The sequence below is a fragment of the Archocentrus centrarchus genome, chromosome 4 (genome assembly GCF_007364275.1).
Source record: "Archocentrus centrarchus isolate MPI-CPG fArcCen1 chromosome 4, fArcCen1, whole genome shotgun sequence".
In the NCBI taxonomy this organism is placed as follows: Eukaryota; Metazoa; Chordata; class Actinopteri; order Cichliformes; family Cichlidae; genus Archocentrus; species Archocentrus centrarchus.
In genome coordinates, this window is record NC_044349.1 from 11,276,956 (window position 1) to 11,514,834 (window position 237,879).

Below are 237,879 nucleotides of genomic sequence, written 5' to 3' on the forward strand. Positions count from 1 at the left end.
CCCCCAGTAGCTCTAAAGCTCTATTAAGTGATCTCTTTTCCCTTTCACCTTTGTGATTTTTTCTCTGCTCCGTTCCCTTATCTACTCCATATTCTTTTTTCACTTTGTCTATCTTTTCCCAATTTTCTTCACCACTGCTCCTCTAGTCACCCATGCCTGATTATCTTTGCTGCAAGACAAGCATCATTTTCTCCTATACTGCCATCTAGTGCTTACTGAGTATCATGACAGATATTAAGCATTATGTGTTGATGCTGCGGCTTCTATGCTGCAGAAACACAAATATGGCACCACATACTCAATGTACTGCAATACCATAAATATAATGTACATTACTTTAATTAGCAAGTTAGTAATTAAGATATTTGATCATTTAATGATGATTCAGCTAACTAGAGCTGCCATATCAGCTAGTGTCTGGCTGACAAAGCGTAAAATAAAAGAGAATGGGTATGGAAATGCTAAAAAAAAACAAAACAAGCTTAATACCCTCTATGCTCTGTTTTAAAGCTACACAACTGACTTAGAATAACATTAAAAAAAATTTGGAATAAACTATGATATCATATTCCATCCTTGCAATAATAAATTCTCATTGAGAGTTGTGAGATTAATTTTTGGAGAGTATTAGGGTTACAGAGAAAAAATTAAGGCTTTATAATTTTCCACTTTTAAACATATTAATGTTAGTCTCACATGTTCCCAGAATGTATTTTTCAAGTTTCAGCCTAAAAAGACAAGACAGTTTGAGTATTAGTAAAGATATCTAAAGAGAGAGACGGTGCAATCAAAAGTCATGTGTGAAATAACACTGGTCTAGATCTGCTTGGTTTAGACTGACATGGCATTGTCTACTGTGCATATTATTTGTTTAATAGGCTGGCTGGTGGCTTACAGAATTGTTTCCATTATTCACATTCTCACAAGATAATTATCATACACCACACTGCACAGTGAACATGCAACCACAGTGTACACATAAACAGAAGAATTCATATTTTATGGCAATAACATATCTATGAGGTCATCTAAAAAAAGTCAAGTAGATGGCGACGTATATTACACACCGATCCAAGAACATGCATTAGCTAACAAAGTAAAAAAGTCCACTTCCCTGTAAGACTCGGATGAGTAACCCACTTATAAAAATGATTTTAAAACTCATAAAACTGAAAAGGAAGGGTGACCTTCATCCCTTATTCTAAGGGTAAATCACCAATCCATGTTCTAACTGCTGAGGAGGTACAGTACTGCTGTAAAAATAAAGGTGTTTTACCTACTGTACCTGCAATGATACGAAACCAGCCAGTACACAGCTCCTCAGCCATCAGTAGCTCTCTCCATGGACTCCACTGCTATCACTCCAGCCAGCCAGAGGGATGAGAAAAAAGACGATGAACAAACATGGACAAAGATGGTTCACTGGAAAAGAGAAGAGGTAGACCAGGAGGAATATTTACCAAAGGCTAGGGAGAAACTAACAGACTGAGGTCTTTAGAGGACACATGTACGCTGATGCTGACAACTGCAAATGCACTGGCGAAGGCATACACACAACCTGTGGAGAATAGTAATGTGGCCCAGTAGCCTGTGAGTACAGACTTGTCAGGCACTGAAGGTCAAAATGTCCTATGGGAAAGGACAAATTCTGCCTAAATTCTGCAGTGCAGATAGAAGACAGTATATATAAATGTTTATCATGCACATTATCATGCACATTGTTTGCATCATGAATTATATAATTGACTTATTGGTATTTCCAACATGCAAAAGCTTTCAACATCTCAAAAATATCTAGATGAGTTTTTCTAGAGCTGAAAAAGTGCAGACTTGGACAGTTTCACAGACTAAAATTATTAAACCACAGTTTTAAGTTATTAAACCATACAGTACATATATAATTTATAAGATCTGAAGATTTGAATATTTGTCCACTGTTCCAAAATATGACTCCAAGTTTAATGAACTACCTCTTTTTATTTATTTATTTTTTAAATGTAAGTGGATCCAAAATGTCAATTGGCACTGGCAATTATAGGCACACTGAAACAAAAGGGGTTAATTTTTCCTTCAAAGACAAATGGCCACCAAAATATATGTACTAGTGGTGCCATCTACTGTTCATTTAAACACAGTGCTTTATTCTCCATAAAATACCTCTCCAGCTGCTCCATTCCAGACAGACTTGCACTTACACCTGCTTGGTGTATGATTAGTGATAGATATCAGCAATAACACAAAGTAAGACACAATTATGAAAGATAGCAACAAAAAGGATACAGATTTAAATCACATTTAGATTGATTCACTCCAATGATAAAATTTCCAGTGACAGTTGCTGATAATACACAAGCTAAATGGCAAATGGACTGGTTCTTATATAGAGCTTTTCTACTCTGAGCACTCAAAGTGCTTTACACAACATGTCTTCATTCAGCCATACATTCCTTCAAGCACTTTTTCCCCTATACTTCTACATCTAAGTGCTTTTCTATAAAATATTTGCACAAATTCACACTGATGAGAGCATCAGGGGTAGGGCTGGGCAATATGGACCAAAAAATAATATCTCAATATTTTTTTTAGCTGAATGGCTATATACGATATATATCTGGATATTTTTTCTTCCCAAAAAGTATAAACAAAAAAGCACTTCCGAGTCAAAGCTACATGTCCCAAATGTTACACAGGCACTTTTATTAACATTCAGCTGTAGATGTACATGAGAAATTGCTCAAAAATAAACTATTGGCATATTTAAATAATAATGCCCCTCAAATAAATTAATGCTTTTTTCCTCCATAACAAAAGACTCACAGCTTTGCTATTAAAATGTAAACAGAAAAGACACAGAGCAAAAATTAAAAAAGGCTGACTTATTCTTTAAAAAAGCCAGTCTCCAGTGAAGTGGACTTCACCAAAATGCTTCCTCCTGTGTGTACTCCTGTACATCTAGTAATCTGTGCAAATACAAAACATGTAAACACGCTGAATATATGCACTGACATATCACAGCAACAGGCCCACCCGCTCAATGCAAATCTGCTACCTAAATGTTTCAAGAGTCAAAAATAATAATGTTGGTAAGATTATTAAATTCCAAGGCAATTATTATATAGTGGCACTAATATAAGTAGAGCAATAATGCATTTTAATAAAAGTTAATGTCTCCACTTGTTTCAGGAAAAGCATTCTGTCTTTTGTTTGCTTTATTATGCTTTTAAAAATATCAAAATGTATAATGGGATTAATAAATAAGTAAAGTCTGTGAAAATGGTTTGCTACAGAATCTACAGAGTGGGCCAGAGCAACGCCGAAATAATAATAATAAAAATAAACGACATAAAATCCAGTGAAAAACCCACCAGAACACGTGTTTTATGGTGTTTTGAATGCATCATGCTGAGCGGCGGAAAAAACAACATTCCTCGTCCTTGAACACCGCATTTTACGTCATATGGCGTTCAATGACCAGATCGAACGCTGATTATTCCGGAGTTCTGTGACAGATATGATGGCATTTAAAGCGCCATTTTCTTAAATTATGCAATCCCCTCCCCCCCTGGTTTTCTCAGCCACTTAAGTTAAACTGCAGTCAACCAATTGAAGAAGACCAATTGCAGACCACACTAGTTCATTCACTTTTCTGCAACATATCGGCTTGCTCTGGTTGCCTGTGGAACTGCATTGGAACTGGTGACAGAAGCACTTGAAAAACTGATCAGGAAAGCTGTCTCTGTGATTTGCTGAACTTCTGAAGCTGTGGTGGACAGGAAGTTGCCAAATGGGCCATCATAGTCCTGACTACCCTCTGCACCACTTACTTCTCAAATTCAGGTTTTCTGAAACAAGGAAAGACAGTGAATCATTCATTCTGTTACTCTCTGCAATGCAAACCCAATCATCCATTCTCTTATCCTGTTCAGGGTTGGGGGTGGGTGCTGCATTGCAGCAGCACCACTGTGCTGCTGCAATGCAAACCCATTTCTGAAAATGTTGTGCTGCTGCGTAAAGTGTAACAACAGAATGCATTGATTTGTAAATTAAACACAACCATATTTTATTAAAAACATCAGCTCCACTGGCCCAAGGGCATTCTGCATACTGTACACATGCATGACCAAACCGAGAGAATAAAGTATTTACAACTACTTAATGTGTACTGTAACTCTTTACATTACATGTAATTATAGGTACGTTAAAGCGTTTCCACTTCTGCTATTATGTTCCAGTCATTATTTGAACAGTTTCAAAGAGATGTGGAATCCAGAAATTATATCAGACCAGTGACGAGTTCAATACCATGACTCCCTCTAGGGCAGGGATCCTCAAATCCAGGCCTCAAGGTCTGGCGTCCTGCAGGTTTTAGATGTGTCCCTGATCCAACACACCTGAATCAAATGGCTGAATTACCTCCTCAGTATGCAGTCAAGTTCTACAGAGTCCTGCTAATGACTTCTATATTTGACTCAGGTGTGTTGAAGCAGAGACACATCTAAAACCTGCAGGATACCGGACCTCGAGGCCTGAATTTGAGAATCCCTGCTCTAGGGCCACTTAGTGGATTAAACCGTTCCACAACTTGCTCCATCATAGGATCTTCCAGAGTGAATTCGACATCTAGGACAGTAACTCTTTCAGGCCAATCAACCAGCAATCCCAACTGGCTGGTATACGACATATACCAGCCCCGGCATAATCTGCACCTGAGCCCTTGGGAGAAGTCATCCCACTCGCAGTGGCTGCCACACCACCATCAGCTGTCCCACCAGCAGCAGCAGCAGCACTGATCCCAAAGATGTCCTCCATGGCAGTTGAGGGTCGGCCCTGTTGCGCAAGGCTTCCTCGAACAAAAATCTGCAATGGGCTCAAGTGTCTCTCTGTTCGCAAGCCATGATTGTTCCATTGTTAAGTGAAGTCTCTCAAATTTCAGTTGATCCTTGGGTGATAGATGTAATGAAGAGCCCAGAGGTGCATCTCATTGTCAGTGTAAATGATGCCTTCGTCCTCCAGGTGGTGAAATAAATCAGAGTAGACATTAGTCATTCCTCTCCACAGATCACCCCAGAGCCTCTCAATTTCTCTGATTCTTTTCACCATTGCCTGGAGTCCTGCAGGGAGCAACAAGCGTGAGGAGGAGGAAGCTACCGTCTTCCAGTAGGAATGGTGGCTAATGGCCATTCAAGGTGTGTTCATATAATCAAATATTTTGATACGTTTGCCTTAGTGTATTAGAGGATACTCATGTATAGCTACCATACAGAATGTAAGTTTTGCAGTACATGACAAGAGGAAAATATCAACACTTGGAAGCAACAAAATACTTGGACTGTGCCAAATGCATCAAAGACTGACAATATTTTGTTAGACGTCACCTTGGCCTCTGTATACATGATGCGTAAATTTTCACTGAGGCAACCTGTCTACTCTAAACCAGTTCTTGCTTACCAAGTCACTTATAGTAATCGACTAGACTTTTTAAAATTTGTATAACTCTTGTCAACCAATAATTGTAGTTCAGTTTAGAGTTCCTATTAAATTCATGAACATACAAATTTTAATGTGTTTTTGATGGTTCTTTGTTTTGTTTTTTGTAATTCTGTATTTAACAGAGCAAGAGGTGGACCACACATTGGAAGAGCTGCTGGGCTTTGTCATTGGGACTGACTGCCCGCCACCTCTGGGTTTCCCACAGTCCTGCACCATTGACTTCTATGACCAGGAGCCAGGGATGTGCCGCATACCATATGCGTCACCGTGCAGTCCATATGCGTCAACGTGCAGTCTGTGCCTTTACCTCCCAAGAGCTGATGTAGATGACAAACAATTTAAAGAACTTATGTACACAGCAAGAAAAGGATCCCTTGGGTTTGGAAAGGCACAGCTATGCATTTCTATAAACAGATGACACACTAATTTGCACAACTATCTGTCTTTGTCTACTATAATGTTGCACTTTAATGTGTTGAACAAAGCACCTTTTCCCTTACAAATGTCCCTGTTTATGTTGTATTTATAGTTACGGTTCTATTTTGAAAACAGTGCATTGTTTTTGTTATGTTTACATTTTCAAATAATGTAATTTTATATTTACTACACTGCAGTTGTTCCCGTTTCATTAAACATGAATGCAAATTTCTCTGCATAGAATTCTGAAGATGAGTGGAATTGCTTTTAGTAACGCTTGTGGTTACAGTAACAAGTTCAGTAAATGTTGGTGGGGTCAAACCATTTTTGTGTTCTCAGTTGTCAAATGTCTGATGTCTGACACAGGCTGCTTCCAGCCCTGCCCCCTTCCGGTCCGCGAATTGATGTCAAAAATAACATACAATTTGGCCCTGTAAGTTACTTTTTTGACATTTTGCTTAAACCCTTATAATTGGAGGGGAAGGCGAAATGTCAAAAAAGTAACTTAAAGGGCCAAATTGTATGTTATTTTTGATATCAATTCGCGGACCATTAGAAGGGGGCGAGGTGGGGCCAAAAGCGGCCCGTGGGCCTCAACTTTGGGCACCCCTTACTTATGTACTAACCCCACTATGCATTTTGATATTTTTAAAGCATAATAAAGCAAGCAAAAGACAGAATGCTCTTTCTGAAACAAGTAGAGACATTTACTTTTATTAAAATACAGTTTTGCTCTACTTATATTAGTGCCACTATATAATAATTTCCTTGGAATTTAATAATCTTACTAACATTATTATTTCCTGAGGTCAGGCCAACTATATTGATATAAACGATATTGTCTCATTTTATATCGCGTATGAAAATATATCGATATTTCTTAAAAACTCAATATATCGCCCAGCCCTAATCAGGAACAACTCAGGGTTCAGTATCTTACCCAAGCTGGAGCAGCCAGGAATTGAACCACCAACCTTCTGCTTAGTAGATGGCATGATCTGCCTCCTGAGTTTAAGCCATTCCTACAATTTAACTTTAAACAATGATTAAAATGGCAATGACAGCACTGGCATTTATTGTCTTGTAAAAGTACAGTGCTGCAAATTCCTGAGCTCCATAAAGCTCTTAGGGCAAAGCAGTCTGGTGAGAGTTTAGACAAACCAGTGCTAACTATTCAAAAATAGACTATGGCCGAGAATGCTTTCATTTCTGGCAGATTTGGTATACCTCCCAGATGGCACCAACTTGTGTATAATGAGCATGTAGCAGAAGAAAAATAAGAGCAATTCTTCTTTAATCCCCTTTACTCCACCTGATGATCTAACGTATTGTATCCATCTACATTTCCCCCCACCCACTAACAAACACCCACCACTTCCCTCCCTCTGACCTACTTTCTCTCCACCTTTGCTCATCCCTTTCGCCTGTTGGGTGCAGTGTTGCTCTAATCTGGGTATCTTTCAGAAATGTCTCTGTATCTTTTTTGCAGGTCCAGAATGATTCCCACCACCAGCAAAGCCCACAAGACAAATTCAAATGGGTCATCACTGTTACTGTATAAACATAGAGGCTACATTTAGTAGAAAACTGCTGTTCTTTTTGTCAAGCAAGAAACCACTGGGAGAGGAGGGTGCAGTTGAACTGCTTATCATACATCAAATATGTTCTAGTTCCATCGTCAATGTCCCCAGTAAACAAAAATAGCAATCCTGCACACATTGTCCTTTCCCTTTTTTAGCAGCAGCTGGTGTCAGACCATTTTGCTGATTAGGCAGTCAATAATGGATAATAGTTTGGTGGATACTTTATTTATTTTTAAAAAAAAGAAAAAAAAATCTAAAATAGGAATACTCCATGTCTGTGTGTGTCACTACTGCACTAGAATGTGGCATATTAGAATTAGGTTGATCACTCACTCTAAATTGCCCATAGGTGTGAATGTGTGCGTGAGCATGAGTGTGTTTTGGCCACGCAATGACCTGCCCATGGTGTACCCCGCCTTTGCCCGATGACCCCCCCTCCGACCAGTGGGATAAAGCGGAAGATAATGGATGGATGGATATTATCCTTTAAGTCTTAAAAGTCTTATATTTTACTAGCTTACACTTGCAAGCTAGTAAACTATAAGACTTTTACAAACACATTTTTAAATAATGCAAAATATCATTTATTATCGTTAGACAAAATTACAGAAAATATCGAGATGCCATTTTTTTTGCACACCCCTAGTTTGTTGCTGTGCTGAGAATTTCAGCTGTTATTTTTTCTTTACTTCTGCTGTATTGCTATAACCACAGTTTGCTAGCAGGCACTGCCATTAGCACTAGCGATCATTCAGTACCAAGGGGCTCCATCAAAATATTTTTTCTGCTTTAATCCCTGGTTAGCAATGTATTTAAGACGACGCTTGTGAATACAAAGCAGTACAATATTAAGCTCATGCAGCCCCCAGTTGTGCAACAAAAACATTGATAACACAACAGCAGCAATTGTTTTGCCTCTTTGCATTTGCTGTGCAAATACAAAAGAAACAAGTATGCACCCAAAAATACTAGAAATAATAATAATAATAAAAAACTCATCTCACATACTTTTTAATGCTGTATGTTAGTGCGATATTTGGAATGAAGCCTAAGACCAGACTCTTGTAAAGGTAAATGTTGTTCACAGAGAATCTCACATTTTCTGCCCAACACAATATTGCCTGTGGATTTCACTGTCCATTCCTTGCCCATTTCTTTAGATCAACCAATCACACCTTTAAAAATGATGTGCCATATCCAACAATAGCCCATTGAAGTAGATGTTTCGGTCCGCTTGTTGCTGAGAGTTGTGAGATTGGTGCTAAATCAATCTTTTTTATACTAAGTTAGCTTGCTGAGAGCACTCAGAATGTTTGTGAATATGGCCACAAGTTCAAATACAGCTAGACAACACAAGAATGTGTATTCTTTCATGCTCTTTTTTTTTCACCTTTTACTATATTTTCGTCAAATAAAAGGCACCATTATATGTGACACCCGTTTCACCTTTTAAGTTACCTGGACTATTGTATGCTACACCTGATGTATGTCAACAGACAGCAGGAGTTTTACGGATATGATGCCTCTCAGTTAAAAAAACATCTCAATAGTGGGATTTCCCAAGGTTAACATTGCAACAGTCACGTTTCATGCCCCAAGACTTCATGCTATTTCCTTCACACTGCTGAAGAAACATCCCGGCAAACCTCCACCCTCTGCCCCAAAGTGCTCTGATGAGGGATGGTGATTAGGCTGCAAGTCATTAAATGTAAACAAACAGCCATCCACCGATTAGGCAGCAGTGAGTGCAGCCAAATCAAAACAACATTCCACTTAGTGGCAGGGAAAGGCGGGCAGGGCGATAAGGCGTGGCAAGGACAGTGTGCCATGTTGTGTGCCTACGTGCCATTCAGCCACTCACAATGCTCTCCGTCTGTTAGTACCACCAGCCAAACACACTAGTTTTTGTCATTACCCCATTACCCTCCCTGCCCACAGTTGTAGTCACACATACACATTAACTCATGCAAGATTTTTCTGTGTGATTAACACTCACTTCCTGATTACTTGATTAGACTGACAAGACTGACCAACAGCTCATAGGTGAATTTGTCTTGTTTAGTCTGATGCCACTGTGGGTATTATCTAAAGATATCTTAGAATAGCAAGACAGCTATTCTAGCATTTCTCTTGGAGAAATACTATGTTACATAATTGATGGCAGGTCAGTGAAATAAAGATCTAGTGAATTAATGGGCTTGTTGGCATGTGTGTCTAATCTATGTGCCACTCAAAATTCAAATTCACTTCATATTTTAACCTTAAAGCTACACTATAGTCTTCCCACTGCCTTCCTGCCTGCCTGGGCTCTGATCCTAAAACCCATCTCAAAACAACCCCCTGCTACAGGCCCCCATTAAAACCCAGATGAGCTCATCTCTCTGATACTTCATCGGTCTGCTCTGTGGTCTCCCTAATGGTCTCCAGGATGTCAACACTGGTGCACTACGTCCCTCTTACTCACACCAATGATCATTTTCACACAGGGCCCAGACGTTAATAAAAAAGAACAGACTTGCTATACAATCAGCTTATATCTATAAACAGTGGAGCAGTTTAAATTAGGCCACTCCCAAGAGTACCATACTTTGCTTTGACAGCCAGGCTGAGATGACAGAATGGAGCCAGATGAACTCACTGAAGGGAGTTTCAAAGGAGTATTTCACAAACGTCAGAAATAGCACAGACACAACTTCTATACTCTCCAACTCTTTGGATAATTCCAACTGAAAATAGCTTGATTTTTAAACTGTCAATACATTTATTGGAGGCTTGGGCTCTATTTAATGGATCCATGACCTCCATAAAGGAGATTTTGAGCTAACAATCATACAAATTCAATCCATAGTCCAATACTGAATTATAGTTGGAAAAAAGACAGAGCTTGCCTACACTTTCTTACTGGCTCGTTCTAGTTTGGCTGGACACCCACAAGAATGTTTCTAATATAGGTTTTGTGTGTTTGTGTGTGTGCAGAACCTGTGATGTGCTGATAGGAACCAGGATGGGCCTCTCAATGACGCATTTAACTAGAGCTATAATTTATGAAGTATCTTAAAATAGTAGATTAAAAAAAAATAACTCATGGATCTGACAACACATCAGAGGGAGAAAAATGAACTTAGTTTCTGACTTAGGATAACAGGTCATGAGGCAGTCATGATGCAAAAAAAGTACATGCTCACAAACCTACAAATCAAAGCAATATTCCATGATATGATGCTCTCAGTAACAAAGCACAAACCACAGGTTCTCCACATTCTCTGAGTCACTGGAGGGAAAGGTGATCCATATCACTGTATGAGTCTTCCACTAAATACCAATAAGGTGGAGTCTGCCTGGAAGTGTGGGTAATAGGAGGAGGTGGATGGGTAATCCCGATCTACAGTCATTCTGTTCAGTATATTTCAGCACTGACTCAGAAAACCAAGGAGGGTTAGTGGACTGTTTTTACTTGATTTATTTACAAAATGTATGTGTACTCATTTAAGCACAATGAAAACATCTACTGTATTTTGCAGTCAATAATGGTTGTGCCATCTTTTTCTCTACTGTCATGGAGGGGGAGGGCCAGAATGGAGTACAGAGAATAGCAAAAAAAAAAAAGAATAGCAAAATAAAAGCTTCTCAGTGTTAATTTGTCTGAAACTAAAAATGACAGATGCCCAGATGTCTATAAGTCTGTTAGCAGGGAATCTGGGACTTTAGCCAACACTAGTTTTCCCTAACTCCTTCCACTCTACTAAGGAGTACAAACTAGAGATGTGCACGACTAGTCGACTAGATGACTAATCGTGACTATTGTCACTAGTCGGTACCAGAGGTACTAGTTGGTTAGCCTAATTATTAAGGTTTTAATTGATATCCAGTGCCAGTAAATGTTTGTCCTAAATGTTATGCTGTTAAGCATTCACAGTATTGGTATCCAAATCTTTTTTATTATTATTCCGTACGTTTTTTGGTTGTTAATAACTTCAGCACTGTTTGTGCTACAGAAACCGTTCTGGTATCAAAACATTCAGCTTCTTCTGGAGAAGTGTGCTGTTACTTTTCTTGTTTATAACTTTTATCATTTTTAAAATATTAACCTTTTCCTGATTTTTTTTGCCCCATTCAAATGAATGGGGAAATCTTAAAATCCTCTTCAAACAACCCTAATTTGAAATTTAACTACTTCAGCATACTTTCAGCTAGAGACACCATTCAAGCTTAAAAACGAAGCCAAGACTTTGGAGTATTCGGGTATTACTTGGTTTGTTGATATCTTTTATGGTTTTTGAACAATTGCAGTTTAAGTTTAAGGACTTTTTCACGCTTTTCAGAGTTTATAATGGGTGTGTATTGCGTTGGCTAGAGTGAGAGCTCCAACTATAGGGATAAAATTCCCAGCATTTTATGTTTCTGTCGGTGGCACCGCATGTAAAACACCAGGACATGACTGAAAGGTAATTAAGACACGCAACACACCTGCACAACCATAAACGCTGGCAACAATATCGGTCACTTATGTAGGTTACGTCGTAGCTCTACGAAGACCCAGTGCTGAATTCTGAATCAGGAGTAAGCTGGAGGAGGAGGCTGCAGGAGAGGAAGGCTTCACTGCTCAGGATGCTGCTCATGCATCCTGCCCCCGGATAAGTGGGGGGATGGATGAATGTTTGTACTGTATCGTTTTGACGTGTGTCATGAATTGTAGCGCAACGAGTATCATTCATAATGCGCGGCACAATGCGCCACACTTTTAAGTCGCAATTTGTTTTTAAATGTTATTTTCTCATATTTTAATGATGCTTGAATCATTTGCAGTAGTGCGTTTTCATATATTTAACATCAATTAATTTTAAGGTTTTTTCTTCGTTGTTTGGAGTGTAACATGCAGTGTTCATAATGTACGGTGGTGCACAGTTATGCAGCATTTAAAGTGCAATTCATTATAGAAGAATGCGATAAATGGTTTCAAATGCCTTTGTTTAGACCATAGGCATAGGAACCAGGGGGGACAGGGGGGACATGTTCCCCCCAATATTGGAGACAGGCGCATTTGTCCCACTCAAAAATTATACCGCGGAGGAGAAAAATCTTTAACTCGGGTAGTTTTATTTTGAAAGCGCAACATAGCGTCATGTCACTGTGGCTGCGAATGAGAGGCGGAAAAAACATTACCTCTTTTCCCTAGGCCAATGTTTTTTAACCTTTTGTGTGCTCCGACACCTGTTTGACAAATTATTAAATGCAGGGCTGTAAAGTGCAACAGCACACTGTGTTGTGAGTAAGGCACACAGCTTGTCTATTAAATGTGGGAGGTATCACTTTTATTTATTTCTGTTGTTTATTATTATTTTTATTGATATTTATTTTTAATCTATTAGATTTTGTTTTTGTTGGCCAAACAAACAGTTTCAAACTGAATAGGCATATTTTAATAGCTGTTTCTTTTTTTTTTTTAACTTAAGGTTGATATTAAAAAGTGAATAATTTGTTCATTACGTTATTTGTGAGGGTTCTATTCCAGTTCTATTGCCAGTCAACCTACATAAATGCATTTTTGACCAGTATTAAATGTTTTCAACCAATAAAACATGTCAAACTTTGCAATTGTGTGTGCTATTAAATTATTTTTGTGCTACTGAAATATTTATCTTGCTAGTACCGGTGCGGCCACCTGATAAAGTAAGCGTACAGCCCTGGAATGACATGGTCATTATGCTTGATAAAAGACTCAAGTCATTTTGTTTTGTGGTTTGCCCACGTCTTACGATTATAAAACATATAGATATGTAAATTATACATGCAATAACACAATTTTTCTAAGAAACATTTGAAAAAGAAGAAAGTAAAAGATCAAATAGCAATTTTTTATGCTTTGCTCAGAGTATTTACGGATCTGTCAATTTTCCGATATGTGTCCCCCCAATAGTAATTCCTATGCCCTTGGTTTAGACAGTTTTGGCATTGTCCATTAAACAGGCATAAGTTTTAGACTACTTTCCTTGTTTAGTCGACTTATACGTCACCAGGAACATCCCTAGTACTAACAATTTTGAACAAACCACCTAATTTTCATCTATACAGAATAATGCAATGTTTAGACCTTCATAAAGCAGTCAACTATGGGACAACTGTAATATATCTGAGATAACCTATTCCCAGTTGATATTGAATTGGCTGTATCAGTTCCCACTATAGCCTTTTATAAATAGCCCGTGAGCCGTTGCCTCAGCTTAGTGTCCTGATGCTGCTAATTTGAAACAGTAAAATACCAACGCTGCTGGCTGGTTCTGAAAGCACCTTGAATCTGTTGTTGCTGACAGACTCTTTCCCTTCATTGATCTGTCTATTCTCTGCTGCTGAGGCGGCACATAATTCAAGAAATTCAGACACAATAATATCAGCTCCTGCACTCTTTTCCTCCCTTTGGTTGCCATGGGTACAGAACTCACCACAGCAGCAAGTTGAAAATGTTGAACCAGCATGAACGCCAAGAGCGGTCGCATACAGCTGTACCCACTCAAGGGCAACAGCTGCCCTCACTGGCCTATGACACTGTTCATGATCTTAGTGGTGCATTTGCTAACGTATTTTACATTGAAGACAATGTATGCAGAGGCAGCAACTGTTTGCTGTCTAAAATAACATTTACCTGAGTCCTTCTGTGACAATTGTCCATAGTGCTGTGTCAGCCTACAATGTGTCTTCCTATGTTGTGGCATAGCAAAAGGTGCTCCAAGACCTTGAGTGCCTGCAGAGCACTCCTTTCCACACATCCATACAATTGAAGCTGACACACCACAGTGGAGATAGGTCCATGTATCTATATATAAATATATCTCACATACTTGCATCTACATTTACACTTACATACAAAGGCACATACCTAGCTCTGTGTTACTTCACAGAAGCTCCTGAGTGTCAAAAAATAAGCACACTCTTTTCCTTACAGAAAGCCACAGCTCACCCACGCACACACAGCTCACCCAAACTCCTCACGCTCACTTCCAGTAAATTCTCTACCTTTAACTAAGCAGCATCAGTGATGCTCACAGAACAACAACCACTATATAACACCTTCAATTTTAGACTGGAAAAATACATTTGTACTGAAACCACACATCCCTCGATGTAGAAAAATAAGATCTGGAATGAGCCTAGGTCCCCAAAGAGATGTGGCCCCAAGATGCCCCCCCCTTTTTTTCTTTCAGTTTTTTCTAACAAGCTTCAGTTGCACAGCATAGTCCAAAGCATGGCTCTGCAAGACAGAACATTTTAACTCAGACTAAAGAAAAACAACTGAGCAGGATGAAGGATCACTGCTCATTAACACTGATGCAAAAAAAAAAAAGGAAAACCCTCAAAATTATTGCACTAAATATTTAAAATAGAAATGTACAGATATATTATAATGCAAATGAAGTACTGTAGGCTGGTAGTGGATTGGTAGGCTAGCCAGACAGAATACAGATAGCCAAAATGAGTGAAGGAGAGAGGAAAACACTTTGCTACGCCACACTTGAACATAAGGCTTCCCCCTATGGCAAAGACAGCATGAATGACTCACTCCTCCAGCAGTAACACCACCACTTTCTGCATTTAATTATGCAAGCTACAAGGATATATTCTAATGCATCTTCAGCAATGTTCCAAAAAACACTGGATTTAGTGACTAGCTCATAGACATTCACAAAAGTTGAAGTGTTATGCAGGTGCTGCTAATTTGTCTGCACACCCCTTTTGAAACGATGCTTATAATTAATTTGTGAGAGCCAAAATCAAATGAAGACTCACCCCTGTGAGGAGTTAACAAGTTTATTGAATTCTGCATAAATATATATGAAAAGTAACCCTGGAAAACCAGAGTCCCACAGAACAAGAAAGATTACACATTCTGTCATTCCCAACTTGTCAAACTTCAATATGTGCTTACTACATATGTCTGTCCTTATACTTTAAATTATTGACAGTATTGCCTTCATGGTCAGAGCCCAGATTCCACTGCCTGATATTATCTTCTGGTTTTGAGGGTTTCCACAGATCAACACAGGAAATGGGGATCAGAAAATTTCCCAGGCTGAATTTCCCAGGAAAAGAACACCCAAAACCGAAACCTCATTCATTATCCTCAAACTTGGCAATCCTTTCTCTCCCCCACAGCTTTTCCCACATATCAATAACCTCTACTTGAACTCACTCTACTTCAACACTCATATGTGCAGCAAGACACAGGGATGTTAAGGCTGCCCCAACATGATATTCAGAAACACAAAAGATGTACCTACAATAAAGCACTTTCAGAAGCAGGGCGCACCACTTGGCAGCCACTTGTTACCCCTGCTGGTTTTAAGTACAGTTGACTTACTACAAATGCACAAAGCTACACAACATAACAACTTCATTAACTTCTTTTCAATGCAGAGTCCCAACACAGTGACTGTCTGACTCCTCCAACCAGAGCACTAAACAATTGCCATGCTAGCTGACATTGAAAAAAGGGAAGAAAATGTTAAGTACACCTTTACTAATATAAACATAGATATGTCTGCCAGCATACAGCTGAAGCATTCACAAACTTTTATTTTTCACAAGCGTCAGGTTAAGAACACAGTTGGCTCATATATTTGACAGTTCAACTGATGACTCATTGATGACTGGCTCATTTGGGACGCGGGTGAGACAACTGTCATCTTTGCTATAACAAAAGTTTGAGAGGGGTTTGTATTCAGGATTCTTTGAGTGCCATGTGCCCCCTAATGATGTCTTCATGTTTTTGGTTTAAGTCACATGCTGCACGTCTCTTGGCCACGTCTTAATTTGGATAAATATGCTTGAATAATTTCTCTCAGAGCATCTGACTTAACTGGTACTTGCTCACGTGTTTAAGCATCCTAAAATGTGGCTGGTCTATCCTGGTCCCACCTCTGATCAGGATGAAAGTAACAAAACGTGAGCCAGCCCTCCAGCTCAGGTAGCTCCATGTGAATGACTGTATGCAACAACACCAGTTCAATTTAAATGACAAAATGACAAAATGCACTCCAAAACAGTTTGCACGTTGAATGGACATGAATTCCATCACGTGTTGGTGACGTACAGGCTGGCCTTTTTTTAAAAAAAAATTTGATTCAGCACCCCCCCAGGCTTAAACATAACAGCTCTTACAAAGCATACTCAATCAGATTTTCCTTTAAATTTTCCAAACAAATGCTGATTGTTGTTCCATTGAGCTAAACCTCACGAGGCAGTGAGCGCAGTCAACATCGACATGAATTAATTGACTGCAGTACACTAATAGCAAAAACACAATTACTCAGCCATTTCATCAAAAGTCACTATTTCCTTTCTCCAGCTCTACCACAGCATGAGCTGGATTGGAACATTGTGTAATGAACCTAAGCTAGCTGCTATTGTCTCCGTTGTGCTTAAAGTGCTGGCAGATGACTGCCCATCTGAGGACCCTCGGTGACTAATGTCTTCAACTGAGTTAGTCCAGACTACAGAGGCTTGCATGCCTAAAGGCACTCCTTTTATAAAAGCACTGGTGAATATCAGAGAAAACAGACTGTATATTTGAAATTTATTGCTGGAAAGAAGAGCTTAAATTGCCTGCATTCAGAATCCACAACAGCATCCCCAAGTGTTTTAATCACTCACAAACACACTTCTATCCTTTCTGGTTTCACAATTAACATAGATCAAAGATGTCAACCTCAAACATTCATATTCAACTAAAGGGAAAATCTTTAAACACTACAGTTAACCAGCTACATAAAACATGAAAAAAAATTCTCTGGCAGGACACTTTATTGGCAATAAGTAATGGCAAAACGCAGCACAACACTGGTTTAATGAGCAAGCGTCATCCACGTGTGCTTGTACTGCTGTAACTCACGAGTTCAATTTCTGCCCTTGAGATTTGGGAGTTTTTCCAGTTCACTGACTCGATTCCTGTTACCGAAAAATAACAGTTTTCTGTTTCATTTCTTGTATGCAAGATGTTCTTTACAGAGCCTCGATGAATACAAGTGCATCAATAATAATAACAATGATGATATAAGAATTGCTGTGGTGGAAAGACCATCAGTTATTGTGTTACAAAGGACTAATTCCACATATAGATACACACAGGACCTCATTTTAAAAGTGTTGGGAACCACTGATCAAGCCACAGTTGCTTAACCCAAGCTTAACTCCCTGACAGCAAGTGATTAAGCAGTAAAATTACACGATAAAATATTTACTTCCATGTAAAACCAGTTCATTAATGTTAATTCAGTTAAGAAAAGGCTACTTCTTTGCCAAGTCAAAAAAATTTTTTTTATATTTTTTTATATTCTTAACAGTTGAAATGAATAGGTTTATGGGCCTATTCTGAGTGAAAGGCATGTTGTGAATAACAGCACCTTCTATAAGTGAGGAGCATCCTCCCACCTTTAAACTACTGTAATGCTATATTTTAAGTCATGTCTGTGGACTAAGTTACCTTACCTCTGTACCTGTAGCTGTCATTCACATTATTTCAGCAAGTGTCAGCAGTTAAAGCCCAGCACACCATTTGAAATTCAAGGTGGTAAAATTATACACTAAACTAGTTACTGTCATGGTCCGGGGTCCTGTGGACCCCATGTTTTGTTTTTGCTTGATTTTTGCCTGTTCTGTTTTGGGTTTGGTTGTGGGGTTTGGTTATGTTTTGTTTTCTAGTTCCTTTTGTTACTCTGTGTCAGGTCTGCGTCTTTGTTCCGCTGTCTGACTTCCTGTTTTATTTTGATAGTCGTCCGGTCCCTGTCTGTCGTATTCAGTTTTGCTTCCCCTTGTCTCATCAGCATCATTGTGTTCAGCTGTGATCCCAGCTGTTGCCCATTCCCTCATTATCCCTCTGTGTATATATTGTCTGTGTTCTTGCTAGTTCTTTGTCAGGTTGTTGTCTATACTTATGAGTGTGTGCTTGCACTTTATGTCAAGTCATGTTTTGTTTTGAGTTAAGTTTGTGCTGCTGGCTCCCACACAGCTCATCCTGGTTTCCTGTTGAAAATAAAGCAAAGTCCAAGCAAAGCTTCTGCCTTTGGTGTCCTGCTCTGGGGTCCTCATTCTGCCAGCCACACAGCAGTACATGACAGTAACATATGTATATACTGAAAGTTTTTGCGATGTTCTGGAACAAACTTTCGTTTGCACTGGAAGGCCAATCAACATGCATCGCAGCAGCAGCAGAGGGTCACGGATGTAGAAGACACCATTAATGTCTTGGAGGGGAGATTGGTGGAAGCCGAGAGGAAAATCATAACAATGGTTAAAGGTTTAGATGATATTGAAAATAGAAGCAGACAAGACAATATTCAGATTATAAATCTGAAGGAAGGGGTGGAGGGCAGGAGCCCTGTCCAGTTTTTTTGAAAGTTGGCTACCCTTGCTGCTCGGCCTGGATAAGAACCCCGGGGCCAAAGCCCGCATTAAAATGGCCTGTGTACACCAAGGTCTCACCCACAAGGCATGCAGCCCTGACTGGTAATAATCAAGCTTCACAATTCCAGAGACAAGCAGCAGATTATTGCAATGGTAAAGGCGACACCGGACAATGGATCTACGTACATCAGGATTTATCCTCAGCGGTCCGCAAGAAAAGACAATGCTTCAATGAGACGTGCCAATCTCTCATTAAGAAAGGTATCCACTTCAGCATGCACTACCCTGCTACGCTCACTTTGTCTCACAATGGAACTCAGTACAAATTCAATACACCAGAGGAGGCACAAGGCTTTATTGTCTCCCTGGGGTGAGAAGGTGGCAGCAGAGGAGAAGTCCACTAAACAACGCGAACGTGGATTACGTAAATGCGTTAAGTTTATACTCGTTTGAAGGAGAAGAAGAGAAACAGAACAATGGGGAGTGGATTCCATTCATCTTTTTGCTCTCAGAGTCAAACCTTTATTAAGTAATTATTCATTTAAATATTCTGCTTCTTTATAATAGACAGTAGCCTGGCTTAATTTTTAACATGGGGGAAGCTGGGGTGGGATTTCTGACTTTATCCCAGTGGAGTGCAGACAGTCTATAGTTACACCTGGTTCTTCTACACCACTGTTAAGTGGCTTTTTATGTTTTAATCAATACCTACATGTACATTTGTTGTGTAACTTTGTTATTGTCTTGGTTTTGATGTACATAGTTTTTTGGCCATCAGGGTATGGTTGCAGGGTTCATGCTAGCACAGTTAGTTCTGACCAAACTTAATGATTTTATTTTCTGTTTTGGGTCCTTTGACTTACTCCGTGGCAACATCTTGTATAAGATCGATATGAGGTGGTTAAATGAGTAACACAAGAATATTAACCCTCAACGTGAATGGAATTAACCATGTTATTAGAGGCGCAAAATACTCTCTACGCTTAAAAAAGATAGGGTTCAGGTTGCATTGCAACAGGAAACCCACTTAGCTGATCTTGAACACCTACTGTAAAACTGAAAAGGGTGGGACAAGTTTATTACTCCTCCTATAATTCTAAAAGAGTAGCAATACTGATTGGCAAAAAATTAGCCTTTACTGTGGGTCAAATTATAAAAGATGTGGAACGATGATTTGTTGTAATCACTAGGCTCCTCCGTGGTGAACAAATTCTTTTAGGCAGTGTGTATGCCCCAAGCATGCATGACAGTGTGTTTTATTCAAAATTTCTGGCTGGAGTCTCCTCGTTCCACCCTACCCATCTTTTGATAGGTGGTGATTCTGTGGCCTTGATCCCAGTACTGATTATAACCCGCCTAAAATCCAACCACCCTTGAAAATGGTAGGAGCCATGGTTGAACTGTGCACTAATCTCAAGCTGCTTGATGCCTGGAGATTGTGTAATCCACGTGTAAAGGATTTTACTTTTTTCTCACGTCCTCATCACTCCTTATCTAGAAGAGAATTTCTGTTTGTTTCTAGATCAATCCTGGACAGGACTCTGACCAGGAGGTTCTACAGGCTTCCCTGCAGAGTGGGAAGGCACCAGGCCCAGATGGGTTTGGGCCCGATTTTTACAAAAAAAAAATGGCCAGCCATATTGTCAACCCTTTATTAAAAATGTATAATGAATCTTTTGGACTGGGTATACTCCCGCCAAATTTAAATGCAGTCCACATATCCTAATTTTGAAAAAGGACAAACCTTCTGATTTATGTACATCGTACAGGCCTATCAGTTTGCTCTGCGTGGATGTCAAGATTCTGTCGAAGATCCTGCTGGAAGACTAGAGAATGTGATGCCAACCTTGGTGAGGCCCGATCAGACGGGATTTTTTAAAGAATAGGTACTCCCACTCCAATGTGCGATGACTTATGAACATTTTACAGTATTCACAGAATGCAAATTATAAGACCCTCGCAATATCCTTAGATGCAGAGAAGACAGTTGATCAGGTGGAGTGGGAACATCTAATTAGTGTTCTGGGCAGGTTTGGTCTGGGCCCAGAATTTGTTGGATGGGTTAAATTGTTGTACACTGCAGCTGCTGCGAGGGTCTTGGTAAATGGCTCTACTTCTGAGGTGCTTTATCTGAGTAAAGTGTAGCCCGGTTAAAAAATGGGAAACTGTAATAAATAAGCAGTTCATAATAAATATGTGATATTTGGTTAAAAACAGTTAAAATATATTTTGTTGTGTTAAGTTCATGGCTGAAATATTAAGAATGTTAAAAACCATTGGTTTTAATTATTGTATATTTCTTTTGGTTTTAAAAACTGTATTTCTTTGAAAGAACTGTTTTTTCCGAGTGGAAGTGAAGGAGACACAGGTGGAATGGCGGAGTGAGAACGAGAGGAGACGAGAGGAGCTACCGCAGAGAAGTGGATTCCCGCAGAGTTCGGAGGCAAAAGTTTATGGCTACAGACATTTTGGATTGTCGGTTAGATAAGTCAGAGACTGTGGGCCATTCTGAGAACAGCAAAAGTCGACCTGAAGTTTGCTGTGTGGAAGTTTGCTGCTCGTTGGTGAAGTGAGTAGCTAATGACTGAGCGATCGGACTGTAAGCGGCTAGTAGCTAACCCAGCTTCAAGACAGCTGCCCGGTCTGGACATTTTGTGGGCCTGGATAAGAGATAGCATCCAAGCAACAATTAGAGTGGCCCGGGGACGCCCGTGGTTCCTCTAGTGGAGGTGAAGTCCATCTTGTTCTGCAGTGATTCCTGAGAGCTTCTGTTCTGCTCCGGAGATGAGGCCTGCTGGCTAGCTTCTTCCTGCGGGACACGTGTCTTTCAAAAAGGTACCACCATTTTATTTTGTTGCTCCAGGTGGAGTGAAACGACCACTGAGTTTTAGGTCACTACGATCTCCAGCCACGATTCAGGCCTGCAACATTTATTTTCTTTTATATTGTTTTGCCGGCATAGTGGTAAAGGATAAGGATGATTTGAAATTTAAGTTGAATAACAGAAGGCACTTTAATTTTGTATTTCTCTTTTATTTTCATTGAACTATTAGTAAATTGACTCTTTTAATTTCAAATACTGGTGTGTTTATTGTGTTATAGTAAAGCTCATTCTCTTTAAGGTTTCAAGGTGTAGTAGTAAACGTACATTCTCTGTTGCTAATCCTATTGTGCGTTAGTGTATGTTAGTTTCTGGGGGTAATTTGAGTTGAATAATCTTTAATTGTTAACAGTTACAGTAGATAGAGAAAAGAACCTAGGGCCCCATCTACATCGTTATTTACATATATGGTAGACGGGCTACAAAAGGAACCCATCAGGGTTGTCCCTTTCCTCCTTATTACTTGCACTGACAGTGGAACCACTAGCAGAGGCTATAAGAACCAACCCTGAGATTTCAGGAATTAGCTTGGGAGATGTTGAATACAAAAGTTCACTTTACGCGGATGATATTTTATTATTTATTACTAAACCAGAGACATCTATCTCAAATTTATTTTCGGCTATTAATCAATTTGCTCGTATCTCAGGGTATAAAATTAACTTTGAAAAGTCTGGATGTCTGGAGTGGATCTGGATTCCGCTCTAATTAGTGATAACGGCCTACTCAGACGGCTAGCTGGTGCAGGAGGGCCAGTCTGAACTACACTTATGGGACTGATAACTGTAAATAAAGTGCATTTAAGGACTGATAACATTTGAATGGGCTGAATTAGAGCGGTAGCTGGCTGACGATGCTGACGATGATAACAACCTTTTTGTGGGCGACTATTACCATTGTATCTGGCAATGTATACTGATAAACAGGGTTTAGAAGAATGTTGCCACAGAGCTCCATTCTATCTTGGGTCAAACAATTCCTATGGACCCTAGGTTGTTAACGTTTGGTTTATCTGTGCATGGATGGTCTCTGATGCCTGAGCAGATGATGTTACTATGCAAACTTCTACATCTGGCAAGATGTCGTATTCTGTTACAGTGGATCCGGGGACAGGCCCCTTCTGTTACACTATGGTACAGAGAAAAATTTAGGATCTTCCCAATGGAGCGCCTCAGTGCCCTAATAGAAGGCAATCTGGACGCCTTTTATAAGATGTGGCAACCCCTTTTGGACTAGCTACCTCAGGACTTAAATGATATACTTTGCAAAGGAGGGTCACATTTTATTTTTAAATATAACCAATGTTAAGTCTACCATATTTCTGTATGTCCAGTGCTGGCCTGTTCTGTTTGGGGTTTTTTTTTTTTTGTTTGTTTATGTTTTTTGTTTTGTTTTGCTTTATTGTTTATTGTGTTATTCTTGTGTAATAAGTAAATGTTTCAATAAAATACCACTAAAATAAATAAATTGTCCACTCTTCTCAAAGTATTCCGTATTTGTGTATAAAATGTTTTGCTGTTTGTTTTCATTTTCCACATATCATTTCTCAGAATTGGTATTTAAATGCCACGTGTGAAATGTCTGGAGGTCCTGTTTTGCTCAGTGGTCTAATCCATATCTGTCCATCGGCTGCAGCAGCCTCTCCACCCACCCAAACTGTTAGTTAATATTTAATCAAAGCTGTCCAGGAAAGTAATTTCCTCCAGCAAATCACAATATTTTGACATGCAGTCGAATAGTGTTCCGTAACAAGGAAGTCTTTTCCTGTTCGCTTGCATCTGATTTTTTTTTTTTTTTTTAAATAACAGAGGGAGTCTAGCTTGGTCCGAGCATGCAAACCATACCTGATCATAATGTTGAATCTCTTCTTTAGTGGAAAAACCTGACAGTATTCTAGGAATAATGCCTTTGTTTGTTTGTCTTATCTTTTGGTTGTACCCAAGAATTAATGCTTGTGCCTAGAGGTACACCTAGAGGTGTGTGTGTGTGTGTGTGTGTGTGTGTGTGTGTGTGTGTGTGTGTGTGTGTGTGTGGGCAGGGTAGGGGAAACCTACTGAGTCCATCTGGAAGTCCTGGTCACTGCTAGACTGACCGTGACATTATTCAGCATTGCAAACATAACATGTATGTTTAGATTTTATTCATTTAGTTGCTTTCAAATGTGTGCACGTTGGGGCACCGGGGTGGCTCAGTGGTGGAGCAGGTGACCATGTTTGCCACAAGGCTGGAAGCAGGCAGTTCGGGTCTCGGCCTGTCGCTCTTTCCTGCATATCTTCCCCCATCTCTTCTCCCATTTTCCTGTCATATCTAGTCTGTCAATAAAGCCGCTGTGGCCAAAAAAAAAAAATTGTGTGTGCACCTAAAGTACAATTAGACCAAACCAAAAACTTAGTCTGATACAACATTTCCTGCAATACTTTCTTCAATTAATTTCTATCTTTTAAATTAAAGAAAAAAAAATAGCCTGTTTTGTTAACCCAGTGTTCATTACATGCAATTTAGAGGGAAGTAGACTTGAGCAGTAGTTCAGGTTTCCTGAAGGTCTTTCAGTTATTCTTTGTACACTGGCTGCTTTTTCACTCACTTATAGTCCAGCCCTTGTACCTGATCATTTTCAGAGGAATTTTTTGTTTGTTATCCCACTGAACACTTACCTATGAATCACTCAAGCATAGAAAATTCACCTAACTCAAGGGATGAACCACTGTTTTGTCTACACATAACAGACAATTGAGGATAGAACCAATTTTAACCTGTATCTTCAGGTACTTTGTCACTTGCAGCCTGTGAAAAATGTCAAAGATTTGAGAGGCATAAAAATAGCATTTTTGCACCAATAAAGTGATGCCCAAAGAGTCATCTATTGTTACAAATTAATACCCCAAATATAGGAAAAATAAAGTGCTTCTTCTTTACTGTGGTCTGCTGGGGGACCCCCATCAGAGCTGGTGACACCAACAGACTGAATTAACTGATTAGGAAGGCTGGTTCTGTGATTGCACTTGAAACTTGAAGTTGCATTGTAGTGTCTTTTTGTACCACAAAACAGTGAATTTCTGATGCTTTTTAAATTAATTTGTAATATGCTTATTCAGTTATGAATAGGAGTTATGATTCCAAGTGATTGTACCTGCTGTCTGACACGTTGCCTGCATTTGACTGTGCTGATGTTATCCAACAGAGGAATGTCTGGAGAACGTGTCTCTGTACTCAACACCGGTGCAGTTGCTGTGACAACCTGGTCGGCACAATGACTTGGTGGACCCTGTGATATAATACAAGAGAAAAAGCATGTCAAAATCCCAGTTCACGCCGTCTCTTGTCTGGATGGCTTTCTCTCTTACTCTTCCAGTCTTATCCTCCCTCTGCACATGAGCTCATTCAGTTTTGCACATTTGTGCAGAACACACACTGATCACATAGTGAAGGATGGAAAAGGACAGTTTAATCACAGTGAAGTAGCTAAAACACAGTGAAGCAAATACATTAAAGTAACAGAGGAAGACCACCATATTCTGTGTTGCCTAATTAATGTGGTTCAATCTTGGTTCTAGGCATTTTTTTAATGTACTTATGGTTTTGGTTCATCTTTTCTTCCTGATGTAGAGAATCATCATGCCGCTGAATATATGCAACTCATCATTTCCTGTGCACCACAAATTCTTTACCTGTCAGGACTGATCAACACGCGTGTGTCCAAAATGTCTTCAGCCAAAAACTTTTACCCAGGTTTGTTCCTCTCTGCAGTGATGTAAGACCAGGACACTGTACATGGTTCAGTTCAACTAGCCGGAAAAGATCAGTGCTCTGGGAAGAATGTGCAAGGGGAAGTGGGATATTAAAGGAGAAGTAGTCTATATTAAGCTGGGATTGAGGACAGAAGTAGGCCTGCCCCATAACCCTAGATGTATGATCAGCCAACACACACACACACACACACACACACACACACACACACACATCATAGTGGCTCAATTTCTCACAGCTTGTTTTCAGCTGTAGTATTTTTATATACAATAAATGAAGCAATCAACAGATGTTGATAGACCTCAAAATCCAAAAATTAATCTTAAAAATAAGATATTGTTTGGGCTCAAGCCTGAATTGACAAAGTTCACTTTTCTCCGACCACTTGGGGGCAGCGGAGACAAGTTGTGAACATCATCACACCATGACAAGTTGATAATGTTGGGGTTGTTGCCAGTCGGTTATGTACAACTACAGTAGTTGTATTATTGTATTATCATATATGGATTGCCTTACACTTTTTTATCTGTGCCAACTTTAATTGGCTGTTTAGCTACTAAACTCTTTACTTGGTTCACCAGAATGTAGCTAAATAATATGTTTGAATTGCAGGAGAAAGTGTAGCAACTAATTGCATATAAGTGCAATTTAATGTGTGTGTACACACACACACACACACACACACACACACACACACACACACACACACACACACACACACACACACACACATACACACACACACACACACACACACACACACACACACGTCAGGCTCTTCTTTGTCATATTTCTCTAGTTTACATTTACTAAGTTTAGGTTTTGCCGTACAGATTGTTACATCCTCTGAAATGTGTACGACTTGTATAAAAAAAATTTGACCTTCAGTATAATGCAGTGGCCTTTTTGCTTTTTAAAACCATTAAAAATTCCAGTGTGGTCAAAGGATGACTTCACAATCAAAATGACCGCAGTTCAAGCCTTGCGGCTAAGTTGAGTGTGCCTGCCATTAACTATAAATGCTCTGAAGTGCAAGCGATTACTGTAAGGAATGGCATTACACAAGAGCAATGAGGGGACAAAAAAAAACACACGCTTGTCATCACAACCTCTCACGCAAGTCAAAAGTATTGTTAACATGTGCTGTAAACCTCTGATCTGGCAACGGTGCATGAGAGAAACAAATGATTTATAAAATTTTGTCCCAGAGGACTCAGTGACGCAGCTGTGAAGAAACAAAAGAAGAAGGAAGTGCAACGCAGTGAAATTGATCACTCTTCACACAAAACCTCTCACTCTCAGGAATTCCCCTCCTTTAGTCAATATGAAAAATTGAGAGCTCTTTTATTTATTTATTTATTTGTATCATTTTTCATGTTGGTGATTTAAAGGAGAAGATTTCCAATAGATAGGTACTTTGTTTGATATACTGATCGGGTTTCACATCCCAGCCTTTAACTGGAGTAGAGCGTTAATGTGAAGCTAGTTAGAGTATATGCTTCTTACTTGGGTTATTAATCTGTAGTACAGCTAGCACTCATTACAAAAATAGCCATTAAAATTTTGGAAGTCATTTCCACCATTGTTTTGCCAAAATATCCACAGGGCAGGCATTCCACCGGAAGCAAGAGAATGCTTCCCTTAAATATCTGGTGGTGGCACCCTCATCACTCACGTTTAATTTCCACCACCACCACTGCTCTTCCCTGGTCTCCTTTTGCTCCAGTTCTACCTCGGATGTACTGCCATATATTTGAGAGTTCTCCTTCACATGGTTGTGAGCACCATTAAACATCATAATAAACAGAGCTCTGTGCTAGCTCTTTCCATCTGTCCATTATTTAAGCCAATGCAATGGCAGATGGGTATCAGTCAAATTTTACTATGACGCACGTAATGCCACCAAGTCCATCAGATATTTAACACAACTTTAAAGCACTGTTTGTTTTGTCTTGTGAAATAAAAGAATGAATATGTGTTATGGTAGAAATGTTGGTGAAACTGAGAGAGATTATATCAGATACAGTTTAACAACTGCTGTTGCAAAATTGGACCAAGATTGGGTTCCAGTAAAATAATATTTGCAAACATTTGCAGAATGCAATCATTAAAAAAAAAAAAAGGAAAGAAAGAAAAAAAAGTTTATCCTACACTTTATATTTCATTAAGAGAAAAAAGTTTGGAGCGTGTCTAAGCTTTTGTCTGGTACTGCATGTAAATCACAGCTCTGTAGCAATGCTCTCCAGACCTGACACCCTTTTAAAACATATGTGACTTTAATAAACAAAAAATTATTTAGCAGTGCAGAATGTGAATAAATGAACACAGAGAATAGAGAGAATAAATCCTCTAGGATTATTCTAGAGAGAATAGAAACAGGTATTGCCACTCACTGTTGTGAAAATCACTGAATATTTGTTGCCTGAATTTTCCAAGCTCCAGTACTGGTATTAGTGACAGCCTTAATTCAGATGTGGCCCAGAAAATGTTGGTGGGTTAATATAGGATAACTCATTCCAGTGACGTGCAGCCAGGCCAATATACATGTTTGATTACACATGTGCTACACATGCCGATGTTCCACAGTCTGTCTAATATATTGAATGAATGTGTGTGACATGTTTTTTCTTTGTGATCGGTCATAAATGCACGGTGAAAATACACAGGGTGAGGCAGAAAGTACCGATAGGGGGCAGTGCTAACGTCCGACTCCAGACGAGTCGGTGCTCATCTGTCACAAACCTCCTTGCACGTCACTGACTCATTTTTATCAAGTGTGCATAAATTATCTTACACTCTTTGGTGGTGGTACCAATATCACTCTCTATGATAGGAAGGATGAGGTAGCATCTTCTGCTTTCCCAGTTTTTAAATTCAGCAGATTACTACATGTTTTCATTGCAAGTCTTCTGCTCAAAGTTTGGTTGAAACTGTTGTAAACCTTACCACCATGCTCATCACCACACTGTGGACACTTTGTACTGTGCATTTTGTTCTCCTCTTTATTGCATTATTCAGTCAGGGAAACAATGCCAAACTTGGCTTCTTCTTCTTTTCTCTTTTTTGTTAAAGCTGCACTTCCTGTTTCACCTGCCCTGCCTTTTCTGCATCATGTTTCGGCTGTGGATGTAGCAATTCTGGGCGTGGTAGGAACAAAATAAGATTAGATAATACTTTTCATCACTACCCACATTAACAAATGTTACCAGTATCTTTCCACCACTTGCTGCTCCAATGCATCTGTGCAAATGTTGCTATGACAACACTGAAGATTTTGTCCATAGTTGTCTGCACGTGTTGTGGCTATATCTCTGACTACTATTCCTAAACTCACACTGGACTATAGCCATGATTTTTGGGATATTGTTTTTTGTTTATTTTTTCCTACCACCTGTTTGGCTTTCGTCCTCTAAAAAAAATAAATGCTTGCTCATTAAATGATATTGGTTCAAAAAGCAAGTAATCAGTCGCAGTCTGGAGCCCTGCAATGAGGACTTGTTGAGGTTCTTTAAACAGGCTGTCTGTGGTGATTCTGTGCACCCTCAGCCACTTCATCATCTCTACTCTAATTGGCTCTGGGGATAAAAATAGCCACATGTATCCATCACAAGACTGATTTACTTGCTTCACTTACAAGGTTAATGCAATTTCAGGGGACTCAAGAAGGGGCATTGTGTTGCCTCATTTTTTTTTTTTCTCGGAAAGCCAGTGTAGCTACGATGAAACTGAAAATTGTAAATGCTGATGTTTTTTTTGTCTCGTACTATTATGTTTTTAGAAATGTATTGTTACTCTTTCTCCCGTGCAGCAGAATTTTCATTTCTTTCTATGACTGCCAATAAGACAGTCATAGAGAGAAATTATTCAATTCAGAAAATGCATTAGAGTGAGTAGAAATGAAGTCTTGAGTTAAAAAAACAATATTTTTTTCTTTCCAAAATGATCTCCTTATGGATGTAAGGGAGCTCAGTAATTCTTAATGCAAATTAAAATCAATTTCCAAGCTTGTCATTTTCTGCACTGTATTTCTCTGAGAGCAGCAGCAGCAGTATTTGACCCAGCTGGCCCTACAGCCAGCTATAAAACCACAGTGACGCAAAAGCAGAGGCCACATAATTTGCATTAAAAGAGAAGATATTTAACCCTTTATGGTCATGACAACTGTTTGCTGTTACATAGCCAACACTAAAAAAAAGGCTGAGTACTGAATGCATCCTGTATGTGTGATCTCTCACTTGGTTCTGGATCCTTAATTTAGCCACACGCTTCCAAGTGGAAAAAAACAATCTGTGCAAGGTGCTAATTAATTTTTTTAAAGAAATCAAACTTTAAAGGCTGGAAAACTTAAATGTTATCTGTAGGCCCATACTCACATGCAGTGTAAATTCTCTTCCATACTTGCTGTGTTTATGGTTGTCATTGTCAAGAAAGATGCAGAAAACAGTCAACATCTAGGAAGTTTTTGAAACTTTTAGGAATGAATTGCATCTTTTTGATAACTTTTGACTTTGAAAATACTTTGCTTTGCCTTGAGATGATAACAGTTTTTTTTTAAGGTGAAGATGTCTCATATAATCTAATGAAACCCCCAGTACATTTCTTCTAGGTTAATAGAAAGGGAAAATTCAGGCTTCTCTGCGCCATTATGAAATTACAATGTGTGGGCTATGGAACCTTAAATTTAATTACTCAACATTTCAACGGGGCCTTCATCTATTCAGCTTAAAGGAGTTACATCAGCTGCTCTCTTATGTCTCTGTGTGTATTTCAGCTGTCTTACTGAGGACCACTTTAAGTTGTGGACCAAAGAGTGAAGACATTTTGGAAAAGTGAGTATTTTGTGGTCTTTGTTCAGCTTAAGTACTTGGTAAGAATTAGAGTTGGTGATTAGGCACTTGAAGATGGTTTGATCATTGAACTGACTTTATATTACTGCTACTATCAGTCTATCAGTTCAGAATCTTGCCCAAAGACACTGGAAATTGAACTATCAACCTTCAATTTAGTGCAAGAGCCATTCTTCCTTCTGGACCTCAGCTGTTTGCATGTACGAGGCAGAATTTTAAAAAAATTATGAGAACCATAAAAAAAAAATTAAAATTAAAAAATTATTACCTGGTTTAGAACCAGTTTCTCAGACATGGATTAACCCTTGTTAACTAAATCCATGTCTGGGAAAGTGAGCTTCAAATTTGTAAGATGTCCCCGTCAAGATCATTTTTCTGTTTTTTTACCTTCTTGTGCACCTGCAATTTTAACCACCCTCTGGAAGTCCCCTTCCCCTGTGGATTTCCTCCAGTCCAAAGGAAATGGAATACAGGACACATGGTGAGCAAAGATTGTTTGTTTTCACCAGTTACGAAACTGTGACTTTAAATGTGTCTTAATTCAAATCTATGCAAAATGTATTTATTTTATTTTATTTTGGGTTGGGGTGTGTATATATATATATATTTTATATAATATTCTCTTTCTTTATTCTCTCTCACTCATTCACATGTTTAGGGCGCACTAGAAATTTTCCAAGCCTCCAGCCAATTTCCTATTATTTCCTATAAACCTACCATTTCCTTTTCTGGGCTGAAAATATCCCCCATCTTTTCCTTTGTGCCACACAGGGGAGAAGTTAAGTGGTGTCATTCACCTCAACTGGTGGGAAATGCATTGCTCTGTTTTTAGCTTCATTAGATGACTCCCCTATCCCAGTGGACCTGCATGCCTTTGAAATGGAGTAACAGGAGAGGCCGCTTGTCCCATATGCCAGTCATATATATGCAAGTAGTTCCATCAAATCAAATCTCTTCCTTTTACTGGGTTATGTCTGAAGCAAGAGATTTCCAGTGGGGAAATAGGAGAGAAGGAGAGAGAGTTGAAGGAAATATATAGCTGTTTACATATATATAATATAACATTTGGAATAAAATTAAGAATAAGTGCTTACAGAAGGAAATGAGAGGAATGGAGAAGGAAAAAAGACAGATTCAGGTGATATATCTTACTCATAATTCCCTTTTAAGCTGAGGTTAGAGTGAATACAAAAGCAGACAGCCCCAGAGCTCTCGTCATAGGTCACTAGGAAATTGGATATGAAGTGGGAATTACTCGAGCCTCTTACCCATGTCATGTTTCAAGTTTTTAGGTAAGAATAGTTCCTCCTCAGTCAGTAGTCTGTGAGTGGCTGTAACAAATCAGTGGCTTCAAAGTATTCTTCTGTTTTGAAAAACAGTCACTAAAATTAAAAAAATATATATTCCCAGAGGAATGAATATGATTGTAACATTATATTACTGTGTTTGTTGTGTTTGTCTGAAGTCATTTGCAGAAAAACAACAAGAGATAGTTTAATACTGCAACACCTGTGTCCACTTTACAAAACTGCCCTTATTATGCTTTTAAAGACGGAAGTTGTGGTAAATACAGTAAAAAGCCAATTACTAATGGCACAGTATTGCGTTCTGTGGGATGCTCCTAAAGGGTTTTAGAGCCCATAAACCCTCCAGTTAAACCAGTCCAAATAAGAGGCCAATGGAGCATTCCTGGAAATATTGCCTAATCAAGCATATTTGCCTTCTCTTCCTGGCTGCATACAAGGTCTCACATGTTACATAAAGCGTCTTAATAATGTAGCAATAAAACAGCTTAACCATCTGCATCCTTTCCAGTAACTATCAGTAGGGAGTCACTACAGGAGGTACTGCAATAATCCAAGAGCCAGGTTGAATAAAGTTTAAGCTAGTAAGCATTCAGAGTGTGTGTACTTTTTTTTTTAAAGTCTGAATTTGAAATAACATTGCAGTTGCGCCCTTTAAATTCTAGGTAAAAATACAAGTCGATCACAGTGATTGACATATTGGGCCTCAGCTGGTAGAAACAGGAGCAATTCAAACTTTAAGACACAAAGCCCGGCCCATAGAGACGCCTAAATAAAGATAAAGAGCCAAGCCTTTCTATTGCCTTTGAGATTATACCAGCTAGGCAGAAATCAAAACTTCTGTTTTGTTTTCCCTTAAGTCTTTTCTGCATAACAATGCAGGTACCTTTAAAATGATTTATTGTATATCTGAGAGGATGCAAATACAATGAAAACTGCATCAAGCCCAGAATGGAAACACCACAGGTCTCTGTACTGGAAAGCACCCTTGCAGACATCTGAAAGGTGTTGATGTATTGTAACTATGCAAAAATGGGCAGCATATTAACGTGTGCATTTCTGTTCATATGTGAAGGCCTTATGTCGCGTCAGGACAGCCCTGTCACATTGTGTGTAGGCTGTGTTGCTGAGTCTGTGTCACACTGTGTTCCCGTCTCAGCACATTAGAGCCAAACCTTTGTGATGATGCAGCATACATGGTGACATCAAAGAGAATGAAGAGTAACATAGTACAGATACTGGTACTGGTTAATTCTGCGTCATTTTCCAGCACTGACCCGAAGTTTATTTCTATATTTAATAGTTTATTTCTGTCTGGACAGGCCACATTATATATTTATTTATTTATGCATTTGGCTGTGGTCAACTAATTGGAGAAACTTAATATTAATAGCATTGTAGTAGTAGCATAGCATGTAGCATTTCTGTTTTTTTCAGATAGGATTCCATATTATTACTGCCCATTAAAGGGCCATAAGAGGCACATTTATGTAGTAGAGCCAGAGATGAGATTTTATAATTGTTTGTTTTGTCCAGCAGACACAAAAACAGAGAATAAGAGCAGCAATATTGTAATACTTTTCTATTGATTGACTATTTTTTTTTCTCTTGTCTGACATTACAGTTATTGGTGGCAACCCTAAACCTGCCTCTGACTCTGGGCAGTCAGAATTAGAAGTTATGCGTGTCCACTGGAAACAGTCTCATTGCCTGCAGTAGTTTTTTAACCCTCTGCTGTCTGTGCCATCACAGGTGATAACCCTAACCCTGCCTAAACCCTATTTTGGAGAATGGCAAAATAAAACTTGGCTCGCTAAATGCCCTTCAGTAAGAACCGGTGATGTCACACAAATGTGTGACAAATTGCTGAATTTAATTAGCTGTGGAAATTCAGCAGTGCCTCATCAGTCTCATTGGCTACAGCAGTGTTTAACCCTCAGAATCTCAGTAGTCCTCGGTAACAACCCAAAACCCAAACCTTACCTCTAACCCTATGCAATCAAAACATGTAATTTTTGTTTTTAATAAATTATCCCAAGTCTTTGCAATCAGAAACAGGGAACAAGGAAAATAATCATTCCAACTGACATGCATCATTTCCCAGAAAGTTTATTTTGCCTGCTCCTGAAATACAATCTATCATGACTTAGATCTCAGAGGGTTAAAGCCTTTGACAGAATGAAAAAGTGCTGTCCTACTGTTACTAGCAGGCCTTCTGCTAGTTTCAATGTAAAATCTGATTATCAGGGCAGACACCAGTTTATGGGAGCATCCATCCCTTTGTCCTTATACCCCTTGTTGGACTTATTAAACAGTGTTGGCTGCTCAGGCCCATAAAACACAAGTTGGCCTTCCATGTGCTGCTGGACTCGATGCAAAGTCACTGACGTCACATCAAATGTGAAACCAATTGGTGATTTTGCCATTTGACCTCGGGCCTCTTGAAATTCAGCAGTTCTTCCAAAGAGGACAGATCCTAGATTTGGAAGTTGACCATTGTGAGTTACGGACATCCATTGGAAACAGTCTCATTGGCTACAGTAGCCTCTGCTGTCTGCTATCACAAACTTCTTTTGGAAGATATGTTAACAGTCGATGTGTCGGTTAAAATGACTTCAGAGAATAAAGTAACAGAAATAAAAATTACATATTCTGATTGCTTAGGGTCAGAGATCGAGTTAAGGCTTGTCACTGATGATGACTTAGAGGGTTAATTGGTCTGCGATTTTTTTTTTCTCTCCAGACAAGTGATGTTCACAGTAACAACAGGACACTATTGTGTAAGTAAGTTTGGCTGTTAAGAGCAGTGCAGGCCTCCAGGTGCCACTAGCAGGGATTTTAGGCCATTGTTAGTACACTTTTATATATAGGCCATTTTTACAGAACAGGACCCAGGTGCTCTGTAAATACAGTCTTCTATTGTGAGGCGGACTAATGAAACATGACAAACACGTGAAAACCCACCAGAAGCATGACTGTGACCCAATTTTCTACTCACACTGACAGTGCAAAAAAAAAAAAAAGGCTACAAAGGGGGAAAACAGCAGACACAGTATGAATATATTCATGCTTTACTTTTAATCACTTCATAGAAAAAGTATTTCAGATTTATTTTTGAACACAATATACAATATAATACCATACATTGTGTGAAACATTTAATAACCCACCTGCAACAACTGGCGGACTTGAACATATTGACAATAAAAAATAAAATAAAATAAAAATAATAATAATAATTAAAAAAAAAAACATCTCTCATGCAGATAGTGCTAAATCTGGCTAACCATTTGGACATAACTAGGACCAAAAAAGCTTGAACATAGATAAACAATGTTAATACTGACAATTTGAATTTCAAAACTGCTAAAACGTTTGGTCAGAAACACATCAGCACAATCAGTTACATAAGATCATGTTTTGTTGTTAATTCAGAATGTTTCAGTCAGTGCTGGGCGTACTGTAGCATGCTACCAATACTATCCCCATGTTATCTACTTTTACATGAAGTGCATTAAGTGTAAAAGGAGACAGTCACTTTGTGTTTGTCAGTCGAACCTGTGTCTGGCCTCTGGTATATCAGCAGTCTGCATTCAAATGCTAGATGGAGAAGCTTAGGTTGTAACAAGCTGCTGAGAGAAACTAAGCTATTAGTATACTTTGAAACCAAGCATTGACTAAACTTTGATGTTCCTTAGCTAGCTTGTATGTATCCTACATCCAAGCCTACGCAGTTTAACATGTCCTCTATGTTGCCTCTGGGTTACCAAATTGCTGACGTCAGATGAAAACCTTGTGGTGATTATAAACCTGTTTGATCTGGAGTTTAATCTAGGATAAAAAAAATCATTCTGTAAATCTCTGGTTGTTATTTGGAAAATATATTTAGATGAAATTCAAGACAGAAAGCAAAGTGACAACATTTTTGGTTTAATATTCATGCATACTATTAATATATTTCCATGTTCTTGTCTGTGAGGTGATATTAAAAGATAGTTTTAACTTTTATGTGAAAATTTAAGAAAAACTTTTGGAATTACAAGGTTTTCATGTAACAACAACTATTTGTCTCTTTAGCTGCTGCTCTGCTGGGCACTCAAAACATTGTGCGAATATATACTTAGATATATTTATATATATATATATATATATATATATATATATATATATATATATATATATATATATATATATATATATATATTTATTAAAAAAAAACCCAATATATAATACATATATAAAAAGACTCAAATTCAGAGTCTTCTACACATTAGACACCACCACTTCCAGGTAATGCAAGTGCATATAAATTAAAATAGATTTTACACTGAAACAGTATTTCTTATTTACAAGCTTAAAGTATAGAATAAATACACACTGTTATAAACAGCAAAAAGGACCAACTTGAGCTTCTAGCGACAAACAGTAGAGACAAAGGTTTGGAGTGATGGGGTAAGGCCTTATGAGGCTAAGGCCTCATCCAGACACATACACACAGACACGCTTGTGCATACATACAAAACTTACGTACTGCATACACACACATACACACAAGCACACAACTGCCACTTAAGCATGCTTTTGTGAAATCAGCTGAAGTACCTTTGAGTATAGGTAAACCAATTTAAAAAAAAAAAAGAAGAGAGAGAGAGATGTGATTACAGATGCCACAAGAGCCAAAATGTAATGGCCTGCAAACCATTTCAAACCATCTTTTCAAAAGCATTAATGCAGCAACAAAGACATTTTTTGGGGCTGTTTCAAAGTAGAGCACCTAATTATTCCTCTTTTTCTTTTTTCTTTTTTTTTGGAAACAGGCATAGCCTGACATGCTGAATCCAGCAGTTCCGGCTGTGCCAAATCCTAATAACCTGACCGTCCTGGAAACCTGATACAGCAGAGGGGGAGGAAAAATATTCATTTGACGTCAATGAGCAGGAGCAGAACTTCAGGGATTTTTAGCGTGAGGAAGAAATAGCTGGCCTGATTGTTTTGGGGTCGTGTCCGTAGAGCCTAGAGGGGTTTGTAAACCGTGTGAATGCTGAAGCTGATGAGGGTCGAAGAGTGCCTTTCAGACGGGCGACTGTAAGAGCACCTTTAATCATCTGGTCTGGGCCTGATTGCAGAGAAGCGGGGTGTGGGGTGTTACATCAGACAGGTCTGTGGTCAGAACCCATTTCATCTAACAGGATTATTACAACTGTAGCATACCAGTGGGCTAAAAATAGACTGATCACTGTTACAAATTTTATCCTTAGCAGATTTTTTTTTTTTTATCATAGATCTCTTGACGTAAGGGCCCATTCCTTTCTGGCATGCTCGTCAAGCTGCTTATTTTATCTGGTCATAGGTAGAGGGTAATGAGGGGTTTAATGTGGCTAACCGCTATTTCACACCAACATAACTGCAAAAATCAATAGACAAATGTGTCTAGCTCAAAATGCCCCAAATGGTTTACACTGCAAAAATTTGTAGGAATAATATAAGAATATAGCGATCAGAGAATTTATATTCTCAACAGTTTGTATTAAAATTCAACTGTTGGTGTGAAACAGTAGGAAGCACAATGATCTGCAGGCCATTTAAAAAAAAAAAACAGCAACAACATCAACAACAAAAAAGATGTTTAACAAGTATGAAAGTAGAGGTTTTATATTTTTGTGCAACTGTGACATTCATTGACCGACATGTGATACAGAAAACATGAAGCTAAACCTGCGACAAGAATCGTGGATGACAAGCATTTGAATTCCATGCGTAAAGAAGGAACCTGTGCTGAGATCGAAATGTTTTCCCATTTAGATGAATTTCTCCAAAAGTTGTTTGTCGACATTTGTTTAGATATTTCTATTGCCCAATACATGGAAGACTTTTATCTTTTCAATATACAAAAAAATGTTGCTCTTTTCAGTTAAGAAAAACGAACAAACAAAAACAAAAAAAACATTTCACAGACATACTAGAGTGTTCAATAAATAAAAAACTATTATAAAGACAATAGTAAAAAAGGCACACAAGTCCTTTGACAAATGGTACAGAAAAAAAGTAAACACTTTCTCTTGCTATACAAATGTGTCTCCATCAGTAGATCTCACTCTATGCTACTTCTAGATCATGTCATATATTGGTAAAAAAAACCCTCAAAAGTCTCAAAGTACAAAACTTCTCTCAGTAGTGTCAGTGTCCATTTAATGCCAGTCCAGAAAAAGAAAAGTAACCATTTTCCAAACTGGCTGAATTCCTTCAAGTTCCACCATCAGTCTCGCTTGTCCATCAAGGCTAAATTGTTCGCGTTTATTATTTCCTGAGAACTCTGAAGCCGCTTTACTGAAGCTGTCCGTCCATGTCTGGCTTCAAACACCCAAGTGCAACATGCCACTGCGCGGGCCAAAACTAAGCCTTTGCCTTTGTGGGCTTATTAAAAAGCACAGCTCCAAGAGGATTTTCCCCTCTTTTTCCAAATAAAAACCTTTCAAATCACCATGTGAACCTGATGATGGAAGCCCTATGTGTCTGTGGGTGATGCCTCATGTGTCACGATCTCTATTGCTGACGTGGGCTCAATCATGCCTTCCTCCTCGTTCTCCTGACTGTCCAAAAAGTCCAGCGGGGGAGAACGTGAATCTCCTAGACTATCCTCCTCCTCCTCTAACTCTTCCTCCTCTTCGTCTTCCTCCACTTCACCATCTTTCTCCATTCCATCCAAGTCCTCCTCCTCCAAGGTCAGCTCAAACTGAAACTTCTCCCCACCCCCCTGCCCTCCAGTGCCTCCACTGTGTCCATGTGTGCCCTGGTCATAGAAGGGCGGGGAGGGACTCTGGGGAATCATGCTCTGATACCAGTTCCTGTTGTCCTCCAGCGTGTCCAGAATGTCCTGAGCATCAGGATGGACCAGGTCGGCCCAGGTCTCCCACAGAGGGTGTACAATGTAATCGATGAAGCCCACCTGAAAGAAACAAATGAATGTTAGAAGTTAGTTTCTTTTATGGGAATTCTGATATTTGTTCTCCATCATAGCAGTTAATACAGTTCATTTGTCTTTTGCTGCATACCTGGCTCTTCTCCACTGAGGCTGTGTGTTTATCACACATTGGACTGATTTCCATTCCCCTCTCCCTCTCTCTGTCACCTTGGTGAAAGAACTCCTCCATTATGCGATCAGTCCACTGACGATACAACTCCAGGGACTTAGTAGGGTTACTCAAGTCAGCACAGTGCACCATGTTACGCAGCACCTATAAATCACATAGAATTAAAGATTAGGCCATGTGGCAACTGTTTTACTGTCTATATAATAGTACAGTGTAATTACACATTTATACAAGGATATGTGTTAATGGCAGCACATATAAAGGAGCTGGATGGAGGGACAGTGGAAGCATACCTGTATCCTGTCGGTGTAATTGTCTAGCAGCAGCACTCCAGAGCTCGTTACCTTCTTCGTTTCCACCATAGTCTTCAGATCAGCCAGCAGACTCATATGTTTGGACATGTCAGTGGCCAAAACCTGAATAAAAGAAGAAAAAGCACTTGATAAGCATCTGGCTTTGAAAAGTTTAAGAAAAAAAAATCAAGAGATCTGTAAAGAAATAAGAATCTGTAAATCTTACCATGTCGATGACCATCTTGCGCAGGGACTGACGCTGCTTCTTAGTGAGGTTCTGGAAGATATCACAGTTGTCTTCCTGTAGCAGCTTGAATCCCACAGCCAAGTGATGGTTCTCCAGCACAGACTCATCGTTGTACATTAGTGCCAGCTCAGAGTCTGCGTAGTGATTAAAAACGAATGGTTAAACATGCTCTGAAGGCTTCTTTTACTCTTATATTAATAGACTTTTTGTTTAAACATTTCAGACTTACTGGTATTGATTAAAAATTGGTTTGATACTCCGGGATGATCAACATCATGGATAGCTGCAGCAAAGATGGCTGCCAGGATCTCAAGATCTGTGAAGACCGCCTGTGAAAGAAATCGGAAATGAACAGTGTTAAAACTATTTCCCAGGACAACATAAAGCTGAAAGAAAGAAGCAACTACTCTATGACACCAACAACTGACTGGCAAAGCACTGTGGGAGAGAACATTTTTTTTTGTGCTGAAACAACTGGATAGAAATCCAGTTGTTTCTGTCACATTCTGCCTTCAAAGAAAACAGCACACAACCAAGGTCACACGAGGCTCGAGAATTAGTCTTTCCTCAACCAACTAGCTAATAGGCTGTCTGCCTTTTTTGTGAACATCCATTGTGAGAGTATAATACAGTGTCTGCTGGCTGCTACTGATGAAAGACGGAGAGCCTAAAAGTGTAAATCGGGATCTTAAGACTGGGTCATATTGACCTGACTGCATCTCACCAGCTACTCAAACCTGAAGAGAGCTATAAGAAAGTGTACACAGGAAAATATGAACAAATAAGGCATGGACATTGGATGAAAGAGGAGGCATTCGCTCAGAAGAGGAGAAGGAAAAAACAAATGATTCACTGGAAGGACGTTGAGCTCTTTAGCGATCCAGGAAAGTGGAACATTGGGTGATGTAAGAGCTCACCCCACTAATTTAGTTTTCCCTTATTTCTGTGGGTGCTTTCTGGCTCCTAATTCAACTATGGATGAACTTGACCAGAGTGGAGAGCTGCTATGAAGCCAGCTAATGATTACTATTACTAAAACCTGAGTACAACTGAGACTAAAAGACATCATTTTACAGAAAGACTTACATCCAGGGCTGGAGTGGAGAGGAGGATGTGTGTGGACTGGGCTACATCAGCAGCATGCAGGCTGTTATGGTAGGCCACATCTGAATGATAGTGATCTTCCAGTGTCATCATGTAGGCCACAAATGTATCCGCTGGGATCTTAAATGTCTTTAAAAGGTCTCGCTCCTAGGAAAACAAATAAGGAAATAGTTAATGAAGAACTGTAGAAAACCTAGGTAACATTTAAGCAGATCAAAGTAAAGCAGTCCATACCTGGAAAATGGCATACATGATGCAGGTGAGAGGTCGGTTGTTGGAGTATTCTGAAACTGAGAAGATGTTCAGGCCCCACTTGTTCAGGTCGTCCAGCTCTTTGGACAGCAGCTCCTCCTTATCAGTCTTGACCCCAAAGCGTGCGATGCTGCTGCTCGAGAGCGAGGGCCCGTGGGAGACCTTCTTGACCCCGCTAATCTGTGTCATCAGCTGCTGCTTCTGCTGCTTCTTCTTCTCTCGTGTCTTGGATGTTGGCGATGGGATCTCCACCTCATTCTGTTTGTCTGTGTGAGAGAGGGGGGGGGGGGGGGGGGGGGGGACAGAGTTTTTTATCATGTAGAAAGGTGTGGCTAGAATGAGTAAGGGGCTTATTCAGCAGAGTGTGTGGATGTGTTGTAAGATGGTTCACAACAAAAACCAGCTGGGATGTGAGAACCCAGGTGCACTATATAGAAACACCTGTGGCAGGTTAATTCCTCGGGGGTTTATTGATTCACTCACTCATTCATTCATCTGTCCCTCTGGTCATTTGCTTATTAATGCTCCCTGTCATCCACCTGCAGTCTCTCTCTCAGAGCTCCCACTTGTTCATTCATCCCCAACCCTCACGCTCCCTCGCAGCACCCCCCCCTCCACCCCAGTCTCACAGCAGGTGGCTCATATCTCATCTCCTATTCTTTGACTCTCATAGGTCAGCCCATTAACACACTCAAAGCTGGAGCTTCACCACAGTTAAAGCTGTTGCAGGTTTTGCAGGTCTGTCAAATTGGAAAGTTTATGACGTCAGCAAGTCTGTTCAGCTAAATAAAGCAAATAAGAAAGCAAAATAAATAAATAAATAAATGCTGAAAGTATGCCAGTCTCCGTGCTAAAAATAAACGTGATAGAAGTTTTTCAGTAATAAGCTTACACGGCTGTGTTTACTGCAGTCACAGAGGAACTGAATGAAACCCTGCGGGGACTGGCTATCGGCACGCGTGTGAGCCGCACACTCATCTATCAAGCCTCGGCTCGGCTCATTGCTGGCCTATCAGCCTTCCCCTGTGGAGGGTTATTCAATTACCAGGCGTAATTCAAATAATCACTTTCACTCTCATGCTCTCCCTCACATTCTCTGCCGTTCTCCCTGCGCCTCGATCTCTCTTCAGTTCTCGCCTGGTAATTGAGAACGGGCAATTAAGCACACTCAGACATGTGCTGCGTGGGAAACAAAGGGAAGAGCAATATATCGCCCTCTAATTTATTACAAGTCATCATTATCACCACTGCTGTGTGGTGTTTGTGTGTGTGGCCTGTATACATATGTGTGTGTTCATGATCCAGGTTTATGTACTCCACCAGATTAAGCGAGGGCAATCCCTCACGTAGTCTTGTTTTTTTTTACTGTATTGTCTTCTGTGCATTGTGCTATTGTCTCACTCTTTTTCCACTTAGGTGGTAAGAAACATGCAAAAAATAAAGGAAATCAGCAGATGAAATAAATATCTGAATCTGCTGTTTTGCCTCCCCTTTTCTTCCACTCTCACTTTCCAGTCCTCTATCACCTCCCACGTTTACTTGGATTTCAAACAAACTCTCATCCTCCTCCATATGCTCTTCCGTGAGAGAGACAGATTTAGTAGGGAAGATGGAAGAGGGCTCTGGGAGACTTTTTTTTTAACTAGTAAGTATTTTCCCAAAGTTGGGTGTGCTCTACTGCTGGCTGGTCAAAGGGAATTATGACAGATTTATGATGCAAGGACAGCTGGGAGGTGGAAAAATGGTACACGTGAACTGCCGGCATGCTGTTGGCAAGCAATCATAAGTGGAAAGCCTGGATTAAAATCACCCCCACTAACAAATTCTGAGATGTTAATTTATCTAGGGAATTAATCAAGTTCCACGAGCACCGTTTTACCAATCAAAAGATAGTCTGGCATAAAATAATGGGGATTTGTGGTGGATCTAAAAATGACCACTGCAGAACCAGGCATATGGCATAAAGATTTAATTTCCCTGATATCGAATGGATGCTTTTTAGTAAAAATAGAATAAAGCAGAAATAAGTGCATTACTGATGGGATGTTAAGCTTAATGGATGGCTAGATTAAAACAGTCCTTTTGGTCAGCTAAGGGCTCTACTGGGTCAGCTGTTTTTTACCCCTCTTCTCATGAATGTTTTCCCATTTTTTTCTTTAGTCCCCCCACCACCACTATGAGCAGGGTAATCCTCATTTCCTTATCGAAGTGATAGTCATTTGTGACTGGATTCTCGGATCAGCAGAGAGGGAGGGAGGGAGAGGTACAACAAGGTGTCCCTGCTGACAAAGATGCATTAAGATGGGGATGAGTCATTCAATCTGCCGAGCTCATCTCACTGCCAGCAAAGGGGGTTCCTCTATACCTCCACTTTTATTTTTTTCCCTTCACTGCAGTCAGCTCTTTCTCTCCCTCCCTCCTTCATTTGTTTCTTCTCTGTCTCTTCTCAAAGCTCCTCTCGCACTAAATGATCTGGGGGCGAGGGATCCACTAACAGCGCTATACCAGAAGAGGATGACAATCGATTGGAAACAGAGTGCCTAAATAATGTTAGCTACCTTTATGAGCATTCTGTCTTTCTCTGTCTCTGTACTCAAAATAAGATAATTTACTTCTAATTTATTTCTCAAGCTGTGAGAATCCATCCTCAAGACGTCTCATGTAGAATCAACTTTTAATCTATTTTGTTTCATCAGTCGATTGTACTGGAGAAAATTTTTTTTCTGGTTTGGTACTAAGAACAGGATGAGCAAAAACAGCAACAATATTTTTACTGATGAATATTTATAATTAGATATCCCTATCTATTCTCAGATCTAGAACATGCAACCCACGCTGACAGCATCTAGTTCCAATTCACAGACTCCAGTTCTGGCTAACAAGCTCCCTTATCAGTCAAATGTGTTTTAAAAAACAAGAACAACCGCCCCCCACCCACCCCCCCACCCCAAAAAAACCAAAACAAAACAAAAAACAGATCAATATCTAACAACCTTTTTATTTCTCGTAATCTTTTGAAACAAACAAAAAAAACATTTTTTTTCAGTTCCGTTTTAATGGTCAAATTTCATAAACATATAGACAAAGCTTAATGGCGCAGTTTTTTTTATGGTACGCCCCCACAGGAAAGCCAGCCAGAGCAACTTGCAGTGCTCACTATCATGCATAAGACTGAGCCTCCACAAGAAAAAAAATATTGCGGAAAAGTAGCAGAGGATTGGAAATCTCTAAGAGCCATAATGTTGGATATTTGCATACATTTTTGACAAACACACAAGTCATAAACATAATTTATATTGGCTTTTTGTGTTTTTTGGGGTTTTTTTTTTTGTATTATAACTGTTGTGATTTTGAGTATGTGTACTCAAGACTTTCGTTTACCTAGGAAGGTGTTGGAGATGAATTCGGAAACCTGATTCCCAGACCGACTCATCTCAGATAGGTGCGTCAACTCCCGATTCAACATTCTCTTGAACTGCAAGAGAGAAACAGAAGGAGGAGGGGAGGGGGAAGGAGAGACAGAGAGAGAGAGAGAAATGTCGTCAGTTTCCACTGAGAGGAAAATCTGGGATAAATTATGGTGCACGATTGCATGGAAAATTCAGTAGTGCCCAGTTTAATTCTACCAGGTCAAGAATATCACTTAAGTACAATCAGAGGTAGGGGGTGGGGGGTGGGGGACACAGCGTACCTTCCTCTCCATTTTCCCCTGAAATTAATTAAGACGCAGATAATTATTAGTGTTACCAGTGGGTAGGCTACCACCTTTTAACACCCCTCAAATTACCCACAGCTAAACAATTTACAGTTTTATTACACTTATCGCACTTATCGCATATTTGGGGGCCTATTTAGCCATTTTCCCTGCATCACTGTGCAAAAATTTTAATGATGCGAGAGGAAAATCTGCACACTGCGTGAGACATTCCTCATGTTGCCAATATTTTAATGATTTTGATGTAATTCCACACATTATGAACAGTTCCAGACAGATAATAAAACACTTATGATAAACAGGCATCTCAAAGTACACAGAGACCCAGACACTGCAGTAGCAGCTGTTTATGATAGCCTGATGCATGCGCGTGCACAAGCATACACACAGTCACACAGTACAGACACACACAGCTTTGCAGAGGGCTCAAGATGGAGCCTGAGCTATCGGATCCCCCCCTCTCATGATGATGGAAATATCTTTTGGTGCACTTAGAATACATGTTGTGTCCACAAAAACAGCTGATTGGTTCAAAATTATCTTCAGATTTAGCTTCTAATAAAACAGCAACACAACACAGAGAGCTATAAGGGAAAGAGTGCGGTATCCCCACAAGCTACGTAGATAAGCGCCACACACCTTAATGTAACCCCAAGACACCGACAGCAGGTAATTGGCTTCAGGCATTTTGGACCCCGTTTTCTCGTTCCTACACAAAGCCAGAACTGTAATCCAAAGGGGGGAAAAGGATAAAAAAATAGAGGCAGATGAACAGGATTCTTCCAGCAACAGAAAGAAAAAAAAAATCCTCTCTTCTCTGTTATTTTGGGTTTCTCTTCTCAGCAGCTAAAAGAGCAGCTCAATGGTGGCTCACTCTCCCTCTTAGCAGCACAAAAGGGCCAGCTCTGAGTCTCCATGCTTCGGGGTGGAGGGCCAGATGGATGGATGGATGTGTGAGAAAGTAGGCGCTATAACCGGGTGAGGTGATGAGGAGATCCAGCAGGCTCAATGGATCGGCTGGAGCAGCAGCAGCAGCTGGAGCCGTGAGCTGGGGACTCTCAGCGCACTGATGAATAATGGAGAGGAAGCGAGGAAGGGAGGAGGGGAAAAAACGGCGATGGAGACGGGAGGAGGAGGAGGAGGAGGAGGAGGAGGGACTGAGGCAGCGATGTTCATCTGACTAGAGGGGGGGTTCCTCCACTGGATTTGTCTTGCTTTGGTGCTCTCACTGCTGTAGCGCTCACTCTCCCCTCCACACTCCCCCCCGCTCTCTTTCCCTTCCACCCTCTTTTTCCTCCCATGCTGTAGTCTGCCAGCCCCAGCAACACACTCCAGTCAGAACACATGATTTGACAAAAAGTGGGGAAAAAGGGGGGAGCCCAAATTACAGCCTGGCATTGGTGTATAAATGAAGTTATGAAGGGGTCTGTGAGTGAATGATATTTATTACCCAGACTTGGATTCCAGATGAAACTCTTCCTCATTTTTAAAAAAAAATTTCCTCAACTGTAAAGCCACTGCAAATAATTTCCATCCTCTCTAATTCCCAGGCCCTGTCTTTCTTAAAGCAATTTGTTTTCATGAAGTCAGCCATTGTGAAGGAATGTCATGAAGCTGTAAAACTACGCCTCCCGTCTACAGTAAAACAATGAGAAGAGAGATGCGGCACGTTTTGAGGAATGTGAATGTACAGCGACAGTATTTTTAATCGCCATTATCTCTATTATCACCCATTCCTCTCCCACCCCCTCTTTTGTGTCTTCTGTTGTCTCCTGACATCCAAGCGCGGCAGCCATTGTGGAGAACTCATAAGCCTGTTCATTATCTGCGCCCCGTAATAATATTAGATACTGACAGGGTGTTTGTGAATGGCTATTTTTAACAACCAAGACACAGGAGGCGAGTAGCTAGAGATGGTTAGAGAAGGAGAAGAAGAAAGAAATAATTGTGTCCTTCCTTCTCCAATTTAGGTGACACAACCCACGGTTTCTCTCTCTGCCTGTAACTGGATGTGTATGCCAATTACCAGAACACCCCAACACCATGGCAACAGCACTGGGTGGCCAGTGTAAGGCTGTTTTGAAAAGAGGAGAGGGAAGGCGAAGAAGAGAGGCTTCCCCTTTTCCTTTCCAGGCAGACATGTGCTGTAGCTGCTGAGCTGTCACGAGGACTCACCACACACATCGCCTCTGCTTGCATCCACTGATGCAAAGCCTGAAAATTGACCACCCCCCCACCCCCCCGCCCCCCACGATTCCCTCGCTCTGCTTCGTCTGTCCCTCACTCTCCACCACTTACATGTCAATTTTTCTCTCGGCTTCCACTAGCCAACACAGTCATCAATCTCTCTGTCTGTCTGCTTCGCTGGCAGAATCGATGGGCTGTCCTTAGAGCAGGTGTTGATACTGCTGCAGTGTACAAGGCCAGGGCCACCTGACTGGAATATAACATCAGTGGCAAATTGCAAGACGTGTCAATTATGACAGGGCTCTTATTTGTGAAACTCTTGAGGATAGCTGTGATGCTTCACTGATGGGAAAAAAAAATATCATTCCCGTCACTTCAGAACAAATTCATAGGAAACTGTAAACAGAGGTTCTCAGAGAACCTCACAGCCCAATGTTTATGTGTGTGCATTTGGAAAGATGAGGGGGAGATCAAAGCTTTCCCAAGAGAATTCCTTCTGGATTATCCTGCCAATGAGGGAAAGAACCAGAAGCGGGGAGGTAGGATGCAAGGAGGGAAAAAAAAAAGAACTGAAAAAGAAGAGGTAGCTCTTTATATAATAGCTCACTGCATAATATATAAAGCAACCAGAAATAACAGTGGGGGATGTCTCTCTGCAATGTGTCGAAGTGCTATGCTTCCCTGGAAGCTGCAAAAATGTCTCAATACACACACTCTCAGAAGCAGCCTACAAGTGCTTTTATCTGCATTTAAGCGTAGTCGATGTTGACATGTCGTGCATGTTTTATATACATGTGTTCCTATGTTTCTAGTGTGTTACTGCCTTTATTGCCCACTGATGCCATGATACTGGAGGGAGATTAACCTCTCAGAGATCTGTGGCTATCTCTTTGTCACATATGTAAATGCCGTACATCTTTATTACATTATTTCACCCGTTTGCTCCTTCCCCTTGTTATTCTCACTGTCATTTCCTGTCATTCAGCTTTTCAAATTGTTTCTTTCTACATTTTCCTATTTATTTTTTTTTTGTTTTCCCCCTCAATTTTTCATTATTTGTGCTTTTATTTTGTCTTTCTCCCTCTTTAAGCTCCATATCCCTGTTTTCTAACCCTTTACTCCACCCCCTCCTTCTCTCTCTGCAGTTGATTCAGCAGAGAGGTACTGTGACAGAGGGAGAGAAGGTGAATGGAGCCTGTGGCACTTCAATGAGAGGTCGTGCCGAGCCCCTCCATTTAGATGCGATTCCATCTGGCAGCTCACTGTGTAGAGCGGCCAGGCGGACAGGTAGATCGGAAGGCAGACACGGAGTCTCCCTTTGACACGAGACTGATCTTACGCACCAACATCAACATGCTTCCATTATCTGACCTGGCACTACACATCCCTGAGTGTATCATATTTCTACTCCACTTATTGTTTTGTCTTTATCATTCTTTATATAATTTTTGCACCATTTGTTAGATGAGTACTTAATTCTAACTCCCTAGTGTTGTCTTTTGTTGGCACTGATAAAATGCATAAAATGGCTTAAATCACGGACAGCTTCTTCCTCTCTGTATTTTCTTGTTTTTTTCATCATCTTTTTATACCTGAAGTGGTTCAGACTGAAGTTGCGTCTCTTAGCCACTAGTGGGTGCGCTACACTCATTCTGCTGTAGAGAAACCTGTTCAGTGTTCACTGAGCATTGGGCTCTCACTCTGCAATGGTACAACTTAGGGCTAAACCTGTAAGTCTTCTTGCATCTAGTAAAGAAACATACAAATAAATCTTAGTAAAGAAGCAAATCTATTTTTGAGTTAACAACTCTTTGAAACTTTGAAGTCACTCAGGATTTGCATGAAGCTGCATGTTTTATTTATTATGTGAATTTTGCTACCTAACATGCTCATTGTTCCAATCTTGTGTTCACAGCGTGCACTGTTGCAGATCATAACTTAGGTAATCATCTTCTTTACCAGAAAATGTGTAGTGGTTGTGGTTAATAATCACCCCCTCAGTTTAGAAAACGTATGACGCCAGATTGTAAAATCGGCATGGAGTGGTAATGACATAACTCGGAGCAGATCAGGAAACTTACCTACGTATGAACTGTGCGTATGTTGGTTAGAGATTCAGACACTTCTGAGAGACGGCCCAACTACCTCTCACTTCCTCTGACTCACACGCTCATGCTTATGTGTGTGTGTGTGTGTGTGTGTGTGTGTGTGTGTGTGTGTGCGAAGAGAGAGAGTGTATTCATGCATCTGTGATCCCTTACAGTAAAATATACTGGAGGAAAAAACAACCCAAAAAACAAAAACAGGTCGGCTTAAAGAGCAGAAGACAAACAACAAAAAAAAGGATGGGAAGGAGAGTCATTTCTAAGATGACTGATTAATTCCAATCACTCCTGGTGATCACAGCCTCAGATGGAGTTTGCATCACTATTTTTAGGCTGGAGGCAAACAGTTAACAGACTGCAACACTGTGCTTGAGTTGAGACTGCTTCAAAAGCAGAAAGTGATCCCATGCTAAAGACCACACCGGGAGTAATGCAAAAGACAGGAAAAGCTAAATTCAGCGAAACCTCTTCCATTCTAAATGATCCAAAAAAGATTCTTTACACTGTCCATCCGTGGTATGAACAAACCAAACATTGAGAAGCATACTATACAACCACTTCTCCTCAGATGACCTGAGTACATGTATTTGGCCTCTGTTAAAAAGAAGGAAGGAAAAGTCTTTGGTACCCAGCTTTCATCTGCTGGACCTCCTGTGATTTCAATCTATAGTCATTTAATTCACCCCTTCCCTCAAGTTAGGCTGTTGGAGACATCAAAAGCAGATAAAGATGCACTTTTTATAAGTAGTAACTACGTATCTCCAGTTAATACTGGTTATTGTCAAGTATAGGTCGCATATAAACTAAGGAAATTGGTTAGGCATTTGGCCAGAAGTAACAAAATAGCATCTACCCTTAATTATCTGGAATGACCATAAACCTCTCTGTGAATAAAGTGTATCTAATTCCACAAAAGAAACAATATCCAAAAATACATCAAAGGAAGCATAAAGACCCAGAGACAAATGCAGAACGCAGGTCTGACGACCTCATGCTGCACATAGCTCTAAAAAAGTAAGTAAACGTATAAATTGAAAATTCATAAATGAAGGACAAAAACTTTGGGAAATTACAAGAATAACTAAACACCCCCCAACATGCTTTCAAAATGAAGGGAACACTAAAGGAGAATCACGTACAGACTTGAAATATGTTTAAAGTGGAAAACCCGCTCCAAACTCCGCCAGGATCATAGGACGCAAAAGTTCTCCAGACACAATGTGTATGTTAAAATATATAAAAAACAAACAAAAAAACAGAAACAAAAAAATAGCATTCAGTGAAATTCAAAAAAGTTTAAGCAAGCCAGAAAACCTCACAGTGAAGAAATCATACTTAGCAAATGATTACAAACTAAAAATCTACCAGCATAAAATTCAAGAGAAAAAAAACCCTCACCTTTCTCCAACCATTCAGCTTCCCTAATTTCCTCTCTTTCTTGTCAAAGCAACAGGCGCCCATGTTGCTGTGTGTAAAGTGCAGGGTAGAGCGGGGCTGCTGTCCGTTAAAGTGTCTCAGTCTCAGTTTGACTACAGCATGAGTAAAAGGACCAAGCCTCGGCTCTCTGACGCTGGGAAACGCCACAGCTCTAGTGACTCACTTAGGGCCGCGAGGTCTGACTAGGCTCTACCTCACACCCTGTGTATGTGGAGCAATGACTGTGTGTTACAGGGAGACTTCTGCTTCATACACACTCCCTCTTGGGGGTAGTCCCGCCTCTAGCCTTTTTTCTTTTTTTTTGCTCTTTTTGCTTGCTGCTTACTACTCCTGCAGCTGGCAGTCACATCTCCGAGGTTGACTGTTCACTATGAGAAATGCTTCCAGTTTTGATGGACACACTGGATTTGTGGCACCTTTGTTTTCTAGCTGTTAAATCTATTCAGGTGACCAACACTTTAAAAAAGAGTTGGCTACAAAATAAAAAAGATTAGTCTACCAAAATAAATGTTTCACAGAGAAAAAAAAAAAAGAGTAAATGTTCTTCATTCTGAGATGCAATAATTTGCTGCTTTTCTTGGTCTTCATTTAGAGTGAACTTGATATTTGGAAGTTTGGGGATTTTGGATGGGGAAAACATGATGATGTCACGCTGATATCATCAGGGATAAGGAATTTATTTCCTCAAGCTTCCTTTGATAATCAAAAAAATATGCATGCATCAGCTTATAATGAAGTGAAACTATTAGTTGCAGTCTAACAGGTCACAACCTAAAGATTTTGAATTATACATTTATAGACAAGATAAAAGCAGCAGCTTTTCACAATTGTTTCATCTCTACTAGTATATCCAATAGCGTAGTCATCACATTTATTATTTTCTTTTTCTGCCAAGTGGGTGCAATGAATCAAAACTTTAAATTCAATTATAATTTTGGCACATACAGATTAGGATAATCCAGATAAAATATTTATCTCCCATTCTGTTCAGCTCATTCAGCTAAAATATAATTAAATTATAAGGAAATACACTTAATTAAAAATAGTTGGTTCTTTTTTAAAAAAAAATCAAATTTAATAAATACAGATTTTTTTTGAAGTCTGTAAGTAACTCTTAAGTTATCTTGATCCTAATATAGACCAAAAAAATTGTGATTATAATCAAGCAGACCTAAGATGTACCCCTTAAGCTGTATTTTCACACAACAGAGAATTTACAGTGTTGAAAGGTGCTTACTCCAACTCACAACAGACCTTGACTCGTCTATGTCAGCCATACATAACAGAGGGGACTGTCACGTACTGTAAGTCCTCAGCAGCAGCCCCTGCCTGCACTTCACCTTGGAGGTACAACCGCAGCTTCTTGCATTTCACCTCCCCTTATGCTCATGTTTCATACTGTGCCACAGCTTGAATAACAGTTTTTCCACCATACTAAATACAATAGGAAGTCACGGGGCATATGAGCCGATTGGTATGCTCCAGGTTGGGTGTAACGGACAGCTTGACAAAGGGTCTGCAGTTGTGCAATGTTTTAGTTTACTGTAAAAACAAGATAGCTGAGATATGAGGGGGTTAACCTACAGTACTGCTGACATTCGGCTGCACACGCTCACGTACACACATACACTACATATATACATATGACACGAGTTCGATGGACAGCTCCTTATCAGCATCACATGGTTACGTGTCAGGACACATTCACTCACTTGCCAAAGTCACATCTATGAGAAAGGGACATAATACAAAACAAGTGCGCTGTGCCACTTGATATGCTGCACTATGGACCAAAACAGAGACTCCTCATTTAAAAAAAAGCAAATACGATTTCACACATTTCTTAAAGTTAGCTTTTAGTATGAAACCAAATCATTAAAAATGTATTACATCATTAGAAAACTATTTTATTTCAACCATACTGTAAAAATGTGCTACATCTATCAATTTACATCCATCTGCTCAAGTGGAACTGCTGTCAGCTTTCCATTGTGTTACAGTCTGATGATCTTGGCTGATCAAAGGGTAGATGTAATGTTTTCTGGAAAAAAGAAGGGCAAAACCATTCCTTCATTTTTCCCTTATTGGGATATTTGGGAATTTTTCAAGTTGGTGAGGTTCCTGAATTCAGTCATCACCTACAGATAACATTTGGCTCAATCCGAAAAAGTTTTCTACGATTGCAAGAGTGCTATAATTACAGTCTCATGTTAAGGCTAAACTGAAACACCAGTGAGGAGTGAGGAGTGATGCAAACCAACAGCATTTAGTGTATTTGTGAGCAAAAATGTATTATGACTTTTTAAAATGATTTTGTTAGGTTTAAACAAGTGTCATTCTGCAGTAATGGATGCTCTGACATCCTCTGCACTGCGTTTGTTCTGTCACCCTTACTTTCATGTCTAAATGACTATTTAAATGTTTTTTCCAGTAGTGATTCAGTCAACCTGTCAATCTGTTTTAAGTGAAACCAGACCTTTTGACTGTCAGTGCTGCATGTGTGACGACAGCAATAGGATAAATAAACACGGCCATTAACCAGCCAAATGGGTGTGATGGGATGTGTTGCCGTATAGTGAGAGCAGCAGGGGATCAGGAAGGAGACAAGAAGAGAGAGTAACTCTGCGCAGGGCTCTGCGAGGATCCCTGAAACACACACACACACACACACACACACACACACACACACACACACACACACACACACACACACACACACACACACACATGCGCGCGCGTCCTTTGTCTTCCTCTCTAGTTTATTGTGTTTGACCCACTGTGGGATCACTTGCATCCTGTTGTCCAGTTTTTATGAGAAACAACAAGCTTTTCCTCTTGATTCACATGTCTACATGACAGGCTACATGATTAGGTTACACACGTCTCCCACATGGCCTATACACGGCTTTGTGCGGTTTTGACTTTAAAAAAAGATCCAAAAACGGTGAACTGCCTGACTTCCGCTAAGTAGTCACCCTTTATGAGAGTGTACCCTTTACCCTTGTGGCCAAACCCCATAATCTCTGTTGATATCCATTTTAAAAACAGATGTCTGTGAACTGACAAGATACCACAAGCTGCAGACAAGGGCTGATGACACTCTTTGAATTCTGAATCCTTGCACTACAAAAGTGAATATCTGCAAAGCTTTGCTGTAGCTGAGAAACTGTGCTTTGATATCCATGACATCATCTGAATGCAAAGGCCACAAGGAGGCAATTATAAGACCATGTGTTGTTCGTTACTGCTCTTAAGGTAATAGTAGCAGAAATAAGTTAAGCTACTCACAGAGTCACGGGTGCAACTTAATAATTCTTAGAAATTAGGTTCAGAATCCAGTAACAAGAGCGCAGGAAGCTGAATACAATGAGTGATCATCAAGATGAATGTGGTTCAATACCACTGTGTCAACTTCCTGTCTGTATAGAACCAGGCACTGAACTTCACTGCACATTGCACACTATCAGTGTGAATAACCAGAATAACCAACAGGACAGAGGAAAGGGTAGATAGGAGGAGGTCCACAGCAAGCCAAGAAAAAAAAAAAAAAAACACACTTCTATTTGTTAGACCATCTTTTCAACAAAGAGAGTTTTATGTTGGCTCAGGAAGAAATCAGATGACAAGTCACACATACAAGTGTGCTGGTGGCCTTTTAATCCAGTCAGTGCTCAGCGCAGCAGCCTCTGCCAAACCAATCTCCTCCTCATTACTGGACCATTTATGTTCAAACTTTTAACGCTGTTTACTTTGTTGGGTCGGGCTAAGTTCAGCAGTAGTATCTTTGGATTTTTTTATACCGTTGTTCATGTGTTTATTATGCTGAAGGATTAATGCTTCCTGCAGATTCCCTGGCTGCTCAGATTTGAGAGCTTCCTCAAAAAGCAGAGCCCTTTTTGTATAAACCTTTCAATTTATCTGCTTGAAATACAAATAGGACAGCATCAGACTTATGCCCCATAATATTTTCCCTCATAACGAAGGAACGCAATAATAGTAAAAGTGAAAGGTGCAGCCTCTCATACCTTGGTGGAGGCCATGTCGCTGACAGAGCGGTAGGTCTGGATCGTCTCCAGCTGGTCCAGACACCAGTCCAACTCCTCCATTGTCTCCATGGCCAGCTTCTGGTACGCCTCATCTGTCAACAAACAGCCGGCACACAGAGACATACAGTCAGAACAGACGGTGCACATGGAGCCCAAGTGCTGCCCAGCCTCTCCCAGGCAACATCCACCCACGGGTCCTGCTGGGGATGCCTGCTGCTCCTGCTGCTGCTGCAGTTGCTGAGGAGAGGGGATTGCTAGAGGTGGGACACAGTTGTAGCACTCCTTCATCATGAGGGGGTCAGCTGGTGTGAATCGCAGCTGCCAGCAGAGTCAAGGGAAAGCTCGTACCTGACCTCGTTCTGTCACACACTCAACTTTTCTCTGTGAGCTCTCCAACACCCACCCCACATCATCTCCCAATCTGAGGCCCTCAGCTTATTTACATAAAGTCAACCCCCAAAACAGGAAACCAGACACCCCCCACCCCTTAGCCCCGCCACACTCTCAAATACACTTTTCCCCATCTCACAGGAAACAGACAACTCAAAACCTAAACACACATGCAGAAACACTTTGTTACATTAAAAGCAAGCATTAACTTTAAACACGCATCCATGCAGCGTTAGCGCTGATTAAGACACATTTAATCACTGTAATCATTTTTGATTATTGACAACAGACAGACAGCAGCATCAGGCACGTCTTATGTATGAGCCCATCTATGTCTGATGGGGCTCCACGTGTCAAAGACACAGGATGTTTTAAATCAATCTCAGAACTGAGAATGTTCATTATTTAGCTTTGATGCAAAAAACAAAACAAAACAAAACAAACCCCAAAACAACAAAAAAACCAAACAGCTGCTGCAAACATGTCACTATTGCTTTCTAGGAAGTAAGTAGAAGGCTAAAGGTCCAACCACAGCACAGTCAAAAATGTGCCCTAGATATAAAATTACAGGAACTGGCCTTGATAATACATTTACCAGAAGGGAACAATATTTCTTAGGCTATTGTGTGATTTTCTTTTGGGTTGCTGTTGCATTAAAAAAAAAAAAAAAAAAAAAAAGGTCAAGTTATATTATAATAAAAGAAATAATGACTAAAAAAATCCCACTGTAAATAAAGATAGAGTCCAATAAAAGACCAGAGTGGAAAAACATCTACAAAGATTGTCCAAAGTGTGATTGTGATGACAGATCCAAAAAACAAACAAAAAAATCAAGGGAAGGAGTGTGTTGTCACTACTGTTCAGAGATTCCTGCATGGACTGGGAGTCAGTATTCCAACCCTGTTCCTGTGGTTTAACCATTTTTCAGACAACTGCAACTGTACGTCAGAGTTGGAGTGAGTCTGTCTTGGAAAGCAGGGGGTGGGGGGGTGCAACGAGTTGGTTGGTGGAGTTGGACCAACATGCACACACACACACACGCGCACACACACACACACACACACACACTTCTCCTACTCCCGCATTGTGTATGCTCTGGGTCGCCTAGCTGCGGAGCACAACATGGCAGCAGGGTGTGCACTGCGGCGACCTTAGCGTGGCCACGTAGAATGTGTCCCCCGCTCTGATCTCGCCATCAAAGACATGAGCCTGTTTGCACTCCCAAACATGAGAGACACCTGGCACTTTGCCCACAGCCTTCCCTCACTCTGATGAGGCGAGTGAAAGAAAAAGAGGGAGTGTGTATGCCTGTGTGCTTAGTTTAATGCCACAAACGCCTGATCTTGAAACGGTTTACACTTATTTGAGATGTTGCTTTCCAGTATTTCCAACATCTTTGAGGTGGTTTGTTTGTTTGAAGAGTGTAGAAAGATCCCTTTCCCTGGAATGGTCTTTTGATTTGACCTTTTAAACTCTGCTAAGAAAGCAAGAATCACAGTAGAAGTTTTGGCCAGTTTTTTGCAGCCCTACAGCAAAAGCTGACTAAATAGAATCATCTTTAGTCTATGAAATGTAACACTTTTTATGGTGCGCAACTTATGTGTGGGCAGTGAACCTTTTCTTTCATCATTCTCTGCATAAATACAAAAAGCAAATGCACAATAAGTATAACAGATTAAACAAAAATGTGTTTTGGGGCCTCGGGTGCAGAAGTCTGTGCTTTCTTGCGGTGACAATGTCAGCTAACAGCCTACTGGACAACTTCAAGGACTCAGCAGGGCCTGAAAGACACTGGAGAAAATACAGGTGGAAAGGGTCTAAGACTTTGTACATTAAAAACATAAGCGTGTGTATTACCAAATCACAAAGCTTGAAATTCTGCACTGGTAACAGCCCTCATGTGATCAACATTTCTCCCAAGAGGTAGCACTATAGGTACCTGAAGCTGCATCAGAGAGAAACCTTGATTGATAGATTGAGCTCCAAATCACTTTCAGGACTTGATTTCAAAACATAAAACTGGGTCTCAAAATCTGGTTCAGTGAGTCAGGTCCTAAAGCTGACCACAAGGCCAAATTCTTGCAGGTCTCCACATATTAAATCCAAGTTTCTTGGTAGGTGCCAGATCCACGTAACTGTAACGCTTGTATAACAGTTTTACTTTGATCCCTGGCCTACTAGAAAGCAAGGCCAACATCACCAGTCTTTCTTCTAGAACTGGTCCCAGTTAACCACCTGTTAAAGATTTATTTGCTAAGAACTAAAGTATTTGGCACGGTTCAAAGTTTTCTTCTCAAATATATTTAAATTCCTCCAACAGCTATCAAAAATAAGCACTAATGCTTAGGATACTTTCCTTCAGATAAAAACTGAGATAATAAAAAAAGATCAGTCAACCATAAAGACCTGCACCTCAGGCAAACGCCAAGTTTACAGTTTCTGCAATATGACTTCACTTCCTGTTTGGCTTTGACTCCACTGATGCAATGGGAAAATTTTCTAAATCTTAAATTCATATGAAAATTTTGTGCGGCTTTGAAGATCATTGTCACCTATTATTTATTTTTAACTTTCTTCTTCAATATGGAAGAAATCCAATCAGGCAGAACTGGATGTCCTAGGGTGGTACAGTATATACTCAGCTTTATCCAAGAAGGACAGCTGTGGCATACATCTTGAATTGGGTCTGTTTGATCTTAGGTAAGCATTGACTTGGGCATGATTTGATGGATGAAATAAAAGCAGTAAATTGCAAACATCTCTATGTGAGGCTAAAAGCTGAGGAATAAGGACTCTGTGCTAGATGTAGAACTATCAAGTGATAGCAACACCAGGAAGAAGGAACACAAGAAGCTTGAGAAATACCAAGGGCTGAGAGAAGAGTCAGAAAAGATGTGGAAGTTGAAGGCAAATGCTCGAGGCAGTGACCCCCTCCAGAATGGGAGAGTGGCTCCTGCAGATCTCTGTCTAGAAGAGTGCAGTCCAAGGAATAGCTAATATACTGTGCTGGACCCTCAAGTTCCTTTGGTAGAGGACCAGAGGTTGAAGGACAAACAAAGATCACCCACAGGGAGAGTGGGGATTTTTTTTTAAATAATTGGTGATGATGAAAGCACTTCAAGTGAAGGAGCATGTGCAGTTGCTGTGTATTAGCAAGTGCTAATGGCCTTGGCTGAACTGAGGGGAACAGTACTCATAAGCCAAATGTCTATAAACACACACACACACACACACACACACACACACACACACACACACACACACACACACACACACACACACACACACACACAAAACAATATAAGAGGGGATTTCCACTTCCCCCACCCAACAGAAGGACCTTTCTGATCAGTGCTCAGACCTACATTTTATCCCACAGGGGCAGACAGGAAAATACATATGTACAGTCCAGCCACGCACACATTCTCACACACACACATACACACACTTGACTGCTGTGATGTCTCACTACTGTGCTCACATACTAACATACAAACAAGTACTTTCCAGCTGAGAGAAGCAGAGCCAGCAGGCTGCAGAGGCAGGAAAGGTTAGGGGGGATATGAGGTCAGCACTTTCTGTCTCAGTTTCAATTTAAGATTGAAAAACTTTTAGCCGTTTTCCATCAAATCCAAAGAAATCAACAGCATGAAGTAACGTTAAACACAGGAAGATATGGAGGAAGGGCAAGAGTGGATGAAATGAAATTAACAGAGGATTAAACCCAAATAAAGAACACATGGACTCTTTTTTTTTTCAATGTTACCATTATTGCACAGTTATTCCTCCTTCTGTGTCAATCCATAACTCACTGAGTGTCATTGTTTCACATGCATCTTAGCCGGTTGTAGCCAGTTCCAATTTGTTTTATACTTGTTAAATCTGTGTTTTCCTGTCTTTTTTTTTTAAGTTCAGGATATAACTTTTCAGATTTAAGATATTTTCCTCTAAAATCGATTTGAACTCACCCACCTCCTCTATGGGAATAAAATTTAGTTGGTTTATTTATTCAGAACTTTATGGGAGACTTCTTCTGTGCAGCAGGAGGACACACACTTAAAGGAGGGTTATTTAAGGACCATTGTGCCCACAGGACATCAGACCGGAGCAGTTAAAGCAGTGTGCCTTTGAAAATGTGCATGTGTGTGTGAGAAACAGCTGCATCTGTCGTCCTCCCATGGGAATAGAGAGAGTTTTGCGCATGTGAGGCGTAGGTAGGTGCAGTAGGGCATGTCGGCTTCAGTGCATTATCAGCAGCCAGCGTCTACATGAGAGTGTGTTGGTTTAATCGTAAGCACTGACACATGTTCACGTTCACATTCACACTCACACACACACACACACACACACACGCACACACAAGAAGAAGGGTCAGTTGAGGACCCTCCCCCACCTGCTCAAACTATCTTAATTTCTGCTTTTCACTGACCAAGAATTCATTATGTAAACATTCTGGTTTTGAAGGGTGACGTTCCACATTTCTAGCGAACCAGCGTAAACAGACCACACACACACACACACACACACACACACACACACACACACACACACACACACACACACACACCAAACTTTGACGCTGGTCAACTGGTGGGCATGCCAGCTTGCTAAATGGCAGTGAGAAAGAGAGAGAGTGAGGCGCACTCTATCTGCATCTCCTGTTTTACAAGAAACAGAGTTGCAAACCTCGGTGCGGTTACACAACACTTCCTAACAGAGACCAGAGATGGTACAGTGAGGTAGGGGGGCTGCTGTAGCGTTGCTCTTGCAATACTTACAAGCTGAAGTTTGATTTGACATCCACAGAATGTCATTGACAAGAAATCTGAAAGGGTGGGGTGGGGGGGGGGGGGTGTGGTTTCAGGGCCTTCTTGCATGACCTCGATACATTTGTTGATCAAAATATTTCTGTAAGCTGGCTTCTGAGAAATGACAAAATGACATCATAACTGCGTGTTTCGCTAGCATTTATTTATCTGATTCACAGGGAGGCCGAATATAAGTAATGTTTCAGTAGACAGTATTGAGATTTCATTGCCCTGTGGTTGTAAATTATTAAGAGGAGGGTGAGAAATAATGACTAGACATCCTGTTATAATGAAGACACAGCAGGTAAATTTATTGCTGTGGGACGCAGTGCTGGTAAAACATGCTGGTTCCTTTTTTTTTATGTGGTGGTAAGTCTACAGAAGCAGCGCAATGAGAAATTTGGGATGGTGATTCATGTATTAAATATTCTAATGTGTTGTAATAGTGCATGTCGCTTGTGCCAAAGCTACCAGCCTTTATATTTGTTGCCTTCAGCTAATGCAGTGACAGAGATGGTGAAATAATGCTTTCACATCTGTGACTCTGTGCATCAAGACAGCGATGAAATGGCAATAAGACGGCATCAGCCTGTTATCAGTTTGCAATTGAATGGGGTCAAATAGCCAAATACATGCAATCTGTTTGCGATAATACAGCAATTACCTGCAAATCTGGTGGTACACAGAAATTCACATTACACTGAACTGACATTAACTACTTACATTCAGAGTCAGAAACTCATAGAGTTGAAAAAAATTCCTCCATGAATAGTGATTTATAGTTGTTGGAGGATGGGAATTTCACAGGAAAATGACATAGGTGCTCAGCAACCTTGCTTTTATATGGGAATATAACCAGGATACAATCAGTCGGCAACCAACCATTTTTCCTAGTCACAAGGGGGTTACCGTCCTATTTTTAATCTAGTGTGACCGAGCCATAACTGACCAGGACACTGAGTGGAAATGGCTACTCCAAAAATACCCACCCAAGCCTATAAAGCTTTTTTATTTTTTAAATAAGTACACAGTTTTTGCAGGGCTGGCTGCAAGAGTCTGGGGTCTTATGGTTGTATTATAGCACATGAAAAGGGGGAATACAGTTCAATCCAGCAGCCTGACTTGTGGCTCTTCTAGCAGCATTTAAACTGAACTAAAGTCAGTTTTGACCACAAACGTAACAAAGGTTCTTTGACCGGGCCACACACCATGCATTTGAGTGTGCCAAACGTCCCTTAGGTACTTTGCTGGCTTTTTTTCCCCCTGCCCTGGACACTCCTCCCCACAATATACATATTTCTGTGTGATTTACTATAAAATTCAGTGTGAAAGAACACAAAACTATAAATCTAAAGAGCTAATAAAGACTCTCTAAAGGCTAGACGGCTACACAGGCAAAGAGTTAATCAAACTCTGTCTCTATGCTACTTCTACTACGGTGTAAAAACAGGTGGGATGAGAAATGTGTGACTGGAATATTTATTTACTTATTTGTGTTTATGATATGTGACCTAAAATCCAAACAGTTTTGAAGAAGGCACTTTTCAGTCATTTATTTTGCAGCACTTGTTGATCTTCCAGTCACTGAACTCTAACCCGCACAGTAACTTTGTGTTATCATTGCATGCAAGAGATTTTCGGGGATTTTGTGCAGTAACTGCATCTAATACCCCCGAATGGCTAAAAATGTAGTAACAGTAACAGTAACCCACAAGCCAGTGCAAACGGCTTCAAACTGAATCACACAGAAGTCTGTCAAGTCAAAGTTTCTAACACGAACTGTTAATAGTATCTTTCTGTAGAACATCAGGCAGTAGCACACATGGACACGACTGACATGCACATGCACATTGTTTGCAGAGATACAGACTGATTTACGCATGAAGGAGATGAATGTGAGGAGTACACCGTGAGGAGTGAAATGAGCTCAGGGACAGTCTGACACCACACAGTCTGAAGGTTCACTGAGACCCGAGGCGCCCGTCTCAGAGTCGTACAAACAGTATTCACCGTTATCTGACCAGTCGTCACTTTCTGATGTAAAAACCTTCGCAGTTTTGCATCTGTATCTCTCCCTCAGATAAAAAAAGAGACGTCATTGAAGCTGTTTGTTTGTCCTATTAGCAACTGAGCTCTGAGGATCTGTGAGCATACACTGTCTTGTCCTTGAGCTGCACTCTGCTTCACTCTCATGACCGCTCACATATCCCTTTCCTCACAACAATGTCTGACTCTCTCAATTTCTATACCACAAACTTGGGCACACACACCAAAAAACATTCACACAAGCACACAGTAACAGACCAGGCTTTGTCTGTATTACCTGGGGTGAACTCTTGCATTGAAAGCAACAGCACTGACTAGACTGAATGAGCCTCATTGTCATGCTGACTGGCCTTTGGCCCTCAGGTTGATTTGCATGGATCAGAGGAGCCATGGACCCCACTTAGCCAGACTTCTGTCAGTGCTGCTGCTGCTTTCTTTTCCTTTTAAGTTTGAAAAAAGCTTCTAGAGTTAGAATTAAAAGGTGTAAGTAATGGTGCGGTGGTGGATCAGAATTCAGGGATTATGAGAAATTTTCCAAAACCACCAAGAAATGGTATAGAGCGGCTGCTGGTGGTCCTGTTTCAACTGAAGCAGGCCTTGTGCTCTAAAAGACCTCCAGACTGATTTGACATAAATTAATTCATTTTTTAACTTTTTCTCTTTTTCCCCCCACGTGTTACAGCTGGCATGTAGCCAATCACATTTTCTTTTTTTCTATTTCAATTATCTGACTGCAGTAGGAATAAAAAATATTCCTTTTCCTTGATTCTTGTTTACATGATAATGGGTGCAATTATTTGGATGGCAGTGCAGCGCCTCCTCTTCAACTCAGTGCACAGCCTGCGCATTACAGAGAGAAGCCTTCTTTCTACTAAAGGGCTGCTTTTATGTAGGTTAAGATAAAAATATCCCAGTGAAGTGAAGCAGTTTGTTTAACTAAGTCAAAAAAAAAAAAAAAAAGACGTGATGAGCAGAGGGGAGACAATCCAGCTCAAAGATGCCTACATCTCTGCTAGTTTCTCAACAAGTGAGAACACCTGCATGCCAGAGCGCAGGTACCTGCAGCTGTCCCTGCAGGTACTGCCACTGCTGCTTGGTTGCTTTTGGTAAACAGGCATTAATTTGGTCAGCCATTTATATCTGTATGTATAGCTGTAAAATTTGGTTAACATATGTTTCAGAAATTAGATTGTCACAATTTTATTTTTTGCTCACGCTGCTTGGGTACAGCCCTACACTTGCTTTCGCAACAGGCTGGGCTGATTCTTAGAACTGCAGTTGCGTCTATGAAGTCAGAAAAAAAATGTAATTAGAAGAAGAGTAATTTCCTGTCTCGCATACGTGTAGCTATCAGTGCTGAGTAGGTTTCTTACTGTAAAACTCTAATGAAAAAAACTTTTTTTTGGCACTTTTTTCTTTCTTTCTGTCAAGAAACTAAACAAACTTGGAAGCAATAGCCATGGTAAAAACACAAGAAAGGAGGTGAGGTGACCTTTGGGCTGAGTAATTGGGAGCTTTCATTCTGTGCTAATATGGTGACTTGGCATGCTCCTTGAGCAGGTCTCAACTCACAAAAGAAACAAAGCTGCATGTTCACTAATCATATTTACTTTTGCATTTTTAAAAAATACTCATATACATAATTTAATGACAGTGCTTTACTCCCATGTGTACCATTTACAAGACAAGTCAGAGAGTCTGAGACTCGCCTCCTGAGTTTCCAGGAGGGGAGTCTCAGACACAGAACTGCTTTGAAGTTCAACAAGGAGGTCTATTATCCAGGGTAGTGCTACTACTAGATTTAGTGTCATGTGAGAAGAATGGCATAAAAAATAAATGTCATGTGTTAAAGTAGAATAGTTTGCTTTGCCATAAATAAGCAGAAGAAGACGGATGATGGATTTTGACTACCCCAAATTTTCTGCTGGTGCTGTCAGATCAGAAAATATGGAAGGTGCAGCAGCTTCCATGAGCTTTCTGAACCAGGGCTCATATCATTTTTGCAGATCTTATTTCAAATAATGGGGAAGTAAACAGCCTCACTGAGGTGATATGCACTGCAACTAGACAGGCTCTCTTCATATGTCATGCTTCTTCTGTTTCTTGGCTTCGGTATCTGAAAAACATTTCACCGATGCCAAGAAAGAAATCATTTTAGTCCGGAGACTTTTCCAGCTGTTGTTGAACTGCTGTCAAGAAAAACATGGCTGTCTTATTAACAATATCTTGGCCGTATTTAGCGTGCAAGCCATGAAACAGAGCCAATTCTGGCTGGTCCAGGTCGGGATAAAGCAGACTTAATGAGCGGGGCAGGAAAGGCACCAGAAGGGTTCTGTGATGAAGGGGTTGCGTGCAATGAAGAGTCAAGAAACATATGAAGACCAGCTGAAGCAAACCTCAAATAACCTCAAACAGCATGCCTACTTATGACGGGTAAGCATGCCTTGTGTGTCAGTTCACGCCAGCCTGCGTGTGTTTATGTGCGCCTCCCAGACCACATTACAAAATCAAATTGAACCAATAAAGACTGTTGGCACTGGTGAGCATGCAAGACAAGATTGATTGTATTCATTCATACTGGCTACATAAGACCTCCTGATTGAATCAAGATTAAATACAAGTCCCTATCCAAGAAACAGCTAAATAGTCATGCAGCATTCATAGTATAAGTTAACAGTGGTTTCAAAGAAGATATGTGGATTCTAAGTCAGCCAAAAAAAAAAAAAATAAATCAGGTAAGTTGTTGCAGAGGAATTATAAGCAAAGCATGTTCTGGCTTTTTTGTTTCTTCCTTGATAAAAATCAGGTGGATTTTTTATTAAAGCGGGCTGTTTAATCATTGACTTGATTTTGAAAAGATGGCTTTCTGTGCTGTTCCACAAAGAGGACGCAGCAGCGGCAGTGTTTTTTGGCAGAAGGGGAGTGCAAAAGCTTCCCAAATACCCAAACAAAAGGCCCTGTCTGTGAAGCAGAGAGCATTTGAATCCATCTGCACAGAGCTGAACAGGCCTGCTGGCAAGGGAATACTTCAGGGGAAGGGCACCCGTCTACTTTATGACTGTGCTGACGTCAATGGCATAATTCAAATACTTGCAGAGTGCATGCTTCCAGCTTTCTGAACCTGCTCTCTCTGTCTGTGGCGGGCTGCAGCCAAAACCTGAAGTGGAGCAGGACTCCAGTAAAACAAAACATCAAAACAACAACTGGAGTGGAGTCACGGCTCGGCTCAAATAGCATTAAACCACATGGCATTCATTTACGTGGTCTTCAAAGCTCACAAAGCCAAATGTGACAGATTGATACATCTTTGGAATTTAATTGTAAATTTGCTCATGGAGAGTATAATATAACTTCAAAGGAAACTTTAATTGGTGTGCGGGAAAAATAAATCCTATTACATAGAACTAGAAGTGTTTTTATGGTTTTGTAGGTTAAAGAAGAAGAAAAGAAAACGAAATCCATTAAAATGCCTTTCTACGAAGAACTTTTGTCTTTTACCAGAAAAAGGGAAGTAACACCAATTTTGTGCGAAGTGATACATGGCTATGACGTACGGCAGGTCTACACCCCCCTGATATATGCACTTTAAAATAAGGTAATGAAACACTGAATAAAAAATATTTTTCAAAATCTGAAAAGTCTGAAAAATATCCTCATTTCCAGCTTTACATGGTTAGTAGCATCAAAACCGATTAATAAAATTAACATACAAATGAAAAACAGATTTAAATATTTATGGATCCAGACTAACTAAATGACACTTGTGCTGTACAAGCCTTGTGAAGACTCAGACTGTTTGCTTCCAGTTTAAGGATTGTTTTTCAGAGTTTTAATGACATCATGGCTCATATTGTTGGATAAGTGAGGATGACATAATTGAATGGAGCCCGGGATGACTGCTGACAGACTGAAAAACAATCCAAAATTTAAAATCCCCTCTCACAGCGATGACCAAACATTTAACCGGTTGAAGTTAAACTTCTGGGTGTGGTGCGGTGGTTCTTCACAAAGACAGACCCAGTGTGGGATCTTTGTCATGTGTAATATTTCCTCTCTAATCAAATAAAGGTTAAAGAATACAAATGGGAATTCGCAGCAATCTAACGTCATGCTTTAAAATACGAGCTCAAAGTCAATCCCAAAATCCAGATAATTACCGTCCCCTTAAATCTAATAACTAACTGCACGTAACATTGCTTTAGAAAGATTTCTAGCTCATTATATGATGCTTATTCGGGAGCAATACAGCTTTTCTTGGAGGAAGCTCTTTTTTTTTGTCTCTCAGCTCAGGTATGAAAAATAAAAAGAAAGCTGAGTTACATAAATTACTTTCCTAAGATCTAGTTTGTGTAAAAGTCAACTATGAACTGATAATTACATTTCTTGTTGGTGTTGAGCTTACTCATCCAGTCTTACTGAGAGGACTGAGGTACCATCAAAGTCTGTTTACAATTAGGAAAATGCCACCTGGCAGACCTGCTATTTTAAGGCCAAGAGAGTTTAAAAAAAATTTTTAATTTAATAAGATATTAACATAATCAAGAATTAAACTAACCCCATTTCCAGACGTGAACAGAGAACCGATTAAAAAAAAAAAAAAATCATGCTAACAAGCAGAATCAAACTTAAAGTGACATTACTGATAACCTCATAACTAACTAAACCTTGAAGAAGAATACACACTCATAAACATACAGTCAAGTGGGTCTTTTCCTAAAAGTGCGCTCCAGATTGCCCTTGGCTGGAAGCCGTGAGAGCTCTGCGCCAGCGTGTATAGAGAGCTTTGAGTAGGGTAAATACTTGGCACAGCAGCTTGTTTATGACACTGGAGACTTGCAAAGCGGAGAGCAGGCCCAGCCACATTTTAACACTGTGATTACTTTCAATTAAACCATGAGCTCACCACTACCACAATAGAGGCCTGTGTCAGACTTTTCAATTTTATTTGGAGCAAGAGAGATACAAAGTGATTACTAGTGTTTGGTTTTTGATAGTTTGGTTTTTTAACTGTCCAGTAAGCTATTAATAATCAGAAAACTGTGCCACCTATTCTGCGTCAATCACTGTGTATAGAAACTTCCAACCCTCTTTAACCCTCTTAGGTCACTTGACTGATACTTGAGAGTCCAAGAGCAGGAGAATGTTGAAATGTGATCAAAGGCTGGAAAAGGCACAGCAATTGGCTGGCACGTTTCCATAGCTTACAACAGCCCTCTTTTTCAAGCAACATCTATTTCATAGACACATAGATTACTTTCATTTTTGGTATATTCCGAGGTTTATTCCACGGAAGGCAACATCATGGCATGAGCAGTGAGAGAATAAATCTGTGGTAAAGCAATTCAACAGTATAGTCACATTATCGGGTATTGATTTCTCATCTACTATAAACAATCCTAGGGCCCTGATACGGGCCCAAATACATGGGAAAATGAACCCCAGGAATGTTAAAGGGATGTTATAAACTCACACGTATAGCACAAGACATATTTATTTATTTGTTTTTGCTGCCATATCTCAACCATTAATGGTGTGACTCACGTAATAATTTTTCTGTTGGGGTTTGCACCTGTAAGAAACTGAAACCAATACCTTTCGACTAAATGACAGTGTAACTGGAAACTCACCATTTATTTTGAACTGTATGAATATCACAAACTTGTAACCCACGTCCAATTTGTGCAACCATAAACAAACTGGCTAGCGTGTAGTGCTACACTGCCTTCTTGTTGAATGCTTTTGAGTGGATGGTGCTACAAATGTTTTCTAGTAAGCAATTTACACACTGGGGAAGTCACTGCATGGCCAAGACAGTTTCAGTGGTGCAGCCTCATCGAGGACAGCACAATAATGCATTTGATTTACTTGCTTATCTCATAATCAGAGACATGCTCAGGCCTTTGGTGTCAGTCAGCATTTGGCAGGAATCTTTGCTTTTTCTGTCCATTTCAGCAACAAAAATTTATTCCCAGACAAAATACTGATTAAAAAGCAAATATTAGAACATGGGAAGTGGATGGGATTTTCTGTTGGGGCTGGAAAAAACATTAAATTTAGACTGTACCCCATAACAACCAATGTGATTCTACTGCTGTTTGGACCAGATCTGCCCCAGAGGTTATTTCTATCTGTGGAAGGCTGTCAGTCCACCATTTACCTCAGCTGTGAGAAGCGTTCAGTTTTATTTACTCTACAGGAGGCTGTAAAACTTTGTGAAGGAAGGGAGATGCAGCTCGAAGAGTTAGAGAAGCTCCCTTGTGACCAATAACAGCAATTCTGAGGTGTGCTGTTCAGGTTATGCTGAACTTTTCTGTCGGTAAGCGCAGTTTTTGCTGCTGTTAGCTACTGTTAGCCAGTGTTAGCGGATCTGTTAACTGTTGTCTTTGAAAGGGATGCAACTTTGTTGGACTCTAATGCTTAAGCTTTTAGACAACAAAATTCCAGTGTAACCCCCCCCCCCCCCCCCCCCCCCCCCCCCCTCCCCCCTCCCCCCCCCACACACACACACCTTTCTTTCTCTTTCTCCATTTACGTATCTCTGACACAGCCAACCCATCAATCATTCACTGCAAAAAAAAACAAAAACAAAAAAAACACAAAGAACCATATTCCTGGAAAGGAGACTTGTGTAATCACTGCAGGTGAAAATCAGGGCTGGGCTGTCAGAATAAAGAAAAAGAATTAATCTAACTGTCCTGCAGCTGCAAAGAAATCAGTATATGAATAATCTCAGTCTACGTGCATCTGCAGCCAGAAACATTAAAAATTCCTTCAATTATTTTTTCTGTCTGAGAGTGCTATCATTCCTTTGTGTTTGTAATGGCACACCTTCTACCAAACAGAAGATCCTCAGCTAGGATACAGTGGATGAATTTTTGGATGGGTTTCCTGTACCTATCCTCTCTGCCTCACATCCTGAAAGGATTTAACAGACAATTTCCTTTAGAGCAGGGATATTAGATGATTAGTCAATTGTTGATTGGCACACATTCAATTACAACTATGTTTTTCAGCAACAAAAAAAAGCTGTGACTGCAGTTTCTTTAATGTGAAGATTTCCTGGTTTCTCTGTTTTGGATAAAAACAAGAAACTTGGCATCAGGTGACCTGATGCATGGTGATAAGATCAGCTGAGGACGCTGTCTGGATAGAGATCTCTTACGCAGTTAGTGAAACAGCTGTTTCAGGCAGATCATTTATGTGTTTACTTTCAGTGAAATTCTAAAATGTAGAAATCGAGTTTCTTGGAAAGCTGTGTGAAGACTCCTCTCCTTGCTACGACAGATGTGGAGAGTGCAAAGTTTGTCTGACCACAGAGTCGGAATAGCCACACTAATAGGAATGATACTTTAATACCAATTAGAGTATTAATACCAATTCTGATCACCATAATGTGATCAAAATTGATTCAGAATCATAAATTAAAGCATTTAAGTATGTAAACAGGAAGTTACTCAAGCGTTGTGAGCAACAGTTAACTTCCAATTGTATGACTTAAGGAGAAAAATAACACATTTATCTTACATATTAGCCAGAGCATTCCCAAAGGGTACTTTTACATGTAAACATCCCGATTCCTGTTTGCTGTGCTACAGGCACGGTGACACAACAGACGCATAAACAGTGGAAGCAGCAAATGTGTCTGGTGTGATTCACCTGAAAAAAGGCCCATTTAAAAAAAAAAAAAAAAACCTAGCCTTTCCCATTATGTTCCTTTCAACAAAGCCAACAGACTCTCTTGAAAACAATAGCAACTCTAACTCACAGAACACAGGTGTTGCAGGTTAACTGTCTCTGTTTGTTTGTTTGCTTTACTGAGTGTTTTTGGTGTTTCAACAAGTTGGGCCTCAGTCACAAAGGCCCAGGGACTGGTCAGAGGTAGCAGACTGTCATAGTTGCCCATAGCTTTGCACAACCATGGCAATCTGCTGGCAACCAAATAATCATATGACAGCTTTTGGTGCCCCACCATACATGCAACAAAATTCACCTAGTTACTGCCTGCAACCTCCAGCAACCACTTGCCAACCAGTTGGGGAATATAAATTTTTCCCTAGCAACCGTTGTTTAGCAATTGATTTCACAGACATCCAGCAACCACCCACCACGTGGTGGGGACATTTGTCATATGACTGGTAGTTACCAAGGGGTTAATATAGGTCTATCTTTAGACCTATATGACTGGGGGTTTAGCTCAAACTATATATGTTTAATTTCTACATAGATAGACATGGTAATATTTTTGGTGCCAGACGTTTCTGGTTTCTGTTTGTAGTGTGCTTGCACTCCAAGATGTATTGACAAATCAACTTGTTGTTACTGTTTAAAAGTAATTATCAGATCCAGTTTTTTGAATGAATTCTGGTCAGACACCTTGAACTGTGATTTTATCTAATACTAAGTGCTTGTGTTGTAGGTTCTTTGCTTATTATAGGTGATTAGTGGATGTTTAATGTTCAGCTATGGTCAGTTCACAATTTTTTCATCCAAAGCCAAAACTTTTTTTTCCTTTTATTACTTTGCTGCACAAATGGGAAAAATACATAAAAATTTAAATGGACCTGATGTAGACACACGTACCACAACCCTTTCAGTTAAACTGATGCGGGGAAAGAAAACACCACTTCAGCCTGGTCTCCATAACAAGTACAAACAGGCTTCTTTTATCTCTACTGGCATACTGGTGATATGGTCTAAGTTGTGAGTAAGAGGACTCATATTGCAGCAACCTTACGCATTCACAGACAAACGCTTACTGTTGCCTGCATGATACATGAGAGGCCCCGGCAGAAAATATTATTGATGACGTCACCTTGTCTCCAAGAGTCAGATCATATAAACAACGGTTAGATCTGAGCTGAGCAGGAGAGCAGGCGGTTTGATGGAGGGTCGTGATATTCCGCACCTCCTCTCTCAGAGCAAACATACAGCTACCCACATCAGTCACAATGTGTGCACACGCACACACTGATGGCAGGCTCACATCTACATACAGCATAAACACAGGTAGACACAAATTCACCTGATAAAGCAAGGTGACGTTTAGGCAAACAAGGATTCAGTAAACACACACACACCTGTGGATTTGAACACACAGTGGGACGTGCATTTGTCAGAGTAGCCAAGGTTTGTACTGTATACACATTGCATTTCAAAGTAGCGAGCCAGTGTTATTGGCAGGGGACAGTTATCAGGAGGACAGTTTGATGACTGTTGTGGTTTCATAGTGGGCCGGGGTTCCCGCTCTTCTCCTGAATGTTAGTCATGTTTCCAGGGTCTGTGCGTGACACATAGCGGAGAGGATGATAGAAATGTTTGGACAGGCTGACCTGAAGGATTATGATAGATGGAAATAAAGGGAAACTAGCCAAGTCTCACATCATCTCTTTTTTTTTTTTGTCAAGCATGTGCTACGGTCCACTGCACATAAAGTTTGCTGGGTCAAGACTATAATGAAAAACATCCTCCTATTAAAAGCCAAAGCAATGTAATACTGTAGGTTTTTTTTCACTGTCTTCTAGAATAGCTTTGATTGGCAAGATAGTACTGTAATTTTATCATATGTTTCAGACAAATGTACTTAGTTTTATTGGGTTTAAGTGCAGAATTTTCTAAGTTCAGAACATTTTTGGATTAAAAGGGCAACTTCGTTAACGTTATGAAATGATATAATCAAATCTTAAATTAAAGTGAAAAAACTAAAAGTCAAAGACAAATTGTTTACTTCTAATATTAGCTCTCAACATGCAGGGACAAAAATACACAAACGCACAAACAAGCTCTACATAGAGTTTGCACGACAGTTTGCATGTGAGCCAATCCACATATTAAAATATCCAACTTCATAGCAGAGAGAAATGTGTATAGTGTGTGATCTCTGTGCAGGGGCCAAATTTCTACTGAATTCACTCATTTCAATTATCTTAAGGCTCAAGGTTATGCACTATTAAGAGCGTGGCTGCTTTAAGTGACATCTTTGTATCCTGTCAAGCATTTGGTTCTTCAGCTTTTACCAGGAAGTGTATTCTGTGTCATGCCTCTTTCTGCTTGCCAAAATTTGCATCCCATGCGATGAAGCGTATGTGTAAGTTCAATAAGAAAGAGCTATATTCACTCCTTTGTCTGCATTCTAGGGTGCTTGGCTGCTAGTTTATTTGTCACGTCACTTCTATTTGTCATCATTGCTCTAGTCCAATCATCTTCCTCCCTGCCTTCTTCAAGCCAATCGGCCTCCACTCTGCATACTTTAAATTTCACTGCTTACCTGTCATTCTCCCTTTAAGACCCGTTTGTGCAACCCACCTGTTTCTCTTCTCCGCCTCACCCAAGTCACTCAGTGCACCATCCAAGCCTCCATCTTTATCTTCACCACCATCGACGTCTAGACTTTGGGGTGTGTGTGTGTGTGTGTGTGTGTGTGTGTGTGTGTGTTCCTGCCCTAATTTCTATCACTGCTGGGATTTTGTTTTTCCTTCAAAAGGACATCAGAGTCTAATCTCCAAATAGCTTAATTAAATTCTGTATATCAATAGAACATGTTTAATTCCTCCTAATGATCTCTCCTTACTGATATATCACAGTGAACTGCAGATGAAACTTGGTATCCAAGACCAAATAGTTAAAAAAAAGAAGCTAACAGCCACAATATTAAATTCAAGGCTTCAAAAACTGCAGGCCACAAACCAGTTGTTGACATTATGGCAGGTATACCTCCATCTCTTACTGTAGATATAATCCATGACTACACCTTAAACAACACCTTATTACTTTTGAAGATTTATGACGATGTCACCTCAGATTTTGCTTTAACCAAACATGGCCAAAAGAATTTTCTGACCAGGAAACATGTTTTCACCACAAATAAAAGTGGTCTCAGTATCCCTACCAATATTAGGCAATTATCAGTTTCAAGCCAGTCACTTGATTCTTTTTAAGATTCATTGAAGATGGGGCATTGCATATTTCATGTTATTAAGAAATAAATCAATTAAGTCGTGTTTGGGTGTGTACCACATCAAAATTTGGCATGGCAACAGCCAGCTTTTATCTCAAAGTGAAGTGGTGGGAACTTGCAACAAAAGAACAGCATGTCCATTACTCTGTGGCACAAGATGGCCTAAATTTGTTAACCACAGTTAACCATGCAGCAATGTAAAATTCCACTCCTCGACATAACTGTCACTTATTAACTTTTATGTTTAGATTTCAAAAGAGCAAAAGTAACAATTAACTTCAGCATTGGTTATATCAGTTATCTTAACTTTAAACTACTAAGTACTATAAAGTTCACTAACCTCACTTCTTCAAGCATAGCATGTACTGTTACTGTTACCCAGCTTTCTGTGCAATCTGCTGCAGTCCCATTAGTCCTGCTCTTTGCAGCAATGCCCCGTAGTGATATTAACTGAGGACACAGCTGTGAGTGCATCATTGTCTTGATTTAAAACTCTAATATGCGAGGGGGAACACACAACACGCAAGTGTCCATTTGGTATAAACGTACAAGGGTGTGAGAATAAAAGATGTTCATTTAATAGACAGCTGAAGATGATAATACATGACCCTGGGTCAAGCGCCCCTGAAAACACAAGGTCCTTTAACTTAATGAGCTTGGCACGGTCCCCTTTCTAAAGGAGATGCAGTGTTAACCACAATAAACAGATCTGCTTTTAATCAAATGATAAAAAGACTAAATAAACGTGACTATTTGGACAAGGCGTTCATCATTGGTTTGGGAGAATTTTATTGGTTTAGACCCAGAAAAGTGATGCAAGCTTTGCTGCCATGTATCACGCATACACATGCAAGAAGAAATGCTTCACTTATGAATTAAATGGTATTTTGCTCCTTGTTTGGGGGGCATCCATTTCTGAGGATTCAATTTTGGGTTGCAGAAGACACTGAAAGTTTCCATTTTAATTTTTCTAATGCAGCCATTATTTTCACAAACTCTGCACAAGTTACTGTGCACGCTCCACTGTCTATGTAAACAGTTTTAAGGGGAAATTATGGTTCAGCAGTGGTAGCATGTTGGCAGGCTGTGGACAGCTATGGAATGACCATCTACCTGTAGAGCAAGGCACAACTGGTCTGTGGACTAATCTTGCTTGTACTGTTGTTAGTCCATCAGCCAGCTGCAGAGAAGAGTGAAGCTATAACACACAAAGAGCTGAAGTGAATCAGAGAGCTAAAACTAATTACTAATTACCAATTACTTTGGTGGCTGTGGCTCAGGAGGTAGAGCAGGTCCTCTACTAATCAGAAGGTTGGTGGTTCGATCCCTGACTGCTCCAGTCTGCATGCCAAAGTATCCTTGGGCAAGATACTGAACCCCAAGTTGCTCCTGATTGTTTGCCAGAGTGTGAATGTTAGATAGAAAGTGCTGGTGTGAATGAGACATGCTGTATAGAGCGCTTTGACTGCTCATGTAGAATAGAAAAGTGCTATATAAGAACCAGTCCATTTACTGTCTGTACTTTTCATAATGTTTTTTTTTTTTATCTTGTTTTTCATGCTCACCCCATTCCTGATGAACTCCTCTGTCACTCCCTTCCCTGTTAAGACTCACTTGTCAACCAATCAGCATTTGACTGACGCACAGCATCATCCACATTCAGCAATGTGCAGTTGGGAGTTTGGAGGACTGCACAGGAACACGTTGAAAACCCCTCTCTGTATGCTCCACGTAGGCAAAAACATACAGACACAACTGCTGCATCATAAATCAAGCACGAGTCTTTGCTTCTTTAGTTCACTGAAAGCGGCTGATCCCGTGCCAATAGTTTTCAGCTCAACTGGGACACTGTTTCTGGAAAGAGATGTGTTTCTTAGAAAAACAAATCTAGACCTGTGTCACATGAATGTCCTCAGCAGATAATGTCTGTGGAGAGATACCATATATTATGTTAGCATTTGAGCGATGTCTATTAGTTTAACATTGAAACTGGAAAGTCAGTCGTTTTGCAAAACAACTCATAAAGGGTCACTAGCTGTTGTGTGTTGCTTTTCTGAATATTAATGTCTTTATTTGTTTGTTTGTTTTTGGGCTGTCTGAAAATGGGCGTCAAATAAAACTAAAAGTCTCTAATGCAGGCATTTGAGGGAAGTAAAAATATCTTTTTGTGATTTATGGGAACTGCCAAATGTTTTGTTTTAACGCTTTATGATAGTGTCATCACTACAAAATCCACAAAATAGTTTGACAATAAAAAAAAAGGGAAAATATGTTATGTAATCCGATGCTTGCTGTGGTCTCCTTTCCATCAGAATGGAATGTAATTTAAATCTTGTCATATTTTAACCCTCCCAGTTTATTTGTTCTGGGTTGAATCATAATAACAGTAATAAGTTACAACACAAGGAAATTTTTTTCTTACATAATATGTGGACCGATCTGTAGAAACTGCTAAGAGCATTACAGCGCTGCTTTCATTATTGTAATCAGGAAAGAAACACTGTTCAAAAATGACATCATTATGCCATCATGTCACCTTTCAAACACACACGAAGCTAAAGATAGCACAGACAGAAAAATAAAAGCTGCTTTTGGCATAGATATCAAGCTACGTGCTTAGAGCACCAAGATACTGAAACAGGCTAAGGATAATCAATTGTAATAATCAGACTGATTATAAATTATTATATATTATTAAAAACTCAGATGCAGCAAAATTACATTAGTGCCCTTAAATCAATATAAAAAGTTTATAATAATAATAATGTACAAACAAAAGGCAATTTTTACAGAGAGGTGGTAGATGAACTTACTGTATGGCTGCTTCTTCAAAGGCAGAGAGTCATGTGCATTTATTAGCATACGGCACAACATTGGTAATTTCATGAATAATTCATAACTATGAATTATTCCAGACACAGCAACGAAGACAAAAGAGCTGTCAGGCTGCAGGTTGAGTTCTGAACTCTGTCACAGATGTTGGTGCATTTTCATTTCACTAAAGTCTGATCTGTTACATTAAAGTCAAAAATATTTTTTGCAAATATGTTTGGCACAACAATGCATTCAGATCACAGTTCTGTTTGCAAGATCTGCCAGACATGACAGACAAAAAAAAAAAAAAAAAAAAAATATATATATATATTTTTTGCCAAATCCTGATCTCACTGAGGGTACCAGCTAACTCCAAGAGCATTAGGCATGATAAACATCTATGAAAACATGAGCACGCTGTCAGACATTAAGAACTAGTTCACGGGTAAAATACACACATTCCAAAGTAGAGCACACACTGCATGTCTGTCTTTTTCTCAGAGAGAGAGACTGAAGGTAAACAGTGTTATCTGCCACAGCCAAGAACAGACTCTTCTCTCTATAATTCCTTTCTGTGACCAGCGGAACACCTTGTACAATCCAGTACAACATACACCACTTAACATTTAAGCTGTTTAAACTGTGGCTCTTAAGTGTTTACACAGGTATCAAAAAAATCACTCTTAATACTTGCTAGGCCACATTGTGCACATTTTGTACAACACGGCATGTGCTGATTTGTACATTTGATGAACAATTAGTCATAAAAAAGAACCCTGAGTGCACTTCTTTTCCTCATTCATTATTCAGTGTAATTTAACAGGTGATGTCATATCTGAACATTCATTATGTCATTTGTCACGTTAGCTGTTCTCGCAACACTGAAGCAATATTTGAGTACACTTACCATGCAAAAGTGTTATTATGTACACCCGATAAAGGGAAGAGAAAGTTGCACAAGAAACCTTTTAATAGAAGTTTGATGGTAGAAGGTAAATATAAAAGCTATAGCAATAAGTCTATAATAAACATCAGAAACTCTGGTTTTAGTGCCTTAATGGCACTCGATAGAATGATTTAATTGTTGCAAAGGAAGTAGGCCTGAAGCTAAAAACTACAACAGTGGTTTTCCCCTTTAACTAAAATTAAGTACCATAAATTCCCCTGAAGACAGCTGTTGAAGTGTTACAAAAGTATCTCATGACCAGAATACTGATTTAAAAAAGGTTTACTACGATATCGATAGATGCTTAAGTCGCCATTTCTCTATTGCAGTTCCCAGAACATTCCTCTCAGGAACTGTTTTCAGGGAGATGAATGGTTCCTTCAGACTGCTGTTTGTCCAAGTTACCACTGTGGTGAAGACACATGAAGATTATTAAAACTAGTTTGCTAACTTAGCAACACCTGCAAACTTTAGGGACTAGCTTGCTTAACCAGTGCACACATGGTAAGTAGCTGGCTTTTTAAGAAGAGCTCCTGTGAGACTGTCTTCTCTGAGTTTAACCAAACAACATTAAACCCTAATCAAGGGTGAATCAGCACTGTTTGTAGTACCAATCTCAGAGTAGGTATTTCAAATCTCCCCGAAAAATGGCCCTGAAAGAAGTGCTAGATGTTACTGCATGGTCGGCATATTGACTTAGAATAGAATAGAATAGAATAGAATAGAATGCCTTTATTGTCATTATACAGGATGTACAATGAGATTGGAGGGCCACTCCTGTTCAGTGCCATGTAACAGAAAATCAAACTCTCTAAAATGAAAATAAAAATATTATAAAAATATTATTAGCATGTTGCAATGCTAATAACTGACAAACAGAAACAAACAAAATCTTAATATTCTTTAATATCAAACCTGTTGTGGAAAGCCAGGTTTAAAGGCTAGCTTGTGAAACCAGTCAGCAAAGCCATGAATGAGCTGTGAATGGAGTAATGTGTAAGAAGTGTTTTCATGCTGAGGTCTGTGACGCAGGTCTGCTCTTTGTCTCACTGTCTCACCAAAGGAATTCATTTGTCCTCCCCAAAAGATGAATGAAGTGTTGAAAAAAAAAAAAAGAGTTTGTGGGCAGCATCTCGACACCTGGGGGTGAGGATGTGTTTGTGTCTATGTGAGTTTCTGAGGAAGTTGCTGTCCTCCTACGGACCTGTTTCCTCATTAATGTCATAATCCTGTCCAGCGTAGACTTCCTTCCGTGGACAGAAAGTTGTCTGTGTGACGAACACACACGCTCGATTCATAGTCATTCATATTAGTCATACTTTTGTTTTGAATGCATCCCAATTTCTGTTATGTCGTCTGCACACATACATTCAAGCAGGGTCTACACCTGCCAGCTTTGATACAATTCAAAAACTTCCTCTGATGGAAGTCCTTATCCGGCCTCTCATCCAAAATGGAAATAGTGTGTGAGTAATTACACTATCAGAGCTTCTAAGAAGTTTGGGAACATTTCGGATGAAGACCATGTTATATAAACCTGCCTTGCCTGACTTTTCTTGGGAATAAAGTAGTTTAGTAGAAACACACTAAACATTTAAACCCAGATTGGGGGTAAGGGAGGTGAGGTGTGATGTGTGTTGTGTTGTTGTGAAAACTGCACTGAAACTATTTCCTTACAAATTTGTGGTGTAAATTCAAGTATCCTTCTGTCAAACTTTTTGCTGCCTTTTTGCTATTAATGGTGTAACTACTTATCAATACTCTATTATTACTTTGTTATACTAATCAAAGTTTTTAATTTTTTTCTAAGTTATGTGGAAGGTTAAAAGAAAATTAATAATACTGAGAACAACTTTTTAAAATAATAATCAATGCCCAATGCCCTATCCATAGTGAATGAACCGCATGAGTTGGAGAATGAATCTGAGCCCCGATTTACATAATCTGTGTTGAACTTTAAAAGCTGTTGCAATCGTTTGTTCAGATATTGTCTGCAGCACTTGCCTGTGTGCTGGTGGAGATGTGCCACAACACACACCATCAAATACACATACTGCCTGCATGGGCCTTTTCCAGAAGGGCCTTTCACAGAGTCAGTCAGGCATGGATAAATAAAACATGCTGCTTCCTCCGAGTGCACACGTCTTAAGAGCAGTTACAGTAAATCAGTAGGGGAATTTATTCTTTAGATATCACTGCCTTACTGCCTTTCCTGTTAGTTGTCTAAACAGTTCCCATCAGAGAAACCTAAACCCATTTGAATGAAACAACAGTGCCTGGAGACGTGGAGCGTTTAGGAGTGTTTAAAAAAAACAAATTTAAAATTCCAATATTGTTGCCTCAAACTTGTCCTCAAACTTTGACACATAATAAAACATTAGGCAGGAGGACCCTTGTATAGCATTGTGTTTGGGTATTTGCAGTAGCTAAGAGTGTTGTGGGAGCAGCTAGGAGTGGGAAGTAGTAAAGAGGGCAGGTAATACAAGACACCCAGGGGAGAAAGTATCAGCACCCATTAGGCTTCATCAAACAGGGAAATAGGTCAGAGAATATGTTTTGCTCAATGCTTGGAAACTACCTTGAGAAAGCAGGGAAGAGTGAGCCAGAGGGTATGTAGGTAAAACACGTCAATACCACAGCAACGGTATGTGTTGTGGACGTGCACGGCAGAGTGTGAGCTGAGAAGCAAGTGATAGGCTGGTGGATACTGTATCTGCAGCATTTAGACACGATTGCCCTGCCACGATGTCCCTTAGTGAACTGCATACTAGACTGTGACAGTAATCCAGCATTACCTCACCAACCAAAGATAGCTTGTAGCCCTTAACGGAATTTCACAGCCAAATTCCAGCAACTCCAACATTTTTCCACCACCTTTTATATACCGCATTAAAAAAAAGAAAACAGCCTCAGGTGAGCAGCAAGTGATTCAACCCAAACTGACTAATATGTCTAATTTTTACAGAGTTATCATTTCTGTGTACACACGTACGTTAGTGTGATAAGCACACTTGTCACCCTGGCACACCTTCATTTCTACTCTAGGGCTGCATCTGTGAGAAGGCCACGGCAGGCCTACTGCCTGTTATTTCTACCAGAGCCTCTGGTTTTAGCTGGACTTGTCAATGTGACGAAATGAAAAGTACATACAAAACAGTAGTAGTACACTCAACAACTGCAAGAGGATGCAAGTATATGTGTGACGCAAATATGATCACCATATGATGTCATGCATCTTTCTACCAACATCAACAAACTGACAGCATGTAGTCCTTCAAGGAAAACTGTTCTTTAGATTGAAAGCATTATTTCTGTTAAAGAAAGTGCACAGCGGAAGGAAGTCATATTTGGGTTTTTGGTAGGCATGCTGTACCGAAGAGGTGCACATTTATTCTTTCTAATTGCCCCTTTACCAGAGCTTGTTTTTTTTTAATTTATTTATTTAGTTTTTACTCTGTTTATACTACACTCTGTATTTAATGATTAATTATTAATAATCTCTGGCTCTCTTCCACAGCATGTCTTTTGTCCCGTCTCTCTCCCCTGAGCCCCAACCGGTCATGGCAGATGACTGCCCCTCCCTGAACCTGGTTCTGCCGGAGGTTTCTTCCTGTTAAAGGGGAGTTTTTCCTTCCCATTATTGCCAAGTGCTTGTTCATAGGGGGTTGTTTTGACTGTTGGGGTTTCTCTGTAATTATTGCAGGATCTTTACCTTACAATATAAAGCACCTTGAGGCGACTGTTGTGATTTGGTGCTATATAAATAAAATTGAACTGAATTGAAGGAAGGACCAGGTGAAACCTAATGATCCATATTTTATATCTTTGTTAACCACAAGGCTTTTTTTTCTTAGTACAGTATAGACCATTTTAAAAACTGCACATACTGCAGAACCAGAACTGACAGTTTTTGTGAGAACTGCTACTTCTACATAGGACACGTTTTTTTTCTTAACTCAGTATAGAGTGTAGGTTCACTTATGGACACAGCCCATCACTCTATACTGTATTATCAGCTGAGGTTCATGTATAAAAATCAGCTTGTAGTAGCAGTGCTTTATCATTTATGTCATAGTTATGAGTATTTGTACATATCTGAGGAAAACATGAAGCATCTGGGTGACAACCATGCTTTTTTTTCCAAGTAAACAATCATTAGCTCCATATTCACATTCGCCAAAATCGTCATTTATAACTTACAAAGTACACATAATTTTCTATGCTGACCATACTTTTGTAGGTGCGAAAGCATCTCTACACATAAAAATACCACATTAGACAATGAAATTGTTGCTGTTCTTCACCTTAAAGTCTACTTGTGTGTTATTAGACAAAAAGTTTAATAATTGGTGTTTTTTTTGTTTTTTTTAATGGACACATAACTCAGGTACAGTGAATGACGTGCCTGGATAGTTTTCTATGTCTACATCATTTCTTTTTGTTTCAATACCCGCAGCAGCCTAGTTTAGATTATTCCCATTCACTTGAATGTCCACAAAAGTAATAAATAAGACAGTAATGAATCTTAGAAAGAAGCCATCTTGTTTCTCCATTGTTATTGTTTTTGTCTCTCTTCTTTTTTCCTGTATCATACTTTTTCAGGGACCTTCTTGCTTATTCTTCCCCCCTTTTCAAGACAACCCTTATCTCTCCTGTCCTCTCACCTCATCGCTCCTCATTTCAATTCTCCTCCTGTTCTGTATCTCTTGTCCTCCTCTCTGTGACCTCCTCTGTGCATTCCTACATGCAATGGGCCACTGTTTGGTGCAGGGAGTGCACGGTTGTTAAAGGCCTGCATTAAATAACATTTATAAAGGGACTGAAGAGGTAGTCCTAATTCGTGGCCCTTTGCTCTGCTCTCTGTTGGCACAGAGAGACGCTTAAATGAACAATTCAGTGTATGTTTCTGTGAATTGATGAAATTATGCATAAAGAATATTTTTCTTCTTCTTAACTGCAGCCCAGAACAACAAAAAGATGTAGTGGATTTTTCCAATGACATTGACAAGTTAAGTGATAACATGTTTACAGTCAGGTTTTGTGGTCTTACAAGGCAAGATTCATTAGAATGGTTTCAAAGCTTATAAGAAAGAAAGCCATTTATGTTTTGTATCCTGAGATAGAGGTAATGAGATCTGAGGATTTCCTTGATTAAAATACATACTATCAAATATATACATATACTTGTTTAAATCTTTTAATAAGTGGTGCTGAAGGTTCTACAATGATGTTTGACCAGCTCAAGCCCTATTAACTTTTCGTTAGTGATCATGATTGACTACAACTGATAGTTTCACCTTACTAGCATAAAAAGTATTTGTTTGACAGCACTCACTGGATTAACCAATACTCAGAAAAATGGGAAAGTCCATGGAATTCAGTGAAGATCAAAGACGGAGAACTGAAGATTTACACATGTTGGAAAGTCTCTCTGAGCTATTACTAAACAACTGCAGGTTCCAAGATCAACAGTTCAAACAACTGTGCGTAAATACAAGTTATTCAGATGTGTCACCACTTTGACAAGGTCTGGAAGAAGACCCAAACTGTCATCCTCAGATAAGAGGAAATTGATTAGGACCACTCAGAACTACCAAAGCTCAAGCCTGCCATGAACTGGAAACTGCTGAAACACCAGCATCACTCTCCACAGTGATCAATTTTGGAGCCCCTGCTCCAAAATTGACACCTTCAGGCTTGACTGAAATTTCCATCTGCCCACATGGAGAAGCCAAATGCCTTCTAGAGAAAAATGTTATGGTCAGATGAGACAAAGATTGAGCTATTTGGACACAATAACAAGAGATATGTTTAGAGGTGGAAAGATGAGACGTTCAAACCTAAAAACACTGCACCAACTGTCAAGCATGGTGGTGGTAGCATCATGCTCTGGGGCTGCTTTGCTGCCGGTGGTACGGGTACATTTTCCAAAGTGGATGGAATATGAAGAAGGTTGACTACCTCCAAATTCTTCAACTTCACCTCAAATCAACAGCTAGACAGTTAAAACACAGTTGGGTGTTCCAGCAATGATCCCGAACACACATCGAAACTGGTTTTGGAATGAAGCAGACTAACCTTCAGCTTCTGGAATGGCCTTCCCAAAGCCTGGACCTAAATCCTATTGAAAAGTTGCTTAAAAGTGTGTTCTGTGCCAGGAAACCAATTAATTTAAATGAGCTCTACTGATTCTGCCAGAAAGGGTGGTCAAATATCCTGGCAGGATTACGCGAGAAGCTTGCTGATTGCTACCAAAAGTGTCTGTTTGGGGTGCAACTTGTTGGGGGTGTATGTATACTTTTGACCCTGTGTGGATTAGAGACAATCAAACATGTGCTCCCAATTCTTGTTTTTTTAAAGTCATCAAAGATGTATGCTGTACAATCATTCCAACCTGGAAAAATAACAGTTCAAAGAAATCATTAAAAGCCCCAAATTATCATGACATTCATGCCCATGATGAGTGTGCGCAAACTTCTGACCATAACTGTAAAATCCAAACAAGTAACCCTTCTTGGCTGATTATCTTTGGCAGGACAGGTTTTATTTATAAACCTGTAGGGTGTGGCACATTTAAAAGTTTTTAAAAATGAGTAAAAGATGAAATTATGTAAACCTTTTCAGCAGTGTTTGTCTGTATTATGAATCCTGTACACAGACGACGCTTTGATGACCAAATATAGCAGCGGCACTAGCTTGATCCACCATTGTGTTTTTATAACAAGCTTTTCCTTAAGACACAGCTAAGAATTTCCTGTTCAAAGACAAAGAGAAACTTCTCCATGTATGGCAGAACCATACACAACAAATATATGTGCATTGTTTTTTTATTTGCTAGTTTGTTTTTTGCTTTTTAAAATCCTGCTGCATAACAGATCCGTGTTCTACAAGCACCGTTCACTACAGTTAACTCATACTTGATGTACAAAGTTCACCAAACAGCTGTTTTCGGGAAAATGTCATGATGGCGGGGGGTGGGGGTGGGGGGTGTTATTCACTTCATAAGTAAGCACTTACACAATGGAAAGGCACCTTTGGATTTAAAAAATCATCTCACTGACACCTTTCCACGCTACTCATCGGCCAAACTAACATGCAAACAGTGTGAATGTGACTAAGGTCGTGAGAGTTCAAGAGCCCTTTGCCTCACATATATCCTGTATGACAGCATTTCATCACAGAGGTCGACTTAACCAGGAAATCAGGTCATACCTCCGTGAGGTTCTCACAGCTAAGTGCGTTACAAATGGGATATAATATTTCCTGACTCTGTTATGACACCATGACACAAGACAGCTGCTTTGGGTCAGTGGCTCGCTATTATTTGGAATTTCTCAGCACATGTGCATGCAGACCTCAGACAACCTATTTGTGATTGTGACGTGATGATGGCTTTGCGAAACCATTGAGCCCATTTTCCAGTTTTCGTCATTACGCCCAGTCATTGCAATGCTGAAAGACACCAACATCTTACAAGCACACTGTAGTAATTCTACCACATAATGTGTTCTTGCACATTCACTGTATTCACTTCAGATTTTTGAAGTATTACTTGTGGAAATGCAAGTGAGAATGCGGACACTAAACTGCACCTATACAAGAATAGCCCAGGCATCTGCGAGTTGACATGTGTCCTGCTTTCTGCGTGGCAGCATCTTCACTTTTCAGAAGCGAGAATGCATCTGAAGCAGACTGTTAATGGTTATGTGTTACATATATGAAAGAGTGCCAAGAAAGTAGAAAGATCTGTTACATTCATGTTATTTTGCAATTCCAACACATTGCCTAATCACTTAGTCTTCTGACCTATTGCATAAATCACTGAACTAAGAACTAATCACATAACTAAAGTAATCTAGAACCTGATCTGCTTTATCTACAGTAGTTCATCTATGGCATGTTCATCTTTATTCCATGAGAAAAAAATGTTCTGTACTTTTCCTAAACGTTGGGTACTGTGTGACGAGAAGGGCACTAACCACAACTGAAGCTTGAAATTTTAACAATTACACTACACTGTGCTTTTAAACTGTGACACTTTAGACCACAAGGTGTAGGCAAACACAATAACAGAAATCTGTGAAGATTTCCACTCATTGTTATGCAGCAGTTGGCCCAGGTTGCATAACATGCCCTCACCACACACAGTAGAACTGAACCTAAGTAGACCAAGAACACCAGTGATTAAATCTATCTACTAGAATCCCCCCTTAGATTTTTTTTTAGCTATTTACTCTCGTAAAATTTTTCTGTTCACAGTATTTACAACATTAATGATCACTAATGATAATAAACCTCAAAGTGTTTAAACACACAGCAAAACCTATGAAAATTTGAAATAATCTTAACACAGTGAGAGCTGAAATGTATGTACATGCATGGGTTTACAGGCAGGAAGTCTTTGGGTCCTGAGTAATTACCTACTTCACGATCATGCATGATCTACTGAATATTTATAAACAGTACCAGTCAAAGGTTTGGACACACTGAACCTGACTGTGCCCAAAAAAAATCTAGAAAAATTACTGACATTTTTTTAAAAACATTTTTTTTCCATTTGCCTTTGGTGTTATTAGCAGAGCACAAATTTTATTAAAAGGGGGTGTGACTGGTGTGCCTATTGCCTTAACATCCATTTGCTTTCGTTCACAAATGGTATTCAAAATATGCTGCTTATTCCATTTTGGTTTAATATCATTTTTCGCTTTTAAAAATTCATCTTGTGCCCTTAGAGAAGGTGAAATAGATTCTGCACCTGAGTGCAATGCGGTAAGCACTACTGTAGGTATTTACGTATTATATCATTGTGTCAGCATGTGCATGTTTGTGCAGTGTGTGGGCACAGACAATAGGCCTTTGTCTCTCCGCATCCTATTTTTCTCCAGTGGGCTGACACACACACACACACACACACACACACACACACACACACACACACGCACGCACACACACATACAGGCATGCACGTGCGTGCGCACACACCTTATCTGTGTGCAGTTTCTCCTGGCTTCCGTCAAGTTACAAGAGTTTAGAGACAGCAAAACAGGAACAATCTGATCTTCGCTTCCTGCCTCACATTTCCTGCCCCCCCTCCACACCTCCTCAAAAATAATAGCAATGAATAAAAGAGAGAAAGATGGTGCTAGGGGGAGAGACACATGTGGCTGCATTGCAGATGTGTATATGTGAATATATGTAGTGAGGATGTGGCCTAGAATCATGAGAAAACAGTGGGCCTGCATTCAGAGGCTCTGTGGTGTGCAGGTGACGACTTATAACAAGTTTAGTATATTAAGTGGCGGCACTGATGAATACTTGATTGAAGTTTTAAAAGCGCACTGATGCATTTTAAAGGTATCATTCTGTGTAGCCAAACCAGTATTTGCTTTATTCCCACACAGTTATGACGTTATTAAAATATTCCAAATCATCATTGATTTATATGCACTGCTATACTTACATTCATTAACATTAAAACTTCCCACATATTGGAAAAGTGGGTAGGTTATCATGGTGTTGTGGATGGGCTGCAAGGAGCTCAGGCCCATCCAAAAAGGTCACTGTGCCCCTCAAGCTGAATTCTGCTGACATACATTTGCAGCTATAATTAAAATTAAATCATGTAGCTTGGCAATGAAAAGGTAAGCCATCCACGTCACCGATAAGCTCTTGCAGTAACAAACAGGCTCCTGTTAATTATTTGGTCAATAGCAGCTTAGTGCAGCAGTAGTGGCAGCATGACTGAGGAGGACTTTGGAATGCACGGGTCAAGTCAAACTTTGGGAAATACCCCTCATGCGTCTCTTTGGAACTAAAAAGAAGTCATTCATCAGTTTGCGAAGCTAGCTTAAAAATCATGATCTCACAGAAAATTCCAAAACAAATAGAAATGTCTTGCGGATGTTCTGAAGCCCCACTGTGACAGTGTGTGGTGAGTTCATTTATACTCCTCTGCGTCTTGAGAAAACATCTTTCCTGCGTTGGACACTAAACCATCAAAAACATTTTTCACAGTTTTATAACTGTGGCTAAATTTCTCTATGAGCACGCCATCTCTGTATGGCTGTAATTAAGCATGGTTCATGATATAATTTAAAGAAGGTTGTTTATGCTTGAATTTGTTGTGCAGCCTGTTCAGGTGGCCCTGTGCATCGTTAAAATGATACAGAATTGCCTTTTTGGATACTCTTTAAATGCACATTTAAAGTTTGTGGACATAGCAGTGAAAAACTGAATTTAAAAAAACAAAAAAAACAAAAAACAAAATCCCCCCTGCTCAAAGTTTGTTGCCTGTCCTGAGATCCGTGGACTAATGTTAATTTTGAGAGGGAAAAATTATTACATTTTATTTATTCTAAATCAACTGAGAAAGTATTTGTTTCGAGTACAACAATTTAAATAAGTGAGGCCTGTGTTGTGCAGTCAAAGAAACTTAACTTAAAAGAAAAAAAAGAACAAACAAAACAAATGGAAAATCTCAAAATTAAGATGAAATCAAAGCCCATATTAAATAATCCAAGCTGCAAAAAGATTGAGAATGATACCTTTTTTTCAGCAGTTTATTTTAGTAGTTCTCTGTCTGAGAAGACATCACTAAGAATGCTCATGGGAATGTGCTATTTTTCTACTACACTACAGTGGATTGTGTGACAGAACATATAATTCAGATGGTAATGCACTTACATGTGTTTTCGAGCATAAGATATTGTATATAAAGCTGTAGCAGACAATTACTGTTAGTTTCTGGAAGGTTTTCAACCGTTTTTGTAATTTGTGGAGAACAGCAAAAAGAAATGCATCTAGGCCATAAACGTAAATGAATGTTTGTGGTTATACATATATATGTATGTATTCAACTGTCAGCCGCCTTCAGTCATTTTTAAACTTATTGACTTGCAAAGAACTAAACTTGAACATAATACGCACCAGTAATTTAGTGACACCCATACAAAGAAAGGTCACAATGCACGTTATGGAGCCTGCTTATGAGACACACACACGCATTATATTTTTTTAACTCTCTCTCTCTCTCTCTCTCTCTCACACACACACACACACACACACACACACACACACACACACACACACAGAGCACCTGATGCACTGCGGTTCTGAAGAAGGAAGTGAAAACTCAGTCCATCTGCTTTGACAGGAAGTCAACAGAAGCCACATACAGGCCTGCTGACGTCAATCAGAGCCACAGGAACACCTCCCCCACAGCACACACACACACACACAGGCACACACTCATAAACACACATACCAACATTACTCACAATACTTGTGATGATTATATGCTACAGTGTGAGACACCTTTTCAGTCCACATACATTGCAACATTGTACTAAGCACAATTTGAATACCATTGCACGCTGAAATATTCGCTAGCGCGCGACATTGAGTTAACTGCTACTTATGCATACTGCGCGCACACACACACACACACACACACACACACACACACACACACACACACACACACACACACACACACACACACACACACACACACACAGACGTTGTATAAACAGCATAATGTGTGACTTCCCTTTCAACGGCATGAAGTCATATATCTAAGTAATAACACAACTGGACCAGTAAGGAGTAATTCAGCAAGAATTTGGTCAATTATGCCTTCTTTGGATGCAAAAACAACAACATCTAAACAAACATTAGAGGCCGTCTGATTCCTCTCAAAGGACTCTTTATGATTCATACCCCAGTCAAAGGGGACTAAAGAAAACAGCTAAGTTCTGCCAAACTGTCTTAGGCTTCGTTTTCACTAGGTTAACCTTGATGCCTTATCTGGCCTGAATTGGTTTCATGTAAAACATCTTGGTTATATGATGGTTAACTGCACTCACCATTTTCAGTTTCATTGTTGCTCATCTTGGTCTTCCTTTACACAACAACACATTTGCTGGGGACTGTTTTTAATGCTCTATCTAGACAGTGTGGGAACATCTGCCTACACATGTGAGGTCTTGTGGTTCACTGTTTTATTGAAAGAAGGGAATGTCATTTTTATCAATGCATCTTAAAAAATAATATTTAAAGATGAACTTAGTAGCACAAAGCTCTCATGAACATTTAGTCTTCACGTGGGAAAAGCCTGTCATTGATCTTTTCGTTACCCTAAACATCATTCTTCCAGTTCCTCTCTTGGTTAGCTGCTTGCTGTGACACAGCAGCCGCAAAACTACACTTGATGGAGACACGCGAACAAGTCCAATATGTAAAAATGCTTTTAAAAGACACATTAAAATGCATAAAGTGTGAGCACATAACTGCAATTACTACACGTGCCTCTGTGAAGCAAGTGGACAGAAACAAATCTTAGCATTACACAAAGGCTTAAACATGTACACAAGCAATATTCGCTTTGGAAACATACACACACACATATACACAGAAACATTATGTATGCTCATAGAGTTAGCTGTTACCATACACATACTCACACACCGCCTCTTACTGGCCTAGACATCCACATGCCCACACACTCAGCTCAGAAAGTCACACAGGTGATTAAAATCAAACGTGATGAAGATGAAAAGGGAGGTTTGCTGTTTTCATTAAGTGAGCTGCTTTAGTAGGACAAACTGTGTGCAAGTGAGCATTTGTCTGAACTGCCAGTTTAATTGTGATTGAACAAGGTTAATGAGCTTGATGACAAAATAGTCTGGGCTACAGTGTTGGAGCTGGAGACAGATGGTGAAAAAAAAAACAAAACTAAGTGGTCACGTAGGCAAATTCACGAGACAAGGACAAGACAAAAGATAGAGCGAGGAAGGGAGGGAGGAGACGCTGATGAAAACAAGGAGAAACAGAGGTAGAATGCGTGAGCCAGATGTGAACGAGATTAGTAAAAAGAAGAGTTTTTCACACGGCTTCACACAAGTCAGACATGTAGCTGGACATTTCTCTGAGTTTTTTACCTGGGAGACAAACTCTGGTGACTGGAGGCTGTGTTGTTGCTGCAGGAGATCGCCTGGAAGGACAAAAGCAGGGCTTTTTTAAGGTGCTTTGATTGCACTACTGGTGCTTCATGTTTTGGTAGAAATGATAGGAATATTTTAATAAAAGGTTTTTAACAGAGCTGCCTACAGTTTCACATAGTCACGCAATAAAGAGAGTTTTCATAGGACTATGCAGTCCTGTGGAAAGACTAAGCACCTCGTGATTCAGTAGCTTGTAGAACCACCATTAGCACCAATAACTTCATCAGTCTCTCACATTGTTGTGGAGGAGTTTTGGCCCACACTTCTTTGCAGCCGTCACTTCAGTTCATTGAGGTTTGTGGGCATTCATTTCTGGGCAGCTCTCTTAAGTTCCCACCGTACCATTTCAATTGGGTTTATTCTGGACTTTGATTTTTTTTCTTTTTCAGCCATTCTGTTGTAGATTTGCTGCTGTGCTCGGGATCATTGCCCTGCTGTGTGACCCAATTTTGGCCAAGTTTTAGCTCTCAGACAGACGGCCTCACATTTGACTCCAGAATACTTTTGTATGCAAAGGAGTTCATGGTCGACTGAGTAACTGCGAGGTGCCCAGGTCCTGTGACTGCAAAACAAACCCTCCACCCGCTCGACAGTTGATATGATGCTGATATCCTGTGTTTAGTTTTGTTCCAATGTGGTGCTTTGTATTACAGCCAAACATCTCCACTTTGGACTTGTCTGTCCAGAGGACATTGTTCCAGAAGTTTTGTGGTTTATTCAGTATTCAGATGCAACTTTGCAAACCTAAGCCTGCTGCCAAGTTCTTTTTTAGAGGCAACACACTTTCTCCAGGCAACCCTTCCAAACAAGCCATACTTGTTCAGTCTTTGTCTAGTTATACTCTCTTGAACTTTAACATTTAACATAGTAACTGAGGCCTGTAGAGTCTCAGATGTAGCTCTTGGGTTTTTTGCAATTTCTAGGAGCATTGCACAACCTGACTGTGGGCTGAATGTGCCAGGACGGTCACTCCTGAGAAGACTGTGGCATTGTGTTAAAATACACCTAAATGCTTCAGAGCAGCAAAACTGCTAAAACTTTGGCTTTTATAGACATGGTCACACTTGAATGGGTGAGTGTGTCCAAACCTTTGACTGGTACTTTATTTCGGCTATTCTGCATGTGATACTTCAGTAAAGTGCTTTACACTTTATTAAACAATTGTGAGCATTTTTGTTTTATGCCGTAAAATGATCCCACTGTCCCAGAACAAGAACAGGCTTTTGTAAAAAAAAAATTTAGTTTCTGTAAAAGATGATGCTTAGTTTTTATACTAACCAGCCCCTACTAATCAGTACTTTAATACTGAGCTCTATCATTTGTGTGGAATTAATTCAGTATACATGAATAAACCACATCTGTGCACTGTGTGTGTGTTTCTCCGTCTCTGCTCTTTCCCGTGTGGAGGTAACAGAGCTAAATGTAGGTCAGACAGGCTTCAGGTAGTCAATACAGAAAACTGAGTGTTAATTCAGCCTGTGGTGGAGCAGAATGCTCTTAGTGTCTTTAGAAACACATACTCACACATAAGCCTTTATGGGGAAGAACAGAAAGAATGGTGGCCTACATACATATTTCTAGTGCATCTAAATCTGCAGTCTCCACTGGGAGAGACGATGCTTAGTATGCTGCTGTAGCTTTAAACAGTGCTGCTTCTATAAAACTATAGAAAAAAGGTAGTCTTTGAAAGAGGGACAAAAAAACTAGTCTCCTGTGTCACTGCATGCAAAACACATATATGCTGCAGTGGCCACTGAAGTGGTACACAATAAATGCATGAAAATGAGTCATTTCATGCATTTGTAGCTGGGGGAGTGTTTTACTGTTTGAGGAATTTTCTTATAGAGCATTTTAACCATGCCGTGCACAACAGCAAACTATTGCTATTCTTTTTTCTTTCTTTTTTTTTACTAGAAACAAACAAACAAAAAAAAAGAGATTATTTTGGCTGTAGCATCCTGTTGAGTTAACTTCTGACATTTTTACACTCACACAACTCACACATTTTTAGATCATAGCTGCTAGTGTTAATCTCTGTCTGTCTGAGGCATGTAGTAGGATCTTTGCAGGTCCGGTTTAGCTGTTGAACTGTGAGCAGTGAAAACAGCATTGATGCACCTCAGTAACATTAAAAGTCAATGCTGCCCCCTTGTGACAAACTGATGGAACTGCAGACTGAGAGCACATTCTGATTAAATTCTTTGCTTCCTAAAATCGAACATTATTGTGGAAAAGCTTGTAAAATGATATACACTCACAAAAATATGAACTCTGAGAATTTTTAAGTAGATTTACAAAGGCAGCTTGATTTACAGCGGCGCCTCTTTTGAGCTGTATGCATGAAGTGTCACAGTTTGGCAATTCACAATTTAAAAAGCTTAGTTTGGATACTTTAAAGGAACAGCCAGATAAGAATCTCTTATTTTTGGTCTTAATTTATAAATACTCACTTGCTGGAGGCACACTGGACATTGGTCAGTACAGTGAAGTTATTCCTTACACTTCGAAGGCTTGCAAGAACCTAAACAAGTCGAGGGAGAGACAATCAGTAACATTCTTTGTACTTTACTTATTTATTTGCATTTAAAACAGGAGGAATGACTCACTCCTGTTAAAACTGAGCATTTTTACACTGCATGCACATTTGAACTCTGCATTGTGGATGAGGGCTTTACATACACTTAAATCCACGCTGGTAACCCCAGCATTCATTAAAGGATCTAATCAAAATAGTTTTCATTAAAGAATGAGCTTCCTAAATGCCTGTACAAACAGACAATGAGATATTTACCTGAGCAAAAGGCGTTACGATCAGGTCATCGCCATGTCTAAACAAACAAGAAACAGAACCACTGTCAGAAACATGCTTGGATACAAGACACACCACATATCAGGAAAAACAGAAAACTGTTAGGTTACAGCAATAAGAAATGATTATCATAATTCAAGCAGCCTTCTTGCTATAACTTAATAAAAGAGAAGGAAAGTACCGTGGGAGAAAGTGGTCATGGGTCAAAGAGACCTTGGATTAACCTATTTTTGTAAGCTAAGCTGAGGCAAGAAAATTACTCTTCTGTGGGTTCCAAATTACTGTCATACAGTGGTCAGTGACGAGCTCCTTATATAGTTAGGTCCATCTGTGTTTGGATAATGGCACAGCTTTTGTAATGTTTCCTCTATAAACCAGCACCATGGAGAATAAGTGCAGACATTCAATACAAGAGGTTGAGCAAAAATATGGCATTAACTGTTTAGGAATTACAGCCATTTTTCTTTCTTTTTTTACATATTTTGAGCCATTTTCAGAGGCTCAGCAGACAATAATCAGACAACAGTTTCATTGCCAGATGAGACCTTTTCCTTTGAAAACTCTCTTTTGGCAGCTCTTTACTGGAATTCAAGATCAAGATCAAGATCAAGAATGCCTTTATTAGTCCCACAAATGGGGAAATTGCAGTTAACAGAACATCCATCCAAAACAAAAACATAACACAGACAGGGGGGGGGGGGGGACAGATGTCTGAGGTCATGCAACCGTTTCTCAACGGCGCTACCTTTAGCAGAAAGACAGAAAGAGATACACTGGGATAGTTAGATTCTTAACATGAGGTCAAATGTGAAGCTGATACAAGTAAAGGAGGTCATCATAAGGCTGAGACACCAAAATAAACCTACAGTATTAGAGAGAAAGGAAACAATCCAGGAGTGTCCAAATGATCTATTTGGTCCATTCTTATAAAGAAGGAATGCACTAGGCAGCATTAGAAAAGCATGAAGGAGAGAAACAACTCTTGATCTGAAGTATTCCACGTTATCTGGAGGTCGCATTATAGCTTGGGTATGTATGGCTGCCAGTGGAACTGGGCCACTCATTTTTAGTGATGATGTGACTGCTGATAGAAGCAGCAGGATGAACTGTGGGGTGTGCAGGGCTGTCCTCTCTGCTCAGATTCAGCCAAAAGCTGTCAAACTGATCAGACAGAGCTTCATGGTGCAGGTGGATAATGACGCGAAGCATCTTTCAAAAGCAACCCAAGAATTTCTCAGGGCAAACAAATGGAATATTCTTCAATAGCCAAATCACCCGATCTCAACACATTTGGGCATGCTTTACAGTTACTGAAGACAAAAGCAAAGACAGAGAGACCCACAAACAAGCAGCAACTAAAGGTGGCTGCAGTGAAGGCCTGGCAGAGTATCTTGAGGGAGGAAACACAGCATTTGATGATGTCCATGGATTCTAGACTTCAGGCAGTCATCGACTGCAAAGGATTTTCATGCAAGTATTAAAAATAATAATGATATTAAAAATTATGTCAGTGAGTCCACTGACCGATTACTTTTGAGCCTTTTAAAATTTGGGACTGTGTATAAAAATGATTCCTAAACAGTTAATTAAAAGTTTTGTTAAACCCTTTGAATTAAAGCTGAAAGTCTGCACTTCACTCCACTGTGGAGATAAAATAAAACATTCACCACAAGATTCTCTTCACTTAGGGGCAAAGTAGCAGCACAGCCTGCTGGAGGCCTGCTATATATCCAGAGATGTACTTTAAGAGTAAATATGAGTAAAATCTATTAATTACCTCACCCACCAATAAGTGGAGGGAGGTTATGTTTTCGGTCTGTATGTCTGTTAGCAGGATAACTCAGAAAATTCTGATCAGATTTCGATGAAAATTTCTAGAGTTGTTGGGGGTGGCATAAGGAATAATTGATTACATTTTGGTAGTATCGGCACATAGAAAATTTGGGGTGGGTGAGGTATGCGCTCCACTGAGTGCCCTTCTAATTTTAGAAAAATATCACTTCAGATTTATGCTTTAGTTATATGATCATACAATTGTCTGATTTACAGGATTTAGCTGTTTTTAATGAATCTTAGCCAAATACAATAAAAAAACAAATAAATAACAACTTATGACACATGTAAAGTCTTCATATAAAGCACAACAATGGAAGCTACTTCACTGAACTGTGCTTTTTAAAAATTGTTTATGTTTTAAATATTTTAACTGCATTATTTTCAGGAAATGTTTTAAATATTTTTACATTAATTAAATCCATACATGTAGTGGTCATCACCACTTATGACGTACACTCACAGGCCACTTCGTTGAGCACAATTTTTCAACTGCACGTTAATGCTAATATCTGATCAGCCAATTGCATGCCAGCAACTCACTGCATTTAGGCATGTTGGTGTGGGAGAGGCTGGTCAGAGTATTTAAGATGGGATTTTCCTGCACAAACATCTCTAGGGTTTACAGTCTGATAAAGAAAGTCTCCAGCTCTCTGGGCAAAAAGGAAATGGTGAGATTGCTTTGAGCTGACAGGAAGGCAACACTAAATCAAATAATCACATGCATGATGTATTATACAATAGCTGAGTAAATTTAAAATATAATTTAAGTAAAACATATTAAAACATCTTCATTTACTGGAAGTAAAGATTACAAAATAAATTTCCTCACATGTAATTACAAAGTGATGATTGTGCTGTGCTGACTCCTCCACTTTGTGACACGCAGTGTGACACATGCAAAGCAGTCAGTCTAGCGAGAACTATTTTAGAAACGAGAGGAGCAGTGTTTCTGGTAGAGGCCAGATATGGAAAATATTGAGCGCATGAACAAAGACGAGGGCCGACTGCTTCTAACAACCTGCGACATTAAGCTGCAGGATTAAAGTTCACTTGACTTGAGTATGTTTTAATGAAATACCTGATCCTACTGGAAAAAAAATACCTCCTGAACTAAGTTTAACATGTTTCTACTTACAGTTCAGAGGCGATTGAGGAGTTTCGTGACATGGACTTGGGGGACAGTTCATAGTCGCTGTCTGAGCGATAGAGGAAGGACTCTCTGCGCTGGTTGTGACCTGGGAAGTTGGTGTGGAGGACCAGACCAGAGCCCGGGGAGGCCTGAGGGTCCAGGGGGCTGCAGCTAGAAGAGGGGCCATTCTCCACATCAAAACTGAAAACAGATAAACAGAGTTAAAAGGTTAATTCTTCACTGTTTCATTGCAGAGCTGGCTTTAAGGTTCAGAGCAACAAAAGACTCAGACACAACTAACATCTTTGCTTTTGGCTTTCCTGTAATTTCAGCTTCTTCTCTCTCTGATTAACTTTCATTTTCCTTGTCAAACAGCCTGACCTTGATCTAATTTTAATGGTGGTGAAGGAAGAAAGAGGAATTCTTTGACATGTCGATATCCTACAAACAGATCACACTCCCACATAATTATATCAAGAACACATACATACACACAGATCATGAATAGACTTGACCAGACAAGAAAGGGCAGAGTGACACACTGGAGTGCACTGCATTCATTCCCTGATGACAATTAGTGAGAATGAGGCTGCTAAATTCATGGAAAGAAGAACACGAAGGAAGGAGGAAGGAGGAGGCTGACGTCCTTACAACACCCACTGAGAAGGAGGACCTTGAGATTCTAGGGACTGTAGGGTCACCCAGAGTTTTTCATTTGTTTATGGCTGTGGTGTATCCTCCCCTTTTCCAAAGAAAAACTCCACGTGTTGACATTTACTTTCTTGCAATTTCCCCTGCAGTTTGTGGTCAGCTTCTTTAAATCAGTAGTTTCAACATCACTTCTCCTTCTGTATAGTAAACACCCACCTGCAGGAGGTGTGCTGGTTACACTAAAAACTCAAACAAGCCAAGAATAATATTAACTGAAATGTATTTATTGGACTACCTATATTCTCGCATCTCTTCTCCTAAGCACCCCTTCTTCTGTTTATCATAAGAAAATCTGAAATGGTAAGTGACTGAGTGAATAAAAGGCATCGAAACAGGCTTTTTATTCTTGTGCATATCTGTAAAGAATTTGGGACTGAATGGGGAGGAGTTCTGATTTTTTTTTTCCAGCCCCAGGGAAAGTAAGTTGAAAAAAAAAAAAAAAAAAGGCAAATAATAGCCATCTGGGTCCAGACCAAAAATGAAAACACGTGACATCTGAGCAAAAATCTCTGCAAGAGTGCACCAGCAGGTTGTTGCAGCGTGAGGAAGTTTATATGGTTACCATTTTTTCAAGCAGATATGACAGTATTAAGAAAAACAGGAAGTAAACGAGACAATAAAAACCTCAAAGGGCACAAACTCTGTGTAACTGGTAAACAAAGAGCAGCTTACAGTTTAACCCCTAAATTTTGCTATTACATGTAAATATGAAGATAAGAATGAAAATATCACAATAATTAGATAGATGAGACTGATTGAATGCAAACGTGAGGAAATTAAACAGATTAAACACATGCGTCTGCTCAGTTAGAGGCATTCAAAGCCATGAAATGGTGCATCACAAGCTCGCAGAGAGATATAGGCATGAGCGATAATAATTTACATATAACCTCATAAAATATTTTAACTGGAAAGCTATTCTCCATCTCAGATGATGTGGACATAATTGAATTCCTGGCATCCATTGGTGAGTTTGTGATATCAAGATTCTCTGCCCATTGTGAGACAGGCAGCATTACTGATTAATCTTATTGTGTTTGAATCTAATTAACTTTTTTAAAATTATTTTTAAAAAATAAAAGTCAGTATTGCTTTGCTCCAGTTTATTGTTTACATAAACTGTAAGGATTGAGATCCATACTGCAGAAGTAATGAAAAAGCTAGATAACAGTGACAGAGATCAGAATTTTTTTTTTTTTTTTTTTTAAAGTGTGCAGTCCACTTCTTTTTGTGTTGTGATCATGTGCAGAGAAGAATAATTGTTGAGCTGGGACAGGTGACCCAACTCGACTAAATCTGCTTATAAGCTTCACATTAACTTTGATAATTACAGTACAAAGGAAACTGAAAAAGATTGTGTTTCCAAAGCCCCCAAATACTTTCAGTTTGAGCAAAAATCAAGTTCTAGGACACATCTTTAAAAAAAAAAAAAAAATATGTTTTTAAACTAGAGGTACACATATTATTCAGTCAAAAAAGTGGATAACTATTAAAAAATTGTGATGTTTTGAGCAAACCTCATCGTACAAAGAGCAGGTGAGCTGGAAACGTCACATTTTCCGTGTGGCAGTTAACCGAAGCTCTGCAGTGTGTGAGCTGTTGATTTTTTTCTTCTTTTTGTTGTCTGCTTAATTTCAGCCTTGCACCTGTAGCTTTTTGATGTTGATGTGCATGTTTTAAGGGCATTTTATTTAATACGCTCATCAAACAATTTGTATGCAACAAAATCTAAATCTGTCACAAGCTGTCGGGTGCAGTACCAATGGAAGTAGTGGAGTAGAGCAGGACCTGGGCCTCATTTGAGAACACTTAAACCTCACTTTGAGTCACATCTCATGAGAAAGATTTTGCACTAATGTGACTCATGTAAGAAGGTGTTATTGCAGTGCCAAACAGGAAAACTGACATAGTCAACAAACACTCAGCAATACCACATGATTAGATCCCCAAGAGCGATTTACAGTGTATAGATTGGATGCATGCTTACAACTGTGCAATGAACAGTTAATAAAGAAATTAGTCAATTAAATTTTGAAAACAGAGAGACCACCTCCCGCAGCTCTCCCCACTCTATTTTAAGCCCCTCCCACAAAAGAGCAGTGGCGCTCCCTAAGTCAGTGTCGACTGCCCAAGATGAAAGCTCTTTCCGCCACTGTGGCTTACAGGACATCCCGAGCTGAACGTCTTTCTCTGTGAAAGACCTGTGATTGTCCGACTTTGAATCCCTAAAAATTCTATTTCTAAAGCCTGAAATCAGAGCTCACAGGAGTCTACATTACTGTTTGAAATATAGCACTATGTGCACCAATTTCAACGATTGATTACGTGGCTCAGAGCTCAAAAGATAATCACAATCGTTCCCAGCATCAAATTGTCAATAAGTCTCCTGATACAAAGAAGTTCTAACCTGAACTGACCTTCATACACCAACACTTAAGGCCCAATTTTCTCATAAAAACAACACGTGAAAAATGTTCTTATGTCTCTCTTGTGGCCGTCTGGTTGATTGATTGATGCCAGTGTTTATGTCTTATTTGTCCCAAGGCAGCACTTCAACCCCCATGGAGGAATATTTAACTTGGAAGAACTCGAAAGATCACTGGTGACCTTTTGGAGCTCCAGTTTGCAGCTTTTCTAAATTTCCAACTGTATGTTCTTCCACTCTTTGTACAGCTCCATTTGCAGAATGGAAATGCTGAAAGCATGTTTCCTTTGTGTTATCAACACAGTAAAGTTAAAACACAGATGACAACCACTGAATACACAAGATAAGCAGTGGAGTGAAGTTACCCTTGGTGAACAATGTCAAGCGAGAGTGAGAGGATTTCTACCTCGTCTATTATTTTATTGGTTGGGATATCGATATTCAGGTTGTTTAAGTGGCGTAAGCTTAGTCTAGCAAGAGGCCTAAATCCTAATGCTAGCTAGCCCGCATCCAGTTGATTTCCTTTGTAGATGAGGTCATGCTTAACCTGTTCTTAGATGTGGGGAACGCCAACAGTTTCACATGAAATTAACTTACAAGCACATGTGGCAGCAGTACTTATCAGGACATTAACGGATGGATACTCTGCTACATCTGTACTCACCAGATAGCTGTTTTGCTGCTGTATAATTGTTTAGAATCTCATATATCAAACATTTAAAGCTTAGATAATATATTAGCCTCCTGAGACCTGAGTTCCTGTTTGCCACGCATTTTTAATTTCTTCTTGATATTTGTGATTAGATGGACCGGATATGTATGAATATATGTATGAATCCTCTTCAAACAGGAAATTGTATTTTGTTATATGGTCGTGGTTTGAATCCACCTTGGCTGGGACCTTTCTGTGTGGAGTTTGCATGTTCTCCCTCTGTTTGTGTGGGTTTTCTCTGGGTACTCTGGTTTCCTCCCACAGTCCAAAGACATGCCGTTAGTGGGGTTAAGTTAATTGGTGATTCTAAATTGTCCATAGGTTTGAATGTGAGTACGAATGGTTGTCTGTCTCTGTGTTAGCCCTGCACCAGGCTGATGAGCTGTCCAGGGTACCCTGCCTCTTGCCCTGTAGCAGCTGGGATAGGCAAATCTATCATCTATGGGAAGCAGACCTATACCATGCCCACGCCCAGCATGTGAATCAACTCAAAGTAGGGGTCAGTGGTTCAAGATTTTCCTTGGATTTTTTTTCTGTCTAACTTCTTTGTGATCGTTGTCTCAAGTAATTACTGAGCAGGGGGAAATAAGCCCATTTATCTAATGGCTGTGTTTTCCACCAGTCTTCTTAACAGGACAAAGAAGGGATATCCAAGAATTTAGGCTCAAAAACAACACAAAAAGAGACCTTGGGAACAACGATCATTTCCCTTGATTGAGGCATCCTGGTGATTTAGTGGATTAGTGAACTTGTCTGGGAAGCCACTTTCATACACTGACCCATGCTTTCTCTTTGAAGTTTATGTAGAGAGAAAAGTCAACATTAGCAAGTTTCAGTCGTTTGTCAACCAGAAACAGGCCTTTGGGTTAGAGAAGATGAGAGCAATGACAGTTATCCAACCATAGGCACACTTCTGCCATTTTAACAATGAACTTCCAAGGTAAAGCAGTAATATTCAGTCAAACTATCATGTCTTTGAACAGGAACTGCTCAGTGATTAACAGCAGTTCCCTAGTAATGTTTTTGTGTGATTGTGATCATTAAGCTACTGGATGAGTTAGTCAAGTTTTTGAGTGTATTGTTTCAATCAGGAAGTGCTCCTTCTGACCCTTGAGTAATTTTCTCCAAAGACATGACATTCCTTTCCCATGATCCCGCTGCATCTGTCTGTGTGATGAGCAGATTGAGTGATGGACTGGCCGACATAAAAACAGAAGCAGAGAACTTCTCCCAGTGTTTACTTGTTCAAGGGTTCATTTTGTTGGATCTCTGCGGGCTTCTGTGCAGCGGATGCTAATTGTCCCGCAGCCAAACACAAAAAAATGTCCAACTAAAATACTGCCACAATAATGATAGCTATTTTCCAATCAAACAGGGTGAGGACAAACATTCAAATCACTTCAGATTCAAAAGTAGATTATCTTGGAGCTGATCCTAATACACCACAACTCAGTCAAATAATATGCACAGACATCAGTTTGAAGAATGTCTCAAATTAGCCAATTTGTTTTGTCAAAAAAAAAAATAAACAAACAAACATTACCACAAGATCTAGGAATATACTGTGAAGTCAAACCATTAATGTTTAAAAAAGTATTAATAAAGTCTCAAGAAAGCAACAAACAAAGCCCACTTTACACAAACCACTGATTACCTGGAACAGCTAGTATATTTAACTTGTTGAATTCAACTGTTGGCCTAAATACGGCATGAGAAGCCAGCTCCCAGGCATACCTAAACCCCTTAAACTAAACTAAACTAAATGGAAAGTCTTCATTTAAAACTCATTAGTCACAAATCCCCGTGGTAAACAGAAGGAGTAAAGACGAATGGAACATTTGTGACAAATATGACATGCCTTATTCCAAGGAAATGACTCCATTTCCCAGCTGTGAAACAATGGTGTTGTTTCAGGTTGACAGCAGACACTGACCATTTGACTGAATCTCATTTACTGGTAGAAGCTGGACAGCTCAGCATCCTGTTTAGTGAGGCAGGGTGTATGTGGGACTGACAGAACCCAAAACAAATCCAAAGATCTAAAACTGTTCTGTTTGTAATTAGAGTTCAGCCAAACTGAAGTCAAATTCAGGTCTTAATCAAATATGATAAGTGCCTGGTCCTGTTGTAGTTAAGTTCATCTATCACAAGACTAAGAAAGAGAGATGCACACCTACAGACAGTTTAGGATCATCAATTAACCTAACATGCATGTCTTTGGAAGAGGAAGCCAAAGCACCCAGCTGACACACACAGGCAGAACTTCTTAGCTGTGAACTGGCAGTCCCGCTTTGTAACTCTTCCCTGACCAAGTATTGATAATTTAGTGAATTTTTTCAGGTCTCTAAGTCTGACATGAGTCCAAGTTTGAAGTGTGCAGCTCTCTTTTCTCTTTGTAGTGATGATTTAGTAATCAAAACTAGTAACACTCCTCTGAAACTGCTGAGTAGCAGGGTAGAAGCTTTCTAACAGCTCAGAAGAGTATATTGAGACATTTTCATGTTCCGAGTTGTTACAGTGGACTGGTTATCAACCAAACTCTCATTTACACTTTCAGTAACACTGTTGATCACAATAAGAGTAATGCACGTTCCACAATGCCCATGGTGGTGAGCAGGTGAAGCAGAGCACGTAATCTGATGCTGCTGGAAATTTCACATTGTTATCTAAAACATAGTTGTTACTCGGGTGCAGATTAAAGCCATTTTCTAGACATAACAGAGAGATCCTTTTAATAAAACCACAAAGAAAGCACAGTCTCAGAAGAATAAATTCTAAATAAGGCCCAGTTTGTATTGATTTGGGGATCTGCAGGACAAAGAGATTAGTCTAAAAGAAATACTCACTTACAGTTTAATTTCTTTTTCATTTTAACCTGTACATGAAAATTTCACTATGTTAAAAACATAAATGTAACATCTTTAATTAAAAAAGAGAGACTATGGGTCAGAAGTAGCCACAGACCATTAGAGGAAATAGATACTTATGCTTTGCAAACAAGAGAATGCCAGAATGTGTGACAAGAAAGGAAAAAAACATTCCTACAATATGTTAAATTGATCATTTCCTTCCTGTGTGTTATAGTTAGGGGAAACCAGTGATCATGTGTTTGTTGAGCTATGAAAACAGTACTATGGTAAGACATTTTGTTTCTCACAGTGTTATCAAAGTCTTAAATTATTTTTCTTCAAGTCTCACTTGAAATGGCTTTTATTATGTTATTAAATTTTAAAAAAAATCTACTAATGCTAATACTTGTCAGCTTGAGAAACCAAATCTCTCCACTATGAGGAGAACTTGCAATCCTTGCAAATGTTTGTGACTGCAGGAGAGGAGAGAAGCTTGGGCCAGACACTATCTCCTAAAAAGTCCTTTCTGTCCAACCAGCTGGCTCAGTGTAATATGCCAGCGCTTTGAAATGCCCCAGAAGAACTGATGAGCTGATTGAATGATCCCATCAGACTGAGCAAAAATAGCAGCTAAATTTTATGTTCCAGCAATCTCAGACAGATTTCCTTACATGAATCTGCAGCAAGAAAAAACTAAAAATAGGTTAATCACCCGAGCTAGTCAGGACATGCTAAAGCAGACAGTTCCCAACCCTTAGGCTTTTCCACAAGCACAAAGGGTTCGACTTTAACAACCTAGAGCTCATGAAAACAAACTATGGAAGGTCATTATCTCATGACACTGAACTAAAGTTTTATTGATATGCTGTCTTCACCCACGATGGGCATATAGCAAATGCAAAAACAAGTTGTTTGCACGTTAAAAGAAGCAGTTAGATGATACTGTGTCAGTATCTGCCACACTGTTCAAAGGTCACTTTAAAATGGTGAAAACTACAGTTGTTCCTTTATTTGTCTGACTTCCTTAGCTCCAAACCATCAGCAGATTTTATTCATACTTCAGTGTCAACAATGCAACACTGGCACAGAAGTACTGCACCCCACTGAGCTCTATCCTGTCTTAATTATAGTCCAGTCACATTTTTAGTCCCTCCCATTCATTCACTTTAGAAAGATACTAAATTGGACTAAATTTGTCTATCCAGAGATCAACAAGGATACTATATGTTCATATAGTTGGTTCTTAAGGCTGTCTTTATTATCAGCCATCTCTACTAGCATTGTAAACTTTTAAAAAAGAATGCAGGGACACAAATAAGCTGACCAGTCACAGTGCTTGGAATTCCCATGTGTGTGTGTGTGTGTGTGTCTACAGCTCTGATGCATACTTACATTTTACAAACCTCCCTTAATACACAACTAGAAATAGAGCTTTTTTAGCATTAATTCTGTGTAAAACTGTGTTGGCCAAAGCCCATATTGCATTTTTTCCCACCGACCCAAAACAAGCAAAATATTTATTGTTAACTCAGACAATTTTGTCAAAGCCTGCCTTATTACATCCAGAATCTACTCTCCCACCCTGCAAAGCACACACATAAAAACAACAGCCACCAGAATTGTAGCCATAAATCACTGCTGGTCCTAATCTTTAATTAGTGAAAAATATGCCTAAATAAAAACACCATGAGAATTCAAAATATCCTGTGCCCTTTTGTCATCTGCCATCAAAAACAGAAAAAAAAGAGGAGAAGAATGAGGAGAAAACTAGATACAAGATTTATTATTAGAAATGAGGTCACTAACGTAATCACGATTTGCACCAAGTCATTATACATGCACATTTAGGTACAGAGTCATGGAGCAGATGCTCCCGTTCCAAATCATTTGCAACCTATATACACTGCCCTCATGGTGACGACTGAGGAACAGGGGCTGAAGGCGGTATAAGTTAAGTGTGATATTATCGATAGCAGAGGACGACAGAAGAAATGGCATATCTGAGCTAAAAGAGATGTACAGAATTTATTTATTTATTTATTTTTTACATGAAATTAGAGTTAAAACTGAGAGAAAATACAGATTGAAACACTGGAAAAAGCAAAAACACTGGTAAATGAACTGGTATTAATAGTGTTATCTAGTACAGAGCAGTCAAAGTATTTCCACAATGCAGACCACATTCACCTACTGTATTCATATTGTGCGGATAGTTTCTTATAAATGCATTTATTGTTTTTTTTTTTTTGCTGTGTTTTTCTTCATCATGTTAACAGTTTAGATGTGATTTATGATTTATCACACTAATGATTTAACTTTTTCATGATTATTTGTTTTGAAGAGCCCTTCTTGTTGACTGGCGTTTAGATCTCAACTGGTCTTTAAATATTTTTCATTATGGTTTGTCTCAAGTTGCTGAAATGCATTTTGTTTGCCCTTCAGTAAACCTTAAAAAGCAATCTTATCAGTGAGTGCGTGTATTTTGCGTGTTTGTACAGTCACTCATTAACATTGTATTCTATGCACTTTAAGTGCTTTTTATCTGTCTCTCTCACACACACACACACACACACACTGATGGATGCATCAGGGGACTATAGGGTGAAATAACTTGCCGAAAGACGCTGGAGGAGCTACACTCGTTTCTCCACCTGCAGTACTTTTCAGAGTTAAAGTTGATTTTTTAACTGAACCATTTTCATGTGATATCTTGGTTAGTTGCATCTCAAATTAAGATTTTATTTTAAAAACTATATGTCTTTAAAACCTAAAATGCATTATTCAAATCTGTCCCATTGAAAAACAACTTTTTTTTTTTAGGTATACTGTAGCAGTTCAGCTGCACATTAACACAAATATTTAATGAGCCAATCACATGGCAGCATTTCAGTGCATTTAGGCATGTAGACATGATCAAGGTGACCTGCTGAAGTTCAAATCAAGGATCAGAATGAGATACAAAGGTAATTTAAGTGACTTTGAATGTGGCACGGTTGTTGGTGCCAGAATACCGAGCTACTGGGATTTTCCCCACACAGCCATCTCTAGGGTTTGCAGGGAATGATTTGAAATACAGAATATATCCAGAGAGTAGGAGTTCTCTGGCCTTATTGATGCCAGACGTCAGAGGAGAATGGCCAGGGTGCTTTGAGCTGATAGGAAGACAACACTACACCCAAGGCATGCAGAGGAGGATTTCTAAACACAAAATACATCAACCATTGAAGCAGATTGTTGCCACTCCTGTCAGCTAAAAACAAGAAACTGAGGCTACAGTTCACATGAGCTCACCAAAATTGGACAATAGAAGACTGGAAAAGTGTTACCCTGTGTGATGGGTCTCTAGGATCACTGTTGGCATAAACAACACAAAAGCATGGTTCCATCCTGCTTTGTATCAAAGGTTCAGGCTGATGGTGGGGACATAATGGTTTGTGGGATATTTCCTTGGCAGACTTTAGGCCTCTTGGTACCAAGTGAATAATGTTTAAATGTCCTTCCCTACAATTAACCCATCTTCAGATGACTGCTTTTAGCAGAGTAACACACCATGTCGCAACACTCAGATCAACTCAAGCTGGTTTCTTCAACATGATCATGAGTTCACTGTACTCAAATGGCCTCCACAGTCACAGATCTCAATCCAATAGAGTATCTTTGGGATCTGGTGGAGCAGGTGGTTTGCATCATGGATGTGCAGCTTTGTAGAATCCACATGATCCTTTAATGTCAGTACGAGCCTGTCCTATAAAAAAACAACCTCATAGGTTGCTTGTTTTTTGATTAGTAGGTGACCTGCTCTCCTGAGCCACAGCCACATTACACACTAACATGACCAACATGAAAAGCCACATGTAGGAGCGCTCATTTCTGAAGTATACAAATGAGTCATTTGGGAACAAACCACTGATATTGTTGTTCGGATTGGACGACATATTGGCCAATATGGACCAAAATGTATGAGGAATATTTCCAGCACTTTGTTGGATCTGTGCCACCTGAGCACTTTCCTTTAAATACAGGTCATAATAACAGCCTCATGGGTTGTTTTTGCAGGCACATTTTACGACCAATACCTACTTTTTAAAATAAAATTAAGCGATCGTTAGCGGTCGTACATGAAAGGGCATGTCAAATACCTGTTCGGTTTTCTCCAGTAAATCCTGAAGACATAAGGAAATATGGATTTTCTAAGATTTCTGACAAGTTTATGGGGACAAAATGGCATTAGATGCCACAGGAAAATTAAATATTAAATAAATTAAATAAATAGACTGGTTCTTTTATAGCACTTATCTAATGTACTTGAGAACTCAAAGCACTTTGTACAACATCTCATTCACACCCATTAATACAAACACTTCAGTATTTCACCCCAGGATACTTTGGCATGCAGACTGGAGCAGCCAGGGACTGAACCAACAACTTTCTGATTAGTAGGTGACCTGCTCTCCTGAGCCACAGCCACATTACACACTAACATGACCGACAGGAAAAGCCACATGTAGCCACATTCAACATTACCTTGTTGAATCTGTGCCACCTGAGCACTTTCCTTTAACCATAAAAAGAGTGTGTACCAAACCAAACACATCAATACCATTGTCTTAATCCTCTCAGCCATCAGTAACTTATTATCATACTTTTTATTCACATTTGACACAGTTTTATTCACATTTAAATGCCATTACCATCATCAAAACACTTCTTTACCCCTTAATCACAGCAGACAGAGGAGTCATGAAATGCACTGCAAATAAAACTCTGCTAAACCACAAACTCTACAACACGGAGCTGCACTCCACCCATGGACAAGCAAGCACAAAACACTGTAATTCAAAATCCTTTGCCGGAGAGAAAAATGGGTCAGCAAAGTGAAAAGGAATCTGCTTTCAAATGCCTACAGCTACTTAACATGTAGCAAACATACAATGAAAGCACAAAAAAAAAAAAAACAGCCCCTGACTCAGTTTTGTTTGGTTCAAATCTAAAGCTTGAATAGAAGTTTTTTTTTTTTTTTTTTTATCATTAAGTCAACTTCTTTTTTTTTTTAATCATATCACAAGAAACACTGCTCTCCTACACTAACAGCACAGTGTGTAAGATCATTTTATTGGAATTTTATCCCACAATTACACAAATGAGGCTTTGTCATTTACATCTCAGATGTGGCTTTAAAAGTCAGATTATGCTGTAACTGCACAGACAGCATTTTCCACAACAGTTAAAGTTTGAAACTGAAACTGTGATCATCTGACATATTTTCAGCCTGTAGTAGCACAGGCTGAAAAAAAAACAAAAAAAAAAAAAAGGGGGGGGGGGGGGGATCCATCCAGCACCCAGGAAACCCTTCTGTATAGATAAAAAGAAGCTGTGCTCTTTGTTATTATGCCATAGGAATCCAGGTCACTGACAAAATATTTGGTTAAGCCCATCTTCTGCTCCAGCTGGTTATGCTAGATACATTCCCTGGGACATACACTACATATGTTAACTCATTCACAATCAGCACCACAGGGCAGCTGCATCTGTCTAAGTGTGTAATCCAATGGTCTACAAATAAAAGCACATACATTCCTGACACACACAGCAATACGAGCAAACAGTCATGAAGTAATTACTCTGTCTACCTGTCTAATGATTCAGTACAGTACACCATCTGTGTACTTCTCCTTTCTTCACTGTAGTCCTGTACTTTCCACAGGAAACCCACAGTCATATTAACCCACCCAACCAGCCAGAGGTGGATGCCCGACGTCTCCAGAAGTCAGTGTCTTCAGACATCCACAATTATAGACTAGATTTCCCATTTTTCCTTCTATTTTTGTTTAAAAGATTACAGAAATAAACAGATTGCCTTATGTTTATGCACGCAGGGAAAACTAAATTCTCAATATTCCTCAACCTAATTTGGGATATTTGAGTTAATTGCGATCAGCTTCATTTAAGGATTGGATTGTATTTACTTCTTTGTTATCATTCTCTCTGCTCTGTTTCAGAGCGTGAATATTCTCTAAACATTGCAAAAGTCCCACCAGGCAGCCTGATCAGTCTGTGGTTGAGCCAAAATATCGACAATCCTCTTGGGGCGAGACCCAGCCTAGTTTTCACAGTGGTTTAGTTTCTCCCAGAAACAGTGTGCATTTAACACGCAGGAGTGCTGAATTAGAGAATATTTGAATATTTGGTTTTATTTGAATGAATTCTTTACCAATTCATCAAATCAAATTCTTAACACATTAATAATCCATCGCATTCATACAACAAACAGTAATGCAGCCATCCATCATTATGCCCAGTTTTGCATCGGTAAGACTGTATGTCAGAGTCATTATAGATAAAACTGATCAAACACAATAATAAGAGAAAAAAAAAAAAAGCAGAAAAACATATGGAGGTTGATGTTCACCGTTTAGTATAAACATCCCTCCTGAGTTAGTTTTTCACGACAGGTTTAAATCATAGATTCAGAATTACTATACTAAGTAAATGTAGAGCAAATTCTATGTTAAAATGTTTGACGAATTTTAAATCAAATGAAAACTTTCCAATAAATATACTGAAAAAAATACAATACCAATTGCAACTTTACAAAACCATGTTCTAAAAATTCTCGAACTGACACTTTTTGTTCTGAAGTAGCAGATATTTACATTTGTCATGAATAAAAAATATAAATCGGCCTGTTGATAAGGGTTGAAACCAAACACTGTGATATAGGCAGACAAAGTCAAATTTACCACAGTGGCTCAAGGCTACAAGGATCACAGACCCTTCAATGTCATGACATATTTTTTCCTTTTTTTTTGGTTATGTCCTTGGTCTCAGCTGCTTGATACTTTTGCCTCATAGACAAAACTAGGCTATTTTACAGTGTGGCTTAAAAAAAAAAAAAAAAACAGTCAGGAAAACAAACAAATTCATCTCAACACTTCCAGACTGATTTGCATGGCAAATGAATTGACTCTTTAACTCCACAAACACAGCATGCAGCCCATTCAAATTTCACTCTGCAAGAACTGTTGCACCTCAAGTTTGTTTTTTTTTTTCACCCAAACATGTGCGTGGAATCTCATTCCAGCTAAGGATTAATATAATGATGAGAAACACATGAGAGCTCACATGAATGAGAAAATATAACTATGTCTACTCATACTGTACAGTGATGAACACACAGCAGAGGATGGCATTCAGAGATTGCGCAACATAAACACCTCAGTGAAGACTTTCTTAAAGTAAATAGAAAAGTTAGGTTGACAGTTGAACAGACAGGACAGAGCCGAAGATGAAAGACAAACTATTTAAGCGTAAATAGAGCATGACAACATGAATTGTGTGTGCGGTTGTATGCGTGTATCCAAACCTGTGAGTATGGCCATGGTTTGCAGCGTGGAGTTTCCTGATGACTTCCTCGCTGAAGTCAAAATGAACCCTTCCTCTGGCACAGGGTGAACGCCGGTACATTGCCCCGACACACGCATGCACTCATGCATACACTATCTGACACATACCATCACATATGTAACCACAAGCACACCCAATGCTAGTGCCTCAAAACTCAGGACACACAAAGTGTACAAATGTCACACGCTGTCATCTACTGTACCATTATTAGCAGCCAAGTAGCATACACATATACCTCTCGTGCACTTTACATTAACAAAAAGTCATACACACAAGAACTTCCAACTACAGAAGAAAATGACTGACATCACTCATACATTCTCCACATTTGAAAACATAATCTATTCAGCCTACATAATATTTATATGGCAATACATTGACACGACTGTTTCCTATAAAACCTCTGTTAAAACGAAAGTTCCTCAGCACATTATCCATCAGCCACTCTCTCCGAGGTACAAAACAAGCAGCAAACACGTATCCAGCCACCCTCTCGGCACACTTGATCTCATGTCACACCAGACAACAATATAAGCAGCAGTCTGCACGTCACATCACTGAACTCTCTCAGTCCTCGATCACTTTCTGACTCCCTGTCATTGCTCTCTCTCTGCCGGACTCTGCTCCTCGTCACAGACTATACTTCCTCCCCATGCTGTGTGTGTGTGTGTGTGTTTAACATGTGTGTGTATGGAGCTCTGTTCCCTTCAGTGCAGCCTAGCAGAGTAAGGAGGAACATCAAAGCTCTGGAGTGGAGTCACTGGAGTGGAGTAATTATTTATCTTATCCTCACAGCCTTATCAGCTTTTGTATCTATAGAAAACACACACAAGCACAAGGGCACACACCCAGCTCCTTAAAAAAAACAACTGCATGTATTTTTGCTGTAAAAAACTGATATGAGGAAATGATACTGCCTTTTATATATGGGGAAAAGGTTTTCTTGGTTCAGAAATATCAGATTGTAGGGTGTCTTATAAATGTATGCAGGCTGTATGTTGCTTCCTCCACAGGATAAATAATAAACATTATTACACTTCACTTTAACAATGTCTCTTTAGCATTTATAAGCAGTGTATAAACATTTGATAAATGTGATAAAACACACTTTAAGTCTTTCTTTGAGAACCCGTCCATCCACTTCCACTTACGCATAATGATTAAAAAACAAAACAAACAAATCTTTACAGTGTTTGATTTCACAGTGATAGTGAGCTTTGACTCACTGTTTTCCTGAAATCTGGTCCACCTTAACTGTTAGAGTGTCTCTGTGTGAGAAAGAGGGGGCATCTGGCATCATTGCAGGGGGCCACAGTACCCATTGATACTGTACAGTATACTGATACCTAAACCCTCATTTCATGAAAACTGATGACAGACTTAGGATGGATGGCAGCATGTACAAAATGTGCAAAGTCATTAGAAAAAAGGGTAAGTAAAGGTTTTTGTGTGTGTGTGTGTGTGTGTGTGTGTGTGTGTGTGTGTGTTTTTTGTAGACTAGGAATGCATATTAAGATAGATCTGCTTCAGGTCTCTGTGACTGAAGCAGTAATATACAGACACACTAAAATATAATAATAATTTAATCCTAAAACAAAGATTAAGAAACAAAATACATAAGTTAGCTGAAGATGTGTTAAAAACATGAAAAGTGGGAAAGGGTAAGAATTTGAGCGAGTTTGACACGGGCCAAATTGTGATGGCTAGACCACTGGGTCAGAGCATCTCCAAAGCTGCAGCTCTTGTGGAGAGTTCCCCGTCTGCAGCGGTCAGTATCCATCAAAAGTGGCAAACCAGCGACAGCGTCATGGATGGCAAAGACCGACCCGTGTGGTCTGATCCAACAGACGAGCTGCTGTAGCTCAAATGGCCAAAAAAGTTCATGCTGCTTCTGATAGAAAGGTGACAGAAAACACAGCGCATCAAAGTTTGTTGCTGTTTTGGCAGCAAAAGGGGAACCAACACGCTATTAGGCAGGTGGTCATCATGTACAAAGCCACAGTGTGTAAACTCCCTTCTTATCTGTGTAAATTCTTAATACTTACAAACAACTGCTATGATTTGCAGTCCTCTAGGCGGCCCCTCCAGGATTTTTTCTGAAATGAGTAGAACAGTGTTCTCCCGTGTACACCTTGATCAGAGCACATTAAAGCTGGATGTATTTGTTCAGAGCTCTTGTAAAGGCTTCTGTAACTTAATGAATAGCTCATGCTGTCCAACTTTGTATTTTCATATAATGCTACTTGCTGACTGACTTGCTTTATTTTTGTTTTATGTGTATTCATGTTATAATTGATTTAATCATTTTTATAATTTTATAATGATGTGCCTTCTTGGCCTTCTTGAGGCCTCCCTGGAAAAAGAATTTTTAACCTCAAGGTTATTCCTGGTTATAGAAAAGTTAAAGTCAGGTTTTCCCCTTAATTACAATGAAAGGGACAAAAAACATTATGAAATAAAAGTTGCCTGAAATGGGATGTGATATAGGTTTCATGAAAAACCCTCCTACTATAAGTTTCACTTCTTCTAACAGTAGTTATGAAACTCCACAGGAAAACCTTGCTGAATGACAGCTGGAGGAGTTTCTAATAAGTACCGTCATGACAGGACCAGTAAGCTTACTTGTCAGTTTGCTAGATGTGATTCAGAGGCATGACACATAATCAAGGTGCTTAGAAAAACACACAAGGGGTGGAGCAGGATCACAGAGGCCAAAACTGAATCGCTACCACAGTACGTTCCCACACTGCAGCTCGCCCCAATGCTTCTCGATAAACACAAAGACAGACGTGTGCATAGCCACAGGGCTGAATGTATCCTGTGCAACAAAAGCAACGGCATTCCTCTGGAGGTAACTATATTAGAAAAACACATAGATCCAATGGTAGCTGCTGGAGATGAAAACAGCCCCTCTAAGTGGATTTTCTCAGTAAATGTAAGGCTATTTCAATGTCACAGTTTTCAGATGTCAAGCAAATATATTTTTTATTCATGTAAGAAAATTGAGAGATGAGTATTGCATGTTGGTAATCACTCAAAGGCTCGAATATTGTTCATTCAGAGAGAAACTCCACCCTATTTATGTGGTCTTACATAATTTAGTGACATCACACAGTCAAATCCGTCTAAAATTAGAGACACCCCTGCCTTGAGCTTATGACGTAAGCTGCTGAACTCAACTATAACTGAACCCAAAATCAAAAACCATAAATAAGCGCATGACTCATGAGTACTTCTGAGTACTGCTGGTCAAGTTTGCTACTAAATCACACATACAGGCCTCCAGTGGAAGCTAGCATGCATATCATTCAAGACATATTGAATATATAAACACCAACAAAAAAGCAAAAAGGAAAGTCTGACTTTACAACGAGAGCTACAAGAGCTTCTTGTAGCCAGTCACGACCGAAAAAATAGTGAGCAGCTCCATGCCTTGGCAAAAAAAAAAAAAAAAAGACTGATTGTGCTCATAAGCTCTTTGCTTTGTTTCCTTTGCCCATCCTTTAAACTTGAATCAGAAAAAAAAACAACAACAACAAAACAAAACATAAGGCCAAGACACAGTGACATTATACTAAAGACTTGGCAACACAACACATACTGCAAATACTTTATTAACAGGTCTAATTATTGCATGCTAGGAAGCATGCAGTACTGTAAAACATATTGATAAATCATTTCCTCATAGGCAGGACACCTGCACACGAGTTATTCTCACCCTTTGTGCAACATATCAAAATAGATCATTTCATTTTCTGAGCTGCTTCTTCCTGAACTTGTGGGTTAAAAAAAAAAGAAAAAAGAAGAAAAAAAAAAGAACTGGGGTCAGGCAGGAACCTTCTGTGAACACAAGAAGGCGCCGTTTAGCTTAACAGAAAAAGACCTCGCTGGTTGCATTTGCATCCACAAGATGGCAGTGTGATATCTGTATTTTGGTTCTAGACAAGCCACGCAACAAATTTTTACATGATGTGGCATGTAAGATGTGCTTCCAGATGAGCCATGCCCTATGGAGAGCATTAGTATGTGAGCATAGTTCTTTCACACATTATTTCATGCTGGATTAAAAACAACAGTCATAATTATTCTGAGGAGTTGTGTAGAGGCTGTACTGTGGTCAAGTAACACACATCGATCACCCATCATTACGAACGTGGATGATAAGAGGTATGCTCTGAATATTAAAGCATCGTGCAGAAATCAATACATGTGTGCAAATCCTTAACAGAAATCTGTTTATTGATGGATACTGAGGCATGTTTCTCCAGTTAGACCTTTTCTTGTTTTTCTTTTTTTGGTTTTTTATACTATTGTACAATATCTTTTGGGTGATCATGTCCATTTGTAATTTTTATACAAAAGCAAAAGAAATATATGCAAAACCACATTTTCCTCTATAGTGTTTCATATAAAAGCAGAGAGCTATAATTTAAAACTGATCAGGCTTTCACTTGACAGCTTAAAAGCAGCCTGTCGAACTGTCACTTCGCCTTATGCTTTGAATCCATTTCACACTGCAAATGAGGATAACAGTAAAAAAAAAAAAAAAAGTAGCAAAATATCTTTTATCTCTGGCAACAACAAAGAACGGCTGCAAATAGAATCACAGATGTATCTGACAGCATCACCTTTGACATAAAAGCTGTCTTGCTAATACGAACACACCCAATCATATTAAATCAGGATCAGAGAACAGACATGATCCCTGAAAGCGCTTTAAAAATAAACTCTAAAAAGAGAGGAAGAAACTCAGGAGTTCATAGACTGATATAAAGATAAGTTTATGGGAACAGTGGCAGACAAAGATGTTTTCAGGGGTGAGGAAAAAATTTGATCCGGAATGAAAAATTTTATCTCGCAAACTTCTGAACTGATTTACAAAGTCCAAGAACAGATTTGTGTGCACTGGTAACATTATAACTGACTTCAATTAATTTGCTGTTTCGGTGAAAGTGGGGAAAAGTGAACTCTGATTTCTGTCATGTGAATTCCCTGTGATGTTAACAACCCATGTTTGACCTCATCATAATGTGAGTGATCCATGGAATGTGGATGCCTAGGATTTTCCTCTGACTGCTGACGTCAGGCTCGGGGTCAGGTGGTAAACAGCTTTCAGAGTGAACAACAGCGGTAATTAAAAATCCTGCTTCTGTAACTTTTTCACTGAAGCTCACAACAGGGTGCCACTTTGAATCTATACTTTAAAATGCTCAAACGGTTTCACACTGGACCGACTTCGGCCGGTGTGAAAAAGGTCATTTATCGCCTTATTTTATTTTATGCTCACAGACATTTAAACCCATACATGCATCCTTTTCTTTAGGAAAAAAAGTTACCACTTCAGACCTGGAGCAACCACTAAAACTGCAAAACAAGAAGAAAAACATCACTATCAGTACTGTAAGTTGCACCAAAATAATACCTTCAATGAGGTTATAATCATAGAGCTTAACATATTGAGAGATCACATGTACAGTGCTTAGAACAGTTTTCCTTTAATGCGTAACTGCTCGAGTAAAAATATCAATGTCCACCAGTCTAGTGCATTAAACACTGAAACAGCATCACACATTCATCTACGTGAGGCCAGGGTAACAACTGCTTCCTCCTGCATCTGGTTAAGAGTGGCAGGGCACCCCACCTTTAAACACATGTAACCTTCCACTTCATACGACTCGCAAATGTGACCTCATGTAGCGCAACACTCCAGTAGTGTAGTGTGTATCTTTAGTTTTAGTGGTTATCTCTCTACTGCTCCGCATCTACATCACAGGTAAGGCAGTTATTGAATTTTCGCCTTAACATGTGAACAGAGAGGAGCGCAAAAAACACAGAGATCTCTGAGGTCACTCTGAATGCTGCATTCATCTAGTGACATATCACTTATAGCTTCCAGCGCCATCCATCCAAAAAGACAAGTGAAGATATGATCAGACATGAGATAATAAACCCTTCCAGTCTACAATGTGACACATTTGAGTGCCAGATAGAGGGGGAATTTAGAGCTGTCTGGTGGCTGTCTTGCTTGCCTTACCACACCGTAGATTTCTGAATCCCCCCCACCCGACCTCGCTCTCTGTATAAATCTAATTCCCCACTCTGAAAAGAGGCCACTGCAGTCATTCCCTCTGTGATTAACCTAATCCGTTTGCAGAGTACTTGTCCTCTCAGTGACACCACCATTACCTATTTGACGTCAACTGCATTCACGCCGCGATAACCAGTGAGCATACTCTGAAAATGTATGAATTTTAAACAGCACAGGGGATGACTGTCAGTGAAAGCCCTGCAAGCAGCAGCTCAGAGATCTACAGTGTAGCATCAACTATAAAACACAGCACTTTTGAGAAAACGTATTAAAAATGGCTTTTCACGCTGATAACAAAAAAACAAATTGTACTGAACAGCAATTGACTGAATGAAGGGTGAGAGGAAATCCTAATTTGCTCACACCGCTCTCAGAAAGAGTTTTTATAGACAGCCAACAATAACAAATTGATTTTGAACACAAATATATAATCACCCAATCACTTGGCAGCAGTTCAATTTAGGCATACAGACACGGTCAAGGTTACCTGCTGAGCATCAGAACGGGGAATAAAAGTGATTTAAGTGACTGAATGTAGCATGGTTGTTGGTGCCAGACAGGCTGGTTTGAGTATTTCAGAATCTGCTGATCTACTGGGATTTTCCCCACACAACCACCTCTAGGGTTTACAGAAAATGGCCTTGATGCCAGAAGTCAGAGGAGAATGGTCAGACTGCATTGAGGCAATAGGAAGATAGAGCCATTCCTCTTTTTTATAGGTCGTTTGTGCAGGAACGTTTTTATGACCAATACCTATGTCTTAAAATTAAGCGACCACTAGCGGTTGCATACAAAAAGGTGTGTGAATAAAGTGTTCCGTTTTCTTTGCCAAATTCTGAAGAAATATGAAAATACGGATTTTCTCAGATTTCTGAAAAATCTATGGGGACTAAATGGCATTAGATGCCACAAGAAAAGCTTAAACATTAAATGGTCAATGGACTGGTTTTATATAGCACTTTTCTGATGTACTTTAGCACTCAAAGTGCTTTATACAACATGAGTCATTCACACCCATTCATAAAAGCCCTTCAGTATCTTCCCAAAGGATACTTTGGCATGCAGACTGGAGCAGCCAGGGATCAAGCCGCTAACCTTCCGATTAGCAGGTAGCCTGCTCTACCTCCTGAACTACAGCCACATCCTGTAGTTTATACACCAATATCAGGCTGCATTGTCTGTGTCCACCTGTAGGGATGCTCCTTTTGGAAACGCTCATATGGGTACAAATGACCGATATTGTTGGGAAGGCACCAAGTAACTCAAATAAACCCTTGCTGCAAGCAAGGTATGCAGAAGACCATATCTGAAAACACATCAAACCATGAAGCAGATGGGCTGCAGCGGCAGAAGAGCACACCTGGCTTCATTCCTGTCAGCTAAGAACAGGAAACTGAGGCTAGAAGACTGGAAAAATGTTTAACTGGTCTGATGAGTCTCAACTTCTGCTGTGACATTCAGATGTTCGGGTCCAAATTTGGCATAAATAACATGAAAAAACAGATCCATCCATCCAGCATTGAACACTGAAACAGCAGTGAGCATCACAGATTAGTCCATGTGAGGCCAGAGTAACAATGGTTTGTACCAATGGTTCAGGCTGCTGCTGTTGGAGCAATGGTGTGGGCACTCTTTGCACCAAATGATGGTTACACCTCAATCCAAGAGCACCCTTTCTATGAGGCTATTTGTGTTCGCTGATGAAGATTTTGTGATACCACTGAGAGCTTCAGAACAGCTATTGAACGAACCTTGTGATGACCGGTGTTTACCTCAAATCCATTTTTTAAAAATTTTTTACATGTTAACTTTTACCAACACCACCAGCGCAGGGTTATGTTGTTCACTCACTGAAGTAACATTTGCTCATCCATGCAAACTATGGTTTGAAGCTTCGTGAGGTAAACTCAGCTAGTGACCTAACCTTCATGAATCACAATAGATCCCAGAGCTTCTCTCTTGCTTCTTTTCTCTCTACTGTTCTGTATGCTGGTTGCTTGTGGAAGCATAATTTTATTTGCTTTACTATTTCTGCATAATGTTCTTACTTTAATGTGTAACTGATTGCATTTTCCAAGAAACTCTCCCAATACTGGTGGTGACATCTGACTGTGTTTTCATTTACTGTATGATTTGCTGTGTCAGTGATGATGTACCGCCTCAGTGATAAGGGCATCACATCACGCATATGACAGCTGGCTATGTTCTATCAAAATAAAACACTATTCACAAACACAAAGGAGTTCACATCCCTTCCTCAATGCTCAAACTTAATTATTTAGAAAGCTACCACAAAAGAAGCCCATCACATAAGTCACAGCTATTTTTTCAAGCACACAAAACACATTAATTACAGTCTAATTACAGTCTATTGTGGCTCTTTTTTTCCCCTAGAAGTATTGTACTTGAGAAGCTTCTCTGTGTGTGCTGTGTTGAGAATATTTAAAGCTAAGGACATGGTGGAAGGTTTGTATTTTGGATTAGAGGGCTTGATCCTGGGTAACAAACCCCACATATGCCACTTCTCTCATTTTGCTTTTTATGCGGTCCATCTACAACTGTCTACAGGATACGTAGGAGTGATAATCCATAAAGTGGTTCAAAACAATGATTCACTTCAGGTTCATGGATCAAGGGGAATAAATGAGGGAATGTTCGCTAAATCTCTAAAACGGCAGCTCTGCACACACTTCTCCCGTACACAACATATATAAGAGCTTCACTTTTAAACTTGCACATAAACCAAGTTGCATTCAGAATAATAATATTTCAGTTTCTTGGTGGTTATAGCCTAATTAATCCTGCTGGAGGCAAATTATAAAATTTAAGGTACTACCAGATAAGTCTGGATAAGAATTGTAAAATTAGATTGGATGCCACTGAAATCCCCAGAGAGGAAATGCTTGTCCATGAAACCCTGCAATATCACATTTCACTGAGAGAACCTGCAAATTCAGAATCCCATTAAGTGTAGGGTTTAGGCTAGCTTACAGTATATTTACAGCAGCAGATAACTCCATAAATGTGTCATTTAGCTCCTCGTTAGAGGCTGCAAACGCAAACTGTTTACAGTGAGCTGGTAGGTGGAAGTGTCTGTGAACCTGATGACAAAGAAGAAAAGAGAGACAGTCTATGGAGGATAAACACGGAGGATTTTAAAATTTTTATTTTTTTTTAAAAAAGCGCAATTTTCACACCACAGCTCTCCCTCGATACACCAAGGTGATTTTCTTGCTGCTGGAAGTGTTATCAGCATTTCCAGCAGCGATCTACACACAGTGCACCACTGAGGTATGACTACAAAGGACCAAGTCTAATGAGAAGGCCACGCTGTGCCCGAGTAATTTTCAACTCTAAAATGTTTTAAAGCAAACTGCTCTCAGACTGGACTACATTTATATCCACATACAGACATTATCATTAGCATAATTTGTTGTACCAACACTTGGGTATGGTTAGGGGAAGATTGCAGACTGGACAGAAACAGCCTAAGGTGAACTGAGACATAAAGTGATCATTAACATTTCTGAAAAACTGCAATATCTTCCTGAATTGCTGAACCTAACCAAATAGCAAGCCGCCCACCCTGACCATCCTCCTGCAGTGCTGATTCAGTTCATAAATGATGTTTCATTCAAAAATGTTGCCACTGAGCATTGTGATCATTGTGTAACTGAGAATCCTGTTTTATTATGTAAGGATGTAATATTTAAGAAACAGGCTTGTAACAAAGTAATACATAATCAAAATGAACATGTCCACAACCAGAACCACACCCACACTATGAGCAGGGACAGTAACAAAGCTGGGCCCCAAGTTTTCATCTGTCTTTACAGACCAAATCCAGGAGTGACAAAGGGAGCAGAAAAGGTTTGTGGAAACTTCCAGACTGGATGACGCTGTCATCATAATCTCAGTTACTCTTGTGATAAATAGATTTGTTTATTGTTCTCTGCAAGCCGCAACTCAATATCCTACTAGATATGACTCATGAATGATGAAAGCTCAAGTCTGGTATTACTGAACCAATCTCCTTGAGGAGAGTGTGTGTGTGTGTGTGTGTGTGTGTGTGTGTGTGTGTGTGTGTGTGTGTGTGTGTGTCCTGACACATCCTGAACACTCACTTTTAGGAGATGAAAAACTCAGCATCGATCACTTAATAACAGTTCTTGGTTTTAACAATCACACTGGCCTCATATATTCACCCTTGATTCTTGTTTGGAGGTGCTGCCTTGCCTTCACCAGAATGAGGATAAAAAAAAGGCGACTGAAGCCAATTAAAAAAAAACAAAACCAAAAAAAAACTGTGTCGTTACAGAAAGGGCAGAATATCGGAAGGGCTGCCAAGGTCTTTATGAAAAACAAGCTGATCAAACTAAAAACACTTATAATCCTATGACCCACTGTTAATCAAAGCATCTGTTCTATGCCAGGTTTCCACAGAGCATCATGAGCTCTATGTCACATCTCTGATCATCTTTGCCTCGACTCAAGTCTGACGGATTATGTACAGGTCACATTTCATGGATGAGCCTAAAGATATATATGGAATATCACACCAGCTGTTACAAAGTTTGACTTTCTTGTCAAAAGCAACTACCATTTACTAAATTATTATAATCATTTTGAAATTAAACAAGTCATTTTGATTTAACTTTGGAAAAACATTATTCCCCTAAAAACTTCAGCCAGCTGCCTTTGCTTCAAGTAGAACTCAGAACAGGCTTAGGTCTAATCTGGAACAGCAAAATACACAAGACTGCATATTTAATATCTGCGTACTTGAGCCTTATTTCCATGCTCGGGTTGCTGTAAGACATTTCTTATCTGTGTAGGAGAAATAGCAGGAATGCATCAACAATTTTTCAAAAGCTGAAACAGCTAAGGCCTTCACCTACAAAACCAAGCGCTAAATAATGTGTAACATCAGTTGATCAAATAAGACCTCAGCAGCAAAGTAACCAAATCCTTTGGCAATAACACACAAAAAGAATCACATTCATCAGTTTCCCTTCTCATGTAACAGTCCCTTCTTTCTCACGTACGTGCCGACTGAATCCACACAGGTTCGGATTACACGCAATAATGCCGTATGAACTGATAAGGACCACAGCAACTAGCCTGCATGGAGGAACACAATCACCGTTTCTTAAAGCAGCACACACACTGGAATCTACATGTTTCAAAAAGCCAGCCCTACTGGCTGATGTTCAGCTCGACACTCAAGAATGCGTGTATCAAATTGCGTCCGGCGAGCATAAACACCTGCAGCTGAATACAAAATCTGTTTTTACACCAGTGCCCATTTTGTTAGTCCATTCAAAGTGCCTCTGTAGAACAGCATGTGAAACTGCACGGCAACAAGTGGGTTCAAAAGCACTTGACTCATGGCTCTGTGTGGTCGGCCATTGTTTGCTTTGGAATACCTGCTGTTTTTTCACCGAGTTCAGAATATGCTTGTCTCTGGAAAATATTCTATGAAAAAAATATCTATGAACAGAGTAACCAAAGCTGGTTCTGTTAGCTATGCAAATGAATCGAAAAGGAATTGAAATTAAAACTGACAGTGGTTTGAAGCACTGATTAAAGCTCAGAGACAGACGTCTGTAATTTAGGTAATCTCGTCAATCTCCCTCCCACTATTGTCAAACCAAACAAAAGGAATTAAAATTGTCAGCTGCATTGACTGGAGCTTAAGCAAAAAGAGTACATGATGCAGGATTAGCACACCATATAAATTAAGTAAACACATCACCTGCAAATAGGGTGACAGACGTCCTTCTAAGTGGGACTGAACAGCATTTTTTAATTCCTTGTCCCCCTGTCTTGAGGCGGTGTCCCACATTTTGACAGATTCTTCAGGATATGCTAGAGACCAGCTTTTACCCAATGTATATGAAGGAAAAGCTTTTTGTGTTATATATAGATGAAGGTTAGCCTGTCTGATGCCATACTGAGCAGGGAAAGTTATAAGATAGATCTCTGATCCAGAAGTGGGTTATGGGTGTGGCATCCTTGACTAACAGGTGGATGCCACCAACTCAGATAAGGAAATGATCTGGACCTCTTTACTGTTTTTGGTTTTTTTTTTAATCAAATTATCACATTGTTTCAGTTTTTTCAGTGATTCTAGCATTTTGTCATTTGTTACTTCTGGTGCTAATCATCCAAGAAAGTGACGGACAAAACGCTAAAGCTGAGACTTCCAAACAGGAGTTGGGTAAACATGTTTCTGGTGAATCACAGTGAGAATCAGCGTCCAACTGTGGAGGTCTGTGCAGGAAATAACTTCTATCTAATTTTTTGGCTTTTTTTTGTGCGTTGTTGGTTTTACAAATCAGTAGTGCTGATTTGTAAAGGTTAAGTGCTGCAGCTTTTACAGGCTGCCAACATAAAAATCATAGCCAGTAGTTTCTACCAAATAACCTGAGACAAGCTCTGGCTCATCTTACAAACAGAACACAGCAGAGAGTTGAATTTAACAAATTCACTCACACATTTTCTTAGAAGTTGCTGGAAATCAAACCAAAGATAAAAGTGAGTGAGTAATGTAAGAAGCAAATTCATCAGGTAACTATAAACCCAACATTCGGTCTACTTTTCGCAGCTGAGTGCTGCACCCACTGCTTATTAGCAAACGACTCACAGATGGAGTATGATTCAAAGTTCAGCTAACTCATATGCACGCATGCAGTGACACACACACATACATATGCACAAACATACATGCACACTCTTCATCTTCAAACAAAGACAGGCAATGAGAGGAAATTTTCCTCAGCCTGAATATTTTACAACCACAGTTAAAACACGCACTGATTTATCCAACGTGCTTTGAGCTTTGAAACTGCCAAATATTTATGGCTAACTAAAGAGGTATTATAATATTTTAATACATCTGATTTCCATGTTTGGTTTTCACAAATATATTAAGTAGAATCAGTGTTATGTATCTTATACTGATACATAAATGCAATAATTCCCTCAACATAGAAATGCCGGAGGATGGATGTGGTATGTCCAAATACATTATGCAAACGAATGAGTTAAAGGTGACCTTTTTGTAAGAATAACATTTTAGGAGTCGAGGAGGATTTAGTGTTGGTAGAAGACAAACCGGCCAGTGTTGTGATTAGGAATTAGATGTGGAGGGCTGGGAAAATGATCACTGGCATGAATCAGTAATTGGCTGGAAGAGGAGCAAAGCATGAAAGAACAGAAAAAGAGAAGAGAAGACTAAATATTTTATCCCACTATGTGTCGCTTAAGAATGATGTAATAGAGATACTGATGTATAGAGAAAACGTTCAGGCCCTTGAAAACAATGTTAAGCGATTCTAATTAGAAGGAAGTTTGTTAATGTAACCTGTACAGTCATTAGGTCAGTGCACAGAAGGTCCAAACTCACACAGATGCCTCAATATGTTGCCTCTATTCTTAAAACTTGCATTTATACTTCCTTCTAAGAGAGTTCCCAGGAAAAATGATGGACATTTAAAGAGAGCATTACCCACCATACTTGGAGGCAGTTTACACCACAACCCTATTTGGCAGATTTATGATTAACTAAGAATAGGGAGAGAAACTCATAATATGTTTCAGTATTTATGAAAGCCAGATTATATACTCATTATTTTACAGCACATAATGCGATGGAGGCCAGGACTTTGTGTCTGTATTAAACAGCGGTTTTGGAATATTGCATATTCTTGCAGCGCGACATTTTACTGTATAATCATTAATGCATAATTTAGGTCAGGAAATTATTCATTTTATTTTTACCTTTATAAATAGTGTATTAAGCTGATGGAAGAAATTTAATGGAGGTCCTTTTTATCTGTCCAAATGCAATCACAGAGCAAGTCAAATGAGTGCATTTAAATACGAGCAGTTCTTATTAAAGCAAATATTAGATGCTTTGCCATTTAAGGCATTATTTATGATACAAGCCTCTCGTCCTCGTACTGCTGTTAGGTCACATACCAAAAGAATAAAAGAAGAAAAAGATGTTGCTCAGCTTGCTGCCACCACCACCGCTGTGGCTGCCAATGCATGTCACGGCACAGCACCACCCCGGCATCGACCTGTGGGCTCCGATTCTTCAAGGCTCCTTGCAGGGGGGCTGCATTGATCTAACTCTTCTCTCAGCTTTGCTGGGTTTAAATTATGCTTCACGGGGAGCGACACAAAACCTTTAGCCTCAACACCAAAGCAAAATCTATACTCTCATTCCGTTTTTAGTTAATATGCGGCTGCGTGCAGTGCATTCAATGTGTAGCATATTGAGAAAATGCATGATATCAGATGGGTGGATGCAAGTAAAAGACTATCTCTTACTGATTTCACTTATAAGCATTGGTTATTATTAGCATCAGAGAGACTGCAGACAAAGAAAGCAAACAAGATGTAGGTTTAACAATAATTTTAGGAATTAATCTAGTAATATATCCTTTAATCTAATAAATTAATCTAATATTTCTTTTAGCGATAAACCAGAATCTCAACAAGGCTCTGACGCATTATATCCTTCACACAATAACCAGATATAAAGGACTCTTGAACAAATGCCACAAAAGCCACCACTGACATCACCACAACTCACATTAAGATGCGTAATTTAATTATCACTCGGGTCCTGGGTGGATCTGCTCCGTTTACCATCTCTGCATGTTTACGTGTGCAGGTCTTTAGAAGCCAAGTGTTGTGCGTGTGTGTGTGTTTGTGTTTCTGTCCATCTGTGTCTACTGTGCATGGAAGTGTGTTCTCATAAGGCATGCGTGTGGTCATAAGATGTGTGCATATGTCAGCGTAACATGCATAGTTACCAGTAAATGTTGCTTCTTGGTTGCCATGGCTGACGGTTTCAACAAAAATGTGCTTCAAATAGCTTCCTGTGTGTCCTCACCATCTCAGCCTCCCTCTTTTTTTTAAAGTCATTTTCTTTGCCCTCATCATTTTTACCTTTTTTTTCTTTTCTTTTCCAAATTTCCATATACTGTATATACTTTTTGCCTATTTTTTCTATGTCAAATTCTAGCTTCCTCTCCTGAATTTACTATTTTTATTATCATGCATGCTATTATCTAATTTCCTATCATGACACTGTGTATTAGTATCACTTGGTGCATCTGTTTTTGTGTGTAGCTTCAATCCTAACCTGTGTCTATTTCTATCTCTGAGATGAGCGTGTGATGGCTTCCAGCTAAGGCTCTTGGCCTATTTATATTTCTGAGATTGTCTCCCACAAATATAAAACAAGTAAATGGGCCACGTGGGACCTGATTTTGCGTCTTTCTTGTGTGTGGGGGTGTGTGTGTTTTAAGGTTTTGTATGTTCTGTCTGCTAATGAGAGAAATAATGGTGCCACAATCAACTAAGATGACATGGCATAATTAACATTATTTTCTCAGCCATTTTCACATTAACCACTGGACCAAACTCTCTTTAATTACATTCCCTTTTATAAACTTCTTGAATGCAACCATTTTCTGTTTCCTCCACCAATGAAATTCAAGTCAATCGGTCATTTTGAAACAGAGGAGGAGATCCAGCTGCACACATGCAAGTGGTGAGAAGAGAACTTCCACAGAGCAATCTAAAGGCTGCAGCAGCACCGGATGTGATCCAACCTCTAGCTGCTCACAGTTCTGTTGCCACATTTTTGTTGCACTCCAAGCATCCCATACTTCCCTGAAGCCTGGATATTCCAGTGTGGACTTTCCCTGTTTTCTGGGTCCTTGTTTCTGCTATCACCTCTTTAAATGTTTGTTCACTTTACTTGCCTTTTGCTTGCCCCTTGGATGCTTTGGTTGCCTCACTGACTGACCACTCATGTAGGACCTCATGTCTCTTATTAACGTTTTGGATTTTTGTTTTTTTATTGCCTGTGGTGGTTTGTATTTGGGCCCTCTCCTCTGTAAACTCTCACACCTGTTTTTTATTATAAACACGAAAACACTTGGATAGAAAGAGCTACTTTTGAACTACTTTGAGGACCTTCATTCGAGAAATAGGCGAGGCATCCCTTGGGTCTTTAAAATGAAACCTCCCACTCTGGAGGAGGATTTGACAGTCAGAATCAGGAGGTGCTCCTTCTGACAGACAACATCTCTAGTCACTGCTAGCAGCTTCTGAAAATAGTGCCTGGGCAACACCCTGCTTCACATCCAAGAGTCCCTTCTATATGGCTTTCCCAACCCATTTTACAGCCAGCTTAGAAAACAGGAACTTCTGTTCCCCTAAAGTCTTCTGTTCCAAGTCCAGTGGACTACAACAGGGTAATGCTTTCCTTCTCAGATTGTAAGGTTGCTACTACATCTAGTACTTTGGGCAGTGATTCAAATGGAATGGGAAATATGGATTTATCATAGCCAGATTTTATGGTTCAAATCAAGCTTAAGTTAATTTAATCAACCCAAAAAATTTTCAGATTTTCACATTGTAACTCTTAAGTATACATTTTATTGTATATTATTAAATAAAAAATGTGTTTGTGCCAAATCAGATATTTTTATAGTCCACAAGAAAAGACATGTGAACTATCACGTTTGTGCAGGACGTGGTGCGGTTGAGTTTCCACAAAAACAAGAAAGGAGCCACAAGTATACATTAACCTACAAGTCTAGCCCAGATACAATTAGAAGCCACGTGCTATGGAAGAGCCAGGAAGTACCAGGTTTTCCTGTCTTATGGACCAGTGACATCACTCAAAAGGGACCTCAATGTAGAGAAACGTACAGATGGAGGGAAAAGTTTGCAGCTGCTAGAATTTGTGTGTGTGTGTGTGTGTGTGTGTGTGTGTGTGTGTGTGTGTGTGTGTGTGTGTGTGTGTGTGTGTGTGTGTGTGTGTGTGTGTGTGATGGCAAACTCACGCTCTCATCTTCTGCAGGTTCGCACACACGCAGAGGATGACACACATCGTATTGTCTGCAACCTGAGTCTTGGAATCAAATTGCATCCTTTCCTCAACAGACACACAAACACTCACATACCTAACCTCTCAATCAGACACACAGGGGCCTCTCTCTCACAACAGGCCTGAGACACACTGACAGAGAGCCATATAATTTATATGACACCAGCACCACATGGGAGCAGACTAGAAGCAAACCTGCGTCACACTGGTTTACAAATGACAAAGAAAGTCTATTCTTTTAACAGCATCAGCTCACAGGAGAAAGGCCTCTTTCTCTTCTTTCACCCCTCCTCTGTTCTCATACTGTTGCCTGCACTCTCATCCGTTCTTCTCATGGGTCCTCTCTGTCACTTACTTGAGTACTCTGTCCTCTCACGTTACCCTCCAGGAGCTCTCATGTTGTATTATTTAGTAAGGAATAGTGCATTGTGTGTTGTTTGTGCAACCTTTCAGTGGCTTACTCTACTGTAAGAAAGAACTAATGTGCAACTGAAGCCCAAAAGTCTGGAGCTACAGGATGCAGCGGTGACCTCTAGCCAGTGCTGCTGTAAGTGAGTTCAACATGTTATCAAGTAAAGGGAGACATTTTACCATACACTCCTAACTTAATGAGAATCCCTTGCAGCATGGTTGAATCATTGGCTCTGGTTGCTTACAGTATAGCACATCACAGGTGTCCCAACCATATGGCAATTCAGCATTCACACCTAGTCATCCTGAAGACAAGGGAGCCTGTGAGAGAAGACGGGCACAAAGATGCCAGTGGTGGAAGAGCTCTATGTAGGCGTTAGAGGATTGCTTCAGTTGCTGTCTGTATGCTTTTTAAAAGCATCCTTACTGTTGACATAATACAACCTACATCAAAGTTGTAAGCTCAGATTGATAAGGGGGGGAAATAATATAAAGAGGAGGCAAGGGAATGTGCATGCAAGGAGAAGGAATGTGATAGTATGCAGATATAAAAGAGAGCAATGGAGCTTCCAACAACCAGGGAGAGGGAGAGATCAAAAAGAGGTGTGGAGGGGAAAATATATACACACATCTGCTGTCTTCCTTAAAACTGGTCCAGCTGAGTCACTCACTGCAGAGCGACTGCAGAGCCATACCACCTCTGGTCTGCCCTGCATTCATTTCACAGCACAGGCTCTGATAAATTATCAAACACACACAGTCACAGTCACTAAGGTAGCTGTGAGGCTGGCACTGGCACCGCTGTCTGACAAGCCAAAATTTATACAATGCTAATGCACCATACTGCATCAGCATGTTGGAGGGCTGAGAAGAGCAGATTCTGAAACTCCATTTTTAGGTTTTGTAAACAAACTTCAATGAATTTTCTTTTGGTAAAGCTTCTATTTTGCTGTGTAAATGCTCCAGGTAAGCCTGGTTATTTGATGTGCAAATCCATCATAATCATAATGCATATGTTTAGTAGGGCTTATTTGTCATTTTCAAGTGCTTTTCAGATTTGTATTTTACAAAACATGGGCTGTAGTAAAACATCAGAAGATCCCCATCATGCATTATCTACTTATACCACACAGTGGTACATACATGACACATACAAAGCTGTGTGGCATGACAGACACAAATAAGTTGTAACTTTCTCTCTTCATTTAATAATGCCATGGGCTCTGATGAATGAACACACACATTCACAGTCAGTGACTGTACAGTACCTAAGGCAGTGATTAGTAAAAACAACTGCATAATGAGGCTGAATTTATGCACTTGCTCTCCCATAAAATCCATAGTGCACTTGGGTGGAAGGTGTGAATCTCAGACACTCTTTGTGCCGTGACACAGCAAAATCAGTTACAGTGAAGCTATTTAAAACGCTGTGACTGTGATCTGTTCTCTGCAGCCTCTGAACTTTTAACGAGCCACAACAATTAAGTAGTGCCAGTTTAATAACCCAAACAACCAAACTTTTGCCATGGGACTGGTGGTGTGTAAGACAATCAACGGTCCTCATTAATAACCACATCTCTCTAGTGGCACTCCGTAGTCTGCTTAAACACTACAAATCACACCCTCTTCATGCTTGGGTTGTTCCACTTCAACAGAAGGAAAAAGTACAACCACAAAACAAAATTAAAATACAAGGACTTTTAACAGTGCAGATCAAGAGGGACCAAGAACATGTTTTGGCACTCTAGAACATCTCTAATCTCTATTAAAAAAACTCTTGTTGTGTGCTTAAAATTGCTTCCAGAGTAGACATTTAGAAGTGCCAAAAATGGACACATTGAAACAAAAATTGCCTACTGTACAAACCTTTGCGAGCTGAACACAATTCCTCCAATTCACAGTGGCAGCCTGACACTCTCTCTCTGCCTGTCACCTGCATCCATGACATCAGGGAGGAAAGGAAATAAGGACAGCGGGCTGAAAATGGCCTCATTGTGCGTATGTCCTCCAGGGGCGTTTGATTTGATTATGTGAATGTGGAAAAGCATCTGAAAGGCAGTTTTTTATGAGCCCAAAATAGGCACGATCAACCAGCATGTCACAAACATAACGTTAACAAATGTAATAAGAGCCCTTAAATTGGACTGAGGGTTTCCTGGGAAGGAAAGAAAAGGAGTAACTCGGTGCTATATAAGGAAAACTAAATCTGTATTATGAATTCTACAAAACACAGCTGACAAATGGAATCACTCTTCAGTGTACACTGCCAATGTGTGCCAACCCTTACATGCTATCATATGAGAGCTCAATATAAACACATTTAAAGACTAATGCATTTATATAGAGCATATCTTCATAAACAAGTCTGTCATATCAAAAATACATCCATGAGTCATCGCTACTGCAGGTGGTTGCCAGTTTTCTTAGTGCTCATGTTAACGAGACAAGACAGAAACTTTTCCAGAGCGGTGATGGAGCATAAGGAATATGGGCACCAGTACAGATGGTCCTGGTGGCTGCCATTTTCAATACTTACCAGATTTAATTGCATATTTGTCACTTTTTGGAGCAGAAACCAACCTAGAGTGAATAACACAACCCAGAGTCATGTTTATGGACTGTCTGCTGCTGCTAGCCCAGATGCACTGCCCAGCCTAGTTGAGTGGTTTGTAATGACAGATTAAGTCAGCAAGGGAGACATGGGCAGAGGCAAATAACCCCCTCGGGGACATATTTAGGTGATAAAAATGACAACAGTAAACAAGTCTGTAATTAAAAGCTCATCTCTTTTTTGTCTCCCTGGTGGCAGGATGTGGATTGTTTTCTCCTCTCTCTTCGCCTGAACTCTACAGAGCCACTAAGATCTCCAGCTATTCAAAGGAGATGAGAGGAACATCTTTGTTTCCTGTTACATCAGAGTCCTGTGCTAAATGTGTCTGCTGCACGTCAGATGCATTCTTTGCAAGTTCTAAGGTTAGTATTAATGTTCGTCTTCTGCTGACATGATGGGAGCTTCTCAGAGTCACAAGCCAAGTTTAAACTTTAGGAGAAAGTGAGTTGACTGATGCTGCAGTTTGCCCCACCATCATCATCATCATCCTCACTGTCTTTGTCCTTATTAACCATCATTAGACTATTAGGGCTGTTAAGACACTTGCATTTATCATCATCATCCCCTTCCGGCTCCATCCATGCCTCTCAACAGTCGCTGCATGTTGATGAGCAAGAGGTGTCAGCGAGATGAACGTGTTTACACGTACGAGTGCATGCCGGTATGTGATCTGTGCGTGTGCTACTGTGTTTCACAGGCGTCTGTTGTTTGTGCTCGACACTCTGCCTGGACTCCTCATAAGGAGCCCTGCACAAGGACACTGGCAGATGGTGAGTGCTGGCTGGGTCTCAGGCCCATTCACCAGCTGCAAGCAGGCAGAGTAGCACACAGCTACAGAGAGGCTGTTTAGGCCACACACGCACACACACACTTACAAACACAAGGTGCTGGCAGAAAGGTCAACCTTAAACACATTTACAAAAGCATAATATCACACACTTGGTACTACACACACAGACATGGACAGCCCAGACGCTGAGTTGTCTTACTGTGATAATTAATTTTGGACCCGGTGTGACTTTTCTAGGCCAGTAAGTTGTAAAAGTGGAGTCTGGAATCTCCCGGGGGGGAATGTAGCCAGAGAGGTGCTCCAATAACATGAGCAATATGCTGCTTACTATGAGTCATTCATTAGAAACTATCAAAACCACAGAAATAATTTGGTGTTTTGTGGAATGTTTACTCACCACTAACTAAACGATCCAAAAGCAAATCAAGAAGGTCAACGTGTTATCAACTGGGACATTCTGTCCTAATGTCCTAATGACTGTTTAAAACTGAAATATGCCTGTGTTTGTATATGGCTCAAGTCTCCAAAATACAAAATAGTTCTTTGCCTTTATCAATAATGCAAGATGAAAGTATTATTTTTAGTGACGCATCAACCTCCATTCTGCATTATAATGCGGGCCAGTTGAGATGTAGTTAATCTGAACTACTTTATATTACTGGGCAGTTGAACCTTTGAAGGCATTCTGTATTACTGCAGAGGGTTAGCGGTCATACAGTGCTTAAGTAAATGTCAGCAGTCTTTTCTAATGCATACTGTGGTGATCATTTTAATTAATTTAACCAGCTGCACTCGCACGTAAGCATCAGGATCAGCAATCCCCTTAAACGTATTTAGAATTTGACTTTAAATTCCTCTGCCAGGATGTCCAGTCAATAATTTTTATGCTGTGGAAACAGTCAAAACGTTACTTTGTTTGGACATGAGGAACAAGGGCCAGTTCAATTTCCTCTCATGATCAAAGAGTCAGAAGATTGCTGTTGAGGGGAGGCAGGAAATTATGCTTGTGCGTGTGTGTGTGTATACACGTGCGTAGCTTTTGCCAGGAAAATTAATAACTTTGCAGGATGTGAGTCTGCGTTCAGATTACTTCAAATTAATCTTCAATTACATTTCTGGATTTGTACCAACAAAACTAAACTGTTGATTAATTTTCCTCTTGACTGACAGTGCGGCTGACCAGAATATGATTTGTTATTTTACGTTGTTGTTTATTCATTTTTTTCCTGAAATGACATCATGCATCCGCACAAGGTGAAATATTTTAAGCTGCTGAAAAGTGGAACAGAAATACTAACAGTGCAGATGGAATTGACTCAGTCCTTCAGTTCAGCTGAGGAAATTCACACAAATTGATTTAGAAAACACTAACATACACAAGAAACAGATTTAGATGATTGGGTGGATGCAGCAGAGAGAAAATAGTACTACAGTTCTTGCAGCCAAGGGCCTGTGTAAAAATAAATAAATAAATAATAATAAGTATAGTGTAATGTGGAGGATTGTTGGGATTTGGCAGAGATTTTTTTTTTTTTTGGATCGGTTGCTCAAATACAGAAGCATCCTCTCTTCAGTTTCGAGCAATTCATTCATCATCAAAGAATAATTAATGAATGAATTTAATGAAAACAAGTGAGAACCTACCATAATTCAGCTCAGTAATCCAATTCAGTAAATCTACTTGATTGTGGTAATGAAAATTAATGTGGAAGAAGTAACTGAAAGAAACCGCTGGCTACTTTTTAAAATTTGATTTGAATATTATCATTTTTTTGTAGTGCTATACACTAAGAAAAAACACTGACAATGATTTGGTTGAGAAAACAGTGTCAGCTTTTGTTGAACACTAAGAAGTGGAGTGAGCCAAAGCTTTGCAGATTTATAACAGAGATACAAACATTTGGTATGGAGACAGGGGCTTGGCTCCCCAGAAGCAACTGTTTTTGGGGGAGGTTTTAGGGGCTCTCAATAACAGAAGATCATTAACATTTCTAGTTGTACAATGCAGAATAAAATTCAAAAGGGCAAGAGTGAAGGAAAGTGTCTGAAAGAATAGGATTCTGTTTCTCAGCTAGCTTGGGAATGTGTCATATCCTCCCAGAAGAGCTGGAGGAGGTGTTGGGGAGAAGAAAGTCTGGGCAGCTCTTGTTAGACTGCTGCAACAGCAACTCAGAGGAAGGAAGGAATAAAACAGACAGACGGACAGAATGTAGGTTAAATTCACCAGAAGCATGCAAATCAGTTAAAATGAATTTAGTTTGTCACAGTATAATACATAATAATATCCCTCTTACCCCCCGAAGAGGTGGTATGGGTTAGAATTCGAGGATTCTACGATTCTGTTTCCAGTGGCGGTGCTAGCCTGTTTGGCCCCCCTGGGCTCCAAACAGCCCAGGGGGGCCAAACAGGCTAGCACCGCCACATGGAAGAAACTTAAATATTACACAGCTTCTGCATACCTTTATCGTTTGCTCGTTTCTCCTCTTCTTCTTTTCTCTTTTTCCTAAACTGTGCACTTAATGGCACTTTTCCTTTCAGTCTTCTGTAATTCACATTGAAGCAGAATAGGTTATCACTGCTGTCCATCCCCAAGGTTGCCAGATCTGACTGACAGTTGCCAGCCCAACACAACAAAACCTCCATTGAAAATCATGTTAATAGCACCATGTGTGATATATATTTAAATATACACAGCTTTGGGTGGGTTGTTAAAAATTTTGGCTGCTTTTCACCATATTTAGTAGGTTTTTAGGAAATTTTTGTTGTAAAATTATATATCTACATAATTTTATAATTATATGTTCACAAGCTTCCCAATCTGGCAACACTGCGCCATCCACCAACATTTGTCCGAACAGTCTAGATTCGTATTTGTGTTATTTTATTCATCAGGATTCAGGTTCACACAAATACTGTGAATTAATGACCATAATTACAGTATTATAAATGAAATGTGTTTTGTGTTCTATCACTTGTGTGCATCTAATTTTATTAGTGCATCTAATTTTATTAGATGCACAGATTCATTCTAGGCTCAGCAACCGAGACAAGAGAATCCCCCACCTGCCCCTTTCCTTCTGTTACAACCTGTCTGTCAAACCATGGCAGAAAGCTACATGCACCACACAGCAGGCAGAGGGCGCCCATTACCCCACAAGTGTAGTAGTGCGGTAGGTGCTGCTGGGGCGATCGCAATGCGTTGGTGGAGGCAGGGCCGTATTACCGACCGGGCGAGTGGGGCTGGCGCCCCGGGGCCCATGGATCCAGGGGGCCCAGGGGGGGGCCCAACAACAATCCAGATACCGATGTCGATGCTGATTGCGATAGAGCCCTCTATTCTAGGATCTTCTTTAGTTGTACTTCTTTAGTCTATAAGGGTTAACTGAAATGGGCTGGGGGGAGTGACAGCAGTCAGAGGGCCCTCAGCCACAGGACATAGGAACCAGAGGGCCCCTGGGCCATGTCGTACAGCAACCAGAGGGCCCCTAGGCCACGGAGGACGGCAATCAGAGGGCCCCTGGGCCACGGGGGATGGCAAAGGGCCCCTGAACCACGGGATATGGCAACCAGAGGGCCCCTGGGCCACGGGGGACGGCAATCAGAGGGCCCCTGGGCCACGGGGGACGGCTATCAAAGGGCCCCTGAGCCACGGGATATGGCAACCATAGGGCCCCTGTGCCACAGGAAACGGCAATCAAAGGGCCCCTGGGCTATGCGGTACGGCGACTAGAGCGCCTAGGGGGACAGCAATCAAAGGGCCCCTGGGCTACAGGATATGGCAACTTCGACTGTTCTTGACTCTGCCAATTACGAACTGTGAAGGGGAACGGTCATTCTCCAGAATGGCTCGAATAAAAAATGAGCTCAGGATGAAAATGACCCAAAATCGTCTGAACTCCCTCTCACTTCTTGCAATTGAATCACAGTTTGTGCAACAGCTGAACTTTGATGAGTTGGTAGATGATTTTGCACGAAGGAAGAGCAGAAACAGACTTTTGTAGGGGAGTGTGTGTCGGGGGGGGGGGGGGGGGGGGGGGGGGCTCGGAGCGGGAGGGGGTGGAGGGGGGGCCCTTGCAATCTCCTTGCCCCGGGGCCCAGACCCACCTTAATCCGGGCCTGGGTGGGGGGTTGTCATGCCACCCATATCAGGAACCGCCACTGTCTGTTTCTAGGACTGCACTCTTCGGAAAGACCTCCGATGTTGTCCCTGGAATCCATGGGAACCACTCTTTCAGTTTGGGGGTTTAAAGTAATTACCACTGGGACCACTTTTGACTTTACTTTCCACATATGTAACCAGGCCATTCTGCATGAGCACTTTAAGTACTACTGAACTGTCTCAAGTAATAATTTTGATTAGAAATTACATTTCCCACAGATCTGCATCAGTGTCTGACGATACATTATGCTCTCTTCTACAAGTCCCACCTCCCTAACCCACCCATCCATCCATCCATCCATCCTCTTTCACTTATCCAATTCAGGGTTGTGGGGGAGCTGCAGCCTATCCCAGCTGCCATAGCACGAGAGGCATGGCACACCCTGGACAGGTCACCAGTCTGTCACAGGGCCAACACAGAGAGACAGAAAAACATTCACATTCACACCTGTGAGCTCCCTAACCGACTAATGCCATTTTTCACTAACACATGAGCGTGTATGGCCACATTTGGTTGTAAGCACCTAGGCTAACTGCATGCAGGCTAACTGAGTAAGACACCATTCTATAGCATGTGTGCACAAAAGTTATGTCTCATATTGATTCAGAAAGTGACTGCTTGGTTCACCCTGTTTTCAGTTTATTTATCCAGGTGAAGAAGGTTAAGTGGACCCTCGAACCCCCGTAGTAAGTACGTCTTTAATATAGCAGTATTTATGCTGAAGTCCGATTTTTATTAATTTTACTTTAAAAGAAGAAAATAAATGATCTGAGGACTTGTGAAGTCAACATTCCTCATGGATAGTAATGTAGGGGCCTCATAAGGGCACAAAATTAGACTTCAGTTTCTCCTTTATTGAAGATAAAATTCTGGCCAATGAATACAGAAGCAGAATTTAAGATTAGATTAAAGTACATTTTCATTTCGACATTAAGAATTTACAGAAAGCTACAAGTCATACACTTCTAAAATCAGACCCCGAGAGGGATACACAACATGGAGCCTCAAAGTCGAGCAAAACTACACCTGGTAGCCTGCTGACATCCACCCATCTAGCTCATTACATCATGCCACACACCTCGATGCTAAACCCCATGGTTCCAACTCCTTTCATTACCATAGAGACCGAGCAGTAGCTATCTCCAAAGACAGAAAAAAAAAAAAAAAGGCAGCTGTCTAGTGGGCAGTCTCACTGCCGGCAAATCATAGACTCAAGCCTGTGACCAACACAAACACACAAAGGTCCTTGCGTTTCATGGACACACCTAATGATGCTGTTCAGTAATTATTCCCCAAGGGGCCAGAAGGTCACCAGGCTGACCATGAACAGTGTGGAAACCATCAGTCCCCTCACCTTCACCCCGTCACTGCTCCTCCACGGTGGCCACATTTTACTGTCACCTGTCACGCCGAGAGACAGGAAAGAGCGATGGCGACAGGAGGAGGAAGAAGGGTGTGTCTCTGTGTTTATGTGCTGGAGGGAGAAAATCTTTAATTGCAAAATATTTTTCATTCCATAAACAGATATATGTTTTTGTTCTGGGGAAGGACCTCCTCATCTACATTTTATATCATTACACTGCACCCCAACCCCCACGGGCCACATAGCAATGTGACAGAGTGCTTAGTATTTGAAGAGTCTACAGTATAGCTGCTGTGTGACACAACCAAGCGTCCATTCATAAGTGCTCAGCACCAGCCATGTCTGATTTCATGCCTCATTACCACTTTAACATGCATACATACACGCAAGCACTGTGTACAATGTGTTCAAATATGCTGGTAAAAAATGTGGAGATGGAAAGACAAACATGCTCAGGGCATATGCATAAAAAGATCTACGATCCTCTAATTCCACTTTCCCAAAACCGTAACCCTGAAAACTGACAGGTACTGATGACCAATTAGGTATTTTCTATTCTTGATTTCCATTCAGGATGAACAGAATGTGTAAACGTATAATAAAAGCTAAATGAGGCTGTGTAAGTGGAGATGTCATTTCCACAATGACAGACTTTTTAAGGTTTGTGCAATATCTAGAAAAATTCTAAAATTACATTATTATGATGCACAGGCATGACATGGGTGGAACATTATCGTAAAATCAACAAGGATGTATTACTGCCTGATAGTTCCCAAGTGCCCAAGTGCCAGTATTTGTTTCTAAGAGTACATTGACATAGACTGATGTATCTATATAGTTAAATTGTGTTTTTTGTTTTTTTACAGTATATGTGGTATATAGCAAATACAGTGAGGGGTTGTTTTACACAAGTTGAGCTCCTTAGTCCCAGTGAAACAAACTCTTAATGCTTCAGCATACCAAGACATTCTGGACAATTTCATGCTCCCAACCTTGTGGCAACATGAAATGAGAACTTGACTGACCTCAACCCGATAGAAAACCTTTGGGATGAATTAGAGCGGAGACTGCAAGTCAGGCCTTCTCATCCAACATCAATGTCTGACCTCACGGTCAGAAATTCCCATAAACACACTCCTAAACCTTGTGGAAAGCCTTCCTGGAAGAGTTGAAGCTGTTATAGCTGCAAAGGGTGGCCCAACACCATATTAAACCCCATGGATTAAGAATGGGATGTCACTCAAGTTTATATATGTCTGTGTAGATTCTCAGTTATCCAGGTCATAGTAGTCTCTGGAGCTTGAAAAAGGCGACTGGACTTCTTTTTGTTTCTTGAAGACGTTTCACCTCTCATCCGAAAGGCTTCTTCAGTTCTCAACCAAATGGTGGAGAGACCCAGGTATTTAAACCCCTGTGGGCGTAGTCCCCTGGAGGTGGTTATGACCCTCTATTGATCATGTGCTTGAACACATGTGCCCAGGTGTGAAGGGGGCGTGGGTCATATTTAATCAGTGGTTTCAGTTGAAACCAACTTAGGACGCTCCATTGTTTCCTGTGGCCTATTGAGGTCACTGGAACAAAGGTGTGAATGGGGGTTGAGACGTCTGGGAAGGGAGCTCAGGACAGCACTTTAAGCGGGGGAAAGTTAACCACTGATTAAATATGACCCACGCCCCCTTCACACCTGGGCACATGTGTTCAAGCACATGATCAATAGAGGGTCATAACCACCTCCAGGGGACTACGCCCACAGGGGTTTAAATACCTGGGTCTCTCCACCATTTGGTTGAGAACTGAAGAAGCCTTTCGGATGAGAGGTGAAACGTCTTCAAGAAACAAAAAGAAGTCCAGTCGCCTTTTTCAAGCTCCAGAGACAAGTTTATATATGTTTTTTAAGGCAGACAAGGGAATACCGTTGGCAATATGGTGTACAAACAGCCATTGTGCCAAATAGCCATTGTGGCTTCACCAACTGGTCAGTGAGGTCCGGCTGTGAAGCCTCAAGCTGAGCACTTTCTACATTGCCATTTTTATGTTTTGACACCAGACGTGACAAGCAAGGGATGGACCTGATTAACAAACCAAGGGACAACGCACACTCTTGTAAATCATAAGGTAGACCAGCCCTAAGGCACACCCTGTTTTATCATACTTCTGGACACTAATGGGGAACATAATCCAATCCAATCCAACTTTATTTATAGAGCGCTTTAAAAGACAACAAAGTTGAACAAAGCACTTTCCATGTACTAAATGTACTAAATGAACATCATGATGTATTCAGCAGGATTTTAAACTAACGACTGAGATCATAAACTCTACAGAAGAGTGTTTAATAAGATCATAGACTGAGGGAACTGAGGGACTTCTGTACATCTGCACTTCTTTTGGAATCACCCCCTGCTGGCCATCGGAATGAATGCAGGTTTGAGGAACTTCCTTAATGGCCTCACTATTCAAAGCAGTTCAAAATGCTTTTGAACTGTGCAAAACATACAAAGAAAGGAAAGAATGAAGGGTGGTTGCCATGTATGAATACCCATACTTAAAAAAGTGTGTTTGTGTGTCTCTGTCTGTAAGAGTTAATGTAATTGCAGCTGAAGTTTTATGCAATATGATAGTAGCAGACGGCTGTCACGTAACACGGATCTAATCTAATCTAATATCTTTTGTATGCTGTAGAGGGGTTTCTAGTAAACCAGTGAAATCTATTATTTCCATTCATTAAGTAAACAGGACACTGGCTCTTTAGCAACAGCTGTCAGCTGTGCTCTTTGCATGTATCAAGCTTGTACAATTATGCATACAAATAAGTTTTTTTTCCATAAAGAGGCACACACACACACACACACACACACACACACACACACACACACACACACACACACACACACACACACACACACACACACACACACACACACACAGGCCAAGTTTATCTAAACCAATTTCAACACAAAAGTTCAAGGGGAAGGGATCTCCAACAGACTGTCTACAATACATATATTTTTTCCATTCCATATGGTCTTCTTCCTTCTAAAAGGAACCACCAGCAAACCACCAGCAAAGAAATATATATCAGTTCTGCCTTGTGAAAATGTAGTCATATATTTCATTTTCAGTGACTTGGAGTATTTATGTATGGGTAATAGAGTATAATGTAGTAGTAATCTCTTTATGGGACAGTAAATTTAGCACCACTTCTGGCAAACATCATAGCCCAAGATATAAATCACGCTTCCTTATACACCTGAATTCCATTTTACTCATAATAGAACATAGAAAAAATATCAAATGAAATACTAGCTGATTTTAAATTTGATGACAGCAACACATCTAAAAAAAATATATATATACAGGGCCATCTTTACCACTGTGTAGCATCGCCTCCTCTTTTAACAACAGGCTGTAAACATCTGGGAACTGTGGAGAGCAGTTGTTCGACTTCTGGGAGAAGAATGCTGTCACATTCTTGCCTGACAGAGGATTCTCGCTGCTCAGCAGTCCTGGGTCTTCTTTGCTGCACCAAATGTTTTCAGTTGGTGAAAGGTCCAGACTGCAGGCAGGCCAGTTCAGCACCCGGACTCTTCTATGACAAAGCCATGCTGTTGTAATAGATGCAGAATGTGGTTTAGCATCGTCTTGCTGAAATATAAAAGGCCTTCCATCTGGATGGGAGCATATGTTGCTCTAAAACCTGTACATACCTTTCAGCATTAATGGCACCTTTCCAGATGTGCACACTTCCAATTCCATAGGTACTAATGCACTCCCATACCATCAGAGATGCAGGCTTTTAACTGATAACAAGCCAGATGGTCCCTCTGCTCTTTAGTCCAGAGGACAAGGTGTTCATGTTTTCCAATAAGAATTTCAAATTTTGATTATCTAACCTCAGAACACTTTGCCTCTGTCCATTTTAAATGAGCGTTGGCACAAAGGGGGAGGTTGCATTTCATATTTGTTCATATTTGGTTTCTTCCTTACATGACAGAGCTTTAACCTGCACCTGGTGAACTGTGTTCACAGACACTGATTTCAGTTAGTGTGCCTGAGCACATGGAGTGATTTCCCTAACATAACCATGTCTGTTTCTAATGAAGTGCTGCCTGAGGGTCTGAGGATCACAGGTATTGATTTTCAGCCTTGTACCTTGCATACACAGAGATTACTCCAGATTAACTTTTGATGATATTTTCAAAGTTTTCAGAATTTTACGTTGAGGAACATTATTCTGAAATTGTGGCACAATTTGTAGACACAGGTTTTTGCAGGTTGGTGAACCTTTGCCCATCTTTACTTCTGAGAAACTCTGCCTCCCTAAGATGCTCTTTCTATACCCAATCACGTTACTGACCTGTTGCTAATTAACCTAATAAGATTACAGTTTGCATATAATTAAGTTGCCAGTTAACCCAATTAGATGCAAAACATACCTTTGGCTGTTCAGTACCACTTACTTGTCCAGCCTTTTGTTGCCCCTTTCAAAAAAATTTTTGATATGTTTTTGCCCTCAAATTCAAAATGACGATTTTTTTTATCTTGAAATTATACATTTTCTTAGTTTAAACATTTGCTATGTTTTCTTTGTTCTATTGTGAAAAAAAATGATATGTTTATGAGATTTACAAATCAATGCAAAATCAATCATTGGAAATGGTTTGTAATTGTTTAGTAAGTTCACTTTGGAGGGTGGTGGACTGTGATCGGAAACCTTAATTTTTGCTGTACCTTAAAACAAGAAGATCGTTTTAAGATATAGATCATGGGTGTTGGGGCTGAGGGAGAGGCTGGAAATTATGAATTTGAATCATCTTGATACTTTACAATCTGAAAGGTACTCAGATAAAATGTTGCACCTTTAATGAATTACAGATGACAAGTTGAGTTTGCTTGTAATGTGTTTCTCTTTTGCAGCTTGTACAAGATGGGTCTGGATCCCTAAATACATGTTGTAAATAAAAAAATATACCTCACTTTCATACCTAAAGTGGGCTTATACACTTCATTACACACGTGTGATTCAGGCTCCGTCCTGTCTCTTTGACAGAAAAGGTAAGCATTGGGTTCCTCTGCTTAGTTCTCTATTCCACTCTGTAATTAAGACTCTGCCTGCATTCCAGATGCTTCCAGCCTGCTGCCAGGGTGATGCCACCCTGCACAGTCATTAAAATCTTCTATAGTACAACAGTGGCTATAGCTCGCTATGGCTCTGCAGTGTCCTACACACAACCTTGTATGTTAAAATTTGGGAATTTAATTTTATGTTCCAACTTCCATCTGATGTAATAATGCATATGAGGACCTACCCTAATTTCCCACCAGCTGATGTTGCATCTTAGTGTTCTTGCTTAAAGTTGAATGGTGGCCAACAGAACTGAATTTTTTTCAGTGAATCAAGAGTCCCTGCAAAAAACTGTAATAATGTAAGCAGAGGTTAAGGAGAAGAGACTAGACTGAGTTCAAGAAAGTCTTTAAATGTGTATACTCAGATTTAGTAAAAGAGCATTACCACAGTTAACAAAAAAATATTCCAAACTAAAGAGAGAGTAATTTGGCACCAGCTTAACCATAATTATTGTTATGAGGATGGCGATGGTGCTAATAAGTTCATATGAACTGAGAGTGTAGTTCAGCTTTGTGGACAATGAAAATGTGTGCGTGTGTGTGGGGGGTGGGGGGATGGGTGGAGGACAGTTTAAGACCTCTAAGACTGAATGTACTGCATGCATCTGTGAGGTATGAAAAAACCATCTTTGACTGTCTTAAATGTTATTTAATGCATCCGAACTGTTGCTGTGATCCTCTTCTTCCCTCTTTCTTAAAGGGAAGGAACAGTGGCTGTAATAAAAGAGATGCCACATAGGAACATCCATCCTGCAGAGCCTTTTGAATAATTCTTCTTGGAGCTGGAGCAAGTGCTATAAACCGTGGGGTTTGATGGTGTCGTGGCAGCTCAGATGACTCAGGCACATACTGTGTACCCGCCAATCTGGCATGCAACCTTTGTCACATGTCATCACGCCTCCCTCCCATCTTTCCTGTCTGTCTCTTCTGTTAACTACCAAAGACAACAGAAGAACTGACAAAAAAAAAAATGCAAGCACAAATAAACTTCAAGCTAGGCACAATATCTGTTATATCACAAACAACATTTCCATCTATTAACATTACAATTCTCTGACTTTTTTTTTTTTTCTGAGGGGAATCTATCTCTGTCAGACAGACAATCACGAATGGAGCAGCAGAGAAGCAGGAAGCCACCTCCACCCAGTTCGCCCTCGGCCACAGTCGATTCCATATCCCTCAATTGATTTCAATTAAGATAACTGTTATTAGGCAGCATGCGCGACATGAAGTCGATGAACAGATTGAGGAGATGTATTGTGCTGATGGATTGGAGTGAAAAGCGGCAGAGTGAAGGGAGCCCATTGTTGGTGAGAGGGCCTGGAGGGGGGAAATAGGGTGAAAAGTGGGAGATTACATGAAATATCCTCTTAGGGCCACCACAAAGTAGTAGCAGGTAATATATTTGAGAGTGGTAATCACTTTCCTAAACTCTAGCAGTCTGAGTGAAGTTTAAGAGCAAAAGAAGTGGAGGAAGAGACAAAAAGATTTAATCTTTCTGGAGAAATTCTTGTTCAATCTTTGGTGTATTTGGGCAGCTGTTTTACACTATCAGGTCAACTCTAGTTTAGAGGATTTTGATAGTTTGACATAGAATAACAGAATACAATTCTTTGTGTGCGTGACGTGTGCTTATTAGAAATATCTTAGTGGAATAATGGATGTATAAAAAATCAGTGAGGAAAATAATGATGCACTGTTTGCTTTGAATTTGTGATGACTACAATGCAGACGCCTCTCCACTGCCCGTGACACATAAACGGCTGAGGAATAAGACGGGAGTGGACCACGAGAAAGTACTGGGGTGAGAAGAAAAGGGAGCAATGTGCATAACACGAACCGACAGGAGCGGAGGAGGAGTGTCGCAAGGAATAAGCAGAGGGGAGAGGAAAATAAGAGAGAAAGGATTTAATTATCCCCGTTCACTGAGGCAGAGTAAACACATGGGGTACACACCAAAAACGGTCTGGATATGTGTCTGACTGGACAAATACACCCAGGCGCAATCACATGAGGATACACGGAAGAAATCGCACATTAATATCTGCTTGTTAAAACAACATTTAGATTCTGACTGCATTTTTCTGGAGTCTTTACCTCACTAAAGGTTGCCACAAAAATATTTTTCTAATTGCACGTTAAAACAGATGAGCTGTAGCATGATAACCTTTAAAGGCTCTTGTATGTGCACATATAGAGCAGAGCACAGAGCAGCTGTTACTGGTGATTTTAAGCTAACGAGCTTAGCAAGCTGTCATTTCTGTTTTACCAGCATTTAAGTGGTATCAGCCTCATTTAGTTCTCAGCAGGCTGGAACTTCCCAAAATATGGAACTATTCCTATAAGACAAAGGAATTCCAAAATTTCTCACAAAATATGAGGAAAAAAACAAAAGCTATAAGAGGTGAATTCAGGTGAGTCAAAATATCGATAAGGCAATATACTGTATTGCTTTCCTTTGCAATGCATTACAGACAATGAAATGCATTAAATATCTTCAAGTTACTATTTCATGACTCTTTAGCATGTAATTTTAACTAAATAAAGGTGAAGTGAACAGAGGTTAATTAAGATCTCAGTTATACAGGTCTAGAGACCAGCTGGAGACCCCTTGGCAAACTCCAGATGCTAGGGAAAACGGTGTATCTCCAGACCAGTTTGCAAGTGGTTGCTGGAGGTTGATGGCTGTCACTAGGCAAAATTGGTTACAAAGAGGGTGCTGCACCTTCTGTTAGCTTTGGTTGCTGACAGGCTGCTGCAATCGGCATTAGTTTGCCTGGTAAATGCTGATTTTTCTTCAAAACTAACTAGCTAACTAACTAACCACGGAGCAGTAGTGACACAGGGAATATTCATCTTCAAAGTAAAAGTTGTGCCTTACCACTGTAACCAACATCTTTCAAAAGCAAGGCGGCTCTATGTACAGAGCAGACGGTAACAACGGAGAGTTTTGCTAGTCGCTGTGCTAACGTACCTGCTAATGTCTCATTATTCTGCCACGAGAATTAAACAGATGTTCAACCTTTGTTCCACATTACTTTTCTCCCAGGTCATTCGTGCCCCACCTGTCATGACCCTGCACCTCACCAGTGGGGCACGCCCCACAGTTTGAGAAACATTGTATTATACAGTACATTTGTCTATGACTCCCAGCCCTAGTCAGGAGTCAGATCCACCTAAGCCATAAAAATGAATCAATGCTTTCTGTTTTTCTTTTAATTTGCTTTGTGGCTGCAGGAAGTCTCTAATACCTCAAATTAGAGCTCTGATTGGTCAAAGAAAAACAGTCAAAGCAGTGTACTAAAAATGATAGCTTTCAGTATTTTCATTGTTGAATTACGGGTACTCAGACACAAACACACTGACAGAACTTCCTTATGACTGTAACTTGTTTAGTTCCATTGGATCGAGAAAGTTCAGAACAGTCTGAGATGCCGTTGGAAAATGACGGGACGTAACACAGCAAAAAAAAGAAAAGGATGAGAAAGAGAAATATGACACCACCCTGTGTTGTGAAACAAGGCCTGCCACCTTCAAAACTCCTGTTCTTCCTAATCTGGTGATCTGCTGTTGCTGTGCCACTTCGTCGGCAACTTTGAGACAACAGTGAGTGACAGATTTAGTGATTCTGAGAACTTTCAATGGTGTCTGACAGCAGAAAACAAAATGCACAACCCAAAACTTGTGGGTTTTTTTTGCATCAGTTACACACAAAAGGCTGCAAAAAAGGAGTAATGTATTCCTGTTTACATGCTGTTAATTAATACATAGCCTTCTAATTTTGCCTTTTTGGGAAAAAAAACTGTTGGAACTCAGAGTGCTTTGTGCTTCTTTATGTTCAGATTTAAGAGATTTTTCTTGTACTCAGTGTTAACTTTGACTTTTGAAAAGTTTTCTGAAGCAATACAAATGCATGGTTCCTGTCCCCAAAGCAGTATTTCTTATTCCTAAATTGTGGCTTATTGCTGATTGCTGATTATAGTGGCTCTTTTCATTAAATTGGTGGCCATGATGGATTGATTTAAAATTTGTTCTCCAATGTCTGTGTATTAAAAAGCAATTTTCAAAAGGGAGCGGAAGGATTAAAAGCCAATAATCTGGACAGAAAGCTTTGTTCCCTGTGGATTTCATCTTGGTGTTTAATTTGATTGAGTCCATTACTGAGACACACACTGATGTGTTTCCTGTGCGTGCATGTGACTGTGTTTGCATTCAGTTCTGTATGCTCTGGTCAGATGTGTGGTTTAGTACAACTGACCTTCAAATGTCAGCCTCATTGGCTCAGAGCTTGGTGCCTGCTGAACTAACCTGAAAGGTTGCATATGGGAGCAGAGACCAAGACAGTGGGATGACATGCAGTCACTGAGCTAATGGCGACCCAAACAAGGCAAGAAGATATGTAAGACATAAAAAAAAGAGAGAGAGAGAGAGAGATGCACAAAGATGGGAGAGGTTGCAGCAAAAATCAGAGACCCATGCAAGGCAAAGAGAATGTTTGGATTCCTATATGCAAGTGAGACCTCTGGTCATGACTATACTTCAAGCTCCCCAATTCAGCACTGAAAGCTAGTTAATAAATGTTAGTATTTTTTTTTTTTATTAAATAGTCACACAGCACTGATGCTGTCAAAAGTTGTTGTGTTTGATCACTTTTATTCTATGATGAAACATTTTATGTTGATGGGAGTGTTCTCTTTGAATGACAGTTACTAGAAGTGTCACTCACTATTCTTTTATATACCAGCCACAAACTGGTGTTCAGGTTAGGTGATAGTTTTGAACAAAAGCTTAGATAAAACACTGCACTGCATATTAAACCTCTTCTAAAAGATTTTAATGTATTAATTATTTACTGAATCTTTGATAATTTAGACTTTAAGAATAATATAATTAGTCTTTTTATGTCAAGTTCTTGATAGCTGGGGATCTGCCTGCCATGGCCTCTGCCCTTGGCTGCTGCTCGACACCCCTCTAACACCTCCTGCAGGTGGTGGACCTACAGGAGGAGGTGGAGTGTCCACTCCGGGTCAGGGACGAGTTGCTGCCCCAAGTGGAGGAGTTTAAGTATCTCGGGGTCTTGCTCATGAGTGAGGGGAGCGGGAGATTGACGGATGGATTGTGGCTGGGGTTGCAGTGATGTGGGTGCTGCACCGGTGAAGAGAGAGCTGAGCTTAAAAGCAAAGCTGTAGATTTACTAGTCGCTCTACATCCCCGCCTTTCACCTATGGTCACAAGCTTTGGGTAGTGACTGAAACAACGAGACCACGGATACAAGCAGCAGAAATGAGCTTCCCTCAAAGGGTGGCTGGCCTTTCCCTTAGAGATGGGGTGAAGAGTGCAGTCATTCGGGAGGGGCTCAGTAGAGCCACTACTCCTCCCACATCAAAAGGAGCCAGTTGAGGTGGAGTAAGAGAGAAAAAAGTACAGACACAGGCATTAAATTAGAAAGTAACCACATATAAGCGAAAAATGGTTAAAGAAAACTTGCTGAATTCTAGGCCACATGTGAAATGTTATTCCAGTCAGCCATTTGTCATACCAATTAGAAGTAAAATAGTAGTGGTGTGTGAGTGTGTATGTGCAGGTGTGTTTTCACTGCTCCCCTGGAATGCGTTCATTACCTACTCTATAAAGTTCCACATCTAAACTTTTTCCTCCATACCATTAATCTATGTGTACATTTAGTGTGTTTCTATGTGTCTCTATGTACAATATCCCTCTATATGTTTATATGCATGTGTGACTGCAGACCTGTGGGTTTCCACCGCCCTACTGGAATGTTTTCCCATATGAAATCTCCTACATACTGCAAACTTATGATGTTTCCATCAAGTAAAGAACTACACTTGACAGAAAGGTTCCCTCTTGGCTACACTGAGACAGTACACTTCCTCCATAGAGACAGCTCAGCTTACTCCCTAAGGTAGTAATAGCAAAGACAGCAACAGTGGCTGCACTGATTAAGCTATCCCAAAGTTCAAGAGTCTGAGTTTCTAAAACATATTAAAGTAACCTAATGTGGCCATTAGGAAGCATAGGAACTCTGGATGCCTGTTTAAATAACGTGTACAGTATTACATATTGCCCAAAATCATTTACGTATATAGGGAAAATACTCCCACTGCTGCATTAAATGTGCCTGGCTACAAATATGGCTACAGCTACAGGAAGGACAGAGGAGTTGTAAAGGGTAGTGGGGTTTTGGTTAATATGAAAGACAGTAGTCGAAGTAATTCAGTGGACAAATTGTATTGAATTAGAATGTACTGACCTTAATATAATGCTATCACCACAAATGTCTTTTACTTTAATAGGTAATTATCGGCCACCTTTGTCAAATAAAGTTCATGACAAGTTTCAAAATGTGTTAAATAAATGTAATTTTAAGAAATGCTAATTTATTGGAATTGACGAAAGAATGGGACAGACCAAAAAAAGGCCACTTTAACAAAACAAATTCACAAACGACATCGTTATCCTTCTTAACCATGGAAATAATTGTGTTATCATGGATTTTAGTTGTCTCCTGTGGTCTTTAAAGCTTTTTTGTGTTGCTAAGCTGGCCAGTCCTAAACCTTTTTGCTACATGAATCTCTCCACTGACATCTCTTTGGGCCTCATATTTAAAATTATAGTGAAATGCTACAAAATACAAATTCAACACTTTGAATCAACTTAAAGAATTTGTATCTGCTTCATTTGCCATGATATAACAAAGGAACAGTCCTCACCTGGCCATGAAACTGCTTCTCAGGCAACTATCCACTTAATTTTGAGCCTCTGAAAACGGGGGATTATAAAAGTGGCTGTAATTTAAAAAAAACTATGAGATGAAAAAATGAAGGAAAAAAAAAAAAACAACTTTGTAAAACCTCTTGAATTAAAGCTGAAAGTCTGGACTTCAATACATCTTTCTGAATGTTTAATTTAAAAATCTATCGTGTTAGTTTACAGAGGAAAAAAAAAAAAGTGTCTTTGTCCAACACCAGGGTACCTGGGTCAACAAGGATGAAAGTTTAGTGTTTCAAAAAGCCTCTCACAGTTTGCATGTGTATAAATCAATGTGATACTAACCAAACGGGCACTGCTAGAAAGCAGGGATAATGAACACAAGTGGACTGAAGTCAAACTGAGTTTTAATCATGGGACAGCCATGATGGGGAAAGTGAGAGAAGTGAAGGCAGGTGGAAAATTGCTTGGAAGAAAAGCAGAATAGAAACTTAAAAAGGTTAAACATGGGCCGAACTGGATCTTTTTAATGTTGAATTGAACCTTTTAAGGGTTTGGAGAGTTTAGAAAAAACTTTAAATATTCAAAACTTAATGGGCTAGAACTTTCCCCATTCACCACATTCATATTTTTTAAAAAATGTTAGATTAACACAGTCCACAATAGCAGAGACTGTCGTCCCAAAGAGGGAAATGTCCTTGGGCCAGACAACCTTTACAACAAGAGCTTTCCAGTTCTGGATCATACTTCCATTACATATATCTTAAAATGGCTGTTACCATTCATTTTCCTGTACTCTGTGAAACAAGCAGATAGGCCACCCTGCAGCTCTACACGGCCCTGCCTTCTCCCAGTTGCTTTTGTCCACTTGTGATTTTAGCTATCTATCTATAATATAACAAGATTTCATGTTGTTATATGTTATACTAAGTGCTCAGTAGTTTTTTTTTTGGATCAGTTATTTCTTGCTTTATGTCAGATTTACTTTAATGTGCTGCTCTCTATCGTGTTTTGCTATGCTTTGCTATGATTTTAATGGCTAATTTACCATCTGGAAAGGTCTAAGATATGAAAATTAGCCATTCAGCTAAACGCAATACAGATTAATGTGTGTTATACAAAATAAGGAAATAATACATCAACAAGTAAAACACTCACTGTGACTAAAAGAATTTGCCTAACATTGCATCAGCTGGTCTCATGTGGTAAACCTCTGGCATACTTGCTTTCAGCCTGTTAAAATGTGAGACGTCTTTGGCCTCTGGAGGCTGCGAGAAGACGCATTTGACTCTACTTGAGATGTGGCAAAACTTCCTAGCTTTTTATCTCTGACTGAAACATGAATATCAGCATAAACAGCTGCCAGTAGGGACACAAAAGCTTAGGATGGGTCGAAGTGGGACGCTTGCAAATTTGAGAGCACTCGCGGGTGATCTGACAAAATTAACATACCCCGGGGAATCCACTCAGTCACCGGGTGCAACTGTCTGCAATCACAGACAGGAAAAAGACAGGGATGTGTTGCCAATGTCAAACTGTCAACATGTCAGCATAGATAAACACTGACCACATGCTGCTATGTGACCTGCAGGTCTTCATTATTTAAGGCACACACGCACACACGAGTAGCAAAAGGAAAGATAAGGAGTGGAATTAGGTGCCAACACTCTATTATTTAAAACTGTTGCTGATTGGTTTGTTTGCTTTGTATCTGACAATACTCAACACAATAATTTGCTTGGCTGAAAAAAGGCTATTATAAAACCATACTTCCAAGAGAATTAAAAATAACTTTTGAGTACCATTTTCATCTAGCTGTAGGCTTGGGGATTAAAACAAATTGGGTGAAAGCCTGCTGCAAAATGTTTTAACTCATTGCTTAAATGTTTGCGGAATTCATCTATTAAAGAACACAAGAGACGTGTCTTAGTTATGATTACACAGTGTTAGTGCACTTCAGCAGCATTACAGTTATAAACCAGGTTAAAGCAAGACAAGTAAAACTTGCTTTAACCTTAACCTTAACGCTTAGTGCCAGACTTAGTCTATAGTATATCGATCTGAAGGCATACCGATCCCAGCAATGATAGTAAAAAATCACCTAAGTTGCATTCCAAGTGCAAGATTTCAATCCACGATGTATTACATTATGTGTTACAATGGTGTTCCTGGTCAATGTGGTTCCAACTGCCTTTAGATCATTAACAAGCTCCTCCCGTGTAGTTTTGGGCTGATCCACCAGCTTTCTCACGATCATCCTCCCCCATAAGTCAAGATGTTGCATGGAGCTCCAGACCGAGGGCGACTGGTGGTCATTTTTATTTCTTCCATTTCTGAATACCCGCGCACCAACAGTTGTCATCTTCTCACCAAGCTTCTTGCTGATGACCTTGTAGCCCATTCCAGCCTTGTGCAGGTCAACAATCTTGTCTGTGATGTCCTTTGACAGCTCTTTGGTCTTGCCCGTGGTGGTGGAGAGGTTTGAATGGAAGAAAGGGAATCTGTGAACAGGTGTGCTTTATACACACAACGAGTTGAGATCAGGAGTACCTGTAACTGACCGGTTGATGGATTGATTGTAATCTGTGTGCCACATGGGCACACAGCCAATCTGTGGGAGCCAGAATTTTGGCTGTTTTGTAGGGGATCAAATACTGATTTCACTCAAAACACTGTACTGTACAAAGAATAGTATATACCGTATTTTCCGGAGTATAAGTCGCACTTTTTTTCATAGTTTGGCTGGGGGTGCGACCTATACTCCGGAGCGACGTATATGTGACATTTATAACACATGAACCAAAATACTCCAGCCACTTGACATCTCCGTGAACTGCAGCTTTAAGGCAGTCTTGCGTAACCTGTGGGCGCAGTGGATGATGTAGAGAGAGCACAGCTTAACGGCAACTGGGAGAATGCGCCACCCAACTTTCCTGGAAGTCATTGGATGGATCAAGAAAACATGGGCTTCAGTGACAAACCATCCTGTTGGGATTCAGAAAGGCTGGAATAATTGGAACTGCAGCTGACGACGAGTCTGAATAACGCGACACAGAAGAGGAAGCGGCGCTTCGTCTACGGAGTGTACGGAATTGTTTAGAAGTGACACCGAGGATGAAGACTTCAATGGATTGATGGTTTGGTTAACTTGTTAGTATGTTCTTTATGCTATGGTTATCTGAATAACTTAATGTTACGTTAACATACCAAACACGTGTTCGTTGTGCGTCATGTAGCTGAATGTGCTACATTAGCATAACGTAGGCGTAACCGTGTTCGTCCTGTTCTTTAATCCATTATTATTTTAAATTGCCGTTCAAGATGGAATTTCTGCTCTGGGTCTCGGATTCTATCACCCCCCCCCCCCCCCCCCCCCCCAAAAAAGTGCGACTTATAGTCCAGTGCGACCTATATATGTTTTTTTCTTCTTTATTATGCATTTTTTGGCTGGTGCGACCTATACTCCGGAGCGACGTATAGTCCGAAAAATACGGTAAACAGGGAAACTGGATGGCTAGTGAAAAAACTACATGAGCCTACTATGTGTATACAACGTGGTAATTAATCAAGCAAACAGCCTATAAAAGTAAAAATTGTAAACGAATGTAGCTTTATTACAGTACAAACTCCAATAGATCTGTTATTTTCCCCTTTTCTTCCATATAATCCCCCTAGTTTACTGTGCTTCCCTCTCACACACACTTAGACATACACAAACAATCCACACAAATCCTTTTATCCCTGTGCACAAACTAACTCCAAATCATTCAGTCTCTCTACAAGTCTGGTTTTATTCACATCAGTGCACACGCATTTACGTGCATGCACACACATAGCTGTGCTTCCAGAGCTTTAGAAGACATTGCATTATAACTCTAACAGTTACTTGCCTACACCATAACCCTACCCTATCTGCAGTGTCTTTATACAAAAGCAGTAATGGGGGACTCGTTCCCAGACATTTATGTCACCACAAGATGAGGTAGAGGTAAGCATAGACACACACACACACACACACACACACACACACACACACACACACACACACACACACACACACAGTCACACTGTATATCAGAAAGTGTGTGGGTGGTGGTTTCCCCAAAGATCGGTGGTTACAGTGAGTCAAGGAGACAGGGGATGTGAACACAGATGGACATACTCTACATGCACCAAGACTCTTGGTAAAATTTAGACACAGATTCCTGGGATGCACATAAAGGACACTGATGGGTAGAATAGGAAGAGCGGTGATGATAATGACAGTATGGACGATGCAGAGGAAGAAGAGGCAGAAGAAGATGACGACAGTGTCCATTAAAATATGGCAATGTGCGAGCATGCTGAGAAGTCTTGTTTATCAGACAGCTGCACAGATAATCTTATTGTACCAGAAGACGGTGATTCAGACTGGGTGACTGAGTGCCAGACCATCCGCAGACACCATTTCCTTGTTTTTTTGAAATTTGAACAATTACTCTCACATCCGATCCAAATCCCATTTACCATCCAATAATTTTCATGATCATCTTTGGTTTCTGGAACTTAGATTATAATGAATATTACTAAAATGCGCAGTTCTGATGTGTGTTAGTTGTCATTGTTAGCTGAACTCAAACATAGCGTTTGGTCTACTGATGCACAAGGACAACTAATATTCCTTGTTTATTAGTTAAGCTGCTTTTTTAAAGAAGTACCTTTTCCTGTTACAGGTTTTATGGGCAGGATTTATGTTTCAAGGAAAGTTTTTCCCAAAACTCTTGAAGCTTTTCAGACATTAGTTAAACATTGACTCTTTTCCACATGGTTCTAACTCAGAGGAATCATTTAATAGCTTTTTGTCACCACAGACACACAGTGGACTGTTTTTTCTTCTTCTTCTTCTTCTTTTTTTCAGATATTTTGTAGCCGTTTGTTATTCTTTCACCAAATTCCTAGATAGAAAATGAAACATCACTCAGGGACACAAGAAATGTTAAAGTCGTGTCTTAGTGAGGCCAAACTTATCAGGCTATTTAACAACACCACAACCTGCAGCCTCTGAAAGGCCAATAATTTCCAAAAGACCTGGATTCATCTGAAACTGAGTAACAATCAAGATAAAATGCAGGAATGAGTGATAAGCTGGGCACTTAATGTTTTTCTCTTTGCTTCATTTGTATGGTTCCTGGATTATTTGCTATGTGTGTCATAGTAAACCCTGAACAATTAACATTAGAAGTTCTTAACTCCTGTGCCCTCAATAAACCACTTAAATCTGTTTGATCAGCTGGAAGGTGAAAAGAATTTTGAATCAGCTTTATGGTCAAAATAAACAGATCAGTGGCTCTCTGAGTCTTTGTGAAGACAAATGCTCTTTCTTAGTTTCCATGCTCAGCTGAAATAAGTTCTGCTACAGTAAATTCAGCTTTCAGATGCCGCGAGCATGCACTCATTCGATAAGATAAAGAACAATGCAGCTCTGCCTTCTCTCTGCATCGCTACACATTGTTGACTGCTTCAAAAAAAAAAAAAAAAAAAAAATGGGATGCTGCCAAGCTTCCTTTCAGTCAGTGTGATAGACAGCAATCAAGTGGTGAATAATCACTGCTTCTTTCTTAAAGCAGACAGAAGGGGGCAAGGCAAAAAGGAAATGTACTGCTGCGTTCTGCTTACTTCAGCTGACACAAATGGTGCTTTAGAGCTCTTGTTAGTAATGAGTGAACGTGCTTTTCTCAGTGGGCTGAAAAGAATATTCAGGGTTCTTCACACACTTACACGTAACACAAAGGCATAAGCACACACCGTCATTAGTAATGGCACAGCTGTATTTTCTCCAAGAAGCATGAAGGTATGCACTCAGACCAAGAGGTATGTGCATGTCACAAACACACGCACGCTTGCTCAATAACACAGTGAGTAATATGGTAATGACCAAATTCACAGTTGTAGTTGCCCTATTGAGCACAGTGTGAACAGACCTTCCACACAGCACATAACCCCATTCACCACCTCTGAACTGAAATGGCAGCTAATTGCTCTTTTTTGTCTCAGTCTCTCCTGCTGCTCCTCTGCGTTTCCCCTCGTCTGAGTCTGACAGAAAACCAAAAACAGAGGCAGCACTGAAAATTTTAAAGTGGAATTCCTAGCGCCCTAGTTTTAATGTTTTCCATCACAGAAGCTCTGATTTCAAATATACTTAAAAAGTTGGAAAATTACTGAATTTGTGCAAAATTATAAAACTTGGAAATGGTTGAGATGTCAGATGTGAATCATTAGAACTTCATTATAGATGTCAACATCACTGGATGCTAAAAGACACTGGAGGAGGAGAAAGGGGTGAGCACTGAATATAATGTAGATAAACTGTTTTGCTACTCTGATAGTGGCTTCAAAGTCTAACGGTTTACACATTTGCCTAACAAGCAAAATATCCCTGGTTTGATCCCAGGAGGAGATAGAAATCCCCATCCAGCATAAAAATCTGATAATAAACATGAGGAGCGACACAGACACAAACATGACACAGACACAAACGCCCACTCAATCACAACTCAACAAAATTGTTGGTGTGCGTAACATGCTTTGTTAGTTTTGTTTTTCACACACAAATTTATTTTTGCAAGTATTGATAGTATTTTTTTATATGTTAAAGTGATGAAGTATCTGATTAATAGACTTGTGCTCTTTCCCCTTTTTTTTTTTTTTTTTTTTTTTTGCTCCCTTTCTCTCTCCCTTTTTCTTCTCTTTATTTTCCTCTTCTTCAGCCTGTCAGCTCTGGCTGTTACATAGTATGTGGAAAAATAACTCAGATAAATAAAATAAAGGGTTAAAACAACAACAAGAAGAGCCTATTGAGAACCTATAGAGCTCATCTTGAAATAGCAAATATGTTTGGCACAACAACGCATTCAGATCACAGTTCTGCTTGCAAGATCTACCAGACATGACAGGCTAAAAAAAAAAAACAAAAAAAAAAAAAAAAAAACATGAGGAGCGACCCGCTGACCCACTGTGAATAAAGGAGCCGGCAAAATTTGCTTTTTCCATTGGCTGCTCCGATAGTACACGCTGATTTTCTGAAAGCAGGTTTCCCAGACTTTAGCAGAGCAATGGCCTCCAACTGATGCTCTAGCATCACAGTCTCAGATGTGATAAAATTATCATCACTGTATCAACATTAAACAATATAATTTATTGACTTTGACCACAACCACATAAGCAGTGTGTAGTATTCTTCAGACACAGTGCTAGCTTCATACAATACATTGATTGTAAGGTAGTCACACTTGTCTGAGCTTTGTTTAAACTAAAAATCAATTATTATGCTAAGTGTTCAAAATATCCATGACACTGTGTTTACTCTGCGCTATCATGTTGAAGTATTCACCTTGATAGAAATATACATCTGCACAATTTTGCTCATGTTAAGAATAAAACATCAGTAAATTCACCTGTCTTGTTCAATGCTGCTGTCACTTTGGAAACAGTTACTTTAGCATGAGTGTTCACACATCTGGATATGGTCCTCTAGGCAAACCTGTCACGTCCTGGGCCGTTTGCCCAGCGTTTTGTGTTTAGTTTATTTCCTGAGCTTCTCCTCCCAGTATGTTTGTCTTGTTCCCCGTGTTGTGACTCGTCTGCGTGTTCCTTGGTTTATCACTTCCTGTTTTATTTTGTCAGTATGATTTCCCTGTGCTTCGTGTCTAGTTTTGCTTCCCCCCGTGTGATTAGTTTCATTTGCCTCACCTGTTGTTCCCTGCTGTTTCCTCTTGCCCTGATTACCCATTGTGTATTTAAGCCCTCAGTTTTCATTTGTTCTCTGTCGCGTCGTTGATGTTGTGTGCCCGTGTGTTCCCTGTGTTTGCCCGTCGTCTCCCTTCCAAGATTTTTGTATTTGTTTTTCCCCCTGCTTAAATAAATCCCTTTTAAGTTACGCTGACTTCTGGAGTCCTTCGTGTCAGCCATTCCTCGCCTGTTTCCTCCCCGGCCATGACAGAACGACGCGACCAGACTATGGACCCCGCGGATACCAGGAGCCCCTCCGAGCAAGAGGAAGTGATTTTGGAGCTCATAGATCTCTCCAGGAACATCATTCATGCCACTGATGAACCCCGTCAGATTATTCAGGCAATTTTCTGCTGCAGACTTTTTTCTTCCTCCACTTGGCTCCTCACCCATCCTGACACTGCCTCCCTTGCCCATTCCATAATCATGCTCCGGAAAAACTTACAAGCTAAACTGTATAATATTGGTCGCCCTGTCCAGGGCAAGGACACAACCTTTTTCCTCCAAGCCATCACTAATTCACCTCTCCTGCAGCCGGTCATCTCACCTCCGTCGTCTCCTCCGCACCACTGCAGCTCAGCACCACAGGCGCTGCCTCGCTTTCCGGATCCGCCGTCATCCCTTCAACTCACCTCTCCCACCTCGTCCTTTTCATCCTTTCACCCACAGCCCACCGCCTCCCCAGACCTCTCTTGGCTGCCAGATGATGTGGAGATTATTGATTCACCTCTGCTGGTGGACATCCTGGATGCTGAGAATCGTGCTTCCCACTCCAACAGAACGCGAAGGAAGCAGCGCTCCCGGCGTCGCCGTGCTCCTCCCCAGCCACTCTCGCCTCAGTCAGCTGTAGCGCCTGCTCAGTCGCAGTCTTCCCAGTCAGCTGTAGCTCCAGCTCCCCCTCAGTCGCAGTGTTCCCAGTCAGCTGTAGCTCCAGCTCCCCCTCAGTCGCAGTGTTCCATGTCAGCTGTAGCTCCAGCTCCCCCTCAGTCGCAGTGTTCCATGTCAGCTGTAGCTCCAGCTCCCCCTCAGTCGCAGTGTTCCATGTCAGCTGTAGCTCCAGCTCCCCCTCAGTCGCAGTGTTCCATGTCAGCTGTAGCTCCAGCTCCCCCTCAGTCGCAGTGTTCCATGTCAGCTGTAGCTCCAGCTCCCCCTCAGTCGCAGTGTTCCATGTCAGCTGTAGCTCCAGCTCCCCCTCAGTCGCAGTGTTCCATGTCAGCTGTAGCTCCAGCTCCTCCTCAGTCGCAGTCCCAGACCCCTCAGTTAGCTCCAGCTCCCTCTGTTCACCCTGCTCCAGCTCCCTTAGCTCCAGCTTCCCCTGCACCTGTACCTGTTCGGCGGGTGGGGGCAGCCACGGACGGGCTGACCTCGGCACTCGCACCTGTTCCGCGGGTGGGGGCAGCCACGGACGGGCTGACCTCGGCACTCGCACCTGTTCCGCGGGTGGGGGCAGCCACGGTCGGGCTGACCTCGGCACTCGCACCTGTTCCGCGGGTGGGGGCAGCCAGGTCCAAGCCTTCGCATCGGTTTTCTGTGTTAGCTGCAGCAGCAGGGTCTCAGTCAGCTCTAGCTCCAGTCGCTCTCCCTCGCCTTCAGTCAGCTCCAGTAACTCTTCCTCGGTCCCCAGTGTCAGCTGTTTCAGTGCCCTCTCAGTCAGTTCCCTCAGCCCCTGTCTTAGTTCCTTCGGTTTTGGTCCCAGTTCCCTCAGCTCCTGCTCCTTCTGTAGCTCCAGTAGTGTCAGCTCCCTCTCAGGCCCCAGTGTCAGCTAGCTCTCAGCCTGCTCCCACGCAGCCAGCCCTCTCTAGCTCTCGGTCTGTTTCCACGCAGCCAGATCTCCCTAGCTCTCGGTCTGTTTCCACGCAGCCAGATCTCCCTGGCTCTCGGTCTGTTTCCACGCAGCCAGATCTCCCTGGCTCTCGGTCTGTTTCCACGCAGCCAGATCTCCCTGGCTCTCGGTCTGTTTCCACGCAGCCAGATCTCCCTGGCTCTCGGTCTGTTTCCACGCAGCCAGATCTCCCTGGCTCTCGGTCTGTTTCCACGCAGCCAGATCTCCCTGGCTCTCGGTCTGTTTCCACGCAGCCAGATCTCCCTGGCTCTCGGTCTGTTTCCACGCAGCCAGATCTCCCTGGCTCTCGGTCTGTTTCCACGCAGCCAGATCTCCCTGGCTCTCGGTCTGTTTCCACGCAGCCAGATCTCCCTGGCTCTCGGTCTGTTTCCACGCAGCCAGATCTCCCTGGCTCTCGGTCTGTTTCCACGCAGCCAGATCTCTCTGGCTCGCGGTCTGCTTCCTCGCAGTCTGCTCTCTCTAGCTCACAGCCCGCTCTCTCTGGCTCGCGGCCTGCTTCCACGCAGCCAGTCGTCTCCCGGCCTGCTTCCACGCAGCCAGTCGTCTCCCGGCCTGCTTCCACGCAGCCAGTCGTCTCCCGGCCTGCTTCCACGCAGCCAGTCGTCTCCCGGCCTGCTTCCACGCAGCCAGTCGTCTCCCGGCCTGCTTCCACGCAGCCGTCGTTTGACACACCCAAACTGTCCCCTGAGCAGCCCCCGCTGCCCAGGATGACGACCACCCAGCCGGCACTCCGGTCCTCTACAGCATCTTGGCCTTCAGCAGTGCTGCTGCCCGCTCTCCCTCGTCCTCAGTCAGCTTCCGCTCTAGCCTCCGCTCAGTCCGAGCCGTTGGGGGTCTCCGCTCAGTCCGAGCGCTCCGAGCCAGAGGGTCCCGCTCAGTCCGAGCGCTCCGAGCCAGAGGGCCCCGCTCAGTCCGAGCCGGTGGGGGTCCCCGCTCAGTCCGAGCGCTCCGAGCCGATGGGGGTCTCCGCTCAGTCCGCGCCAGGGGGTCCCGCTCAGTCCGAGCGCTCCGCGCCAGAGGGTCCCGCTCAGTCCGAGCGCTCCGCGCCAGAGGGTCCCGCTCAGTCCTAGCCGATGGGGGTCTCCGCTCAGTCCGAGCCAGGGGGTCCCGCTCAGTCCGAGCGCTCCGCGCCAGAGGGTCCCGCTCACTCCGAGCGCTCCGCGCACGAGGGTCCCACTCAGTCCGAGCCGTTGGGGGTCTCCGCTCAGTCCGAGCGCTCCGAGCCAGAGGGTCCCGCTCAGTCCGCGCCAGGGGGTCCCGCTCAGTCCGAGCGCTCCGCGCCAGAGGGTCCCGCTCAGTCCGAGCGCTCCGCGCCAGAGGGTCCCGCTCAGTCCGAGCCGATGGGGGTCTCCGCTCAGTCCGAGCCAGGGGGTCCCGCTCAGTCCGAGCGCTCCGCGCCAGAGGGTCCCGCTCACTCCGAGCGCTCCGCGCACGAGGGTCCCGCTCAGTCCGAGCCGATGGGGGTCTCCGCTCAGTCCGAGCGCTCCGAGCCAGGGGGTCCCGCTCAGTCCGAGCTGGTGGGGGTCTCTGCTCAGTCCGAGCGCTCCACGTCGCCCGAGGGTTCCCCACCAGAGCCCGGGGTCGCCCTTCTCCGCCGCCGCATGCCCCGCGGTCGGCCTCCAGTGTCTGCTCCCCGTCGCCGCCGCCGCATGCCCCACGGTCGGCCTCCAGTGACCCCTCCTCGTCGCCGCCGCCGCTGGGAGCGCGGTCGGCCTCCAGTGACCCCTCCTCGTCGCCGCCGCCGCTGGGAGCGCGGTCGGCCTCCAGTGACCCCTCCTCGTCGCCGCCGCCGCTGGGAGCGCGGTCGGCCTCCAGTGACTCCCCCTCGTCGTCGCCGCCGCCGCTGGGAGCGCGGTCGGCCTCCAGTGACTCCCCCTCGTCGTCGCCGCCGCCGCTGGGAGCGCGGTCGGCCTCCAGTGACTCCCCCTCGTCGCCGCCGCCGCTGGGAGCGCGGTCGGCCTCCCTCGTTGGGACTTTGCTTTGTGGCCCCTTGGCCTCTGCGGCCTCCTGAACTGTGTGTTTTTTTTGCTTTCCCATTGACTCCCCTGGACTGTGGACTGTTTTTTCCCCTGCTGTTTTGTTTTGTTTTGTTTTGTTTTAGCTCCTGCTCTGTTCGTGGACTTTGACCCAGGTGTTGGATTTTGGAGTTCCCCAGCCTTGTGCCGTCGCTTTTGTTTCATCCTGTTTTTGCTTCTCGTCCCCGTGTTTTGTTCTTGTTTGGACTGTGTTGCCTCTGCTCTGCCTCATTTTGATGCCCCATGTTGGACTGTCTCCGGCCTTGTGCCGTCGCCTTTTGTTCTGGTCCTGTGTTTTTGTTTTCTTCCTGTCCGGGTTTGATTTGTTTTGTTCACGCCCTGTGATTTCTGTTTTGCTCCCTGTCTTTGTTTTTGTTTCGGGCCCTCCCTCCTGGTTCCCCGCCTCCCGCCCTTGTCTGGTTTTGTTTTCTGGTTTTGGCCGTCGGGAGCCGGCCTTTAAGGGGGGGGTACTGTCACGTCCTGGGCCGTTTGCCCAGCGTTTTGTGTTTAGTTTATTTCCTGAGCTTCTCCTCCCAGTATGTTTGTCTTGTTCCCCGTGTTGTGACTCGTCTGCGTGTTCCTTGGTTTATCACTTCCTGTTTTATTTTGTCAGTATGATTTCCCTGTGCTTCGTGTCTAGTTTTGCTTCCCCCCGTGTGATTAGTTTCATTTGCCTCACCTGTTGTTCCCTGCTGTTTCCTCTTGCCCTGATTACCCATTGTGTATTTAAGCCCTCAGTTTTCATTTGTTCTCTGTCGCGTCGTTGATGTTGTGTGCCCGTGTGTTCCCTGTGTTTGCCCGTCGTCTCCCTTCCAAGATTTTTGTATTTGTTTTTCCCCCTGCTTAAATAAATCCCTTTTAAGTTACGCTGACTTCTGGAGTCCTTCGTGTCAGCCATTCCTCGCCTGTTTCCTCCCCGGCCATGACAAAACCAAGGCCAAATCATTAACTTATAAAACAAACAGAATTGGTCCAAGGACGGATCCCTGTGGAACCCCAATAAGGCAGTCAGAAAAAGAATTCTGGATAAAAGAAAACCGTGATTGACTTTATTGAAACCTTTAAAAAAAAAGAAGAAGAAGAAAAGAAACAAAAGGGAGGAGCATCACAAACTACCAAGACTGGACATTATTAAAGATGCTTTAATACTTCTTTAAATGTGTGGGTTTACTGTCAAAAACATTGTTAGTCTTAGATGCTCTAATTTGTCTCTACATTTTGGTGACTCTTTCGTTTCAGTAGATTGTACATGGTTGACACAACTGTACTTCTTATATCATAGTATGCCACATTTATAAACAATTTTGTATGTCATTTGTTAACAGCCTCTAAACTAGTATTTAAAACCCTCTTTAGTAACATCTGCCGAATAAAATACATTTGCTCTTTTGTTTTTTCTCAGTTTTCTCAATTTATTTTAAAGCATTATCATCATGTAGTTCAAGGTACAAAAACCGTACTACTGATTTATAAATTAGCACTATACATTGCAAATAAACACGTAGGGAGCAGAAATTCAAGGCACTACTGCTTTTGTAAACTGTATACAGTGAAATACAAAAGGGCAAGCGGTGGGATGACGAGCAATACACTTCGTCAGTTAAATTATTACTGACAGCAGTTTAAGTACATGCACAATACAGTATAGAATAGAATAGAAATCCCTTTATTTGTCCCACAATGGGGACAAATATTTCAGTGTAGTAGCGGCAAGCTATTGTACACAATAGATACTAGAAACACAATAAGAAAACACAAGAAGAAAGTATGAAAAGATAAAAATAAATAAGAAAATACAAATACAGAATATACAAATAAAAAACTGTATACACTATGTACAGTATAGATAGTATAGACAATGTATAGACAGTATGTTCTTTACAACAGCTTAAAGCAACCACAAAAACATCCCAGTGGAAGAAGTGTTTACCTTCCCAACAGCCTTTTACCACAGCATGCACGCCGCAAACTTAGAGACTGCTTGTGCTAATTAAGCAGTTGAATTGCCAACACATTGTGTCAGCATCAAGAAATTGTTCCTCGTAAATGTCTCAGTGGCTTTTAATGAGGAATTTATGACTCCTTTCCATTGATTCACAGAGAGTGGACATACATGTAAACCTACAGCTGAGAGAAATAATGTCACTACTGAGCAGTTATGAGATTAAAATTAGCAATTTGAGAATGGAGTAAGTCACATGGGTTATGGGTCTAAACATGTAAAACACCATAAAACATGCCACCCATAATGTGCCACAAAGGTTCATCCCTCTGAAACCGAAGCTTCAGCTATATACATGTTAAGATGCATGGAGATGTGCACACACATACACAGTGCAGACCAAGTATACTCATTCAACGATCCGTAATAGTTAACTTTCTGCTCCAATGGTTCAGTAGAGGGAGAGAGGAGAGAAAGATGAGGGTGCTCAACCGAGTCATACAGTCTTAGTCTTATGAAGAGAAGGAGGAAGAGGAGGAAGACTGGTTCCAGACCTCTGAATCACTGCTCACATCACCAAATTTATCAGTGACTCAAAAAGGCTTGTTGTGGCTGTGTCACTCTTACGTGGTTGGAGAAACCAATCAGAATTTCTGGCAGGTAGGCCAAATGCAGAGGATGCTACAAAGCAAGGTACTGTAAATGTACTTTTCACGAAAGAACCATTTGCCATATGTTTGGCAAAGACACCTTAGATTACATTATCTAATTTAAATTAATTAAAGCAATGAAATTTAAGTTCTTTGGGCACCAACATAGGCTATAATAGTTTTCAGTTTTACATCCGTGAGAGTCACAAGATGACAGGAAACAACAGTAGATAGAGATCAGAAATGACAAGCAGCCAGGTACGCTGCAGGCAAACACTGCATATTATATTAGGGCTGCAACGATTCATCGAGTAACTCGAATGATTCGATTATAAAAAAATGGCCCAAAATTTGTGTTGAGCTGGCCTCTGCGCTCTGCCCATGATAAGCCATTTTTTTTGCAGCTGCTCAAGGTCTTCACAAGTATTACATGTGCCCACTCTGTCATTCTGCATTTCTATTGGTTGTGCAAATATACAGCACACCATGTCCCCAGCCAGCACACTTGTGCTGTGTTGTGCTTTGCTCGACGTAGCAGGAAACCATTATTGGCACCACACATACCATAAAAAAGAATGGGTTTCAGAGCCCAGAAAGTACATGATGCTTTCTATGTGAAAGCTATAATGTCATCATTATAATGTCATCATGTTGCCTAACAACCATCTACCAATAGCATAAAAACATCGTATAATTTTAATTTCACAGCAAAGACATCTAATTTAGATCCACAAAACTTGAAACATGAAAATATTTAATGGTTGCCTGGAAACCACTAAACAAAACAACAAAAACAACAATTATATAGTCAAGCAAGACACGACCATTATAGGGGGCCCACAAAAAATGGGTTAATTAGAATATTTCACATTTTCTCAGTGTGATTAAATATATCAGTTTGCCAATAGCACAAACAGACCAAACAATTCTGTAGCATTGGCATGTACTAGTGTGGAATACTGTATATCAACAGAGTTCTGCAGGAACAACATAGTTTTGTACTCTAACCTTAGATAGTACGCCAGTAGGATTCTTGTGGTGTTTTTTTTTTTTTTTTGTGACTGCAGAAAATAACCTCAGTTCGAGGGTGTGCCCTGCCTCTAGCTCTATGGCAGCCGGGATAAATTCCAGTGCCCTGTGCCCCTGAATAGGATAAGTGGAAGAAGATGGATGGATGGATGGATGGATGGATGGATAGTTCATAAAGGTAATCTCTACAAATTAAAGCAGCTTTTTAAATTTTTTTAAAGCGTCAGTGCAACAGACAAAAGTAAAGTGTTAGGCCAGAGAGGCACTAACGCTCAGCTGCATGATATAGTTGAAGTTATGATATTAGGTATCTGTGATAACTTCTGTAGTCTCCTTTATTCACTTGTTAGCAAATCCTTTTCTCTGGGATTTAAAAAAATACTTATTTACTTGTTTGTGTGTGTGTGTGTGTGTGTGTGTGTGTGTGTGTGTGTGTGTGTGTGTGTGTGTGTGTGTGTGTGTGTGTGTGTATGTGTGTGTGTGTGTGTGTGTGTGTGTGTGTGTGTGTGTGTGTGTGTGTGTGTGTGGTAGAAGCAATGAGGAAATGTTTACAGAATTCGAAGCACGAAGCCACCGACTTGGCTGAGTCGGAGTCTGTGCAGGATAATGCTAACTCTTTCTGGCTCAGTTTTGCCACATATCTCTTGCTTAACTTATCCCACCAAACATTTGTTTACGCTTAATACAAACATCATTTAAAATCTGGGCAAAGGCTAAATGAAAGAAGCCACAAGGGTAACAGTTCACAAAGTTGCCAAAATTCACACATGCAGAAGTGAACAAGCTGCATACGGTTTCTAACCACTTTTACACAGGAACAGTTAAAATATCTGAAAAGATTTGATAAAACATTTGCTCTGCTATTAGCTCTGTAATGAAATGGTTTCTCTTTTGTCTCTCCATCTGTCCCCCTGTCTCTTACTCAAGTGAGCAGTTGGCGTAAACACGCTGGCTACAGCAACAATACTCACGTCAAGCCTTTCTTGACGTTTATGTAAAGATGATTTTGGGTGAGTCACAGAGCAAGAAGAGAAAGAAACAAATCAATAGCAGACGGGCTCCTGGATAGAACAGAGCTGCAGGATGAGCATTTGGGTTGACATTTACGCTAAGGTAAATAACCCACACTGTTGGGCAACCTCTAGTTGTTTTCACTGTGGCGCGCGCACACACACACACACACACACACACACAAATTATCTTATGAACATCTCACATATGAGGAGGTCAAGCTGAGAAAATGAACTACGTTTCCCTTTGTTGTCAATAAAGAGAGTTTTACATATTATACGCTTTACAGATATGTAGGTGTGATTAATTAGGTGTTTTTTAGCACTTATCTGATGAATGTAAAGTTCATTTACAAGAGTAATTAAAAATCTAAAGTTTCTGCTAAAACTATAGGGCTTTTTCATTTCTTTATTCTCATTTTCCCTTCTCTCCCTTCTTCCTCTTCCCAAGGCAATTTCTTACTCCCCCCACCTCACCCCACCCCAGTGTGCTTTTTGTGTGAGTGGAAAACAGAGCGGTCATACGCCTCAGCTGGCCATCAAACATTTACATCTTGTGGTGCTCTGGAGTGCAAAAGCGAGAAAGACAGACAAGAAAGAGAAAGAGAAGGGTGCCCATAAAAGAAACCAAAGCAGGCATGAAAAAGGCAAAAGAAAACACAGGAAAAACAAACAGGCAGTGGGGAAAGACAGAGAAGCAGACAGAATGGGGGAAATTTAGGAAAGGCACACAAAGACAGACAAAGAGAGTGTAAAAGACAGAGAAAGAGACAGGGGAACAGCTGAATGGGTCAAACAGAAGATTCATTGTCTGGCTGCCAGTAGGTCAGAAGATCACCAGCCACTTGTCCACCACAGTGCCAGACACTGCGACCATGAAGGATGGAATTTATAAGTGATCACTATTTAAAACCCCAGACATTACACATGAAAAAATTATGTCTAGCGGAGAATAACGAGGGGAATGCCAGAAGTGTGTTTGTTTAGTTAGATAATCTTAATCAGACTGAGATTTGACTGTAGCACCGCCAGCCTTTTTTTCATCTTGTGACGTGAATGTTTAAGAATCAAAAGCAACTAAGGAAACAGACATTATATATTTCTCTGTGTGGTTAAAATCCTCTGTTATACCTCAAGCATCAATCATCCTAAATCAGTGATTCACTTCAACCTTTTTGTTTGTTTTTTGTTATGAACTCCATTTAAACTGACTAACAAGTCAGAACAAGTCATTCAAATCATAGACTCCAGCCCCCCCACAACCCTGAAATAGGATAAGCAAAAGAAAATTGATGGATGGTTGGACGAATGATCACTGTCAGATTAGACAATAATAGGACCGCCTTTTTTGTGACTAAGAGGCATGTCAGACTACACTTCATGCTTGGTGTTGTTCATGGTTTGTATGATATCATCAGGAAGGAGACCCTAGCTAGCAATTCCTAGAAAAAGATTAAAAACAGAAAATGGCAAATGGACATCACAGTTCTATCAGTCTCCCAAACTATGATAAAATGAGCATATGTTGCAAAAAAAAGAAGTGCATTTTCCCAGCTGATCCAAAGCAACACCCCACATCATCGGGTCAGATCATAATAGACTGAACCCAGCAACAAACCACACACTGAAGCCCTTTCAAGCCAGAGGTTCCCAATAATGGGCTGCCCTTTAAAATGTAAGCTGCTTTGTATTGAGGAAATGCTATGGTTTAGTGGAATGTGGTATAACACATTTCTCTTCAAATAATGATATTCATCTATTTATTGTTTGTCTGTGACAGACATGCATAATTTCAAGTTGATGCGGCTTGAGCTTATTCATACATACGACTATGAAGCAGCATCATCTTCTACTTTGAATCTCTGTTCTGAGCACCTAATAATTGCAACCTCTATAACTGTAAGCTCTGTTTGCTCTGTTTCTGTTCTCTATTTCATAGGGGAAAACATGTGACTCTTTTGCCCCCAGATTGCTCCACCATGCTCCACCATGTTGTTTACCAGCTTGTTTCAACCTGTGTCCAGTTTGGGCAGGTAGTGCGGCTGCAGTGGTATTATACAGCTGCCTTCTGCATCCAAAACCAAGGATGTGAGAGCATAGACGCTAAAAAAGAAATGGTAAACGAGCTAAACAATGAGCAGAAATTTGCTATGAGGTTGTATGTGAAGCTTCTCTGGAGGTTCCTCACCACAAAAAAGCTCTTTCACAGTCATTTGATGACCACATTTTCGTAAAGCTGCATTCTTAAACTTCAGTTTACTTTTTTACAGTACTGAGAAAACTAACTGAGCTCAAAAATATTTGTAGAAAACGAACTTTTAGTATGTTTTTTTTTTTTAATATTAATGTAATCAATGATAATTAATGCAGTGCTACATTTAGAGCTCACATACATATAGGCATTATTACATAATAACAGTTCTTTTTATTCGTTTAGAAGGGCCTGAGCAATACGGCTCACCGATTCATGTTTTTTTCTCCCCAGTACCTCCCCAAGGTCTGGAACAGGTGGGGAGACAATTAGGCCAGAAAGACTGAATAGACAGTAATGCCCTGAAGGATTTCCAGGTGAGGATTTTTTTTTTTCCAAGGCAAAACGTAATTGATATTCTGGTGCAGTACACAGCACATTTTATGTCATGAGATCAAGCAAAATGTGCGATGATTAATCTTGTAGTCTTGCTGTGTATATTAATTGTATCCTCATATGTAATGTGTGTGTGATTAAAAGAAAATGAGCATGAAATTAAGTCTAAAACACCTGGTCCTATTCTGGTCCTGGTTGTCAAGTGGCATTTTCATCTTGCATTTTCCTCCCTGCTGTCCTAATTGCCACACCTCCCTCTTTGGAGATGACTGATGGTTTTTTTGTTGTTTTTTTTTACCCCCCAAAGAGCTCTCCCTCCCTATGTCTACTCTGCTTTTTCATCTTCTCCTTTCTATTTTTAAATTTTCACCTGTAACTTTTAGAACATTATAATAAGACAGCAGACAGATCTCTGAGTTTTGCCCAAGGACATTTTATCATGAACCTGCTGTTAATGGACTGGACTGATGGTTAATGGCTGTAATTAGTGTTATAGGTGTTGTCAGGTCCCTGGCTCTGGCGCATATGCTGTGGATTTATGAGAACAAACAAGTCAAAGGACACTACTGACATCTTTAATGGTTTCTAAATGAAGCCATTCTCCTTGTTTTTCTTCTTGTGTTGTGCCCCATGTACCCACCCAACCCCCACTGATCTCTGTCTGCTCAATACTATGCAATGAGAGAGATGAGATAAACAGGCATGAGTCCCCTTTCTCCTGCTGCTGTGTAGGGAGGAGATAGTGAGACATGCAAGAACAGGAGGCAGAATAAACAACCATTGTATTCACAAATGCATTATCTGCATTCAAAATCACCCAGCATGCACACACGTATGCATACTTATGCACAGTCCACAAGTAAGGCTGCACAAACAAGACACACACACACACACACACACACACACACACACACACACACACACACACACACACACACACACACACACACACACACACACACAGGACAGCACAAATACATATATTATCTCTTTTTTTCTGTCATGCAAACAACTCAGTTTGTAGCTACAGCGTACAGGGGCAGGTTGATATTAAGATTTATTTCCTTTTCCTCCTGCATGTCCCACAGCAGATTTTTTTTCTTAGACCCACCCAAGCAGTGACAAGCCTGTTTTATCATGTTACGTCAAATGTGTAGCCCATTTCAGCGGCATGTGGTATGTGCTTAAGGGTATATGACAATCCTCTCTTCTGAAGATGATGGTTTTCACCTTCATAAATGTCACGGAAAAAGAAACACATCCTCCGTCTTCCACTGCCTAATTTAAAGAGAAAGAGTCACCTTGAGCTCTTGCAGTCAAATCGCAGCAGCTCTTTTACTTGTCTCTAATTCATTCATTGCATAACAAAGCAAGTCATCCTTTCTCATCTCCTGTAATGCCTAACTGCTGCAAAATGAAAAGGTAGATTGAGGGTGTGGGTGGAGGATGGGGCACAAAATAGAAATATATCAAATATAGGGTTTATAGAAAGTAAATATGCAACTGCATCTTTTTTGACTCTGTGATCTTGTTGAACTGAGAAAGTCAGACTTCCAACATCTGGGCTTCTTTTAAGGAATTATACCAAGAGAAAATCCATCTGTGGAAACTACATAAAATGTAAATGGAGCCATGCTGTGTATTGCGTGATGTTCCAAAATATTTGGCATATTGTGTTGAGCTTGTGTTGTGTGGACATCCCTTTGCTCATTGGGATTGTGAGCCAAAAAATGTTAAGAATCGCCAGGTTGCATAACACACCCAACACTCCCTGCATATCACAGCAGCTATCCAAAACAAGGACTGATCTGCACGCACACAAATTTCACCCAGGTACGGGGCAGAGATACACTACATCAAAATGGAGGACAGGGGAGTCTGCTGAATGTGATTTTAGTCCATTATGTAATCCTGTAACCCAGTAACAAGTCATCTCACAGCAGCCCAACCCTGATATATTTTTGACCCCACGCTTACCACAAAATTGGTTTCCTTTTTAGAAAACTCAGGCTGTTTTGCTTACTACCTCATTCTCTATACTTGGATCCTCTCACCTTTCTTTTTTACTCCACCTTTCCTCTTTCTCCACGTCACCGTCTGGCTGTGTAACCCTTTATCTCTACTCGTAAATGAATTCCTCTCTGATGCTACACCCCGGCTCTCAGGCTTTCCCTTGTTCAGTTTTCTCTCAGCCACTCACTGCTTCTTATTTCTCCCTTATCCCTCCCCAGTTTCCCACCAATGCAATCCCATTATGTCTCTTTACTACACTGTTCTCATCCACATTCTTTCTCCTCCAGTTTTTCTTCAGTCACTTTAATTCTCTGTCACATCAATCACAGCCTGCACATTTTCCCTTATCCCCTACTAGTTCCTCTTTCTGCATGTCTCAGCCCTCTTTCACCCCTTACTTTTTAGTGCCCACCAACCCACAGGCCTTACCAGGTATGAGCTACAGTGAAGCGTCGCCTCTGCCTAATGCTCTTGTTGACCATCAGCTTGCGGAAGAGGCGCGGGGAGCTTCTAGGGGACAGCTTCGGGGACGTGGCTCCCCTCTTGCCACCCATCACACCTGGCATCTTGGGTGGCTCCAGCTCCAGGTGCATGTGCTCCTTGAACGTCCGAATGCACGAGTCCATCTCAACACTCAGCTCGTTGGATGACATCCCTGCAGGCAGACTTGTGTTCCTCTGTCAAATTCTGCCAATTTCTGTCCAAATGGAGTCCCACTAGTTAGTCATGTATGTTTTATTTTGTCCTCCTCTTGCAGACACAGTGAAGTTTTTCACTCCTGCAGAAAGACTCAGCACGCACAAACAGTCACTCAGGAAAAGGCCAGCTCACACATACCTTTTTTTTGCTTGGACTCTGTGCTTTCAATTCTTCCCCTTTTCCCTCGTTCTTCACGAGTTTAGGGATTAGCCAGCCAGCAGTCGTGCCCTCTCCCTCTCTCTTTTCTGTAGCTCATGCCCTCTGTTTTCCTGCTGGTCTTCTGTTCATCAGAGGCTCTCAGAGGAGCTTCTACAGCTGGGCCACATACAGAAGAAATCCCCTTCTCATTACCGCTTGTCCATCTCTCTCCTGGTCTGTCCTGCTCTTGCACGCCCCAGTGCCCCCTCCTTTTCCCTGTGTTCCTCTAGCTCTCTGTCAGTGTTGGTGCCTGTTAAATGCACACCAACTCTTTCTCTCAGTCCATCAGACAGTTTGATGCTGGAGGATCTCCCTTATGAAAGATTCAGAAGGACTGAAAAGTGCTCTCTGCCTCCTCCTGTCTTGCTCTCCCTCCATTAACCACTGCTTGACGAACCTCTTCCTTGCAAACAACCCCCGCCTCTCCCAAAGGCACTCCCGGTGTGGCACAGAGTGACTCCCACTATGCTGAGCCTCAAGTCAGATTTCCCTTCACTCGCACACTCAGAGCAGTGAGCAGAGCAGAGCAGAGCTCAGCATGCAGGGAAATGCTTCACTTGCTGTTTCATTCAGAATATACACAAGGAGCTCAGAGCAGGCACGCAGCGAGTACAAGCCACACCTCCACTGTTAAGGATTGGCTGGTGGCTGTTGTGACGACAAACAGGCAGGCACGGTAACAGGTTGTCAGATTAATTATTTATTTTTTTGTTTAGCCGGTATTTGTGGTAATGTTGCTGATGGTGTTGTGACCTTTAGTGAGGCAGACAACTAGTGAAGATGCGCCAAGTTAAAAAAAAAAAAAAGAGGGAAATTTAGAAGGGAGATAAAAGCAAACAGCTTAATGGGGCATCAGTGAAATGAAACATACACACTGCTCAGAGGTCAACTGATTCAAGTAAATGCTCTAAACTACTGCAATAAATGGATCGGCTTACTGCACTCGTAGTATACTCCATCACAATCCAGCTAACATAATCCATCCATAATTCTGCCTGAATGGAACCAGTCCAAGCATGAGATTGCCACAGTATGTGGAGAGAAAGAACAGATATAGAATAGATACTGTCATACCAGAAATATATCCACAAACACAAAGGACTACTTCAAGAGGTGAAGAGAGAGAAAAAGAGGGGCTATGCCCTGCTAGCGGAGAGGAAGGGGAGCTGAGGGAGAAAAATCTAAAGTGAACATCAGAGGAGGCAGAAAAGCAGGGAGTGCTGGAAATGTGAGTGCTTGCTCATCAGCTCGGTGGACTGATTTGTTTTGGTTGTGAGTCACTGACGATCCTGAACCACAGAAACATAGAGAGCTTTCACACCACATTTTGCTAAGATACCCTTTGAAAATAGTCTTCTCAAGCTTGTACATAAAGAGAAGAACACTTGTAGTAATGTGAGATATTGTAGGAGCACAGCAAGCAGACATGAGGCACGACATTCCTTGGCTCGTTTTCTTCGTCAGTCTCCGGTTTTACATTCTAGTAGAAATAATCAAGGTTTTCCCAGCAAACTGTCCAGTCTAACGCTCAAACAAGTCGCAGCATTGGGTCCCTACACTATGAAGTGAGTTCAACATACTCAGGGTATCTTTCTGTAATCTGGATTCACTTATCCTAATATTCACAATCAGGCTATGCAATCACAAAAACCTCTTTGATGAGTTAATCCGAGTTTTCCCAATCTAGCAACAAGCGCATTCACATGAAAGGGGTCACAAATATTGTTTAGTGGTAAATGTATTGGCAGCAGAGTGGCTGATTTTACAAAAGAAAAAAACTATAATACTGAAATAATATGAGATGGTTACAGACAGAAAGCAACACAGCTGCTGCAGAAAAAAAGCAGCAAAAGCAGAGAAAGTGGCAGCAGAGAAAGCGGCAGCAGAGAAAGCGGCGGTGGAAATTTCTTTTCCAAAAAGAAGATACATCTGACCACAGAATAGTTTTTCACTTTACCGCAATACATTTTAAATAAGCTTTGGCCGAGAGAAGACAGGCTTTTCTGGATCACATTCAAATATGGCTTCTTCTTTGTACGATAGCTTTAACTTGCATTCATGGATGACACGGCCGATGTGTCATGTCATATAATACCAGTTTAAATTTTGATTGAAAAATGTCATATCACGAAATCATTGCTATAGCAACACCATGCATTTACGTTCCCTACAGTATAGTATAACAACAAGGCAAGCCCAGTCATGTCTGAGAGCAAGAGCTATGTGCCAGCCCGTGATGAAGATTTTGTACTTAAAAAGGGAGCTACTTCAACACCTTCCAAAGCAGCACAGTACTTTGCAAAACATGAAAGAAAATTACTCCTGACAAAGTTAGAAAAAAGTTGGGTTTTACCACTTGCAGTAAAAACTCATCGTTGAGTATAACCAGGCTAAGAAGGAGGACACACTAGCAGCTGGTGATGTGTGACCCAAAAGTAAAAAAAATTACTCCATCAAGAGTCCTTGGAGCACTCGCTAGCTATACTCCATATGACAGGAAGAGCAAGCGGTGGATGGAAATCACGGATGCAGTTATTTGGTGGAAAAGCAGGACTTCAAGCAGTTTGACCCAAGGTACAACATCCCAGGTAGAAAATGTTTCTTTATACTTTTACTTAAAATTTCCAGAGAAAACTCTACCTAGGCTTTTGTGCTGACATTTGTCTTATGCTGTGTCACTGGATATAATGCTTTGTCACTACTATTGCACTATAGTGCTGCTGCTGCTGCTGCTGGCACCTTGTTTCTATAGATTCACACTTCAAATTCAAGTGTGTCATCAATGACAGTAGCTCACTGGAAAAGAAGGATGGAAAAATGCCCTTCATTTACTTGCACTTGCACCTTACTTGCGCTTAAATGCTGCTGCCTGCAAGCATCACTAAAATGTTCTATTTCTGTATCATCAGAAATCAATATATTTTTTGTTTGTTTGTTTTTTTTTACTGTTACATAATTTTGACACTATATAACCCACCCCTACTGTGTTCACAGACAGCGATTTCTGGAAGTGGTCCTGAGCCCATGCAGTAATTCACATGATAGAATCATCCCTGTTTCTAATGCAATGCCACCTGAGGTCCTAAAGGTCACAGGCATCAAAAATGGATTTTTAGTCTTGCCCCTTGTGCACAAAGATTTCTCCAGATTCGCTGAATCTTTTGATAATATTTATGTACTGCAGATGATGACGCAGTCGCAGTCTTTACGTTGAGGAACATTATTCTAAAATTGTTTCATAACATGTAGATGCAGTTTTTTGCAGATTGGTGAACCTCTGCACATCTTTGTATCTGAGAAACTCTGCCTCTCTAAGATGCTCTTTTTATACCCAATCATGTTACTGACCTGTTGCGAATTAACCTAACTGAAAAGCATTCCTCCAGCTGTTTCTTTTCAAGGCTTTTGTTGGCCCCACCCCAACTTTTTTTAAAACACGTGTCTGCCATCAAATTCAAAATGAACTAATGTTTTTCATCAAATCGTAAAATGTTGCAGTTTAAACATTTAATATGCCTTCTATGTTCTATTGTGAATAAAATATGGGTTTGTGAGATTCACAGGTCCTTGCATTCTCTTTTTATTCATATTTTACACAGGATCCCACCTTTTCTGAAACTAAATATTCTATGATTTATTCTATTCTTTAAATATTCAGAAATATTCTATAGTGGGAAAAAAACAAACAAAAACAAAGCTCAAAAATCTAACCTAAGGAAACAAACAGGATATACAAGTGAAAGCAATCTGTGAATCAAGGAAGACAACACTGCACACAAAACAAAACTAACCTTCAAAGTAAAAGAAGAAATAACCAAAGGAAACTAATAGAAAGATGAACACTAACAAAGCAAACCAAGTGTAAGAACCTAGGACACACAAAGGGATGAGCAAAACAGAAGGAGGCACAACATACTAGAATAATAAAGAAGTCAAAACCCTGTGGCTTTGACAAAAAACTAGATGACTATTAGTCTGGGAACAAAATTAGCATTTATGATTGCGTGTATGATTTTGACTCTTAAAATTTCTGGCTGTAAATATGTGTAGCTTATCCAATGAATTAAAAAAAGTTTTTTAATATCTGCATCATAGTCTACTTTTTTGACCTTTCACCTTATTGTCTTAATTTTGCTGAACCTCAGTAGTGGGGGCTAGCATGGATGAGTATATATAAATGGCTAGCCTTGAGTCCCCGTAGCTATGCAATCCAAAACCAAAGAAAGTCACAGAAGAAAACAGAATTTACCAGAACATGAGTAGATTCTTTTTTTTTTTTTTTTTTTTACCATTTTTAGAGCTATTAGGCTTTAAAATGTTATGTTTTATTCATTATCAAAGTAAGCTGTATTTAATTTGATTCATTTGCGCAAACACTGGTAGGATTCACAAAAGCCTGTTTAGCCATTCTGTTTCAAAGTAGGCCTAAACATTAAGCAATTAATACATATGAAATCTAGGGTAATTGAAACAAGTTCTATAATTGTATAAATGTAAAAGAGCATGGTATTTTTGTAGGTTACTACATTGGTGAAATGAGGTATTGTCAATTGCTGGTTAAAATTTTATGCTCAGGTATCTTGCAGATGTTGCGTGAAAAGTCATGAGAATGCCAAAACCAGTAGGATTCATAAAAGTAAAGCAATGACTGACAGTTACTCTTTACACCTGCGAGTTCCTCCTGACACTGGCAGGTGTGAAAAAGCAAAATAAAGAAAAATCAAAGACACCTGTACACAAATCTTTAAAAAAAAATAAAAATTTACTGCTGGCTCTTGCACGTTAGCACATTTCAAAGCAGAAGAACAGGAGCAGGTGCCAGAAGAAAGACTGAAAGAAATTTAACTGCTTGGATTCTATGTTAAACTGGATTTCATATCTTAAAAGAAAGGACACTATGCACAATCGCAACACAGGAGGGCATGAGATCCTGTATACAACAGCTCCTGCAGCCAGTTGTGAAGCTCTGACCTGTAATTAGCTTTCCTTGATCAAACTAACCTTAATGTCAGAATCACTGAAAGAGGAGACCAGTATAAGTCATGCATGTTTTAGATACTTGGGCCTCAGTCTTGATCAATTCATAAATTATTTGCCAAATAATAATTTACATTTTGAGCTAAAGGTGGAATAAGAAAAGCTGATGATGACTAAAGTTATTACAATTATTCACCATAAAAATCTGTCCAAGACACACTTGTTCTTGAACAAAATTTTTTCACAGGCATCAGTGAAAGTGCATGGACTATGACACACAATAATTTCACAATTTCTGCTTGGCTTCAGTCATTTTCTGTTGTAAAATCACACGTCTAAAGCTGGCTCACATACAGATTTATGAAAACAATGTGAATGCAAGAAAAATATTAAACCCGTTGATTGAACTTAAAAAATAAAGTTTATTAGATTATTTTGTCTTATTATTCTAGTTAAAAGAACTTAAATATATGTGTGAGTGCCTAAAAGTTTTCAGTTTGATGAAAATAATGTTTCCAGGCTTTCTAGGTTATTTTACGTTGAACCAGCTTGTTATTTATTTATCTTTTTTTACAGTGTACATTTTAAGTCAATCCACGCACTAGTTGTTGTTCTTTTTAGCTGTTTCACACAGAAACAGGCAGTAGCAAAAATAATGTGAGGATCACTAGCCAGTAGGTTTTATCCTCCAAGGACTATGAATGCATGAGCAGACTGACTCTTCAAGAATCCTCCCGATTAAATTAAATCAAGAAATACGATTTAAAAAATCGTTGGTTTTAGCTTTACGTTTGTGAGCATTTTCTGTTTTTAAACTTTGGAAAACGAATTTCTCATTCTTTTTCTTTTAATACCGGTCACGCAATTTTTAGATGTTTCTTTGCCTTAAGGGATACTGTGAACACATTTTTCACACATTTCACTAACAGTGTGATATTTTTAAATAATCAAATAATAGATTAAAACAATAGCAACCCTAAGGCTCTTCTGCTCTGCTTTGCTTCTGTTTTCAAACTGTGGTGACTTCTATGTTAGCATCATACTGATAGCTGTCATATTTGGTACTGAAATACTTTTTTATAGACGGAAATTAGCTCTAATTGGAATCAGTGTTTTTTTCTAGGATAAAAATAAGTCAACGTATTCATGCATGTGCTGTTATATATTGTTATATATTGTTATAAGCACCCAATGCCAGCTAGCACAGACTCTAGCCCCTTGGTTGTGTGACCTTGGTTTGATACACAGTCAGGAAAATGGATGGATGGATACTGACATGTTTCTGTTCATGTATTTTTAACTTTCTAAATGAATATTAGGTTAATTTTTCCAAGTATCCTTGCCCCACCAATGTCTGTCACTCTCCATAATGTCACAGCAGATAAGAAAGATGCCTCAGCTTGCCCCATGCTCCCTTACTCACTTACTTACTTCCCACAATGAAACCCTGAGCTAGGCAACTTTAGGAGTGTGTTGCCAGGGAAGGGGGTCTTGTATGAGTGTAGGGGGTCAGATAATTGTAGTAGGGGTTGCAAGGGATGTATTCAGGTCTTGCGAAAGCTCTTGATGTAGTATCTCAGGTTACATAAAACCCGCTATTCTTCACCCCACCCCCCCGTCACAAGCCATCTCTCTCGTATTAGTGAAAACAATCCTGCATTGTGGCCTAGATTTACAGAGCTGTAGTGATACACACAGGTTCACAGAAAGAGAGACTCAAACACAAAAAAGCAGATAAATGGTACACATAAAAAGCTTGAAAATGAATTTTAAAGCAGCGTTGCATTATTTGTACTTTGAAATTATAATCTTTTGATCAATGCATGGGGAAAAAATAGAATTGAAATAGAGAAGTCAAAAATAAACATAAAAAGAAGGCTATAAACAATAGGTAAGGGAATAAAGGTCTAAAATTAATCTAGAAAGAAGGCTGAACAAAGGGTATTATTATTTGAAGGTGACATTGTTGCATTTTTCCTGTGCACATTCCTAGATAAGAGTGAGAAAGTAATGACCATGACAGATTTCTCCCTGGGATATTTGAGTATAAGCAGACAGATTTTAAAAAAAAAAAAAAAAACTCTGTCACTTCACAGCTGAACAGACTAGACTACTCTCAGGTTAAATTCTCCTTCGGACTCAGACGTGAGAGGATTGCCATGCAATAAAAATCTGTCAGTCTACTCAGGTAACTACACAAGCTTTTTTCTCTGGCAGTGAACCAAAAACCTTCCAAAGCTGATGAAACTGTGAAGGTATGACTTCTACATATTTACAAATATGAATCCATAACATTTAAACAGCTACTTGTGAATAATAACATACAAAAAAAACCCCCAAACATGATGAAATATCAGATGCATATTGACTTTGAGGTCATTTCCCCTGCCCTTGGACTAAGAACACAGTTGCATTTTCCACGCACACCTCATGTAGCTATCTGAATTGCTGGAAGTACACAAATACAGCCATAATGCATAATCTGTCTGCCTTCATCTGTTGCTTGCTAAAATGAAAAGTGCAAGATCCAATTTCTGCCTCCTGGCTGTGAAGATTACCAGCACTCTCACAAAAGCCGTCTGGGACACCAGCGTAGAGGGCAGTGCTCAAAACACATCACACAAAGAAAGTACACTGAGTGCAGACAAGTCATAATCTGACCAGTGTCACCCTGACACAGGGTTGGAAAAAAAAAAGCACCCAAATATAGTTTCAAATCAAATTTAGACAGGCTTTTGAATAGACAAATTTAATTCATACTCGAGAAATCTTTATCACCATACATCACAGATACCACTGGCTTAACTTTAAATAGCTAAGTGCACTATGCAGAATCGAACTATTCCGGGAAGAGAACTGCAGAATCAATGTATTGGATGTATAAGCATGCCTCACTAATAGAAATTATAGTAATGCATACTGGACAGTATTACCAACTCCAGTGAAAAGACAAAGCATAACAAACATTTCATAGCACCAATTTTTCAGTGTCAAGTATGCTGATCCTTACTTAATTCCACTCTCATCTAGATAGATAGATAGATAGATGGATAGATGGATGGACGGATGGATGGATGGATGGATGGATGGATGGATGGATGGATGGATGGATGGATGGATGGATGGATGGAGTGAGCGAGCAAGCAAGCAATAAAAGGCCCAACTGGGTGCAGCCTGAAGAGGAGACATGGGCCCACTCACCTGTAGGCCCACCACCCGCAGGAGTCATCGAAGGGGTTGAGTGCAATGTGCGTCGGGTGGCAGCCAAGAGCGGAGGCCCCAGCGGACGGATAACCAGCTATTGAGACATGGACAATGGACCATGTTCGCCCTGAGTTCCTGAAGGCTTTGGATGCTGTAGGACTGTCTTGGTTGACATACCTCTGCAACGTTGCATGGAGATCTGGGGCAGTCCAGACTGGGGTGGTTTTTCCCATTTTCAAGGGGGAACCGGAGAGTGTACTCCAACTATTCCCTGGGAAGGTCTGTGCCTTCTAGTCCATAGATTTTCTGGTAAAATATTTTGCATGTGGTCATGAAAGACTGCCTGTCAGACTGTGCTCACTCCAGGTCAGGGAAGAGTAAGTATCTAGAGCAGGGGTCTCAAACTCGCGGTCCGTGGGCCGCATCCGGCCACGCCCCCTACTTCCAGTCCGCGATTTGATGTCAAAAATATGACAATTTGGCCCTTTAAGTTACTTTTTTGACATTTTGCTTACTTCTCTTAATTGAAGGGGAAAGCGAAATGTCAAAAGAACAACACTGCAGATACAAGCGGCGTAAATGAGCTTCCTCTGAAGGGTGGCTGGCCTGTCCCTTAGAGATAGGGTGAAGAGTGCAGCCATTCAAGGGAGGCTCAGAGTAGAACTGTTACTCTTCCAGTTGAGGTGGTTTGGGCATCTGACTAGAATGCCTCCTGGGCACCTCTTGAGTGAGGTGTTCTACCACGTCCTACCAGGAGGAGGCCCCAGGACACACTCCCGGCCAGCCAAGAGATATAATCTCTCGGCTGGCCTGGAAAAGCCTCAGTGTTCCGTGGGATAAGCTGGAGGAGGTATCTGGAGATAGGGAGGTCCTGGATTATCTGCTTAGGATGCTGCCCCTGTGACCTGGCCATGGATGGATGGATGGATGGATGGATCTTGCCAAAAGTTTAAAAAGAAGTTTAAGACGTCATGAAAATTGTACAATAGTTTGTCACATTTCACCTTATATTTGCAGTGTGAATCTAATCAGAAGAAAGTTAACTCAAAGTGGCCTAAAAGGAGAGGAGCTAACAGTTGATGAATTGAGGGGTTATGTAAGATAAATGAGGATTATTTTGAACTATAAATCATGCAAAGCTCCTGTGATAATATCCAAGCACAAAAATACTGTTAGCTGCCAGTGTTACCCCTCTGTTCTATAAAAGATAATTACCAGACCTCAGTAGAACTCAGTGGGGTACATATGAGCCTCAGTGACTTTATTCTCCATATATATTTAAAAGCAAATGGCTAAGAACCAGGAATAAGAAATACTAAAAATTATAATATTTATAAACCACTGAGACTACTGTCACTTTCTGCGATTAGCATTATTATGATAAGAACTAACTCGCCCAAAATTTTTAGTAGATGCATCTATTGGAAAATCCAAGGTGACATTTTTCTCCAGTTATCACATTCACAACATTTTCAGAAACCTTTGACCATTACCTTCAGGTCAAGGTCACTGAGATTCGAACTCTGACATTTTTAGTAGATGCACCTATGCTATCAATGTGAAAATCCCAAGTGGTCACATCGTTCCCCGAGTTATCATATTCACAAAATTGAAAATTGTCCATCCGCCCACCCGGCGGGTTGACGACAATACCCCATCAGCCTTTTTAGGCTGAGGGGTAAAAAGCATGAACATAATAGGTCCCCCTTAAGGTCTGATGTGTACACATATGGTAAATGCATCCACAAGCTTCTATTTTGCTTTGCCCTAGATGCTCATATCTTTGTATTATATATATATGCATAAGATGCAACCTAATATGCAGACAAGTATCCTAGACTTTCAGTCACTGATAACTGCTCAGCCTCCCTCTGTAACAGCAGAGGTTTTTATAAGTAATTGTATAAACACACACAATTACCACAATCAATGCATGAGGCACTAAAAGCTTGGAAATAATTGTATACATCAGCAGGAAAAATAATTAAAATCCCAAAATAACTTCTTGGTCCCTCCTCCTCCTCCTTCCAATCATTGACAAAGCACTTAAATAAGTACTGTACAAGTGGAACGAGAGGGGATCAAGAGGAGGGATGAGGCAAATTGTTGTTGACTCGGATTTAAAATTGTGTTACAGACATAACATAGAAACACATAATACACAATCACACACACACACACACACACACTTCCACCAGCTCAAGGCTTCACAGGGGGAGAGAGTAATCAGAATTTAGGACCTTCAGGAAGGTTGTGCTGACCGCAACATTTAGCAGCAGTGATGCCTGAAGGGAGCATATAGTGTAATGGCTTTTAGAAGAGAAGCGAGCCGGGAGGGAAGAGCACATGAGGGAAACATTTCTGCCTCTGCCACCAGGGTTACTGACAACTGACACACACCTCACCTGCTATAAAGCCTGTGGTTGCCTGAGTGGACTGTACTGCCATCAGTAAACTCACTGTTAACAGAAACAAAAACAGTCATCATCAGATCCTATATATATATAAAATGCAACAAATATCTCTAGTGTATTTAGAGCTTTCAAATTAAAGAAAAAAAACAGTATTAAACGTCATTACGAGTTCTCTACTGGAATAATTTAACACCATTGTTCCAAACAATATACCATGCATTCACGTGTCCTATCATATCATATGTCCAAAATGGCGTAAACTGGACTGAGATCAACTGTTTGTAAAAAAAAAAAAAAGAAAAAAAAAAAGCCATTGTATAGCAATTATAGTACATAACTGTCACAATCAGTGAACTTCTGTGTGGAAAGAGCTCCATTTATGTTTGTCCTTTAATCTGTCACCATTCTGTATGTGTGCATCCAGGTAGAGTTAACACACTGCACTCTGCTGGTTGCAAGAGAAACTGCAGCCTTTTAAACATCCAGTCATTTAAATCCACAAACAAGGACGGTGTATATCAGTATCCATATGCAGGACTTTGCTTAATGTCAGGATTTTAATGCCACCAAACACTGTTTAACAGAAATGGGGGACTGTTGGTTTAATAGCACAGGCAAATCATTTACCTCAGGTAGTCAGGATAGGCAAAATAGTATTGATATTTTCATCAACATTAATTTATAAACTTAGCACAAAAAGCAAGGAAATTAGTGTTTGGTCAGTTACTGTATTTCTTTGTTGTAACGATGCTTCTTGGCAATAAATCTTTTACCGTTGGAACGCCTGTTTACGTCCCCTTAAATGGCACCACATTTGTAAGGAAAAATAAGCTGTTTGGCATTGGCAGAGAAGATTTGGCAAGATTTTGAATGGCGCAACCCACAAACTCAACGGTGCTCCTCGACCCACAAAGGCATTTTGTGGCTTCTTTTTTGTGCCAAGTTAATTTTTGCAGTGTTTCTCTTGTTCTTTTGTATTGCATGGATTTTGTCAAACATTTTCTAAGGCCTTAGCATAATAAGAAAATTAGCAATGCAAACTAAATGTTCCCAGCATACAGTTTTAATAGAATAAAAGAAGAAATGTTACTTAAAGGTGGTCACACCAAATACTGACTTTAAAGCTAGTTAGAATTGTACATTCTGTTTTTGCCTTGTATACTGTATTTCCATGCATATTTGTACTTCTCAATAAATAGCTGCACCTCCCATTTTCCTAGCAGAACACAAAGGAATGGCTGGTGGCTCAAGACCTTTGCACAGTAGTTTACTTTTTATCTGTGTAACTTAGGATAAATTATAGTCTAAAGACTTAAACTATTCAAATATCTGAGAAGGAGTCATCTTTACTTTGTTATTGTATATACAGACATGTAGAACCATGCAAACAATGTAAATGTAAAATGCTCTCTGGCAGCAACACATCATTTTAGCCACATCAAGCCCTCACATCAAATACAATACTGTATCTACTCACTCATATGGACAAGACACAAAAACAAACATGCAGTATAAACAAACACACATACACTTAAGTGCAGTGCAGTGCCTGTGATTGCTGATTAACACCAGCCTCCCAGTCCTTAACTGGATTCATCTTTGCTAACATCAAACACACACAGTACCCAAGTAAAGAGCCAATAAGAGCGGATTAGCTAGTTTAACAAAAGTGTCTCTGAATTTGACAGTCAGACAACTGGATTCCCACCAAGACCTGGCCACATGCTGTTTGTCTATGTGTCATCTGAAACTGTACGTTGTGCCTCTTGCTGTGAATGAGTGCCCAGTGTGTAACAGAATGCACTTTCTCTGAGGGCGTAGTGCACAAATAATAAAACGAGGCAGTATCATGACGCAGATGGGTATTCTGAAACCCAGTCTGTACTCAGTATAGCTGAGGATTACTAATGCTGAGGCTTGTCTGAAGAGATTAGTTATTAAACAATTTATAGAACATTTTAATATGGCTTGCCTAGCTTTAAATATGTATGAAAATGCATAGTTTACCTCATACTTCAGTTCCATACATAGACTTATTATAAGCTAATTTTAAGGTCAGCCTGCAGTAGATCACAGTAAGATGAAAGTAAAGCAACTACATCATCAACTAAAAAGAAAGATGCACTAATTCCACACTGTAAACATAATTTTTCAAGTAAGACTTGAACAATGAAATGTTGCTTAAAGTGATTTTTTTTTCAAGTGTGATCAAAATAAAAGTACAATAAGTAAAAGTACTAAATGCAAAACAATGTTTTGGGGCAACTTATTGCAATTACTTTTTATCAGACATAAATTAATGATTATTTTAATCCATTCATCCATTTTCTTAATCACCTATCCAATTCAGGGTCACAGGGGGGGCTGGAGACTATCTCAGCTGTCATAGGTGAGAGGCAGGGTACACCATGGACAGGTCAACAGTCAATCACAGGGCTCAGAGAGAGAGAAACAGACAACCCCTATAATTAATTTAGAATTGCTGATTAACCTAGCATGCATGTCTTTAGACTGTGGGAGGGTGAGAACCCACACAACCCCAGGAGGAACATGCAAACTCACACAGGATTCAAACCAAGAATGAACCCAGAATGGCATTGTTACCGACAGCACTAACCACTGCACCACTGTGCCACTCGATCATTTTAATAATGGATTAATCTGCTGATTGTTTTCTCAATTTGACAAACTGTAACTATTCAGTCTGACTGCATGAAAATTTGTGGATTATGCTCATTAACAAGATAACAAGATCCAGATTCCTCATACCAATGGCCCAAGAATCCAGTCTTCCCTCTGACACCTCAGGAAACATGTTCAATAAGCCTTCCCTAGTCCACAAAACACTAATAACTCCTCTAGTATATGTTGCAAGAACTACTCTACTAACCACTAACATCCAAAAGAACAAAGTTTAACTGTATCCAGTTAAAATGTTCTCGTAATATTTTTCCTGAGATTAGCACAGACTGATGAGGGAAAAAAAAAAACCTCTTTCTTCTTTTTCCAGTCCACTCACCATTCAGGATCCACAGGTGTGATGTCTATCCTGGGAGGAGCTCCAAATGGCAGAGACGTGGGCCTCGTCATGATCTCTCCATCAGGTGTCCGCGACCTCTCCCCCTGACGCCATGACAATGGGGGTAGCTGAAGGTTGCCTGAGAAACGCCGCCGGCCTCGGCGCAGGTCAACTCCCAGAGTGCAGGAAGGAGAAGTGAAAGACTCACTGAGGCAGCAGTCCGGAGGCTCTTTGCTGTCCTGAGAAGATGAAAGAAGAAGATGAAGGTGATAAACAAATGAAGAATAGCGTTTAAGAAATTCACTTAGGTGAGGGAAGATAAAAAAAAAAGAAATAGAACAAAAAGAAATTCAACTTTACCAAGACACGTATCTTTTCTCCCAAGTTCATCTCGTTTGCCCACTAAGTGGCGCCATTGGCTAGTTTTTACCTAAAACTGTGTGTAGAGCACAAACAGCTCTCCTTCCAATTATCCCTTATTATACAACAGATATGTGACCTTATAGAGTGGTATTAAAAAATCCATTTCTAAAGATGTGTTATTTTGGGGTATCTTTTAAAAGCTTAATAACTCATATCACCAACAAAACCATCAACTGTTAAAAAGAGTGAATGACATCTCAGTTTCCATCTTCCTATTACTCAAATATATTTTAAAATAAGACAAACATAGCTGTTTATTGCAATATCAGCACGAATCCCAGATGATTCTGAACATTTTTGGCTTCACCTTCTCTACACTCATTCCTCCTCTGAAGCCTGAGCTCATTTACTGACAAATTACTGTAGCTTATGCTGTCTGTAGTGAACTGATTGCACAGCGTATAACCGTGTTTATTTCTCAGTTGCACAGTCTAATTTAATATGTGACGCTGAAAGTCATGATAAATCATGACAAGTGTCAATATGCAAAGGATAGAGAAAAACTGAACACATGTTTAGATTTGATAGTAGGACTGCTCAATTATGGAAAAAAATCATAATCATGATTTTTTAGTCAATATTGAAATCACGATTATTTGACAGGATTACTCACTGACTTTGTAAACACACTGCATTTATTGCACTTAAAAAACAGTCAATACCTTTAAATCTAGTGCACTTCTACAATCTCTTGAAAATAAATACTAAATTGAAAATATAATACAGTATAAATAAAATATATAAATAAATTGCAATAGCAATAAATGCACTATAAATTAAACATAAATAATAAATAGATAAATAAATAGAAAGGTAATGGCAGTTATCACGACTACTAATACTAGGAAGAAATAGGACAAAGTTATTTAGACCAAATAAATTCTCACATTTTAGTGACTGCCACAACATACTCACAGATCCTGCACATGTATTCAAAAGTTTGGTATTAACATTGGTAGGGGCGTTAATCAAACCATTTTCTGGGGTTTTCGGTGATGAATCGGGGTCTGGTGCGGTGGTAATTATGCCCGTGGAGCAAATATTGATGGGGACACTTCCCTACTGTCCCTTGCTAATTCTATGACCCTGATTCCAGTCCGGCTGGCCCATCATAGCCCAGAGCAAACAGAAAATATGTTCAGCTTAAGACTAAATCAGAATTTTTCAGGGTGACACAGCAAATACTGGCTGTACTGGTTGTACTGGCAACGCTGCGGTGTTTGAATTTCAGCTGGTTGAACAGATTGGTCTTGTTGTGGATGGTGCAGATCCCACCGTGCAGCAAATCTGTCTTAATTTTTTTTTTTTTTTCAATTGTGAACATATTTGCCCCTTTAGTTTTTCCACTTCTTTGTCCATTCCAATATTCCAATCTCAGGAATTTGCTGACATTTGTGCATCCTCATATTGATGCTATGATTATTGTTCCTTATATTGAGATGCTGATTGCTGTTCTCTCGCTGATAAATTAAAAACTGCTGCCTTAAAGTAACCGGAAATGCACTGGAGGAACCGATGGTGTTCTCTGGAACAAGATTATTATGGGCTGCGTCACCCCGACACACAGTTACATTTCTTGGGAGGTGCAGGTCAGGTTATGGCAGATTTCCCATTAACAGTAATTAACACATAATGCACCTGCATAAGCTTTAGTGCCTGCAATGTCGCTGGCCACTTACGTAGGTTACGTTGTAATCCCTGCAAACATACAAACGCTGCAGAATATATCGGTGCCCAGAACATGCTTGCAGAGCATAATGTGACAAAATCATTTTAAAAATAATAATTTTTTTGTCGATTACACTGTTTTTGTGATTGTTTGGTGCCGAAATCGAAACTGCACAGCCCTAATTGATAGCCTGTGCAACAATTATATGGGCTACTTCATTAGGTACACCTGTTCAACTGCTCGTTAACACAAATATCTAAGCAGCCAGTCACATAGAAGCAACTCAGTGCATTTAGGTATGTAGATATGATCAAGATGAGCATCAGAGTGGGGAAGAAAGATGATTTAAACGACTTTGAATGTGGCATGGTTGTTGGTGCCAGAAGGGATAGTCTGAGTATTTCAGAAACTGCTGATCTACTGGGACTTTCCTGCACAACCATCTTAGAGAGTGATCTGAAAAATAGAAAATATCTAGCGAGCAGCAGTGAGTGAAAATGCCTTGATAACATTAGAGCTCAGAGGAAAATGGCCAGACTGCTTCAAGCTGATAGAATGGCAGCAGTAACTTAAATAACCACTTGTTAAAACTGAGGTATGCAGAAAAGCATCTCTGTACTCTGTAATGTGTGAACTCACTGAAATTGGACAGCAGAAGAGTGGAAAAATGTCACCTGGCCTGATGACTCTCAATCGCTGCAGCGACATTCGGATGGTAGAGTCAGAACATGAAAGCATGGATCCATCCTGTGTTGTGTTCAGGGTGGTGGTGATGGTATACTTATGTGGGGGATATTTTCTTGGCACACTGGGCCCCTTAGTACCAACTGAGCATCACTTAAATACCACAGCCTACTTGAGTATTGTTGCCGAGTGTGTCCATCCCTTTATGACCACAGTGTTTCTATGCTCTGATAGCTGCTTCCAGCAGGATAACGCACCATGTCACAAAGCATAAATCATCTCAAACTGGTTCCTGTACTCAAATGACTTTCAAAGTCACCATACCTCATTCTAACAGGGCACCTTTGGGATGTGGTGGAACAGGAGTTCATATGTGGATGTGCAGCTAACAAATCTGCAGAAAATGTGTCAATGTGGACCAAAATCTCTGAGGAATGTTTACAACATTTTGTTAAATTTATGCCATGAAGAATTAAGGCAGTTCTGCAGGCAAAAGGAGGTCTGAACCAGTACTAGCAAGCAGTGTCTAATAAAGTGGCCAGTGAATGCATATTCAACTGACATGCAAAATATGTCATTTGAACATACAGTATATTTTTGCAGCCTCACAATTCTGACTATATGGAGAATTGAAACACTATGTAGTCAAGTTCTCACACCATATTAAGAATTTACAATCCATGGTTAAAGCGAGAATTGGTTTTCTCTATCGAAATCGCACTTCTTTCACCATGGCCGCCAAACGTGCCATTATTGAGAAAACCATTCTACCTTTATTTGATTATGGTGACACTCTATACAGACACGCAACAAAAAAAAAAAACCCTCAGTAAACTAGATACAATTTACCACTCTGCAATACACTTCTTTACAAACGCCCCTTTGGCAACTCATCATTGTCACCTCTACTCACTAGCTAATTGGTCTTCCCTGTGCACTCATCGTAATATTCATTGGTTAACTCTTGTTTACAAAACCATACTAGGGCTTTCATCTTCATACCTGTGCCAGTTATTGCACCCAAATGCAATCACAAAATATAATACTCGTTCATCACAGTACCTGTTGTTGCAGACCAAAAGAACCAAATCTCGTTATGGCTGGATGTCTTTTGCTTTTACAGCTCCAAATGACTGGAATCTGTTACAGAAAACACTGAAAATGACCACACTAGTCTCTGTCCCCATCTTTAAGAGATGCTTAAAAAAATGCTCTCAGAGATATCTGTAGGTGTTTCACTTAATGTGTCAAAATATTTTTGTGATCACATTTGTCTTATATTTCTTTGTAACCTTGTGTATGTTTCTATTTAACACTGTAATATGTTTTTTTTTGTTTGTTTGTTTAGTGTGTGCATGTTTTCTTATATGTAATGGAACTCTCCTTTTCTCCCCCGAAAGGCTTCGCCTTTCCCAGGCCACAGTTGTAAATAAGAACATGTTCTTAACCTGTCTGCCTGGTTAAATAAAGGTTTAAAATAAAAAATAAAACGTTTCTGTGTCAGCTATTCCTCTCTGTCTTTGTTGTCTCATCAGCTTATGTTTACACTTTTAAAATCCTCTGCCATAGTTGTTAAATATCTCAAGAAATTATGTTCAGTGTTTGCAAAGGACTAAAAATAACTTGTTCACTCAGAAAAGAACAGAAACTTCTGTCTTTAATATCAACAATCATTGAGCTACTTTACAGCAGATACTTACCCTTACCCTAACCACTCATAACCTCCCAATCAAATGTAAGCTGTATAAGTGGTGTTTTTTCCAGGGCACTCAGCTAATGGAAGACATTTTTAAACGAAATGTAAAGTCTTACAAAACAGTTTCTTGTTTATTCATGTCTTTATTGACCTGTTTTTTTGTGATGTATTCTAGACGTTGGTTGGACACAAACAACCAAAATCATCAGAATTAATGGGCAAACGTAATCTGTGGTTTATTTTATAATAAAATTACTGTTGTCGCCCTACAGTGATGGCATTCTCTCTCAAAGAACATGACAGTGTGGGAAGTGTCAAACAGTAAATAACTGTCATGTAAACAGTGAGGTACAGTAGGAGTTTCTTTTACTCCCAGACCAGTCAAGTCTAGTCAGAGCTGGCAGTTGTGCCTGGAAAAAATAAATTATTTTGACTGATATTTGTTTCTGATACCAACTGGGTCTACAGTAGTAACTTCTCCTTCCAGTGAATACAGCCTCCCACCACCTCTCTGCTTGGCTAGTTGCCTCTCTCTCTGCCTACAAGTGACTTCTATGTATTACCAAGCTAACAACACATTGCTAGAGATCGTGATAGAAGCACTACAACCTCACTTGACTGTGCATTTACTTTTAGCTGTGTGGGCAATGACTTGTTTTCCCCTTGCGGCGTCCAGGAGCCCAACAAATTCGGACTGTTCCATCAGTGCTAATGGCAAACAACAATACTGAAAACGCTATTTAGCGTGCGCATTTCTCCATTGTGTAAAAATCCAGTGTTTTGCACTTAGCAGTTGTTTGGTTTCATTTTTATCTGTATGCTAAAAGCTTCACCTGGCTGGGTGGTGGTAGATACTGTAATGCTCAAAATGTCTATCTGTGTCACGGCTGGCCGCTGTGCAGGCAGGAAGGAGGACCCCAATTTGCAGACTCAGGACAGGTGTAATTCACACACACGTTTATTTATACCAAACATACGAACACACTACAGACTAAACATGAGCTCTCCCCAGAATACACCAGACGGGGGGAGAGACACGAAACAGACTAGACTACACTGGACTGGATCTAACATGACTGAACATAGATTACGGACAGCGGACAACGACCAATGACGCGACAATAAGCATGGAAAACACAAGACATATATACACACGCAAGGTAATGGACAAATAGGAAACAGCTGGGAACACAGGTGATGCTGACTACAAGGACAGGACCAGGGGAAGCAAAACTGAAAACAGAGACAGGACGACTATCAACATAAAACAGGAAGTAACTCGACACCCGATGATATGTACAACGGAACACAGGGGAACAAAAACAGTGAAACCAGAATGAAAACAGAACTATACATGAACATAAAACACTGGGCCACCGGCCATGACAATCTGTTCATCAGTTCAGTCAAGCAGTGAAAACCACTGAACTGAGTGCTCATTTCATAAGTTCAGCTTGTTATGTTGAATTCTTGCTTTGAGGTTCGAACCTGAAGAACCCAGAGAAACCACACAGAAAGGTTATAGCTGACCAAACCATTCGAACCCAGGACTTTCTGGTCATGAGGTGACAGTGCTAACCACTGTAAAAGCATGCTGTTCACACCTGTATGTATGACACTGAAATTGTGCTTCTGGAACCAATTTCCTACTGCAAAGACAATTTTCTATAATGACTTAAGAAAAATAGCAGGCTGCAAGAATTTTGGTTTTGCTTTATATAGTTATGTTATTATCATCTCCATTGATTTCTACACAAAATATGTGGGCAATATTGTTCTTTTTTTTAGTAAAATATAAGTAAGAACTTTATAAATGTTATGAAATTGTCCATCATTTCAAATCTCACCAACATTAGCACCTATTACCTCAAAACACAGATGGGTTTTCTGATGATCTTATTTCTTCTTAAGCATTTTTTAATCATTTAACTTTCAGTCAAGCGATTAATTCTGACTCCTCTTGAAGACAAAGGGAAACCATGCTTTAAGAAAATATAACTGAAAGACTAATTAGTATGGTAACCACTCTTAGGGAAATTATACATTGACGGCAACCATTATAAAGTATACGCACTATATCCAGTACCAGTCAAAAGTTTGTACACACTCTCGAGTGCGTCCAAACTTTTGGCTGGTACTGTAATGAAATACAAAGCAGTAAAAACTGATTTATGACCTGACTCTAGTGTTGTGCTTCATGTAAATATGTAAAATAAATAAACAGTGATGTTAAGAGGCGCTTGTTGGAAGTGCTCCAGAGTAGTAAGCAAGGATAATATTAGATAATATTTTTCTATGGCAGCTCCTAAAATAAATGGTAGTGAAGGATGGCAAACACACAAGGGTAATGTGAAGTATAATGGTGATAAGAACTGCATTGAAAAGCAAATGAGATAAAGACAGGAAAGAGGAAGGATGGTGATGTGAGATGCAAAAAGGATACAGAGGGGAAAGAAACGCAAGGACACACATGTGAAACACATATGGACCACAACAGTCAATCAGATCCCAGGTCTGATACCTTCCTTAATAGCAATACTGGACTGGCTACCTGCCAAATATCTGTGTAAAACCCACAACATTTCTGCAGTGATACTGTTTTATTAAATGTACATTTTGGTGAGCATTATTTTGTGAGTTAGTACATAAAAATGTTACTTTGTGGTTCATCTTTGGCCATTGTAGGAGGAACTATGGCACCTTTACAACATGATTTCTAACAGGAAGAGAGTGTTAGTCAGAAGAACACCATGATTGTAACACAGGAATGACTCAGTGAGTCATTTTCCCTTTTTTTATGTAAAGTTTTCTTTTTCTTTTTTCTCGCACAGTTGTGAGGTAAGAGGACATTTGATCGACAGAGGTGAAAGCGACAGAGCTACGTGCCAAATGAAAGTCTGAAGCAATTCAAATGATCTGATGAGTCATCAGACTCAAAGCTCTGTCTAGGTTTTCAATCAGTTGATATATTGAAAATAGGAATTTCTACAATGTTACGGATACAGTCATTTGACTCATTTGCCTCTAAAAAATGCATTCTTTTCACACCAAAATGTGTTACACCAGGTAAATCCATTACTGAGAGTGGTGCAGAGACCTTCCTAAATTTTAAGAACGTAATTATGTCCAAAGATGGACAGATGGAATATTTCCCACCATTAACAATCAAGAAATATCTTTACTAGAAAACACTTGAACATGCTTTGTTGGTGCTAGTTGCTAAGAAGTATCTGTAAGCCCTCCAAGCAACACTGAGCAGCTTTCAGTGACTAAAGTTTATCAGTAGCATTATCAAACAGTAGCTGCTTGGTTTGGGAAATGTAGATCTATTAACGTGGTATTTTTTAGTCTCTCATTGTGTGTGTGTGTGTATATATATATATATATATATATATATATATATATATATATATATATATATATATATATATTAGGGGTGGGACTCGATTAAAAAAATTAATCTAATTAATTAGGAGCTTTGTAATTAATTAATCGCATTTCAGTATTTAACATGATAAATATTAATTGGTTGATGAATGAATGAATATACATAAGCTTAAACTTCAAAATTTTGTATATTTTCCCACCAGTCTACTACACAGACAACGAAGGGCGGAAGTGCTCCTGTGATATGCAAACTCCTGAAATTATATATATATATATATATATATATATATATATATATATATATATATATATATATATATATATATATATATGTGTGTGTGTGTGTGTGTGTGTGTGTGTGTGTGTGTGTATAAAACTCTTAAAAAGTGATATCAAGTCAAACTATTGTCTCTTCAAACAATTGGGTGCTCATCAACCTTGTGTAAACAATCGCCAGTTGACTCATATCACACAGTTACTGCAGATTTGACGCAGTTTTGAGAGTCGCGTGTGTTTATATTGCTGTCAATCACATCATTACACCGTTAACTGCCCTAAGCAGCCAAAAGGCCTCGCCCGCTGGTAAATCTGGGAATACTGATGGGTGGAATTTCTCCTTCAGCTCTTCCCTCTGTAGTTCTTTTCCGCTTAAAGCTTTGGCCAATTACAAAACAGAATCTCCTTGACAGTGAGCTAGCTAAACAGTTAGGAGTTTCCTTGTACCCGTTATCTTCCCCCATTTCCGTGACAGCACTCAGTGGTTATGTTTTTGACACGTCACACATCAAACAGAACAACACGCCAGTTATTTTAGGCTACCCTTGGTTGGAAAAGCACAATCCAAACATAGATTGGACTTTAAGATGTGTTAAAAGCTGGAGTTTGTTTTGTCATTCAAATAATTCAAGTAATAATAACCAATGCCCCAGCTGTTTTTCAACCTCTAATTAATGATGTTCTCTGAGACTTTCTCAATGTGTTTATTCTCATGCACCTTGATATTCACTAGAACACTCACTGGTCCTTGTTTTTCACTCATTTTAATTGTCACATTTGTCACACATCACAGGGTTGTGTCTTTCCAACGGCAAAACTGGTATACTCAATCCAGTGACATGCAGTCAGGGGAGGCAGGTGAGGCACGGCCTCACCTGTCATCGTGGAAATATAAAATTAAAAAATAAATTAAATGGTTATATTCATTCAGTGATTTGTATTTTAAAGTTCTTTTCCATTTAACTACACCATTTTTAGATTAGTTTTTTCAAAATCGCTGAATTTTTGCATTTGCCGGTCAAATACTAAGAGACGAACGGTGAGGCACCAGCCCGGCGAGCCGCACCACGGATTGCGCAATCCGTGGTGCGGCTCAGTATAGTCATTGCCAATGACTACTAACTGTGCTGGCATGCTATGCAGTGAGACCGGATTACTTTCCCTTTGCATGTGGCTATTAAAATGTTCTAACACTTTTACTATATGAACTAAATTTCTATATTTTAGCTGGTGTATATAATGCACAGTTTTTTTTGTTGTTTTTTTCATTAACAACTGTATGTGTGTAATGCATTCTTGTGTTGAGCGATCATGAAACTGCTGCGAAGAGACACTAGGTGAGGCACGCAGTTCTCGTGCCTCATGGTAGGGGGCGTTGGTGATCCCAGGGACTCTACGACTCCTCGGCGGCAAGCTACCATAAACAGTTAGCAAGGCCAGTTAGTTTTTCCTGTTGCTTGGCCTTATGTTCAACATGGAAGATTACATAACTCAACTGAAAGAATTTTCTAAACTGGACTTTCAATCGAAGCAGAAGATAATAATTAAAGGAAGACCAACACCGGAGCTAAAAGGTTTGCTTCAGACTATGTTAATGTTAAACAAAACAACTGTTGCCAATCAAATGGTGAATAAGCTATATGTTTGTAAATCTGATGTGATGACGTCAGTGCCTCACCAGTCACGACCCTCACCGCACGTCACTGACTCAATCATAGACAGGTTTTCCAAGTAAGCCCATTTCATTGCCCTAGCTAAGTTGCCCTCAGCCACTGAGACAGTATCATGTGTTCAGACTTCATGGCATCAGTGTTGGGATAGTTTCAGATTGTGGACCTCAATTCATTTTGCAAGTCTGGAAAACTTCCTGCACTTACTTGGGAGCTAAGGCTTGCCTTAGCTCTGCATTCCAACCACAGACTAAAGGCCAAACTAAGAAGCTAAACCAGAAACTCGAGGCGGCTTTGCCCTATGTGGCTTCCCATAACCCTTCCTCCTGGAGTTCACATTTGTCCTGGATTTAATATGACCATAACTCTCTCACTTCTTCCACCACAGATCATTCACTTTTTGAAGTATCATTAGGATATCAACTGTCTTTGTTTCCCGAGTTGGATCTGACTTGGCTGTTCCTTCAGTTCGACATCACCTGCAAAGAAGCTGGCGCATCTGGGAACAGACCAGGTCAGCCCTCCTCCGAACCTCTACCCGGAACCAGCGCCTGGCAAACAGCCATCACATTACAGCCCCGCACTATGAGCAAGGTCAAAAGATTTGGTTAAATGCTAGAGATGTTCTTCTGAAATCCTTGTCTAAAAAGCTGGCTCCTCACTACATTGGGCAATAGGACTGTTCTGAGCCCTACAGCTGTGAGGCTGAAGCTTCTGGTGACCTTTCATGTCTCACAGGTCAAGCCAGTTGTGTGCAGTCCGTTGAACTTTATATATGCCTAAATGCATTTATTTGCTGCTTATTGTTTGGATGATTAAAATACCACTTTTTTGTATTTTAGTGGTCTCTTGAGTTGGTGCTATTTGATTGGCTGTTTAGATATTTGCATTAATGAGCCACTGAATAGCTATACCTAATAAAGTGGCCAGTGGGTATATTTTTTTAACAGTTCAGCTTAAACTTCTAGGCCTTCCTGTTCTTCGAGCAACATACCTTAATTTAAAAGATTCATAGTCACTACATGGAATTTGACAATTATATTGATGTTCAGATTAAAGCCTGAGAGGCTCATGTGCTACCTGCTGTCCTTAACCTGACGTGATAAGTGTGTATGTGAGGGGTGTGCAACTGTATATGATCAGGAGGCAGAAGTCCATTAGCCCATTAGCAGCACAACCCCCATGGCTTCTTTGTTTCCCTGGGACCACTTAGTATGGAGACAGTGACATGTTCATTAGTCTCACAAAGACACACAGTCCCAGCAGGAAGGTCAAAAGGCCTCAGCTGTGGGTAAGATGAATATAGAGACAAAAATTTATTTGCAGCCCTGTCAAGCCCACCTTTATATCAGATACTACAACAAACATCTGTCGCAGCCCTTTGAGACGAAGCACACCAGAAAAACAACAGCATCAGTTATTTGTTCAAACAGCAACCTTATACAACCCATTTGCTGCTGTATGATTTATGACTGTCCTTCACGAAAAAAAAAAATCTATGGTTAAAGTCACCCATGTTTACGAGAAGAAACAAAGTATGGGGGAACATGATATCTTTGTACCATTTTTTGTTTGTTTGTTTTATTTTGGTTTGTTTTAAAATTGGACAATAGTCTTTCAAATGCACACAAATGAAAAACTGAACTACAAATGGACCACTATATTTATCAGATGGCTCACTTCCTCATACCCTAGAAATAAAGCAGTTATTTAAAATGAAGTACATGCGTAAGTTCAATAAGGAAGATCTCTAATCACTCATATGCCTGCTTCCTTGAGTGTTCAGCAGCTAGTCTATTCTTTACATCATTTCCATTTTCCATCTCCATCTCCATCTCCATCTTCAACATCTAAACATCTAGACTCTGGGAGATGGGGGGTCCTGTTCTAATGCCTATCACTCCTGGGATTCTGTTCTGCTATGATGGGTTATCAGAGTCTAATTGCCAAATAGCTCAACTGAATTCTGTATTTCAATAAATCAATTCTTCCAAAATGATCTCTCTTTACTGAAGTATGTACCTCCATAATGTTTGGGACAAAGACTAATTTTTTTTGTGGATTTGCCTCTGTACACCACCACAGTGAAATCAAACAATCAATTAATTAGGCTTGCAATTAATGGGACAATTGACTGACAAGCAGTTTCATCGCCAGGTGAGGCCTGTCCCCTTGTTATTTAATGACAAATGAAGGAGACATAATATCTGAAGTTGATTCAAGGTCTTGAATTTGTATTATATAGCTTTTCATTGCAATTTTAATGTCATTTTACATATGAAGCCCAAAGAGAACAAGTGAGGGAAGCCATCATTAGACTGAAAAACCCAAATCAGAGAGACAGCAAAAGCTTTACAAGTGGCCAAATCAACAATCTGGGGCATTGTTAAAAAGATTAACTGCACTGGTCATCTCAACAACACCGAAAGGCCTAAAAGACCATAAAAACACAATTAAAGTGGATGATAACAGAATTATTTCCATGGTTATGAAAGTGGACAATCAAAAATGCCTTCATGAATGGAAATACAGAGGGTTTACAACAATGTTCAATTCACTGGTTATGCTCGAGACCAGGAAGGTCAGATTAGACTTTGCCAGAAACCATCTAAAAGACCCCACAGCTCTGAAAGAAATGGACAGAGGAAACCAAGATGAACTTATAGCACCATGATGCGAAGAGAAGGAGGGAAACAACTTGTGATCCAAAGCATATCACATTATCTGTTTAACATGGATGAGTCAGTGTTACAGTATGGGCAGCAGGATTAACTGTGAAGTGTTCAGGGTTATACTCCCTGCTCAGATTCAGCCAAATGCAGCAAAACTCACCAGACAGCATTTCACAGTGCAAATGGATAATGACCCAACCTTACAAAGCAACCCAAGAGTTTCTCAAGGCAAAGAAATGAGATATTCTTTATTGGCCAAGTCAGTCACCTGATCTCAACCCAGCAGAGCAGAATTTCATTTACTGAAGACAGAACTGAAGACAGAGTGATCCACCTTTACAAGCAGGTGGTTGCAGTAAAGGCCTAGCAGAGCATCTCAAGGGAAGAATGGTTTGGTGTCAATGCATTCTAGACTTCAGGCAGACATTGGCTTTTTTCCATCCACGTATTAAAAGAGTCTATAAATTCTTAAATTCAATTTGTTAGTTTGTCCCATTAATTGTGAACTCCGAAAATGGGGGGCTATGCATAAAAATGGCCATATTTCTTAAAAAGTTCATGCAAAGTTTTTTCTAAAACTCCTTGAATTAAAGCTGAAAGTCACGCAGTGATTGTTTGATTTACAATCCACTGTGGTGGTGCACACATGCAAAACTACAGAAACTTTGTCTTTGTCCCAAGCATTATGGAGGGCACTATATGTGTTTTATGTGTTTTATTTTTCCATAGTTTTAATTATATGTAACTATTTTTCCAGCCCAGTTAAAATTTTAAGACTTCATCTGGGAGAAGTTTCTTCTTGGGAACAAAAATTTGAAATATTTCTTACTAATTAGTGCCCTTGAAGAAACCTCTTGCTTTCTTTTTCAGCTAAATAAACAAAACCTTTGCGCTTCACATAATTGCCTTCTCAAAGTATGCGCATGTGTTACTTGTGGGTTTTCTGAGACTGTAAACATAATGCATAACAGGATATCCCTGGCACTCTTCCAATTTTTCGTTCGCCCCCACCAACACTGAAACTCGCTCCATGCTCAAGTCAACAAAACAATACAGGAAAAAAAAAATGAAGGGATGAGGTGAGAAAACACACCTGCTTCTCATCAGTTAAAAAGGAGGCACTACAGAGAGTTGGAAAGGGAAGAGAGGGAAGGATGTTGATAAGGAATAAGAGGGAAGAGGTATAACAGAGAGTAAAATAAGTGAGAGGATAACATAAAGAATGGCAGGAACAGCCTAGGGAAGAACAGGCTCATAGAGAAGGGTGAGTCAGGCATAAAGAAGGCAAGGAGAGGGACAGCTAAAGAGAAAGAAAATAAGATGACCGGGACGCACTGGGAGAGCAACTGAAAGAGACTGATTAGTATTCTCTAAAATGCAGCTGAGCAAAGCTTCTAGCTATATGCACGTGCATCTTGTAATGTGCTTTTTGTGTGAACATAAAGAGAAAACCCCACCTGTGCATACATACAAATCCAAGCATACAGTGAAAGATGCATGGTTTGCAGCTAAAGGTGTTTGCAGCTTCAGATTTATTCACGAGTATATACTGTAAGTCTGTGTTTCTATTTCTGCTGTATTTGTTTATTCTTCAGACTTGCAACCTTGCATGATTCAGCAGATTCAAAAAGAAAAATAATATATAATGGCTTTAAATTGAAAAAATGTATTCCACGTTTTATTGGAACAACACAGATATTATTTTGTCTTTGAATAAAAGGCCATTCTAGGGCTAATAACTCCATTCACTTCAATTTATGGGCTGATAAAAGTGATGAAAAATTCCGCTGAGGTTGACAGAGGGACCGGATATTAATAAAACTGTTTGGTGAATTATTATCCCTTCTTTCTTTCTTTTATCTTCATCTTTTCTTTATCACTGTGAAATAGCCTGATCCCTGTGTCTCAGACGAGAGATAAAATAAATTGCCTACTTTCACTCGCAATAGAAAAATGGTTGACGTGTGATAAATTTAGCTCGTCGGAGGGTGAACACAAAAAAAAAAAACATGCTGGGTGTAATTCGCTAAAGGCCATTTTTTAAAGTGATTTCAGCTTCGTTTATTCAGTATGCATTGACGGACAATTTCTCTGAGAAACAGAAGACAAGAAGCTGTAACAAAGAATGAGAAATCAACTGCAACCCACATGGAATTCATCCTCTCTGTCTGTTTATGAGGAAACATCCTCCATACACCCCGCCACCCTCTTAAAAGGAGCAATTTGCCGTTTGCATTTTACAGGAAAAAGTCAGGTAACTCAAGGTGGCCCATACTAAAATTGACCTCTATGAGCTCATTCAGAGTTATCGTGTGACTGTGTGGCTACAATTAATATCACTATAACTCAGTGGAATATAACAAAACTAACAGAAAGATATCCAGAGACTGACAACGTGTGAGCCCAAGACAACGCCACGTGAGCAATTGGATGCCAAAGGGCAAGAGGTCACACTACACATAATCCGAAGGGGCTGCAGGAGAAGACTTATTGTTGCTGTGGTAACAAGCATCACTCCTCCTGACCACACACAAAAGAGAAAGAAAGGAGAGGATGGAAGGAGATTAGCGTACAGTATGTTAAGACTGATAGAGAAACTGCTGGGAGAGAAGCGTAAATGAGAGCAGGCCAGAGCAGAGAGGGCTGGAAGAAGAGCGGGAGCAAGAAAACAGTGAACTGTTGCTGGCAAAAATTCAACCGTCCGCTTTCAGGCTCTATAATTGGAGAATGAACTGTTCAGTTTCACCCGTGCTCCACGTAAATACAAGATAGATAGCCAGAGCAGGAGAGAGTGCAAGTTCTGCATAATGAGAGGAGAGGGATGGAGGCAGAAAAAAAATGTGAAATGGTGACAGGGGGAGAGAGGCAGCAAGAGAGGTTAAAGGTCAGAAAAAGGGAAATGGGAGAGGGCTGATAAAAATAGGTCTTCTAAATGAACACCACCATAAGCTGCATGATTTGTTATTGCATTTCGAAATCTATCCATATGAGATTTTTTTGATCTAGTACAACACTCACCACGGTAACATTGTTTGTCAGTGCTCTCTGAAAGCATTATGCTCATGACTAATGAATGAAACGTGAGTCATTCATGTTTTCCGGCTTTCCACAGCTATGATTAAGGTTTGGTTATGTTTAGGCGAGGAAACAAACTCAGTTACAAGAACAGGTAATGTGATCAATAACTTTCTCTACAAGGTTGGATTATAAGATTGATAGGTCTGTACGTAGTTCATGGTGGAAACTCCAACAAGAAACCAGAGCTGTTCTTTCTCTGAGGAGGACAGACTCACAACAAATCAAATCATTTGTCAGGTTCAGGCTACGTACGCATGAAAATAAAAACAAAACAACACAAGTCTAGCGCCATCAAGAACAAGAGCATGCGAGTGCAACAGGTGACAGTATAACCCTAAATGTTTAGAGATGTTAGCCAATCAGAATCCTACAAACAATAAAGTACAGCACAGAGTCTGACAGCAACATAGGGGATAAAAGCGCACTCTTTTGACATTATAAGACAAAATCCTAATTTTCCTTCTCCACCTGTAAACACAGAAATCAAGTTTCTGACAATCTTCACCCTTCCCTCAGTGACCTAAAACTCAGTTTAAATGTGGATGAAATGCATATACCAAAATACCTGAGTACCTGTGGACAGGATCTCAGAGTCACTCACAATAAGCAGTAAATGAATTCTGCTTATTGTGCAAACCACTGACTCAGTGGCAGCTTTGCTACAAACCAAGAAGATCCTGGGTTTGAACCCAGGCAGGGCCCAGACTGTGCATGTTCGCTCTGTGTTTGGGCAGATTTTCCCTGGGAGTTCCAGTTTCTCCCACCATGACAGAACATGCTGAGTTAATGCTGCCCATGGCCCCAGGACACTCTCACAAAAAGGGGTCTTCATGTTAAAAGTTGTATTTCCTGGTTAATAACAGTTAAATAAAATAAGCCCTCCAATAACATCAAGGAACAAATGTTTCTTAGATATTATAGAATAAAATACAGCTTGTTTTAGCAAAACGTTGAATCTGACCTAAAAAATATTTGCTCAATTAATGACAAGACGGCAGGGTTCAAAGGTTAAATTATAGCTATAACCTCAAATGGATATATTACAGTGTGGAACAACTTGATGAGGGAGATGTGCGCCCAGGCACACTTTCTTGTAAACCCTAGGAAACAGACTCTAATTGAAGGAGCAAAAGTTTGGCTAAATGCTCACAGCTCCTGTGTGTGTGTGTGTGTGTGTGTGTGTGTGTGTGCGCGCACTTGTGTGTGCATGACACAAATGGCAGCGTGCTCATTGAGGCAAGCACTGGAGCCAATCCACAGACAAACAGAGAGATGGAGAGACAGAGTCGATCAGGTCACAACTGGTTAGCTGTGATCTGCATGGGAATGAGGTCATTAGGTCTGTGGGACTTACAGATATTATTTAAATTGTCCAGCCGTCAGCATACCAGAGTCCAATCACACACAAACATAGTCCCTGCACAAACCTAATCAACTCTCATCCAGTTTCACTGTACTTAAAGAAATATCCAGTTCAATCTCCAGTTTCGTGATGAGACAAGTCATTAACACAGACACTCAGACTGGCATATTTACTCACACTTACACCAGTCCAGTAAAATCCCAGCTAAGTATAATCAGTTAAATCACATCCCTTTGGCTAAAGCTAAAATCCAGTGAAAGTGTCCTACCTAAATATACACTGCTTCACTGGTTAACGAAAACTTAGGGCTTGGTCTACAGAGCTTTGCAGATCATAATTTACCCGGTGTTTGCAGTGTTCTGTCAGCAGAGGGCAGTGTCAAAAATGAATGGAACAACTCATAATGTGGGCTACAACAGGTTGGCTGCAGGACTGAGGCAAAAATATTACTTTCATGGCAAAACTTCTCCCTTTCCAGTTTGCATCGTACCTTTTCAAGTTTTACTACCAATGGGCTAGTAGTTAGCAAGTATTTGCAGACAAACATAAAAAACTGCAGGCAACCTGCAAGCAACTAGTCACTAGGAAGGCTTCTGATTTCATTTACTGACAGCCTTAAATCTCCAGGAACCACTTCCAACTAGTCAGGGAATACACATCTTTCCGTAGCAACCGGTGGTTGTATTACATCCACTATGGGTGAAAATGCTTAAGCAATGTCCAAATGATGACATGTGAGAAACCTCAATACTGTCCTGTTTTATGGGCATGGGTGGACCATGTGTGTGTGTGTGTGTGTGTGTGTGTGTGTGTGTGTGTGTGTGTGTGTGTGTGTGTGTGTGTGTGTGTGTGAGAAGATGAAGTTATTGTGCTAATGCCAACTTGTTACTTTACTGTGCATCCCAACAATGTTAATCTGTCTAAGGCTAAAAGATGGACTCTTTGATTTCAAATCCAGTGGACTATTATTACAGGATGTCCAGTTTTCATCAGCACAGAACAAATATTTAAAAAAATAATCTGACAGCCATTTCATTTGTTCTTCCTTTTCACACATTTCCCCTCCATTTGAGTAGTACCACTAATATTATTAAATATTTACACACCCAGACTCCCTTTCCCCACACAGTGCTCCTGAGTTTAGTCCACTGAAAGCCTAACAAGAGCTCATCCTCAAGAAAAGGGAGAGAGAAGAAAGTGTAAAACACAGAGAGGCAAAGTATCAGAGTGAGAAAAAGAACATATTCAGATAAAGCAGTAAAGCACACAATTTTCAAACTAACACGGAGAGCAAAAGATAAAGACGAAGAGAGACTGAGTAATGCACACCCACACCTTCAGCTATGAACTGTTTCAGCAGAAAACACCCACAGCCACAAAGTGAGCCCGTCTATCTATACCGTATGAGTGTACTGTATAATTGCAAAGGTGCTGAACATGTGCTGTCCCATGACTGGGTCCTACAAGTAAATGCAACTGATTTTCAAAAGCAATTTACATTTGGTTCTAATGCAAATGGACTGTGGTGAATGGAGAAAGGAGGAGCTTTTGAAGCTCGGACTTTCTCTTGATGCTCCTTTGTTGACATGTTTGGGGTCTATATCCATATATTTAAGTCAGTGGAAGAGTTTATTAGCAACTGTGTTGTACTGAGAAAGGCCACACTTGTGTAAATATTACTATCTCTGAGATTTAAACATCAGTTTACAAGCCTGTGAGCTTGAATGAACTGAGGAGATGGGAAAAAAATGAGAGTCAGAAACTAGTGAAGAGAGGCGCGCACAACACAATCTACAGAGCTAACAAAAGAAAGAGTAGCAAAGCAGAGAAAAGCTGCCAAAACACAGGGAAAGTGACACAGAGTGGAGAAACTGAAAGCATTAAGAACAAAGTATAACATCACACATCCTCTGTCCTGTCTCAACTACATGGAAACTCAGATACATAAAATGTGGAGATTGTGTAATTTGCCATCTCAGTAGCTCATGAGCTTTACTCTTCCAAAATAGCACTGTTGCCATCTCTGATACTTTTTTCTGTTTGTTCATCAGTGTTTGCTTCCCTTTTTCTTTCAATGAAATTAAATGGAAGAATATTTTATCTGGGATTCATGACTTTGTCACAAATACCAACAATTACAGTAACACATTTCCATGTTAGCTCTCTATCCTGGACAGCGATGATAGCTCATTCTTCTCAAGGTGAACCCTGCAGTGACACAAGCTGTCACAAGCTGTTTGATAAATTTCTGGCATGTGTGTTGTATACAAACTATTGTGTACCTTTTGAGATATTTTGGGGACATGCTGACTTACATTGTTGGGAGATACTGTGAGAACGCTCCTGCTCTTTCTCATCTTTCCTTAAGTTTCTCTCGTGCTGTCCGAACACAGCAGCTTCGCATGCAAACCTGGAAAAGGCAAATATAAATAAAGGTTATTATGTGCGCTTCCTGGAAACAGTTCTAAGAGAAAAATCAGTTTATCTGTGCATCACCAGGAGTAACCCAACATTAATTGGCATTTTTAAAAACTCACTCTTTCATTGTTTGCGCCTGTCAGCTCTGTACACAAATACACATGGTCCCTATGCACCAGAATTGAGTTTAGGATTCTGGCTTGTTTGTTGGAGAAAAATAAAGCAAAGCAGTCAAAGGAAAACAGGCTTTCTTCAGTATTGCCCCTCTGAGTGACACGCATCAGCGCAGTAACACCAGCATGTAATAATGTCTAAGATATTCTTCCCATGACAAAAAAAACCAAAACAAAACAAAACAGACTAACAGAGAAGCTGGCTAGCAGCTCTGGCAACATGATTGCTCCAGTGTTGTATTAATTTTTGTTTCTCTGTTTTTCCTAGGGTTTGATTGTTGCTTTGCTTTGCTAGTTTAAGAGCAATTAGATCTGCAGTGTCAGTGTAAACATGAGTAGGTACCAGTAACAACTGGTCGAGTACTTTTGAAAACTCTCTTTGCAGAGTGTTTCACTCATGGAAACCAATTAAAAATCATTAAATTAGGTAAAGAAGGATGAAATGAACAGGATTATTACTTCTTACCAGAAACCTCAGAGATACACACAGTACTAAACAAAATTATTAGTCCACCAGCCAGTGTAAAGTTTATGCCACATCCGCCCTAAATTACCAGTATTGGTAATTACCCAAATCATTTTTTATGGTTCTGAAATAGTTAATCCCCCAACATGTGCAAGTTCATAATTGAAATTATATTTTAATGTTAAAATATAATTATTGATATCCATGAATTTTCAAATGTACTGTCTTATAAAAAGGCAGGAAAAAAAATAGTAAATCAAAAAATTTTTTTTTTATTAAGATGCAGAATTATAGTTATTTACTTGCATTCCTGAACAGAAAAAAATCATTTTAGTGGTTGAATATTATCCTTCATTCATTTCTAACTTCTCAGAGAAGTACAGGGGGCTGGCTCAGATTTAGGTATAAAAACATTAAGCTCTTAACAGATGTCTAATATGTTGTCTAAAATCTTGTTTTATGACAGTTGGTCTAAAAACATTGTTAAGCACTATATACACACTGCACAATCTTTTAAGTTTTATGTAAAATCTTTATATGGTCAGACAATGTGTGGATATTTCTCAAGCTATGGTATTACAGCACTGTGATGCATGCAGCTGCATATTTTCTAGGCTTAAATGTTTGTTTGTTTGTTTGTTTGTTTTTACTTATTGTTAAAATCTATTATTATAATCTATACACCCACACAGATGTTTTTATATGTTATGACTAATCCGGCCCCTGCTTTACTGCAGTCAGGTCATGGATACATTGTAGAAAGAGGGAAGGCTCCTATCCTACGCATACACAATCACTACCAGATCACATACAACAAATTTGCTTTAATTAAACTCTATTCTTTGGCTGTGGATGCCAAGCTTTTCAATTGTAGCTCTAGCAAGAGTCTCGCTTCTGTCACTCTTGCAACAGCAACTTGATTCAGGCTGAGACAATACAAATATTAACACAAAGCACTCTATAGTGTAACTGCAGCAGTCAGTGCAAAACCAAACTACATATTAGAGAGTTTTCACAAAAAAGTAGGTCGTCACTTTTTCATACAGGTCACAGTATATCTCTATTAACATTGTACAAACTTATTATTAAACCTTCTGAACTGCATTAATGTGCTGGGATTGTTATCTGTAGCATCCTGCTAGAAAGCCTTTATATACAGGGTATCTCTGAAGAAATGTTATGCTTCCAGGTCGTTGGCTTTGCAACTGATGGCATACTTACCATAATGGGCTAATACGGAGCAGCAGCCACACTCAACCCAAGCCTGACCGTTATTCACTGCATGAATCACAAGTTAGAACTTGTGACCCATGATGCTGAGAGATGTTTTACAGAGATGTGGGTAAAGAAGACTGACATGCCACAGGGAAACAGAATAATTAGGCAGAAGTCTCAAAGAAGACTGTTTTCTTTGTCTGAAGAGTGTTGTGCTAAGCTAGAAAGATACTGACAGATTCAAACTATGTCACTGTACGTCTTTTCATTGATTTATTCGGTTTGCAGCTCTTTGCACAGCTAAGATAATTTCATATTTAAGTTAAGTGGGACACCTGCTCAAATGGTGCTACTGTACATGAAGGGATATATTCTAGTACAGGGGTGTCCAAACTTTTTTCAAGGAGGGCCAGACTTGACAATGTGATAGTGCCCGAGGGCCAACAGTCCCCGATGACATTATTTAAATGAATAAAAGATACATATAAATATTATTTAATACTTCCAATATAAATTGTTATTTAATAAAATCCAATATTCATCCACTAGTGCAATATTCATTCACCAAGTGCACTACTCACCATCTTCATTATTATATGTATACACGAATATATTTTTATACATTCTCTTATTTTCTGTATTTTTAATACATTTTATTTTCTGTATATATATTTTTAGATTATATTAGATTATTATATTTTTATTTTAGAAAGTTAGGGCACTGAACAGGAGTGGCCCTCCAATCTCATTGTACAGCCTATATAATGACAATAAAGGCATTCTATTCTATTCTATTCTACTTTCATTTCCATGCAGCAAACAAACACGTAGTAACCAAATGTAGAGCATAAAGCTCTGAATTTCCAACTGAAATTTATAACATACAGAAACTGTAAAATACTGCTGTGTAATTCTGATAACAGAGCAACAGGTAAGCTACTGACACTAATGTGAAGGGCACACAGGTACACAGGGCAGGTGTGGCTCCAGAGCAGTGGTAGACGTGTAAAATGTCACATAGGTGGGAGTCACGTAGTTTTGATCTCAAGCGGTTCTTGTTTAAGTTCAGAACAGAAAAAATCTGCACACACAAACATGTGGAGCTGAACAAGCTGAACATTTTCTTTGCAAATGTTTGTATCTCTGGAAACTTGATCTTATTAAAGTTTCTTTTGCCAAAAAGTGATTTCAGAAAAGAAAAAAAGATTTCTGATGTTTTTATGGGTTTCTGAGGTATAATGTCTTGGCTTATATTGGTAAGCAATAGGATTCATGAAGACCGCACAAATAAAATAAAGAAATGACCTGTTTTGCAATTACTGTGTTATTGTATCTACATTATAATCAATCCAGTCCTTTTTGGCCACATCAACTGTCTTTATAGAGCTGTGATGTTATATTTGTTGCAACTTCTGTTGCCCCCTTTGGCAGATCTCTCTGATAAAATAATGTATCCTTGATAAATAAAGGATATATAAAAGTCACTTTGCCAAAACGGGTGTTTCTTTCTCACTCAAAATGTTATGAGAGGTATGTTTGACAGCTTATAGGCCAAAAAGTCATTTACAAGAGTTTAAATACAGCAAATCTTTTTTTTTTTTTTTTTTTTTTTGGCAAATACCAAAAATCAATTTTTGGCATGACACCGGTAAAAAGGCGAGAGTGAGAAAGATGCTGTGTCGGCTGTCACACTGAAGCTCAGTCAGCTCCAGCTGTAGGTTTGGTGGAAAGGGTCAATGTCATCAGGGTCAACGGCAACATGTCATTTTCGATAGCGGCAAAATCCCCTAAACAGCCATTTAACTCACCAGCGAGAGATGCGCAAACTGCTATATACCGCTTCATTTGTACACCCGTACTGACAACCATGACCTCCTGCAGAGCTGGGAAGCATGCACTTGTCACTTGTTTGTGACAAGTGTCCCTGGAAAAGCTGTAGCTTTGTTTGCAGTGAGGTCCGGTGGGTGGGGTGATGTGCATCCTTCTGCCGCTTGCGTCACACGTTCCTTGGTTCCAGACCAGCTAGTTTATGGTGCTGAAACGGAACCGATTTTGGGGGGCCGAGCACCGAGTAAGTTCGCGGTGGAAAAAGCACTGAATGGTTCGAGCACTTAACACCGGTACCGTGTTGGTGAGAAAGGGGTATGTGTGTCACCTATGACCCCCCACCCAAGGCACACACACACACACACACACACACACACACACACAGCATGGGCTTTGATTGGTTAATCATTCAATCTTCTTCTTCTTTTTGAGGTTTTGAAGCAGTTGGCAGACATCTGTTAAATGAGACTGAATCTATGAGTTAAAAAGAGGAATTGATACTGAGTTGCATTCATTGCTTGTGCTGGCAGGCCAACACTAACATGTATGGCTAAGATGCGCGGGTCATATAAAATTCGAGCTCAGGCCAAATTTGGCCCCCAGGCCATAGTTTGGACACCCCTGTTCTAGTATATTAAAATAGCACTTAAGCTTTTGCATTATGTTTGATTAAATAGCCCGTATAATCAAGAGGAAAGGACAAAAACATGAGACTGAGAATATTGTGCAAACTGATTAATTTAATTTTAATTAAAGAGATTAAAATATTCCTCCAACCATTTGACAGAACAGCTCCCCCACAACCCTGAGCTAAATGTTTCTGCGAATGCAATGGTTAAATTTAAGCTCTGAATTTTAGTTTAAATTCATAATTATTCTACATAACACTGACAGCAGCACTAAATAATAAATAGACTAACAGGCTTCATAGTAAAGGCAGACTGTGGATCTTGAATTTTTTTTTTTTTTTAAATCATCCTGTCTGATTTTTTCCCCACAAATCACACCCTGCCTCTGCTTTAAACACACTGTTAGAATATTATTTTAAACATATTATGTAATAACATTACACAACCTCACTTTAAAAGCATTGCTGGTATCTGACTACTTTTTAAGTCTGCAAAATTGTTGCAAACTAATATGAAGGCATTGGATGATGCACATGAATCATAAGACACATGCTAATCAGTGCTCATCTCTTTACCGATGCTTCCAAATAATCTTTCCAATCTTGCTAATCTTTACGAGTTATCTCTCTTGCCTCTGCAAATGACAGTTCTTTTTGTAATTGCTCCTCTTGGTAAGACATCTTAATGAACCAACCAACTAATGAAACCCAAAACAGCCTTAATGGTTCAGCACACTTTAATTCCCCCATTCTAATCACTCAAAAGCAGAAGATAAGATTGACTCCACAGCCACTGAGTCTCTCTAATGAGCAATTCAAGTAATTGTTAAAAAAAACCTTCAGAACTGTTCCTCAAGTGACCTAGGACGGTCTCGTTTTTGTTCCCAGTATATTGGGAGATAGAGATGAGCTTCAGTAGTGACAGAAAATGGGCACAGAGGGAGAGCCAGATAGGGAGGAAAAGAATGAGAATTGTGAAGAGACCATTTTTAAAAGGAGAGGCAAAATTATATGAGTAGGTTTTTGGAGAATGAGCTGAAGAGGAAGGTGTTGAAGGGCAGAGAGCTACAAGCCAGACAAAAATGATTCTGTGAAACACAGGAGCCGGGGATCATCACATTCAGGGAAGAAGACAAGATGAAGTATATTTTGAGCAAAAAATTTGACTATTCAGTTTCTTTCTGAGCAATAAATTACAAGATTAGTATACAACTTTCATGACTGTTTGGCAAACCTATAGATGAAATAGAAAGATTAAGTTTAGGGGTAAAACCAGGAAGTAACTGTCATAGCAGAGAGCCTCCACAGCTCTCCATCTTGCTTGTTTTAACCACTAGCATATAACCCTTCCTATGTCCTACTATACTACAGTACCAGTCAAAAGTTTTGGACACACTCACCTATTCATTAGAACTAAAAAGGCCTCTTAGATGAGAGGCAAAATGTCCTCACAAACCTAAAGAAGTCCAGCTGGATTCTTTTTTCAAAAGCTACAACAAGAAAAAGCTAAGAAAATAGCTACATGTTAACCACACCAACACTGATCCACTTTCAAGCTTCTTAAGCTACATACACACTGCAAGCGATTCACAGCGATGTGGTGACCAGAGACCATAGAAAGTTAATGACATCAAGCGACTACGGGTGAAATAACCGCTGGCAATGAGAAGTGGGTGGGACCTCACTTCTAGGTGACTGACTGAAGCCGGTACCAATGAGAGTGAAGAATACTGACACAGGAATGGAGCGAGTGCGAGCAACCATGTCAGCTTCAAAGTGATGTGCAACGAGCGAATTGCTTCCAGTGTGTACACAGCATTATGCCATACTAAATAAAACAAACTAAATGTCTTTACATTTAAGCAGTTGATTACCTAACTGTAGAGGCTAATCTATAGTTTCTTTCAATCTTCTGTAATTTCCATTTAACCTCTTCCTTTGAATGACCAATACAGAGCCGGTTTTACGCATGTGACAACATTCAGCCGCAGGACGTTAAAACTACAGTGTTGCTCCATCGGCCATCTTTTTTCTTCTACATCTTCAAATACAACATTTTATTCTTCATGGGCCTTAACAACAGAATTGCGCCCTCTGTAGTTCAATCACATAAAATACATCTTCTTAACAGATGTTCTCAAATCCAAATGTTACAAATGAAATACATTTCCTTTTAACTTACTTATACAAATATGAAACACAAAAGGAAACTAATATATGACTTAAATCAGTTATAAATGTATAAACTCTACAAAATGGTGCTTACACTAACAACACAGTCCACTACATCAGTACAGCCTCGGTCTGGTCTTTGAGACCAGATCCAGCTCCACTCAACACACCGCAGACATTCGCAATGAGACGTGGTCACGCAGCAAAACAAAAAGGTTTGTAGCTCATAAGGGGGGGGTGTGATTAAATGAACACACCACAGCAAGACTTGTTTTTTACTACTTTCAGATTTTAGTGTTGCTCCTTGTGTTGCTCTTCATTTATGTCTTTTTTCTGCTGGTGAAAAACTAAATTATTCATTGAACTCCAACACAAGTAAAATCAAAGGCCGGTATCAGTTTTTCACCCACCCACCCATCCCCCTTCACGTTGCCATGGTCATGTAGCAAGCATCAAGTTGAAGAGAAATCACTTGAAACTCAAGAAATTGAAAAGGCACTGGAAGTACTCTTAAAAACCTCCCCTTTCTTTGCTGTTTACCTTGATGGCTGCAGTGCCTACACTGAAATCAGCAACTTGAGTGCATTTTTCCAGAATGCAAAAGTGTTCCTGTATAAAGCTGCATCAAGGGCAATGATGACATTTGGAGATGACATATGTACCCTGTTGCATGATAATAGTGCCTTTGATGCAGATGGATCTTTCAGCATGAAAGGACAAGCCCTCGAGATACTATTAAAATGAAGTAATATCAAGGAAACTTTTTTTAATTGCAAATATACAAACAATACAAAATGATGGTTTGAAGATGACATATGCTCATTTCTAGCTCCACATTCTCATTCTTGCACTCCACACAAGTAGCTTTGCATAATCCACAGTTCAAAATAATCCTTATGCTATAGCATATTGGGAATTTGTGCAGCTCTCTTAAAGGCCACCCTCCCTTTAAGCCAGCTTTCTTCTTTGCTACTAGCAAACATAAGATCTAAACAGCAGGTGGATGGGGCTTCTGTGCTCAAAGAACTTTTAAAAAATCACTAAGTGCATTTTGGAAGATTTGTTGGGTGTTTTTGTTGTGTATCTTGATTAGGTTTTGGTCATTCAGAGGTTGGGCTCATTAATCCTAGTGGCTTGAATTGCGCAATTAGTAAATTTGTTCATAAAATATGTCTTTAATATATATTTTATAGCAAAAATCATTTCCCCATCAGCACATAATTAGTGCCAACAGGAAATTTGTGTTGAAGAGCAAATTTGAAAATTGCGATCAGCAGCACAGATGTAAAAAGCAGTTTATGAACACAGATTAGCTCTTTAACCTCAGGGGATGTGTGTGTGTGTGTGTGTGTGTGTGTGTGTGTGTGTGTGTGTGTGTGTGTGTGTGTGTGTGTGTGTGTGTGTTGGGGAGAGCACATCCTAATTAGTGTTACTTCTGCCTAATTAACAGCATTAGGACAGACAGGTGTTGAGACCCAACACAAGCACACACAAACATTACCAGAAATTTTAAAATCTCCTACGAAACATTTTATGTCGTGTGCTCATTGCATGAAAACGATATGAATAAGCACTGGCTCCTTTGTGTTTCGCTAATAACATTAGTCACTCACCCAGCAGTCAGAATGAGCTATTAATGCTGAGTAAAATTACCCCGTGCCTCATTAAAATCACAGACCTCTCTGTGACACAGTCTTCCCTCTGGCTTGCAGTCGCATTGAAAATGTAGCAGAGGTGGTGGTGGCAGTAACCCTGAGCTCAACATCACAACTTTTCAAAGTGCCTTCCAACACCAAGTGACCAATTGCAACCACTGTAGCTAGTTCGTAAAGCACACTGTTCTAATGCTGGGCAAGATCTTGCTTCCACAACAAGCTAAATAGTACAAGGCATCGAGATATTTATTGATGCCTTGCAGTATCAACAATATATCAAATATAAATGTAATCAGCAGTTAATATATTTCTCTAGCATTGTGTATATCTGTTCTGTCTTTAGATCAACATACAAAAACAAAGAATCTAACTGCAGGCTGTTTACACTTCTTGATCAGATCAGAAGTTGACAGCCAAGATGACATATGTCCTTGCTGGGGGCATCGCGTGACATGTTAGTGTTTACATTCCTAAATATATGTGCGCTCACCAAGTGACCTAACATATATTTACCCGGAGAGAAGCCACACAGGCACAGGGAGAATAAACTCCACACAGAAAGGTCCCGGCCGACTGGTAGATTAAAATCCAGTAACAAGTAATGCTGTGCTGCCTGTTCCAGACTAGTTGCTAATGTTTGCTAATGTGTGGAAAAAGTGAGGATGCGTGGAGGCAAATAGAGTCACGCAGTCTTTTATTCAACTGAAGGCAGGGAATCCAAAAGTAAACACAAAATCCAAAGCGGAACTAAAGGCTAACAGACAAAACACTAGGAAAATCTCTGAGGTTGGAAACGGGTACATGAACAGACAGTCCAACAAAGGGAGAGTGAGACAATATATACAGAGGAGGGTGATTTGGGAAAGTGGAGACAGCTGGGGAGGATGAAACACAGCTGAACAGACTCACAAGAGACAAGAACCAGGAAGAAGAAATCAGGGCAACACAGAAGGAACACAACCTTGAGCCAATTGTTGTGATTTGGTGCTCTATAGATAAGATTGAATTGAACTGAATTGAATTGAACTCCAAAAATAAAGCAGGACATAAGGTAACTAAACAGAGAAAATACAGATATAATGAACTTAATACAAGGAACTTGACACAAGAGGAGGGAACACTGAGGGAGGAATAAAAATAAAGCAACTGGGATCTGAGAACAAGACTAAAAATACCAATATAATATACCATGACATGACACTGCAAAATGTGACAAGATGTTCTGTAACATCCCGTCTTGTACCTCTCACACATGCTCTGGTTCGTACAAGACGTCACTGAAAAGGAGCTTTAATAGAGCGTGTTGTGAATCAGCCTAATAGAGCAAAGCTAACAAGCTCTGCCTGACTGTCCTGTTGATTGACTGACTCAGTGGGGCAGCTGACAGAGGAAGAGAAACAGGATCTAAGCAGCAGGCTGTCAACATGTCACTCTACCCATCATCTGGTGTACATGTTTGTGGCACAGTTTTGTTACTACTAACCTACTAACTTTGACAGCAATATGTCATTTTCTCTAGCACCATCATTAGTTCAAAATTTGTCCCGTACCAAAAAAAAAAAAAAAATTGCCCTCAGCCCCAATTTTAAAAAATGAAATAAATAAACAAACAATGACATTGAGTTGGGAAAAAAATAAAATAATGTTCAGATTCAAAAATGCCTCTGATGGGTGCATCTTTTTCTTCAGTTTTTTTGTTACTCCCATAACATAAATATGAATTTGGAATATAAATGGACACATCTAAACACACACGCTTGTGTTGTCAGGGGCAGTACAGTGTCACCTCCTCGTCTCTGCTGTCATGCTGGCAGATGGATACCTTTTTTTAACACAAAATGTCTGAGACATGTCCACACAGCATAATATTCAGTTAAATTCTGAATTGCCACATGGTGCCTGATTTGTGTTTTACATAAATAAAGACATTTCCAGTATAAACTGGTACAGAAAGGGCTCTAATTTGTGCATAAAAATTGACCACAACACAAAAAAACTCAAAGACCCTCAAACCCTCCCCAAGGTAACAGGAGTTAATCAAATCATTATTTTCATTAGACTTCTAATCCTAACGACCCATACGGCTGCAAAATGAATGGCTGTTTTCTCTCACCCAAAATCAGAGCTGGTACTGCAGGATGATTTCTGATTACAGATATAACATCCAGACTGCTCCATGGTGTTTTTTCCCCTAATAATATTTTTCATTGTACTATTTATGTGTGAGGAGAAATGGAGACAGCAACAGGGAGTGCACTGAGCATAATGTGATGCCACTGCAAAGCACCTCACCAAATACTAACTGCTGAGTATTCTTATTTCTTGGTCTTATAATATAAAAGAACACTGAACTATGAAATATCCAGAACACAATTTAATCCACCGCAAAGTCTGAATCCTGTCAAATCCACTCTCACTCTTTACATGTGGGCTGTGCTCTTTAAATCCCAGTCCTTCATAGAAATATGAAGTTTATCCCTATAGTGTCGCATATTGAGGGCACTGTACATTACTGTACATTGCTGAACACCACTGACAGATGAAGATTAGTGGGATGGTGAACAGCTGAGTTCATGAGCCAGCCACAGCCATGAACATCTAAACTTGATACAGAACTACAGAAAATTTCAACTTTTCAGAAAAGCATGAAATTTGCAGTGCAATATTCCTTACTTTAATGCACTACAGTTAACTTTATTAGAGTTATTTGGCATCAGGTAATGTAATACTAAAAGTAGTACTGATGCATTAATGTGGTTAGACATATCAGGGACCTAATTTTACCTACTCTTGTTCAGTAAATGGAAAATGATGTGCTGACATATTTTTGATGCAGAGAAACCTAATGGAAAGGCATGAATGGACCCGATGCAATTTCAAATTGAGATGCCGGAGAAGCTATTCAAGCTACATGAATTATTTCATTAATTTGCAGAGAATAGAACAGCAAATACTAACATAACCTAATTTTGGAAATTCAGTCAGGGTGCTAGAATTTGCATGAAGAGGAGGTCAAGAAAAGGGTCAAGACTGCTGTTCTTTTTGTGTTGTAAACTGACATACAACATTTTTTTCTAAAAGCATGACCATGATCATTCCATAACGCTGACTACGTGTCTGTTATTGCAACTATAGTGATGAGGGTCCCCTTAGAACCATAGTGTTGTCAGATAATAAGACACATTTCATTCATTAACGTATACAGTGCTAATGATAACTATCAGTTGTCATACATCTGAAAGCGCTTCTGTGTATCATTTTAGTGGCACAGAAATATAATTGTTTAATCTAGGAGAATAGTTGTTCATACAGTTGCTCTGCTTCTTAGTCACAAAGCTCTGGTGATCAGGCTATAAGATGTCACAACAGTTATGACAAAAAAAAAGTTTTACTCACAGTAAAAGCCACCATCACACAGGCCTAGAGACCGTCAGCAACCCCTTCGAGACCCAAAATCCTTGCAACCTCCAACAGCTGCTAAATGACTGAAATTCACGTTTTCATTCATTAGGAGCAATATTCCCTAGCGACTTCCCTATATGACTGGGGCTTAAACAGTATAAAGAAGACTGTGTTCATGGTGTCACAATTATTACATCAAGACAGTAAAAAAAAAAAAATCAGATCAATTTTTTTTTATTTCAGGTGAAAACATAATCTAGCATCATTTGTATTTTGCTAAATTTAAATATCAGTGCCTTTAGCTACACGCAATAACAATGAGTACCAAAAGTCCTTCAAACTTTACACCAGATTCTGCAAAGGTGCACATAATTTCATTTTTCCTTCCTCTTCAAGGACAGATGACAAATGAAAATATTGTATCTATGCTGCAGATGTGAGAAACCATGTTTTTTTTTTAATATAATTTTGCAGCCTACGGGCTCTGAGAGCCTCCTACATGAGAAATGTGTAGAGGAGAAAAAAAAATCACAGAGAGGAAGGTCAGAGCAGTGGAAAAAGATTCACTGCACGTTTTCTTTTCTTTTTTTTCTTTTTTTTGCCTTACTGTTTTGCAAACTTTCATTTACTAAACACCACTATAACTGTCACATTTTTACTTCTCCCTCCACCTTCTTTCTGGGTCCTGATCCACTTGCCAAAAAACATCACTTTTAAATCAGTGATCACCAGTTTATGGGCTGTCTGTTGACACGGCTCCACTCTCGCTGGGGATTTCATTTTCCACCTCACAGAAATCATCAGCCTAAGACAGGAAACCGGTGCCCAGGGAGCTCCTAATTAGCAAAGTCTCTTTCCTCTGGATTTCTCTTTCAGTTGATTTCTTCTCTCTTTTTCTCACCCTGACATCAGTGATGTCATTTTTAATGCGCACATACACGCAGACACATATACACACACGCAGCAGATGGTGTTTCATTTATCTGTCTTGCGACCCCTGCTTATTAAAAAGTTTGAGCTTTCACATACTTTAAGTGATTCTTGAGACAGTTAAAAAAGAACTGATCAGCCAAGTCATCCCTTATTTACTTGCATCATAGTAGTGCCGTTTTAATGAATGGTCGAACAATCAAAAGCAAGGGTGGCACTTCTGTCAAGTACATAATGAAGAGCAGGAGAGCAGGAACACTGAGTAGAAACTTTAAGTCAACCATGCTGACAAAATGCTACTACTACTACTACTACTACTACTACTACTACTACTACTACTACTACTACTAATAATAATAATAATAATAATAATAATAATAATAATAATGATAAAGGCAGAGAATGGAAGGATATACTATTTGTTGTCATAAACAGAGAAAGAGACAGAAAGGAATGTGTGTCTGTGTTGGAAGAAGGTATTTAGGTGAAGCCTCTGTGGATTTAGCAGGTTCTGTCCCATCCTGTGGACGTTCAATCAGACTGCAGCTTGGGGAGTTTGGTAGCTGTTGCCATGGGGGTGTGCTTGGTCTGCAACAATTTTTAAGCCGTAAAATTCACATAAAGGATCCAAATTTTCCCTTGAAGAACACTGCATGGTAATATGTTACAATGAAGCATAAATAAAAAGTAAAACTTCACCTGTCAGTGGTTTTATTGTTGTAGCAGAACAGTGTCTAATACATTCACTGCTCTGTGAGCCTGTAATGTAATGTGTAGAGGAGAAAGGTCAGAACAACCTTTTGCCTTTTTGTTTTTTTAACCAACTGTTGAGTGTAATATCATTTTGCTTTAATCTGTGAAAATTACCTGTTACAGACAATTACCTGTGAGAAAACAGGTAATTGTCTAAAGAATTCCCAGTGAATGATCAGGCAACTGAGTACTGACACTAGTAAGAACTTGTTTTAAGTCTTCTGCTCTGTGTTACATGTGAGAAAGAACTCCAAACAATATACCATACTAAGCAAACATGCAAAATGAAGCTCTGTAGAATAACTGGCTAACTGGATTTTTTTTAGGTTATCTGTCAGGTAGCAGTAATGAAAGGGGTTTTTACAATAGAAGTTAATGCCATTCACAATACTGCCAGCTCAACAGGGTTTCTCTTCCAAACTGGCATGGCTTGATGCATTTGTCCCCATTTGGCCTTTGTGAAATTTAATGCCCAAAAGGAAATATCAACAGTATGTTCTTTTCCCACACGGCATAATGCAGAATAGCACAGCAGAAGTTAGAGCAACAGCATGCACCTACTACTGGCAGGTTCAAGATGAGCTAGTAATTACAGGGATGCAGCAGTGTGATTTTGTGGTGTGTTTGGTGGAAGATAGGGTGAATTAATGCATGGTTGCTAATGCTCAGACTTCTGGTGTGCAACACACACTTTTACCTTCATTTTCACTCTTGCAAGCTACCCAAACAAGTCTCACACCAAATAAGGGAAATCTTTAAATCCTTTATGAAAAACACTGAGTTAAATATTCTGAATATTAGCTCGTTACACACAGTTACATTTGTTACACAGGTGCTAACCTCAGTCCTGGCACATTCAGCAAAAGCCAGATTGTTTTTTTAAGTCAAAATTTAATATTTCCCCTACTGTACAAGTATCTGACATGGATGTTAAAATAAAAAATATTGCCAATTCATCAAAAAGGAAAACATTGTAACAGGTAACCTGGTAACAATATATTACCAATTATGTAATTATGCAACAATTATGTAATTGTTATTACATAAAGTGCTGTGGTTACATACACATTAACAGAATTTCCAGTGTTCAGTGTTATCCATGCAGCACAAACACTATAGACAATTTGACTTATCATAGCCAGAAAACCCAAATAATTATGTTCTTGTTACATTTAGGTGTGGTAGCGAGAGATGCCAAGGAACCACTTCCCAATAAGTGGGCAGTGGCTCTACATGACTACTGGTCAGTTTTTCAATCACAGTCTAATACACAGCCATGAAATCACAAACTGGCATTTGTGATTCCCAGAAGAAGAAACTGATTTTTTTTTCTAGCTTTAATTTATTTGCTGACTCAGTGTAGTGTCATGTTTGGATGCTTTGTACTGTGGACCCCAGGAAAAATAATTGTTTTTAAGACAAATACCTATACTTGGTGATTTTAAAATCCAATTTGCAGATATTGGCCAATTTTTTTTTCTTTCAGACATGAAACCTAAATAGATTTCCCTAATTTCTTATGTCCACCCATCCATCACACGCTGCCTGACTTTGCTTCGATCAGGTTGTTGTTGTGTTTCATTGGAGAGTGTTTCTCCCATCTCTTCTTTACTTTTATCATTTTCATTTATTGGCCATTATAAATGTCGATACTGAGAGATCAGCAAATAGCTAATATCAGGCCTGCTGATCAGTCAGACTCTATTAAAAACTAATGGAGATAACTGAACTACACCTGACCACACATGTCTGACACTTTTATTTGGCTAAGAAAGAGTGCTATAAACCAGAATATCTCTGGGGAACTTATTATTTGGATCATACATTCACAATTTTTTTCACATGAAACATTAAGCATCTATAGTTGCTGATGCAATATTCATTCCACATTTGATTACACTAAAAATAATATATGCAATAACTCAAGAACGCAGTGCACCCTCGGTGTGCCCCTCTGATGTGTTTTGGTTAATGTTACGTCTCTCGCCTGTTTGACCTTCACTTTGGAAATTAATGTGCGGTATGTTCACTGTTTGATAAGAAAAGATTCAGTGTCAGTTTGACTTTAATACATGGTGAATTTATGCATGAGAAATATGCTGTAAAAAGAGCTGAGACAAATTATTATTCAAATCATCATATTTTATATACACTGCTCAAAAAAAACTCATCATAATTTAATGGGGAAAAAAATCATGCTGGATATCGATACTAATATGGACTGGGTAATGCGATGCAGGATGCCATATTATTTGATGGAACAGATGGCTGAATTCAAAGACATCTTGAAAAATCAAATGAAAAAGTAATGCAGCAGGCTAATCCATTTTCCTGAAATTTCATTGCAGCAACTCAAATTCAGTATTCAGTAATTTGTATGACCACTGAATGTTTGTATGCATGGTTGACAACATCGGAGCATGCTCCTAATGAGACGATGGATGGTGTCCTGGGGGATCTCCTCCTAGATCTGGACCAGGACATCATTGAGCTCCTGGGCAGTCTGAGGTGCAGCATCAGATGGACTGAAACATAATGTCCCAGAAGAGTTCTATTGGATTTAGGTCAGGCAAGCGTGGGGGCAAGTCAATGGTATCAGTTCCTTCATCCTCCAAGAACTGCCTGCATACTCGTGCGACATGAGGCCAGGCATTGTCATGTGCCACGAGGAAACCAGGACCCACTGCACCACGTAGGGTCCAAGGATTTCATCCCAATACTTAATGGCAGTCAGGGTGCCTAGCCTGTGACACTGACCCTAGCCAAATGCAAAACTACTACAAAAAAAAAGTCAGAAAAGATGAGGAAGGAAAAAAACATCAGTGACCTCCACCTGTAAAAACCATTCCTGTTTTGGGGGTTGTCTCATTGTTGCTCCTCTAGTGCACCTCATTAACACCAAACCAGCTGATTAAAAAACCCCCTCTGCTACTTAACTGACCAGATCAATATCCCAGAAGATTAACTGACTTGATTCCATACTCTGATTAACTGATTTTATTTATTTATTTATGAGTAGTGTATTTAGACAGAGCTTTAGATTAGGTCTCCCCTATTATGGTGACATCACACGTAACACTCCTGCTCTGTAATATGGTGTGATTTGCATAAGGTTGTAAGTCATAAGTCATAAAAATCATAAAAATGGCCTGAAGGCAAAGCAGTACAAATCACCCTATGTGGAAGGAGGTATAAAGCGTATAAATGCTCCATGTGACAGCACTGCCTTCAGAAATGTGTGACCACTCTTGCTGTAACATATGTGTTCATCTCTCTTCTCCTCATTATCAAGTATTTCCATAATAACTGTATCTGTACCATAAAGTTTTCATCTGGGTCTCACTGCCGTTTTCTGCAATGTACCCTGGTCTCACCAGTATTTCCATAATATATCTTCTAACTAATATAACACAGAAAACCCAATCCCAATTCTACTGTTCAATCACATCATCAGTTTTTGAATAAAGACACAAGCTGGCAGCTTGGCATGTAAACTACTCTCAATTACGTTGCTCATTTTTTTCTAGTTGTTAATTTCTGTCAGCTTGAGCTCTGTGAGGGTAATGTTTCAGTCGCTGAGAGAGATGAGGGAGACAGTGTCCTTTTGTGCATTCACTCATTAAATTAATAAGCAGTGTTATTTATATTTGTTTATAATATTCATTTAAAGTGTCAGAGTCAAGAAGATAGACAGGGAAAAGCAGAGAGAATGTCAGAGAAAAAAAACAGCAACACATAGGATTGAATATTTATATTTGTTTAAACTGACCACTGAGTTTGTGATTACACTGACATTACAGTGAAAGTACATTTATAGTACCCTTTCCTTTCTTTAGTTAATCCTATCATTAAGAAAGACATGCAGAGATTAGCAAAGTGTCCAAATTAAAGTCTCTCTTAAAAATTACAACAGCATTAATTGAGAGTCATTGCTTGAGAGTTGGCAGAGAGAGTCTGATGAAAAGAACAGCTTGTGGTGAGACTGTTTCCAAAACTACTCTTTTCTAAAGTCGAGAATAAACCTGGTCAGCTTTTAGGTCAATTGACAAGAGGTTCTCTGCACTAAAACAGAAACATGACACGATTCCACACGACTGAGTAAACACCCTCTCTGGGCGAGAGCCATGTGAAATGACTCAGAGCTGGGTTTTTGTACAAGTGCACACATAGATTGATGGTGAGGCAAGGTTAGGATCATTTCACAGCTGATTACTTGCAAATGTTAATACTTGAATTTGACACAAAAAAATGTGAATATCATACTTATACATATAAACACTGCAATTACAGATGTCTGACGAACTCTTCCTCCCAATTTCTTTCTCAAATGTTATCTCAAACTAATGCATGTGAACTTCCTGTTGATCCAACATTAAATGCCAATTCCATTAAGCCTGTGGAGGCATGGGAGCTCTCCTGGAATATCTACGGTACATTTATCAGACTAGCAAAAGCCTAATAAAATCTTCCCAGTGAAGGTGATGCAGTGATGGATGTATAAGTTTAATAAATAAATGCATGATACAGGGAAAAAAAGCAATGACGATCTGGTAGCTGTGGCAGTAGCATCAGAGTGATACAGTACACAATGAGCAACACGTGAGGATGAAGATCTTCTTAGGCCAAAGCAGAAAAATGGAGTGCTTCTCTCAGTCACATTTACAGTAGTTGAACAAAAAATAAAAAGTTTTTTTTAAAAATCAGAAACTGAAAGCAATAAATGTGCATACTGTGGCAGTGAAACCAGTACAGGCAACTAATAGTTTGGTTTGTTAAAAGCTTTTTAATTTTCTTTTCAATTTTACAAGACATAGCAGCAGATATATTTCCTGCTGGCCTTACCTTTTTTTTATTTTCTTTTTTTGTGCTCTTTTCTTTTTTTTTGTAATGTGTTTTTCCAACCTCTCTGCATCCTGGCTCCTCTGTGGATTTGAGGTGATGCAGGCCTGGTTATTCTTGGCTCTCAGGACCCTGGTCCTGCTGTGCTGTCCTCTACATCTCCAGTACCTGCTGTGCCCTGATGGCCCCGACGCTCAGCCTAATTGCCACTCCAAGTTGGCTATGCCTCACACTCCTTTGTCTATCCCCATGCTTACCTACCCCTGCTTCTCCTGGCTCTGTTTTTTTATTTGCAACATTATTTTTCTAGTTACCATGATACACTGGTTGTGGATGGTTAAGAATAGTATTCTATTGTGGTGCTGAACTGTACCACTCTAGCAGAGAGAGGTTTATAGAGTACCATTGTGAAGTTTGGGAGTCTTTAAACTGACTAGATTTTGTGAACATTTGAGGGGTTCATCTTGTGTTCATAGTTGTAGCGCTGCCAGAACAACACTCCACCACTTTTATTCTCCAAGTAAGTAGCTGGTTTTATTTGCATTTAGCATAATTTGGTTGGACTTCAATCAGCAATGAAGCATATTTCATGTGGTTTCAACCCAGCTTTTATCTCTTTTATGTAAAAATGACATCTTTGAGACAATTAAATCTGGTTCCAGCACCGTCAGTTAATGAGTAATTAAATCTGATGGGAAGGTTAACGCATATTACTGTTCAGTGAGTTCATTTTTAGTGTGCTGCAGCCTGGTGTTGCTTCCAGTGGCGGCATGGAGATACTTGCTCCATAATAAGAAAATAACGACATCCCATATCTGCTTACACCTTCAGCACATCCCTTTTTCCTTCTCATCCCTGTGATGCATTCATGGTAAAGATGTAAAGTTGCAGTCATGGTACTAAACAAGCTACTGAAGGGGAGCAAGCATGAACTGAGTTTTAAGTGGCAGCTGATTTCAAATGCAACATTCAGCAAACACAAAAGCAGTTTCTGTGCAGTCTGTGTCTTAAAATGTGTCTGCGAGCTAAATGTACAGTTGCTGTATTTTCCAGGTAGAGGAAAAAAGTCAGTGTGTTTCACTGATACTGTAGATGGAGAAGGATGTAAGAAAGAGAGGACAGGAGAGGAAGATGAGAGATTATTTTTTAAGGTAAGCACTGCTCAGCAAGTGTGCTGATTCATTTTTGGCTTTTTAAATCAGATATTGGATCTGTAGATGATGTGTTGCTGAATTACAGTATGTTGAATTATGATGGGAAACATCTTGCAAGACAAATTGAAGAAGGCTAAACTGGTTTGTTTGCAGTATTGTGATTAAGTTTACACTGATGCACTATGTTGGACTAGTTAAATCTAGAGCAGTTGGAAAATAGCCATATAGCTCACATAACATCTGCTTATACCTTATTGAATGTAGCCAGTTAAATCCACAAAGAGCAGTGAATATCAGAGTAGCAGCAAAGGTGAGATGATCACAGTCTGTACACAAGAAAAAATCTACTGGATTTTGATGTAATTTATTTCTAAGTAATTATTTGTGCCACGCTACACTGCTGTAGATGATCTTAGATGATCTAAGGTGAGCATACTTTTGTTATCAGCACCCCTCAACTTTGGAACAGCCTAAAACTCATTTCTATAGACTTGCTTTTACGTTCTAGCATAACTGATGGCTTTATGTGATGACATCTGCTGTGTTTTTATTGTCTGTTTTTCAGCTTCTAGTTGTTTTGTTTCTTATACAGTACCAGTCGTATATGCTGCCTAAGTTTTTGACTCTACTGTTTAAGTTTTTGAAATCAGCCTCCGGGATGTTTTGGTGTGTGTGTGTGCGCACGCGCGCGTGTATGTATGTATGCGCGCATTTGGGTGTGTGTTTCTTCAGGGACTTTAAAAAGCAGGTTTACAAAGTGCTTTGAAAGACAGGCAAAAGCAGAGGATTCAAAGGGAAAATTTAAACAGAGTAAACATTAAAGGTGCCATAAATATAAAAAGTATTACTATAATATTATTATATGATAATGTTGCTACATTTTTCCACTTCTAACGTTATTATGTTCAAAGCTTATAATACAAATAAAAGAAAATGATGCAAAATCTCTCCTCTGCTTTTATGTATCCAGTGTTAATGAGCAGTTTCCTCTTTAAATGTATTACTGCATTTTATTCTCAATAGAACAGGAATCCTTAGAGATGGATGACTGCTGTCACATGTTAAACACACACACACACACACACACACACACACACACACACACACACACAGTTTCTACAGTGACACAATACCTCAAGGCTATTCAGCACATACAGTATGTTCTAGCAGTTTGCAAATTAAACATTGATCTAAAATACAAGAAGAACACATAAGAAGAAACACTCTCTCCTGGGGATTTGTGTATCAAACTGCATAGCCTTGACACTACACAAGAGAGAAGGAAAGTATCAGCCCAGATATTACCAACACCACACATATTATGCTTACAAAACACTTTGCAGATTTGTGTACTCACAACCACTCTAATATCTTTACCCTGTAACTCCCAAAAAGAGGGATAATTGGTTATTGGCATGCCTGTTGTTTGAATGTGAATATTGGGGGGGAAGGGGGGGGGGTTAAAAACACTTTGAAAGAGGGATATTCAGCAGATGCCTTTTCAGTCTGGGGGATCTGCCAAGAGGAGTTGACCAATTCCCAAGAAAAGCCAGGACAAATATAGTCAGTGTCACGGGGGGGAAAACATGCCAATATGAACAAGTATTTAAAAACAGAGACAATCAGATGCTGCTATTTCCTAATTAGCCACAAAATACAGGCACAGCATGTAAGTGCATGTGTATCCCCTCTGAGACCAGAACTGAGCCCTGCCATTCAGCTGCACATGGAAATAATCCATATTGCAATTAAAATGGCAGGATGACGGGAATTGGCTGAGTGAAAAGCGGGGACCAAGAAGCTGCATAGAAAGAAGAACCATGTCGTGGAACATGTTTTAAAGCAGCACAGAGCTGAATATGAAGTCCCAAGACATATTCTTCCTGTTCCTCAATGGCAAGTGAGCAGGTGCAGCAGTTACTCATGTAGACTGGAGCATCTTGACATACAACAGCCTAAATATAATCATTTCAGATGTGGAGAAAAAAAATTTTGCAGCTGTGAAGCAAGTTGCTTTTGATAGAGACCAACTGGAGTCAGCAAATCTCTGGTTGCAGGGTCACCAAAGTGTGCAGCTCTCAGGTGTGAAAGGAAGGTGTTGCCAAAAAAAAAGGCAGAGAGTTGCTGAGCCTTGGCCCCTGCTAGACATGGTTGTGGAAGGTGGAGGGATCTATCGCTCCCCACTAGTTGTTGCTGCTAACTCATCTGGAGTCACATCTAGTAATCTTTATTTTTGTTGACAGTCCTCTGCAAGTACACAATTTTTGGGATACCTGCAGTCAGCCGCTGAGGGGTCTGCACAGAATCTTGCAGACTTGGGCAGATGGACAAATTTATGCCAACTCACAAGATCCCTAATATAGATGCAGACAAAAAAAAGTACAAATTGCCTTTATGAGTTGACACATCAAAAATGAGATACACTGTCCCTGCTTCGTGTTGTGTCAAGAACTATAAGGGACCCCCTTATTTCCAGCTTGTTCCCCCAAAATAGAAAAAAAAGAAGGGAACTTTTGCTAACAGAAAACAATGCCTACCCTTGTTGTACGTAGCAGCAGCCGCTTATAAGCTAGTTTCAAGATCCCTTGAGTTCTATGCTTACAAGCACTCAACAAACTTTCTGACTTGTACTGCTCAGAGGATGCTTTCTGCAATATTATAGCAAAAAGAGAGCTTAAGTTGTGTAGTCTGACTTTGTAAAGCTATTTACTCACTGTTGCTGTTGTCTGTCTACTGTGTAAGAGGTGAATCATGATCTTGGGCATATGTCAGCTAGCTCTAGTTGGAAATGGATTGTGGTGCCTAGATATCATCAAAGAGTACTTCTGGAGTTACACTACTATATGTACACTAAATTACTGTGGGTTAAATCCTGCTCTTTCTACTATGTTGTTGTCTGACAGCCTGCACTGTCTCTGTTTTCATCTGCAAAATGAAATAAAAATGTGATGGCTGCACTCTCTTTAATGTAGTGAATACATTTTTTTTTAAAAATCCCAGATCAGCAGCCAAATGGATGCATCGAGAGGTTTTTCCATCAGTGTCTGAGAGGCTCGTTGAATGACATATTCTAGACAATAGTAATGATGTATTGTGATCATACTGTGTAGGCACTTACTGAGTGAATGTATAGAAAATGATTCTGAGCAGGCTAATTGGTTGGCATGCACACTAAGTGAGAAATTACTGAATGTACAATTACTCCAGTTAATATGCAGAAGGGTTATTGTGCATACAAAGCCCACTGTGCCACCACCACACATCTCAAAGTTGCCACATTATTGAGTGTCCACTTCAGTGTGGGTTAGTGTAACCAGTTTCAACCTCATAATGATACCAATTAAATATTTGTAGAAACCTCAAGCCACTCCTCAAAGTCAGCGTTAGATGTGTGTGCTCACGTGCTGTGGGGCTGGAAGTACTGGTGCTTCTCCACTAACAGCTCTGCACATGGATCGATGCTTTTTCCACATTTATACATGGTGTGTAAGCCAACAGATCAATAGAGCCCAGAGTTTTGGAAGGAACAAGTCAAATGGACGAACAATGTTACATAGTTCACCCATCCAGTAAGGGAATGGCAGTGACACAAAGAGACAGATTAGAAGTGAGGAAGCTGGAGGCATGAAGAGAGGATAAGAGAAAGGATAGAGAGTATCAGAGCATCTATAGGGGGAAGAATCAGAGCTACACAAAAGAGATAAAAGGCTAGTAAGAGAAAAGAAGATAAAACCCTGGAAAAAGGTACTGCACCCGCCAGCAAGCCCATCAGCAGATTGATAGATGTGGTTGTTTGCAGTTTTGCTCCCAATGTAAGATACCTGGCTGGTTTCGATCTGCCACTACTGGGAGTCACCAGACCACCTCTCTGACCTGGGAGGAGTTCCTGTTGTTCAGTTCATGATCTACTTTCCACATAGCACGGACCTTCAAAAAAACCCCAAATATCCATGTCTGCAGTGCTTCTTGGCATGAAATATCTGTAACTGATAGATTCTGAAATGCACACTTAAAAACTAACCCACTGTCATTCAGGATGAAAAACTGAAAAAAACAAAACAAAAACAAAAAAAAAAAACAACGGAATTTCTAAAATATATATATATATATATATATATATATATATATATATATATATATATATATATATATATATAAATATATTAGGGGTGGGACTCAATTAAAAAAATTAATGGAATTAATTACAAGCTTTGTAATTAAATAATCGAAATTAATCGCATTTTAATCGCATTTCAATATTTGACATGATAAATATTAATTTAAGTTTAGTTGATGAATGAATCAATATACATAAGCTTAAACTTCAAAATTTTGTTTATTTTCCCACCAGTCTACTACACAGACCAACGAAAGGTGGAAGTGCTCCTGTGATAAGCAAACTCCTGAAACTAAAGTTAAGCATCATAACTGGATAGTTTTATTCAACATTAATGTCTCACTTAATATAGTTGAAAATTAATCATTCTCTCTGTGTTATGCTTGTTTTAACAGCTTATTTTGAATTAAAGACTTAAAATTAAACCACAAAAAGGAGAAAAAGTTCGTTCTCCGTTTAACCAGCTGCTTTTACACAGCTGTGCTTCGCACTCACGGTTGCTAGGCGACATGAGCTACGCAGAGGTGACGGCAGGTGACGCTGATATGAAGGCTAGCCGCTCACTTCCGGCCTTTGTGGTCTTCGTGGGCTACGAAAGACGTGGGCCGGGTCCTTCGCAGGATGCGGCCCCTAATTTGGACATTGTGCGTCGATATAATCTGTATGCCGGGAACTCGTGCACTGAGAAACGTTCCACGGTGCAAAGTGCGATTAAAATGCGTTAAAATTTTTAACGCGTTAATTTCCCCGTAATTAATTAATCGAAATTAACGCGAAATTAACGCGTTAAAGTCCCACCCCTAATATATATATATATATATATATATATATATATATATAATATATATATATATATATATATATATATATATATATATATATATATATATATATATATATATATATATATATATATTAGAAATTCATATATTAGATATATATTAGAAATTCCATTTTTCTATTCACAGTCTGTGCCAGCGTGCACACCCTGGATCTTTAAATGGAAAAAACAAAACAAAAAAACAACTAACTGGCTCTCATCAATGTAAGCAATACTTCTCCAGTCAGTCAATGAGAGGGGGCATTCATTCATGTGCACAGAACAGGTGAAACAGTGGAAGCAGGAAGGACAGTTAATGCTAATATACTGAAATCCACAACTTAATTCCACTGGCAAAAAAAGAACAGGTGGCCAAAAAACAATCAAGAAGAAGAAGAAAGTTGGAAGAACAAAAACTGAAAAAGAAGGACTATGAGATCAGGGTGGAAGAGCTTTGTTGACACTGATGAGGTTTCCTAACAATGACAGAGGTTTTTTTTTTCAGCAACAAAGAAAAAGAATGCCTTGCATGTCATTCTTCCTCTTTAATTTAACATTATAAATGGTAAACGAGACTGGTAATTATGTAGCGCTTTTCTACTCTGAGCACTCAAAGCACTTTTTACTACAAGCCTCATTCGTCCAATCACACACACATTCAATTCTGGGTTCAGTATCTTGCCCAAGGATACATCAGACTGGAGTAGCTGGGGACTGAACACCAACCTTCTGATTGGTAGACAACACATTCTGCCTCCCGAGCCACAGATTACAAAGCTTTCATTGCTTTAGCTATGCCACATATAACTGTGTATTCATGGGGCAGAGCTTCTGAAGGAGCACTGAGTGAAGGGTTGTACTTGTTTAGCAGTTGCACATATCAAGTCTTTCTCTGGAATGGGTTGCTGAAGTTTGGCAAGAAAAGCAACTGTTGTGTGCAATGCTGGAAACCAAGGTGCCAAGCTCAGTGACAGGCAGGTATTTTGACAGCTCTCTAAATTTGGGAAAATAGGAACTTAATCCTCATGCAAGAAGGGAAAATACAGTTCAGTCCTGTCTCAGTACAGGGGTTATAACCGGACAGCTTTAAAAACTGCTTCTTCTTTCAGAGAACAATAAAATCGCACTTTCGTCATGCATTATCCACTTGGCCTGTGTGCACTCTTGGGGCTAATAAGCACTTTTCTGCATGGAGCTGAGTCTGCTGTGGATGGATTTTATAACAATACTGCAGAGAGAACTGTGACACCAACGTGTCATTTTAAATCACTGGCACTAAAGCTGATGGGCAGGTACCAATGAGTGACAAAAATGCAATATAAAGTGTTCTAGTGGGGTGCTGGGCCATGATGTGCTGCCAGGAAACCCAACTTAACACAACAGTCCAAAATCTCCCTATGTATCTCTTGGAGCCAACAGTAAATACAAATCAAAATCCAAGCTGAAAGCCAGTTATAAAACCTTACAATGGGAAATTATTTAAATTATGATAAGTGGACAAATTTAAATCTAAAATACCTTAAACTCAGTATATGAATACCTTAATTCAAAACCAAGTGCAAATTTGCCTGTATTAATATAACATGAATGCTATGATTCAAAGGGTTGAGAGGGTGCAGCCTGCAGTGTTGTGATAAAAGGCAGGGAAACACCTGAGATTACCGCCTGAGGTTAGACTGAACTTGTCGGTATATTAAGGATGACAGGAGACAAACAAAGACAAAAAAAAAACAGTGCACATCACTGCAAAACAAAAATCAGTTTCAATCTTATTTTCAATATCGCAATTTACACCCACACAAAGGATATCGCAAATGTTTAAAAAAAGAAAAGAAAAAAAGAAAAGTAAATCCAATTGGTTATATTGAAATTTCAAAGCTTCCTGATTACCTTCTTCGTACCTCATTCACACGTGGGGACAAAGGGAATCCCGGCGCGTTGTTTTCAGACGAGATCCGCTGTCACTACATCGGAAAAGGATATTTTATTCCGTCTCAGCAAGTGTTCTCGCCATCCTCTGCTGGGATATGTTTGTTCTTCAGCTGTCCACACCGACCAGGGTTATCCAGCCTCTTCGGTCGTTTCTTTCTTCTTCTTCTTCGTTCTTTCTTTTATTCACATGATCAAAGATTTCTGGCTTGTCCACTTTTTCCGAGATTTAAACAAAACTGTAACAAAGCCGGAACGCTTAACCAAACTGATTCTCTTTGGTCCCAGTTGCATATCATATCGTTTAACAATTCAAAAGCTCCATTCCAAGACCGAGTTGCTTTCGGTGTTGACTGGGGGGCGATTGGAGAGCGTATGAAAGCTTTAGCGTCTGAAATCCATCTGAAACTCAGTGCTCCCCAACGATCATCCCTCCCTCCTCCCTCCTCAGCTTCAGCAGACGCGGAGCGCGGACCAATTGAGAGGCAGAGGGAGGGAGGGGGGGGGGGACGAGATGAGAGCACGTCAGTCTGGTGTGGGACCAGGGATGCCAAACAGTGACTGAAGACAGACAAACTGAGACCGTATGGACAAATTGTAGACTGTAAATACCAAATACACATCGGATGGATGGATAATTAAATGTTATAATGCGTCTCTATGTAAATCCTATTTATACAAAGGTAAAATGACTTTTATCATAAATAATGTCTGGTTACAAATTAAAAGAATGCACCAACATTTTAAAATATTTTTCCACCCTAAATGTTGTTAACAGCTTCACCAGATTGCCCTGGAAGTCTGCAACATGCTTAACATAAAAACAAGCAGATTTGCCCTTATTTTAGGATCTTTGACATGTGACCTGGACAAGCTGAGAATTGAAAGTGATCAAACCCAGCTTACCTGAGCTACACACCTATCTGTGATCAGTGGTGTGGTCAGAGATTCAACAACTATTGAGACTGTCCTCCAACTAGACACCATCTTCCATCAGGATTCCCCCAGTTATCACTGCATTGTTACCAGCTGCAACTATGAGGCTGGTCTGCCTGTGTTATTGGAAACACCTACTGAAGCGGGAACAACCACAAAAAGGTTTTGAGTGGTTTTCATTAACACACTAACATTACAACCCTGAAAGACACAGTCATAAAACTTTACAGGTATGTAGATGAGATCAAAATGAAGGCCAGTTTCAAAGATGGGTGTGCCTGTGGCCTCCCCTGAAAAAAAGATTGTGATGATTTCCAAATCTCACGAACCCATATTTTATTCACAGTAGAATATAGAAAACATATCAAATGTTTAAACTGCAAAAATGCACCATTTTAAAAGGAAAAAATAAGGCCATTTTAAATTTGATGGCGGCAACATGTCTCGAATAAATCGGAACGGGCCATGTTTGCATTTCAGCATTGAAGGTGCTGTTCCAGATGTGCAAACTGCCAATTCCGTGGGCACTAATGTACCCCCATACCATCAGAGATGCAGACTTTTGAATTGAGCCAGATGGTCCCTCTCTTCTTTAGGTCAGAGGATGCAGCGTCCATGTTTTCAAAAACGAATAACACGTTTTGATTTGTCTGACCACAGAACAGTTTTCCACTTTGTTTCAGTCTCTTTTAAATCAGCTTTTAGCCAAGAGTAGACGGCAGTGTTTCTGGATCATGTTCACATGTGGGGTTTTTTTTTGTTCATATGTGGTTTCTTTTTTTGCTTGATTGAGCTTTAACTTCATTTGTGGATGGCACGGTGAGCTGTGTTCACGGACAATGATTTATGGAAGTGTTCCTGAGCCTATGCAGTGATTTCCATTACAGAATCATGCCTGTTTTTAATGCAGTGCTGCCTGAGGGCTCAAAGACCACAGGAACACAATGTTGATTTTCTATCTTACCCTTGCACCCAGAGATTTCTCCAGATTCACTGAATATTTTGGTTATATTATGTACTGTAGATGTTGAGATATTCAAAGTCCTCGCAGTGTTGTTGAGGAACATTATTCTGAAATTGTTCCACAATTTGTAGATACAGTTTTTGGCAGACTGGTGAACTTCTGCCCAACTTTACTTCAAAGAAGCTCTGCCTCTCTAAGATGCTCTTTTTGAGTGCCTAGTCATGTTACTGATCTGCTGCCAATTAGGCTAAGTAGTCGCAAAATGTTTCTACAGCTGCTTCCTTTTAGCACCACTTACTTCCAGCCTTTTGTTGTTCCATCTTAATATTTTGAGACATGTTGCTGCCATCAAATATTTTACATGAAATAGTAAAATGTCCAATTTTAAGCATTTGATATGTTTTATTTGTTGCATTGTGAATAAAATATAGGTTCGTCATCTCCAAATTGTTGCTGTTTTTATTTACATTTTATCCAAATCCGTTCCAAATGTATTTTATGAAGCACATTTAAAACAACAAAGGTGACCAAAGTGCTGGACATGAAACAAAGGAGAACACAATAAAATGAACACACACACACACACACACACACACACAGAGCGATTTTGTCACTGTGACAGCATGACAGTCTGTAACGTGCACTATCACACACTAACTCATGAGCTTGGCTGTGTCTCCCAGTACAGTCTCAAGTGCATGAAGGAGACTCATTAGGAGCATGCTCCAATGTTGTCAGGCATGCATTCAAGCACGTGGTGGACATACAAACTACTGAGGACCATTTTGAGTTGCTGCAATGAAATTTCGGCAAAATGGACTAGCCTGTTGCATCATTTTTTTCACTTTGATTTTCAGGGTGTCTTTGCATTCAGGCCTCTGTAGGTTGATAATTTTCATTTCCATCAAATGATGTGGCATCCTTTAATTCCTTTAATTCCACGTTAACCAGTTCATATCAGAACAGACATTCAGCATGATTTTTTTTTTTTTTTTTTGCTTTGGGAACTGTGAAGTGTTTTTCATGGGCCAGTAACATGAAAAGAAACAATCTCTTCCTTTGTCTTGGTTACTTTTATCACATTAGCAGCGTATTATCTGCCACTAACATAACAGTATATAACAGTTGTAGTGATTAAACTGGTACATAAAAAAACATTACTCTTCCTCTATGAAGCACTCGGAAGGCTAAAGTTATGAGTTACGTAAAGCCACGATGTACAGTGAATGAGTGATACTGTACATGATTTCTAACTTCTGTGTCTACAAACAGAACCCACTGGTTTCATTCTTTGTGCTCAGTGGGGATAACCATACCCTCCTATGTTTTTTTAAAAAAAAATTTTTGGTGTTTTGTAGCTTTATTTGATAGTGTTTTGCAGTGGAGAGAGACAGGAAAGCGAGAGGAGAGTTAGGGGAAGACACGCAGTAAATGGCGAGCAGGTTGGGACTCAAACCTGCGCCGTCTGCAGCGCCATGCGGCATATGTGGTTGCCCACTCAACCGCTGAGCCAACCTGAAATCCATGCCCTCCTATTTATAACACAGAGATGAAAGAGTCATTTAAGCACTGAGCTCCACACAGACTCTCTTTTGTAAAGTTGTTGAGCTATTTATAATAATCAGTCAAAATAATGTCAGTTAAATTTTTTCTTGTAGATTCATTTGAATAACACACTGAATGATTTCAAACTCCTCCTAATGATTGCTCTAATAGACAGCTTACAGCTGCTGACTGTATGCATATTCATCCTTCCATGTAACTCACATCTGATTGCGAGCACATACAGCGCACATAATTTTTCTTCACCTCCATTATTTTGCAGTGTGATTACTACCACCAAAGCTATTATTATCTTTTCAGCAACATGGTCTTTTTGAAAGTACAGATGACTTTTGAAGTGATTCCCATGTTGCAATAAATACTCTGCCTTCCAGTACTGTGCTGCGCTAGTCAACAAGAAGAATAATGTGGAGACAAAATTAATATTTCTCTCCTGAGAGTTCATACATCATGCTTTGGGAATCTTTGTTCTCATGATTTGGATGTCCTCTATAATAAATCTGTGACTACAGTCTACATTCTACAGTTTAAAGAGGTTGATTATTATGCACAAATACATATTTTTTTAATATTCCTTTTGTCACAAATGCTTCAAGTAATCTACTGGAGCTTTTGCTGACCCAAATTAAATAATTTTAGGGAAAAAAACCTCTTCCTGGGCTCTTCCATGCTTTCAAACAGCAAAACTCATAATCTACATACTGTCAGCTAAAAATTATCAAAGTGAGATGAAAGCATAGATGTCAGGAATAGTTACACATCACTTGATAACTTTCTGTCCTCTAACTCAAAAAGATTTTTTTCTACATTTTATCTGGGTGAAAAAATAAGTAAGCTCTATAAATGGGTCTCAAATGATGTCGCTGACTGAACGCTTTAGTCATGTAATGAATTTCTCCTCTAATCCAAGTACAAGAGTTTTGTGTCATTTCAATCCAATAGAACAGACAGATTTTAGCTATGCAAAGCTTCCCATAATTAAACTTTAAAATATTATTGCTTTTTACACTTTTCACTTCACTTTTTGGCTCGAGTTGAATTTAGAGTGACTCAAGTGACTGTGTAATGGCATTTTAAACTAATATATCAGTGCTCATTATGGAACTGGCTTTTATTTTTCCCTTAAAGACAGATTGTTTCTTCCCTTTAAAAGAAAATCCCTTCTTTCAATGCCACCACAAAGCATGGCTAAGCTTCTCATACAACTGCAAGTGCAGTCTTCTTTGCAAACAGTAATTTGGAAAAGAAGCAGCAGCCCATATACAGTAAATGACAGTGGGCTATAAATATAATTCACTCATTTATGGCAACCACATTATTGACCCTTTGCAGCCTCTTGTGTCGAATATCTTCCACGTTTTGTGTGGGAGAGAAGAGGATCACACATGTGGGAGTGTTTAGCTTTGACACAGAGTTATGCAGATCAAGATGATAAGATGTTATGGTTTAAAATCCTTTACTGCGCTGCCAATTGCAAGGCCATTTTGTGTAATGATGCATCTGGAGCACTGTTGATTGTCATTATTTCACATAGCTTTTCAGGCCTCTGAAACATATTGATATGAAGACAGAGTGAAAGTTGAAATCGCTGTTGTACTGTTTGTTCAGCAAACCAAAAAGGGATTTGTCAGCATTTATATTCAAAAGAAGCACCGCCTGTTTCACCCCAGCGTTCATTTTTTATTAGTCTGAAGGAGCTATTAAAGACTTCAGGTCAGAAAATTTCATTCAACTGCAGCGGAACAATTCAGAAACCCGAGAATGAATCAAATGTTCTTTTGTGTAAAGCTAAAGAGAACAGATTTATTCATTTTGCTGGAAGTCATAAAAATGTCAATTCTGTGTGTCTGTGCATTCAAATTATATTTAATTTGGTCTGAATATTTTCACTCTTTATCATAATGTATCTACTATTCAGGTCATGATATTAGACTGGTTTCAGATCTTTGAATAAATGTTCCAGCAGCTTGGACTTTAAGCTCACTGCCACCTTTCCCCAGTTGTAAAAACAACTGGCAAAATCACAGGATTAAGAATTTAATAATGGTGATGTCATCCCTCTGTGCCAGATGGGCATCCATGCCATGCTATTAACAGTGTTATATAAGTGGTTGTAAATGAAATGTTCAAAGAAGCAGTTTTCCTATCAATATAAAAACTCTGAGATAACAGTTGTGGGCAAGCCTGCAATGGCTGCTTATAGATCAAATAACCAGCCATGCCCAGACATCTAACAAAGACACTTTGTCGGGATGAAATTAAGTGGAAAGTGGGAATGGAACTTTAAAGTCTTTAAAATTCCACCCATTTTTTAATCAATATGGAGTGTCTCCTGCTTTTGCGGTATGTGTAAAAAAAAATATATAGCAGGTATCACTTTTATTGGGGATTGTGTTTTGATTCCTCCAACCAAAGACAACCTTACGGGAGATTGCTGCACATGGCCTGGAAGTGGTTACAACAAAACCCCAGGAATAGTCAGCGCTGAGCTGTGTGCAAACTGACCCAAAAAGCATTTTCCCCACACACAATGACTGAAAAAATAACCAACTTTAAAATATTTGTGTAATAAAACTCCCACAAAAGGATTTGATCCAAAGTGTCTGTAACATTTTGTAAGAACTGTATACATATTTTTTATTTAAGCCCATTGGTGTCTGTGTGGGAGCCAACAGGAAGTCAGGCTGTTTGGTCAGAGGGACTCTTAGTCATGCGTGCTCTCTAATGGTTCAGTCACGCATGAGTAAAAAATAGGATGGCAACCTCCTTGTGACCAGGGAAAAATGGTGGTTGCCTGGTGACTGCATTGATTTTATTTTTGAGAAGTAGTAGTGACAAACCGTTCACCCTGAGGTTGAAAATGCAACATCTTCAACCTCTGGGTGACCACTTTTAATGGCCAGGTGATTGCACAGGTTGCCTGGTAGGAGGAAACCTGTCTCCAGAGAATTGTGGTCTACCGCAGGCTTACTACAAACATTCATAAACACAGACAGGTTGTCTGTGTCAGTCTGTGCCAGTGAGCGCAACTTGTCTGTGACACGTCTGTTTGCAATAGAAGACTTGACTCTGCTTGCTAACTGGTTGTATTTTGGTTAAATTCTTGTATAAAAGCAAGATTGCTGATCCGCTATGCCATTTTACAGTTAAATTGCTATCCTGAAGCAACTACGTCACTATTTGTGGAGGAATTTTTGAATTTATGTTCCAAATCTATGAGGTTCTGGTTTCTGTGTATGTAAACAGTAACTGATTGGCAATGAGTGGCCAAGAATAGCAATTTTCACCTATTTATCACAGTTATTCACCATATTCACCACACTGCTGTTGTGGGACTAATCTCTCACAATGAGGAGACAGCCTACAGGAGAGAGGTCTCCCGCCTGGAGAACTGGTGCCAGGAGAACCACCTCCTGCTCAACGTCAGCAAAACGAAGGAACTGATCGTGGACTTCAGCAGGAAGCAGCAGAGGGACTACCATCCACTTGTCATCAGTGGTGCTGAGGTGGAAAGAGTGGACACTTTCAAATACCTGGGAGTGACCATCTCACAGGACCTGTCCTGGACTCATCACATAAACATCACTGTGAAGAAGGCCAGACAGCGTCTCTACCTCCTCAGGCGGCTGAGAGACTTCAAGCTCCCACTCAAGGTGCTCAGGAACTTTTACACCTGCACCATCGAGAGCATCATGCGTGGGAGCATCACCACCTGGATGGGAAACTGCACCAAGCAGGACTTCATGGCCCTAAAAAGGGTGGTTCGTTCAGCTGAACGGACCATCAGAACCACCCTCCCCAACCTGCAGGACATTTACACCAAGCAGTGCAGGCTGAGGGCCATGAAGATCCTAAAACAGCCCAGCCACCCCGGACACTCTCTTCTCCCTGCTCCCATCAGGCCGGCGTTACCGCTGCCTGAGGACTAAGACTGAAAGGTTGAAGAAGAGTTTTTACCCACAAGCAATCCGTCTGCTCAACTCTGAGCCCTAACTGGACCATTATTGCACAATGTAAATATTATAATTTATAAAAGTGTGTATAGTGTATAGTATATAGAGTATAGTGTATAGTGTGAATTACTTTTTTTTATTTTTATTCTTCTTATTTATATGTGTGTGTTTATTAGGTTGCAGGTACAAAATACATTTCACTGTGCATTGTACTGTGTATAACTGTGCATGTGACAAATAAAACACTATCTTATCTATCTTATCTTATCTTATTATCACAGATTCCATGTAACTAACTACTTGACTCCATTCAATTGCAAACTGATAGCAGACTGATAGCAGACTATTGCTGTTGCTGTTTGATTGCCATCTTGCGGCACCAAAGTCATTGTGAAGATAGCAACTGACTGCGAGTGGTCACAGATTTGCTCCACATCGCCGAAGTAACCTTTTCAAAAGCAATGAAACTGGGAAGTCATTGTCATCTTGTAGTCCCCAACCACTGTTTTCCCTAGTGTGACTTTGGCATAAGGCTTGACAGAGAAAGTGCTGAAGTATGCAGAACAACCTAGTACCTGGAGGCAGCATGCCTTATGACTCCTCAAAACATTCTCTTCACTACAGTGCCCTCCAATTTTTAATACTTGGATGAAAATCCTTTGAAGTCAATGACTGCCTGAAATCTAAAACATCACCAAAAGCTGCATTTTCTCCCATTAGATGCTCTGCCAGGACTTTACTGCAGCAATCTTCAGTTACTGTCATGGCCGGGGAGGAAACGGGCAAGGAAGGGCAAAAACGCAGGACTCCAGAGGTAACTTAAAAGGGCGTTTATTCCAACGGGGAAACACAAAAATACAAAAACCTTGGAAGGGAGGCACAGGGAGACGAAGGGCAGGCGCAGGGAACACAGGAACACACGGACACACAACGTCAACGACGTGACAAGGAGCATGGGAAACACAAGACTTAAATACACAGAGGGGCTGATGAGGGAAGAGGAAACAGGTGGGCACACAGGTGATTATGATTACCCTAACGGGGGGAAAGCAAAACTGAAGACAAGGAACAGACGACCATCAAAGTAAAACAGGAAGCCAGAAAGGGGGAGACAAAGACGCAGACGCAGACTAGACACCAGGAAAACATGTGGAACAAGATGACAACATAGAAACCGAGAAAATAACAAACACCAAGAAAACATAACACTGGGCCACCGGCCCAGGACATGACAGTTACTGCTTATTTGTGGGTCTTTCTGCACTCAGTTTTGCATCACTGATTGCTTGATTTACAATCTATTGTGGTGGTGTACAGAGGCAAAACTGCAAAAATTGTATCTTTGTCCCAAACATTATGGAGGTGGATTATTGGTAAAAGCCCATCCCAATGCAACCAAAAACGCTTGTTTTGACATTCATTTGCACAGCTTAAACAATTTTGATGGTGACTGCAACCTGAAGCTAATCACTTTTAACATGCAGAAAGGAGAGTGCTATTGATCTTCTCGCATAACTCAGGGGAATGATGCACACAAGCAGCATATTCCTAAAGTATTAGGATACACCGTTAAACATGCCACTAGAACTCTTAAAAGAAATTGAAAAGTTTTCTGTGAGAATTAATTTCTAAAATAAAGTCAGCAGTTTGTACAACCAGAAAAAGAAGTGAATCCAAAGGAAAATATTTGATTCCAGTGAATTTGAGTTGGGTTTGGTCTATCTTTCTAGTGAGCAGAGACACGCAGAGATTGCAGCCTTTCTTCTTTTCTGTCTGAGCCTCTGGGAGCTCTTGTGAGGAAATACAACCAGAGACACACATTCCCTTTTCTGTGTCTCCACACACAGTTGCACACACAAAGCTATTTAAACCACTTACTTCCTGCTAGCTTAGGCTTTATAGACATTGTCTGAGACTATCCCATCCAGTTCACGGTAATACAGGAGAGGAGCAGGGAGAGTGCGAACATGTGATTACCCTTTGGCTTGTGGAGCCAGGGACTGTGAACACAACACACTCAGTGATGAGAAATTCAGCACCACCTCCACAGCAAAGATACTCATCTGTCATTATGCAAAGAATAAAGTCATACATCAAATAGCTATGCTTACAGGAGAAAAGCATTTATTCACTTAGGTGTAAGCGTTACTTCTCTGTGACAACAGATTGAAAATACATGAATCTATTAAGATCTATTTATATTCTGAAGCTGGGCTGCATTTTATTTGCAACCACAGAGGGAAGAAAAGGATTACGGTGAATTGAAAGCAGAACAAAATAGAAGTGAATGCAAATCAGTTCAGTCTCAGCCCTTGCATCCGAGATGATTGACTGAATTTCATATGGAAACCCACCACGTTACTGATTTCAGCCATAATATCTCTTTAAATAATTTTCAATTCAATTCAATTTTATCTATACAGAGCCAAATCACAAAAAAAGAGTCATCTCAAGGTGCTTTATATTGTAAAATAAAAGCCATAAAACATCATAACATGTGAAATACACGTAA

General features: G+C 40.0%; 1 protein-coding gene across 5 annotated transcripts; it reads right to left on the minus strand.

Annotated features, from left to right (window-relative positions):
- Positions 1 to 36,428: 36,428 nt before the first annotated feature.
- pde4ba (phosphodiesterase 4B, cAMP-specific a) lies at positions 36,429 to 169,474 on the minus strand. Of its 5 annotated transcripts, none has more exons than XM_030726626.1 (14): positions 168,454 to 169,474; positions 94,880 to 95,074; positions 91,891 to 91,927; positions 91,550 to 91,620; positions 89,037 to 89,089; positions 54,120 to 54,232; positions 44,032 to 44,125; positions 40,633 to 40,916; positions 40,381 to 40,545; positions 39,524 to 39,623; positions 39,274 to 39,428; positions 39,048 to 39,170; positions 38,716 to 38,898; positions 36,429 to 38,609 (listed from the first exon to the last, which is right to left on the minus strand). In XM_030726626.1, exons 1-14 carry the CDS (start codon positions 168,675 to 168,677, stop codon positions 38,169 to 38,171), a joined length of 2,238 nt encoding a protein of 745 aa, XP_030582486.1. In that variant the 5' UTR covers positions 168,678 to 169,474; the 3' UTR covers positions 36,429 to 38,168. The 5 variants fall into 5 exon arrangements, with proteins under 5 accessions (XP_030582486.1, XP_030582488.1, XP_030582489.1 ...); XM_030726628.1 differs by lacking the exon at positions 168,454 to 169,474 and adding an exon at positions 108,934 to 109,578; XM_030726629.1 differs by lacking the exons at positions 89,037 to 89,089; positions 91,550 to 91,620; positions 91,891 to 91,927; positions 94,880 to 95,074; positions 168,454 to 169,474 and adding an exon at positions 54,333 to 54,430.
- Between the last annotated feature and the right edge of the window lie 68,405 nt (positions 169,475 to 237,879).

Bases quoted from the DNA above. Each gene is read 5' to 3' on its own strand.
- pde4ba (XM_030726626.1), bottom strand. From the start codon at position 168,677: ATGTCATCCAACGAGCTGAGTGTTGAGATGGACTCGTGCATTCGGACG. The intron at 54,233-89,036 runs GTAAAAAACTCA...GTTTGTTGACAG, and splicing joins CACCAGAGTTTGTCTCCCAG to ATGAGGCGTACCAGAAGCTG. The intron at 38,899-39,047 runs GTATGCTTCCAC...TGTGATTTATAG, and splicing joins ATTACACCGACAGGATACAG to GTGCTGCGTAACATGGTGCA.